Source organism: Pagrus major, chromosome 21 (assembly GCF_040436345.1).
Source record: "Pagrus major chromosome 21, Pma_NU_1.0".
Taxonomy (NCBI): Eukaryota; Metazoa; Chordata; class Actinopteri; order Spariformes; family Sparidae; genus Pagrus; species Pagrus major.
In genome coordinates, this window is record NC_133235.1 from 14,035,360 (window position 1) to 14,238,575 (window position 203,216).

General features: G+C 42.8%; 4 protein-coding genes and 1 non-coding gene across 5 annotated transcripts; all 5 read left to right on the forward strand.

Moving 5' to 3' along the window:
- The first annotated feature begins 16,537 nt into the window (after window positions 1-16,537).
- On the forward strand, window positions 16,538-29,990 carry mpz (myelin protein zero). Its single transcript, XM_073490678.1, has 6 exons — window positions 16,538-16,661; window positions 18,216-18,382; window positions 22,046-22,259; window positions 23,099-23,228; window positions 23,733-23,775; window positions 29,786-29,990. The coding sequence occupies exons 1-6, from the start codon at window positions 16,616-16,618 to the stop codon at window positions 29,870-29,872; spliced, it is 687 nt and encodes a 228-aa protein (XP_073346779.1). The 5' UTR covers window positions 16,538-16,615; the 3' UTR covers window positions 29,873-29,990.
- A 5,746-nt stretch (window positions 29,991-35,736) lies between these two features.
- On the forward strand, window positions 35,737-77,671 carry atp1a2a (ATPase Na+/K+ transporting subunit alpha 2a). The gene is made up of 24 exons (XM_073490679.1): window positions 35,737-35,785; window positions 36,689-36,760; window positions 38,217-38,276; window positions 39,070-39,273; window positions 42,893-43,006; window positions 43,455-43,589; window positions 46,090-46,207; window positions 48,679-48,947; window positions 51,308-51,506; window positions 52,561-52,670; window positions 56,793-56,927; window positions 59,686-59,765; window positions 61,139-61,248; window positions 62,487-62,662; window positions 64,878-65,014; window positions 66,517-66,667; window positions 67,415-67,583; window positions 68,517-68,671; window positions 70,826-70,949; window positions 73,896-74,041; window positions 74,131-74,261; window positions 74,413-74,514; window positions 74,758-74,849; window positions 77,278-77,671. Exons 1-24 carry the CDS (start codon window positions 35,774-35,776, stop codon window positions 77,304-77,306), a joined length of 3,030 nt encoding a protein of 1,009 aa, XP_073346780.1. The 5' UTR covers window positions 35,737-35,773; the 3' UTR covers window positions 77,307-77,671.
- A 3,242-nt stretch (window positions 77,672-80,913) lies between these two features.
- sdhc (succinate dehydrogenase complex, subunit C, integral membrane protein) lies at window positions 80,914-84,806 on the forward strand. The gene is made up of 6 exons (XM_073491984.1): window positions 80,914-80,958; window positions 81,907-81,966; window positions 82,137-82,238; window positions 82,993-83,054; window positions 84,079-84,242; window positions 84,541-84,806. The coding sequence occupies exons 1-6, from the start codon at window positions 80,942-80,944 to the stop codon at window positions 84,643-84,645; spliced, it is 510 nt and encodes a 169-aa protein (XP_073348085.1). The 5' UTR covers window positions 80,914-80,941; the 3' UTR covers window positions 84,646-84,806.
- Window positions 84,807-86,450: 1,644 nt separating this feature from the next.
- trnar-ucu (transfer RNA arginine (anticodon UCU)) lies at window positions 86,451-86,524 on the forward strand. The gene has a single exon. It is a non-coding gene; the product is annotated as a tRNA-Arg (tRNA).
- A 1,925-nt stretch (window positions 86,525-88,449) lies between these two features.
- cadm3 (cell adhesion molecule 3) lies at window positions 88,450-187,246 on the forward strand. The gene is made up of 11 exons (XM_073491799.1): window positions 88,450-88,682; window positions 90,326-90,483; window positions 129,617-129,766; window positions 148,035-148,187; window positions 155,519-155,656; window positions 170,752-170,922; window positions 171,589-171,679; window positions 179,364-179,533; window positions 180,846-180,857; window positions 184,321-184,446; window positions 187,100-187,246. Exons 2-11 carry the CDS (start codon window positions 90,393-90,395, stop codon window positions 187,216-187,218), a joined length of 1,221 nt encoding a protein of 406 aa, XP_073347900.1. The 5' UTR covers window positions 88,450-88,682; window positions 90,326-90,392; the 3' UTR covers window positions 187,219-187,246.
- The last annotated feature ends 15,970 nt before the right edge of the window (window positions 187,247-203,216 follow it).

The window sequence follows — 203,216 nt, forward strand, 5'->3', positions numbered from 1 at the left end:
TGTGCAGGAAATGTTTGGTTGACATTGACAAACAGAGGGAGTGACTGCTGGAGAATTTGAGGTTGACATTATTGCAAGGGCGACAGAGCTGCATTAAAACAACAAGGAAGCGTTGGACAGCAAACTGCTCATATCACTTTAAATAAACTCTTCTAGCTTTGAGCATCTTGGCAGTGGTTCTCTGATGTGAAGCTACACTGTCAGCTCTCAGGATGACAGTGTTTGTCGCTCAGTTTGACAGTTTAGTCCAGACTGATGATCTCGACAACTATTGGAAGGATTTGTGATGATGACAGTCATAACAATGTTCACAATAACTTCCGGGTAGAAAACCCCTGCATCACGCACTAGCTCACATACACTTTAATTGTAATTTTCATGATTTCATTTCAAAGCGTATACATCTCTTTCATCTAAAAAGCATGTTTGATGCCTTCATATCTCATTCATAACACTTTAATGAATGATAGTTTGGAGACCTAGTTTTTCTATTGGGCCACAGACTAAATAAAACGACAGCTTGAGTTTACCCAAAACTATCAGTCCGGGCTGTCGCTGTTGGATAGATATCAAAGACACTAGCAAAGCAACAAAGTACATAAGATAAGATAATCCTTTATTAGTCCCACAACTGGGAAAGTTGCATTGTTACAGCCGCAAAGGGGGTAGAAAAACAGAGATAATACTAAAATCAATACATAAATAAAAAAGCAAGATATGAACAAGAGGAAAATAAAACACTAAGAATACAAACAATATAAACACAAAACAAACTCAACAGTTGAATTTTTCCAATTGCACATTTTGGTGATATTACGCCGGATAAAAGATTGAAAAAACAAAATGATAAGGGAAAAAGCTCAACAGTGAGCAAGAGCTGCTTCAACAGGCTGTCACTCCTGCAGCGCTGTCTTGGGACGTGTCAGATAAAATATATATTGATAAAATAAGCGCAGCAGAAATGTCACATAGGTCCGACCACAGTTTAATTGTTTATCTTTAAATGTTACAGCTATTACTGAGAATGACAACAGAAATAAACAAGTTTGCTGACGTTGCAGTGATTTCGTCTGTTAACTTTTCTGATCCCCTGACTTCTCATCTAGTGCGACCATTGGATCAAAATTGACAAATATCCAGTACCTGCAAACCTAATGACGTTACCCGTTGACCTCAGTTGTACTCTAAATATGTCGGATGTCGGAAAAAAACCTGGATCTGTACTATATGAGAATCAAACTGACAACTTACTTCTAAGATTGAAAATGTGTTTTTTCCCTTTACGTTTGTATATATAATATTTATTTTGTAAATGTGAAAACGAATAAACAAAAAGCAGAAAAAAACCCTTTTTTTTAAACACATTTGAATTACAAGCGTTACAGGTCAGACACAGGGACTGTAAAAGTCTGGGCTTCCCCTGGTAACCCATGAGAACCCAGTGTTTGATGTTACACCGCTATTAACTGTGGATTAAGCCTGCAGAAATGTGAACTTATGTAAAGTGGCCATAAAGGGCTCAAAATGTCTGTGAGGGAGCCCTTATTCGCTTGATGATTTCACAGTGGGACAGCCCCAAACCCTCGCAGACATACCAGGAAAGCTCCTCAAATGCTGTAGAAGTAATCAAATGCACTTTATTATTGTTTTCATTGCGACTTTTACTAGCCATGCAGTCTCACACCCTCGCAGACTCGATGCGATGACACACCACAGTACATATGACTGAAGTCAGAGAGGAGTCTGCAAGCCCAGAGGGTGGACACTGGCATGTGGCCTTGTTCTGATCTATATGTGCACTAGGCGAGCAGTAATGCATCGCTCCAGTGCAGCATCAGGAAGTTGTTCTAAACACATTGAGATGCAGGAAATAAATTACGAGCGTCGGTAAGCCGGCATTCTTGTAGCTGCCAGGAGGCATCAAGTGTGCAATTTTACAGCGCTTGTTTGTGTGTAAAAATTTTGACAGGTCTGCGGCGACATACGCTGCATGTGGCATAGCTACTGCTGTCACCGTCTTCACATGCCGAGTGGTTTGTGTTTCGTATACTGGAGAGCTTTTGAGACGGCTATTTGTTATGCTGTCTCTATGCAAGTATGCATACTGCACGACTGGTGGTTTGCCTATTATTTGGGTGTGTGGGCTGTGTCCTGTGTCTGCTGAAGGGGAGTTTGAGAAGGACAGCATTGTGGTAGAATAATCATGGAAATTGCCCTGAAATTGCCCTTTTCGTCTGCCTCTGTTGTTCATCTGCACCATGCTTATTTTTTCATCAGTTTTCATTCAGTCCTATCCCACTCATGTGAAGATTTTAATGTGTTTTTTCCTCCTGTTTGCTCTTTAAATATGTTTTTCTCCTTACTACTTTGGGTACATCTGACACTCATCTTGAATATCATCATCGCATCGGGTCTGTTTTTTGAGTCGAACCAAGGGAATTGCTGGTGTTACTAAAATCTGAATTTCAAATAGCAGTTGTCAGCTGTACTGTTGCTTTAGAAGTGGGCTTGAAACAGCGAGTGTGAGGGATGGAGAAGGCCCTAATGGAAATCAAACAGGCTACAGAGCATGAAATATTGAAAATGCAAATACGTAATGAATTGAATTCCATATTGTGTGCGCTGTATGATCCCTGCCTTTGTTGTGAATTACTCTGAAGATTCACTGCGGCAAACATGCCTCTGCCTAATTTGTGTACGTGTGATTGTGTAAGTGGAGCGGGAGCTTGAAAGCCTCTGTGAATCTTTGTGCTGTCTGCACGCTGAAACATTTCTGTTTTCGTGTCCTCTTCTGTGCATGTGAGAATGTGCTTGTTTTTTTGTTTGTTTTTATCATCTCTGTATGGAAATATGTGTGTGTGCCTGCTTAACTGCCCGTGTTTGTGTGTGTATGTATGTACGTGTCACTGATGTCTACCGAGGGGGGCAGCTGGCGCGCATCACATGCCTGCAGGGCATTGCAGCACAGCGGCCTCCGTCTCCACCGAGGTCCTAGCCCATGTTCAAACAGCTGTGCTGTTAGTTCACATCAAGTCACCCGCTCACACCGGGTCCCGCAGGGGCAGTTGCAGTTGCCAACCTACCTGCTCAGCGACTCAGTTGAACCGTGCTTTGCTACATGTTAAGAAGTGGCCGGGGGCTTCGGGGTGTGGAGCATGATTTAAAAGGATTGCCCCAGAAATGATCTCTTGTTACAGATGAAAGGCAAGCTGATGATGCCTGCTTCATGTTGAACTGTCCCTGTTGTATTCCTCGTTGAAGTTTTAGGAAGTGTCCCCCAAAGCAGGGTTATGGATCACCTCCAACTGTGACCAAAAAGGAAAAAAATGCCAGGTTTCACCTTTCTCTGTCCTTTCGTGCCCCTCGCTCTTCCCCCACCCCATTCTCCCACATAAGCTATCTGTCTTGTTCACAATACCCCTTTCTCCACCCCGAGAACAATGCGTTTGTTCTCCTCCTCAACCTCCTCCTCCCCATCCCTTCATCCCTTTCTATCCCTCCATCCATTTGTTTGGTGCTCTCTGTGACATCTCTGCCATGCCAGGCTACGAGGGAGAGAGGGTGAGACAGGCCCTGCCATTGTCCCCTGCAGAACCCACGGAATATCAATAGTGTTTTTCTTGAGCAGGAGCGCCGAGCGTTGGCCAGTAACCTTTCGGATTTGATGATGTCAGGCCCCCCTCTTTTTTTGGGCCCTTTATATGAGTTTTTTCGCTCGTGCTCTGGTCTCCACTCTAACAAGGTCTTAGGTCCTCAACATAAGAGACAGTGCAGAATTGTATGCGCTGTGTGACTCATCGGGGCACTTCATCAGCTCAGCTGAACCAGTACAAGTTGTGTTACTGAGCCAAATAGACCTCGAAGTTAAATCAGAAAATACAGCGTTTTCAAATGCCCTTTCGAGCACATTCCTATTGGGAGGCCTTCACTTGTCTGTGCCTTAGAAAAAAAACTCAACTTTTTAAAAATGAAACCGCAAAGGAGTCTAAAGCTGTGCTGGCTGCTCTGTGAGGTTGAACTGGGACACAGCAGTGCTTTGAGGTACATGCAAATGTCTCGTGACCGCAGTATCCATTTCATAAAATCCATTCGTGCAAATCATTGTTAGGCTGACTGATACTGCTTGAGAGAAAGGGAATGATGAGATGCGAGTGTAACCGGATGGTTTTATGTTTATATACATTTCATTTCTCTTCTGTGTCCCTCAGTCTTTGCAGCAGGCAAGACGATCGCAGCAGGTGTGTGGCACGCCCCTTACCGGCACCTGTAGTGTAGCCGCGTCATTGGCCGCTAATGCGGACCTGTTTATATATCCCCGCTGTTTGTTTAGTCGCTCTCTCTCCTCTGCCGAAGCGAGTGCTGGCCGGTGTGTGGCTCTGGTGATTCGTGGTATGTGCCGTGTGTTCGTTCTCCAGGTATGTAGCACAGTCTCATCATGATGGGAAGATGTTATAAGGTGCCGTGTTGACAGTCCTCTGTTGTAGGTTGGCGTGTTGAGCTGAGATGCTGTGTGTGTGTGTGTGTGTCCCTTCCGGTTAGCCGCTGCTACCATCATAGCTGCTAGCGGCGAGAGCATCAATGTGAGCAGGCTACAGCTAACCACACAGGTAACCAGAGCCTCAAGCTTAGTGCTAGTTGTCTGCTAGTGTTTATGTGTTATTCCTAACAGCTGGCTCTGTTTCTTTTAAAGCTTGCCTGGCGTTAGGCTGCCATTTGCCCTGCCTTGCCTCTAGCCTCCTTTTCTTTCCTTTTTGTTCGCCTCGCTCATTCAGGCCTGTAGTAAATAGCCGCTCTGCGCTCTGCCTTCGTCGTGTAGACGCTCTTAACGTTATGTGTTGTAGTTCAAGGTGGTCAGCCCCAATCAGACTCTTGGTGGGGGGGTTAGTACAGCAGTTATAGTGGAGGACCTGCCAAATTTAAGCACGTTTTCTTGTTTTTCTTTTGCTTTGATTTGAGTTTGCATCCGATTTGTATATAGATATTGTTTGGTTTCGTTTTGATTATTTGAGTGTGCAGTGACCTCTGCTACAGCTAAGCTACTGAAATTGCCTCTCTTCCTAACTGAACCACTGTGGGTTACTGTGTTGGCTGAACATAATATTCTTTGGAAATAAAAAGAACTATATAAATGTTTTTTAGAGAAACAGAACTTAATAAAGAAGTTATTTTATTGTGAGTAATAAATAAAATCTGTTAAAGGACCTTACATCGTGCCTGTATTCATTTTGTGTACTTACCTGTGCATGGGTTGTGTTTTTGGGAAACCCTCTGAGAAGTTAAGGTTAAAGGAGTATACTCTTTAGGTGCAAGTCCTAAGGTGGCGTTGTTGGTGTTACATAGATTCTCTAGATCTGTCACTCGCAGTTCAACTGAGATTGCCACAATTTTCTTGGCGTTGTTGGCAGGATATTCACAATCAGGCATGTTTGTAGTTTTATTGTTGTAACTAGTTTAGTGAAGCAGAGCGGTGTGTTGCAGAGCAAGGCTTAGTGGTTTGTTTTAAGACTGGTTTGAGCTAATAGTAGGCAAAGCTTTTTCTCTTTTTATTTGGAGGCAAGGCAGTGGCTCAGGCTACGGACTGCTCTTTTCTGGCCGCCCTCTGAGACGACGGCTGAGGTTCTCTAAGATGACGCAGGAACTGCAGGACCTCCAGGGTCGGGTGGAGCAGCTCCAGGCCGAAAATGATCGCCTACGACGAGATCGGGATGCAGCCCAGGCGGGCCCAAGTTCAAGAGGACTCTCTGTGAACTCTGCCACACCTGAGCGTGTTGTGTATCTCCCACGTGAGAGACGATGTCCTGTTTTCAGGGGCAGTCACGGTATTGGTATTGATGAATGGATTGAAGAAGTTCAAGTCAGCATGAGGGCTAGACATTTGGGACCCAATGACCAAGCATGTTTCATATATGATCATTTAGAGGGTGAGGCTCGAGATGAGATAAAATACCGGCCCCGTGCCGAACGAGAAGATCCTGAACGTGTGTTTGTTATTTTGAAAGAGTTGTATGGGTGCCCTAAGTCTTATATCTCATTACAGCAAGACTTTTTCTCTAGGAAACAGCTGGGAGGTGAATCACTCCAAGAATTTTCTCATGCATTGAACTGTTTAATGGAAAAGGTTGTCGCAAGCTCTCCAACTAGAGTTCCTAATTCAGACCTTTTGTTACGTGACCACTTTGTAGAACATGTCAATAACTCTGACCTTCGTAGAGAGTTGAAGAGACTGGTCCGTAACGACCCTGACCTGACCTTGCTTGACGTTAGGGCAGAAGCTATTAGGTGGGAGCGGGAGGGAGGGCCAGTTAGTAAGGGTAATGGTCACACTATGTCTGCTTTTTGTGCTACCCAGACCACCAGCCTGCAGCCTCAATTTGACTGTTTGCCGGTTAGCTCCACTTCTTCCCAACTGGCAGCTTTAACAGCTTTAGTACACAAGCAGCAGGAACAGCTAAACCAGATCACCCAGACACTAGCAGCCATGCAGAAACCTCCAGCATCCCAGCTTAGCCGTCCAAACAGTGTTATTTGCAGACGATGTCAGCGTCCAGGCCATTATGCTAGGGACTGTGAGAACGAGCGTGTCCGCCCTCGCCCCGTTTCCACTGTCAGCGTCTCCCAGGTAGCAGCCACTAGCCCTCCACCGATGGAAAACTAGCTCCCCCTAATGTGCAGAGCCAGACATTAGGTGGGGACACGCAAGGCTCAGACAGTGGTATGATTGATGCTGCATTAAAGGAACGCCTGATTGCTCCCTCTCCCCAGGTAGTCATTAAGTTGGCAGGTGTGAATGTTAAATGTATTCTTGATACAGGGTCCATGGTTTCCACCATCTCAGAGAGTTTCTTCAGACAGAACTTCCGGAATAAGTTAAAGTCCTGTCACTGGTTAGAGCTGAGAGCCGCCAATGGGTTGGAAATCCCATATCTGGGTTATTTGGAACCAGATGTTGAGGTGCTGGGCTGTGTAATCCCCAGGCGTGGTGTGTTGGTGGTTAAAGACCCACCTGAGCAAGTAACACCTCCTGAAGTGCCAGGCATCTTAGGCATGAACATTATAAAGGCATGTTATCAGGGGCTCATCCGCCAGTGTGGCCCTGAGCTGTTTGACCTCTCTGCGGTGGTGGAGCCATCCGGGCCCTGGCTGCCAGCTTTTCAGTTCTGTCAGCAGGCAGAGGTCCAGTCCTCTCCTTCACGTTCCTGTTTGGCTAGGTTGAGGGGTAGAAAGCGGGTTTGTATACCTGGAGGCTCCACTAAGATTGTAGCTGCTACCTGTTCTGCTGTGTTTGGTGCCCCCAGGTCCATTTTGGTTGAGCCATTGAGCCCTGAGTATTGTTTGCCTGCTGGCCTGTTGGTGTCTTCTGCCCTAGTATGTGTTGTCCGAGGCACCGCCTACATACCAGTAGTTAATGTGGGAGTGGCTGCAGTTACCCTTAAGCCCCGCTGTCCCATAGGCCTGTTGTCGTCAGCAGAAGTGGTGAGTCTTCCTCCAGGGCTGAGTGAGGTACAGGGTGAGGTAGAGCGTGTTACTGCAACCATGATGTCTCAGACTGCAGGGGTGAGCTCAGTTCGGAAGGAGATCAGGGACCTTGACCTATCTGTACTCCCTGAGGCAGAGCAGCACAAGGTTAGAGCATTGTTATTAAAACATGAACCAGTGTTTTCTGCATTTGAAGGTGACCTCGGTTGTACCACGTTGATATCTCATGACATTCCCCTTTTAGACAGCACCCCTGTGCGGCAGCGGTACAGACGTATCCCCCCTTCTGAGTATGAGGCAGTAAAGGCACACATACATCAGCTGCTAGAAACCCAGGTAATTAGGGAGAGCAGTAGCCCCTATGCCTCACCCATCGTCTTGGTGAAGAAAAAAGATGGCAGCCTGCGGCTATGTGTTGATTATCGCCAGCTTAACAAGAAGACAAGAAAGGATGCCTTCCCCCTTCCCCGCATCGAGGAATCCTTGGATGCACTGTCTGGAGCCAGGTGGTTTTCCACAATGGATCTGGCAAGTGGATACAACCAGGTACCTGTGGCTGAAAAAGACAAGTTAAAGACTGCATTTTGCACACCATTTGGGTTGTTTGAGTTCAATCGTATGCCTTTTGGATTGTGTAATGCCCCTGGGACATTCCAACGCCTCATGGAGCGAATGTTTGGAGCGCAGCACTGCCAGACTCTTCTGTTGTATCTGGATGATATAATTGTCTTTTCTTCCACTGTAGAGGAGCACCTGAGCCGTATGGATGTTGTGATGAGCCGCCTGGACCAGGAAGGGCTCAAAGTGAAACTGGAGAAATGTTCGTTCTTCAAGAAGGAGGTGCAGTACCTGGGCCACCTCATCTCTCAAGAGGGTGTGTCCACAGATCCCAGTAAGGTCTCTGCTGTGGCTGACTGGCCACGTCCCACCACTGTCACTGAGCTGAGGTCGTTCATTGGGTTTGCAAGTTATTATCGACGATTTGTTGAAGGTTTTGCCAAGCTGGCTGCCCCACTGCACAGACTGGTTGCTGAGTTGGCTGGGAGTAAGCCACGAAGAGGACGGAGCCCGCTGTGTGGAGAAGCATGGTCGGCGGACTGTGAGAGGAGCTTCGCCGAATTAAAGGCTCGCCTAGTAAGTGCACCCACCTTGGCGTTTGCTAACTTCTCCCTGCCTTTCATTTTAGAAGTCGACGCCAGCCACAGTGGTTTGGGAGCTGTTCTGTCACAGGAGCAGGAGGGAAAAGTGAGGCCAGTTGCTTATGCCAGCCGCAGCCTGCACCCAGCTGAGAAGAACTATAGCTCTATGAAACTGGAGTTCCTCGCCATGAAGTGGGCAGTGGTGGAGAAGTTCAAGGAGTATCTGTGGGGTCACCAATGTGTTGTGTGGACTGACAATAACCCCCTGAGCCATCTGGAGACAGCGAAGCTGGGTGCTACGGAGCAGCGTTGGGTGGCTGAACTATCGGCATTTGATTACAGTGTCCGGTACCGACCAGGCCGCACCAACAACAATGCCGACGCCCTCTCCAGGCAGCCAGCCACTGTGGCCCAGATCCTGGAACAGATGCTGCCTGGCACCGCTGTACCACCAGATATCCAGGGGGCTGCTGGAGAGCATCAGCACACAGGTGTGCAGGCAGCTGTCATTGCCCTCCCATCACGGTCTCCAGCTGATCTCCAGGCACTCCAAGAGGGCGATGCAGCTATTGGGACCTTTCACCACTTCTGGCGTGACAAGCGGGTGCCGAGTCGGGCAGAAAAAGAACATCTAAGCCCTCAGGTGCGTGGTCTGATACGGCAGTGGGACCGTATTGTGCAGAGAGATAACTTGCTGTATCGCCGGCTCTTCCGCCCTGACGGTGGGGAAGAGATCCTCCAACTTCTCCTGCCTGAGTGTCTGAAAGAGGATATCCTTCAGCAGCTTCATCAAAATCATGGGCACCAGGGCATTGAGCGGACCGCAGAGCTGGTGAGGCAGCGGTGTTACTGGCCGAGGATGGTTCGAGACATCCGGGACTGGTGTCAACAGTGTGAGCGCTGTATCCTGGCGAAGTGTACACAGCCCAAGGCCCGGGCCCCCATGGGTCATCTATTAGCTGCAGAGCCCAACCAGGTCCTCGCCATTGACTTCACCCTGCTGGAACCGGCCCAGGATGGGCGGGAACTCGTCATGGTGATGACAGACGTGTTTTCAAAGTTCACTCAAGCTGTGCCAACCCGGGATCAGAAGGCTTCTACTGTGGCTGAGGTATTAGTGAGAGAGTGGTTCTATCGCTATGGTGTCCCAGCGCGCCTCCACTCTGACCAGGGGCGAAGCTTTGAAAGTGCCCTGGTTCAACAGCTGTGTGAACTGTATGGGGTGCAGAAGACCCGGACCACCCCTTACCATCCCCAGGGCAACGGGCAATGTGAGAGGTTCAATCGGACGCTGCATAACTTACTGCGCACCCTTCCATCTGACCAGAAACGCCACTGGCCCAGCCATCTTCCCCAGTTGGTGTTTCAGTACAACACCACCCCTCATCAGTCAACGGGTGAGTCCCCACATTTTCTGATGTTCGGTCAAGAACCTCACTTACCTGTTGATTTCCTGCTGGGTCATCTGCCCGAGCTGACGGCAGGGAAGGTGTGTGACTGGGTGGCAGAGCATCAACGTCGGCTTCACCTGGCCTTCGACTGTGCCAGGGGACGGATGGAGACTGCAGCAAGACGGAGGAAAGAGCGGCACGATCAAGGAGCACTGAGTGAGCCACTGGAGATTGGTCAAAGAGTCTACCTGCAGGACCATGGCGTTAGAGGGCGCCGTAAGATCCAGGATGTATGGAGCTCAACAATCTATCAAGTGGTGAGAGCGCCAGGTCCAGGTGAAGTGGTCTATTCCATTGCTCCAGTGCATGATTTGACCCGGGTGCGGAGTGTGCACCGGACGATGTTGAAACCAGCCTTGACCCTGCCTCCTGAATGTCCTGAGGAGGAGCCACAGGATTCCTCAGAAAGTGTGTCTGAGGTTAGTGAGGATGAAGAAGGACTTTGGGTGGTTCTGAGGGGACCAGTCCGGCATCCACCCACTTCAGTGCAGCCAAGCTCCCCACCCAGAGAGCATGTAGTTCTACCTCCGGTGGCAAGAGAGGCCTCTGTCCCTTCCCCTGTCCCAACGGGGGCATCCAGCAGCGGCTCAGCTGCTCCCAGGAAGTCTTCCCGGACCACTGCAGGCCAACACTCGAACCTTCACCGCCTTCCAGGGCCTGTAAGGGGTGAGGCAAACAGGGCTACTGCCTCTCAGGTATTGGGTGCTAGTAGTAGGGCTGCAGCCATTTTTAGACCTTGGTCTTAGTGTCAGTTGTGTCTGTGTAGTTAATCGGTGGGTCACCGATAAAACAAAGGGGGGGAGGAATGTAACCGGATGGTTTTATGTTTATATACATTTCATTTCTCTTCTGTGTCCCTCAGTCTTTGCAGCAGGCAAGACGATCGCAGCAGGTGTGTGGCACGCCCCTTACCGGCACCTGTAGTGTAGCCGCGTCATTGGCCGCTAATGCGGACCTGTTTATATATCCCCGCTGTTTGTTTAGTCGCTCTCTCTCCTCTGCCGAAGCGAGTGCTGGCCGGTGTGTGGCTCTGGTGATTCGTGGTATGTGCCGTGTGTTCGTTCTCCAGGTATGTAGCACAGTCTCATCATGATGGGAAGATGTTATAAGGTGCCGTGTTGACAGTCCTCTGTTGTAGGTTGGCGTGTTGAGCTGAGATGCTGTGTGTGTGTGTGTGTGTCCCTTCCGGTTAGCCGCTGCTACCATCATAGCTGCTAGCGGCGAGAGCATCAATGTGAGCAGGCTACAGCTAACCACACAGGTAACCAGAGCCTCAAGCTTAGTGCTAGTTGTCTGCTAGTGTTTATGTGTTATTCCTAACAGCTGGCTCTGTTTCTTTTAAAGCTTGCCTGGCGTTAGGCTGCCATTTGCCCTGCCTTGCCTCTAGCCTCCTTTTCTTTCCTTTTTGTTCGCCTCGCTCATTCAGGCCTGTAGTAAATAGCCGCTCTGCGCTCTGCCTTCGTCGTGTAGACGCTCTTAACGTTATGTGTTGTAGTTCAAGGTGGTCAGCCCCAATCAGACTCTTGGTGGGGGGGTTAGTACAGCAGTTATAGTGGAGGACCTGCCAAATTTAAGCACGTTTTCTTGTTTTTCTTTTGCTTTGATTTGAGTTTGCATCCGATTTGTATATAGATATTGTTTGGTTTCGTTTTGATTATTTGAGTGTGCAGTGACCTCTGCTACAGCTAAGCTACTGAAATTGCCTCTCTTCCTAACTGAACCACTGTGGGTTACTGTGTTGGCTGAACATAATATTCTTTGGAAATAAAAAGAACTATATAAATGTTTTTTAGAGAAACAGAACTTAATAAAGAAGTTATTTTATTGTGAGTAATAAATAAAATCTGTTAAAGGACCTTACATCGTGCCTGTATTCATTTTGTGTACTTACCTGTGCATGGGTTGTGTTTTTGGGAAACCCTCTGAGAAGTTAAGGTTAAAGGAGTATACTCTTTAGGTGCAAGTCCTAAGGTGGCGTTGTTGGTGTTACATAGATTCTCTAGATCTGTCACTCGCAGTTCAACTGAGATTGCCACACGAGGACAAGGAATTCTATTTGTTTATTTGTTCCTTGCTGTTGCGACGGTTGCATGAAAATATAAACTAACTGATATTACTACTAAACTCTTACTACTATACTAAAGAAAATAGCAAGCAAGGTTTAGGTCACGCAGGCTGTGAAAGGTCGAACAAAAATGCATTATATTCCAGTCAGCCTCTCTACTAGTCCTCTCCCTTAAGGACAGCCATTTCATGCTAATGGCTAATTAGCATGAAACAAAGTACAGCTAAGGCTGATGGGAATGTCATTAGTTTTGCAGGTAAACATCGGAAAAGCGCTGGATAAAAAAGTCAGCGGATCACCGAAGCATTGGGATTCATCCTCTTGGATCCATAAATGGGAGGCAGCACTTTGGTCCATTACAATGTCAAACTCCAATGTTTTGTTGACCTCTTCTTCTTCTGCTAAATTTCGTGCTCTATAACAGATGGACACCTTAAGGTCTTTGTTATATTCCTCGGGCGGTTTTTGGGCTGTGCAGGGTGCTGCTGGGGAGGCGGTTGCTATGTGGGGATTTACATCCACATTAGGTTGTTTCTCAAGTCAATGCACTTGACCAAGGTGCTGGCTAAGATCTGGAGTTAGTCCCTATGTTGCCCACTGCTCCCTCGGGATGGGTTAAATGCAGAGTAACAATTGTACAAATATCAAATAAAGATTCTTCTTCTTACTGGGTCTGCAACAGTGTTTGGGTATGTGATGAGTGTCAAATGGCATCCACATGAATGCTGCGACCCAAGGTTTCCCAGCAGAACATCCCATTGTAAATTAAAGTTGATTAACATAATTAACTTCACCTGCTTGTCCTGTTAATATCGGGGCTGATTGATGCATATTGTTTTTGAGCTTTTGCTGAAATGACTGATTGATTGTTGTAAGAGGTCTCGACTGAGCACGTGTGTGTGACAAAAAATGCACATAAGTTGAATGTTACCGTGTTCATAAACAGCTGCAATGAGCTGCTTAACCTTTGTAAGCTAGTGCAGATGATTGTTCTCTAAATTAGTGGTTCCAATCCTTTTAACTCCCACAGCCCTGTCAGGTGAACTCAAGTAAAGCTTCATTGACACTGACATTTATTCCAACCATTTATCCATCACCTTTGGGCAGCTCATTGAACTGTTAATCCCTTAGTTTTACCTGTTTCATCTCCTAGTTTTCACACCCTTTGCACGTGAGGTTCAGGTGGCATAGTTTACGATTTGAATTGTAATTTCTAATATTTTAATACTGAAGCTTCTCTACAAACTTCCCACAAACCCCCAGTAACTGCAGGGGTACCTCCTGGGATACAAGTACCCCTGGCTGAGAATCACTGCTCTAAATGCTTAAGATAGCAAATGTATACGGGCGCTTTCTAGTCATGTTTTTTGTGTGTTTCCGGCTCTTGATCTTTTTTTAGTCGGGGGGCTTTTAACCTGAGTCTTATTAGAAAACCTAGATGGCATAACACTGCTGTATTTATATTTAATCTTGCCTTCTAGCCTTAACTTTTGACAGTTTTCTGGCCAATTGCTCGCCATGGCTCATTTGCCTTATTTGGTTATGGAAATGTTTCGCTTGATTATCCAACCCCTGCAGCAAAACTCTGAGCCGATCTAGTCGTTTACGAGGCCACTTTATGATTGGTTTATGATGGTGCTGGCTGTTGTTGTTCCCCACTTGTCAGTGCTTCACTTTGGCCCACACTGAGAGGCTTGTGCTTAAGGGGGTAAGACTGCAGTGCACTCCATTGGTTCATTGTTGACAGTCATTAGTCTTATGACCTTGGTGTGAACCAGCCTCTGTAGTGTGTATCTCCTCTGTCTCTTCGTTTTTTCCCCGTCTTGACCGGCAAGAACCCCTCGAGCAGTGCCATTTCTCCATTCACAGAAGCCCCTCCACATTTTGAAAAAGACGTCCCCCCCCCCCTTCTGCACATCTGCCAGACAGCCTTGTGAACACGGCTGCACTCAGCGCTGTGACAAACATACTCAACACTGCAGAAAAATTAGACATGGATGGAGTTGACAAGAGCGCCTAACATCACCAGCACAGAATGCTTTCCCAGACTGTGATTATCCCTCGTCTTTTGAATGTGCGCTTGGTATGTTTTTTTCCGGTCCAATTGGAAATAATTCTGCGTCAAAGAAAATTACGATATCAGAAGAAAAATATGCTCTGTAAATTTCTACGGGTGTCTAATGACATGCCCTCAACAAATGCAACTGAGGCCACTGTCTCAACCCATGAAAACAAGCTTGATGAGTTATAAAGGCAGACAGCTGAGATGGTTTCATTCACACACCGGCTGAAGCCTGAGGTACTTTGCGTATTCAGTCCTCCCTAATAACACCAATTGATATGAAGCCTTGTCCACCTCAATATCACTGAAGTGCAGCGGAGGACTCATGTATAATTTAGCAAAAATGTCTAAATGGCTCTACAGATAGAGTTTTCTCTGTTTCTCACTGGTACCTCTCCCCTCTCTTCTACCTCTTCTCTCTGTATAATTTAGCTCCAGATAAGCTCTCCCTCTCCAGCATTAGCGTGCTATACCCCTGCCAGCTGAAGGAATGGGAGGCCTTCGCTCTATATGTGATACAGTTTCTCCTTGCCAAGCTCAGCCACCGCCGCCACTACCGTCACTCTGTGCTGACGAGTTTGGGTGCTTGCCACATTCTGCACCTGCCAGGCTCATAAAGAATCCCCCTGTTTCTCTGGGGCCTGAAGGCAGGATATGCCATAATTGTTAAGGATGTCGCGATTTAGACGTTCAAGCCAAAGCTTAGGCAGTTGATGGCGCCAACAAGTTGGCAGATGGTCCATTTTGTTGGGCTGATCCGTCAGCGGGGTATTTGAGGTGTTAAGAAGAATGAGTGGTTGCGATTTATCACAAGTGGCAAGAATTTATGCCTTGGTCTCAAATGTAAGCAAAAGTCGATCTGTCGCTAAATGCTTTACTGCTATCTCGGCCAAGAGCTCCTCGCACAGGAGATTTTAACACAGGAAAGCTGGTTAAGTAGTCTCAATGAAATAACTACGTGGAGAGGATGAAGTGGACGTCCCTGTCGAGTGCCTCCTCTTCTTACACTCTCATCGCATATACCTTCCCAAGGGGGGGAGGGTAGGACGAGTCAAACCATGACTGATATGGTTTACACTCCATGTTGAGAATAAGTGAATGCAGCTTGTGTGTTTGCTGAAGCTCGAGGAGTACCGCAGACCATTAATTTGTGCATGTATTCACTATTACTATGCCAGCGGCTAAATGAATGCATATTTATGACATGTGACAAAATGATGGAATGAGGCCTTCAGAATTGAGGCTTTTGCAGAAATCCCACTCCAGCGTGTCCGCACAGACACACCGCAGGCTCTTTTCTCATTTTCTCCCCATATCTGCTGCTGTCTTTCTCTCATGCTTTTGCATCTTGTCCTCATATCAACCCAACTATATATAGCAGGTCTGTCCCCACACTCTTGTCTGCGTGTTACTGGAAAAGCGAGGAGTGGGCGCTGCAACTTTGAATACACAGCTTTGTCTATGAAGGAGGAGAGAAAGAAAGAAAGGGAGAGGCCGGAGAGGAAGAAAGCACCATTGACAGACAGGCAAACACCAGTCAGCCCCTGTCCCCCCCTCTCTCCATTGTCTCCAAGTGCTAGACGTCAGCAAACGACAGGAATCTGGAGAGAGGGAGGACGGAGAGCAAAGAGTCGCGGCTTTGTTTGGGGCCGCTGGACCCGGTGAAAGTGCAGGGAGAGGAGAAGGACGGGTGAGGGATGGGGACGGAGGAGAGAGCACTGGAATGACCTCGCCGCAGGATCCCCTTCGTCCTTCACTGTAAACAGACAGAAATGGGCCGAGACAGCCTCCCACCATTCCCCATGTAGTATTTACATATGAGCAGTTACCACATACAGAGCGACTGCAGATGGTCATGATTCCCTGTCACACACACCCTCGCTTACGCCTTCATGCCAAGCGTTGATTAGCATTCCCTCTCAACTCAATCACATCACAGTGAGGGTGTAATGTAACACATTACATTCATCATGGTGTAATACTGCACAGAGTTTGCAAATCCTCCCCAAGTTGCCCATTTACTGAATTAATTCACCAGCTACAGGTGTCGCATTGGTGTGTCTTCCGCTTGAAACGATAATGTGTGTGATTTGTGTTGATGAGGGACGAAATGGAGAGAAATGACAGGAGGGGTGGGGAGATGTGGGGTGGACGGGATGGGGGTGTGTGGAGAGGAGGAATGGGCCGGGCCGGGCCTGGACAAGGGGTGTGGTTGGGTATAAACCAAGGGACAGTGGGTTTTCTGTTGTTGTCCTGTTTTGAAGCCCTCTGTCCTGGCATCCTGCACCCCTCCACTCTCCTTTATTTCTCTCTCCTCCTTCCACTCACACTCCCTTCCAGAGTGGGACTCTTCCTCGACTGACTCCTGTCAGGTCCTGTCGGCGGCATCAGTCTTTTGGGAGCTCCGTAGAAGCCAGAAACCATGCTGACGTTTTTGGCGCTGGCGTCGGTTGTCCTCCTGGGAATAGGTAAAAACTAAAGAAGGAATCTTCTTTGAACTTTTGCTCAGTTTTATTTTCTCAAAGAACCCCACAGTGAATTCCATCTATTGATAGTGAAGATGTAGAAATTATCTTTCCTCTGATGTGGGGTTAAAGGTTAAATGAGGATATGAAGAGGAGAGCTTTTCCTGTGTTTTCTTCTGCAGTGCTCAGCTGAAAACTGATTGACTTGATGATAATAAAAAGGGTCAATAGGCTGAGTGGAGAGTTAATTGATCTTTCACTGAAATGTAATGCCTCCCTCTTCACTGGCTTAACACTAAACTAAAGCATTTTAAATAATATCTAAATGTTGACGTATTGATTTGATTTAAAGCCTTGAGGAGACCTGTAGAGGATATTGTTCATTCGTAGGCGCATCTTGATAAATGGCCAAAGCTGTGCTCATCTTGTAAAGCAAGTGTCCCGACGCTTGCAAAGTTAAAGAGCACTAATGTTGCGACTTTTAAACTGAGGCTTGACAGGAGTTTTCTCACTCGAGCAGACTGCTTTCTCTGCTCCCCTCCTGTCAAGATATTTGCAGTTTTTGTCAGACTTTTAATTAAAAATGTCAGGCGTGATTTCATTGACAGGTTTTTGCGGAGGCTGGCTGCTCTAACAGCGTTCACTCAAGGACGCTCGCAGTGAAAACTGTGAACTTTACTCTCTGGGTGTTAAAAGAGGCACAAAACTCAAGATCACTTAGGGGCATTAGTGCGAACGAAGCTGTGAGAGTACCCTGACTCTTGGTGGCACATGCACACGTTGTAAGTGAAGGCGAACAATACAGAAACGATGTTGTTCAGGCTAATGTTAGAGTGGCAGGGGTGTGCAGCTCCCAGGCGCTCTGCTGGTTGTTTGAGATGCTGAGTGCATTTTCGAGGGAAGTAAAATATTGATTTTGCAGCCGAAACCAAATTAACATCGATCATTAAATATTATTCAAGCATAAACAGTGCACATGATTTAGCCGGCATAATCCATATTAATGGAGAAAATGATGTTCCCCTTTGACTTTTAGAGACAAGCACCAATATTCCAGTAATAATCCAAATATTTACTGAGTGCATGTTTGAGTCAATGGGGGCTCTGACAGCACTAAATGTGCAGTTTATTGGTGGGTCTGGGGTGCATACCAAAGTCTTTGGATGTATATTTTACTGATTTCAAAAAGGAAACTAAAAAAGGGTCATGTGAGTGATGCTTTGTGTTACTTGGGATTATAGTATAGGGGTTGAAAAATGTTAAGGAATGCGGAGACTTAAGAAAAATCCCATTCAGTAAAGTGTATTTACATCAAGTATAAGAAAACAAGGAGATATGATTATCAGTATTTTGCAGACAAGCATATTTTTCTGTCAAATCATGTTGCAAATTTTTTTTGGTTTTGCTTTTGGAGGTTGCAATTTTGACAACCTTCTGCACAGCTAGTTATCAGACTGTGTAGTAAATAGAGTATTTAAACCAGAAGCAGGCTGAACTCCTGTAATAGTTTAATGGTGGTGTTTCTAAATTAACCATCCCGTGCTTTGTGTCTCCCAGTGCCTGAGCAGTCCCAGGCCATAGTGATTTACACCGGCTGGGAACGCCACGCCCTAATTGGCTCCGACATCCGGCTGTCCTGTTCTTTCTTCTCCTGGCGCTGGACCTCTGAGGACGTCACCTTCTCCTGGACTTACAGGCCCGATGGCTCCCGGGACGCCATCTCTGTAATGCACACATTCACACACACACACACAGACGAGTGTACTAACATCTCATCGTGTCATCATCCTGTGAAGAAAATGTGCCTTTCTGTCAAATTTCCTGTCACAAAGTAATCAGTCAATCTCTATAAAACATTAACATTAGTCACACCCACATTAAAGCTGCACTCGATGAGATTGTCATGGTGCAAATTTAATGTCAGCTCTTAAAATAGTTAATCTTTAAGCTCATTGTTTTGGTTGTTTTCTAACCCAAAACTCTCATGCCCTCATCTGCATCATTTTCAGCTGCAGCAGGCTGTTTATGGTAAATAGGCTCTGATAAACTCACTGTACACGAGCTGTCCAGCACCATACCGTAAAGTTAGTGATTAGTTGGTGAAGATGGTGTTTTGATTTTAGCAGCTAAAGTGCCAAATAATTAGCATAAATCCCCTTTGTCTCTTTGGAGTTAAAGAGTCTCACAGCCTGAGGAAAGCAGCTGCTCTGTAGTCTGGTTGTACCGCGCTAAAACAAAATTGACTTTGTGTCTCCATCAAAAGTAATACAAATACCACTGCTCAAACCACTTATGTCCACGGCGGCCACAAGAATCAACACAAAATTAATGTTCCTTGTAGTGGCTTTAAGAAGGAAATACCAAAAATGTGTTTTGTAGCAACAGGAATGTACTCCCAGTTCCAAACTGGCCCCTACACACTCCCCATACCCACTTTCACTTTCCGTTTGTGAGTTTGTGTGGAGGGACCAAGGACCTAATCAGATGTCCAACAAAAAACGAAAAGTGACAAAAGAAGGGTGAGAGTGAGTATTCAATTAAATTATTAAATAACCATATATAGAGAGAATAAGAAATAGAAATGTGTAAAAATATATACATTAAATGTTAAAGTTCCATTTTTCATCAGAGAATGTGAGGCTGTCCCAGAGCTTGCCAGAGTATTTATACCCTCCACCCTTAAGACCCTCCACAGTGGCGAGTGTGACTCCACACAGAGTCAGACTCTGTCCGGAGTGGGAGTGTGTAGGGATCTGTTTGGAATTGGGCCGTACACTTGCCAACAATGGCTACCTCTTCTGCCAAAAGACTTTTTTGTTTTCGCCGTCTCCGCCCCTACCAGGCACGAGGAGGGACAAAAACTAACTCAGAGGAGGGGTGACGAACTGATGTCACATGGCATGATTTGTGGCAAGAGAGAGTCCTTGAAACAATTTTACAAAAAGTTATCTGATCAGTGTGACGACACTTGTGAATTTGGTTTGTGCAGCTGTAATATCAGGATCTTGGGATTTAAACATGGCTGATCTTTTTCGGACTGGATCGAGAAATTCATGAGTTTTATAATCAGTTTTTCTCTCGCTGAAGGGGATACTTCAAATCATCGAAAAAAGGAATCCTTGTTTAATCTGAGGAATACATGACTGTGAATATCTAAAATGTCATCACACACTTAAGTGCAGTATTCATGTATTAACTTTAAAAAAGGAAACAACAAGCGCACAGAAACTTTCTCTCCTAATCTCCCCACTCCTCTTGCTGCCTCACTGCCTGCTGCTCTTTAATTTCACTCTCCCTGCCCTTATCGTTCTGCCATCTCTCTAATCTCTCTATCTCCCCGTCCTGACTGCGCCTCCCTCTGTCCACCTCCCTTAATCTCCTCCTCCCTGGCCCTGCCTCCTTTGTCCCTCCCCTCCTCTCTCATTATCTCCTCCCCTCACCTCCTTCGCTCTCATCCGTCTCCTGTGGTGCCCTCACTTTGAAACTAGATTTCTCTTCTCTTTTTTTCTACTTATCTTCTGTCGCTCATTTCTTCACACGCCTGGACAGATTTACAGTTTCATATGTCTGTCTGTTTTCATGGTGCATTCGTCCTTTTAAGATGTTGTATTTGGTTCCTTGCATGATCATGTCATGTAGAGGGCTGTGTAGAAGTCATGGATGGCTTCATTTGAGTTCTGCAGGCCTCAAAACTTCAATTAGACGAGTGCTGAAAATGTAAATTAATTGTTTACCACGATTTCAACCAAATTTGACCTTGACCTTGTGAAAGCATTAGTGCTCACCCCTGCTTAGCCCAATTGTGCCCCTGTGCCCATTAAGGCTCCCCCAAAATCAATTAGCTTTTAGTTTGGCTGTCGTCTGCCGTTTTAGAGGACTTTTGTAGGGCTGGATATCGTTCAAAATTTCCCCTTTAATTCTGTCAAGCCTAATCCAATATCAAACTCGATAACCCTGTATCACTCTGAGTTTAAAACCACCCATAACTACCTAACCACCTCCGGGATCCGCATCAAATTCTACTCACTCATAGATACCAGCCACCTAAATGCGTCTGACTGTTTTCATGAAGATCCATGCATTATTCTCTGAGAAATTAACGAAAATGTCGAAAAATGCAATGTTAAATAATGCGACGAAAATTCCTGGATCTGTCCCTGTATCCTGATCCACACCAAAAGTTAATGAGGCCTATTCTGGGCTGAGACCAATCCTCCATCCAAGTTTTGTGGAAATCCATTCAGTATTTTTTATGTAATCCTGCTGACAAACCAACCAGCCAACAAAGGGACATAACCTCTGAAAGGGAAATTAATGGTGTCTTATAACACAAGCAGCCACACAGCATCTTTGAATAAAAAAAAAGTCTATGATTAGCAAAATTTTGATTTAAAAGTACTAAACAGTGTTATATATCAACACTGGATCAATGGAGTGTTATCACTGATCTATTTGAGGATGGACAACACGTCTTCACTTCCTCCCACTGTACAAAAATGAAGCCAAAATATCCCAGATGCAAGTGCTGCCATCTTGCTTGAGTACCAACAATACACCCACCACAGTATCAAATAACTAATTTAGACCTAACTTCTCAGGAAAATGAACTTATTTGACGTTCACTTTTTGATGTGAATTGTTAGTTTGGGCCATGTCCTACCTACTAACATAGAGGGGGCGGAGTTTATGACCTATACTGTAGCCAGCCTGTTGTTTCCCTCTGTAAGAAGCTGTGGGAAGTGCTTTAGGGCATTTCAGCTCATTGTTTTGGTTCACTTTTGGTGATCTAATAGCGTTGTTTCAGCATCAAAAGGCGTCTGTTTCAATGAGGAAAAACAAAATACTGTACGCCATATGCCCAAGATCAAAAGGCAGAAAGATAGTTAGCACCTACTATATCATGTGAACATGGTGGAGCATTGGAGTTTTCAGAGCACACCACAGATCTTAAAGAGCCAATTGTGGAGTTAGACAGATAAGACTCTAAATGAATGTCAAAATCGCCCTGAACCATGTCTAAATAAGCAAGTGTTTGCCCACAACTTTGCCATGTCAACTTTGTAAGGATGATCAAAAAACAAGTAGCAAGAGTACAAATAAAACCAGCTTTGACTTCAACCTTTTGTAATTGACAGGTTTTAATAATCAGTGCTACAGAGAGATCTCATTCAGTACTATAAAAGGAATTGTAGTTTGATACCCAGCCCTACTTTTTTGTGTAGACTAGACTTTTGTAATGATCCTGTACATGTCGATAAAATATAAATGCAACTTTAACCACCTCAGGGTGCAACAAGCAATAGGCTTTCACAAAAAAGCAATACAAATGCAAATACTGTAGAAGAACCATAAAACAAGCAGTACAATGTCCTCTGTCTTCCTTACAGATCTTCCACTACACTGGTGGTGCTGCCTATGTCGACAACAAGGGGCCATTCAGGGACCGGCTGGAGTTTGTGGGGAACCCTGGCCGCCGTGACGGCTCCATCTTGCTCAAGAACCTGGAGTTCACCGACAATGGCACCTTCACCTGCGACGCCAAGAACCCCCCTGACATAGTGGGCCGGCCCTCCAGCGTCCGCCTGCTGGTCTTTGAGAAGGGTGAGAACAGGGAGTCCTGTGGGGGTTTCTCAGCTAAATCAAATTCCCCAGCATGTAAAGTCTAATGCCTGCATTGTCTTACATCTGTGTCTGCTCATTAGATTTCCACTGAGCCCATATGGCATATTTTGGTGGGTTTTTTTCCGTCAGAAGCCAACTGTTCTCAATTGTTGTTATAATCATTCCAAACTCTGAAATTAATCTCAATTTGCGCTGTGCATCAGACTAAAGCGAGTTCTGTGTTCAGACCAGTCGTTGTGCTGCCTCGTTTAGAATTCCTCGCACCTCCCGTTAAATGAAATCAATTACAATTTTATCTCTCTCTCTATTTGAGATTGCTATCACTGCCTCCCTTTCGCTCCTTTTCTCTGCGCCTCCTCTACTTCTCCTCCCATCTCTCTGCTCTTTCCCCTTTTCCATCGTCTTCCTCCGTACTGTCCCTTCCCCCACCTCCCTCCATGACACTACCCTGCTCTCACCTTTATTCTACCTTATCTCTCCTCCTCTGCCTCTACTGCACTTGTATTCTTCATCTTTCATTCAACCTTTATTTTACCTTTTCTACTCTACTTTCATCTCTCATTCCCTTTCCTTCCAGCTTTGTTTCTTTGCTTTCTTCTCCCCTCAGTTTCCTCTCTGCTATGACAACATCTTTCCCTCTCACACTCAACGCTTTATTGGTTTCTCTTTCCTCATGCCTTTTTTTTTCTGAACACTCCAAACCTCTCTGTGTCACTTCCTTTCTATTCTTCCTTCCTTTTATCTTCAAATTCTCTGCACTGTTTTCCTCTTACTGTATTCAACACTCCTCTTTTCCTTTTCCTTCTCTTCACCAACAGTGCCCATCCAGGCTGGTGTGATCACAGGAGCCATCATCGGGGTGGTGCTAGGCCTGCTGGTGCTCATTGTGGTCATCTACTACCTGATGAGGTTCCTGGTGGCGCGCCGCGTCTTCAGCCTCAGTGTCAGGTCAGTGACCGGCCTGTGGCCGGCGGCGCTCTGCCAGTCAGGTCTGTGCCAGGGATTGGAGCAGAAGCCGGAGCCCATCCCTGGCATCGACACTTGCGTGGCCAAGCTGGCATAGCTGCCATGCCATGATCTGATTTGGTTAGGTGTTCAAGGTTTAGATTTTAAATTAGTCTTCTGGAAAGGGACCGATAATGATCTCTCATTTTGATTAAATCTAACAGTACTGCTCAGGTCCAAAGCAAGATGATTAAAAGTGGTGGAGTGAAAGTTCCTGAGTGGATAATCCACTAGATCATGAAGATGATGGATCTATCATCTTGCTTATACCTATCCAATCTTATGAGATCTTTACACATCTAGCACCTGGGGGCTGTGTTTGAGACAGGGCCAGTAGATTAAGTTGATGTTCTCTTTATGATGGCTGCCAGGCAATGCTGCCCTGTGACCACTGGAGGGAGAGATAGATTCGACATCCTGACATTGTCTTTCTTTTGTCCCCTCCAGCAAACATGGCAAGAAAAAGAAAGAGGGATCACAGCAGAGACAGGCAAGTTCTCTCCTCTCCTTCCTCCACATCCCCTCTTCTTCAACCTCATCCTCTTCTTCTTTTTCTCACACTTTGCATCACATGTACACATCCAGTTGACAACACCAAATGCAACAGCTCAATTTGCTGCCATAGTCAGGCGCTAAATAGTAAGATGACATCCTTTTGGAGAGATTATAATAGCATTCAGTGTTTGAGCGTTTGTTAGGCTCAAGCAACGTGTTGTCAGAAGGAATATTCATCTATTCTGTGGCAGTGCAGCAGCACAATAGCACACATCCAACATGACAGTGCATAACGGCACAGTTTCATAATCGCATTCCCCCAATGCCAGTCCAAACAGCTCCAATACGTCCGCACACTTAGCCGGCTCCTCCTCGCAGCAACATATCAACAACAAAATAACATGTCATTCAAACTGAGCCCGGCAAACACTAATAACAGTGTTCATGCTGTTGAAATTCTAGTGCCATCTCAGCGTTTGAGGTGCTTTAAAGCCCCTGCCGTTCCTCCTCTCTTTCTTCTGGTCCTCACCCCTCCTTCAGCAGCCACAGGGGGGCCAAACAGCACAGTGCAAGTAAACAGCCACAGGGCAAAAATCAAACCAGCGACTGTGAAATGACCATGGCCATGTCATGGCCCTAATGCTATTGCTGTATTGAATGGAGACTGTGATTTGCTCACGGTTGGAAAATGGACAGGAGCTGCTGATTTCGCTCACTGGGAGTCAAATGATAATCACTTGGGCTATTATGGTCTGGGCTGTTATCAGTGGTTTTACACTGCTGCACGCCAAGGATTTGGGGTATTTTTTCCCCCTCCTTCCCTCATGGGAGTGTGATAGCCTCAAGTGGTGGATTAATCAGACATTTTGGTGGCTTGTATTCTTTTGTGAATACAAGCCACCAGGGCAAGTTCTGTTTGATTACTCCATGGTAATGTGGGGGCTGGATGGTTGCGGGGGTGTATTGTAATTGACTGTACGCCTTGAATGCTGATAATGGAAAAAAGGGAAGTCAAGGGACTTGAGTTCAAGGCGTTTTACCGAATCAAACATCAGCGTTTGAATGAGAGACTTGCAGAGATATCAGAGGTGGAAGATCAAAGGTGCTATTGTGACAGCGAGTCATTTCGCCGCAGGTGTAAGCTAATGTAAAGATGAGGCAGAGGCGACGACTGCGGGCGTCCGCCTCTGGTTAGGAGTGCACCATCTTGCCCCCGTGGCTCAAACCCTACGGGGTGACGGCAGTGAGGGCCGACACTTCCTCCTACCTCAAACGAGTGCGCTCATTCTGATCTCCCCGGAGCCCCTCTTCCTCCTTCTGTCTTCTCCTTTCCTTTCTGCTGTCGTATGATTGTCAGGTTGCTCTTGAGCTGCAGTCAGTTGCTCTCAAGTGCCTGCGGCGGGTGACAGTGCATATATGAATAAATAACTCGCCGCCAAAAGGACACTGAAATATTTGACAATGTTGTCATTTACAGTTACTCCCCTGCAAGACTTGGCTTGGAAGAGAAATATACAGCAAAAAACAGCTCTTCCATCTGAGCTCACATTCCCCTCTTTTTTTTTTATTTGTATTTATTATTTTTCCTCAGAGCTGATTCATCTCTTGAAGCTACGCCACACACAGAGGACTCGTGGGATTTTATAGTGCGCTCATAAGTGGTTGTTTGATCAAATAGCCCTTATTAGGCGGCTCTGCTGACACAACACAATTTTGTATCAGCCTCACCATCTTCCTTACTTTCTGTTTGCTGGGCTTGCACTACAAATCTCCAAAAGGCTGCGGGTGAGGGAGCGAACGGGGGAGTGAGTGAGACAGAGAGACAAAGGAACCCTGTGGTGTGTGCTACTCCCCATTAGGTGGAGTTGTGGGAGCAGACACACACACACACACACACACACACACACACACACACACACACACACACACACACACACACACACACACACAAAAGCTCACAGGAACGAACACACATACTGTACTGGAATGATAATTGAGTGCACTCGGTATTGATCCATGCACACACACACACACACACACACATACACAACCCACCGATTCTTCTTCTTTCCATCCCCCAATTGCCTCCCGCCCCTCCCTCCCTCCCTCCCTCCCTCCCTCCCTCACTTCACTTTACTTCACTTCACTCCGTCCCTCTCTCTCTCTCATTCACATTCCTTTTATCCGGTCCCCTGTCTCCCTCTCCTCAGTTGCTCAACCTCCTCCTCCTCCTCCTCCTCTCCTTCCCCACCTCTCCACGCCTTTGACTTCCTCGCTGACCATGAGAAGCATCTATCTGTCTGTAATTCCCCTCTTTCCTCTACCCCTTTTTACTCCCTCTCTCGCTCTGTCGATCCTCCCTCATCTTCTTCACTCACTCCCACCCTCCCTTTCCAGTCTCTCTCCTCTTCCTCCTCAGGTCTTCTGGGTTCTGATCAGCTTCGGTTCTGGACAGGAAATCACTACCTCTCACTCCTCATCTACCTCTCAATCTCCCCTCCCCATCTGTCACCGTCTCTCTCTCTCTCTCTCTCTCTTTTTAGTATGCAGCAAGGGACGCAGCCACTTTACCCACCTATCTGCCTCCCCACCCGTCCCTCCTATTTTGCCACTGTACCCACATTTCCTTTGAAGTGTGTGCAGCCCCTGTAACAAGGGTGGTTCTGCATTCTGCCTAAGCAGGCTCGAGTGTGTTTATGAGGCAGCCCTGTCATTAGCGTGGGAGCTCTGCAATACAGTGCACCAAAAAACTGAGCCTACCGTGGGATGCATAATGGTAAACAATACAATGATGTATGAGACAATGTAAGTATGATCGAAGGTAATGACACCGGATGGGCTGCGCAGCTGCCCCGTTGAGCCGGATGGTAGTCGCAGTGTACGCCTCGATTGCTGTCTCATCAGAGTGCGTGCTGCTTTTGCACCGAGCATAATTAAAGATGATAAATTTTCTAATGCAATCAGTGGGGTATTATTAGTCGAAGCTTCAGTGGGTAGAAGCAGCCCCTAGTGTGCTTTCCGCTGTTGACTACCTTGATGTATTAGAGGAAGTATTCCAGTCTCCAAAACTCAGATCCAGCATGCTCAGTCATTCACTCTGTCTGTCCTCGGTAACACTTTACAACAGTGTGCTGGCCTGTGGTTCAACCTGTGGAAGAAAAGTACACAGTGTTGAGAAAACCATTACATAATGTATGGCTGAACTTTCATTAAGCTCCATCAGAGCATTATCGTGCACTTGTGATGCTTTTCAATAGGTTAACACACAGGTTAATGCACTGGAATACAGCAATTGTAAAGTTAAGTGTTACCTTGACCTTATCTCCACTCTGTCCAGTCCTTCCTGATGGATTTGTTATACTCAAGTGAAGCCTCACTTTACTTCCTTCTTCCTCCTCCCTCCTCTTCCTTTTATAGATTTTTCTCCTCGGAGATGTTTTTAGACACTGCACAGACAATATACAGAATGCGTGGGAGTGAATGGCTGAATTATATAAACTAGTTAGAAGAATATTTGCAGCTGATATTTGGCCTTTGCTTAAAAATATCGCATTGGCAGTCGAGCAGATCCCACCCTACCACACGACTACAGCAACATGCTCGAGAAGATCTACAGCTTGTTTCCTATTTCTCTGTAAAGTTTAATTATTCATTTAATTGCCCCGTTATATGATTTTAAAATAAATATCCTTCTCACTGCATGCCTTGAAGTGCAGCTAGCCCTTAAATAATTCAGTTTTATTCATTTTCATTTAGTTTTTAGTGTAACCCTCGACGTCTAAATGTGTTAGATACCCAGTATGCGTTCATGATTCGATTTGCAGGACAGTCAGCGCTTACAGTAGGTGTCTAACTAAATTTGGTTGAAAGGCAAAAGTTTGGAACAGATTTTTTTACTGTCAGCAGGAAAAGCCCCTTGAGACGCATCATCTTATTTTCAAGTCCTGACAAGACATTGCATTTAGAGTTTTATGCATTTAGGAAAGTTATCCACAAAAACAGAAGAAGAAAAGAAACAAAAGAAAAACTGAGCAGAATGTGAATAACAACAACATAACCATTAGTGTGACACTAGATCTGAGGGTTGAAAAGTAAACCTAAAAGCAAGAGAAGCTTTAAATAATTCAAATGAGGTTATGAATTTTTTGTGTGGTGTTAAATTATCTTGGTTACTTAGAACCCTTGTTTTAGCAGCCTTTTTAATGACTTTATTCCACTCTGAAGTACGTACTGAAGTATAGTCATTGAGATGATTTAGCTGCAGGAGACCTACATGTATTATGCTTTGCCGTTCTTTTCCTTGACTTCAGTGTGTAATATCAGTGTGTTATATAGGTTTTCATGCATGTAAAGGCTCATTTATTCTCTACGTTACATGCGCATATGAATACAGACAGAGCCTTCTTCTGTGCTTTACGCTGTTTCATCCGTATTTCTGCACATTTCCTGAAAGCTTACAAATACGGACCAACAGAGACATAACTCTGGTAGTTGTGGGGGGACAGTGTAGCAGTGTAGACAATTTTTCAAGTGAGACACGACCACAGGGCAAGAGCAAGAAGTTTAAAAAATGGCAGAGCTTTTTGAGGAGAGGTTAATAGTTGGTGAGATGTTTTAAACATCTGTATGATCTTACTTCGACAAACAGTTACTACAGAACAGGGAGGAGATTGGACCGTGGCGAAGAAAAAGTGGAGGCCTGAGTGACGGCGCGGCGGTGCCTTCTAATGGTTGTTTTATTTGACATCCATACCGACGTGAAGGACGCATGGAAAGGAAGGAGGGCAGTATGTGGGCAGTGACGGTTATATCGTTTGACACAGACGTATTTTCATTAAAAGGGTGCATAAATTAGCCTTTAGAGGTCTTGAAAGTTAAAAAGCCCAAAGTCCGCTCCAACAGAAACACCTCTCTCCCACAGAAAACATCTCAATAGTCCCACCTTTAATTCCATGATTTTGTGACATCACACCATGTCACCATGTCACATATTTGCATAATCTATGCCTATATTCACGGTAGAAGTGAAGCCAACTGGAAGCTGAAAACACGACAGAGGTGACCACAGACATGGTCACTCTTTGGTCAAATGTATCACCGGTTTTAATAGTTTTATCTACATGTAGCTAAATTAATACTTACTGGAGACCTATGATAGTGATGAGAATGACAGCACGAACTATTTTGTCTACAACATGATCAAATTTGAAAGTGCAACATGTAAGAATTTAGTTGAACAGAATGTGAAGACATAATCGCTTTGACGCTATAATTTCTATATATTATGTTAAAGAGATATCTACTGAAGTTAGTATGCTAACCAGCTTGCCCAGCCCATCCTGGTGCAAAGCTCCTGTGCTAGCAGTCTAACCACCAACACTGCTCTGGTGTTCCAAGCTCACAGTCTGGACCACTAGCTGCACGGCTAACTGAGCTAATTAGGCAACAGCTGCAACAGTTAGCAGCTTTGAGTAATTGCTTTGGTGATTTTCTCCCCCCCTTTTTTGTTTTGAGTATGGATTTGATAGGTGGTACTGTGTGTGTGTGTGTAAGTGTGTGTGTGTGTGTGTGTGTGTGTGTGTGTGTGTGCGTGTTGATCAATTGTCACTCAGTTGTCACAGGTGTATGGATCCTGCCTGCCACTGTGTCCCATCCTAACGCATGGTTACCTGTTTTGTCACCCCCTTACAGCTCTGGACACCGCCCCCTCTCACTTGCTACCCCCTCCCCTAAAAGGACTGTCTCTCTACCTCCTCACCCCTCTCTCTTTCTGAATGTCTGACTCTCACCTCCTCCTCCTCCTCCTAAATGTTGTTTTCTCTCCTCTTCACACAGCTCCAACCGTCCTGTTTAACCCCATCTCTCATCCTCTCATCTCTAACGCACCCATCTCATCTCATCTACCTTCCTCCTCCTCTCTCTCTATCTCCCTCACGCTCCTTTCCTCCTGAAGTGACTCTCCTCCCCTGTTCTCCCCCCGACCCCCTCTCCCTCCTCCGCCACAGGGCCCCGTGCCTCCCGCCGACCCCTCCAAGGTGAAGGCGGCCGCCTCGGAAAAGAAGAAGCAGGAGTCACGCAAGGATAAGAAATAGGATACGGGGAGGGGCTGGGGCGGGCTTGCCGGCCGGCTGCTCCAGCCCGTTCGCCAGGCGATGGCGAAGGCCCAGCCCAAGAAGCAGCAGCAGCGAACCGTAGTCAGAAAGACAGAGAAGGAGGGGGGAGGAGGGGAGGACGGCTCAGGGCGTGTGCTGATGACCATCGAGCTGGAGCTGACCCGCACGAATGGGGAGGAGAAGCCCGGCGGTGAGGGAGGGATAAGGAGGTCCAAACCGCTTGGCTTCCTCTCCCAGCTCGCCAACCGGCTCACCTTCAAATAACAGACCAGTAGGGAGGGGGGAGGGAGCCACCGAGGATAAAAGCGTGGGAAGTCCACAGAGGAGACAGCAGGAGAGTTAAACCACAAACCAACTTTACGCCCACCACAACGCCAACCTGAGTCCCTGAATAAATGAGTCAAATCATATCTGTTCTTGTCACAGGCTGAATACTGTAGACACAGCTATACGGGCCGAGATCTAAGATGTCGTGATAATCTCTTACACCAGCCGGCACCCTGAGCACTTTTGTCAGGTCATAAGATATGCCATTTGAAGCGAGACCCTAAGACGGCTGGGTTTGATAACAAAATCTAAAAAGCTGCTCCCCGGGTTTTGCCTTTCTGGTTCCTTTCATTGTGATCCTATCCACCCAAAAAAGCTTTCTCCAAGTGCGTCCGATACGCTCCACGAATCCCAAGCTACGGGGACAAGCCAATTTGCTTTTTTTCGGAGGCGCCATGTCAAACTCTAACTTTCTCCCTTCACACTGATCTTCATTCTTTTTCCTCTCCTGTCCCATTTCTTCCTCTTTCACTGTGAATTTCCTGACTTTCTTGTTAATTCAGATTACAGAAGTGATTTATATGCTAACTGCTCTATCCTCTTCTTCTCTCACTTCCCTTCCCTGTTCTCTTCCTTTTCTTTCTCCTATAGATAAAGGTCTGACTTCTCCATGACTGCCTCCACTCCTCTAGTCTGCTCCCTCCTTTACTGCCCAGCCTGATGCAACCCCCATTATTTCCCATTATCTCTACTCTTTCAAGACAGCACTGGCTGTAAGAATAGTCCTACTATATCAGTGGCAACAGCGTCGAATAATTTTTACAACGTCTCACCGGAGACCCCGTATGCACTCATTGGGCAAACTGTAAAACTGTTTAAGGCCTAACTACGCACATAACATCCTTAAGAGGAACCCGAAAGACATCCCTCTGTGTTTAGCCTCCCCTGAATCTTCCCCCTTAATGTTTACGACTCAATCACACACACTGAGCGGAGCTGCGAGTGCACTCTGGACTTCAGATGGAGAAAAAGAGAGACAGAGAAGGAGAGGAGAGTGATAGTGGGAGAGAAATATGATTCCTGCTCTCAGCCGGCATAGATAGAGGTTCAAGCCCTCGAGCTCGGGGTGATTCAATCCTCTCACATTTGAGCTAATGGAGGTTGTCGCCGTGTCCCTGCCCTGGCTAAAGGGGGCTATTTCTGGCCCTATAAGAGCGTACAGGCTTACTGTAACAGCTGCACATTTTTCAGCCTACAGGGGAGGGGAAGGGGAGGCGAGAAAGAGAAAGAGGCGGGTGTGGGGCGCCTGCTGTTCTGTTTGTGCCATGAGGCTGTCCGCTGTCGACTCGACGGCCGGCGACCGACAACCTGGAATGACGTCACGGCCCCCGAGGGCTGGCGGACGCTCTCAGGAGTCTGACAGAAGGGTTTACCAGGAAGAGGTGCAGCTTCTGTGCTCTCAGAGTTATTTTAGGTCCAGTTAATCCGCCCGCACGTTTCTCCTCACCAACCCAGGGCTAATTATTTTAGCACGTGCTGGCGACCAGATATCTCTCTCTACATCTCCCTCTGTCCCTCCTCTGCTGTCTTCTCTCCTCTGTTATTCACTCTTCATCTCTGCTCCCATCTTGGGATTCATCTTCTCTCTCCAAAGCTCTGTTTCGTTCTCTCTGTCCTTAAGTCTTTCCTTATCCTTTATCTCTTCCTCCTTCCTGTCGTCTGGTGACTCGGCACTGCATTATTCCCCCACAGAAAAGGCCTATACACAATCCACTCCCCTCTTTAAGCCTCTCCTTATCTGACTGCCAGGCCTACAGCGTAATGCTCTGCTCTTCTTTCCTCTCTCTTCTGTCCTCCCTCATTCTCCTCCTCGTCCTTCTTCTTCTCTTTTTCAAACTCGGTGACGGACATCACTCTCCCCTCCCTCGGTCTTGCCCAATGATCGACGAACGCCCTCTCGCTTGCCCTTCAAAACGCCACCTCCCCCAGAGGCATGTCCCCTGCCAGCCCTCCATCCTCCAACCCTTTACTGTCTTTTTTTCTGCTGGTTCGAATGCCAAAATGCTCTCCTCTGCCCCTCACTGGCAAAGGAAGCAAACACATGGGCAGAAATCCGCCTTTAGTTCTCACTGAAGACGCCAAAAACAGAAACTTATAATCCAGCTAGCTCTCTTCCGGTCGCAAATACGACGCGTGTTTTATGTATATGTGTGTCTTGTTAAAAATTAGATTTGATATAAAGGAAAAAAAAAACAACTGTATATCACCCTAAGTAAAGCAAATAATGTTTTTCTGAGACATTTTTGTACATGTGTACACATGTACAAAAATGTTTATTGAGGCAGGGAAGAAATGTAATTGCATCCAATGGAATATGTCATTATATTTCTGACCTTTTGTGTTATTGATGGTACTGTGTGGCTGTCCCTTCGGTGCACGTTTTTATTCCGAGACGAAGGGAAATTGAGGCGGTGTCAGAGAGGAGATGAGGGGTGGATAAGGGTTTGGTTAGCCTGAGATTCGGCGAGATGTGGCTGGGGAGAAAAAAGGGGGAGGAAGGTGCTTGCTGTGGGAGAAAGCTTTGGGACGAAGAGACTTATCTGGCGTGTTAAGCCAAGCCAAAAATCCATATGTATCACTACAGATAGAGCCTGCTCTTCCCCCAGAGCTTTCTTTTAAAGGTGCTCCTTCCCCAACCCTGAGCCAAAGATGGATTGTGATCTGCGTGCTTGATATGCAGGGTGGATAGTAGACTTGAATGTTCCTTTAAAATTCATAACGGGAATGGAGGTGCTAAAATCCACATCTTTATAACTGGAGATCTGTTTCACTAGTCGCTGTTTAACTATCCAGTCACATGGATTAGTTAGAATGTTTTCTTTTTGTTTCCGCAAAGCCACACAGACACCTGACATAAGACACAGCATTAAAATGCCTTTTAAAAAGTGTTTTGTATGTATTATGAACTGAATTAGTCATAGTTGCACAGTAACATTCCTTTATTTGATATGACTGGAGCTTCTTACATTTTTTTACATTTATTTTAATGCTTGATGATAATTCCATAGCACTAACAACTTTTGATGACTCTGTATAATATGTTGTAAAGAGAACGTAAATAAAATAAAAGCCCCAAGCGCAGCTGTCGTCAACAGAGGACAAAGTAAACCCAGCTGAAAATGTCTGCAGTCCTTTTTTTTTAGTTCCAATTCCCCATGCATTGTGTAAATCTGTCACGAATGTCTCTGCCAAGATATGCTTTCATGAACTTTTCAAAAGGAGGAAGTCCTTCCAAAAACGAATTATCCACCATTTGAAATATTTGAATACTCTGATGACTGGCTTGAAAGTATAACTCATGATGGAATAGCACCAGCCTTATTAGCTATCTAAAGACATTTGCATACACAATAAGATTATTGCAGACGATGTAATTTGGACCACCAGGTGTTTTTCTTTTAAACATAAAGGGAATGATTTTAGAATTAAACTTGTGCTTTGTGGCAGCAGGTGTGAGCTGAAATGGTTTCACCCCATGCTGCCCTTTGTTACCGGACTAGCTAAAAGTAATGACGATGAACTGAAAATAAAAGCTCAGTGACCATTCACAACCTTTTCACATTTTACAGGGTGACAAAGTGAGGTATAATTTACCGAGAGGCTTAATTTTTCCTGACTTAACATGCTGGCTGGGTTCAGTGAGCATATATGACCTTTTCAGAAATGCTCTGCTTCATATTCACACAGTTACACACACAGTACAACCACAGTGTTTAACTGATGCCCACTGACCTGATCAGCTACAGCACCTGAATGTCTGGCTGAGGCGGTGATGGCATGCTGTCTGCCACAGTGTCCGTTTTGATGCTACCGAGAAGAATCCTACACATAAAGTTACGAGAATGTATCTGATTAAACAACTTTCTTAAAGAAACACTTGCACATTTTAGGACATATACATATTTCCTTTCTTGCAAACAATCAGATGAGAAGATTGGCACCGCTCATGTTTATGTGCTAGGTACAGACAGTATTCACTCGGTGGCCATTTTCCTCTGACGTCAGGCTCAGGGTGGGAAGCTTGAATGCTGGAAAAATGTTATGCTGTTGTTTTCCAGGTTGCAAGTCGCAGAAATATGGGGAATCTGACGCTGTTATAATTTCACCACTTTCCCATTGATCAGTAACTGAAAAGATGATAGGAAATGGACACTATCACTGAATTTTCCAGAATACGTCTAGAGTAAGTTGTTTGTTTGACTTTCATAATAAAACCATTTAAATGTTTATCTGTGATATGTTAAAATACACGGAACAATAGCCAACATTAGCTAAATGAAGCTAACATTAGCGGCTGTGAGAGCAAAACCCCTGAATGTATTGAACTGAGATGAGCTGTGTTTTATCGATTGTGAAATTGACTTAAATTGTAAGTAAAGATTATGTTTTTCTCCTTCTTTCAAAAGTAACTAGTCTCCCTTAAGGTTAGAAAATAAAATACTAGCGAAACATGATGTTAGCTTTCTCATTTTCGGAGCGCTTGACCCATTCAGGTTCAATTCGGTCTGTTTGCTGACTTCTTAGACTTATCTTACAGCTAAAAATGTAATATTTTACTCTTTCTAATAAAATTAAATGAAAAAAAAAACTGGTTTATCTTTATCACCAAGTACAAATGCTGAACTCTAGTGAAAAGGACAAACAAGCAAGTAAACATACCGTTCAAAAACCCTTCAGCAGGAGAACATTTTGAAGCAGCACACTGCATGTGCTCGTACACACTTCAAAGTATACAGCTCATACATAACTGAAAGGATTGCAATACGGGAAGAGTCCAAACGTAAAATCAACTCAAAAAGCATCAACGACTAGGGAGAAGACATTTGGTGCTTATCTGACACAGGATCATCGGCTGCATCTGCTGAGTGGGCACCGGAGTGATAAACAACCGTATGTTGTACATATGTTGGACTTCCCTTTTTTTTTTTTTTAGCATTTTATTGGCTCAATTTGAATCCAAGCAAAAGAAAAGATTTCAGACAGTTCACCTGCGATTACAATTCACATGTGATTTAGTAGTTTATCACTTTTTTTTTGCAGAACAATCCTGAGGATACAATCTGTGCTGAGAATCCAAACCACTGATTACTCCTATGATACATCTCAAAGCGCTGATATCAGTCCCTTATTATCACATTTGTTATAAAAGCTGCCTGTTATGTACACAGCGAGATTTCATTTGTTGTGCTGACAGCAGTGATTGATGTGCTGTTGTTCTCTGCAGGACCATGTGACTGGTGTGTGTACGGGGGTGTTGGACATATTGAGCAGGTGCAGGTACACACACACAGAAACCCCCTTTGTGTGAGCAGAGAAGGACTGGGATAGGAATGGAGTAGTGGGGTGCAATGTGGTGGGGGGGTGTGTGTGTCTCAGGTTACCCTGACAGGAGGGAGCAAGAAGAAGAGGGAACGGGATGTTTGGTGTGGGGGGTGCCAGGCCCAAAAAAAGCCACCAGTGTGCTCCACGAGTGGGGGCGGGAGGTCTCAGCTGTGTCAGGGCCCCTGAGCAATGTCCTTCACATTATAACCTGCCGACGCCTGGACATCCACCATGGGGAAAGGGGTAAGTTCTCTACATTTTTTTAAAACTTACAACAACTGTTTATCTTATTTCTGTCTTTTTTATTTATTAAACTCAAGCCCGTCCTTACATTAATACATTTAATGAACATAACTGTGTAGCTCATGTACAGTAACAGCACATGGGGTGGACATGCATCATGGAAAAATACTGAGATCTCTAAACTCGTCTGTAGGGCTTGATATCTGTGTGTCAGAATGCTTCTTTTTGTAAAGAGGGGACATCTCAGGATGATTGCTTTTCTCCTCAATAAGTTTTGTTCCAGGCTTGCTGTTTACTTGGGTAATTACGTAATTTTGTTTTTATTCTCCATCAGGCCCATTCCATTTAGCTTTATGGGAGGACAGGCTGGTAATCTTCCTCACACACAGTGGGGGGAAATTGCTATGCCAGACACATTTCAGGCACTCCACCGGCTCTGTGCTCCCTCTTTGGCTCTTTCTGATTACTTTTTCACTGTGTCACTTGCTCACACTCTCCCCTCGCTCTCGTCGCGTTTCCCCTCCTTCACTGACATGCACACGTGCTGCTAAGAGGAGACTGACAGCAGCAGATGATTTCCATGATGCACCATTCTCCCAACTGTTCTTGACACACACACTCTGCCGCTCACACAAATGAGGAACTCGCTCTGAGAAAAAAAATAAAAAATTCTCCTCCATATTCAGTAAATGGTTTTGCCAATAGTACCGGGAGATTGAAATGAACCAGTGTACACAAAGTCCATTGTGCTCTCCCTGATGTTGTAATACGTGGCTGTGAATGTAAATGGCGAGGCACAATGTGTCTACAAGCATGTGACTTTTCCCACTTAGTTCCTGTGGAGGTTTGGGATGATAGCCTACGGGCCTGATGTGTGGTAATCTCTCTCTCTTTTTCCTCCAGTGTGGCGCTGAGAATGGAGGGAAGAGGAAGAAGGACAGGGACTTGGATGAGTTGAAGAAGGAGGTGGCCTTGGTAAGAAAAACAAGCTGTCACAGCTCCAACTCACGCTCACTCTGCCCGGTGATTGATTCCATCGCCGCTGCTCCCAAACGATCCCCAAACAACGTTACACCGAAGACACCAGGTTATTTAACAGGGCCATAAATGAAAACAGTGGCCCGTAAACAAAATGGCAATCCAACCTGCTTAGTGTAGTCAGCTGTAGATGACTTCTAAGGCAGCCTGTCCTCTTCTATCTGTTCTACCACCCTCTGGCTGCTCTTCTTTGTACTCGGAAAGATACTGAATAATTTGTGGGCCACCAACAGTGTAGTGCAGAGTTTTTGTCTTGTGCAGAGCTGTAGCTCTTTGAGGTGCTGTCAAAACGCAGCCAAGCGATGCCCATGAAAACTGGGCTAAGTTTTGCTGCACGCAGTATCTCTGATAAAGCTGCTCTTGTCAATTATCAAGCTGGCCTGTGGCTGATTAAAGAGAAGAATTTCTTGGATGCTGTCGACACTTAGGAGCAGTTTTGTTATTAAGTGTTGTATTTTACTTCTGCCTCATGTGCTTCTTCTGTTACCTTCCTACGTTTTGTCCCAGAAATCCTATAAACAACCACCAGACAACGGCTGATCAATAAAGAGTGTAGGGTTATATAAATAAAGCCTAACTGGCAAACTGTTTTCTGAACACTGGGGCATGTCGGTGATTGCGGCCGAATCACTTGCAGCTACATTTCATTGTGCCCCTCTGCTAAAGCTGAAGATATTGGAGAATTTCTCTCTGTCTTATCGTTGAGTGAGGCAAGGAGCCCTTCATTCTGTGGGGCTTGACACCATCCTGACAGCTGCGAGCTGAATTTTTCGTTGCTCCAGCACCAAGCTCCATTTAAGCTACAGTGGAAATATCTTGTGGTGGCATTTGGACAGTTGCAAAGGAATAACAATGCAAACATGCCTGAACCCAGTCACAGCATACCCAGACGCATTCTAACAGTGTTAAAAGTTTTTCAGGTTGGATTTTTTCAATTTCTCTCTTAATGGGTCACATTTTTCCTTCTGGAGAACCGACCGTTTGTTCAGCTCTGCTTGGAGATGCAGGAGGAGTGGACATCACTCTTTGACCTGTTTGATCTGTCATGAGGAATGAATCATATATATAAAGCCCCTGAATCCATGTCAGATAGAGAGAGTCAAGTATTTTTTTCAGTAAGATGGAGGTGTGCAATGCATCAGAGATTCACCCTCATGATCTATTTGAGTGTTACCCTGGTGAGTTATTAAACCTTCCCTTACAGTTGCAGCCACACTGCTTGGGAAGTAGGACGTTAAATGTATTCCTGTAAAATAATAGTTTCCCAGCCATGATACATCAGACAAAATTTCTTTAAAGTAATTTTACTGGCCAATTAAAATGACTTTAATTCAGTTCCCTGTTTCTGTTCCACTGAAGCACAAATAATAAAAGCATCATTTTATCCCTGCAGGACGACCACAAAATAGCTCTAGATGATCTGGGCAAACGCTACGGAGTGGACCTCACACAGGTAACGACACACAAACATGAGCGCTCTCATTTACACCCGCACACAGACACACAACAAAGAGTTGCTGTAATATCTCCCAGAGAGATGTAATCTCTGCTTGCCTGTTCGAGAAAGGAACATCCAAACTGAGACCAAGCGTAACTTTGGTCAGGTTGGATCCACCACAGCGTCCCTGGCTCACCTTTAGCCTCATTCATCTCTAATCCCTCACACAGACTCACACACTTTGATGCGACAACTCCTACAATCCCATAAACAGGCAGATACAAACACATTTTTAAAAAATAGTCTCCACACTGTAACCACATTTGCCGCTTACCTTAAGTTTGACACTGCAGGTGTAGTGAAACTGATTTTATCTTTTTAAGATTAGTGTTGTGAAAAAACAGAAGCTGGGGCGCTCCAAAAAAGATCACAAGCTATAAAAATGCCAAAACCTGTAAAGCTTGAAAGAGACACCGTTCGTGTGTCTCCCCCCCGCCAATTTAATTAAATAATAGTACCTCGTGGATTTTCTGTGAATTATACCTTGACACTTTATGGCATAAAATCAGTAAAAAATGTTCAATAAAGTTAAATCCAACAGTTCTACGGCATTAAACCTTAGAAGAGAAGAGTTGCCCGGTTTATTATACTCATGGTGTTAAATAGGCCAGGCAAGAATACTTGATGTTCTGCAACTGTAACAGTAAAATTGCTTTTTAAGCCGCGGTGAAAATGGGGCCATTGTGTTGTAATAAGATTCCCAGCGCATGCAAAAAGACATTCATTCCTAAAAATTGCTCTCCCTCAGGGCCTGACCAATGCCAGAGCTGTGGAGATTCTGGCCAGAGACGGTCCAAATGCCCTGACCCCTCCCCCCACCACCCCAGAGTGGGTCAAGTTCTGCCGTCAGCTCTTCGGTGGCTTCTCCATCCTGCTCTGGATCGGTGCCATCCTCTGCTTCCTGGCCTACAGCATCCAGGTGGCCACAGAGGACGAGGCACCCAATGACAATGTGAGAAACTGCTTGTACAACATGAATGCATATGTGCGAGCACAGACCATACATATTAATCACACACAGGGAGAGATGCAGGTATGCAAACACAGGCTACTGTTAGAACACAGGTACAAGATGTACACTGAGGCATATGCACACAAACACATCATTACACCTTTATGCACACATGAATTCAGCTGTATTTTCAGGATAGGGGTTTATATTTATAGATACATGCACAAGCAGATAAAATATACGCATTTTGCTAAACTTCTAACCTCACAGTCGGGTCCAATATCACAAAATAATAATGATATACTGTATTTATTATTATTTTCAATGTCAAAATACACATTATGATGGTTAAACAGGCCCTACCCACAGAAAAATGGCTGGGCCCCTGAAAAGCTCCAGCGAATGGGCCCTCCTTACATCTGCTTTACTCATATATCAACCAACACATCCTCATACCTAAACGACTGAGGAGGTCGAGTGTCAGCGTCTCCTAAAACAACATACTGTATATCACCGTTCCTGAAACAATGTGACCGTTGCAGCCTAACAGCGATGCATGTACCGGACTGGACAGGACAGTCGCAGCTGCTAGAAGTCACTGCCTAACAGGAACGCAGGCAGAACATCTTTGCAGTTATCAACATCATCCTCTTTTTCACAGAGGGTGTTGGCCAATAGTAACATTAGCTATAAAGTTAGGGTTCAGACTGGCTGGGAGCAGCTCTCTGAGCTGACTGAATAAAATTGGACATTACTTTATTACTTGGGTCTAAACCTCTTGCCAGCTCCTTCCAGCTCTTTCCTTTTCTTTTATTTTCTGGCATTCTGATTTATGTGCCGGTCCTGGCATAACAAGGGAATTCACTCCAATGTTAGCTGCTAATAAGTTTGGATCAGTAAATTTTTCAGGTCATGTGTCTGGCTGCCTGCCCGTTTTGATGTTGCGTACAAAAAAGTGATTCATACCATTTTCCAGAGAGGGGTTTTTCATGATTAAACAGGCTGCATTTCACTTAAGCAAAAATAAATAAAATAGTTATTTTTGTTGTTTTGAAAAGTAATGGTGAGTATTTGGCTCATAATAAAATGTGGTTGTCATTGCTTATATTTAGGATGAATATGATTGTCTCTGGTCGTCATGACCTCCACTAGCAGCTGGGCCCCAAAGGGTTTTCCCCTTTCCCCTCTTATGAGCGGCCCTGATGGTAAATATATTTAAAAAAAATCACATATAAAATGATCTTTGCTCAGCTGGTAGAGTGTGCGCCCAGTGTACAGAGGCTGTGTCCTTGCTGCAGCGGCCAAAGGCTCGAATCCAATCTGTGGCCCTTTGCTACATGTCATACCCTGTCTCTCACATCTCTGCTTCTTGTCACACTTCAAGCTGTCCTATCCAATAAAACTGAAATATATTTAAAAATTAAATAAATGAAAATTGTAAGCAGTAAGCAGCCTGTTTATTATGTGCTGGGCTGTGTCAGAATTTCTTCTAAGAAAGATAAATCTATGAAGTAAAACAAATCTTAAATGACTCATTTGTTATTAATTATAATTTATATGGAGTCATTAATTTGGACAACTGAATTTTGTTAAGTGATCATACCATCTGTCAGTGAGACAATATCATAATTCCACTGAACATCAAGAAGTGGAGATGATATCTAATTGTTTCAAAGCCCTACACATATACAGATACACACACAGCACATGCACTTGCTATATAAATGCATACTTTATTCTAATTAAAACTAAATCCTTAATCTGATTAAGCTTAACCTTACACCAGAGACCAGAATATGTCCCTATTTCATTTTAGTGGATTTCCCTAACCTTTGTTTTTTTTAATATGACCTTTACTGAACCACGGGGGCCTCTTGAGATCTAAATCTTCTGTCCGAGAGTCCTGGCCAAACTGGCAACACAATTAGGTCACATGAACAAACACTGAGCCAACGTCCACTAAACGAAACGGTGTAAAGGAAGACAAGGGAAAATGAGGAAAACTAAAATAGGCAGACAAGAAATAAAAAGCATTTAAAACCCATAAAAACACATCAGGCTTTTGTTCTCATTAGCGTAGAACTGCTAGCTCACACTGAGTCCCCCCCTCCCCCCATCAGAGAGTGTGACGTAAAAGCAACCGCTGACACTGGCATCATTCCTGGCACTACCACGGATAAATACCCGGACCAACCGCTGATCAGATGGAGCCAAGCAGCCATCCATACTGCACTTTATGGCTCTGAGTCATTATGCAATCATCGTTCAGCGCTTCCCAAACCCCAGACAGCATTAAGCCGTTGCATAACATACAGTAAAATACAGTAGATAGACGCACGCACATACACACACGTGATAACTTTAATCTCTCCCCTCGATTTAATCTCTATATTCAGTACCGAGTATGTACAGCTGGATGCTCTGGTGAGCTACTTCAAAGCCCCGACTGCCTGCGGCTTTGGCACTTTGAGCCTTTGCATAATGTACAAGCAGTCATTTAAGATGAAAATCCACCCTTTCTGAACTTTACACGTTGCTGTTGTCGGATTAGAAACTTCATTTTCATTATTTTTTATGTATTCGAGCTGAAAGATTGCATTGTCTTCTTTGTTTGAGCAACTTTTTTTTTGCATCCTGTAGCTTCTGAAAGTGCTGTCAACTTACACATTATTGCAGCAATATTTTAAAAATCATGTTTGCAATCCGGAAATTAAGCATTTGATCCTTGAAACTTTCTTGGAGCTTCTGTGTCAGCTTCTTGGACAGATGTTTCTCCTACAATTCTGTACAGTTGGTGAACAAGAGCAAATGTCTCCCGTAGAGGGAAGAGGAAAAAGAGCTGAGCTTTACATCTGCAAAAAAAAAACAAACAGTGTAGACAGAACCAGGAGCTGCACACTGAACACTGAATTGGAGGCAAATGTTGTAAACACTGACAAGTGATTTTCAGAGTATACAGATGTATTTCCTGGTTCAGAAGATTTTGCACTGCCACGGTAAAAAAGAGGCATCCAAGCATGAAAAAGCAAAACATTCTGTTGTTGCTGTCAAATGAAAGCAGAACCTACCGAAAGGGAAACTTTTCAGGGTTTAGGAATTTTGTTTTCCAAAAGTCCAAGACATACAGTACACCAGCTGGCAGATGCTTTCATCCAGAGTGCCTGGCTGTCTTGTTTGCATCAGTAAGAGCTAAACCCATGACAGTCTTACACTGAAAATAAAATAAAATACACCAGAGCAAATGGTCCTCGCTTTAACAGGCTTTAGGTCAGAAAGTGTCTCTTGGTGGCCTCTCAGATCAGACTGTCAGTTCTTGGTTTTCTGGGATTGGGAGACAGATTTTCACTGCATGAACCGTCCAAGATGACAGGGATAGTACAGGAGAATTCAGCTCCAGGATGACTTTTTTTCCTTTTAAATCTTCCGCTAAGGCTGAGAGCTTTTCCCAGGTTTTCTCCCTCTTAACTCTTCTCTTGCACTCTGCATTTAAGGGGTTTGCTGTGTTAAAACTGTTTTAAGGTTTGTAAATCCCCTTTTCCTACGCTTAAGTGTGCCTTTTAGATGAACCAAACTAAGTCGATAACGACACCAACCTCACTCGGGTTTGCCCTCTTTTCAGTTGTATCTGGGCGTGGTGCTTTCGGCTGTGGTCATCATCACCGGCTGTTTCTCCTACTTCCAAGAGGCCAAGAGCTCCAGAATCATGGACTCCTTCAAGAAAATGGTGCCACAGGTATGTTGATGGTGTTTGGTGTAGTCTCAGAGCTTTCTGAATCAATAAGCTGTCCCTCAAGTAGGGCTTACACACTCACTTGAGTGGAAACCTAATAGGCTTGCACAAAGGAAGAATAAATGTTTGAGTCAACTTCGGATTGTGAGTGTGTTTGCATAAAAACTCCCCTCGCGTTATCCACCTCTAGCACTTCGATTGCCTAATTCTTTAATCTATTTAGGCTGCTTTCACTCCCTCCTTGTCTCCTTTTCCTCTACCTGTCTTTTCTCTTTTTTCCTCCCTCTATCTCTCCCTTTCACATACCTCTACACCCTCTGGCATTTTTTCTTTTTATCGCTCTTCTCTCTCTCTTCCTCTGACTAAATCCTCCCTCTGTTCCCAAACTCTCTCTCTCTTCCCCATGCTCCCTCTCCCTTCTCGTCTCTCTCTTCCTTTTTGCCCATGCCAGCAAGCGTTGGTGATCCGGGAGGGGGAGAAGATGCATATCAATGCTGAGCTTGTGGTGCAGGGAGATCTGGTGGAGATCAAAGGGGGAGACCGCATCCCAGCTGACCTTCGAGTGATCTCCTCTAGCGGATGCAAGGTAGGGGAGGGGTGCCCTGCTCAGCCCTGGGGGAGCCTTGAGGTCTCTATGGGATTACTCTATCTCAACTGACTTGCTGTTTACTTTTTTATCTTTCACTTTCCTCCTTTCAATGCTTTCTTCTCATCAAAAATTTATCATTAGAGGTTAGTGTATTAGCATGCTCAGTACAGCTGATGCTGATGGGATTGTCCTTGGTTCTGCAGGTATTTGGTCATAAACAAAAGTATTGGTTGAAAATTTGGCTTGATGAAAAGTCAGACGATCACCATAGTTATTATTTTCACATCACATGAGTGTCTGTTGCAAATGTCCTGGTAATCCACCCAGTAGTTATTGAGACATTTCACTTGGAACAAGGCCTGTAGAGATATCAGATTTTCACTACACAATTATGACCAATAGAATTCATTATAATGATGTTATTGTGATATCTATAGAAAAAATACGGAATCAAAAAACCCCAAAAGTGGTGAGCTAACTTTTTGTTTTGTTTTTGGGCTCTCTGTCAGACTGTCCCATTCTTGTGAACGCGTTATCTCAGAAACTTCTCAAGGTAATTTCTTCAAATTTGGTGCAAACGTCCACTTGGACTCTGGCGCACTGGATGTGATGACATTTTATATCCAAAAGGTCAAAGGTCAACTTTTACTGTGACATCTGCATAAAGAATTTGCGCCATTATTCAATGGTTCAATCATAGCTCAGGAATAGCAACTTGACTGGTGTGTAGAGGCATACTGTGCATATCTGCAAGGCAGTAATTTTAGTTTAAGGTACAACCGGCATTACAGGAAAGGTCAGGGGGTCACCATGAAGTCATTAAAAAACACATCCTCTGGGAACCATGAATTTCTGTGCAAAATGTTGTGCCAATCCATCCTGTAGATTTGGAGATATTTCACTGAATTAGTTAAATCTTCACCTTTTTGACTGTGCTTGATGGAAATTCAGTGAATCAACACAGTTATTAAGGTTATTTCTCTGGAGACCTTGCATGCTTTTGCCAAATTTCATGAAAATCCATCCACCAGCTGTTGTCATATTTCTCGCCAACCCGAAAATGTCAACCTCAAGCTTTAGTCGGGGACTCACCAAATTCAGTAGTCTTCATCCCCTTGGGAACATAAAAGAGAAAATGTCAAAATTCCACAACAATCCATTAGTTGATCAGATATTTCAGTCTGGACCAAAGTGGTGGAGTAACCGACAGCCTTGCCACCATGGCTGAAGATTATTTTCACAATTACTGACTTGATTGTTTAAACCATAAAATTGCAACAATTGAGGAAAATGATCATCACATTTGCCCAGAGCCCAAAAAGATTTCTTCAAATTGCTCAAATGTGTTCTACTAACAGTTCAAAACCCATAAATGGTGAATAAATGCAATAAATGCTCACATTTAAGAAGCTGGAACCAGCACATTTTTTGACAAGAACATATTGTTGTTATGAGGACATTTATCTATTAGATATTTATCTTTACTTTTCCAGCATCTTGATTCATGTAAAGGGTTAAATTTCTGCGAGAAACATTTTCTTTGACTCTCCAAAGGTCAGTTCCCATTGAGTAAACTTCCTGCATAGTATCAAGCCATTGACCTGTTTTTGAAGGATCACTGTTATACTAGGAGAGGGTAATCTGGCCAAAAAATATCACAACGTATTTAATTACAATCTCCATCCACAATCTAAATTGCGATTTTCTTTCTCAATCTTTAATTGCCCTGTAGACTATTGCCAGACTTGAAATAGCCTATGAATTTTTTCCATTTGTGCTTTTAAAATTGCAGCACAGATAGTGTTATTTTTGACACAAGCTCTTCATCCTCCATGTCCCTAGCTATTACTAACTTGCATTATTTACAATATGTCACAGAAGAAAGAGCCACGTGAAGTAAATGTCCAATCAGCAGAGCCATCTAGTTATCTACATTAATCTTTTGGTTTGTTCTCGTAGCACAGATCTGCTGGTCTGTGAAGTTAAATACTACAATCTATATGGTTCGCCTGAAAAGTAGAGTGTGGACGCCCTCAGGATCGATCACAATCTAAAATTGTCAGATTGCCCATCCGTTTGTTATACCAAGTCCTTGATGCAGCTTTTTCAGATAACAGATGTACACAGTGTATCCATTGCAGTGGTATTATTTGCAGAGCATATCCTGGGATGTCGTAGTTAGTGACCAAACATTTTGTTACACACGGTTTTACTTGTTTTCCTCTGAGAATTCAATATTTAGCTCAGTCTGTCCTGTCTTTCTGTTTACATACCATTTCTCAAAATGTCACCCTTTCAGTTTGACCGCTGTGATAAAAATCAGACCGAAGCAGAAGATGGTTTTGACATGACAAGTGTTACATCACCGCACTTGTTGCTGATAAGTGCTGCTCCTTTCATGTCCACCCTGTCAGTCTCACCCCGTCACTCTCTCCTGTGTCTATCCCTCGGTCTCTCTGGGTAACACTGCTCTCTCTTCTCCCTTCTCCCTGTGCAGGTGGACAACTCCTCTCTGACGGGAGAATCTGAGCCTCAGACTCGGTCCCCAGAGTTCACACACGAGAATCCACTGGAGACCCGCAACATCTGTTTCTTTTCCACCAACTGTGTCGAGGGTCAGTAGGCCACATCTGGCCAAGATTGTCTCTTATCGCCTCTAAATGTCCTCTTTTTTAGCCATCTGGAGATCAACATGGTTTTGCACTGCCACCCAACCATGAGTATGTTACGAATTATCACAGCAGCCGTCCCTCAATCTTACAGTACAGTGTGCGATTATTGACTTTTGAATGCATGTACAGATTATTAATGATTGTCAAACCAATGGGGATTTTAGATGGTTGCAGTTGCTATCAATCATCTGAGGGTGATGCAGGAAGTATTTGAATGGGGATTTTCATATTAGAATCTGCCACTTCAATATCCACCTCTAAATTCAAATGTAGGTGTATACATACTTGCTTATCTGACCGACTTTCTCATGAATCTCTCGTTTTTCATTGCCCTCTCATGACATTCTCCCGGGGTCACAATTCTCCGGTATTCCTCCCGATTTCTGACAATTTTCCCACCTTTTCCTCCTGTTAGTTATCACAGCCTGTCTCTGGCAGTGTCCAGTACTGTATGTTGCGTCTCGTCTTTCTGAGTTAGTAAGTCGAACAGGAGAGAGTTGGAGAAAAGAAAGAAATACACAAGCAAATTTAAGATGTTTTGGAAAGAAGCATTGCTGTTTCATACGGACAGTTTTGAAGGAAAGGATTATGCTTTTGGTGGTATTTTTGTTATTGTCGTTTGTTAAATGTCTCTAAAACTCCTGTTGTTTTTGTTTGGGTGAGAACACGTTACATTCATTTTGAAATCCTCTGTCTTAAGGTTGGCAAGTATGAATGTACATATATAAAGTGAACAGTTGGTTTCTGAGGTACAATTCATTCACTTGGAAAAAAAAAGATTTGTTTTTTTAGTTTAATAAAATGTATCATTCGTGGAGGATCCAGCCTCTAAATGGCATCAGCTGAGGTTCAAAGTTTATTCCTGACCTTGGAAACAGTTGAGAAAACAATCTCACCACCAGATCTAATTAGTAGCTGTTCATGAGCTTTCAATCTCACCACATAATCTGCATCAATAGATGGAGTTTGCTAATTACAGTAGTTAAAATGTTCCCTTTTTGTTCACTTAGAAACTGAGAATCAGGATTTAATCGCATCCAACTCTGATATAATAACTTTCATGTACACGCCTGCTTTTTTCAGAAATTCAATTCAGTAATAAATGCTAACCTGACACGCCAGATGGTTTGATTCACAAAAGGGTTTGTTTGACAAATCCATCTGGGAAGGAGCGGCTAGAAACTGTTTGGAAAAGGGCAGGCGCTTTCAAAGAAACTTGGAAGGTGATTGGACGAACCATCTGTCTGTAATCCTCTATCACAGGCTAACTTAGCAGGAGAGCTCTGCCAGCTGTGCCATTAACTAAATCAAACTCTTAAGGAAGCCCGTCGAGAGTAGAGTGAAAACATTTTTCCATCATTGCCGTTCATTGCTCTTCTTTTAATGAACAAATGTCGTCCAGTTCTGATAAACCTGCTGCTATGGCAGCATCCATGCTAACCTCTCCAGGGGCCACCATTGTTTACAAGCTAGCAGTCGCTTCTTGCCTTCATCACATCTGAACCATGCCGGCCTCAACTTCCTCAAAGCAGGCTGATTGGTTAGATCATTTTTGGACCGACCACAAGCGTATAGCTTGAAGCCTGGCAAGATGTATCTGCAAGATTACACACATGATCTCGCAAATCCAGCTGCCTCAGAAGGTAAAATGAACACAACACGTCGAGCTTTGTCTGCCTTCTAGGCTGTTTGCTCCATCTGCGTTGGTCATGTTAAAAGTTACAAAAAATCATTTAAAACAATCATATTTTCTCACATAACTCTCTTTGTGATGTACAGTTACGCAGACTGTTTGTATTTTATGCGGCTAGCTTTTGTAAACATCTTGTCCCTCGGTTGCTTTCATCCTAATACGATTGAGGTAAATGGTATTTTGTTTGGGATGCTTGCAGAATCAAAAACGACACTTATTCAGTTTAGCAACATTTTCTTTCCGGAAACAATTTCCTCGAGTTATTATCCTGATAATCCACACCTCATATCTGAACAGTTTTACTTGACACTACTTTCTCCTGAGAAAATAGTCCCTGTAAAGACTGCTTCTATAACCAGCTTTGAGGATTAAGTGTCTTTTATTTTAAGTGATTCTGGGTCTTTTCTCACTCAGTCCAGCATCTGCTCAGTCCAACTAACAATCAATCGCTGGCCAACACCTGTAATTCACCTCCATCAATCAACACTCTAAATCCAGCCATCACCTCCCAATCAACCCTCCTTCCTGTTTACAAATTACAGCACTCAACTCCTACAGTGTCTCACACAGTGTTAACAGTCATCTGTCTCTTTTTTTTGCCCTGAGAAACACATACACATTTTACTAAGCAGTAAGAAAAAAGCTGGCATCTACTTGACTACTGGGTAAAATATGAAAAACACGGTGTACCTGGTTATCTGAATCACCTCCTCCCTCTCAGGTACGGCCCATGGCATCGTGATAGCCACCGGTGACCGAACAGTGATGGGTCGTATCGCCACGCTGGCGTCAGAGCTCCAAGTTCGCCGTACGCCCATCAACATCGAGATCGAACATTTCATCCACATCATCACGGGCGTGGCCGTCTTCCTGGGCGTGAGCTTCTTCATCCTGTCGCTCATCCTGGGCTACACCTGGCTGGAGGCCGTCATCTTCCTCATTGGCATCATTGTGGCGAATGTGCCTGAGGGACTGCTGGCTACTGTCACTGTGAGTAGTGTCTGGTGTGTGTGTTTGGGTGTGACTACTAATGCCTCTATATGACCATCAGCGAGAAAGAATTTTTCACTTTAGAGTTAGTCTTAACTGTTGTCACCAGGTAGGATTCGAATGTGTCCGGGTCAGACTGTCAGAAATATGAAAACAATATTTTATGGTGGAGTGCTGATGATAAATTAAAGACCCTGTAAGCTCGAGGAAAGAAGCTGCTCTGTAGTCTGGTGGTACGACACTAAAACAAAGTTAACTTTGTCATATTACAGTTACTTATCTTACATAGCCACGAATAGAAACATTACCTCTATCTGTGCATCCTGCAAACAGCTGTATGTTGCTGTATGTAAAATATGTCGCTTCATTCTTTCATTGCTTCAAAACCAAGCACATGCACAAGTCAGATCAGGCTCTTTAGACAACATGCGGTGGTGCTCATACTTATTTTGTCCACAGGGGGCGCCATAATCAACAAAACATGAGTTCCTTGCAGCTGCTTTAATTGCTTTTTAATTGTTGTACAGTATTTCATGTCCCTGCTTATGCTCATCTTGTTTTTGCTGCAAGAAGACAAAGTGCATTTCAGTTTACAATGAACAAGGTACCTTTGAAGCAAGGACAGGTCATAATATGCTTCTGGGAATAGTGAACAATAGTGAACAACCATGGGGATAAAAATTGCTGCACTGCAAACAACAAACAAAGGGGTTAAAGAGCGCTTGTGCTGCAAATGGTAATTTTAATACTTTTTTTAATTATTCATTTATTTATTTAATTTTTCTAAATAAACTTAACTGAGCCACAATAATGAGTAGAGTCAAGGCTGCACTGTTGGTCACATTATCGGTGCCGGTGCATTACCATGATGAAGTGGTGTAGTGCAGGGACCTGCAAGAACTATCGTGATGAAATAATGATGATGGGAGCTCGAGATATGCATGTTTTAAATTCCCAAGCCATGAAGAAGAGCCTGAGAGAAGAACACTTTGGCAACTTGCAACATAGCATTCTGTAGGGACAATACTTTGGTCCAGTTTCAACTTGTGCCTGGAGCACAGAGATGTGATCGGATGACATGTTGACATATGTACCGCAAAAAATACTCCAACAGTAAGGTGGATAACATTGTGTAGAATTGTGGGTAGATAATAACGTCACTGTAGGTAAGAAAACGTAGGCGCGCAGTTGCCTATTTACACATTCAACGGTGACGTAGCAGCAATAGTGTTCATTTGGAGTCCCGTTTGTGGCCACCCAACAAATATACTGTACATCTAATATTCACTCTTTATATCTCTGTTTCAGTCTCCAACAATCCTCTACATAAAATAACTTATTCTTCACCAGCTAGTCCCTATGTTGGTCTGCTGTTTGTTGGTTGTAAGTTGGGTTGATGAGACTGGAGTTTCTGGGCCTGAAAATCAAAATAATGAGCTCAGAGAGACTAAAGGGAAAATGCAGAGTTGGATATTAACTTCATAGCGTTGTTGTCTTGAGCATCTGTTTCTTCATTACATGCAGTCATTTGATCCATTGTTAACACAAAAATATTGATTAGTGCAGCTTTAAGCATGCCAGTTCTGGAGCCCTGATATTGTGCCTGCTGGCTCACTGTAATCGTTTACTGGCACACCTAAATGGAACGCAGCCATCATCAATGTTATTAGTTACACCTGTGCGTTTCCTCACTCTAATTTACCCTCTGTAAATGTTAGCTGTAGCTCTAACGATGCTACAGAATGCAACAAAGCAGGTGATTTATTACTGACTGTTGGCGTAGCTCGAATGCTGAAGTGCATCTAACTTTTTCTGCAACAATAAACAAAGTGTGAGCTGAGGTGGATGCCAGCTGGCATTTGAAATGCCATCAGTCGACATTTCACTGGTCCCAGAAAATAAATTAACTTCCAGTGACTGGTTTCTTTAGCTGCTTGTGCTTTAAACACACCACCAGTTGTGTGTGGAAACGTTTGTGTGTCTCCGTGCTGCATTTGTTGCTCTGTGATAAATGTGGTCAGCTTGAATAAATGTGGGTTGATATGCCGCTTACAACATATGGAATGTGTCTATTCATCGTATTTTTATGTTCCTGTGCACCTGCTGTTAACCAGCCAACCAAATAGGCATGTACACACACACATGCACGAACACACACACACTCATATGCTGCAAGGCACCTGGACCACGCATGGTTTCACATGCACAAACACTTGAACGCACCGGTGCGTACACATGCTCTCGCCCCTCGTCGACTAACAATCATCCATCCTCGTCTCGCCTTCCCTCCCTCATCTTCCTCTCTCCCTCCTTCACCCCCCCTCCTCCTTTTCCCCCCTCGCCTCCCACTGTCCTCCCAGGTGTGTCTGACTCTCACTGCCAAGCGAATGGCCAAGAAGAACTGTCTGGTGAAGAACCTGGAGGCCGTAGAGACTCTCGGCTCCACCTCCACCATCTGCTCTGACAAGACGGGCACGCTGACCCAGAACCGCATGACTGTGGCCCACATGTGGTTCGACAACCAGATCCATGAAGCTGACACCACCGAGGACCAGACTGGTAATACAAAGAGAGAGGGGAAAAAAGAAAGGGAGGAGGAGTAAAAGAAAAAGAGTGGAGGGAGAGAGCTTGGAGGAAAGAGGGGAGAGACTGAGAGATAGAAAGGGGAGATGGAGAGTGTGTGGGAATGCAGAGAGGGAGTGTGACCACCTGCCGAAATTCATCTGTCCAATGTTCCCGCTGCCAACCAACATTTCTGTTCGCGCTACCGCTTGGATTAATTGAGCAGCGGCATGCAGTGGGCGGCACAACCCTCAGCTACAAACACATCTTTTCCCAGAGTTCCACAGCAAGGCTGCTGCTGCGGAACCAATCGGATTCCTGTCTCCCACCAAACAGGGACAAATCGAGCCAAATTTCAAAGAAGCTTTTAGTAATAACCAAAAGGTTTGAAAGAGAAAAAAAACAGGTGTTCTTTGCATACCAATGAGTATTGAGTCAGATGATTGTGCAGTCATACAATGAATAGCCAGCAGTGCAGACAAAGGCTGTGCTGCTAAAGCAGAACAAGTGCTGAGGAAAAACACAGTGTATTCATTTTTCAGGAGTACAGACTATTTTTGCAGCTGTTGCAGGTTTCAGAGCCTTTTGCACCTCACTTTGTCAAGTTCAACAGCTCCAGCCACAGTTTGCCACCATGTACTGTCTGTTGCACGATGCTATCACAGTGTGTTTTCACAATAACCGTGACAGTGACCACTCTAGAGAGCCAAGGCTTAAATGAAAAATGGATGTAGGTGCCGGCGGCAGAGTGAGGGTCATTTACAGTTCGATTGGGTGGGAGGGATGAAATTTTGATACCAGAAATTTCCAAACAGCTTTTATATTTTGAGACATTCTTTTTAAAAATGAATGTCATTTTTCAGACTAGGGACTTTAAAAAAAATTGCTTTTGTCGATGAGAAAATATGAGCGCTCAACTTAAGTGACCTCTGTTATTTAGCAACAATATCCAGTGGTACTCTGTGAACCGAAAGTTAAGTCGGTAGCATAAATACTGCATGAGGTCTACTTTGAAATAAATCTAACACAGCTCCCTCTGCTATTCTCTCAGGTTTGGGTTTTGACAAGAGCTCTGCTACCTGGGCTTCTCTGTCTCGCGTGGCCGGCCTGTGCAACAGAGCTGATTTCAAAGCCGGACAGGAGCGCCTTCCCATCGTGATGGTAAAAAACTCCACCACACACAGACACTACAACAGCAGCTTTGCATTGATGCCTCCCTCTCATGAATTATCTCTACTTTATAAAGCAGTGGGGTATGACAGGTTTAGTTTAATCCAAGGACGTAATGAGCGAGCCTCTTTAGATTAGGATCAAAAAAATGAATGCACATTATTCATAAGACATGATTTTCCCTACATGGTTGGCTGGTAGGGTGAAGTTAACAACATCAGGACTGTGTCAGGTAAGCAGTCGCTCAAGAATAAGCAGTATTGGAAGAAGTATTTAGATCATTCACTTGAACTGGCAACAGACAACTTTTTCACATATAGTTTCCATATAAGCCTCACATTCACTATGCTCTCTGCTCTGCCACCGGGCTCAGTTCCCCCCCCCCCAAAAATGAAGGTTGAATTACCGCACAAAGGAAGCGTGTCTATCATTGCGCAACCAAAACAGGAAGAGGTATTCTGTGGAAACTCTGCACTGCAAAAGAAAAAGAACTCTGGTGGTGGAGGAGGCAGAGAAGGTGCAGTGGGAGGGAGGTAAAAGATGACTGAATGGCAGGCACTAGCTTGATGGAGAGCGCCGGTGTTGTGTCAAAGTCTGTTCCCCTGTTGTTGTGTGTTTCACCTTACCAGTGGGACTGAAGACAGTTCAAAACTGGCATTCTACTATCAGAATAAAGGCTAAAGGGTCAAAAAATAATCTTAAAAAAACAAAACAGCATTCTTTTGACTAGATCAGATAAGTAACAAAACCTGTCCGCTTATTAATACAACCTAGTGTTTTACTTTTCAAACCACTGAGATTGTGATTTCTAGGTCAAATTTGGATTCTTACAGTTGTTTTTAGCTCGTAGCCATGTTGCTAACGCTGTCTTTGCGGCAGTAATACCACAGGGGAAATGCTGAGAGAGAAGAACATTGGAAAGTTGTCTATTTGTGCTTTAGGTAACATTAAGTAGCTGCATTACAAAGAAAATTACTCCATGATAATTAAAAGTTCTAAGCAAAATGCACTTAAAAAGAGTGGCTCTCCCAATCCTGTCTGTCCCATGATGGGCTGAAAACAATTATTTACTCTACACATTCAACACATATTGTCTTTGTGGCAGCAGCCTGATTCAGTTTATTCCTCAATGGCACAGAACTACACGACTGTCGAAAACCAATTAAATACACAAAACAGCCATACTTCTACACTTGGGTGGCATATGCCTTTACTGCCTTTGAGCAGCATATCTTCTTGAAAGTTAAACCCATTGTTGGTTTTTGTCTCTTTATGGTTAAATGGATAAAATGACGTCATCCTAATCCCTCAGCGAAAACAAGTGATTTCAGCAGCATCAGTGGCAAAACTTAACAAAGCTTTGACAATGAACTACAATTAACTCTTCAAAGACTTCAAAGTACTGATCAGTGTTATATCATCATAACATATAATCTACATATCATTTTAATGTTGCAGCTGGTGGCGGTGGAGCTAATTCTAACACACAATAATCTGTAACCATGTAAAAAAGCATGATATAGGTTTGTATTCAACATCTTAATCTGAAAAGTTGATAGCAATAGTATTTGTCATATGAATGTAGAGAAGTTAAAAGATTGCAATATTTCCCTCTGAATTTAGTTGACTACAGGTATAAAATGGAAATAGAATAGAAAATGTATGAAAATACGGTACAGCACTAGAGTAAAGGAATTTTCCTGTTAAACAAAGTAGCTAGCAACTAAAGCAAAATGTCAAATGATTGTAGTGAAGCAAGAAGTACAACATATATTCTCATCTACAGTTCCAGTACTTCAAAATTGTACACAAGCACAGTACTTGAGTAAATGTACTTTGTATTCTCCTGTCTGGCCAGCTGCTCCTCACCCATGTGGCACCCACAGTGAAAAAAACAACCCAAGAAAATAATTTGTCAATACCACTTGACACAGGTGCACTACACGCACTGACTTACACGCTAACCTCCCTCTCGCACATAAACACACCCTCACAGAGGATAATCCGATGCACCCCTGGAAATAACTCCCCCACGCTGACACACAAACACACACTGCTGGGTTGGTGAGTGATAATATCCCTGTGTTCTCCCAACCGCTATCCTCCAACCTGTGCTACACTGACCTGAAGGAATTCTCTGTGTGGCTCTCAGCGACTGGGATTACAGCTTCTTGACTCCGGTGGGAGCAGAGCCTGCCGCTGCAGCCTCTCTGCTCCTCGAGGTGCCCTGGCTTCCTCCCTGCATTAACTAACAGCCATATCTCCTGACAGCACTCAAACACAGCAGTCAAGGCCCAGGCACTACTACCATTACGAGAACAAGTCCCCATCTGCACCCGGAAAAACAGAGAAATGGAATTTCCTTGGTCTATTTATTCATTCATGAAAAGGCACAAACAAGGACAAATCTTGCAGAGTGCGTGTCCTTGTTTTGTGGCTGTTCATGAATGAATAAACAGGAACAAAGAGAAATCTCTTGTATTGGCTCGGCCCCCGTTGGTATATTGGGCGTCGGGTCAATCAGTTCAGCATGGATTTTAATAAATTGGCTCCAAGAGCGGGATGAATTGCATTGCATGAATTTTTATCAAGGGGGATTTTACAGGTTATCAGAGGGGAATTTTCTCCTCAAGCACTGCACAAGCAACTCTGTCACACAAGCTGAAGCAGATAAACCTGCAAAATAACAAAAAAACAAAAACAAATAATAAACAATGTACACCCACACAGGGGCTAATTCAATTCTGAGCCTTGTAAAATGGGCCACCTTACCATCTGTATTAGTTTGTGTGAACACATCATAGTCGGTACAAAACATGGTTGTAGTCACCCATAGGTTACTGGAGGGCCCTTATGAAGCTCAGTGTGGTGGCTCCAGTCATTGCCTCTTGGCAGTGCCTGACTCTGCCTACCTCCCAGCTAATGCAAAAATGGGCAAAGAGGTGGAGTGTAAGGTAGAGCGGAGGCAGACCAAATGAGGCCTGGCTGCTGACAGTTAAACTGTTGGATTTTTTTTTTTTCTTAGGGTGTCGAAGTCATGACCCGCCCCTACTCTCTGTCACCTACGCCTCTGATTGGCTAGTGCTCGTTGCCTTCGTTGGTTGGGTTGGTTAGGTTTAGGCTTTAGGAGTGAGACTGGATAGGATTAGGGTAAGAATATAAGGGTGAGCCAATCAGACAAGGAGGAGAGCATGTCAGATCTATGCCAACACTTACAAATGATGAAACTCCACCACCACCCCCTCTAAATCCTGATATGAAAGTCAGCTTATAAACATGTAATGTGATATGACACATTTTGTATAATTATAAATATGGTATTATGACACGTACTGTTGTGAGCATATCAGTGGTTTGTAGAAAGCATAACTGCCAACATTTTATCTCATCGACTGGGCTGTTATTTCAGCTGTAACATTGGGCATTTTAATATGGTTGTCTATGGTGACTGACTTGCTTTTGCGGCCAGCCTCAAGTGGCCATCTAAGGAACTGCAGTTTTTTTTGTCACTTCTGCATTGGTTTGCCAGTTGGTGCACATGCTTAAATTCATGAACCATTCCTCAAATTTTAAGCATGCATTTATGAGCTGCATCCTCAGCAGCCATTTTGCTTTTAATTATTGCCATTAGACAATGTTCTGATGTGTTCCTCCAACAAAATATATTTCCAATATGATGTTAACTCTTCATCTTACATCCACATCTATGAAAACAAAATGCCCTTAAGAAACCGCAAAACCGCAAACTAATCAGCTGTTTTAATCAAATTATTTTTCTTCCCTTAAACAAAGGGACAAACAACTTAAGTGACCTCTGTTACAAAGAAAGCCAGATGTTGCACTTTCATTACTTTTACATTAAATTGTTACATAACTTCAAAAACATCACAGCCAGATTATTAGTGTTGGTGATGCAGATGATACTTGGTTACCTGCATGATCAATGAGAACCGTAATGGAAGCAAAGAAAGTCCTCTCAGGTACCGCTTTAATCAGTTTAAGCCCACTTCCACCACAGTGTGATAAACCCAGGCAGCGAGACAGACAACACTCATTTCTCAATATGCATATGTGAGTGACTGTGCTAATGTGCGGCTGTGTGTCTTTCCCCAGAGGGAGACAGCGGGAGACGCATCAGAGTCAGCTCTGTTGAAATGCATCGAGCTGTGCTGCGGGAATGTTCGTGACATGAGAGCCAGAAACCCCAAAGTGGCAGAGATCCCCTTCAACTCCACCAACAAGTACCAGGTACCGGATTAATGTTGCATCATGGCTTTCTCAGCTGGAAGCGCTGCTGATGCAAGTCTACAATGAAATCCTCAGACGCATTTACAGACTGTTCATAGCAAAGTTCATGGTGGCCGAGCATTTTATACTTTCTTTTACAATTACAAATACAGTTTTTACTATTTTTAAATACTTATCGTAATTAGTGTGTAGTTTTAAAGGGACAATTCCCCCAAGATTGTGTTGAACTGTCCCTTTAGACACCATTTGTAATCAATCCTAATTTACTTATTAACTTAAATTTGTAATAAATGTGGCCTCTTTTTTTTCAATTCTTAGTTAGTACTCCTTAAACTGACAATTTTGTGATGTTTTTAGATGCATTTGGAAGACCAAGACTTGGAAAACATTTTATTTACTTGCTTTGAGTGAATCATCTATATTCATTTTTAACCTTTTTTCCACCCGCGGAAGGTGGCCTGAACACGCCTGCTCTTTTACAACGACATCCTGCTTTACATTCACACTGTCACACATTTATACCTGGAAGCTGCCCAACAAACACGACACTGTTATCCACAGAGAAGCTGTTGCAGTGCTGCGATGTGTGTTATTTGTGATAGTGGGATAAATGTGGATTACAAACTGGTTGAACACAAGGTACTCTGTGTTGCTGCCTTTCAGTGCACAGAAAGAGCTTGCTCTGGTGAGGAGCTCAGCGAGGTTTGGGTGGGGTCAGGTGAGAGGACCTAGCGTTTGACGATCACTATATGAATACTTTGAAAGACCTTAAATGAAATTGGCAAAACATAAGAAGCTCTATGTGATTACTTACATCATAGTAAGTGCTAACAACAACAACAACAAAGCATCATTTTCTGGGTGTTGCTCCAATGTTGTGCTATTTTACTGTACGCGACAGATCACAGCAGGCTCTCTGTTGTCTGGCAGTGACACTGAGACGAGGCACTCGAGGAGAGCATAAAGTCACATCCTTTAGACTGTCGCGGAAAATCCAGCCCGAGTGCTTCACAAAGAAATCCACAGTCCAGCAGCATTTAACATCTTAAACAAATCATCCACAGGCTTGTATAGGCAACCAAGAGAGAGGAGGGGAAGGTCTCATTTTTCATGTCACAGTACAATCAGCTAACATATGGCCAATAAAGTTGTTTTATTAGGAAGATTAATAAATGTTAATTTTTACAAATTATTACACGGAGCCCCTTTAAACTTTGGAAATTATTCAAATACAAATTATACCAATCACAATGTTTGTTAACAATAAATTCCTGGTAGAAAACCCCTGCAATACACAGGATGTTATTTCAAAGTGTGCATCTAATGCATCTAAAATGCACGTTTGGAACAAAATGCATGTTGGGCCACAGACTAAAGAAAATTACCCTTATTAGTCTGAGATGTGGCTGTTGGGTTGATCTCAAAGACGCTGGCAAAGCAACTCGGTACATATATACAAGCAGAATTGTCAGATAGGTCGGTCGATCGTGTTTAATAAAACCTTACTTATCCTCATTACTTTTTTTGGCTCAAAAAATGACACAGTGACAATGACATAGAAATAAACAAGTCTGCTGATTTCACATATCTCCACAATGCAAATCCATTGCCAGTTTTCTACCTGGAAGTGACATTGTTGGCACGATGTCATAGTGATTAATATATTTATATATCTCCATATTTTGAAATCTCCTCAAAAGCACTTCATAAATGCTAGGCCTGGAACGGAAAAATCAAATATGACAATATTTTTGTCCAAATGCCTCAATATTGATATTGCCACAATAGCGTAGTTGTGACTATTGGTATGTTCACAAAATATTATTCTGAGATTTTTGAAAAATAATCATCAGTAATGTGGATATTAATGACTTATTGGGTAAAGACAGTATTAGAGCAAGTAGAACAGTCTGTAAAGCAGCCTTCAAAGCCAGGAAAAGACAACACTTATGACGATATAAAGATCCAAAATCTAAAAGGATATATAGTCTCATTACACATTAAAGATCTAATATTGATATATTGCCCAGCCCTAATTAAACTATAATCTATATCGTATCAAGCTTCAACACCTTGCTCAAGGGCGGGCAGCAATTAAGGCAGGGTCAGTGTTTCTGTTTTCCACACCCAGTGTTTCCCATCCTGCCTGGAGATTTGACCCAGCATATGAATAACACAACAGTGATGCTGAAGCAAACAAAGGACTCCCTGCATGTATTTTGTGCACCTGTTCCCTGACTTAAAATAGGAACGTCTGTGTTGAAGGAAAAAAAAAAAAGCAATTTTGCTCTGGTTTTCTGAGATTAGATATGCTGTGACTCAGATACAAATTACCTGGGGTAGTGTGTGCATGCTTATATGTGTGGGTGTGTGTGTGTGTGTTTGTGTGGGAGAATGGGTAATGCAAAGTGTAACACCACAGGAATGCATTTTGAGAGTGTGAATGAATGCTCCTTCAACATAGGGAATACATATGACTTACAATGTGCACTCAGTCAACTCAGCCTCGATAAGACTTTTATTTCAAACCACTTGGAAAAATGACACCATTGCCCAAAAAATGATTGCTGGCACAGACGTGACATTCATTGTTGAGCATGTCTGTCTCCAGCCTTTTTCTTACTAAAACAGACACGTTTTATGCCAGCGAGAAACAACTAGCAATAAACTACATGTTGCATCTTGTTTCAAAAATAAATCCTGTAATGTTATGTTCTCACCATCCTTCCTCTCCCCCTCTTCTTTCCCTTTCGTCAAGCTCTCTGTCCATGAAGTGGAGGACAATCCCTCCGGTCATATTCTGGTCATGAAGGGAGCGCCAGAAAGAATCTTGGACAGGTTGGTTAATCAATAATGGATCGATTATGTGTCTCACAGTTTTTTTTCCTTGTTTTTCATTTACCTATTCCTTCCTTCGGGATGTAGTGAAAATACACACACACTCTCCTTTAATGGTGGCTTTATTCTATATGTTTGATTTCTTTTTATTGTTAACGATAGAAAAAAACAACAACTTTGAATTGATTGTGTTTGTGTATCTGAAACCTGATAGCTTATTCATTTGTGCCAAGTACCTCCATTATTAAGCAAAACTATTACAAACCATCTACAATGCACGAAAAAAAACGATCAAAAACACATCAATGAGCTGCACTGCTGTACTGTTCCTTCATCATCATGAACACACAAACACTCATTTATTTTGAGTCAATAACACATACACCATCCTGCTGCCATAATTACTCACTCCAGCACCAGATGTGTGGTGTGCTGGTGTAAATGGTCTCCAGCAAATTCACAGTTACTCCTGTTGGAGTAATATTTGTCGAAACTGCAGTGCCCGGCTGTTTAAAAAATGACTTGCCCTTTTAAAAAACAATTAAACTATATATTCTTGACCCATCTCATTAGGAACTAATGTGCTGAGGGCTGTGAGCCACATAGAGGGTAGATAAAACAGAAAGTATTGGGAGACACATGAACATTTTGGGTTTGGTTCTTTCAAATTATTTGTTGAGAATGAGAGAAATCAACCTGACTGATGGAATAAATGTTACCAATGCAAACCACAGATAAAAATATACAGTATACAGTATATATGAGCATATATGTTGCAATTTTACATTTCTGTTCTGTCAGTTTTCTATTTTATGCTCTCACAGCACTGGGCTCATGGTCTAGGTAAGTTCAGGCACAAAAACCTGTTGGTTAGTGTTAGGAAATGATCACATTTTGGCTTGAAAATACCTGATTCTGTCCTGATTTATTGTTAAAAACACCTAGTTTTGCTGCCATGAATACAGCTGGAAAATGTCCTGAGGTCTAACTACAAATATCCGGTAGTTTCAAACTTACAAATGTTGAAACACAATCTCGAACAGTAGTCAATGGCTTAGCAGCCTTCTGGCACAGCTGTAATGCCACCACCATCCCCTCCACCTCCCGAAATGAAAGTCAATTCATATACAAATAATATGAACATGATATGTCACGTAAAGTAGAAATGTCAATATGATACATACGACACGTTCAAATTTGAACATATCCGTGGCTTTGTCATTGCATATTGATGCCCCCCCCCCTTTTTTTTTAACCAAGTTATTTGTGTTCAAATCTGGTGTTTTTCCTGTGTTTACCTCTACATCATTAATACAGAGATGATGTTACTGGCAGTGGTAGCTGTAAAAGTATTATTAATAAATGTTTTACAGGTGCAGTTCCATTATGATCCATGGCCAGGAGCATCCACTTGATGAAAACTGGAGAGAAGCTTTCCAGAGTGCCTACATGGAGCTGGGAGGACTGGGAGAGAGAGTGCTCGGTATGTTTCATGGCACCAGCTTACTGTCAGTCTGTGGGGGAATAGGTAGCAGGAAGAAGCAGTTGGAGACAGCACTCACCTTTTATAGTCTCCTTGGTAGACAGGGTAGTTCAGCCACATGTCCCCATTAAAGTGGAGAATCCTTTTATCGCCACACTATATACAAAAAAGAAGGTTTTAAATGTTATTGCGATAGACTGATGTGGTTTCAAAGATGAAATTACCATCGTTACACAAAATGTTAGTGATATGGGTTTTCTAGGTTATGAATTAGTATGTAATGTTGTATGGATTATGAGCTGGTAATGGGCCGGTAATTTAATTCAGGTCTTACTTGGAACTAAACTGTAAAATAATTTGTACATGAAATAACATGTTTCCTTGTAAAATGCCATGGACACATTTTGGTTTAAAGAAAAAATCATTACCCTGAGGTTCAACTTTGAATATCTCTGAAGTATTTAGCATCCAGACTCTGTAAATGTCATCATTTTGACAACCAAAGAAAAAAGTTACCTGGCATCTTTGAAAAAGTGCCATAGGTAATAATTATGTGCTATCATCATTTTGTAAGAGTGGGTGTCACTTTTTTTCAAACAGTGAAATGTGGAATAGGGCCATTTTTGGAGTGAAACTCCTGGAATCATGTAAATTATTAAATATCATTTATGCCTCGGGTGATGACGATGATGGGTCGGGTGTTTTCGTGACAAAGAGAGGTTTCTCCATTTTTACACTGAGCCTGGTTTTTCATCATTTCTGTTATGCTTTGCTCTGCAGGGATTCAGGAGATACATATTTCAAGGCCTGTGGATCATTAATTAATAAAAAGTGTCTCTTTCAATTTGAGTTTCAGTCCTACAAACTCCAAATCTACATCTAAAATTAAAAATGATTTGTATGCATACTGTAAGGTAAAGGATCATTGCAGCCAGAGGACCTTACAGTTTCTGTGGGGGTGTGTGTGAGAGCCTACAGACCTCTTTCATATTAACATTTCTTTGTAGTGTTTTACTGCAGGTGGCGACGGCAGAATGCACCAGGACATGCTTATTGTTTATGAGATGTTTTGGACTCAAAACATCCTTAGGGTCGTGAAAAATTGTCTGCTTTTTAAAGTGCCAGTTGATGTCAAAGCAACAAAACAACAAGTTATTTTTCAGTAGCTGCAGTATACTTTTAGATGCCATTTCAGTCAGTTATGAACGATCACCCTTCTGATCCCTCTTCTCTTGCAGGCTTCTGCCACTTGAATATGTCTTCATCCCAGTTCCCTCGGGGATTCACCTTCGACTGCGACGAAACCAACTTCCCCACCGAGAAGCTCTGCTTCCTGGGTCTCATCTCCATGATTGATCCGCCGCGTGCCGCTGTGCCTGACGCAGTGGGTAAATGCCGCTCTGCCGGTATCAAGGTAATTGGTTCTACAGATTCAACCTTTGTTGTAGTTCCTGGAAAGCTGTTTCTGGGGCTTCATTTATCGGGGATTTGCAAGTCAAATCGCTTATTCAAATCACAAAATGGAGTCCAAACGATTACCTGATCACTCCAAGGAGCTCTAATAGACGATAATCGATAGATAAATGAAGGTCTGCTACTGATAAGATATTTTGGCAACACTCTGAAAAGGCCAGCTAAAGTAACAAAAGTACAGTGAACAAGTTTGGTCAAAGGTGATATATTCATCTCTCCTAGGTTTGACTGTTTTCAAAAATAACTTCAAAATAAAAAGATTAAAATTTTTCATGTGAAAATGAAAAAGCTTCGACAGGCAATAAAGGCTGAAACTAAGTTCATTCCCAATTTAGAAAATGTTCTTTTTTTTATAAAATGCAGATTTGGTACATTTATTACAAATTTTCATTAAACATTAATCAACTGCAAATACACACACACTGAGCAGATGTTTGCCAGGAAAGTAATAAGCTGGGCCACAGGAAGGTTAAACAACTTCCACCAGTGATTAAATGGATAATGAGCAGCTCTCATTTGGGGGGAAATATTACAAATATGGGAAAAGGATTTTGCACATTTAATTCCAGGTACAGTAGTTATCAAGCTTCCATTAGTAATGAATTTTTGAAAGACATTCGAACGAACTGGAGGCAGAATGGAGTGAAGATGTTAATTTTTGAGGAGTTTATGCTTAAAAAAGGCTACTAAGTGATAAAATCTTAAAATCACAATTTTTCATTAGAGTGAGCATTAGTTGTCAATATATTAGCTTTGTTTTGACTGAGGCATTATTGTATTATCTCTAAATCATGCCATGTTTTTCTGACCTGAAGATATGACTGTTATTGAGACATTTGAATGAATTTGCAGTTATAAATTTGGGCAGGCGATACTGTTTTCATTGGGAACTTTGCACTTACATGTGATGTTTTTTTTTATAATTACACTCCTTCTGTAAGTCTAAGTCATCTACTACTTGGTTTAGAAAGCTTTTGAGTGGGTAAAAAGACGTATCTCTTCCATCATTATTTAAAAAAATAATGAAACACCTAAACTCAAAACTATACTAGGATTTAAAGTGGTTGATGATCACTTATGGCGTAATTTTACTACCTATGACGAGCTATGTAACGTGCTTCATGTAATGACTTAATAATGTCAGACATACAGTCAGGAGCTGTAGGTATATTGTCCGATTGAGCTGGAAGCACAATTTTCAACATACACTCATCCACACCCGTTCAAATCTGGTGTTTTTCCTCGTACTTGATCCCAGGAGGAAACTGGAGCACATTGCTCTGTTGCTTTAATTACTTTTTAACGGATGTAGTACTAACGTTTCAGTGCAATGATCATCCACGGTCCACGGCATCAGACCAAAGGCTTTAGTGCAATATATTGAGCTCAATTGTTATCGCTCCTTCCCTCAGCCTGCGTTGCACTGTAGACTATGATGGTGTCTGGAATTTCAAGAATGCACTCCTTATGACTTCTCACTGAACTTCTCACATGAGGTTCAGATGTGATATACCAGTTATTGAAAGGATACAGCTATGGTAGGACCCTAAACTATCTGCACATTTTCCTCATATGGCTGAGAAATATGTTTAGACAGAAAAATAATCTTATTTGAGATTCTGGAGAGTTCAGTTGCATGATAAAATAAGACGAGAGCTTTTCAGTCAAATCTTTTCTTTTCACCTTTATCACTCTTTTATTCGGATGATTACAAAAAAGTAGGCAATATGTGTCAGAAAAGCTCCTTCGAGACAAGAAGCAGCTCGTAAATTACACTATAACTAAGCATGAAACAGTGAAACTAGTAGCTATTACTGTGGAAAGGAAATGAAAATATATAATTTTACAAGCCAGCTTATACAGAGTACAGCGACCAAAGACAACTGCCACCTCCTCATTTTGATGGATTTTGTCACAGTCCCACACTCCAAACAAAATGTTTGCCGGGGTATCCTACCAGATTTGAACCCTTAACCCCTAATAGCGCCATCCGTTCCCTGTGTAACTACACAACACATTTCAATGACTTATAGACCCTAAAGACCCATACTGCACTGTAGCCCAAGCATGCTGTGACACATGACATACAGATGAGATACAGTGCAGCTGGATGTGATAATGCCCTGCGATTTATGGGACCCTCTCTCTTCGGTCAGGTGATCATGGTAACAGGGGACCACCCAATCACAGCCAAGGCCATTGCGAAAGGTGTGGGCATCATCTCAGAGGGCAATGAGACGGTTGAGGACATCGCTGAGAGACTGAACATCCCTCTGAGCCAAGTTAACCCCAGGTGTGTAAGAGTGTGTGTGTGTGTGGAGGTTTAGGCTGTGTGCTCAAGCGTCTAAGAGTAACTTTTTCTGTGAGTGTGTCTGTGTTTGAGTATGTGGGCAGTGATGTGTCCTCAGGATGTGTGTGCACGGAAGGTCGTGTGTGTTTAAAAAAATAAAAGTCGACATTTTGGGAAATGTGTTTATTGGAGAGTAAGATGAGAAGATCAAAACCGCACACAAATCTGTCATTGAATATGAAGCTGGAGCCAGTAACAGCTAGCCTTGCTCTATCTGAAGGGAACACAATCTGCCTACTAAATCCTCTAAAGCTCAGAAATGAACACATTACATTACATCTCATTTGTTTAAAGGTGCAATATGTAAATATTGGCCACCTGTTTAATTAATACTCAAAGCAACAGGGAGCATGTATCCAGAGTAACTACTAACTGCTGCTAACTGTATTCTGTTGCATCCATGTTTGTAGCTACTGTTACCCTGTTATCTCAGTTAGCCGTGCAGCTAGCCAGACAACTGGGAATGTGTTTACACCGCTAGCACAGGAGCTTTGGACTGCTGGGAGAAAGAGGTTTTTAGGCCCAGGGCTAGCTGGTTAGCATGCTAACTTCAGTAGATCTCTACAGCAGAATACATCATTGACATAACGTTAACCTTCACCTTGACAGAAAAACTTGATAAAAAACAGTTAATTCATAATATTTCCCTCTGCCTGTATTATATTATTTTCTTAGTAATTTGCTGGTGTGTAGCCCCCAGCTAGTAAAAGCACAAAGTCAGGACTCTATTAAAAACGTAGCAACCAGGTTACGTCACTGTTTCCATCTCACTCTTCTGCTCTACCTGTGTCATGAGCGGCAGGTCTGAGAGTCTGTTTGACTGAGGCCGAGGCAGAGATACAGGCTCACACACAGAGTACAGAGGCAAACTGCTCTGGCAGAATTTGTATGAAATCTTTAGGGTTGTGTGGAGGTGTGGCCGTGTTTATTTGTGCTTTCACTGCTTGGTTCTCGCTCACACTGCTCCCTCTGCTCCCTCTGTTCCCTATGCTCCAAATTTGAATGGTATGTTTACAAACAGCAACTGACAAATCCTGCATATTATGCCTTTAATTAAAGCTTTAGAGGGTCTGAGAGGTGAATTTTGTTACCTTTGGTGTGCCAGACGAGCTGTTTAACTCATTTTTATGCTAAGCTAAGCAGGCTCCAGTTTTATTTTGAACAGAGAGATACGCGAATGGTATTGATCTTCTCTTCCAACTCTGCAAACAAGCATTTTTCCCCAAATGTCAAACTGCTCCTTTAAGACAGAAAGCATAAAAAAGTGTATGTTTTCTGCCTGTGGAGTGTGCTTGTTTTTGTCTGAGAAAGAGACAGAAAGACAAACTTGAGGAGAAAGCAAGAAAATGTCAATGCTCCCCTTTGCATAATTGCCTCCAGTATCCCCGACTCCTCACTGTGTTTGTGTATATACATGTGTGTGTGTTTATGTATGTGTTTCCCAGGGATGCCAAGGCATGTGTGGTGCACGGCTCGGACCTGAAGGACATGAGTGCCGAGTACCTGGACGACCTGCTGAGGAACCACACTGAGATAGTGTTCGCTCGCACCTCTCCACAGCAGAAGCTCATCATAGTGGAAGGCTGCCAGAGACAGGTCAATGGATGGGAGTGTGTGTGTGAGAGTGTGTGAATGTCTGTTTTGTGGCATTTTTGAGAGTGCACACTTGAATAACGATGTGTGTATAAGGTTAAATGTAGGCATGAGTGTGTTTGTGATAAAGTGTGGATGAATGCTTGAACGTGTCTGTTTATGTCTAAGTGTAGAGGTACGGTTGAATACAGGTGTGTGTGTGTGTGCGTGTGTGTGCGTCCTTGCCATTTGAGGCTGAATACAGTTTACTGTGTGTGTGTAACTGTTTGTGTGACTGTGTTTGAGCCATTTGTAAGTGCAGGTGGTTGAATGGATGAATGCAGGCTTTTGTGCGTATGCGTTCGTGTGTATGTGTGCATGCGTCGGTGGTCCATTTGTTTCCGTCTGTAAAGTATGGGATCAACTGTCTATTAAACGCATATATTAGTCCTTACGTATATGCCTATATGTATGTGCTCAGCTATTATATGTGAAATTTCAAATATAGGTGTGTGTATTCACTTGCACACATCCCCATATATTGAGGTCATGCTACAATTCACCCTGACTCACTCGCTTTCACTCCGTGTGACTGAATGATTGCAACTCAATTCCATTTTTCATTTAATCTCCCCAGAGCTGCTTTGAAAAGACATTATTAAGACAGAAGGGGAGGGGGAAAGCGAGGGAAGTGGAGAGAGAAAAGCTTAAATCATGGTACTTATCTTTCTCTTCTTGACACTTTTTGTTCTCTGGTCCTTGCGGGTGCAGGGGGCGATCGTGGCGGTGACGGGCGACGGTGTGAACGATTCTCCAGCCCTGAAGAAAGCTGACATCGGCGTTGCCATGGGGATCGCTGGCTCTGATGTGTCCAAGCAGGCAGCTGACATGATCCTTCTGGACGACAACTTCGCCTCCATCGTCACCGGAGTAGAAGAGGGTGAGTGTGAGGGAATGACAGAAGGAGAGACAGGGTGACAGAATGAAAGAATAAAAGGAGGAAGTGACGGAGAGAGAAAGACAGAGAAAGGACATAAAGTGAGTCAGAGAAACAGGAGATTTAAAAACTTTAAACATTCTGCCAGCAAGCTCCTTTGTAATGTGGCAAAAGAGACTGAATATTTTTAAATAAATACCTGAACATTGAAATGTGTCTGAAATGTGATATGTGTATTATTGAGTCTGATTTCACACAGCTTTCAAAAGAGCTGTAGAGTTGGGACCAGTGACTTGGACTGGAGTCGGACTTCAGTCACAAACATCAGGTCGTCAAATCCGGGACAATAAAGACCAAGTTTAAAGACGGCACACAGCAGGGCTTACTTTTTTATTTTTTTGACATATTTTACACATGTCAAAAAACCCTATTAACATCTTCAAAAGGAAAATGTTCAAGGGTTGTTTTACTTTAAAGGTTAGCACAAAAATGAAAATTCAGTCATCCAAGTTCCATAGTCCAGTGTTTCTTCTTTATTGATGTCCTCTTTGATGATCGCCAGGTTAGTTGATGTTATCTCATAAGAAAGTATGAATAAAATGTGTCTTAAAAATACGACATCTCTTGTAACAGAGTGTTGGATTCTCCTAACTCCTCTTATCTTTGAAGAATTTAGTGAACCCATATCTTTCTGGTTTTTCTGTTTGTTTCTCTGCACCACATACAGCAGTACTGGGTCGATATCCATTTTCCTAAGCAGCCAACAAAGCTAGAGTACAGACGCATGCTTGACGGCAGTGTTTACAGAACGTTATCTTTGACCAGTATGGATGCTCACGTTGTTACTGTTATAGTATAGGAATAATATGTCTATACACACAAATCTTGTACGTCTACAAAGAACCGTTTTCTCTCATGTGTTTCTGATCGCTGCAGGTCGTCTCATCTTTGACAACTTGAAGAAGTCCATTGCGTACACGCTGACCAGTAACATCCCAGAGATCTCACCCTTCCTCCTCTTCATCATCGCCAGTGTTCCTCTTCCGCTGGGAACTGTCACCATCCTCTGCATCGACCTGGGCACTGACATGGTGAGCAGTTGGGAAAGTGAGCTCTCTTTGTTCAGTCCATCAAGCCCTTTGTAGATATGCCAACATAGTCTCTTTCATTATCTCATTGTCTGAGTCAATAGTTTTGACTAAGCTTCTGAGAAATGAGCACTTAATAGATGTATAGACTCCTGCCGAGGCTGCGTTGTGTTTTAGGTGGGTGATGTACTAACTGTTGAACACATCGGATGCTGGTTTTCCAGTGTTTGTAGTTTAAAAATGACAGTTTGTTCTGCAACTTTCATCCTCACTGATTCATTTTACAGTTTCACAGGGGGGTTGGCAGCAAAGCACAAGTTTAACAGATTCTCCCTAACGAAGGGATTCTAATTTTTACCATGTTGCATAGCTACAGGCAAGCTAAAGGTGACATGAAGGAAACCAGCGTTATTACTGGTGTCAAATATGAGTGCCTGGAGGTAAAAGAGAACAAAACGTCTGGTTTAATTTGTTCTTTCCGTCGGTGGGAGAATTTCGCTTTTGGCTCACTGCCGACGTCCATTTGTTCAAGCAGAACAAAGACCGGGTGACGCTCACATACAGATTTACATTTCACAGCTCTGCCATTTCCAGATGCCAGTCTCTCCATTGTGTTTCCAGCAGCAACAAAAAGAGTTGCTGGCACGCTGCTTGCCTGAGGGGCGTAATCCATCATTGCGAAAGAAAAGAAGCACAGGATGAATATATTCAAAAGGACGTGTTCACTTGTGTTCATTACTTTAACTTTAATTTTTCCTGCTCTCAGCCACCAGACAGTAGCATGCAGCTGAAACCGGTTCTTATACATCCCAGTGAGACAAAAGCAAACATGTTACAAGAAATGAGGTGTGCGCTCTATGTTCGACTGCCAAGACGCATTTTAAGTCTCCGCAGGTTAAAGATAAAGAGGAGCAGCTTGCTAACACTGATAATAAAGCAGTTCCACTTATTATACTGACATCAAAGATGAACTTCTTTGGTTTTCTAGCAGCAGGACAGATTTGTTCATGTTGACAAATATTTATTTAACTGTCTAGATCACAGCGATGGTGCATTCTTTATTGGCTGGATTTTTCTTTAAAGATGTGATGATTGAAGTTTAAAAGCATCTAATTTGTGCACCTGCTTTGCATATAAAAACCCTTCTCTTCAAAGTAACATGTCTGTGTGTGTTTAATAACCGCTGGTGGAGTGAGCAGCTGGATGTCTGCTTTGAAGAGTAGGACACCAAAATGAAAATATTAACTGTTCAGTAAAGTACCTGAAAATTGTTTATAGTACAGTGCAAGTGTAGAACTACAAATTTCCCATGTCTGCTGGTGAGGTTGTTAGCAGCTTGTTAACAGCTTAGTTCAACTCCAGGCAACAGGCTTGAGGGCTCTGCTGAGATTTAGCAGTGACAAGCAGCACTTGGAGTCTGCTATGATTATTTTTAGCCAGCACTGCCATGTGGAAAAGGATGGCTGCAGAAGATGTTTATCAAAGCGAGATGTGGCACACTTAAGGATGCTTCAAGACTGAAATTTGGAAGTTGCACACAATCACACACACACACACACACACACAAAAGAGACTTTGAGAGATGTAAAAAAAATAATAAAAAAATCAATGGCAGACATAGTCACATCCTTCTTCCCTCTCCTTGTCTATCAGCCGCGGTGGGTCAGGGGAGTGTAACACCAAAACAAACTGGATTTGTCGACCGCAGAGCTCGTGTTCGGTTTCACACAGTGCTAAGTCCCCACTTCAAATCCCACCTAAGTCGCAGAGATATCCTGCCCTAAGTCACACATATTGCTCTGTTGCTTACCTGGTAAAAACCAGCCAATATAAGATCTTTATTACAGGGACCTCTCCACCTTCCTATTTTATGAGACTCTTGAAAATCAGTCTCTCTCCTCATGTCTGCTCTCCCCGCCTCTCTCTCTATCACTGTCACTGCCTCTTTTTTCCCTCTCCTTGCCCCTTTTCTGTCTTTTCTCCTTCCACGCCTTGATTGAATGCTGAATCACATGAATAGTGATATGTCTAGGGTACCCCGTGTCTGACACTTTCATCATGTCTTTGTACTGTTGTCACAAAGACGAATTCCTGCACATTTGTTTTACAGAGTGAATAAAGTGAGCTAATTCTGTGCTATCCTCCCATTCCCTCCAGGTTCCAGCCATCTCATTGGCTTACGAGGCCGCTGAGAGTGACATCATGAAACGCCAACCAAGGAACCCCAAAACAGACAAGCTGGTCAATGAACGCCTCATCAGCATGGCCTATGGACAGATAGGTTTGTGGTCTCTTGGCTCATAACCTCTTTGGAGCACGGCTCTTAAACCTGAATCACTGTGACAGGCCTCCTGTAGAGAAGTTATGGTTCTAATAAACATCCAGGCATAAAAAACATTAAATATTGACATTTATCAGAAATTCTGGCATTTCTTACTGCCTTTGTAAATGTTTAGGTACGCACAGTCGAGGAAAATAGGTCCAGAGGTGAGGAGATAGTCAGGAAGGAGTCCCCTAATTTTCTTCTAATTGTCGTGACATTTACAGCAAATTGCGAGTGCAGAGTGCAACTATTTTCTACTTAATCTTGGTCATGTTTCACTGGTTGGAACCTAACTTGAATGCATGCTTTTTATCTCTGGTGTTATGGTTTGGGAATAGTGAAAATCAAAGGCTGGCCCAATTTCATAGACTGCTAAATAGGTCAAAATATGACAGGGCTTCATTGGATGACAATTTAAAGCTGAACAAGCTCAAAACAGCCGGCGACTCACATCGACTCCCACAATTCTTCCAAGATGAGCACCAGTGGACCAAAAGTTTTGCAGGTCACGTCAAATCAGATTATCAACCACTGTTCTGGCATTACAGCTTGAAGTCCCGAAACATGCACACTGAACATTTCACTGATGATCTGATCAAGAGTGACAAACAATGACTGCAACAATAGAGTAAAAATGTCAACATCATAAATAAAACCCCAGTGAGAAGTAACAACAACGGCATTCAGAAAACAGATGAAACCAATTTTCTTACCACCGAGAAAATGATGTTGACAGCAATCAACAGACACACTGACCTGGTGCAAGGTTTTAATTTATCAACACAGTACTCAGATGATTGATAAGCATAAGCCAGTTTGGTATATGTGAAGATTTAAGCTCTAAAGTAAGATGTCCATCATGATGAACAGCGTTACGCCCACTCTGACAAAACAAATTTTCCAACGTGGAATTAAAACTCACCATCGGCTATTAGAAGAGTCCTCAGCTGTCTGGAGCCATTTACTTACAAAATTGCTTTGTTATTGTAGTGGACAGAGGGGGGGAGATATAATTACCAGTCCTATTTTTGAGTCAATATTAAGAGAAAAACACGAGGTGTACTGAGGCTGAATGCAACTCAATTTATTTGTCATATTTTGGTATAATTCTTGTAAGTAAGTGAATACTGGGCCATTGGTATTACAAGTGCTGTTGTTTGTCAAAATAGATTTAACCTAAAGACACCCATTATCTATATAATTCCTGCTATTTTCCTACTTATTCTATAAAAACATTGCACCTATTGCTACACTGCGCTGTAATACAACAGATAAGTTTAAATTTAATCCAACTGCACACAATTTACACCCTGCTCGGTAACACTTTATATTTAAGTTCTTGTAATAGTCGTTAGTAAACAGGTTATAAGGCTCTTCTAAGTCCTTATAAGACGCTTATTAACATTAACAAGACAAAAACGGTTAAGTGCATGATAAAGACTTTATTAATCTTAATAAGTCTGTGTTCTCGCTTTGGTGCATAACAAAGTATCCCTTGACCCTAACAAAGCATTGTTCTCTCTTTAGATCTGGTAGCTGCAAAAAGCATAACTAGCTGTTATTTAGTAGATAGTTAACGTCAAATACATTTATAATAAAGTCTTTATTTATCTCAATAAAGCAACAAAAGCTTAATTAAAGGTGCTGTTGTTTCTGGGCTGTCTCCATCGAAGGTGTCGGCGTGTGGTTTGATGATAAAAGAATCTGCAGAGGCGAGGCTGGGTGAGATGGATAGAGCAATCTTTATTGAAACAGATTTCAAGCCTGTGTCCGAACCAGTGTGGCCACACCAGGTGTTCCCAATATCTGACAAAGTTCTGCCTAAAGCTTTGCCCTCTGCTCTACCAGAAATCCTTTCCAACATAGGAAATCTACAAGTACCCACCTAACTTTCTCTGTACGCGCGGGCCTTTTTAGATCCCTTTCACCTGCACGTACCTACTTCTTCTAATTGGTCACTTTGATGGATTAAGGGTCCATCTATCCAATAGGCGAAAGAGGAGTTGATCTGCCTCCGGCCCCTTTGGACTGTCTCATCTTCTATAAGTTACCTAACTCTGCTGATGTCCCTTCTTGACCTTACAACCTAAAGCTGACCTGACTGTGTCTCTCTGTCCCTATATGGACATCTGGAATAAGAATTAACTCTGGTTTAGTACCTTACCCTTCAGCTAACCCTTTGCGCACAAACAGAGCTGATGAACGACTCTGTGTCTTCTCACAGATCTTCTCAACATCAGCCGCCTTCCTTAAGCCCCCAAAAACAGGAGCAACATGTCACTGTTAAATCATCGCTCAGAATATGTTGTTGTACAGATACCTCAGTGCAATATGTAAGAATTGACCATCTGTCGAAATCAAAACAAGAAGGCAGCATATCGCTCAGTTAGCCGTGCAGCTAGCAGTACTGACTGGGAGCTTGGAGAACCCGGGGAGTGTTGGCATTCTTTGGGCCAGAAAATGCCCAAAGAAATCATTCCTGCAGGGCTAAAAGCAACAGAACGAATGTTATATTCTAGTCAGATGTAACTCCTTTATAGTCACCAACATTTTAATTAGAGACTTACATTAATTACCTCCACCAATGACGTTATATTTACACCCGTGGTTGGTTGGTTTGTCAGCAGGATTGCACAAAAACGACAGAGCAGATTTCCACCAAACTTGGATGGAGGATGGGTCTTGGCCCAGAATAAACCCCATCCATTAACTTGTGGTGTGGATCTGGATAAAGGGGCGGATCCATGACTTTTTTTCTCACTTTCTTTAACATTGCGAGACATTTTTCAGCATTTTCCTTAGTTTCTCAGGGAATAATCCATGGATCTTAACGAAAAAAAATCAGGCATATTTAGATGGCTGGTATCTGTGAGTGAGTACAATTTGTTTTTTTTTTGTCTCCAGGGATGATTCAGGCTCTTGGTGGTTTCTTCACCTACTTTGTGATTTTGGCTGAGAACGGCTTCCCCCCATGGTTCCTGGTGGGCATCCGCATCAACTGGGACGACCGAGAACTCAACGACCTGGAAGACAGCTATGGGCAGCAGTGGGTAAGGAGCGCGGGACAAAGACAAACTAGCACACCCTTTAAATACTCCCATACGCTCTAATAAATGTAATGTGTGTTTCAACCTGGCAGACCTACGAGCAGAGGAAGATCGTTGAATTCACCTGCCACACCAGCTTCTTTGCCAGCATTGTGGTCGTCCAGTGGGCCGATCTTATCATCTGCAAGACCAGGAGGAACTCCCTCTTTCAGCAGGGCATGAGGTAAGTGAGGGAGAGAAGAAAGAGAGTAGGCAGCTTCACCTTAAAGACTGTAACATTTTTAAAGATGCCTTTCTTGTCATCTGAGTGTTTCTGATTAAGCTAAACCTTAATTGTCTAAACTTTTTCCTTTCTCTTATTCTCTGTTCAACAGGAACCGAATCCTGATCTTCGGTCTGTTTGTTGAGACCGCTCTGGCTGCCTTCCTCTCCTACTGCCCTGGAATGGACGTTGCCTTGCGCATGTACCCCCTGAAGTACGCTCTGCATATGCATATCTCCACCGAACCGAAAAATAACCTCTTAAAGACCTAATAGGCTGCCATTAGCCTGTCACTCTCGACTTTAAATGAAGTCTGTGATCTTCTTAAACACCACGTTGTTATCCTTAATATTCAAAAATGGCTGCAATGAATTTAACAATTTGCACTTTGCCTGTGACTCACAGCTACGCTCTCCATCCCCCCTGCCCTGTTCTACTCCTTTTCTCTTCCTCTTAGGACCCTGTGGTGGTTCTGTGCCTTCCCATACAGTCTTCTCATCTTCATTTATGATGAGGTCCGTAAATTCATTCTGAGGAGGAGCCCTGGAGGTAAGCAGTTATTAAGAGAAACCAAGATTAAAAGGTTTCAACCTTCTTTGTCTTGTTAATAAGCTGAAAGTAAAAAAAGTTGGCAAGTGATGGTATAGTGATTGACACCCCTATCTCAGGAGCCACATGTGCCGTTCTCCATCAAGACTTTTTTCCTCCCCTGTCCTCTGTACCTCCCTCAGCCTTCCTGCTGTCCTTGTAAAAAAAAATATATACATCCTAGAAGAGTAGACTGTCTACTCCTGTAAGGACACGCTGATTGACAAAGTCACCACAGCTCTGCTCTGCTGATGTGACCTGAAAGTTCCCAGCAAGCATTTGACAGATGGTGACAAGCAGGAGAAGATCGAGTTATATGTAATTCTAAACAAGCACCAAAAAAAAACCCGATTACATAAAAACAACTTTGAACTGTTTTGAACTGAGATCAGAAAGGAAACTACAGGTAGCAATTTTACAAAACAATGTTGCGAGCAATTATAGATGATTACTGATGACGAACGATGTAAGGTTGAGTTTGTATAATTTTTGAAAATGTGGCTTTAAAAACAGAGGTTTTCAACACAGGTGTCAGCTGTCATGTTGCAAATTCTATTTTAGTTTTTGGGATAAAGAACATGATGCGTCATTGTCATTTTTACATGTGTTATAAAGCCAAAACTGTAATCATTTTCATTTAAAGGTTATTATTAACCCTAGCTTTAACCACAAAGGAGACTTCAGGCCTAACCCTAAACAATGCAGCTGAAGACAATCAGGCATCCAGCAAGCCACTTAATGCAGAACCATTCTCCAGCTTTCAACGCTGCAGCCTCCGTAACACTTGACTGATTACTGTTTGTCTTCCAGGTTTGAGTTCTGACAAAATAGCATGTAAATGCACTGCTGTCTGGCAGTTTGCACAGGTTTCCATTTGATAAATGGAGCATAAAATAGTGACAATTTGACATCCACATCACCACTGAAGTCTAATCTGATCTGATTCTGGAGCCAAGGGCTGCATCTGCAATAGATTTCAATCAACGTTATTGAAGGTGCAATATGTAAGAAATGGCCCTGTCTTTGTCAGGTTTGAGGAAAGTGTGTTTTACGATGACTTAAAAAGGCAACTGAGCTCGTCTTCATTCTGTCAAAGAGAGAAACTTGTATTTTTCTGTTTAATAAGACAAACAAATATGAGTTTATTTTCTGGACATTTTTTTAGTTGAATTTGTTTATTGATTAGACTAAAAACGCTAAGAGAGCTTGTGGAGCGTAGCACCACTTGCACACATCACTCATCTGGAACTGTACAAGGCCTGAGATACTATAAACCGTATTCACACGGTGGCCATTTCCTTCTGATGTCACACTCTGGGTGGGAAGGTAGAATGAGATAATGTAATGCTGCTGTGCTATAAACGTAGAGAGTTTAACAATTCGTCACCATTTCACAGCTTCCAGATTGATCAGCAAATAAAAAGATGATGAAAGTGAAAATCTGGAGGGACTTTGGGCCATATTTCGGGATAAAACCCCTTAGTTGATAACCCATTAGCTAACCTTAGCGCTTAACCACTTCCGAGCTAATGTTAGAATTGGATTAGATCCAGTGTGTTTCACTTACAAGCTTAAATAAATGTGTCCAAGATGTGTGTTGTTATTTAAGAATGAATTCGTCCCTTTCCTGCTATACTGTGTAACACTATCGCGGAAATGCTAACTAGGAAGTACTTAAACTCTTATTTATTTACATTCTTTTGATAAGTTTTGTGAATTTCTGAATGTTTCAAACTAAAATTCTTACATATTGCACCTTTAGATATGTTCTTGTTACCAAACAGACAGGGGTGGAAACTTGAGCCACTTTGTTTATGGAAGCAGTGAAAAAATATGATCATATATTACTGCAAAAATATTTAGTGAGTCATCTTCGGCCTGAATCAAAAAATGTTTATTGGCGTGCAGCAAAAGAAATGTCCAACATGAAGGCAGCAGTCTATACAGACTCTGTGAACATATGTAAAACATGTACCAGGAAGGGTTATACCTGTCCAACACCAAGTGCAAAGGTAGCGAATGATGAGAAAGGAAATTAAAACAGGCTGATGAAGACTCTTGAGATATGCCCCAAAGATCACACACATGATACAGACGCACTACAATAGCTCAAAATCTCTTCACAGCTACAGCGTTTCAGCTGAGAGGGGCAAGACACGGGGAGACAAATACAATTTATCGTGACAGTTAATCATTTCTGTTAATCTGTGTGTCACGGGCTGCTGATCAGAGTCTTAGAGTTATAAGGGGATTCATTTGGAAATGTACAGAGACAAAGGCGACGAGATGAATACAAATAGAGTGATACAAAAGGGATATTATGAAAAGTGCTCGCCTGTCATTTCGGTCTCTGACACTCTCCCCCTTTCTCATTCTGTCTCTCTTCCAGGTTGGGTGGAGCTGGAGACATATTATTAACATTCAGAAAATGTCAGTTTTGAATTGTGCGTCTCTGAGTGTGTGTGGGTGCGGATGTGTGTGTTTGTGTGCGCCTGCGAGGGTGGAACTGAGGGTGTGTGTTTGTCTGTCAGCTGTAATATTGCATGGATCAGTTCACAAATCTGATTATCATAAAAATACTGCTGAAAATAGGCTTTTGATTGTGTTTTGAGCTTTTTCCTCTTTGTTTTCTCAGAAAGCATTTCCAGAAGAACAGTGGTAATGCATACCTATGTGCCTTACATAAACTGTTACAAAAGTGATGTAGCTTGGCCTGTGTGGCTGTAGAGGAATACCAAATGTCATTCATCATATGAAATGTGCCAAATAAAATATATTCCAACATATTCCCAGCCATGTTTGAATTGTTTTTTTATTGTTCTTGTGGTCCATATTCCTTATCGGTATTACTGCACAATAATCCTTTTGAGTGAATTGATGATTAGACCTTAACCTGTCAAATTTAGTATGTAGGGCACCACATACACCAATGATTGTAATGCCACATGGAGGCAACATTAATAGGGGCCAAATCTCCTGCCATTCTAAGATATTTAAAAATTCATTAGCACATATGCCAGTTAGCTAACATTCTGGGAGGAAATTTGTTTTAACTCAACCCAATGACTTTTAGCAGGTCTTAAACTGGTTCTGAATGCCAGTGAGACAAAGTAAATGATATTGTCAAGAACGTACATTGACTACAGTGATGCACAGCTTTCTATAATTGAATGTGTCCAAATCAACCCAATTGCCAGAATAAATGTTAGCAGAAAAAAATGTTTCTGCAAAACCACAGATGAGTTAAAGCAGAACATTTCTTTGTGTTGCAAGATTACGTCTGTTTAGATTGGATTTTCTATTTCTCTCTTGTTACAATGCTGTGCTTATGCTCCGCTGAGGTTAACGCACAGAAACCACTTGGTTAGGGTTAGGAAAACATCATGGTTTGGCTGAAAATACCTGTTTTTGGTCACTTGGATCACAGATGGAGATGGTCTGACTTCCCATGAGAAATAGTATGTTTTGGTCACCATAAAAAAACAGCTGGAAATGTCTGCAGGTCTCCTTAAAAATAACACTTGCATTTGACGCACAAAAAACAGATGTAAATATACCCAGGTGTCCATAAAAATAACCACTGGAGTGACTCAAACTGCAGTTGGCCATTTGGCAGCCTTGTTGGCTGTAATGACACCACCACCATCCCCTCCATCTCCTGGTGTGAGAGTCAGCTAAGAAGCATGTAATTGTGAACATGAGGACTGGGCTGAAAAATGTGAATGTACATATGTATAAATCAGTATATATCAGTAGCAGCATATATACCAACTGATGAGTACAATATAAAGTAATTGCAGTGAAAAATTGCAAAACATATGATGAGGTGATTTCAAAACCATGTTGCCAGTTTCTTCACTGAAGATCACTGACCGTTTTTCATTAAATATTAAATGTCTTGTGCAATACATACGTTGGCCACAATTCTTCATGTGAATTTATGTTGAATTAAATATAATTCCATATATTATGAGATTTAAACTCTAAAATATCAATATTGGTCTCTTCCTCAAAAAATCCAGTGTCAGTCAGGCTCTGCCTACACTCGTATTTTCCTGAACTCATCATCCATTATGTATGTCCTCATGTCCACTATTCACTGGACACTCGTTACCTCACTGTCAAAATAGTCAAGAAATACTCGACAGGCGGCAAAGTGTGTCCTCCAAAGTTTCTCAGCTTTGGAACCAGCTCTTTGTGGAAGCTATTTGTCCAGAAATCGTTAAATATTAAGTCAAAGACGATGTAAAAACTAAAAATTAGTTAGAACAGGTTTGAATTCTGATATAACCAACCTAAACCTTGTCTACTTTCAGTCCGACATGGTCTCTTCTCATACTTTATGCAACATTTATACAGGAACAGGCCATTGGGAACCAGTCCAGGGCTGCTTCTGGGCATCATTAACCTTACCACATGGTTGCTGCCTGTATGTGTGTGTATGTACTATAGATGTTAAATTGTGCGCATGGCTCTTTTCAATACTTTTACATAAATGTTATTTGGATTTATTTTTCCAGCAGTTAATTTGAGAACTGCTACATGTTTTCCCATCTCAATGTCAACATTGATCATTTTACTGGGTGCACTGGATTATAAAAATCGTGGCTCCATCTTTGAGTTGGGTTGAGTTTTATTTCCTCATCTGGATTTTCTTGTGATTTTTCTCTTATCTTCTCTGCTTCTCATCCTCTACTGCATCATTTGGTGTTGCATCCTTTTATGGGGTTGTTCTTCAAATATTTGCAGCTGAAAAGCTACACATACACCTACAGCTACATCCAAATCCTCTGGAAGGAAGTTATAAAATGTTTGTCAAAGATGTTTAATACCAATGTCCCTTAACAGACTACACTTCTTGACTTTGGACTTTGTCAAACCAGGAGATTTATTGCACTGTGTTGGACGAGTCTGGATGCTAGAGGATGTGGATGAAGGAGCTTTCTGACTGTATCGGTTTGGAAAGAGTATTTTACAGAGCAAGCAGAAAGACTTTGTTCAGCTCTGGGAAACATACATGAATATCATGAATGATGGAAATGAAGGTTTTACTTGAAAAGAGTTGTGGGTGTCGATGTGTATACTATTGTCTTGTTACTGTATGTTTCTTTGAGGGGATGTTGTAACATAAGAAAAGGACAAAAAACATTGTGGAAAAATATTATAAGGTTGTTTTGGGTCAACAGTTTTAATCAAACTTCACTAAGACTTCAGCTACCAATTGTTTTCATTATTAACAAATGTTAATATATAGAATTACCTAAATTAATAAGTATTGAAATAGTTATGTTTACTGATCAACTAATTGTTTCAGCTTTTGTAGTTGTACTTTTTATTTAAGCAGACAAGTATTCCATTGAAACATTGCCAATCTGCATTTTTTTGTAAGATACTTATTTATTTAGCCTATTTAATGACATCTATTGGAGCTGGAAAGGGGAGAGGCAAAAGACACATTTCTTATTTGGCTCACCGGTGTGAGAATATTTGGTGATGTGTAATATGATGTGAGAGCTCAATAATTTTTTCCCAACTTTATCTAACTTCTCTCAGAAAGTAGAATAATGATAAAAATAGAAGCAGAAAATTACAGTTAAAGAGAAATATAACCAAGTGTACAAGCAAACAATTAAATAGTGAAATAAATAAATAAATTAAAAAAGTAATATATTAACAATAATAATGAGAAAATAAAGAAGAAAATAAAAGAGATAAATAATACAGTGGAACATGCCAGGGGTCAGTGTAAACATATAAAATGAACTTTAAAAACAATAAAATGATGAGGTTACTGCCTTTTTATATTGCTCAGTTTCCTTCTTGAATGCCTGGGGGTGAGGTTTTACCAAACAAATTTTGATTTATGATTATAAAAATTATAATAAAATGTATTAGAAAATATTCTTCTTATATTGTGAGCTCACAGCCTTCACAGACGTCTTCACCTCAGTTCAACCGAGCCTGACCTTCTCCAAACAAGCCCTCAAGGTTTTAAATAACAAGGCAGAACAACAACATCCGGTTACGTCACTTCCGCTCAGTGCTCGTCAAACATGGCGCTGCTTCTAAGGTCAGTACATATGTGCTACATACTATTCGGAGCTCGGAGAACGCTTTATGTGTCTTTTCTCGGGGTTATCATGTCACATAGACGGATTTACATCATAATAGCGTTACAGCTGAGGACAATCCGCCCGAGTGTAACCTTTCATCATCGTTTATTATCCTTATTTATCCTACATATGGTGCGACACCGGGCTAGCTGACGTTAGCTAGCTGGCTAACGCTAGTATTTTTCCCGGTGTGTTAAGGCTAGCAAAGAGGGAACTTTGGCTCTGAGTATTATTAATAACGGACTCAAGAGCTTTAATTTGCTGCCTTCATCGTTCATATTATAAGAGCTGGTGATATAATTTACCGGAGTTAAGCAAGGCTTCCTTGTCTCTCTGGTTTAGCTTGAAGCTAACTGGCAGTTCACATAGCGTATCAGCCATGCCTCTAACAAGATAAAGTCAAGTATTTGTCGAACTTTGTTCACTTCTTTGACCTGAGATGACCCTTGAAGGTCAGCTCAGCGCCACTCAGGCTAATCAAGCTAATGTTAATCACTGCCCCTAGAAGTTAGGTGCTGGCGGTGCTACCTTCCTGATCTGTTTATTTTATTATTAATCAGTTTGAATCAGAACAGCTCGATGTTTTTAACCTACGGAAGACTTTCCTTGAATAAGTGAAAAATACCTGTGTAGGGCAGCACAAGAACAATAAGTTGAATGGCTGTTTTAGAAATCATGCTGACAGAAATATTACGTAGCAGTTGCTTTGCTGTGTTGGTGTAAACAGCATCATTTGCCATTACTTACAGTATATAACATGACTCATTGGTAGATGTGAGTACTTAAAGATATTGGAACAATCCTATTGTTAAAAATGATCCACAACAAAACTTGTATGTTTGTTGTCCTCCTTTATTTGTCCACACACCAAAAAAGTAATTCTAACTCTTAATTTTTGTCTTCAGGACGTTGGCCCGCCAGGGTGGCTGTGTCTCCCGACCACACTACAATGTCCTCTACAGACAGTGAGTTGTGTGTGTGTGTGTGTGTGTGTGTGTGTGTGTGTGTGTGTGTGAGAGAGAGAGAGAGAGAGAGAGAGAGAGAGAGAGAGAGAGAGAGAGAGAAAGAAAATGAGAATGAAAGAGCACTTTGGTTCACATACACATACTAAGTAATGTTTCTCTCTCCACTACAGTGCCGCTCCAATGGGAACCACAGCTAAGGACGAGATGAACAAGTTTTGGTCCAAAAATGCCAAACTAAACAGACCCATGTCTCCCCATCTCACCATTTACAAGTATGTACTGTATCACACATGCTGTGTTTTGTTCACATGATAATTTCACGCAAGAGATGAGTCTGTTGTCTTAAATGTACATTCCATTTATGTTTTATAATTTCAGCACAACATTTTCAAAGATGCTGAAACTCCACCTCCACCGCAGAACAATATTAATGTTGAGGCAATGTTTAGATCATTCTTTATTTTTTATGCTTGTTCTGCAGCAGAACAAGTCACCATTTCCAGAGATTCGCTTGTCTTTGGATGCATTTAGTGCAGTGAGCGCCTCGATGGCGTGTCAAGTAGAATTCTAACACCTGCAGTAGAGAAAACATTTTTATTCAGTATGCCTTTTAAATCCACACTTGGTGTCCTCCTAGCTTGTTTTTCTTCTCCTGGATCACATCATACTGTTGCTGTGATTTCAGAACATATATCTTATCAGACTGTTCTACATCTTCTAATACATGCCTCTACCCACTTAGACGTTACATCCACATTACTGATAATTTATTTATCTAAAATCTCATTGCGTTAAATTATAAATACCTCCCATGACCGGCAGTTTTGCCTTTTGAGCCTAAACTAGTTTAAGTTAGCATTGCTGCCTGCAGGGGAAAAATAGAACAGAGTATTTTTTTTTTTTTCTTTTCTCGTTACACTGATGCAATTTGCCTATGACACCCTGAGCCTAACATGAAACAAAACATTTTTAATAAAAAAAGAAAGAAGGAAAAATTCAGTGACGACTCAATGCTTCATGTTTCAGATGGTCCGTACCCATGATGATGTCAGTCACACACAGAGGAACTGGAGTGGGGCTCAGTGGAGGTAACGCATCCATTTTGTTCTTGTGCTTATTTATTATTGTAAAGAACGCTTATTCTGCTGCCACTGTCAGTGTTTGATTGACCCTGAACATCTCTACAGGGCATTTTAGTCCAGCGCTATTGATTTCCACTAAGAGCATTTACTGGCATTACGAAACCAATGTTGTTCAATACAATTGAAGCCTTTGCATGTGAAAATCAAGTCTAACACTGGACTGCTAACAGCTTTTAGTCATTTGTTGACCTCGATGTAGCATGTTGTTGTGAAAGCTGGGTCCATTTCTGTTTGCATGTTAATGGGTTCAATCGAGGTCAGCACCCTCAACTGCTAGTTTAGAAAACAGTCACTCACTTTGTCCCAAAACATCGTCTGTGTTTAATCACAGTATCTAAAATCAGCTTTCTGCAAAGGGCTGGTAAACAAAAAATATCACCTGCCGAGAGTAATATGACGAACCTTATTGAGTTATATACAGTTTTTATTGTTGTGTTTAGGCATCTTGCTTCTACTTTCAATACAATTTTCATATGGAATTAAAACTCAGAATAAACTTAATGTTTGATTTGAAAGGTATTGTCACATTTGAAATGGATGTTTGCTTTGATTCACACCTGCTATGTGTTTTCAAATGGAAATAACATCAAGTTTCTCTTCCATTTGGCCTCTTAATGGTCCAGATAGCACAGAAAGGGAAGCTCAGACATAACCATTGAGTGAAGTGCATTGTTACAGGCAGCCTTTTCTTTTTTTTATATAAAGAGGCCATTGTTTGGCCTTCATTTTATGCAATCAGCAGGGGAAAAAGCCTTTACATAACTTAGATATTCAGGAAAATGACTGGCCAATGAAGGCCTGGAGGTTTGTTGAGTCATGGAAACCTATCCAGCAAAGATAAATGGTTGTAGCATGTTGGTCTTTGACATATGCTAATTTCTCGCTTATTGTCTTATCTCTAAAATGCACAACATTTTTGCGACACACACCTCATCCAGTCTCTGGTCTCATTACTTCTGTCTGTGTCTAGCTATCTCCGCCTTTGCCCTGGCAGCGCTGGTATTACCAGGACATTACCCGTACTACTTGGACTTGATCCACTCGCTGTCCATCGGGCCCTTTCTCATTGGGCTGGCCAAGTTCGGAATCACCTTTCCCGTATCGTACCACACCTATAATGGCATTCGCCACTTGGTAAGACTTTTATAATTGCATTCATACACCTAGCAAATGTTTTTTCTCCAAGCAAAAGTATATTTGAGATGATTCAGCCATCACTATGTGTGGTGTAGTGTCTGGACTCATCAGCTTAAGCTTTTTAAAGGAGATGCAATCTGTTAATGTTTTCTATTTTTGTCATGTTTCCTCCTATTACTGATTTCCTAGGACATGTATTTCATTTGCCAGCCCAGTATTTATAAGCTGATGGCATTATGCTGTTCTTATGCTAAATGTTCTTCTCTCTCTTTTCTCTTATTATTATTTAAATCAGTGGTGGGACATTGGCAAAGGCTTCAAAATCCCAGAGGTCTACCGCACCGGCTACACAGTTATTGGTCTGTCCATCATCACCTCCATAGCTTTGGCTGCTCTCTGAGCGCAGAGACGAGAAGAGATGAGCAGAAATGACAGCAGAGGAGCGAGTTGAAGGGATTGTGGACTTGATTCACTGTGGGAGTTTTGTGTATATGTTCTGTTCAGGCCTACTGCAGGCCCCGTGTCATCAAAGTATTAAATAAAAGATTATATTATGCTGTATGCAGAAAGGTGTTGTGATGTTTTGTCCCTTGGAATTAATTATACTCTTGAAAGCTTTGGGGGTCATCAAATGCAGCAAGAGTGCAAAGTGCATGCAAATGTGACCCAGTTTGTTTCACACTTGTTCTCAGTGTGAACAACAACCGGCAGCCAAAATTAGACGTGTCCTACATGTTCTATCCTTATGTAATTTGTCTTCTTGTGCCGTGACGTCAAATTTATTAATCACTTTGCTGTGCCCAAAATGCTCTGTCCCTGCCAGCCAAACAAACACGTTGCCGGTGGTCATCTCTGCGCACAGGAATGTGTGTTTGTGTCTGTAGCTCGGGCTGTTTACTGGAGGCTGTCATTCATGTTTTACCTTCTCCAGGCCGCAGCTGTTCAGATGCGTTTTTCACATCAGGAAAGAGAAGGGCTGAAATGCAGCGAGGCAGCCCAGTGGTGGAAGCTGTGTATGTGAACAGACTCCTCACCAGCAGCCTGCCTCAGGCCTTACCTCCCACTGAGCCGCACAGGAGCCACACGCTGCACCTGAACAGCTTTTGTCCTGCAGTGTGAATAAAAGCAAGCTGCGATGTAATGTCAGATCCAACTCCATTTATGTAGGGTACAGTAACAAGCGCACAAGGGGAAAAGAAACTAAACGATGCGGGGAGGGTGCTGCACCCACACTGTTTTCTGAATGAGCTGGTTTGAAAATGTCTGTTTGGATCAGTTGACATTGCACTGAGGAACAACGTGGCCACTTAGTTTAGTTATCTCCAACAAAATTGGTTTATCAATTTGTTACCGGTGGCTCGAAGGGGAAATGCTTGTCTACTCGCGTTTCTTTTCGTAGCTGTTGATGGAGTTTATTTGTGCGCCGCACGTGATCAAACATATTGCTTATAAAGGACACAGCAAACAGCCTGTACAATAACTGTCAGTGTTTATAACGCTCAAGAGTTAATGCTTTTGATAGCGTAGTATTCTTCTCAGAGCCACATCAGCCACATTACAAGACAAACATCTATATTTAACAGTCGCCTAAAAACAACACTTGCAAAATGGCTCTCTGTATGTGACTTTTTGGCTGATTGCAGTGATTTTGACATGTAGATGATTCTCTACATCGATTCTAAATCCATGAAGACAGAGAGCCATGGCACTGCAATTTTCTGTTGTGATTGACAGGAAAATTGCTCCAACTCTGCAGGATTTAACACTGGATTTGCTTATTGTCAGCTCACACCAAACCCTGTGGAAATATTTCCCATTTCTAGAGAGGAAAAACAAACTGAGGTAATAAAAACATGGGCTGTTCACTGGAGCTTTTCCCTGCAAGGAGGAAGCACACCGCCTCATAGTTACTGATGCATTTACAATGCAAGATGTTCCATCTTATGGTTTTGCGCTGATAATATCACCATTATGATGTGTTGACGAGATAACCTGCGTGAAAGCAATGGGGGATGGCGAACAGGGGGCTCTCCCCGTCTCTATGAGGCATATAGAGACTAATGATTACGCGGCGGCAGCACCCCCTACCGGGCGGAAAATTACTATCCACATGGCTGCGGTCCTGATGCTGAGGGATGGTGAGGATGCTGCACAGGGCTGGGAGGGGGAGCATAAACCCGCTTTTGATCGAAAATTTGTGTCACAGTCTCTGTGGCGCAATGGAATAGCGCGCTGGACTTCTAATCCAGAGGCTCCGGGTTCGAGTCCCGGCAGAGATGTGAACCAATGGGTTGTGGCTTTTTGGATGAGAGGATCTGGAAGACAGAGATGCAGGTTATGTGATTTTGCAGCTGAGATGCGTCTCACAAGGCTGCTCTGTCTACAGATGGATAGAAAGATGGCTGGATGGATAGATGGATGGATCACCAGAGATGTGTGTATTTTGCAAAGGCCCAGTATAAAAATGCATCTGGACCGAATTGTTGTAGAAAATTCACATTCAGCGCGCAAAGGTCATCGCTTTAATATGCAGATTTTAAACGGGCAAAAAGCCTGAAAGCAGCGCTCCGCTGTAGCAGCACAGCACAGACCGGGCTTTCAGCATCCAAGCTGCATGCTCAGGCTCCGCTCTTATACAGCCACCACCACCAGCACCGCAGGACAACAGAGCACCGTGCAGCCTCCGTCGTGTGAAAGTCAGTGGACACGCACGCTCTCTCCCTCTCGTGCACGCTCTTCAGCACCTGGGGCTGTCCACTCATTTAAAGCCCGACCAAAAGCTTTTCTAAAGCAGCGCCAACAACAAAACATTTAAAGCCTTCTCAGTCCTCATAACAAGTGTTTAATGATGCCAGATGCTGCGTTTCCAGACTCCCGTTAGGTTTAGACACAGGCAGAGATAAAGACTCACAAATGACTCACAGCCAGAAAAATGGTGTCGTCTCCAATTTATTATTATTTTTTTTAGTATGCAGGTTTTGTTTTGAACTATGGAGCCTTAACTTGTTTACAATGTTGTGGTGCAAGTGGAGTCATTATGTGTGTGTTTTTTTATTTATTTATTTATTTAATTTAGGGGACCTTTCAAGGAAAAAAAAAATCATTGGAGCCCAGAGCAGCTGCTTTCTTGCTTGGAGATCTCCCTCTCTCACCCCCTCCCCTGCTCCCCCCACGGCTTTTTATTATTTTGTATTTCCCTCAACAACAAAAAATAAACCCAACCACCTCCCCGGTGTCACTTGGTCGCCACCGCCGCTGATTGGGCTGTCGTGCGTCTGCCGCCATCCGTGTTTAACCCCATCATGCCACCCCACACGCAGACCTAATCCGCCAGTAAAACTAATCCTTAATCCTCTCTGGCAAGTTGAACAACCCCTCCACCACCACCGCTCCCTGCCCCTCCCTACCTCCTCCTCCCTCCTGCGTCCCGTGGATGGATGGTGGTTCCCAAACGCGCCTGACGCATGAACCGTCAGACTTGAAGTTCACAAGCACAGTAAATGCAGAATTGATGGTTTGAGGTTATGGGAGCATTTAGAGGCGATAAGGCTATCAGCACTATTGTAGGAATCTGTGACAGACACAGCAAAAAGTCCCACAACTCAACGAGACTCATCACATCTTTACAATAATGCAAATTACCAGGCCTACGGGAACTAGCAGTGGGCCTATCTGCTAGATAGGGGTAATGGCTGGGTAATATCGATGATAAGACTCATCGCAGGCTATGAGGCGTGACAATCAACTCCAGATGACCTCCGCTGCCTCATCCCAGGAGATGTAGGCCTGATAGAATTCAAGAAGGATACCTGCTCGATATCAAACCTTTAGATAAAGCAGAGGCACCACGGGAGATGATAAAACAGGCTACCGTGCAGCCCCGATAAGGTCAGTGTGGACCGTCAGAGGAACATTACGGCGATTTTTCGGTATGGTGAGATCACACTTCTCTATCTGCTCCATCTCCTTCATGTTGCTCTCAGCCAGTAGGCCCCTGCTCCGGCCCTGTTATCCCGATGGTACGGGCCAAATCGTATTAAAATCCCCTCCCTCCCTCCCTCCCTCCCTGCTCCCTCCCTGCCTTGTCCCCTCCCCTCTCTCTCGTCTTTCATACAGACTGTTTTTGCTGCAGTGAACGGCAGCCGTGGAGAGAGAGAGCGAGCGAGGTAGAGACACAAACACAGAGAGTGAGTAAGAGAGAGAGAGAGAGAGAGGAAAGAGAGAGAGAGAAAGAGAGAGAGAGAGCGGAGGGAAAAGGCAAGAAAAACAAAGAGTCAGGAGAAGAAGGAAGAAGGAGATACAAAAAAAAAGTCGACAAAAGCAGATTGAGAGGAGGCTCCGGACAAGCGGCTGCTGCGCATCAAAGGAGGGACCTTACTGAGGACCTTACTGGAGACCAGCGGCAACAAAACCCGACTCCGGAGGCGGAATATAACGGTGTGTGTGTGTGTGTGTGTGTGTGTGTGTGTGTGTGTGTGTGTGTGTGTCTGGTTGTTACTGTGCATTGCTTCGCAGTTTGTTATGTTGTCCAGCGCTCGGATGTAGCCCGCAGGGCGGACAGGAGACACCTGTCAGTGCTGACGCTTTTTCGGTCTCCAGGAATGTGTCTGTGTGCGCACTCTGGGTAGGTGGCTGTGCGTGCGTGTGTGTCTGTGTGTGTGTGTCTGTGCGTGTGTGTAATCCGTCATGCCAGCACAGGGAGAGAGCTCTTTAATCCCTTACTCTGAATATGCGTCTTGTTGTCTCATCTCCATCTCGGTCTACACACACACACAAAACAGCATCACAACTCGCCGCTGTGTGTGTGTGTGTGTGTGTGTGTGTGAGATAGAGTCGAAAGCTCATCCCGGCAGATATTCCTGCAAGTGCGGGGAGAAGGTGTGAGAAAACAGGCTCCGACCTGAGACACACTGGTGCTGCTCCCGCGGTCCGTCGCAGCGATGCAGGCCACCACAAGCTGTTATTATTACTGTTATTGTTATTGTTATTATTGTCATCATTAGTGTTGTTGTTGTTCGTGCTCTCATCACCTCTGTTATCATCGCTGCACGTTGAGAGCAGAGCGCGAGAACTTGTGTCAAATCACGCCCAGAGTGTGCGGGATTATAATTATTACATTATTTTTTTCCTTCCTCTTCCCACGGATGCTACTTGTTCTAGTTTTGTTTTCATTTCTCGCCATCACTCAACAGGAAAGGGCTGGAGCAACAATAAACACAGCCCTCCCAATCCCTCCACCACCCCCACCCCCACAAACAACCCCACCCCACTCCTCAATCCCCGCCCCAACCGCCCGCCCGTCCCGCAGGCAGCATCCAGCCGCGGCGCTTCCCCCCCTCTCTCCTCAGCGCTGACAATGAAGGGAGCGTTTCGCAGATGGACCGAGGGCTCACCTCGGTGCTATTTTAAGGGATGTGAGCGAAATTGAGGGAGAGAAGTGTGTGTGTGTGTGTGTGTGACAAAGAGAGAGAGAGAGAGAGAGAGAGAGAGGGGGGGGGGGGGGGGGGGGGGGAACGAGTGCCTGAGCGCCTGTTATGCACGTCTGTTCGTCTCCAGTCTTGTGCAAAGCGCACCGAGTGCTCTCAGCGGGCGACAGGTGCATGCATCTCTCCACCGATGTTGTGTCGCCCCCCCCCCCCCCCTTTTTTTTTCCACGACCAACTGCGGGAATGTTCCTTTGCGTTATTTCTAATTAGCGTGAGTTAGTTGGAGCTGTCCAAAAACACTCTCTCACCCCACATGCGCGCAGCTCCTCGTTAAAGTGGATGAATATATTCACCCTCCTCCTCCTCCCTCCTCTCCTCTCATTACCACACATTCACCACCATCACCCCTCTTCTCTGCTGTTTGGCTCGATCACCAAACCACCACCCCCCCTCCTCTCCCACCCCGCCTGTCTCAATCGCCTCCCAGTATGGTGTGACACAAGCAGATCGATGAATACCCATGGAGCAACGCGTGAGTAGCGGGTGGGCCAAGCGTTTATTCAGCAACGGCCGGACCAATGGCAGGGGACGCAATTAGTGGCCAGGCGGCCTGCCCTGCTTGTTTTCCTCATCTCTCCACTGCTCTCCCTGCAGGTGACACTCCAGAGCTCCTCTGCCCTCCTGAGGATTCAGTGAGACAGGCGGATCTGCGCGCCCGACCATGGCCTTCCCATCAGCCCCCTCTGCATTATGGAGTGTCAGCTTATTGACAGTACTGTTCGCTGCTGTGGTTCACAGCAACATTGTCTATGGTAAGCACCTCTCTCCTTCTTTATCTCCCCGCTTCCTATTCTCTCTATCTGGCTGTCTCTCCCTGGGGCCCCTGACCTCCCTGACCCTCTCTTTCTGTCTCTGGTGGTGCCCCTTATCTGTTGACTTGAGGCTTTTTTGTCGTTTCCTGTATTATGACAAGGGAATCAGAGAGCCGTTAATAAGCACATGGGACACTCCCACCTCCCAGGACCCCAGTGGAATTTGTGCCGTTGTTTTTGAGGAATGTGTGTGACTTGCACGTGGGTGCCGGCCTCCACACACACACACTTACACAGGTCCTTGATGGAGTTGCTCACTTGCCCCGTAGCTTCCTCTTCTTTTTCCCTCCTCTCTCTCTCCGTGACATCTCCAGTCACTTGCATACACTCACATGAAAGCAGACACACACTCACACAACATCCCTCCTTTCATGTTCACCTACATGCTCAGCATCTCTCCGGCTGTCTCGCATCTAAGCAGACTATATCTGTGTCAGGGGTTCATGCAGCCTGGAGATAACCAGTGATCATCTTGTACATTCACAAATGGCGACACAGGGGCGTGCACGCTCGTCACACACGTTCAGTGCAGACACGTGGCGCTCGTCATGGCTGGAGCTCAACCTGTGATGAGCTGGGCGCGGCTGAACGCGGATGGTAAGAGAGGATTTGATGAGAGAAGCACTTTGTAATGATATCATCCCTGCTGTGAGCACAGAGTGAACAGGAATACACTGTCCAGTGTGCTTTTCCAATTACGTAACACTCAAGTGACTGGCTGCCGGTAATACAACCTTTGGAGGGCAAACTGTGCCGATGGCGAAATGGTGCATCATGATTGTCCCTCAATCCATAGAAAATTGATTGACACAGGTAGAATCCAGTTGGCATTTTCTCATTACAGTGTGGATTTAATTGCACCGAGTGTTTGGCAAAGACGTGTAAGACGATACCGCAGCAAGAAGACTTCTAATAGATCTTCACTGATTTGCATTTGCAATATATTTTCTCCGAGGCCCCTTGCATTTACCGTGCACACCCACGCATATTTACAAATATGAATACATCCGTGAGTGCATGCTGCATGCACAGTCTCCATGTGTATGTGCACAGATATGCTGCTGCACGCACCACATTTACTGTACTTCCACTTCGGTTATCCACATCAGCTGTTTTTCGCTTTCTCCTGAATTATGCATGCTTGTGTTTCCGCAAGTTTGTGTGTGAAATGTGGTTAAGTGGAGGATTGTCGGCATGAGCTCACAGTGGTCAGTGGAGTTAAAAGTGAGAAACACGCCGGCTGTGCCAAGAAGCCATGAGGAGGTCACTGCTGAACAAATGCAAATGAAGGTCTGTCAAGGCCCCCGAACGCTGCCGAAGATGAGAAATGCACAAACAACCTCCAGATTGAGGCGCTGATGATGAAATATCAATCTCTCGTCAGAGGGCTGACCCCGACCGTGTAGTTCGTCATTGAAAGCCAGGCAGCGGTTCGTTATTTGGGTCCGAAAACGATTTTGGCTCGAATTCAGACGCACGTCACATTTGATTAAGGTGTGCCTAGCGGGAGGGCTGACCATGCATGACCAATTCCTGCTTTGGTTTCACCTAAGCGCTGTTTTACATTATCATGTCAGTCAAGGAGAGTAATTAAGCCTGGGACGTGTTTAGGAGATGAGAAAACACGTCAAGGAGTGCAATTGAGAGGAGAAGGGAAGCAGGGATGGAGTTTCAGTGTGCATCTTGTAAACCATCAAGTTGTGCTCATGGACTTTTTTCTCATTCCTTCTTGTATTCAAAGCATAATCAAATACTAATATTAACTACACTGAAACAAAGCAGGTAACACCTCTCCAGTGAAATCAATTTGAATCAACTTTGTCAGGTATTTATCTGAACAAGAATGGATTTTTTTTCATCAACGGAGAACAGGAATTTGTCTTTGTGGCATTGGTGTAAGAATATACTGACAATATAGTTTCATCCTTGGCAAACAAGAAGATCAGCTTCTATAGGACTCAGAGGAACAGTGCCAAAAATTCAGGAAACTATATCTAAGCATATGAGTCTTGTGTCCACTCCTCTGTAGTTTCCAGGCATTTGAGCAATGTGGCAAACAATGGTGTTTTAGCTTCAGAGGGAAATGTGTGTAAACTGCAGAGCACTGGTCCATCGCTCACATCTGCTCCCAGCGATCTGTCTGATTGTTGTTGTTGTGACACAGCAGCAGAGCTGTTAAGCAGAAGATGGAGTAGGGCGGGGCAGGCAGTCAGATAATGCCGTCATAATGGAGATTTCCATGCTAAGAGGCCCTGGAACAGAAGGGTCTACTTAGCATAAATTATTCAATGTTATGTATCAGAGAGGAAACGATCAGCTCAGCAAATCAATGCAAGAGCAGATGAGCCATCAGAGAGCAGGACTGCCCATCACGGCTACACTCAGAGTAAGAGGTAATTTAAAAACATGCAGACTGTCCCTATTCATCATTAAATCAAGGAAAGGCAGAATAAAAGCTTCCCTCGTGAGTTACGGGGTTGACTATTACACAGCAACCAACAGGCTACATATTACAACCCACGACTCCCAATTCTTCCACTGCCCCATCTTCATCTGATGTATGTCAAAGTCAGGGAGAGGACACCACTTATTGTGTTTCCTCTGGATTTATCTCTGACCAGGCTTCCTTAGAGCAAGTGAACAAATCGGGGAGACACTAATTGCGTGCCGTTTGACATATCCATTTCCACAGCTGGATGTGCAGCCATGCGCTGTGGATGGAAAGTGCCTCTCAGAAGGGCACAGATTAGGCATGCAATTGGCCGACTGTGCCCTGGTTCTGTACTGCTGACCCAGTTACCTCGCGGCTGCTGTGGAGTATGGAGGGTCCATTCTCTTGAACGCTCAGCAGACAGCGTGTAGAGCCGAACGCCGCAGCCTCCCATCAGCCACCTGGCCCTCCGCGGCGGTCTGATCCCAGACCCTAGGAGAATGTTTGCATTCGTGACAAGAAACATGCCTAATAGTTTATTTACCTTGATGAGTCCTGTTGGTTGGAACAAGTGAATGAAGCCCTGGTGCTTCCAGCTGAGGCCAATAATGAATAAGGATTAAAGGACGGGAACAGTGTGGACCAATCGTTAGTGTGGTAAGATTTACAGGCGGGAGGGCTCCGCATGTGTGTGCCTCTGCCAGCGGTTCACTTTATCCTGCCACAAAATGGGCTCCTTCCCCCCTGGACCAGCTCTTTCTCGTTGGCCCGGTGCCTACTTCCTGTGTGTGCTGCTGTTGTTTACTGTTGACTTCCTGTGTGCCAAGATGGGGAACATTTGGCTAATACACAGTACGGCTAGCACACAATAGCAGTAGGCGGTTTGGATGCGAGGCCTCTGCCTGTTAACAAGGCTGACTGATAAGCAGTGACTCATTAACAAGCCGAGGTACACAGAGCCCGGGGGAATTACCGCCTAGCCACTGTGACATTAATAAGAGGCCTAAGCTATTTTTCCATTTGGCTCCGCTGGCAACGGGCTAAACCAGTGGTTTCCAATCTGGACCCTGGCTATTTACTGGCTCCAGTGCTTTTCCATTTGTTTCAGCCACTGGTTACCTGGTCTGATTGGATTGGGGCAGATCAGTATTGTCAATGTGGGCTGCAGTTAATGACATCTGCTGCTTGAATGGAAAACCAGGCACCCCTCATTAGTTTTCTGCAGATTCATTCAGAAACATCTGGGGAGGAGCCCAATTAATTCTCTTCTTGCTGATCATGCCAATTAATTAGCAATATGTGTGTGTTTCCGGGAAAAAGAACCAAATTCATATCCTATATGTCAATCACTGGGAGAGATGATGACTCTGTCACTGTATATATCTAATTACAGTCAGTACATTATGCAGGAGAGCGCCAAGCAAATACCTACTATCAGAATTTTAAATCCAAAGCCATATTATTCCCATTGTGTTGTGTGTTTAATTTTCTCTGATCCTTTAAGTGTTTTGTCGTCCAGATCAGTTTTGTGATTAGAAATTTGATCCTGATTGGCTGGCATTAGTTTGCAACAGATTCACATCTGGCAGAAAACCAATTATTTCTCCTGTTCATCATGCCGATTAATTAAGGCGCTGTGGCTGATTGATTAAACTCCCAACAAAGCTCAAACCATGAGCACGAGAGCCCTGGGGATGATTTGCATCACACATTATGCACATTCGGGTGTCTTCATGTTATCTTCATAAAGCTCCTCAGACATGCTGAAACACTACACGTGCATCAGCGACAGGAAGACACACTCACAGTTCAACAAGGCACAAGTGTTGATAAGTAATTTGTGTCTAAATTGAGCAGAATTAGAACGCGGTGGCGCGCCAGTATCATCGGATCTTAAAGGTATCAGGAGCACCCAAACAAGAGTCCATTAGACCTCATCAATCTAAGGCAGATCTCATCCACCCTGGTCCACTCAGGCAATGTGAGATTACATCAGAACGAATCAATCTCACCTGCTAGCATCATAACAGAAAATGGCATGTAGATATTGAAAGGGAGAAGTGCTCTTGAGATTCTGCAGAGCAGTAGCGCACTCGGTTTCCTCTCAGGTGCTCTTAAAAGACACATCACTCTGCAGCAACTCAGGGTCGAGAAAATTAGGGGTCCAGCATTTGTGGAGCTGTCAGCTTTAAAGCATCCCTTCACAAAGACACCGCAGATTAAACAAACCGAACAACAAGAACAACGTCAGCCTTGGAATAAATTAATTCACCTCGTTTCCTACAACAAGAGCCCTTATTATTGTGCTCCGCACTCAACTGGCTTTTCCTTTGATCAGGTCCCTCACTCTCGCCACCCCCAGCCCCTACCCCACTGTTTCCTCTGTTACCTGCCGGAGTTCTCTGATTGAGGTTTTAATTGATTGCTGCGGGGGTGGAAATCACCCATCCTGTCATTGACGCATGATTGGTCAGACCAAAGGCTTCCAGGAAAGGTAGTATCTGTTTGTTGAAGCCCATCACTGCACTGTGTGAAACTTCCAGCTATGACGGGGTGCCGGGAGATGCGGGTGCACGGCTGTAAAGCGCAGCATTCGTATTGATTGAGTCTGAGTGCTGAGGGTTCCCCCTGAGCGCAGGAGCTCCTCCAATGAAAGAGCAGAGGTTGCTCTCGTTTATTGCCTCATTTTGATGATGCCATCACTTCAGCTGCTGGAAGGGAGTGTGTCTTGGGGGGGGATCTTATCGCTGATACCACAACCATAAAGCCATTTTAATTCACCTCTGTGATGTCTTGGGAATTCTCTCTAGTCTGGTTGCTGCTGAGGATTCACTGAGTCTTATCGAGCCTCTAACATACTATCACATATAGAACCAGTGTTGGCTTTTGTAAAATGTATTTACTCAGATATTATTGCAATCTTACTCGGAATGCTTGTGAACATGCTGTTTGGCTGCATTTATTCTAGGTCATTTCACGTTTCCTCTTGATAACAGAACTATAAATGGCGGTTTGATGGAAATAATTTGTGATAAACACACCAGTTTAGCGCTGAATTGACTACAATCTGAAGCAGAGTCTGGCGCTTGTAGTTTACCAGCTGATCCAATGTCAAAGTGAATCAGCAGCCAGACTGACAGAGTCCTCCAGGCTGCAACCTGTCTTGGCACATCGCAGCAAAGTTTTTGTTTTGACTGACTGAGAGATTAAACTGGGTCTATCTGAAAGGAAGTACATTGTTTTGCATCGTGTTTCCTATACATTTTTATTGATATAGTTGTGTGCTCATTGTGTACTGAGATATGGTTTTGGATTTGAAACTGTCGGCTGGCATCATTAGTAAAATTTCTGCATTGTAACACAGCTACTGCTCACTGGAGTTCATTTATGGTGCCACTGCACTGCTGGCACTCCTTCTGCCTCACAATCACATCGTACCAAACTGCCTGAATGCTCATAGCTCCCATAAAGAGTACATCTGCTATTAAAATGCAGTTTGCATCATTTGAATGTCCTTTGCATTAATACAGTACCTGGCATTTAGTGCATGTGTTTCATCATCATTTACAGCTGCATTGTAATTGGATCAAATTTGTCAGGCGCCCTATGCAAAGCACGCGGGGAAGCAGTTTGGGAGCTTGCATTGACGGGTGTAGGATCATTAGACTTGATACTATAGAGGCTGGATTTACTTTTCGTTGAAGTGGAAAAGGTCGTCTTTTATGAGTTGTTCCTGGAAGGCAACAGAAATGATGACGTGTGTGGTTTTTTCGCTGCAGTTTTCAACTACTGATAATGCTATTGAAGGGAAAGGTAGTGAGAGCTCGTGGGAATTGAGTGTGATGCCGTAGGTGTCTTTGGATGAGCTGAGTGGATGTTAAACTTTCGGAGTGAGTTAAAATTTCTCTGCACTGCGTGGACTGTATTTACTCCTGGCTGAGGGTTGGATCACCTCTGTAGGTGGTCTGAAGCACCTGATAATTTTCAGGTCGTAATGTGCATTTACTCACCGTATTATTGAGTTTTTTCTGAACCGAGATATCCTCACAGACATCGCATTTTAATACAAGGTCTAAATAAGGTCAGACAGCCAAACGTTTAAAACAGAGTGTGGAGTAAATAGTGCGTTATCTTTCCTCCACTCTACCCTTAAATAAGTTTTCTTCCAGCGCTCTTGTGTGTTAGGTTTCTCCATCAAAGCCACAGCCTAAATAGCTGCTCACCTAACACAATGAGTGTGTTCATTGATTGAAAGCTTTCATTGTACCAGGTGAATACAGTGCTTGTGACCTACAGTGGGTATCATTTCCCTTTCGTGAGATCCGTTGCAGCCACCTGCGCTTTCCTTCAGAGGCTGAAAAGAAGTCAGCAGTGTTTGAAGATGTAAAAACAGCAGCCTATAGATGAACACGAAAATGAGCTTGTTGGCTTTATTCTGGTATCCTTGAGGTTTGAAAGATGCATCCATGTTTTGATGATTGGTGCAGGGAATATATTACTTTCCTTTAAGCATTCAGTAAGGTCAGCCGATCAATCCGACAGTCAATCACAGGGATGCAAGTGGAAGCTTTAGACTCACACATCGCCCAGTGGACAGGTGCTGCCTTGGCTTTTAGTCTGCATCTGGCCCTTGACACTGATCAGGGTATGATGAGCGCATGATGAGTGGATGTGGCTTTTTACGACGAGGCCATCGCCGAGCAGTGTAACTCAGCGCTGCCGCGGCTGGTTGAAAACAAAGGCACCAAATAGGCATCTCTAATCTCCCTGCTGAATGAATCCGAAACAAAGAGAGGAGGAACGCAGACATAGAGGCTTGGACACACATAGGATAAGCTGATTACCCAGGAAAGGAGGGAGGGCGAGGGAGACAGAGGGAGAAAGACAGAGGCATGCACGTGAACAAGAGAAATCCATACAGTAAGGGAGCATCAGGGGCAGGGAAATGGAGGAGGAGGGGTTGAGAGAATTTTTTAAGAAAAAAGGCGAGCGCACTAATGATGGGGTGCACAGAGCGGAGAGAAAATGAAAAGAAACAGCTCAGGGAGCGAGGGAGGAAGAAAAAACACACGAGAAAAAAAGGTGAACGTTTAAAAGGACGAGCCATGGCGCGCTACATAGAGCATGCAATAGGAAAATGAAGGGAATGCATATTTGCCTGTGATATCCTCCTTAGGCGCGCGACACAATCAAAAACAGGACATTATGCAAATGTGAGGGCGCTACGGCAATAATCGCTACCTGAGTCATTTCACCTGCTCTGCTCGCTAGTCGCTATATATACAAACGGAATTACACCCAATCCAGGTGTATGGGCTAAATATACAGCTAATTAAAATTAATGAGATTTACTTAGAAAAGAATATGCTCCTTCCCTAAGCTGCTTATCCCCGCATGAGAATCTACTACACACACTGACACACACACACACACACACACCTTTGTCAGAGTGCACAAAAATGCACACATACACACACGCACCTTGTTGTGATTCACTCTCCTTCACTTCGCTTTCTCACAGCCTGCTAGGCAGACTATTAAGAATCCAAGGTACGCTTACAAACACACACACACACACACACACACCCACACGCACACACACGCACACAGTCTATCTTCCTGTCTTTCAGCCGGCTTCCTTCTCACGCAGACTTAAACATGCTCCTTGTTCAGTGAACACGCAAGTCCTTGACTGTATGTTGGCACACACAGACAAACGCAGACACAGTTGACACACATGAACAAAGATTCTTGGAGATGCTCGCACAGGCAAACAGATGCTGACACACTCGCAGAGGCAATTCCAGAGAAAAGCTTATGTACATATTTATGCGTGAAGATGCACACACATTCACACATGTGTATTCAAATAAAGCTTTGAAGGCCTTCAAGCTTTTACTTAAACAAAAATACCCCTGTGAGCCAAGCTGTTGACTGTCAGGCAAAAGACTGCGTGTGTTCCTGCCGAGCTATCTGGGTGTATGCATAAGTGTGTGTGTTTAGCGGGCCAGTCAATGAATGCATATATATTCCCCACACAGCCCACCGGTTCTGTATATATAGTGTAGGTATTTGATATGCAGTACTTTCCAAACTGCTTACAGATATTTTTTTTTCCATAAGGTAGCGTCCAACCGGGGATGCTCCGTTTCATAGCGAGCAAAGTGCTGAGTAATTAAACGGCTCTTCAAGCCCTCTCTGTTGAAGGAGATGGGGGCGGGGGGTGCTGGGAAAATGACACAGCGCGAATTAATCACACACTTTATTAACAGACTTAGGTTTCGGTGGAACACTGCTGTCTCCACCGCAGCTAGCTGCACCACTTGGCACCAAACCAACTTATGTCTCATCCGACCCGGCGCACATTTGTACTAGCGTGTACAGTCGCTTACACATGCACTCACACACTCACATGCACACTCTGCTCTCGTTTTTTTTTTCTTTCTGTCTCTATCTCCATTTCTCTCCTTCTGTCGCTGCTTCATTTCTCAGCTTGGTGAGTACTTGAATGTCATTATGACTTTTGCTATCAAAAGCAAACAGCGGGGCTGGATTGAGGAGTGCATGCCAGACCTCCCGTTTTCCACGCTGAGAGTGCCGCAGCATGTCGAGTGCTATTTTGATCGTTCGGGCTTTTTTTTTTCCTGCTCCTTTTCAACAAATGGACCGGCGTTTTACAGGACAGGTTTATTGACAGAGCTCCTGCTGCGTGGCTCAACTGGCCCACGTGGTCTACTTACTGAATGGAAAACCCTCTCTCTGTATGTGTACAATAGAGACTTTCTCCCTTGGCCCATGTGTCAATGAGGATGACTTCATATCTACTGGCAAATTCGATCCCATTTGTGAAATGCATAGGCAGACGGCACAAGTGAACGATATAATTGAGTTAATGAGCTACACGCCCTTATCTGCTGTTCATTCATATGGGCAGCCCGAGGCGTGACGACTATCAGCCTCTTACACAGGCTACTGTATGTTTGATGAGTCCCTTGAAGGGAGTATTTGATAATGCAGTCAAACTTCCTCAAGGCAAGCTGTTTTGATTTGTGAAGCAAAGAAGGAGTTTATCCATCGCGTTTCTGTTTTTTTTTTCTTCTTGTTCTCTTATTCTAAAATGAATATTTAAATATTATTGTGATTTATTTATCGCGGCTCAGTGTTCAGCGCCACGGAGCTATTTTCAGGTTGATATCTTCACAGGCAAGAGGGAGGGGAGGCAGACAGACTTGTACATAGGAGGTGTCGTGCTTGACTTTGTGACAGCGCGTGACGGCGTGCCTGGGAGAGTATCTTTTTGTTGTTGTTTGAAGGGTTCGGTGACATTTTCTGGTTCTCCCCCTCAGGGGCAGAGGCAGTCAGAGCTGGCCTGGTTTCATCAACATCCCGGCACAGTTTACAGGGGTTCTGTTTGAAAGGACAAAGAGGAAAGGAAGGGTCATTTACGTCATAGGGTCAGTTGCCGGTGGCGAGATTGCTACATGCTGACATTTCTTCATGTCGTTTTGTGTTACACCTTGATGGACCAAACATGGAAACCAATGTAACCTGGTGTGATCTACCATCCTAATGTACAAAGGGGTTAAAGGATATCATATTTTAAAAATCCATGAATAAGTTGTGAAATCAAGATATATCCGTAGTAGAATCTAAGCATGTAGCTGCCACTTTCTGAGTGGAATTCACCGTTACGTTTCATATAAACTTTGTTGTTTTTGGAATATTTATTGAGTAATGCAGTAAACTTTGCAATCAAGGACATTTGGCAAAGAATTTTATTGAATTTGCATCCGGCAGGCAAGTACTGGGGTCAAAGATTGTCAGACTAAGTCTCAAGTCGAGGTTCAAGTACTTGAGAATGTTTCAAAGTCAAGTGGTCCAACAGCGAATTAGAAATGAGGACAGTCTTAGGTCTGAAGGCTGACGAAAAACACTTCAAAGTTTTTCATTTATAGAGTTGTGTAATAGTATTCAGTGCATGGCCTTAATAAGTAGATATTCAAACTGTGTTACTATGCTCAGCCTACTTGACACTGGCTTACTAATTCCAGAGCTGAAACAATCAGTTTATCGATAGATTGAACAACAGAAAATTAATTGGCTTGATAATTGAGTAATCATTGAAGCAACATTCCCTTCGGTTTCAGCCTCTCACTTGTGCTTTTCTTTGTTACGCATGATAGTACACTGAATAGTTTTGGACTGTTGGTTGATAAAAAGAAGTAATTTTAGAACATCACCTCGGCCTCTTGGATGGGCCAGTTAATCAAGAAAATGAGCGTTTATAATTGTTAGCTGCAGACCTCATTAATTCTTTATTGTTGTGGCATTTCACAAAGTCAACACTCTGGATTTGAGAATGTTTTTAGCAAGTTCATAAGTTCAAACATGCTCAAGTCAAATTAAGTATTTAGGGAGTCAAGTCGTATTTAGATCATACTGAAGTCCCAGTCAAGTCAAGACACAGCGACTGAAATGTCTCCTGCAAATGTGTCCTTGACAGAGACGCCGGACACTCAGTATCTGCTCAGTCATTGTGCGTGGCTCCGACTAAGAGCATCAGCTAAATGGCAAACGTGTTAAGACGTGCAGTAATTCCATCTTCAAAAATCCAATCATTTTTACTGGCATTTGTCGACAAGCTCCAGCCAGCATGTCATAAATTGACTGGCACATATTCCAGAAACAATAGACGTCTGTCACAGCATATGTAGATAAAACTACCGATGGTTACAGGGGACATGCTCCCATAGTGAGGGAGTGACAGCAGGAGGCAGGAGGAGGCGATGTTGCTCTCTTGCTTAATTGTCAGTTTTCAGTTTGGTTCATCCTCAACAAACTACAGCGATCAAATTTCCTGTCAGAGTTGAATCTTAACCCCCTTCAATCAGCTGATGTTGCACAATTTGGAATCAAAACTGAAAGCCTCACTAGAATCGAGCTTGACATCTTTCAATTTCGGACAAGAAATACCTGATAATGGAGGCACCGTCAAACATTTATATGAGCAATTTATTGTATGAACGGTCATGTAGGAAGATACAGATACTCCAACTAAAACAATTAACTGCTCATAAATACTGCATTCAAAATTCATAGCTTCTATCTGTACATAGAAACACACTCTGAGACATGCAGACACTCAAACAACAGCACAACAAATGTTACAGGCTAACATATTAATGCTTCGAGTTCGGCATCATTCAGCATCATTTTTGCCTAAGTGACCACGTGGACGAAAAGTTGGTTGGATGTGGGGAGGATATCCTGATAGAATCTGACTGAGAACGCAAAAACATGCCATATTAGCGACTTGTCAATCACAAAGGAGCCACGCCCTAAAACATACCCTGCTTTATGGCCTATTTTACTCTAAATGGGGCCATAATTTACAAAATGAACATCATGCTGTTCTGAAGAAGACTTGTAACTAGCAATTGAGGCCATAAACTCATTTGGGAACTGTTTACTGAGGCCATAAATCTCACCCCCTGCTGTTCATTAGAAAGACTGCAGATTCAGGGAACTTCCACATTGGCTTCACTTTTCAGACCAGGAAGCTCTGTCCATATTGTATACGGTCATATACCGGCAAAAATATAGTCTTGTGATAGCAAAGCAATTTCTTTTTAGAGCAATGTGACAGCAAATTGAACTAACATTGCTGAACATCTGGAGAGACTCGTTATCTGTCCTCGCCCCACACCAAATCCCACCCTGCTGCCACCGTGACCAAAGCCAGTGTCGAGCCCAGACTACTTACCATTCCACTTATGGCCAAAATCTTCTATCACGGTATACAGTATGTCATTTTACATCAGAGTAACAGAATATATCATGATACAGTAATTGTCCTATAAATTCAATTAAGAAATGAACCGTTCAGAGCCAGTCACTGGTCAAGGATCGTGGATTCCTTGAAAAGTTGTTTTATGGTTAGCCGTCCAATGTATCACTTCACAGCAATTTTTGCATACCTTATTTGTTTCCATTATATGACATGTCAACAGTTGACATACAATGCTTTCCTTAAAAGCAATATTGTAAGAATAATTACATTTGTGTCAGTTTTTTGACACTTAATGTGATTTTACGATATCTCAGTCTCAAGACACAGCTGACTTGACTGTCATCACACAAACTTCATCCATCCGAGCATAAGAGACACATTATCATATTGTTTATATACTGTGCATGGCATATGCAATATTTTAGGAATAATCCAATCATAACTCAAAACAATATCAGAACAATACAATGAGATCATACAGTATATTATCAGTATGAACTGGTAAAGGACTGTGAAACAGAACAGCTCAGAGCTCAATCTGCCTGGCTGTAAATGTCCTTCACAACAACACATACCCAGTCTTTTAGATTGTGTGTCCGTGTGTGTGGGTGGAGGGCATCACAGTGTTCCTATTCCAATAAACTAGACTACACAACTGGACTCATGTTCTATTTTGTATTGTAGTGGATGAAAAACATGCATTTATTCATCAAACATCATCATGCATATTCTTTCACACTGAAATGGGGCCTTTAAAGCTCCACTTGGATAGCACTAAGATAAATATTAATGATTCAGAGTGTCAGACGTGATAGACAGTATGATAAAATACCTATTTATAAAGCAGTTTCAAAATAAAGTGACAAACATGTTCACTGTCAGTGAAGTAAATCCATTAAAAAACAAGAAATAGAACAGTGATGCAACACCTGCCGTTTGTCGGATGAGTTCTCCCAAAGCGCAGCCATGACTGCATACACTTTTAAGCGCTGGCCCGAGGGGGAATCCCAGACCATGACAGCGTTAGCGCAGAGATCTATCCACAGAGAAATATAGCGATGCAGCAGATTTTATGCAACATTTGAGTTGGAAAGGCCAGTAGGGGATGTCAGTCTTTTGGGAAGCAGTCTTCTTGCTTATTAGCAGGAACCACTGGACAGATATGTTTGAACAGCAGACATGTGCTCACAAGAATGACAGTAAGTAGTATAACCAAGGTAACTGGACTTTGAAATGTCTCACCTGCCTTCAGCTGCCTTCAGCTCGGTTTCAAACATCTTTATGGTAAAACAGCAAGTTTAGCTGCCTTTGGTTTGCTTTACTTTACTTTAATCTATATGGTTCAGGTTTGTCATAGGCACTCAGTGATTGCCCATAACCGCTGTCAGTAATATTTATATGATCTTAAACTTACTACACGTAGCACTGGATGCAATGGAGAACATCCGCAACAATTTCTCAAGTTATGAAACCTTTTTCTTTTCTAAAAGTGGCATGTCCAAGGTAACCGTCATTTTCAAAAGCCTTCAGTTCAAGGATGGAGTTTGAAACTTCCATCAAGCATAAAAGGAGCTTTTGTCGAGTTGCCTTTCATTTACAGTACCTTAGACAAACAGTGGTATCTCAAAATTGATGCTTGCAGCTATTTTTCTGGCCTAAAAATCCTACACTATACACGTCGTGTGGTGGAGAACTTTATTTGAAAGCAGTTTGCCTATGTCTTGAGCTTTTGTGTTACGTCTGGACTCGCTGGTAACTGGCTGTACTTGGGCACAGCAGTGCTTTGAATGCTAACAATACCGATGTTTAATGGATAAAATGTTTACCATGTTCACCATCAAATACGGCAGCCTGGTCTGTGGCCTTAAGCTTCAAACTATGATGCTTAATCTGCCCGTCCAGCATCAGTTTTGCATGTGAATGGCTCTGTGCTTAAGTTAGAAAGAATATTTAATATGCAACGTCCAGGTAGACTTTCAAAAATAAACCTAGCTGACAAACAGTGCTATTTCGGATGACTTTTGGACTGTTGTTAACTTTGTGAAAACGTTACAGTTTGGTAAGGTTTAGGCACCAAAACCACTTGGTTGGGTTTTGGAAAAGATCCAACTTTGGGTTAAAATAACTATGTTCAGTGTCGTAACTTAACTTACATAAGCAACGTATTGATGTAAGTGACATAACTCTTGGTCAAACTTGGGACACGACCCCAAATTTGACCAAAAGGAGGGGAAGAGTCAAGGGCTGACCAAAGTCATTCCATGAATGTCTGTCTGAAAACAGTTTCTTCTGGACCAGTGTGGTAGACCAACAGTGCCACTAGAGAGCCGCGTTACCATGACTAAAATGCATGACTAAAAAAGCATAAAAGTGAAAAAAATGCCAGTGAATGTGGAGGATCAGCTATAACTGGAAAAACACGATCATAAAACAATGAAAAATAATTGCAGAAAGTGAAATAATCACAGCAACACGATGTCAACATCTCCTCCTCCTCCACTTCTTCCCTCAGCTGTGTTGTAGTCGTAGTGTCAATCACAGGAGCCCCAGCACCCAAGCCAATAGACAGTCTACAAATTACCATTTGGAGCGGAACCCGGCTATAAATGCGATTGGGTTGGATTTGAGTCTGCTCGCTCGGCTTTGGATTTGAATAGAATAGAGTCTGTCCTCTTCTTTTTTTCTGGCCTCCGTGGCTTCAGAAAACAAGATTAGATAGAGGTAGGGAGAGAAAGAGACACAAAAAGCGAGAGAGTGAAAGCAGAGTCAGAGGAGACAGAGGGAAAATAAGAAATACGGAGCAAGAGAGCATCCCTGGGTCTTTAAAATTGCAAAAGCCTTAAAATAAATCTAAATTCAAGGCCTTGATAAGTGTGAAATGCATGAAATGTCTGTATTAAAGGTCTTATTTTTCCAGCACTATATGATATGTCTCTTTGTCCTGCTTGTCTCCTCTTAGATTATTTCAGAGGAGGCCAGGGTTAGCAGTACAATAGACTGTGTAATGTTTTATTCATTATTTCTGCTTTAGTAAACAAAATTGGACTTCATGTTCCTTAACAAATAATTTCATGTTGTCCTTTTTATTACACTGGCCATTCATAATTTCCGAATTTTTATTAGCTGTACTGAATCACAAATAAGTTGCTTTTGGCAGTTGTATAGTCCTCTATTTGTAGCTTTCCAAGATCTGTAAACCCTCGCCACATTCTGACAATAAAGTAATTACCATAAACAAATGACACTATTACCAAGAAGATTGTCAGCCTCTAAGGGGCTCTGTTCTGCATTTACACAGTTTCCTATCAAGTCAGATTTTGCAGGAGATCTTCTAGATTGCTAACAACACACAGTGTGCACTAGGGTATAAAAACAGGTGTCCTATTTTCTTTGGAAGCGATACATAGTTGATTCGTTTAGACTTGATGAACTGATTTAATTGAAATATTGTTTTTTTCATACATCACATTCAGGAGGTACAGGTGAATAGGATAAGTATATATACTGTATATATCAACATGGAACTTATTGTTTTAGCACAAGTATTACAAGTTTTTCAATAATTAATGCTTTAATATGCAAACAAGCCTATCCAATTCAGGGCTCTAGACTAACTTTTTACCCTGGTTGCACGGGTACACCCATTTCAATTGAATTTCGGAACAAATTATGGGATAAAGGTACAAATAAATGCTGTTCTTCATTTAAATCACGGCACACGCAACAAGAAATTTCAGGAACAAAAATGTCTTCAATACATTTTTTTAGTCTGACCTGCTGAGGTGCATCGGTGTGAACAATGAAAATATATAGCTGCACTTGATAGATTTTCGTATGCATGTGCGAACAAAATAATCGCACCCTGGAACCCTGTAATTAAATATGTGCTAATGTGCATAAATGTTCAGGACATGAATCTGAGCTAAAACACATACTTGTTAAGGAAGCAAAATGGGACTATCTATCTATCTATCTATCTATCTATCTATCTATCTATCTATCTATCTATCTATCTATCTATCTATCTATCTATCTATCTATCCCATATGTTCTCTGTGTTTCCTCTTCTTTTTAATAACAGCATTCCCATCTCCCTGTCTTGCAACCCCCTTTGCTCTCCTTTTAGCTCTGTTTTTGGTCTCCACCAACTCCTGAGGGAAATATAGCTGCCGTCTTTTGCTGCTGAACGCTTGACTCTGTTTATCAACTAGATGCTAACTGTGTCTGTCTGCTGTTTGGTGCTGAGCAGGTAGCGTACAGCAGGTTTTTAGAACTTTTTTGCCTCCTGCTGCAACGCTGTGGGAGCAGTGACAGTGAACCAAGAAGTAAAGTTGGGGCCCAGACAGCTGAACAATGAGCTGAAACTCACTCTGAAGCTCCGTAAATCTGAGGGAAGCTACAGAGTCAGCTGATAATCACTACGATCGACCCCTCTTAAATTATACAGCGTTATCACATTGCCGCTTTAATTAATCTGTGACAAAATTGAGCAATAAATTGACATTTTTGTGGCTCTTCTAGTGAAATCAACCTAACCCTTGCCGGCCCCAGCTGTTGCTTTTTTATGCTTCGAATCTGCAAATTTACATTTATTCATTTGGCAGGTGCCAACATTTAAATGAGGTACAATCCAAGCTGCATTAGATCAAGGAGAAGCCTTTGAGAATAAGTGCCACAACGCTCAGTTCCACCTGACACATGAGCCACAAGGTTGAGTGAACATAAGGCGAGAAATAAGTGCGTGGCAAATGAGAGAGAAATGGATAGTCAAGGAGATAGAGTGAGAGGATATTTAAGTTTTTTGACGTTTTTTCAGACCAAGTAAGCAATTTCAAGGCCCCATCGTGTTGTTTGCGATGATCATTTGTCTTCATTTTATTTCCTACATGAGCGATCGACTAATCAACAAGTAATTGACGGATTAAAATAATGAAAACAAAGGTTAGTTGCAGCCCTACATGTGTCACATTTAGACTCCACAAGGCTACATTTCATTTCAGCAACCCGGAGCTGCCGCAGGAGATTCATTAGCTCATTAGTGAGAGTCTCATTAGGCAGAAGTCATGTGATGTCATAATCTTGGGTAATGTAAGTACTGTAATGTCAGTAATCTTTGCACTCTTTCAACCCCTGTTGCCTCCAAATGAGTGGACGGTGGGCAAGCAGGTGTTGGCTCAGCCCACTTTCTCTGGAGAGGGCACTCACCGGCATCTTGCTGGTGTTTGTTTCATGCTCTCAAGTTTTGATTAATGTGCAGTATGCCAGGAACATTTCCTGCTACTGACATCGTGTTGGTTAATTAGGACAAATAGAAGGTCTCGATGGTGGGGGATTCTTCTTTGCTGAATATACCGTGAAGAATTTGTGATTCAAGCTGATAAGACGTGCACTTTTACAGTAAAATATTGGCTATAACTTCAAAAAAAAGAAAATCCTAATTTATTCCCTCTGAAACCTGCAGAGAGCCTGTGGAGGCAGAGACAGAGAGAGTGCTGCTGCGACTGAGGTCTGGGTTATTTCAGGATGGTTGTCTTGCAGTCTAATGTGGTTTGGCACTTGTGTGTCTAGTCAGGAGGAGATATATGGCTGAATTTGCCTTGAGTGGCTGGCTGGTTTCTGAATGGATGCGCTCTGGTTTCCCTGGTTGCTGATTGCTATGGTCAAGACTTTTCTCTTCTATTTTTCTTCTTCATTTTCTTCTCTGTGGCTGTCTTTGTCTCATCTTCATTGCAGCTGCTTGTGGTTGTGTCCTCTTTTCTCCTCGTGTCTCTTAACTTCCCCTTCCTTTTCTTTTTCTTTGTCTTTTTGTTTTTGTTTCTCCGAGCCATTCCAATTTCTTTTATTTTAGGCCTCTTTGTTTCTTCTTTTTACAGCTTATTTGTCTTTTTGAAGCGCTCATCCCTGCTTCCCTTCCACGCTTTATTTCTCCTCTTTTCTTCACCATCCCTCATTCTTTCTTCCCCTCCTTCCATTCCCACATCTTCCTCATTTCCCTCTTTCCTTTCAACTCTCCCTTTCTTCCTTATTTTGCTCAGTCACCTTTTTTCACCATTTTCTGTCTCTCTGCCCTCCTCTCTTTTTATGCATCCTTCTTCCCTCTATTTTCTATATTTATATCTCCTCCCCTCTCATCACTTTTAAGTCCGTTTCTCTGTTCGCCTCTCATCCTCTTCTTCCCTCTTCCAAGCTCTCTGCTTTCCTGTCCTCCCCTCTCGCTTTTCTCTTCGTCTTTCAGCCTTCATCCACATCTCTCTCTCCCTTCCTGCCTCCTTCTCCTCTCTCCCTCTGTTTTTGTGCTTGCTGTTTTAGCATACTCTGCAGGGAGCTCTCCTGCGATGCCAATTATATTGACTGAAGAAAAGGAGAAGGAGAAAGAGAAAGGGAAGGCGGGAGGAGGGGGAGGAGGGGGGAGGGTTGGAAGACCTGTGCATGCGTGCACAAAAACGCACAAACACACACATTCACGGACGGTGGAGGTAATGAATAAGAGGGGGGATAGGCCTGAGAGCACAGGAGGAGGAGGAGAAGGAGTGGAAGAGGGGGATGATGAAAGAGGGGGAGAGCTGGGAGGAAGAGGACAGAGAGAAATTGGAGGAGAGCGAATCCGTCTGTGAGTGTAATAGTCTCCCGCTGTCGAACCCGAGGGAATTCACTGACTGCAGAGGGGAAGAGAGAGAGGCTGAGAGGCATAGATAGAGAAAGACAGTGTGAGGAAGAGGGAGAAAGGGGAAGGGGGGGTGGGCTCCATCGCAGCAGAGAAGCAGATAGAGAGATACAGAGGGAGAAGAGAGCAGAAACAGAGGGAGACAGCAGGGAAAGAAAGATGACTTCAGTGCTTTCCTCTCGGAGCTCAGCTTGTAGGGCTCCACTCCAGGCAAATGTGGCTCGTGACATTAAATAAGATTCAGCGTCATGACTGAGTGTATGAATGGAGAGCATAAGTATATCATAGTAATGCGCTGCTTTACTGTAGCTCAGCCCAGAGAACTACTTACAGTGTGTCTGTGCACTGGATGCCTACACTGTATGCGCTTGTGGTATATTGTCACGAGAGTGTGAAGAGGGCCAGTTCACAGAAAATTACCAAACAATACTGACTCACCTCTGTGGTATCTAACCATGCAGATAATTTGAGTTTTACTGGCTTTGGTTCAGTCTGAGATGTCTGCCGTAACTTAGTAGAATGGAGGTGAATGAAATTTAAAATTTGGTGCTAACAGTATTAAAAAATTATATTCAGAAAATATCTGCAGGAGTGTGCCTCCATTATAATCCACAGACCTCACTTTGAACAGTTTTCAATTGAACTGTGGTGGTAGCAGAAATCTAAACGATGGATATCTCAAAAACTGCACAAATAACCCCTACATTTTTTGAGATCTCACATTTCGATCACTGTTGAAGGTTTTTTAGCTCCTTTTGAAATTTTAACAAAATGAAAAGTAATCTTCGCAAGCCTGGCTTGGAGCCGGACAATAAGGAAATATCGGATATAAGCTCCTGCACACCATCAACTCTTCAAGCCTATATATTGGGTAGCTACATATGAAATTGTCCTCTCAAGAGAAAAAAAAAGCCACAGTCATTTGTTTAAGCAGGTGCCCTAAAACTGACCTGAACGCAAGATATGTTGAAACTTCTTTAGGTCAAATTGTCAATTTTATCTCATGACAACACTTTGCTTTTACTCTTGTTAGGTTTAGGCACAAAATCCACGTTGTTAGGGTTAGGAAAAGATCATGTTTTTTGGCTTAAAATACCTGTTTTGGGAAATTGTCCTCTTATAAGTTCTCCTTAAAAATATCCACTGTTTTCACACTTCCAAATGTTGAAACGCAGTCTTGAACTTCAGTTGTCACTGGCACTGGCTAACTCGATATGTCAGGTCATAAGCATGTCGTATGAATGACAAGTCACATTTTATGCAAATATCAAAATGGTTCTTCATCCTATGACACGTACAAATGTGAATGTATCAGTGATTTGCAGTGACAACATTTTATCCTGTCAACTGGGGTGCCCAAAACTACATACTGTATATTTTTATGTTCATTTCACAAAGCCTTCCAGTTGCCACAGTATGTCAGGTGATGTTATTATGCCTTATTTGTTTCCCAAGATAGTTTTGCTTAGTCCCTCCCCACTGTGCTATGATTGGCAAGTACTTATTCTGCCAGAAGGCTTTTGTTCTTGACTTCACACCTTTTATTGGCCACACAAGAAAATTCAATTTTCAACACTTTTATTTTAGATGGATAGTCATTACAGCTTTTATGTACTGAAGTTTGATGTACCTTTTTTTATTGAAAGCTTTCTTACAGAAAGCCTTCAGGGAGTCGGGTGATGAAAGAGCAAGAAACATCCATGTAGGGGAGCAGGTTAAGGTGGATGAATGGGTGAAACACGAGAAATTAAATGCTGACTTATTAATTTTAGATTTACTGGTTGTTGACTTATTATTAGCATTTTTAAAAATATGTATTTTCAATCTTCAGTCATAGTGTGGTTAGAATTAAGGCAACAAAAAAACTACTTGGTTAAGTTTAGAAAAAGATCTTGGTTTGGGTTTAACAGAGCTGTGGAGTAGAGCTCTGGGTTAAAATGGACCCTTTCAAGCTTGGTAGAGGCAACAAGTACTAGCCAATCACAGCAAAGTAAGGCGGGACCAGGTAAAAATGAGAGAAAATATAACACCATGATCAAAACCACAAGTCTGTGGAGGAAAGATGTCAGGGTGGTCGGACTGGGTCCAGAAACAGACTTTAACTGCTGTTTGTTTCTTGGTTCTACCCACAATCAGCGTTGGGGCCTATTAATCATTCCCTCACCTTAACCAAGTGTTTATTACTGTAACCATGATGACAAAGGTCCCACAACATTATCAACGTAGTCATTTCAACACAAACCACAATGTTTCCCTGACCCAAACCATGATCTTTCTCTAAACCTCACCAAGCCTTAACCAGAGCATGTTCCCAGTACAGTAATTTGTAACTGCTTTGGAAATGCTTCTATGAGTTGTTTCAATTTAGAGAACTTGTTGCTACATTTCGGTGCAGTAACCTCTGTCAGTCATTTGAAAACTAAAGTAAAAACCCAAATAAATGAGAGCAGGAACATAATGAATGCAGCTGCCTCCATACCAGGGCTCACAGGCTGATTTGATGAGTATGGAAATGATGTGAATCATATGCTCTGGCCTCTGCAGCAGATCTCACCCAAATTAAAGACAGCGCTCTCCACCACCATCATTAAAACACCAAATGAAGGATTAACCGTGAGAAGAATGGCGTTCGGAAAATCTATCACATGGAGCGCTGAAACTGCTTTGAAGGTGCTTTTGAGGAACAAAAATCCATAGATACAACCCATCTAAATGAGCTGATAATTAATTTAAAGAGGGAAACTGGTGAAACAGACACCTGGTAAGGGTCAAAGAAGGTAAAACAATTCAAGAGAACTTTTCAGAAACCCATCAGATATACAGTACTTGAACTCAATGGTGGTAAATCTAAAAAATTAGGCTGTTTTTCATAGTTCCTGACAGTTTCAGATCGGGTGACATGGGTTTGTCAAATGACATTGACGCTACAGTGCACACACATCTGCACAGTCTACTGTACATCCGTCATGCATCTGTGCTGAGATATAGTGAAGGGTGTATGGTGTTTACCCGGCTTTTTAGCTTGACATATACGTTTATGATGTGAATTTATAGCACACATTAAGGACTGGATGATATATCTGGCTGGTATTTGCCTTTTTATACCGCATATCAGATAGTTATGCTGCTGCCTAACTGATGGGCCCTCCCTGCCCACAGCTGCGGAAAAACAGACTGGAATACCTGCATCAAAATTTAATTTCTTGAGTATTGATTCCTTTAATGATTCAGTTTTGTGTTTTCAGAAATAAAGAGCCTCATATATCCCAGACCGCAGTGGAATCAGAGTGATGTGTCAGCTGATCTGAGGGATCTGCTGTTTTACGATTAGGAAATGACTTTGAGTATTCTGTAACGCTCTAAGTGGTGTTTCAGCGGCTTTGACAAGAATAAAATGAACATATGAAAACCGAGCAGCCGCGATGAATTAAGTTTGAATACATTGTATGAATAAATTACAGTGAGTAGCATCACATGGATGTCAGTCACATTAAGCCCTTTAATGAATTAAGCGGGCCTCTCTCTGAAAGCACAATAGATGAAATGTTACATAAGTGGTGCCTCGTCTCACGATTGACACTGACCTGAGTTCATTCTTGACTCACTTATGTACTATATTTTACTGTAACATCACTACCATGCATTACCCTGTGCTTGATATGTATTTATAGTGTGTGTAGGTGTGTGTATGAGTGCACTGTGCTCTCATTTTTAAAATCATTAGGGACCAAGGGTTGTTGATGGAGCTTCACGCAGATCTCCTGCAAAATGATAAATGGTTCCATTTCACTGTAATTTAATTTGATAGAAATTAATTTATCAGAATGAATCAGCCTGGATATTCTGATTTTAATTTGCATGTTGTGCAAACGCTGCTGCAATCTCCACATTTCAGCCACTTGTGCATCTGTCTGATGCCCTGCCCTTATATATTTCCTCTCTAATGTCAAGTGGGTCACCAGATGGTCACAGGGCCGCTCCAGTTCTCCCATGTTGGCGGCCATGACAGTTAAGACCACGTGGAGTGACCCTAATTAGTCAATTAGCCCACGAGGGGCGCCCTAACGATGTCTGGAGCCGCCACGCCACTCAGCATGCACGCACATAAGAACGCCGCGGCCCAGCCTCTATTGTCTTACTGTCTGTTGTCTGCGGTGCCATTGTTGGGAAGCAGGGAGGCCCCCCTCCCCCTCCCCCTCTTCCTCATCTTCATCCTCCTTTCCCTCGCGTTGCTCCTCCATTGATCTCCATTGTCTTGATTGGGAGTGACAAACTGCGGGGCCATCTGAAAGGTTTCCATCGTTAGTGGGCATTCGTCGTTACAAGACACACAAACATTCCTACAGACATGATGGGGGGAAAGAGAAGGGGTGGGGAGGGGGGTTTTACATGGCCACACACACACACACACACACACACACACACACACACACACACACACTCACTGTACACACACACTCACTGTACACACACACACACACACACACACACACACACACACACACGTTCTCAAAGTGGTCCTTGGAGAAAAGAGACATGCCTGTATACACGAAGACAGCATTCCAGTACACTGACACACACTTCCAGTGAAAGGAAAGAGAGAAACCCTGCACACATGCACACGCACGCACGCGCGCACGCACGCACGCACGCACGCACGCACACACACACACACACACACACACACTGATGACGCACACACACTATACTCCAAACTTTGGTCCACATTACCATTTCTGCTGCTCTCAACCCTGCTCTCGCTTTCTGTGCTATTTCCAGGGAGACACACAAACACACACTTCCATACACACTCCCTGCCATCACACACACACACACACACACACACACACACACACACACACACACACACACACACACACACACACACTTCCAAGAACACTCTTCGTCCTTTCATGTCATGTTGCTGAGCAGTCAGAGACACAGAGATGAGAAGAAAGGAACGAGGTCTGCCTGAAACAAAACAAAACAAAAAACATCCAGTAGAACATCCAGTCTCATGTAACTCGGCAACAATTACACGATGAGAAGAGAGGACGCGTTTATTTGTGATTTTCAAGTGGAGGCATTCAGACAGGAGAGTTGACATGATACCAAAGGAACTGACTTCAGTAGCACCTGCAAGTATCACAGTTAGCAGTGCGACTTCCACGGCAGGTCTCTGATAATGTTCTAATCGTGCAGGGCAACAAAAACAGTGCATGCCAGACTGGTCGCTAAAATAACTTAAATGGATTTGTGATCAAATCTGCAATGACAGCAGTCTTGAAGATGGGTGATGGAAACTCTAAAAGCTGCTTGTTAACTGAGTGTATTCAAAAGCTTTCAGTCGAAAATAATTAAACTGTCTGACCATTTCTAAAGGTAGCACAGAGGTGAGGCAAAAAGCCTGTTTTTAAAACCTCTTCTGGTTGCGTCATACTGACTACTTGATCTTTCTTCGAGAGCTCTGAGTCTTTATGCTTGTCTTTGTAGTCGTGAGGTGATGAATCACACAATTCGGGAAAGCGTTGCACACTTTTTGTACAGTGACTCTTCAAAGGCATTAATGGTGTTGCACAGGAAAAGTGACGCAAGTGTGTAGAGTGAAAGGAAGAGAGCGTTAGAGGAGAGTTCAGATCCTGCATACTTTCTCACCTCAGCACACCTGGCCTATATCTGCATGAAGTGGACTGTGGTTGGCAGATTGTCAGTTTTGGAAAGATACCAAGGTTGTTGAATGCAGCCCCTCTCAGCTCCAACTTCGGAAAGATGTGGGGCTGAATCAATTTGCTGATTTGAAACACTTTTTTTTTCTTCTGAAAAAGGAAAGAGGCAAAAGACTGAACAGATTGTGGATGCCTTTGAGGGAATGTGATGGTGATTTTGAGCTATATAAATAAAACTGACTTAAATTGACTTGACTTAAAGGTCCAAAAGATAGTTGACTGTTGAGTCTCGTATGCAACTTGTCAAATACTGATGTCTTTGGTTGGTAGCCGACCCGACCTATCAGCCCAACATCCCAATCGCCAGAATAAATGTTAGCTGAGTATGTTTTGCCCATACCTCCAAAAAGTTACTGGACGTATCATTATGTTGCAACTTTACGTTTTCTTAAGTTGAATTTTCTTGAATCATCTGTATTTCTGTTTTTTCTGTTTCTCTCTTATGCTCTGCCTGGGTTCAGGCACAGAAAACACTTGGTTGGGATTAGGAAAACATCATGAGTTTGCTTAAAATACCAGTTTTTTTTGCCATGATTTCGGACAGAGATGGTCCAATGTCCTGTGATAAATAGCCAGTTTTAGTCACTAGAAAAACGTCTGGAAATGTCTGCAGGTCTCCAAAGAAAACACCAGTTTTGTTGCCAGCTAGAAATGTCACACAGTTTGCTAATCAGCATATAATATGAATGTAATGTGCCAAAATTGCTACAATCTTACTGAAACGCCAAAGTTCCAAAAATTAGATTTGGGGCAGCCTTAATTTTCTGTAGTTCCATTCAAAGTTAATTTGTCTTACATGTAGTTTTTTCACTTTATTCCTTAGCTAAGTGGTTCACCATTTGAATGCACTTTAGTAAGTGAATAGAACAGGAAGTGAACACACCCCAGCTGGACAATCAGCACTGATTCAGGCTGTTAAGTGGTAAGTAGCACATTATCAGCACTTCTACGGTTTCCACAGTCTTTTAAAATGCTTTCTAAGGGGGAAACAACATACTCTGACTCACCGCTAAGCTAACAGCGGCGCACTGAGTCACCAGTGAGGAGCTCCACTGCTAAAAGCGACTGGTTTGGTCAGTGACAATGATGGTGGCAGTCAGTTCACTTTGATGTTTTGAAAAATAAAATGAAGTCAGAGGTTCTTCAATAATAAATAAATGTGTGTCACATTATGCACTGGTGAAAGAACAGCCATAAAAAAACATGGGGTCTTGGGTTTTAATATTTCACATGTTACAGCTTCAGTGAAGAGCTGGATCAACATGATACAGAATGTACAGTTTATGATAGTGGCAGGCTGAGAGGAACAGGATTATTTCAAAACAAAAGGCTGACAACTGTATAGAAACAATAGATCATATTTTGTCTCTTTAGGTCTCGTGCTCTTGGTAAAGACAGGTCTAACGTAGCATTTCAAGTTTCTAAAATGAGGATTGTGCATCCTTTGCCTTACTAAAGAAGAATCTGGGATCCATCCATCATTTCATAACAGTGTTTGTGTACAGACAGTGCTGCCAAAAAAAATACAGCTCTGTTTATTTATTCTGCGAGCTCATCTTGGACAGTTTATGTGTTGTGCTTCACTAGCTGTTGATTTTGGCTAACTTCACCCATTAGCTGCCTAACCCCATACCCTCTCAATTTGAAAAACCCCTTTTGATTGAAAGCCCTGTGTTTTGTTTGTGCCACGGGGTGACATTTCCGTTGTGTTCTGCATTTTCCAGAAGAAACCTGCTGTCTGTTTGTGTTTGTCGGATGGACCTTGAAAGAGAAGAGAGAGAGAGAGAGAGAGGTGGAGATGCTTGTTCGTGTGTTCACGTGTGTGCGTGTGCCGATGGACGACAAGGGCGACTCCATTTCTTGGGTCAAGCTTCGGGTCACCTCGGTTGCCCTGGTAACCCCGTTCTGGCTGGGTTGCTTGGCAACAATCCTCTTTTGTTCCAAATGATTTAATTTGAAGCATATCTTCCCTCGTCACCCCTTGGCTCGCTTGCTCACCCCTCTTTCTCTCCCTCCCTTACTCCCCCCCTCTCTTCCTTCATCCTCCTCAGCCTCTCTCTTCGGCTGAAGCTTTAGCGCTATTCCCCTTTTTCTAATCTTGGCCCTTCCCCAGGCATTGAGAGCCCTATCCTTCTTTTGCCTGGTATATAAGTCCCCGCTGTTATCGGAAGGTTTTACGAGTGGATAGGTGTGTGTGTGAGTGGCTATGTGTGTTTGTGCAGCTTGGAAGTGGTGACTTTGCTTGCCTCTGTGTGTCAGTGTATGTTTATGTGGCTGTCCAGTCTCATGCCAAAGAGTGTAATAGACCTGCTGATCCACTGGAGGATTGGTGTCATGTTTGGCATCGCCTGGGCATGAAAATAACATGTGTGTATGAGAGTACAGTATTAAACATATGATAAAGAGTGAGAAAGTCCATGTAAGGAGAAGGTCAGGTCAAACACAGGACCTTCACCCAGGATACACATACCATGATCTTTTACTAAACCTCACCAAGTAGTTCTGGTGCCTAAACCTAACCAAACTGTGACTGTCTATTTTGAAAGTCTAACTTGATGTTGCGTATTTATTCTTGCTAAATTGAGCGTGGGATGAAAATGTTTACATTTTTAACGCCTTGGTGAAGTAAAACACGAAACTGATTCAACTTTAACACTTAAATTGCCGAGTTTGCCTTTCTGTTTTTTTTTTTCTTTGTGTGTCACGTCCATGATCATGAACAGAACAATAGAAAGCAGCAGATCATATACCTCATCACACTGCATCCAGAAGACTTATTTTACAAAGTCTTAATGGATAACATTCTGAATAAGACCCAGCGTTCTTTCTGGAGCTTATAACTGAAGTTGCTCAGGAGTGAGACATCTCGCTTCTTTCTCACCTCTGACAAGGCTTTATTACAATATCACTTGCTTTGCTGTGGTACCAGGTTGGCTTTTGGGCATGCCATAGAGCTGCAGAGGTGCAGAGTGTCTTTTTATGTACATCGTAGTTTGCATCACTTTGCAGATGTCTTTTATGGTTGAATGACAGTATTCATTTGAGTATTTTACAATAAATATATAGACTCTTGGCCAAAAGTACAAAAAACATGACTCTATTATGTAATTGCTGAACATGCCACTCTAAAACCATTGGCATTAATCCACTGCTATTAACATCCTCCAGGCTTCTGGGAAAGCTTTATAACCTGGCTGCAGGGATTTGCTCCCATTCAGCCGCAAGAGCATTAGTGAGATCGAGCGCTGATGTTGGGCACAAAGTGAAGTGAAGAACTTTTGCACAGGGGCATCGTCGTGTTCAAACAAGAAAAGGCTTTCCCTAAACTGTTGTCACAACTTTGAACCACACTGCATTGAGATAAAATACACATATCACATATCTGTGGCATATCGTATATGTTTGACGTGGAAAATTATGCAAACTGACATGCGAAATGATCTGATGTTCAGTGCTGTTGAGCTTTACATCCGATGTAAGTCTTTGTAAAAAAACATATTTTTATGTAAGAGTTTGTGTGTGTGTAATTGTGACACATTTTCCCAGAGCCACCAAGTACCAGCCTTCTTGGTATTGGTGTTGTGAAAGATGGGTGTACAGAGAGCGAGAGAGAAGGGACAGGGTAAGATAAAGAGAGAGATAAAGAGCGAGAGAGAGAGAGTGAGAGAGAGAGAGAGAGAGAGAGAGAGAGAGTGTAGGTTCTGGCGCTTCCCAAAGCGGGTCCAGTGATCTTAGTAAAAAGGGCAGACTTCTGGTAATTGACTACTCATTTCTTTAAGTGGCCTATTGGCAGGGGCAGTCAGTGCATTTGCCAAGGCATTAAAGATTTCAGTCTCTTTATCTTCCTGTGCTTTTGTGTGTGTGTGTGTGTGTGTGTGTATTCGTGTTCTTGGTTTTCTTTTTTCTTATCAAATGATGATTTCCTCTCTTCCTTGAAACTGTGTGCACACTGTTGCAGTAAAGGGCTCTTCTCGCAAAAACCCCTCTGTCTGTCTGTGTCCAATCAGTTCATTTTAACGGAGCTCAGCTGGCACAGCTGTCAAATTATGAGCCACTGCCAAAGTGGTTTACAGTGCATTACAATACAAGGAAGGTATCAAAACACTACAGAGAGATCATTATAGAGGTAATTATGATATAACAGCAGCTGACTAATAGGTTTCTGTGTGATGAGTGGCTAAATAGGGCATATCCGACAAAGTATAGGTTCAGATTTTCAGATGAAAGAGTTTCTGGTTACTGTAATCATCCCTCCTTTTCCATACTAGCTGTGAAGCAATACCTTCTGAATGGGGCCAATTGGACTAATCAAGTGGGGGGGGTCTTCATTCTGACAGCTCCGTGGATGTTTACTTGTGGTGTTTTGTCCACATGCACACCCATTTGAAAGGCAGAGCCACGGATTCAGATGATAATGCAGAATAACCCTATCGCCAGACAAAAATGCTGATGGACGATGATTATATTCACTGCAAAAGCACGTTCTGATATCGCTGCGTTGGTATTCTTCCTGGAACATCATGATTGATGTTGCTTCAGGACCATCAGTGAAGCTGACCAGTCATGCTTTATAATGTCATAGCTTAGCAACTAAAAAAGGCGTTAAAAAAAAGGAGTTATCCTTTCAAATGTGCGTTTAAAGTTGTGAAAGTTTATATTTTAACACAAGGCATTTTCCCTAAACCTAACCCACTATTTTTGTTGCCTTAACCTAACCAAGTTTATTTGATGTCTAAACCTAACCAAGTATTTTTGCTGCCTTTACCTCACCAAACAGTGACAAGTAAAATTAGTGTAAAAATAACAAGTGAACAGTAAAATAATATGTTCCAAGCGGTATTCAAACCCCAGTCTCCTGAATGAGAGTCCTGTACTTGACCCACTTGCACCAAATGTGGTTTTCGTCGCTGTTTCGCAAGAAATGATTGTGGAGCATCATTAACTATGATGTTCAAGATGTACAATGCCAACACAAGTCATGAAGCAACTCTGTGATTAGTCAGTTGCAATAATGGTCCTGGAACAACATAAATTATGATGTTCTAGCCACAACACCAACATGGCGATATCAGGTTAACCCAAAGCAGACCTTTTAAAAATACAGCCTGACCCCTGTGATGGTGAAGGTACAGTGAGGGCAAGGCAGCCAAAAAACTTGGTTAAGGGAAAATAAAAAGGGGAAGGCTATCTGCAGGCCTGTGGCATCACATCAGTCTCCTGAAAGAAAGTTAGATGTATGACATGCCCATCCATTCCCTCTGACCTCCACACCCACACTGTCTGCCTCACTTCAAATAGGGAACACTACTTTCTTCCATTGGCACTGAATGTTGGCATTGGACATAATGGCTAGGTGCTGAATCATCCAATATGGATGTAATTCCTAGGACACTGGGTTGTGCAGAACCTGCCTTCATATTATACCTCGAATTTGTGAAATTGGTGACAAATGTGCTCTTCCAAAAACCAATTGATATGAATTGGAGGCTTTTAGGGATCTGGAGCCCTCGAGCAGTTGCCCATTTTGCCTGGTTAGTATTCCAGGCTTGTAGGTGCAACTAGCAGGTAGTTTCCCTCCCACCTCAGGAAACACGAGGAAGGGATTTCATCCCAAAAAGACTCTAACTCCGGAAGATACCCACTTGAACTTGAGACTGCTGACGGATGGAGGGGGGCAAATTTCACCCCCCATCAGTTACAGTGAAGTTGCCTTAGAGAGAGATCACTTCAGACCTGTATGGAGAGGAGGAATGAATGATTACAGGGACAGAAAACTCTTTTGCCGTGCTTACTGTATTAAGATAGACTTAAGAAAAAACCTGTCCTTTAACTTTTAGCTGCTCACTGTCACTCTTTCTCTCCGCCCCGACACTGCTGTCAGCATCCCTTCACTTGTTTTTTCTCTCTCCATCCCTCTGTCTCCTTTTCTTGACTTTCTGTCTTTTCACTCTGCTCTACTTCCCTTCATCTTACTCTCATTGTGTTTTTATGCTCTTTCAGTCTTTTTTGCCCCCTTTCTAAGTCACCCTGTCATCTCTCCTCATTGGTCTCATCTATCTATATATGCTTATTTCTGCCACGTCCTTCGCTCACCTCTCACTCTCTTTCTCTCCTTCAGTCTCTTTGCTCTGTTTTTCCCCCTGTGCTTTTCTCTTTCTCTCTCTTTTGCTCTCTTTCGCCACCCCGACTCTCTCTGTCTCTCTCTTCCTGGCAAATCATTATTCTTTTTCTTTTGTCAGCAGTGATGCTGCTGCCCTTTTCTGCAAGCCCTCTCCCGCCTCTCCCTCCTCTCTCAACCCGCACTCTCTTTTCTTTCTCATAGCGCTGTTCCAGTGGCAGGGTGGGGCGGCCGGCTTGGCGCCTCACTGCTGCTGCAGACACACTGCTGGGCTGTGATGGGAGTGATGTGTGCGTGGGGGGGTATAGCTGGTGGAGGATGAGGACCAAAAAGTGGAGGGAGGGATCGTCTGAGCTCTGAGCTAACTACGTTTGACAGGCAGCAGAGGAAGGGTGGGGAGCAGGGCTACTGGAGGTGGTTGGAGGGGGTACTTGATTGGGTGGGGGCTGTTTTGGTCCCCCAGAATCCCCCGCAAACCATCAGCCCTGATAAAAAAGGCGGGCTTGAGGACAAACTAAGGACTAAGGAGTTTGTTTGTGCTAAGACGGCAGAGGGGGGTGCTTAAATCCCAAATACACAACCAAATCCCAGCCACCCCTCTTTACTTCCCCACCCACCCACACCCCTCAAAGATTATAAGTAATTTGTTGGGCGCCCCCAGATGACAGCGACAGGACAACAGAATGAGAATCGCGACAACCGTTCCCTATTAAAGGCTCTGCAGCCGCGAAAATCAGGCGGAAAACAAAGCCTTTCGCCACACCCGCCCGGCTCTGCACTTCACAGGCCTGAGAAGTGTTTGTCTCATAGTGAGGAGGAGGAGGAGGGGAGGGGGTGGGGGCTGTACTGGTTTCACATTGCAGATGTTTTTCTTTTTTTTTGTTTTCATTCAGTGGGCAAATTTTCAAATATCTGGTTTGAATTTTAATCTTGATTGACTCACAGCAGCCGTGCGAGGGGGATCAGGGATGGAGGGAGGGAGGGATAAAGAAAGAGGAAGAGGTTAGAGGTGGGCAGAAGGGCACACACACATACACACACTCACACACACTCACAAATACTCAAAGATATACACACACACATACCCAGGGGGATGGGTAGTGGTCGGGGACAGCTGGGCATAGATGGATGGTGTGGGGGAGGTTGTGCTATGTGTGTGTGTGTGTCTTTCCGAATGTGTCCTCTGTTTGCTTTATGTGCATAAGTTTGCATGTGTGCATTATGTGTCCAACTGTATCTAATGTTTTTTTAAGCACTTTTTTTACATCTTTCTGTCAGTGTGGGTGTTGTTTGTGCTTGACAAACATATACGTCTTCATGTCTGTATGCTTAACGAGAGTGTGTGTGTGGTGTGGACACTCCTGTGTACGACTTGGGGGGTGTGGCATGCTCTCAGTGTGTGTGAGTGGATGCCTCTGTGTGTGTGTAATGGCCTGTATCATACCATGCCATATCAAACTGCACACTGTTGGCTGAATTTCCCATCAAATGTGTACAGCATCAGCAGCACCAAGACACATGGCTCTGTCTGTCACACACCATAGCACAGTATACTCTCTGTGCAGCTGCAGTAGAATGTGGATTCACACATGCGCACACGCCAACACGCACGTGGACGCAGCCTCAACCACATGCAGATAAAAAAACCATCTCATAAATCACAGAGATACTCCATCCCACACACTTGTGCACAAACAGATAAATTCCTCCCTGCAAAACAAATACAACTGCACTTGCGCAACTGCACACACTTGCATGCAAACACATTCACACACATAGATAGTAAACTTCTTGAGACTCTCACTCGCACACATATGAAGAGACGTGCACGTGGTCACACACACATTCAGATAATTACTTAATTGCAAAGCGACTACACCTACACCCTGACGTGCAAATGCCTACAAACACACACACCCCACATATGCACAGACATGCGGATTATAACCCAATCACTCACACACACACACACACACGCACACACACACGCACACACACACTTGTACTGCAGTAAATAAAGTTCATTAACCCGCACTAATTAGCAGCAACACAGTAAAGCTTCCCTGGGAGAACAAAAAAAAAGGAGGGAAAGAAGGAATTAAGGATGGGGCGAAGCAAACGAGTTGATCGGGAATAGGGGAGGAGGGGGAGGAGGCTTGACAGAAGGGCGAAGAGGTGAGGGAGGACGAGAGGAAACCGAGGAGGACATTGGGGCAGATGGAGAGGAGGAGGGGGGAGAAGATGGAGGGAGACAGATGGAGGAGGAAGGAAAGAGGGGGTGAACATGGAGATGGCCAAGGTGGTTTGAATTTTTCGCTGTTTGTTCTTTTTAGGGAGTGAAACATGGGGAAGCTGAAGGAATGCTTACAAGTTTTTTTGGAAATACGCCTATTTATTTCTTCCTTAAAGCTCATTTATAAATGTACATAGACACTGTGCAGAGCCGATGCCGTAACCTACGCAAGTGGCCTACGCAGTTATACATGTGTGCTTGTATGTCTGCGTTACTGGTGGTAATGATGCAGCTGTACTTTCCCTGGTGAACATGCCAAGCTCTTTGGCTCACAGCTGTGTCTCTGGACTAGACAGAGTGGACAGACCGAGTGTCCACAGGGAGGGCTGCCCCTCGATACATACCAAGCTTGAATGCAGGACTTGGGCTCGGCAAGGCAGTGTTTGCAACCGGGCTGCTTGTGTAGGGGCAGCTTGCCCTTTAAACATTCATCCTGTCTGCTCTCTCTAGCCCAGAAACACTCCAGTAATGAATAGCGGTTCCAGAGGTGGAGTATTACCCAAGGAGAGCAGAAACTGGTTGGTAAGGAAGGACTGCACCAGCCAAAGAGGTTGGTGTGTTTACTGGGAAAACTATAGGTCACAGTCCCGTGTTCTAGCACTGCTGTGAAGCTCCTGCTGGAATTGCAATTGCCAGGTATGGTTAGTGAGCATCCGATTTTGGCCTCTGTACATGCACAATGGTACAATTCTGGCAACCTCACTGTAATGACAAAATTCTGGGTTGTTCGATGGGTGTATTGGGAGAGAGTGGCACAGCGAGTCTGCCCACAGCTATACTGCCAATTTTCCCCGGTGGGAATCCACAATACTGTCAGAAAAAAATCCCTGAAGCCTGAAAAGGACTTTCCCCACAGATGACCATTATACAGGAGATGTCTGTAAAGCAGAGACGAAACCTCATTAAGGTTTCATATTTGCCAAACCTTCCCAAAGCTTAGAACAGCTATTTTTATGTGCCTGACGTCATCCCATTGTTTAGTCCTCATTAGTCTGAAAAGCACTAATGAGGAGGCAAACCAAGTTGCAGGCTGCGACTAATTACTTTAGTGATCAATTAACCTGCTGTTAATTTTCTAGATTGGTTGAGTAATTGTTTCCTCTATTTAACTTTACAAAACAGTGAAAAAGCTCTTTACAATATCCCTAAACTGTACAATCGTCCAAGACACAAATTAATATAACATAAAAAGCAACAAAATCTCAGATTTGGAGATCATAAAAACAAAGATTTTGGCAGTTTTTGCTTGAAAAATGGCTTTAAAGATCAATTGATTTTCACAATACTGTTGCCAATTAATTTCCTGTTAATCAGGGCTAGGGTTATCGACTAATTGGTGCAGCCCTTCCAGGAAGTTTTGGCTCATACACTGGGTGAGCAATTTTTTATTCGTATTAATGGCCGCCATCTTGGAATCCAGTATCTGGCTCTTATAGGGTTGTTTGCCAAGAAAAAGCTCCAACTAGACAATTTCACGGGTCCAGAGCTTTGGACTTGATCCTAAACACATGGTGGACAAACTAACCAAAACCCAATATGCATACATTAATTTTCAAAATAAAAGAAAGAAGATCTGATCTTAAAGAAAACTGAAGATAATTAATCATGGTGAAAAAAAACGGTGCTGACTCGAACAGTCGCAATAAGATGCTAAAAAGCAGCTGTGGTCCACATATTAACATGCACACAGATCTGAAACAATAAACATGTCCTCTGTGACCCAATTTAAATGAATAAAATTGGGAGCCTCAGGTATTAGAAACGTAATGTCCCTGGGAGGACCTCTAGTTTATTCCGCCTAAAACCACAATAATCAGTTTTATATTTCTGGTCATGAACGGAATAAACAAAGAGAACACAATCTGTTGTTGCTTCTTGATAGTGGAGGATAATGAATACTTGGTTGACGGTCTTTGGGGGGGCTAGTTCTTTCACACCTGCATTCAATCTTTATGTGAGGTTAAGCACACCCTGACTGCAGCTCTTTATGTAACGGGTAGACATACGATGGATATTGATCTTCTCATCCGAGTCTCAGAAAGAAAGAAAATAAGTCTATTTAAAAAAAAATAAATGTTGAGACTACTCCCTAAAGTCTTTCTCCTTTCTTTTTTTGTCATTAACAGAGGGCCCTCAAGCTCCTCACACCTCCTCTCTCGTTTCTTCTCTCCCCACCTTCCCGCTTTTTCACACACAGACACAGTTTCCCGCCTCATTTTATCACCCACCCTCCTCTACATACCCTTATCCATCCATCTTTCTCCCTCTCCTCCTCCTCTCTCCCTCCCTCGACTTGATATCCCAGTCAGCCTTCTACCTCTGCGTTCTCTCACCTTGTTGCCAGCAACGGAAAGTGTAAATTGTGTTGCTTTAAATACCCGTGTCTTCCTCGGGCTTACAGCTCGAGGCGGGGGGAAGTGGAGGAGTAGATGTGAGGAGAGAAGAAAGAAGAGCAAGCTGCAGTGTTTAACTTAGCGTCTGCTAAGGATAGATAGGTCTCTCCTTTCATTTTTGCAGCCCGGGTGTTTAGCCTGACTTAACCATTTAAACTCTGGCTGAACTTAATTTCCCTCCTTTAACTTTGCTCTTAAGTAGCTTCAAAGCTAAGAAGAGCTGTATCTGTATCTGCGGCTTACAGGGGTCATATGCTACTGGCAAATGACTCTGTTGCATTTGTTTAAACCAGTTCGGACCGGCAGATGAGTTGGGTGCGCCATCAGGGCAGTTAGGATGTGTCATTAAATCTGTTGACCTCAGAAACTTTCCTCTTAATTCAAATAGTCTAATCTCTCTGGCACCCATGTTAATGCCCAGCTAACCTCACCCATCGCACCATCTAATGACCCACTGCGTCGATCTGAATTATTGCTAAAAGATTGAAACATTATCCCAATGCAGTTAAATTCTACACACAAAGTGCTCCAACTAAATTAGACCAATATTCATGAACAAGGTTGCTGCCATGCTCACATACTGTACAACATCGAGTGATTTGTATGCATTGGTGGAGCTTTAGATTTAAGATGCAGAGTGCAGTTTAATTACCATTAAAACATTTATACTCAATAAGAGCGAGATTAACCTTTATTTATTAGCTTGCATTAATTGATATAAAAGTGTTTTTAAACCACAACAGGCACAGTTTTGTGATCTGTTGGGCCAGTGAGCTCCACTGGGTTAGTGCCCTGCTTGAAGGCACTCCAGCAGTGGTAATAAACAAGCTGCGAGTGCTGCTTTTTACCTACAGATTGGTCCTGTCAGTCCACGGATCGAAACTGTGACCTTCCAGGCAACTTCTCATTTAGCTAATCTTTAGGCCACAAGTGCTGAAGATCAATAATTTGAAATGAAAATAAAAGACGTTGAAATGACTAAATAATAAAATGACAAACAGTTGTTTAGAAATGTCACATTTGTCGCCGCTACATTTATGGAATTGATCCTCTTCAGCTCCTCTCCATCGATGGGTCATTATTTGTGACAAGAGCAATCTCAGTTCGAGAACACAAGATTTTATTTAATTTGATTGCAATTTTTGATCCATGGTTTCCATGGTTTTTCTAATAGTTTAGGTTGCATTTAGAAGAAATGTGTTTCAGATGATGTCTAAGTTACCAAGATTACATTCTATAAACCAGTGACTTTACACTTGAATACTTAAAAATAAACACTTAAAAACACATCATGTTCATGCAGAGGTTCCTCTTATCGTCATATGTAATGAACTGAATTGAATGTACAAGTCTGCAGTGATTTACAAAGAATAAGTTGTTTAATTTATTCACATTAACTCAACATGATAGAGAAGTGTGTGATTAAATCATTGTTTTACATAGTTACATTACATATTGTTCTACATTTGATATAATGCTGAAGCTGTAAGAAATATGACATTGTGGGTTTGAATACTTACTCAGTTTTGTTATTACATTCTTTATTAAAGATATTTTAAAAATTACAGTTCAACAGGTTAAACGAGTGGAGTAAGGCATGGCCATGAGGAAGGCTAAATATTATATTATGTGCACCGCTCTGTATAAATTTACCCAGATTCTATTCATTGCTAAAGAGCCACGCATCGACTGCTGAAAGTGTTTTACCAGAACAAATGTCACTGTGAGCCTCGGACACAGGTTGTCCTTGGTCAGAAATGCCAGATCTCTGCTGCAGCCAAAGATAAGACACAAGTTTGGCTAACTTGTCGGAGCTCATTGTGGTTGGCTTGATGACTGATGCACTGGGACAGCCAATTTACCCAAAGTGTTCGTGCCAAGTAGAGGAGCTCTTGCGATCAGCTGCAAGTATTAGCCCAAGACGCTATTAAAGGAGACACTAATCCGTGGTGCACTTGACCACACATCTAGCCCTCAGCCATCATGGTGCTTAGATAAACTAACCACAAGGTCATGGCTGCAGTAAAACACCGCAGAGAGCAAAGGAGCGACTTACTTTGACACAAAGGGCTCTGGAAGTCTCTGAGTGCCGTTTGAATCCTGGCAGTACCTTTAAGACCAGTGACGGCTCTGGATTCTCTCAGCCCAGAGGCAAACAGAAGACTTTTTCTCTCTTTTCTGATAACTTCTAATTTCCAAGATGCTGAACTGGCCATCCAACTTCAAAATTGCAAAAAGAGATTCTCATAGCTGCTGCCTGCTGCTCTCAGCTCATGTACTGCAAATGTGTGTTTTTGATGCTAAGTGCAGTTAGTTTGCTCCCCTCGTCTTCTGCATCCTCTCTTCGCGTGTCCCCCCCCCTTCATTTCTTGATGGGAGTTCCGCGGAAGCACACTTAAGCAGATGTTCTTCCTGTTGAAAAAAAATAAAAATCAATTCCACCGCCGGTGCAAGGATGCGATAACGCTTCGCACTGAATATAAACCTGTCTCCTGCTTGACAATTTGGTTCCAATTAAACTATTTATACATGCCATATTTTCAGGGTTGAGGAGACCGCTTTGAGGCATGTCTTCTTAAGAGATGTTCTCACCGTTCGCTTGGTCTTGTCGTCAATTATGCCACATTTTTGTTTTGCTCGAGATTAGGTTGAATGAGTGCTGGCATGTTCGGAAGCGAGCGCGAAGGGAGGGGAGCACGAGGCATGGCTGGGCACTCAAAGCCGCGATAACTTAACACATCAGAAAGTGGCGTGGTGGCCATGTTCGGAGTAACTTACCGTAACGAGCGGCTGCGTGTTTTAGCATACATCTCGTGTTCTGATTCGCATAACCGTCAGCCACCCTCACTGAATGCAGAGAGCAGAATTAGCCTGCACCACCACCCGTTATCAAGGGGCTTCTGTTAAATACCATAATTTAGGCCAATTTGAATACTGTTAAACACCCAGACAGTTCACTGTTCAGTGGTTTTTGTGGTGTTCCAGCTCCGGCTCCAGCTCGAGCCTTTAGAATCCCTTCATTATACTGGGTCATTTGTATTCTCTTTCTCTTTCCCTCTGACCTGCTCATTTCCATAATGCCTGTCCCGTTTGAGCTTGTTCTGTACCAGCCGATACATATGCATGGTGTTTAAAAACTGACACAGATATTGACAAAAGAGGGTTACAGAGCCATTAGAGGTATAAGACAGTGCTCTTGTTGTTGCTTTGACCTGTCGGGAGCCGCTGCCTGCCGTGGTCTCTTCATCTTGGCTGGTCCCTCAGGTCGTGCAGTCTCTGGATGCCAGGCCTGCTACTGACTCATCGCTCTTACATTGGCCTCACAGACATACAAGCAGATAGCCATTTGTCTGCTTTTTTTGTCCCACTGACAGCATGTCCGTGTGTGTGCGTGCATTGTGTCTTTGCTTTCAGAAAGACAGATAGAGATATATAGATAATCTGACAAGCAGAGAAAGAGATGGGCGGGGGGAGATAGAGAGAAAGAGAGAGAGCGAGGCAAGTAATGCATTTTGTGGGTTTATCTGATTTGTGTGTTGGTGTGTGCGACTATTTTTGCTTGTATTTTCATATGAGTGCAGTGTCTGTCTGACTACTCCCTGTTGCCTCTCTATCGCTCTGTCTTATGAGTTTTCTCCCCCTCTCTTCTGCTACCTAGACGAAGACCCCTTGCAACCAGTGACCTCAGATGAGATGGTGTCCGTCGGGGGCACAGTGACACTGACCTGCCGGGTGGCCGAGAGCGACAACTCTTCACTGCAGTGGTCCAACACTGCACAGCAGACCCTGTACTTTGGAGAGAAGAGAGGTGAGAGGGAGGGACGGGTGCAGAGAGACATGGGGAGCGGGAAGAAAAACTACGAAAGTGTCAATGATGCAACCTTATCTCCTACAAAATACATTCAAATACACGTTGCTTGGAGGCGTGTGACTGAATCCATTTGGTCCAAGTCTCAAGCCAAGTCATTTTTCTTTGGCAAATGAAGTCAAGTCACAGGTTGTGTCAAGTTGAGTGCTTAGTCAAAGGAGCAGTTTTTAAGATATGGCCAGAATTTAATTTAAAACATTAAGCATTACTTTGTCCCTGAAGTAAAACTCTTTGCCAGAAATGCCGTAAATCACCTCCTTACTGTATCCCCTGCCACAGCCAAGGATACTTACCAAAGAGCAGCAGCTGTCCATTACTCTGGTGATATGCTGCCCCCTGTGTTTTGGAGTTACCTTCGAATAATGGCCATATTCTACAAATTATACCTTTAAGGCAAGCTAAGTCCTAAATCAATCTCCAGTCTTACCTGCAGTATCCAGTCTTTAGAAAGAGAAAAGACAAGGAGGTAGTGCCTGTCATATAATGATATTATTGCCTGATTTATCCAATCTGTTCAACAATTTTGTACTGTAATTATTGATATTCAGTGGGTCATATGTAATCAAACAAAAAACAAGTAACTTTATGAATGCTATTCCTTAATTTTCCCTGGATCAGAAAAATATTCCCTCCCCGTCACTTTTAAACAGTGTAAACCGAAAGAGAGACTAAAAAAGAAACTGAAAGCATAAAATGAACACAGACAAGTAATTCGAGTCACCATGTCTCAAGTAAAGTCAAGTCATTAGTCTTTGACTTCTAAGTCCAAGTGGAGTCTTTAAGTTGTTTTCTGTCAAGTCAGTTTGCAAGAGTGGGCTGAAGTCCACGTCTCTGCAAATATGTTTTGGAGGGAATATAAATGATGTCTAGGTTGTGTTCACTTGTAACGTAAAGTCGGACATTGCTCTACCATAGAGATGTTGTATGGTTGGGTATCTGTGTTTTCTGGCTCAACTGCAGCAAAGCAGGGGCCTGCCCTAAAAACAGCCAAGTCTGCCCCTCGCTTACTGATTGATGAAGTTACACCATCAGTTAGTTAAGTGTAGAAGTTTATCTACAGCCAGTTTGGCTGTTGCGCTTTCCAAACTAATGGGTACATCCTCAGGAGCACATTAACCATACACCATCCAGCCATTTACAGGTTTCAACCTTGTCATTGTTAGGTTTACGGGAGGAAAACTATTTGTTATGGTTTGAAAACAGATTGTAGTTGTGATTAAATATTTAAAAAGTCAGCACTTCGTAAGCTCTAATCAGCTTTGACTTTTACAATAGTTAACCAAGACCAGGAAGCTGCTTTAAAATATATTAAGTGAATGTCATCAGAGAGGATTTTTATTTCAAAATAATAGTCTTTTGTTACACTGTGACACGACTTCAGGAGACCACTGCTTTCATTATATATATTATTATGTTGATTTGCCTTTTTAAAATGCCATTTACATGATATATTTGATAAAGAGTACATAACTGTGGGTACTTGTACTTCTGGGGTGAGTGGAATCCTCTATAATTCAAATTTCAAAAACAAATATTATGAAATTGATTGCTCCAGAAGGAATAATTGCTCAATTAACACATTGTTTTATTTTAAAATATAAATAAATCGTAACCCTAAAGTTTTTTATTAAATGTTATATTTCTGTAAAGGCTAGGAACAGAACAATGTACATTTCCTTTTGACTGAGACATTCATTATGAACATTTTACCTTGGCACTCAACAGTTTGCAGATACTTTCAAAATCTGGTCATTATGAGCCCATTTATGTATCATTTCAAATGTAACATATCTGTATAAAACTAGATGCACTTTAAACATATGTGGGAGCTGTCTACATTGTACTGTCTCGTCAGATAGGTATTGTTCTAAGTTGATTGTTGCTGTATGCAGCACTAATTGCCCAAGCCAAAATTCCCCCTCGAGGACAATAGAGTAAATCTTATCTTAATGGACTTACATGTGCATCCCTGTTGGCCAGATCACAACTCTGATTGCAATCCATTTTGGTTTCCCAGGCTACATGCAAATCAACGTATAGGCTAAGATTACCCGCAAACATGTGAATGAATCACATTAATTTACAACAAGAAAGTCGAAAATGATATGTCTTTCAAGGGCTTTCATTCACACCCCTCCCACATGTTTGTATATATCAATGCTTTCTCACCTACACAGTTCATTAAGTCATAGAACCAATCAAAGATCAGATTAATGCTGCAACAGCTTGGTGGGCCGTCCGTATCATCATATGTGTTGAAATTACTGAAACAGTGTTCTCTCTCTGTCGTCGTCAGACACGACGGCTTATTTCGGTGTCGCTTCAGGGGCAGTTATCACAAGGGATAGACTGTGTAGAGTCTACATCCACACACTGCTGACAGAATGAAGATTATTGATGCATCGTGAAGAGACAGATTTACACCTTTTTAACATGAATGTGTCTGTAGGAAGTGGAATTCAGTCTGTCTTGAATGCTTCTTGGATGCATTTACTCTTTTGAGATCAGAAAACCATCCAATCTGCTCAAGTATAAGATAAATAGATGTAAATAGGGTCTTAATTTGATACAGGAGATAGAGATGTTTGCTACTGCATCTTTGGGCACTATTACTTTGTACATGCTGGGTCAAAAGCTTTGTTCAAGAGAAGAACCCCCAAATAAAGACATTAGGGAACTGAGATAGCAAACAGCACGTTATTGTAGTATTGTATGGCGCTGAAAGTGCTCTGTAAGTGCAACAAATGAAAACAAAGGAATAAGAGAGTAAACCTCCCACTCTGATGGGTGAAAAGCATCAATGTGTCCAATTCATGCATTGACTTTTTAGAGAAAAACTGTCAGCTCTTTAATAATCCATTTGGTTCAACTCGATGGCCTCACTGGCTGGTAAGCCGGGATGGCGTTTGATAATATTTTGAAAAGCGAGACTTCATACACCTTGGTGCACTGGTCCAGCATCACACAACAGACCCTGCATTTTGAAATGAAAAAAGAAAGTATCTGAGAGGGACGGCCAGTGGTAGAAATAAAATGACACTGTAAATAAGGACTGACACTATAAATATGGAGTTTTGGTACTAATGATTACTTTTGACTGCGTTGGCACAGACCCATAGTTCAAAACATTGTCAAGAGTGAAAAGGAGCATGCACAGCCGCCGGTTTGAGTATAAAGCCGGGGACATTACCAGGCTGTGATTGCAATAAAAGAAAGTCGTACGCTTTTTATTTGACATGATGAAATAAATGCCCCAAAATGGTTGTTAAAGTCAAATGATTTCAAGAAAACTTTAGAGCCTGACAAGCTTCAATGCTGGCTCCAACTTTTTGTAGCCTGCCTCTTTTCATTGGTCCAACATCACACAACAGACTTGGTACTTGGGAGTGAAAAGAAGAGAGTCTGGTACAGATGGAAGGAGGACTGGGACAGTTGGAGAATTAGAGAGAAAGAAAGAGAGAGAGGGAGAACACTTAACAGCAGAAGTGAAGTGACAGAGAGATGGAGTTATGAATGGCGAGAGGATGGACGGATACAGGCCGAGAAGTTTTCATTGCAGAGGGCCAAATTTTTGCAACTGACAATTTGGAAAAACAGAGCGGTGAGAGAGAATGACAGAGTGAGGTGGGGAAGGACAAATGGAGAGATCAGCAAGTCTTTACTCCAGATGGAGCTTCAACCACAGTGGAGAGGAGAGAGGTAGAAAGTGAGGCTCTTCTCTGCAGTGATAGAACACTTAAAGGCTGACCTCTACTTTGGTGGAAATTGAGAAGAGTATTGGAGGAGCAGGAGGAGGAAAAGGAGAAAATAGGAGGAGGATGAGGGGGAAGTGAGATGAAGCAGAAAACCACCCCACTGCAGTGGACCAACATGCACAGCAGATGCTGTACTCTGGGAGGCAGAGAGTCTAGAGACAGGGAGGGGAGAGGAAGACGAGGAGAGCTCAGAATGTATCCCCTCAACTATGTATTATCTTTAAAGCCCTGCAGATGGAAAGAGAAAGAAGAGGGGAGAGAAGAGATAGAAAGATAGAGGAGGGATGGAGGTATGCACTGATGACACAAGACTGAGAGGGAGAAAGGAGTGTAGAAGAGTATAGCAGAGAATGAAGAAAGGAGACGTAAAAGACAACGTTTTGGACTCAAACGAGACATCAATATACGATACAGTGTCAAGAGTCCAGCAACATTATGCAACATTTTACCTTAAAATAACAGCTTCAAAGTCATGTTGATGCCACGGTGTCTTGTAATAGGGTGAATGGTGTCTCTGTCTCAGCCTCTCCGCCCCCCATCACTTGTTTCTGCACTATGTAACTTCAGTTAGAGGGTAGGATCACAGCGTTACATACATGTTTACTTCAACATACAAGTTTTCAACAGATAACATTGTTATGATGTAATGAGTTTTGTTTGTAGTTAGCACCTACATTACATCTGACAGACTGTTACAGACCTGGGATTTGTATTTACAATAGTGTTGTTGCACTCAAAATCTGTGGGGGGCACCAAATCGCACAACATGCCAATTTCTGCATAATGTTGCTTTAACTGTGGTTACCTATAGGCACGGAAATGACTTAAAGGTGCAGGAGGCGAGTCTTCTGAAGCTGATTGTTGAGTCTCATTACCAGGTCGTCAAATACCAAAGTACAGTGTCTGTATTTTCTCTTCTCTTTCTGTTCTCTATTCTATTTTCAATTTATACCTGCCCAGCACCAAACCAAAGACAGAGTTAAAGCTAGCTAGCATTTAGCTAAAGCTTAATAGAGCTAAAGAAGAGTGAATTTTGGAAGTGTTGTCAGTTGGACAGAAACCCGACTCCAGATGATTGCTGATGTTTTTCCTGGTTGAGCAAATAGGAAATTGTTTGTTAACACATTCACCAAAACAATTTTCTAATGTGAGCAAATCTCTGTGGATTCAAATCCTTTTACATCACAAACCATTTGATCTATTGGCAAAACAAGAATATTAATTAGTGAAGCTTTGATTTGAGGCACAGATCATGGTTATGATTCAAACAAACATGTGTCAGAGTCACACAAATTTCATGGTAATTTCAATGGAACAGTTTCCAAAGCTTTTTTTAATATGATTTGTTGTTTTTGAAGTTGCTCTGCTCCTTTAAACGGAGCTTCGCTATCACCCACATGTGACTGAAATTTGACAAAAAACACACTTATTTGATAGTTTACTGTAATTTTCCAGCCAAGAAGTGAAAGATGAAGGGATGGCAGGCAGATTGAGAAAAAATAAAAATAAAAGACAGGTGGGATCTAAAAAATGAAGCAGGAAGGAGGAAAAATAGTGACTAGAAATTCCTCAACGCTCCACTTTGGAAATGATAGATCGAGGCGGAGCAGCGAGTTGTCTATGCAGTTGGCCCGAACTCCAAAGCCCCGACAGAGTGCTTCAGAGCTGATACAGCAAGATGCTGGGGGGGGGTGAGAATAAGGATAAAAAGCAGGATATACTAGAACAGGAACAGAAAAGGGAAAAGAAATAAGAGAGTTGATTGAAGAGAGAAAATCAGGACTCCTCACCATCACAGTCCAACACTGCACAGCATGCACCAGGCTGTAGAGAGTTGAGGCTCGACAAAAACGGATGGGTGGGAGGGAGAGGGATGGACGAACAGTGTGATGAGAGATAGAAGAAGAAGAAGAAAATCATGAGTGACAACTCCTCACAGTGATGGTCGCTGTACTGCAGAGTGGAAGATCAGAGAATGGGGGAGACAGGGAGGGACGCAATGATGAAAATTGACGGAGAGTATAAAGACAGAGTGGTAGACATCACATTATGAAGACTAGAGAAGTGAGAATGTAAAAATGATGCAGTGGATACAAGGAAAGAGACCTTGGGTTTAATTTTGAAGAAGTTCTGACTCTCAAATAATGTGAAAAATGAAGAGAAATCAAAGCTGTGATATACGAAGTGTTGTTGCTGCATAATCAGGGTCACATCAGTTTAACTCTATGGTAGACTGAAAGCTCAAACTGACTTAAATCATTAGTCAGGCACCGAAAGCCATTGATACCAGTTTAAATGGACCCTGCTTTGTATAGAGAGACAGACACACAGAGGGGCGAGCATGGTGTGGGCACATTTAACAGACCTTTTTAAAGCTACAAAGAAGTGAATAGAAAGACTAAAAAAAATAAAAAAATAAAAAGTAACCAGCCTGGTTCCAGTGGAGCAGAGCTAATGAGAGTTCTGCAACTACAACTGCCCAGATAAAGATAAAGCAAAACAGGAAATTAATTGTTAAGGGACACAAAGCCCAGTTGTGTTTATTAAAGCAGATACAATGACAAAATACATGTACAGCTAATCCTGTCCTGTATTAATCTGAGCGTGAACATTTAGAGCAAAGGAACCTGTCATTCCATGGTGAAAAACAAATGATCTGATAGCTGAAGCCAATACAGGATATTTTAATACATTTTAAGGCCTTAATTCTAGATAATTTATTTTAAGACCCTTTTAAGGAACCGAATATACCCTGGAGGGGACGTGTGGGAGTGGATGGGTGGATGGATGAGAAGAGAGGAGAAAAAAGCTGCTAATAGAAGAGATTAGACGGCGAGGAAAGCATGAAAACAGATGGGTTCCTACATAAATGTGAGACTACCAGGAGACAGCGACAAAGACAGGGAGACATCTAGACAAAGAGATGGACATGAGGGAGATAAAGACACGCGGAGAAACCCAAACACCGAAATCAAGACAAAGAAATGGGAACAAATAAGGACATCACATTTACATATCTGGCTTTTAGCCGGTGCTCTCATCCAAAACAACTTGCCTAAAGCTGGTATTAATGCAGAACATCTATGCGGACTGTCTGAGTTTCTTCTTAGGAGACACAACAGTGTCAGAGTGAGCCAGTAAGTCTTGAAATGAGTTTACAAAACTCTGTTTGAGCTCATGAGCTCGCTAGAATAGTTTGCACGGACAGGAAAATAATGAGGAAACCACAGACGAGGCTGAGTAAGTGTCAGCAAAAGAGATGAAGCCTGACAGACAATTCTCATGCTTTGTTCTTCATTTTGAGACTCTGACCTCTGGGGGACGCTCTGATGTTCATTTGGCGACCTGATTATTTTCTTGATTAGTCGTTTTGTCCCTGAGATATCAGAAAATAGTTAAAAATGTCCATCACGACACAATGTCTTCTTAGTCCGAAGATGGAAAATAATCACATTTAGCTTGAACGAGACCGAAACAATTATTAAAACAGTTGCTGATTCATCTTCTGTTGATCTAATGAAGTAATCTGCTCATTTACCCGCTCTCCATCTGGGTATATGTTTTGCTGAGTTAAAGACAATTTTCCAGACGATAAAGTTGTAATTTATTCTATTCTATGCAATTGAGAAATGTTGCTAATTAATTTACGAGCCCATTAGCAAACAACTAATGGTCCAGCTATATTAAACCAAAACTTTAAATGTGAGCCAACATCATTCTATGTGCTTTAGATCTATTTGTTTATTTGTAGTGAAAAATGGCCTGATGTCACATAATTGACTTACATCCTGGTAATCTACACAACAGCAGGACAGAGGTGGGGTGTGCACTGCAAGTGAGGTCAAATTCTCACACCAAAGTCATCCCAAAACAATTTCATAAAGTGAGCCCAAACTCTGAAATGCATATTACATGATGTAGATGCAATAATATAAAAATTACTTTCCTCCAGTGTGACAGATTATGAGACAGTAGCACAAATTGGATGCTTTATATTCTCTTGTAAGCTAACGATTAACTTTCAGCCGGAGAAATAAGGATGAATGAAGATATTTGTTTTGGTTGGTCGGCTCTTGATTAAAAAATAAAATCTTTTGGGAAAACACACTCACAAACCTGTTTGTATGATTCATGATGGGTTAGAGCCAAGGTTATCATGGCAGTCCAATGTGAAACTATATTTCCAGCTGTGTCCCTGCCACATAACACATCCATTATTTCTCTTCCTTCAAGGACCATGTTGTATATATATTTTTTGTTCTGTTCAATCAATAAAAATGCATGAGATCAGCCACCCATGGCTCCCACAGAGAAATGTGCGCTTCATATGCTTATTCTACATAGTATGCAGACAATGAAAGTAGACATGCAGTGCAAATACTCACAACTGGAGGTTTGCAAACACATTTCCTCACCAGGGGGAAAAAAATCTGTATATTTACTTTCATCCTGCCTATAATTTTATTTATTTGTCATGTGCGGCTTCTTTCCTTTCCATAAAAGCACATCAGCAGACATCAGATGGGCTATCTGCCTCTGTACAATTTAACAAGGTGATGGATCTCCGGTGATTTACAAACCACGGTGGACGGGGAAACGCTTGTCTGGTGGGAGGATATTGAGTAGGCAGACTTTAAATGTGGTGAAAATGACTGTATCTTGTAAATCATTTCATGAGCACATAAGTGTTAAGCAGACTTAAGTGAAACGAGCACAGAAAATATTGAAATTGATGGTGAGATCCACACTCAGCCTCTCAGAGAGCGACACAAACTGACAATGACGGCTCCAAACACAGTGCGAGACTGTACTCCAAATGCAGGGCGTGAAATGTTTTTTGACATTTTCTGAAAAACTATTGATCCACATCGCATCAGTCAAAGTTTTCTTGGTGTCTGGGAAGGCTCTCTGGAGAATGTATTAACAACAGCCATCACAAGACTGAGAGACTGCGGGAGAGACTTTTGAAATCTAGCACATGAAAGAAAGCTTTTTCTACTTTTTCTCTTTGTATCATCTGAACTCTATATTTTTTTTCCATGTGTCCTTAAAATAATCACATGTAATAGAAGACAAGTGCGGGGAGATGAAAGGGACAGGGAAACAAAGAATTCAAAGTTAAAAAATCCAATTTATTTTCGAGGTTAATGAAGTAAATATAAGAAAAACATTCCCTGTGTGATTCAGAAATTGGCCTTTTGCTTCTCACCCGCAGAAAGATAAATCAATAAACCAGACATAAAACAGTACAGACGCGCATATGGTTATACTATATTAGTCTAATTGTTATCGCTCCACACTCTCATTTTCTTCCTCAGACGAAGGAGGAGACAACCATACCTGATGCAATCTTTTATTTTTATTTCAATGAATCAACATTTCAGGAATTATTGCATTCTTCATGCTGAAATGTTGATTTGTAGCAGACTGCAAAACATTTGTGACTGTGTCTGTCTCTTCTCTTTCATCTGATGTTTACCTGCCAGCCAGCACATCACTAGAACAGGTGTGAATTTTTCTGTCTCTTCTTCTAATTGTGTTTCGTTCTTGAGTCCATAGTCCCATCCTTAAAAGAGTATAGTTTGGCACTAGGAAATACACTTATGTGCTTTCTCATTGAGAATTAGATGAGAAAATCGCACTTAGCAACTAGCAGTTGGTTAGCTTAGCTTAGCATAAAGACAGGAAAGAGCTAAACTGCAGTGTTTTAGACTTCATTCTCCAACAGTAGTAACCCCAGCTTGGTGCAATATGTAAGAATTTAAGTTTAAAGCATTCAAAAATGTGCTAAAATTATCAACAGAATATGTAGAAATAACAGTTTTGACGTTATGTCAAAGAGAAAATTGCACTGTGTTGCTGAGATATCTACTTAAGTTAGCATGCTAACCGGCAAGCCCAGGCCTGTCCTGTCGCATTTAACCGCTCTGAGAGCCAAGTCAGGACCGTTAGCTGCACTGCTAACTGACCTAACTGTCTAACAGCAGCTGGGGTTAGCTGGAGTTAGCTGGAGTTAGCAGTTTCTCTGGTTCTATGCTGCCCCCTTACAGTATGTGTGGATTCGACAATTCCCACATATTACACCTCAAAAGTCACTGCTCTCTCACTTACTGTATAGACTGAAGCATGGTAGCTGTGTCCTCTTGTCTCCAGTCTTTATTCTAAGCTAAGCTAACCCTCTCCTGGCTCCAGCCTCAGATCTAATGGACAGATGCGAGAGTGTTATCGATCTTCTTATCTAACTCCCGACAACAAAGCACAGAAGGGCATTTTCCCAAAATGTCAAACTTTTCCTTTATACTAGCCATTTGTACAAGCGAGGATGAACCTGACATACCACACCGGCAAACAAAGGCAATCAAAATCAAAGCACTACAGGACATCAAGAGACATCAGAGAGAAGGGTGAATATATTCCCCACTTTACTTTGCATTAGTCTGATCCTTTGACTTAAAAAAATGAGCAGCAAAGTTAATGTGGTGGCACGCAGACACCCAGAAGCAGCTGAAAGCAGCGGGCTGATAGTGACAGCCATTATGATAATTGCTTCCTTGACTTCTTTTCACTATAAAGGTGAGGAAAAGATGAGAAAATAAGCTATGCTTCAGCATTATACATTTTACTCTGTTGTGCTTCCTTTCTAATCCCTTTGCAGCAAACTGAGCAGCCAGCACGAGCTGTGTCTTCTCTAGGTAATCTAGCTCTTAGGATGTGTCATCGGTCAGTGTTATTTGCCAGAAATCCCCAATGGACATTTTTCACTGCTGTAAATACTACATGGCAGGATTTCATTGGCATGTTGCTTGAAGCTGATACACCGTTGGGAACATTTCTCTCTCAAGTTTCAACTGGAACTAATGCCTCCTTGCTTCAATTTGCACCACCGTGGGCAAAGTTTGGTTCATCATCACTCTGTTTGCCTTCTTCCGTTGATTTTGCATAAATTTGGGCTACCGCCTCTAAATGATTCTTTTTTAATTCTGTCTGAAGGTTGGGAAAGAGAGACGAGTGGATTGAGAGGGAGAAAGAGGCGGAGGGGAAGGTGGATAAAACCGACAGAGGTGTGTGTTTATCAAGCGTTTCATAGTTGGCGCACTGATCCAGGATCAATTGACACTCTCAGATCAGTGGGAACGGTATGATCAAGGGAAGCCAGCGGTCACTGAACCCAGATCAGCTGTCGGAAAGGACGGATAATTAGGGAGCTGGAGAGAATATTCAGAAAACAGATGGGAGGATGGAGGCGACATGTGTGGGAGAGAGAGAGGGAGAGAAGGAAGAAGAGAGGCAGTCGCTTTGGATGTGAGTGTCAGCTAAATGCCTAAAATGTAAAACAAAATGAGAGAGAGAGAGAGAAAGCTGAGTGATGAGAGGAGGAAAGGTGGGGGAGACAGAAGAAGAAAGAGAGAAGAACAAGGCAGGAAAGGAGAAAGACAGTTGGATCGGAAGGAAAATGGACTGAGAGGGAGGAAGGAGGGAGGTGAATGCAGATTCAAGCTGAGGCGAAGAGGGAGATGAAGAGATACAGAAGCTGGGAGGTGGATAGAGACAGAAATGTGAAAATATTGGTCTGTAACTGATTTACTTTGCTTCGGCAACACAGGTTTCTCCCCCTATCGTTCCAATAAAGCGAATTTGAATTTGAGAGTTTTCGTCAGAGTGGAAACTTGGCTGGAAAGGCATGAGGAGGCAGGAGGCAGATGAAAAAGGAATATATGTATGTGCACTCGGTATGTGTTGTGAGAGAAATTCCCCTCAACCTGAATGTTTGAAGTTGAAAGAGCATGAGAAAGATTGAGGGAGGGGTAGGGGGAAGGAGGTGGAGGATGGAGACGAGTAGGCGAAAATAGCTGCTGTGACCAGATCAACAGTTGGACCTTTGGGGAGTATCGGGTCTCGAGTTTGAGCTGCAGACAAAAACCGCTGTCTGACCGAACACGCACACACACAAGCAAAGGAGACGTGCAAACACACTTTCAAACACTGATGTACAAAAAGCTTTGTACAACGATAAGCAGACCCTGTACTTGCTATGTAATCAACAAGCACAAATGCTCCATCTTCTCAGCTCAAAGCCCTCCTGACACCACTTAGAAACCCCTCACACTCGCACATATGCTCACACATTGAGCTGCAAAGAGGAAGAAGAGGCTGTTTGCAGACGTCTTTATTCTCACTGAAAATTCACATTTTATTCTCTGTGACAACAACATGGAAACACAACAGAGTCCTTGATAATGTAACGACACCATAGTGCTGCTGGGAATGAACCACTGCCATTCCAGCCAGTGCACCTTTGTCTGCAAGTGGAGCATGTAGGTCGATTGCCAGTGTGTCCCAAAACAACATTTACAGTATCACTGTTCTCAAAACAACACTGCACCAGCAATGGACGAACTCGACCTTCGTTGTGAGCTCACAGTTTGGTTTGGTTTAGGCAACAAAAGTACTTGGTTAGGTTTGGGAAAATATTGTGTATTGTCTTAAAATAACTTTGTTAGTTAGGGTTAGGGTTTTGTAACGCAGTTGGTGTCACTCTAAACACACAGCGGTCTCCTGAATGAAAGTCCTGTGCTTGTTAAACTCCACCGTCCGTCCCCGACCTCCTCCCTATACAGACTTTTTTGCTCTTTAAACTACTTCTCCTCACTTCCTCCTTTGCAGATGTAATAATTACTTCAGTCACTAGAGGTCGCAGTCAAACAGGGAACGTAAACATGTGTCGTCATAAGCTGCTTTCAAAGCCAACCTACAGTATATTGTCTTTTTTCTGATGGGGATGGGTGGCTTACTTGAGCCTCAAGTGTTGCTGTGTTCTTCACTCTGCTATCTTTATGCAGTGTTATTGAAAGTATTGAAAAGTCATACGAATAGATCTGGAGTTTCTGATATTAACTCATCGAATACCAACGGTGGCCGACCGGACTAACCGACCCAAGACAGTGGAGTGTTGAGGATGAGTTCAGCAAGGTGAACAGACTACTAAATAAAGAAGAACTACTAAGTAGTAAAGTAGTGGACACAAAGAACAAAATTTGCCTCAAAAATGTAGTGGAGGGGAAGTAAAACGTAGCAGAAAATGCAAGCACTTAAGTGCAAGTACCTCAAAAGTACAGAACCTGAGTAAATGAACGTAGTTACATTCCACCACTGTCTTTATGCACCAGTTCTACCTTTTTCCACAGCAGCATGCCTCTCTGAAGCATGAACATTTACTTGTAAAAGTAAAAAAATTTACATTTAATTATACATCTAGTTTGTTATTGACTTTCCTGAGTTCATAATTGTATGTCTCACCAAAAGTTTGGGAAGCAGAAGAATGATTTTGAACATTTTTCCCCAGATACCATTTGGGGATTCAGCAACAAAATTAAGATAAGACAGCATGTTGCATTAAAACAGCTCCAAAGTTATGTGTTACCATTAATCAGTCATAAATAACTCACACCTGTGCTTTTAAAAAGACACAGTTCTCTGCTAAACAACTCTGAATGACATTGGAAATTTGGCTGCTGAACAAGAGACAGCTACTATTTCTGAAAGCACTTAAATAATTGCAACTTTTTTCTGTCTGATTAGCAGATGGCTCCAAACACTGCGACACCCTCAGCTGATGTTGCCATGGAGAAGCACACCACAGTCAGAGGCACAAAACAGCAACTTCAGCAAACTTTAGCAAATTTAAAAAGCCCCGTTATTACAAGTAGAAACAAAAAACACCATTATATCATACCGAATTAATCCAAAATCGACCCAGAATCTGAAAGCGAACTGATGAAAACAGCTGTATGTTTAATCAAGCTTCTACCGACTGCTATACTGGTGCATATAGCTGAATTTTCAGCTTGATGACTGGTTGTTTTTCGCCAAATTGCTTCTTGGGAGATAGCTTATCTTCTTTAAGTTTGTATGTACACTGGCTTGTGATTTTGACTTTTTATTGAAGAACCAGAGATTTCCTTTTTTATTACCGTCAGTATTTTTATGCCTTTACAGGAAAAGGGAGAGAGCGATTCAATAATGGTCTATTGTTATGGTTGATGGCCAGAATTTAATCTAAAATCCACATATTTTCTTGTGCAGTTGCTCATCTTTTGTACCAATAATTCAACCATGAGAGTTTCATTTTAAGCAGCCTGTTTGCCTGCTCAAAAAGGGCAGGCTGGTGTTGTTTTTTCTACTTTTAAAAAGTAGGAAATGTGAACTCCAATACGAACTTCAATTGGTTTAGAAACTTCTAAAAATGTCCGAAGTTGTGAACTCTAATGCTTCGATGTTTCGAGTTTCATTTCTATCCAAGCCTTGGACATGCTCCAAATGTCAGTCACCTAACATGTTCTATGAGAAAATAACAAGCACTAACCCTACCCTACCCTACCACACACACACACACACACACACACACACACACACACACACACAGAGCCTTCATCCATTAATCCAATTTATCTCCATACTAAGACATTCATTACATCCCTTCGCCAAAGAAACGTAGGGCCAAACGGCAGAGTGTGACCTATTGGCAGACTATTTATGTTGCCCACGTCGCAGGCTAAACAGCGCACATGTACAATTTTCAGGGGCCTCCTGGATCGATATGCCCCCATAACTAGATATCATAGCGTTTTCGGAAAATCCATCACACCTGTACTCGCAAACAATATACATTGTTTATAATGAAAAAAAGAAATAACAAAAAAAAGAGAGGGAGGCCTGGAGTCAGAAAAGATTAGAAATGGGTGAGATGAAAGAGAGAAAGACGAAGAGGAACAAGAGTGAGGGAAAGCGGGGAGATTGAGGAGAGATGAGGGGAAGGGAATTAGGGAGACTGATAGTTGAGCGCGGGGTCCAGAGGGCATGGATAAGTGTGTGTGTGTGTCTGTGTTTGTGTGAGTGACCGCATGCCACACACACCCACACACACACCCACACAGGGAGGGTAGCTCATGAAGACAAATGCAGTGACCTTGCTTAGTGATAAGGCATGAAGATAAAGTAGTGTTGGATGAAATAACTGAAAAATATCAAGAGAAACAGAAGTGTGTGTGTGTGTGAACGCACAAGTTTGTGCGTGTGTGTGTGTGTGATCTCATGGGGGTGCGATAGAGATAGACAGGGGAGCAGACAGATGGGGAAATGGAGAGACAGGGAGATGATAGTGAGACTGAAAGAAAGACAAAGAGATGAGTAGACAAACAGACTCAGATGTGGCTCAGTACTGACAAATGCAAATAAACAATAAGATATGAAAGAAAGACATAACACACATACTGTTCACACTCACATAATTGGACTCGCCCACGCAATAGTCTTTTCTTAAGATTCTCAGGGAAAAATTACACTAAACACCAAAGGACGCAGTGAAGCAGTCGAGTACATGGGGTGTGGTCAGTGCACTGGTGTGTGTGGTTACAGGTGCAACAGAGCACACTTCAACATCGACCAGGAGCTGTTAGCTTCTTTTCCCAGTTGGTACATTTAAGGCAGCCCTACCTGAGATACTTGGCTGTAGACAGTCAGCTTCATTTCTGAACAACAACTGTTTCTTCCTTCAAATTAAACTACTGTGTTCATATTTTGCAAAATGCACTCTTTGCTTTCAAGTGGTTTGGCCTACGTCATGATGAAAGTGTTGCTTTGGCAACCTCGAAAAATCAATGTCAACTTGTTCCCTGTTTGGAAAACGAGGAATGAATCTCTGTTTTCTACATTTCAGAGTCATAATAAGAAATGAGAAAATAATTGACAAAACAAAACTACAAACTTCCAAATGCTCAAGACCTTTTATTTTGAAAATGTCAGTGAATGTTGGAAATTAAAACTTGAATTTAAAAGAAACTGATGAAATAATCATGTAAGTAAGCTTGCCTCTTAGCAGGATGGTCTTTTTTCTGATTGTCTCTGTTATTTCATGAGGGAAACAGGTGCTGACGAAGGTTATATTGTTGGAAACAAAACCATATACACCAAAACTACAACTTAAACTTAACTTTGACCACAACCATTGCCACTAAGTAAGAATCTTTGACTGTATAAGATATGGGTCTGAAAAGTGAAGCCAATGCAGAAGTGCCTTAAACCTGCTTTCTTTCTAATGGCCAGCAGGGGGGCGACTCCACTGGTTGAATTGTTCATGCTCAAGCTCATGAGAAAATGACCCTACTTCTCACTTGATTTATTGCTTCAGTAAACAGTTTCCTAATGAGTTTATGGTTTCAATCACTAGTGTCAAGTCTTCTTCAATACAGAGTGATGTTTATTTCGAAATTATGGTTCCATTTAGGGTAAAATAGACAATAAAGCGGGGTGTGCTTTAGGGCGTGGCTACACTGTGATTGACAAGCAACCACCAATCAGATCCGATCAGGATATCTACCCCAGCTCCACCCTCTCGTCCAAAGCGTGGTCACTTCTGGCTCCAAAAAAAACAACACACCAATGGGTGACATCGGAGCCGGTTTGTGCTTTGAACATCTTCAAAATTGCTGTGAAACATCAAAGGGACGTGTCCCTGTGGGAGTTTTAAAGGGCCGCTTTGTCTGTTTCACAGCTGCTGACCTGCACCGATTCCTTATACATTTGTGCCATGTCAGACCTTTCAGAAACCTTCTCCGTGCCTACGTCACCTTCTAGCACAACTGACATAGTTTAACTGAGTTTTCTCAAACTTCACCTTGTATTTCACAGTTGAGACTAGGAATGAGACAAAAATTGTGCTACAGCAACTTAAAACAACTTCCATCGGACTTTTCACTTTACTCAACCCACGGTTGTTTTTGCAGGTATCAGCTTTCTGTTGCTGTTCTGTCTGCTTGTTATATATTAAGTCATTATTTGTGGGGGAGTCAACTCTGCGTGATGGCGCCAGAGAACAAAGCTGAAAACCCTTTATTGAGACAGAGAGATAGACGGATAGGCATCTAGATAGACAGGCAGATAGAAAGGCGGGGAGACAGACAGCAATCACACAGCACAAACACCGTAGAGGTCAATGCTATCACAGAAACGAGCGGTTATTTCGTAGCATTTCATCATCATCATCTATCTTGGTCGCTTGTGCTCTCTCTCACTCTTTCATGGCTGGATTTCTCATTGATGACAAAGCCATTTATGTCTCTCTTATGTTCCCTCCTGCCTCCCTCGTCTTCCTCTTCCTCCTCCTCCTCGTCCTCCTCCTTCCTCCCCCACCCATCCCTCACTGCCTCTCCCTTCTTCTTCTTCTTGCTATTTATGCTTCCTCTGTTTTATTTTCTGTTTTTTTTCTCTCGCTCTTGCACTTTCTTTCGTCTCTCGTGCTCATTTTGCATCTCTTTTACTCCCCTCTTTGTCTTTCTTTGCCTTGTTCGCACTCACATCTCTGCTATTTTTTGCTCCTCTCTCACCTCATCTTCCTCACTCCGCTTTCTCCTCCTCCTCCTCTTCCTCCTCACGCTGCCTCTTACATCATTTTCTCTCTAAACACCTCTCCCCCTCCCTCTCTCCTCCTCCTTTCCATTTTACCTTTCTCTTTCCCATGATTTAAATTCTGCTCATCATCTTTCTTACTTTGCCTCTTACTCTGCTCTCCCATCCTTTCTCGCCCTCCTTTACATGCTTTCTTCCTCTCTTCCTGCCTCTCTTATTCTTCTCACTAACTCTACTTCTCCTTTTCTTTTCATTGTTTATGTCCCTACTTTCAAATTCACCCCTTTCACTCTCTCACCCATCTACTTCTTTTCTTTCCATCCTTATGCTCACATTTTTACTTTACTTAACTCTCACCCTTTCCCTCTTTAACTCCGTTTCTCCCTCTTCCAATCCTTCCTTCTTGCCATCCTTTCTACATCTTCCTCCTTCACCTCTGCCACATTGACTCTCCCCATCCTCCCTACTGTCCTGCCTCTTTTGACCTTCCTGTCTCTCATCTTCCTCCCATCTTCACCCCACTTTTTTCACCACCCTCCTCGGCATTCTCACTTCCCATGTCTCTGTCACCTCACTTCCCTTTTCTTCACCCTTACATCCTCTTGTTTTCCCTCTTCACTTCCTTTTTTCAGTCTGCCCCAATCTGCCACATTTCTTCTCCTACTGTACCTCCTCAGACTCCTCTACTTTTCTCCCATTTTTTACTCTTTCTTCCCCCTATCAGTACATTATTTCTGTCGCTTCTACCTCATTCTCTTCTCCTCTTCTCTGCCTCCTCTACCTCCTCCTTCCTTTCGCTTCTTCTTTAGTAGAACAAGAAACATGTGAGAACTATTACACAGCCCTTGCAGTGAGAGAAAACACAATTAATTGCTGTGTTAAAGTTATATAAGTTTACAAGCCAAAAAATAACATAATACTTAGAATCAGCTATTAATAATTTAAAAGGCAGACCTTGTACAGCTTTTTCTCCTTAATATTTCATAAAGCAGAATAATTACAAATGCACATTTCTGATTATTGATATCCTGTTCCTCTTTCACCTTCAGCACTGAGAGATACCCGCATCCAGCTGCACCGCTCGACATCCACCGAGCTTTCCATCACCATCGCCGAAGTGCAGCTGTCCGACGAGGGCGAGTACACCTGCTCCATCTTCACCATGCCAGTCCGCACCGCCCGAGCCACAGTCACTGTGCTAGGTGGGTCACACACACACACACACACACACACAGCACACATTCGCACCATGTGCATATCGGGGGGGAAAATCTGTTGTCTCGATGTTGCCAAAAACGGAGGTTGCAACTTTTTCCAGACCTTAAAATAAACCCTGGAAATAAAAGTGAGTCATGTGCATGTCTAACAGCTGTGTTAAATAGGGTTTCTCGATTTCTGAGAGAAGGAGAACATATTTTTTTAATACCTTTCTATTTCCTCTCTGTCCTTCAAGATGGATCCCTCTCTTTGAGGCCAATCCTAAGGTTTCTTCTGATATCAATTTCCTATTTAGGCTTTTCTCAAAATGTCGTCTTTGTTCTTGCTGAGGCCAAATGGTGCGGAGTGGCATTCTTACCCTCCTTGTGTTCGTACTCCGGCATGTCTTCTTTGAGACTGATTGACGGCTGTACAAATCAGTTCCACTGCAGTCTATCTTCATTTCTCTCCCGAAACCTGTAGGATTATGACAAATTTGAATGGATGATTCGAAGCTTTTGGCATCTTTTCTTATTTTCTCCTCGGCTGTCACGCTGTTAATAACAATTTTACAACAAATGCCTGCTCGCCAGTTTCAGAGGACACCAAGAAAGTGTTGGAAAAAGTGTCTCGAATTCACCTTGATGCACTGCTGTGGCATTGTGTTAGTCTGACCTACCCTGCAGAGTTTACCCTCTCTCAGAGCACAATGAAGTATGACCCTGTGGATGTCTCTTGTAAGTGTGACATGCTAAAAGAGTCTGCCTGTTGGCATGAGGCAAAGTACTGGTCATATAGCAGTTCCATGAAGTTAGAGGACATATGAAAGACAGATTAGAAGAGAATGTCGATCAGCACAGCACCTGTCGATCAATGTGTCAAAGCGGAGATATTCCCACATTTAGTCTGTAGTGTGGGTAAAGCTGCCACAACAATCACTTGTGGAAATGTCATGATTCCATAGTGTTCCTTGTGACGCCCTTATCCAGTTTGATCCAGATCCTTCCTCAGAGCGCTAACCTTTTACGAGGTTATGACCTCATATAACTCTTGTGTGGAGATAAACCAGCTCCACTCATCATCCTTGTGATCGATGTTATATGTGTGATGCTTCCTCGCAGCCGGCAATAAATTGCGGCCATCCTGTCAGCAGTGGTTGGACCTGTTTATTGATTAGATATTGGCCTAATCGGCTTTGGACCCCCACAAACAGTCTTTCAAGTATTGATTTTTATGAGTCGAGTTGTTATTGTTCTTCGGTGTCAGCTAATTCTGGACATATTTCATGGTTTCACTTGAAGACAAGAACAAAGCAGAGTGCTTGGCAAAACTGTAATGCACTAACTAATGGCGATGCAACCGCAATGGAGACTTACTGTATACATGGGAGAGACAGCTGGTTGGATATTCCTGGGAGGGTTGTGGCAGGCAGATTTACGGCCAATATTTCAGGGCATCCAAGTCCACTTTTATTATTTTCTTTGCAATTGCTGTGTAATGAAAGTTATTCTTCAAGTTGATAATGAAAAACCTGCATCTACATTTACTCAACAAATGAGCTTCTATCCCTTAATTTGGCACACCTTCTGATGTGGACGAATAATACGTTTTCACTGGAATTGAGGATTTGAGTATTTGCCGTTTTCTCTCAGCTTTTCTAATTTAATACCAATAAAAAAAATTGCTGGTGGAAAACCAAGCACAGAAAATGTCTGCCTTATTCCCTCGGAGAATGAACTTAATGGAAACAAGATAAGATGAAGTTGTGAAATTTAAGGCGGGGCAGGAGTGGCTTATGTTTCGACGGCTGTCCTGTGTGACTGGAAGGCCACGGGGTTGTCCCTCAAATTCGGGGATAGTCAATCAACATCTGTGGGAGCATCTGATAATAAAACATTTTGATGATATTTATCCAAATGCTTTGGCAGAGCTGCAAAGAAAAGAATTCAATATAGCTGCTCTGGACAGCAGAATGAGCAGAGCGCCTGAAATGTTAATGTGATGTTTGTGTATGTGTGTAAGTGGGGGAGGGGACTGTGTGTGTCAGAGCAAGGGTGAAGGCGGGTCTAGTTTGGCTCTTTAAATTCAAATTAACATGAGAACCACTCCTCCATATTTCTTCCAAATTTGCAGTAATTGTGATTCAAGCATTCTTTTTTTCGCTGTAATTGACAGCTGTGACACTGTATTCTGCGTTCAATAAATATTTCATGACCCCTGAGAGGGAGCCAAACCATTAAAAATGTATGGTAAAATGTTTAAAACGCACAGACCCCTCTGGGAACATCGGCCAAAGATATCCAGTTTTGGCACCGCAGCGCTTGTGTGTGTGTATGTGTGTGATTCATTCTTGTTTAGACATGTGCAGCCATTTGACAGATGCACACACAAACACACATCAGCGCATTACTGCTGAGTGTGGTCAGTTCTAAATGCTTGTGTGCCTCTTGGTGTAAAATGTGTGGCACGCTGGCTCTGCTCTCCCCTGAGCTAAGCAGAGAATAATTTATAATGGCTTTATTCTCTTTTCTTCTCCTTGTAGAGGGAAGGGTCTCGACAGGGCTTCTCTAACCAATTCTATATGTGCAGTATTATACCCTCATTAATATTCAATGCTACTTTACTGGCAGAGAGCTTCCGCACACAGTGCACTACATCAAATACTGCTACATTAAAAATTGACCACATTTTTATTTTTTTGATCTATACCTTGGATAGTTCAGAGCACTTCATAATGGTACCTCCGTGTCCACTGTTTGCCTATTAGCAGGTGGTGGACAAATCTATCTATCTATCTATCTGTCTATCTATCTATCTATCTATCTATCTATCTATCTATCTATCTATCTATCTATCCATCCATCCATCCATCCATCCATCCATCCATCCATCCATCCATCCATCCATCCATCCATCTATCTATCTATCTATCTATCTATCTATCTATCTATCTATCTAATCTATCTTGTCTATCTTGTCTATCTAGTATCTATCCTGCCTACTTGTTATATTTCACAAACTTTCTGGCTGGAGAAATGTCAACAGTTTCAATAACTGGTACAAAAACTTTCCTGACGTCTCCTCCCGTCACCATCTCTGCCATTCGCACTGACTCCCGCTCAGCTTCTACTCTTTCAGCTCTACCTCTCCATTTCACTTCGGCCCCTTATACACAACCAGTTCAAGGTCAGGATGTTATTCCACCTTGCAGTTTCAGTTTAAATTGTACAAACCTTTAGACTGGTGGCAGAGGTAGTTACACAGCTGAATCAACATCTGTGCGCAAAGGTGAGACGGCAAGATGGGACACGCGCTGTTAGATGTGCTGTTGTGTTACATGTCACGCCTCATTTTGCTATCTGAAAATTGCACATTATGCCAGTGTGTCACCGTATTCTGTGCCCCATCACAGTCTGTGACCTGATTAGGGTTTTTGGTTAAGGTTAGGGTTAGGGTTATATTTAAGCAATCCTTCCCCTTCCAGTGGACCACCATGAGACCTTAATTCAGAAAAACATGCACTGTAGTTAATGACAAGAGACAAATAACTTTTTGGTCAGGTTTGAATTGTGCCATTAATTACATATCAAATGTTTGTCAATTAAAAAGACAATTTTTCAACTTGACAAAGTCACAGTTTGTCATAAAACTAATCAAGTATAAAACTGTGAAAGTACTTCATTACAAAGACTACGGTCATGTTAGTAATGCTGTCTTGTTTAATGCTCACCAAAACCCTCAACAGAAACTTTATAATGGTGGTCACACACTCAGAACTCACTTACTCTCCTTTGCAACTTTTCAGGTTCATGATTTTATTTCTGGTTACTGTTGGATAGGTTTACATGCTTTACTGTTCAAAAAAATGAGTTTTCTCACACTGTCCAGTGCCCTCCTCCTGAATACCCAGTCCTCTCTGATTGGTCAGCTCACACACGCCTGACCCAGCACTGCAAACAACAACAGAGCAGCTGTGCTAAATCAATTGTTACGTGCCAAACTAGCCGCTGAGCATTACTTAAGCAAATGTTTGACAAGTGATGTCACAAAGTCGCAGAATTATAGCCGAGACTGCTGATGATGCATTTCAGGAGCAGTGTTTTCTGTAGGAACTACTGGACTTTGACCTTTTTAACTTTTACAATCTTGTACATGCACAAGAATCTATACAACACTGAAGGAAAGTAAGAAAATGAAAAAGCATAATAGGTCTCCTTCAATACTTATTCTGTTTTGAGGCGATGGCTATGTGGGCATTGGTGACGTATGTTGAACGAGAAGATGTCACTGAGTTCACTGAGTGGCTTCAAACAAAACTAACCCCATCTTTACAACAAACTGCAACTTTCTCAAAATGATCTTTTGAATTGAGAAACATCATACTTGAGCTTGATGGCACGATTCAAACCATCGCCATTAACCACCATACATACGTTTTCCAAAATAAGGTCCCATTAGGGACACTGGAGGGAGAGAGACTGTGCCTATCTATCTTACCATAGACATCAAATGTTCAGTCACAAAATCTGATGGGTCACAGAATTTAGTGTAACACCGGCAATGTTTGGTTCAGTATAAAAAAATCAAAGCCAGCGTAATGAGGGATCTTCTTTACAGCAGTTTGTGGGCTCTCTTTGTAGAAGGGGCTTTTCTGTCCATCACTTTCTCTCTCCTCCCTTGGTATGTGGCGGAGGGATGCGGTAGACGGCAAACAGAACATTCATTACTTTCAAAAGCGGAATGACAGTAATCTCCACCAAGACTTGGAGAAAAGTGCCGCCCACAATGGTTCCAGATGGAGGACGAAGAGGAAAGTTTCATTCTCTCCACTCTTGCCTTTTGACGGTGATGGTGGAGTTGAATCTAAAATATTTGGCAGAGTGGGTGTGTACATTCCTTCTCCTGCTTGTGTTGTTTTCACTTCACAGTTAGAATAGTAATTAAGCAAAAATGTTTTCTTATTTTGACCGAAATCTGGAAGAACACACGTGGGAAAGGAAGATGTATCATGAAATTTTGGTTTGGCCAGGGTGAATCCTGGTGGCTCACATCCAGTCTGACCATTGGGTCATTTCTTCCCTCTGTCTCCCTCAGTTTGTCTTGCAGACGATCACACAAGGCACCAGTGTCCCCTCAAAAAGCCATTTAGTCTGAGGGAGTCATTCTAACTCCCATCTTGGCTTTTGACTAATGAATTCTGGGAGTCGTGTTTAATAATCCCTGTAAAATTTAATTTTCTTGACATTTTGAACTGACCTGAAGTACTGATAATGAACAGTTACACAATATTATTTACCAGACTGATTTGAATTGTGGAAATGCCACAGCCGTCAGACTTAATGCCGACCTCATGCTGCTGATTTTGAAGTGATAACGCATTAATTTCTCCACATTGAATTAATTGCATTTCCATGTTCATCATTACCTTTCCTTCTTGGCCTTTACTGCATATGTTGGAATACTTTATATGTGGCATAAGTACAGATGGAATGATACGTTAATGTGTAACATTTCCATATTAAAAGCAACTAGACCCTTGTTATATATTTTGTTGAGTTCTGTACTCATATCCCAAATGTTTCCAACAATTTCCAAACCCAGAGAAATCCATAATTTTACTTTCTTTCATTTAGTCACCTGTCACTATGACTTCCAGGTACACATCAGATGATATGTCAGAGAAGGAAGAAGCAAGTCAACAATCTGACTAAATGTCACCTGGATGAAACTTTAATACCTTACCTCATCTGGGAACATTTCTGCCAGAGTCATGTCAGATAGATTTTCATCACTAATGGTGGTTGTTTTACAGCGAAGAGAACATCTCCCATCATCCAACACTACTTCACAACGTCCTCAAACTATGACCTTTGTCTTCATTGTCTAAATTGAGGGACTCCAAGCGGAAGAAATTACATAATGTGCCTTTAATGAAGGATTTTATCAATTTATTTCGGGAGTAATTTTGTTGCTATATTCAGCTTCTGAACACTTCTGTCATGTTTTCAAGTCTTACTAAAAATGTGGTCAGCATTTTCAGTTATCCTACTCATCATGATACTGATATGCACTCAGAATTAAAGACGCAGTAAGAGTCTATTATGGAATTTCCCCATGAAATAGTATGTATTACGATGAGCACCTCATACATTGATAGATTTATAAAACACTTGATATTGCATCTGATACTGACCTTATTACAATAAGCAGATCTGGTATCTGCAAGAAATAACCGAGCCACAATAGTTCATCAGTGTTGTTGTAAAATGTAGTGTTTCTGCATCAAGAAACAGTCGCGGAGTCGTCATTGTTACCGTACATGAAAATAATTACAATTGCTGGATGGAGATTTCCTAATTTTTACAAGGAATAAGGCACAGTGCACTCAACTCATGTTTTGGCCTAAATACTTGCTGCTGAATCTTTAATGTAGTGAATAATCAAAAAGAACGACAAGCACAGCACTTCCATTTGACTATTCTGTATTTAATATGCATTATTCTTTTTTTCCTACTTTTATATGAACATCACAGGCAACCTGTTGTTCTTTATACCTCACAGTCTAACAAGTCCTTTTCCCTTAATGACAAAATAAGAGTTTTTATACAGTTATCTTGTCGTCAGGATGTTTTGAAGACACTGTTTTCAAAATCCAATACAAATTGTTCAGATGACTGTTTTCTGATCTGCCACCACAATGCATGAGATGTGGTTTAAGCACACCAGCTCCTTGGTTAGAGTTAGAAAAAGGTGGTGTCATAATCACAATAGATTGTGGCTGATTTTTGGTGAGAAAAAACGGATTCTGTAGTGTTAAACTCACAACCAAACCTCCTCCCTAAGAGTTGTTCTGGAGCTGTAACACCATTAAGCTACATCCATCTTTGCCTCTGAGACGCAGTAGTCATTATTTGCACAGCTTTAAGCGATCAGTTTTCAGCAAAACATAAAAATGTTCTTGTGCCTCTTCCCTAATGGACGTTGATGGAGAGACAGTAGCTCTGATGCTTCTGGAAGGTCAGGGTATACAGAAGCTTCACAGATATTTGAGCTGCTGTGCAATGACTCTGAACCACTTCTGGGGCGAATCGTTGCTAGCCTGCATCATTATTTTTCTCCGAGCTGGTTTTCACCAGAGCTTTCAGAATTGACCAAATTAATACCCCAATTCGATACCCAACAACTTTGCAGAAGGGCTGCAGTACTTGTTAGAAGCTCAGCCATCAGCCCTGAACTTTTGCTTTTTTCTGGCTGCAAGGTGAGCCCCCCGCAGCATGAAAGTTTTCTTCCTCTCTTGCCAACTCTGTGACTCTCTCCGTCTCTCCTCCCCCCCCAGGTGTGCCCGGTAAACCTCAGATCTCAGGCTTTGAGAATCCAGTGACGGAGGGGGGCGAGGTCACCCTGACCTGCACCAGTACTGGCAGCAAACCCCCCGCCAAGCTGCACTGGTACCGAGGAGACCAGGAGTTGGAAGGTGAGATACTCAGCCAGTGTGTGTTGACGCTTTGAGGGTGTGTTTGTGACTGTGTTTGTGTGTTGTGGGGTCAGAAAAAGTGCGATGGACGTGTCTGTTGTTGTACTCTGGCTTGTAGTCACGCTGGACGCTGTGTGTGTGGTAAGGAAGCGCAAGGGTGTGGTTATGTGTTATGTGTGTAGGGCAGTGTGTGTGTGTGTGTGTGTGGCTGCAAAGATACTCCATAGGAATGCGAGGATGTGGTTTGTGCTTGTGTACATGTGTTTTTCTGCGGGTTAACAATATGTGTTTGTGTGATCCTGCAGTAATCAGTGTGTGTGTGTGTCTGTGTGTGGATTTCCAAGTGTGCATCTTTGTACTCCCACTTGTGGGAATTTGTGTGCCTATCCCACATGTATGCGCATTTGTGTGTGAGAAGGTAGCTTGTGTGTGTGTGTGTGTGTGTGTGTGTGTGTGTGTGATCATGCTGTGTGCGTATTGTGTCCTTGCCACGTTGCCTGCTGTCTCTCTGTGTGTCCTAAACCTGTGCCTGCATATGTGTGTGTGTGCAAGCGCAAGAGCATATGTGCGTGTGCGTGTGCGAGCGCAGGAGCATACTGCCTGCGTGTGTGAGTGCGGAAACATGCTGCGAGTGCGTTTGTGCCCTTTTTTCCCATCATTCCTTCATGTCCTGATCCTGCACATTGGTGCCTTTGCATGTATCCAGGAACTGTGTACGTGTTTGCTTTTGTTGTATTCTGCGTGATGCCGAGTTTATTTGTGCAAGTGTGTGTGTATCATCCGTTGAGCTGCAACACATCTGCAACTGGGAGTGACACAACAGAAAGCGAGAGATAGCGTGGGTCGGATCTAACCGGGGATAACGACAGAATCCAGCAATAAAAGGCAGGGTGGAGGAGAGGATGAAGGGATGAGGTCGAACAGAGAAACAGAGATAGAGGAGGCTTTGCATGAGGTCAGACCGGCTGGTCTTTTGTTACAGATAAACGGGAGAAATGAGAGCGGAAGATAAAGAAAGAGGCAGAGAGCGAGAGCGCGGCGACGATGCTACAAGCGGACAAATTAACCGGCTTTCCCCTTACAGACAAACTGAGAATCAAGGAGACGATTGGCAGCCCGTGACTCACATCACTGGTATTGGCAGTGGTTGCGTTTCTCCAAATTACTACCATGTTTCCCGTAAAGCCCCCTGCTTCTTGTTGCTTCATCAGTCAAAGGTTTTCTGTTTAGCTTTACCGAGCAGAACAAACATGTTGGAAGCGTTGTTTCTGTCGCCCTGTCGTTCCTTCCACCATCTGCCATTACCAGAAACTCTATAAGCTTTAGGCTCTGTTTGTACTAGAAGAACAGCGCCCTCTGTCTGTTTGTAGAGCTGTCCAGCAGATGTCCCGCCAAATCTACAGTGTGTACACTGCAGTGCTCAGACTGGTAGATCTTCTATGCAACGGCCTTTTCTACAGTAATTATACTAATATAATATGATGATATAATATGATAATGATTTATTGATGTGAAAATGCTACTCTCAGGCTTTGTAATGCAAAAATGCCCGGCTTGTATCCTGGTGCCTTGGCAGTGTTCGTGTTTGCTATAATTATGGATTGAAATGAATCGAAAGAATGGACTGCAGCTACAAAGAGAAGGAGGAATGGGAGAGCAGCCTGCCTGAGGACAGATTATCTGGTCTTTTTGTTACAGCTGAACTAAAAACAGGAGACAGAGGGAGAGAGGAGTCTGGAGATTGTTGCTTTTTAAAGAGATTGGATTTCTGTTTAAAGGGTCAGCTCAGCCAAAACACAAAAAGATGTTTTTTCCCACTTACCTGTAATAGTATCCAGCCATGCGGAAAGTTTTGTTTTTATTTGTCTTGGTTTTGAGATATTCGCGAAAGATCCAATATAATGGAGATGAATACAATTTTGTTCGCGGTGCTCAACACATTAAAAAAATTTGCCAAAATGTCTCTGCAGGAACAGTGTTTTGATAGCTCTGAATAATCCACACTTTGTGAACAGTTTTCATGGGAACTACCTCTACTAAAGAAATAGTCCTATCCTCAGGGGTTGTGTTTATATTGGACAGAGATGCACTTACATTATTTACATCCAGTGCGAGTACAGAGGGTAGTGTGCCCTTTTATATGGCATGTTGGAAAGTAAAGCTGTGGATGTATAGAAGCTGGAGCACATCTGATTGTAATGTAGGAGACCAGAGTTTATATCCTGTTCACAGTTTTTCCGCTTTATGTTTTCATCTTTCTCTCATCGTAACCAAGTGATTTAGTTATAATAATAATATAGAATTAAAAAATACACATCGAAGTGTGTTTTCAGGTGATGTGAAAAAAAGTAGTATAAAGCCGTTTTTTGGCTCCAGAGGAAGCTTAATGTAATCTGATAAATTGCCTCCTGTGATGTCACTCAAGTTGCATTGTGGGTGATGTAGGCACCAGATTTTGAAAAACAGTCCACTGGTTTATCATTGCACAACTATAAGACTGTTGGATTCATTATGGACAATTACAAACAAGTTGTTTGCTTGTCTGGTAAAGTTCATCGTCTCTGAAACGCAGTCTTCCTCTTAAAAAGTCCAAGCTCAGATAATGTGACGACATCATTACAGTTATTTTTTTTAGACAAGTGCCCTCCAGAGCAGTACTCTTCATAAGTAAACTAGTATAAATACTAGGATAAATTCACCCAAATATGAAAATTCACTCATAATCTACTCACTCTCATGCCGATGGGAAATCGGGTTAAGATTCATAGTCCACAAAATATTTTTGGAGCTTTACAGCAAAACAGCATTTCAGCATTCTATTAAAAAAACGGAAGTAGCTGGGGATTAAGGTAAAAAAAAAAAAAAAAACTGATAAAAATGTTAAATGGCTCCAAACAGCTTGTGCAGCGTAATCCAATTCTGTAGAAGCCCCAAGATCCCAAATTGATTTGAAAAGACATTATTTACACCCTCGACGTGCAGTCGAGCTCGAGCACCTTCAACTTCAGACGGGATGCTCGCTAACGCTCTTAGCTTAGCAGCAACCGTGAAGATTTTTGGCTTTAAAAAATGTTGTAAATAACAATTCTTCTAATCAATTTGGGATCTCTGGACTTCTGGAGACTTGGATTATGGCAATGGAGCCATTGTATGTATTTTTTTTTTTGTTGGGTTGTTTAATTATATTTTAAAACAAGTCCCCAGCTACTGTTTAGGAGAATGCTGCTACACCGTTTTGCTGTGAAGCTCAAGACATGTTTAATGGACTACGAAACAGTAGATAATGACTGAATTTTAATTTTTGGGTGTACTTATCCCTTAGAACCATGTGTAAAATTAGTAGAGTGCCCTTTAACCATAGTTTATATGCCATTATCTTCCCCATGGCCATGCAAATATATTGCATAAATAAATAATTTTAAAAACGTTGGCATTGAATAGTAAAAAAAACCCTGTCGTTGAATGTTATCCAGAGTTTTGCTGAATAAACAGTCTTGTCTGCCAACATTTGGGTTGCATCCACAGTAACAGGGACATTGGAGCTGTGTAGTAATTTGGGTGAACTGACCCTTTAAAAAAAAACGGGAGAACAGAGACAAATAGAGCCAGACAGAGAGACATTTTAAGGAGATCAACTGGATGTGAATGATGGAGTGTTCGAGGCCTCGCCCAGCCGCTCTGACACCACACAACACCAATCAGTCATTGCTGGAAAACCACACTCACACACACACACACACACACACACACACACACACACTCACACCATTTTCGGTTTAATACACAAAGATTGGGAATGGACTGATGATAATCACACACACACTGTCACACAGTGCTCATCTCTGGCTAGATATCAGCAGAGCACAACGGGTCAGCGTTCTGTTATTACAGCTTCTCATTCATACAGTAGTAGTCTGCGTACGTGTGTGAGTGCGTGTGTGTGTGTGTGTGTGTTGAAAAGATGATCCCGTAGACTGCTGCTTGCCACCGCTTCCCTGACAGCCTCACTGACAGTAAAAGCAAGTAGAGAGAGAGAGAGGGAGAGAGAGGAGGGAATGAGGGTGACACAGATACAGAAAGTGTGTGAGAGAAAAAGAGGGAGAGAGAAAGACGGCAAGAAAGTGACAGCGAGGGGCTGCCGAGAAAACAGAGAACAGAGAGGGAGTGTGTGCGAAAGAGTGATGGAAGTTGGAAAGAGGCGATGGAGGAGAGAGACTGAAGGAAAAAGAGATAGAGCAGGAGGGGAATTAAGAGAACCACAGAAGAAGAAGCGAGGCGGCTTTGCGGCTGAGTGGGAGCGCAGACTGGGGGCAGAGGATGAAGCGAAGGGGGACCGGTTTTAAAGAAGAGGGGACTGGAGAGCGCAACAGGAGAGAGGGGAGAAAAAGGAGGGAAGGCTGATGAAATGTAGAGAGAAATCCGGAAAGAGGATTTAGATAGAGAGAGAGGGGGGAGGAGGGGAGATGGAGAGCAAGAGAGTGCGGGAAAGGGAGTGGTAATTGAGAAGAATGAAAGGCTAAGAGCTTTGAAGACTGTATTAGTTGTACTGTGTGAAAGGGCTATGGATCATTTAGTGACATCGATGTATTGGATTGGGGATAATGGGGATTTATGGTGGCACTTAAGGCCATACCGGCTGAATACCAGCCCAAATTGTCATAATGCAGGACGTGGGGCGGATGGCGAAGCGTACATGGGCGTGTGTCCGTATGGAGCAACGTAATGTAAGAGACGAGACAGCAGAGAGAGAGAAGGTGGTGGAAGACGTATTCAGATCCCTAAAATAGCAGCAACGTAATGTCAAAATTCATCTTTACAAGTTAAAGTCCCGCATTAAAACTTGTATTTAAGTAAAAGTACAGAATCTGCAAATTCTGCTCAAAGTAAGAAAGTAAAAGTCGGACTCATTTTGGCACAATGACACCTTTGAGATTGCTTTATAATTATATATATTATATAACACCTGCCTTTTGCAGCTTCGAAGATGAAATAGCTTTGAGGTTTAAAACGGGGCAGAATGTGAGATAAAGGAGATTTGAAAATGGAGTGTTAACAGAAGAAGTGGCTCTCACAGTCTGGATTTGGCATTTATAACCTTTTATAAAGAAATAAATTCAAGTCAAACACAATCACAGAACTTTGGGAAATGGAACAACTCCAAGACTGAAACCTGCTGCGTAACATAACTTTGACTGGCCACTGGAGATTGAGTCAGAGTCTCTGAATGCTAAGCCAACATAACTTAAGTCAGCCATTTAAAATATTTGCTTACGTACGAATGAGAAGCGCTGATGTACTTCTTGATTAAATGAGCCTGACTCATGTACTCTGTGTGCCATTTCATATAAAAGTCGTTGCTTGATATCCATACCTTTGAATCTGGTGTTGACACATTCAAAGGTATGGACCGAGGCAAAAAAGGGGGCAAACAGTGTCACCAAAATTCCCCATGTGGCCAAAAATATATATCATCTTCAGTAATGAGGCCTACCACAATGAATGAATGAAAAAAGACAACAGAGTTAAAGCCAAGCCCCCAGGAAGAGCGCCAGACTTTTTCCCATAAGCTGACATTGTGAAAGAACGGTGGATACATTTTTTGAGCATCACAGCCCCAGTGAAATGACTCATTTCACTATCAGAATTTGATCCATTCGGTCCAATAAAATTTTAAATAATTTCACCCCTATTCAAGTTAGCTGGGCTCTAAATGGATGTTAGCCGGCTCAGTCAGCAGAAGTCACTAGTGTCACTGAGCAGCTTTCATAGGAATGAACGGAGCGCCATCTCCAACACTGTATCCAGGTTTCTTGATACGTTCATGGTTAAAGCTGCTGTCGTTGTTTTAGCTAACATCCTGTCCGTTAGCAGTCCCCTCCTTCCTCTCTACGTCACCACACTTGCACGACTTTATTTCAAGGCAGCTCTCTGCTCTCTGTTCCTCCATTGCCCTTGACAGTACCAGAACAGGAGGATCCTGCTCTCTGTGTGTTCCCTGAGCAGACAGGACCGCCTAGTCCTGATTGGATAAAGTGGGCAGGGATACCAGAAAATGTATCTTGTTTTTTACTGAATGAGCAGTGGGAGGAGAGACATTAATTACTGACCAAACACTCTGTAACAGTGATTACTGTTGGGATGTAGAGCTGTTTTACACTCATTATGATAAGAAAATAATGCTTACAGCAGCTTTAAGCTTTACTATTTATCTTTGGTCCTGGCCCGGTGTGACACTCTGGTTGCTTCGTCGATATTTATGCCAGTGGCTGCAATAAAATGTCTGGAAATAGTGAAAAATTACCACCTCAATTTCCCACAGCTCAAAATTGTGCCTTGAAATTGGTTGTTTTGTTGTAACAACCATCCAGAGCCCAAAAATATAAAATTTTTCAGGTGATATAAAATAAAGACAAACAATAATACATCACATTTGAGGAGCTTGTTGAGATTGAATGATTGATGTTTTTGCTTGCTAATTGCCTTAAACGTTTAATCAGTTGTTGTCAATTACGTTGCTAATTATGCTTTTGTAGGTAGAGTAATTGACTAATAATTTAAACACTAATTATGATTGCAGATGCATTAACACGTCAGCAGAATTTTCTGTCGCAGGTCGAAGTGAAAAAGTTTGAACAGCTTTATATAATGTTGGGAGGATTTTCATAACCAAAACAACAAGACAATTATAAATGTAAAATATTATATTATATATGCAGGGAATGCAGCAGTATACCTCAAAATTTGCCTTGAGCTCATCCCTTAAGTATGTTGTATGTATTCAGTCACCTGTTCTGTAAACAGATAGATCAAGACAGACATAGGAAGACAGAACTAAACTGTATCCCAGCACGTTCACCTGCTAATCCAGTAACAGGACTAATAAATAAACCTCTTTCCAAATTAGATGACCTCATATGAGCGCTCAAATCAGACTCGAGTGCTTTCACTGGCTGTAATCCGATTGAAGCTTAAAAGTGATGACTGTTTTGATAATTTTAAAACCCCCCCTTTATCCAGTGAAGCCGGGCTTTTGCTGAGCATGCACGGCGGTGTTAAGCCTTGCGCTGCTGTCTATTCACAGTTACACATTTTCACACCTCAGAGATGCCAAGTAGAACCAGAGTCTTCTACTCCTGGCGACAGAGCAAGCAGATTCACTGGAGTAGCTGGGGGTTAAGCGCCATGTTAAGTTGGCAAAGTTGTTGAATATTAAGTATGTTTTACTCATTCATTCATTTTACCTTCGCACAGCGGTCCAGCTGGTCTTTTTTTAATGTTATTTTTGATTCAGTGTAGCGCTGCAGCTGATGACTTCTTCATCAGAATTTACCTGAGCCCAGAATGACGACTTTGAATAACATGTTTTATTCGACCAACTTTGTCTGACAACCCGTCGGCTCAAGGTCCATGTAGAGAAAAGGTCCAGAACATCATAATCTCTATGATTTAGTGCTGTGTAAAATATTTTATTTCCTGTGCCCTCACTTTGGATTTGAGTGGGTATGTTTGTTCAGAACATGCTCTGTGGTGTCTAGTAGTGGTGCTTCACATTGCTGTTTTTAATAACTGCCACGGCCTCAGATAAAAGTCCTACTGATTCTGAACTGCCCGTGGAACGAGTCCATTCTTGATTAAAAGCCCTCATTTCACTGTCTATTTTCTCTGACCGTTGTTTCGTCTCTCGCCTGTGTATGTGACTCAAATTACAATGCTTAACACAATACACAGAAGTGATTGTCTGAGTAGCATCACATGAGTGATTAACAATGTATGCAAGTGGTCTGTGAGCTTCCTGGGCCACTACACTGTAGTGCTCTTTTCTAAAATAATCAAGCAAACTGATTACCTCAAAACTACAGAGTGGAATAATAATTCTAAGTCTCCTTTACTTGGTGATTCTGAGGCAGTCGATTTCCTGACTTTTTTACAGTAAAGTCAACTTTTAAATTTTACAGTTTAGTGACGTAAAGGTTAGAAAAACTGCGCCAATTGAAATAGAAAAGCTCTGTCAAAATGTAATAATTCCCAATCATTTTTCAATCATACCAATCCAGGTCCTGTTTAAGACGCCGTCTGGGTCTGAACCCAGACAGCGCTGCACCTTTAAGTGATCTTGGCGGGGATGGAGAGGAATGGCAGGTTAATCGCCTACTGCTGATAAGAATAATATGAATCAGAGAAGAGCTACTTATACTAACTAGTGAGGAGCAGAACACAGTTAATGACTTCTACTTTATTAATGTCTTAAAATAACTTGTATTACACCGGATCAAATGGTGTTGGCGCAGCAAAGACTGCAAAAAGTTTTACTGTAATCAATCTTTGGTTTGTTTTTGCTACATCAGAATATTTATTAAATTTAGCAAATGAGAGTTTGGATGGATTTCAAACGCTGCTCAAAAAGTTTAAGAAGTCCCACAATATGCTTCATTATTGTATTAGTTATTATTACTAGGTTCATAGTTTTATTATGGGTGGCCACTAGAATATTTTTACATGCTTTCCTGTTCACAAAACACATTATTACTGTCCGTTTCTGCAGCACTTCTATGTACTCTGTCTTAGTGCCTGTCTCTTTAAGCCCCTCCTCATCCTAGTCTGCTGTGACTGGCCAGTTCTCACAGGCCTGAGCAGGTACCGCCCATCGTGTTTTTGCATCAGCTCTCCCAGTTTTTTTTGCAACCGCAGCCGTGTTGGGTGTGCGGCTGAGGGTGGTTACTGTATAGTTGTGACATGACAACCTGACAGTCCTGACGGCTTGTTTGAAGGCACAGTAACTGAATACAGGCTGTGTGCATTTCTCTGTGGATTGAGTGTTTTGATACTTTGACAGTATTTATACAGCACCTAGACCTGCTTTATATTTTAAAAAAGTCTATACTCTCTCTCAAATGGGTTAAGATAGTCTAAACAGCCTTTTTTTTCTGTCATGTCTCACAAGATATCACACAGTTGAATCTGCATCAAAAACCATTTCCTCCTCCTGTTAGCAGATTCATTTCCTTGATTATAAAAACAACATTTTACATCTTATTATCAGAATAAATGATTTTGGTTCCATCTACTAATCGATTAATTACTAATTGTTTCAGCTCTAATCCAGGACCTTCGGTCACAAGCACACTTCTCCAGCCTTCGAGGCCCAAAACAAGCTGGCCGCAGTAATTGCTGCATCCAGTTGTTTGATTCTCTTAATATGATTATTTTATGGCGGATTGTACGCTTGAGGGTTGAAGCATCAGCAGCAACCGGCACCTCATCTGCATCGCATCACCACCTTGGGGGAAGTTAATCTCAAGGATGTGCCAATTGCCCACCTTTTTATTCGAGGAATAGGAGTTTTAATAAAAACGTACGGGCGTCCCATTAAATTTTTAGCAGGTGCTGGAGTATACGCAAGCTTAAATATTAAAGAGGGAGAATGCCTCAGATTCTTCCACTAATTTAATATTGATATTTATTTTTAATGATTTATGGGTCATTAAAACATAACTTTGATTATACGGTAAGTTTTTATAATGATTTGGTGTTTTGTGAATTATTGTAAACTTTTGAACTGTTACTGAATCATGTGATAATGCACTGATATCATCAGTTGATGCGCTAAATTGACCACGCAGGATGACTTAAGGACGTAGAAATATGAGAAGCAATGTCTTGCTGTCTCTTGTTAAATACTACAGTTTCTGAAGCAGGTTGACATACTAAATACTAACATCAAAACCCAACAGTATATTAAATAAATGGCAGTTTTCTAAAAGAGTCAAGCGTCTATCTATGCTTTTCTGCAAATATGTCTGGATATTCATTTAAGCTGCATTTCCCTTACATTTACACCTACTTAAATATCATTTTTCACACCTTATTTTTACCTTTACATCAGTTCTACATCATTTTTTCTGTTGCATGCTCTGTTCTACAGTCTAATTTTATATGTCGAGACTCAGCTTCTTGGGTGAACAACTTTCAACATTATGCACATAAATTAAAGCTCCACTTATTGATTTTGTTGGCCATGTGGGAGCAGCTGGAACAAACTGCAACCAGCGCTGACACATTATGAAGTTGATATTGAATGCGGTACAGTTTCAACCATTTGCTTATTTCCATATCCAGCAGATACGGAGCGGCATCATCGTTATCATTCATTTGTTGTCGTGCTTGTGAAATATCAAATTAAGTTGTCAGCATTTGCAGATAAGTATGTAACACTTTTAATAATGCACAGCAGCAGAAGGAAACAGACGTGTTTCAGCCTGAGGCTTTCCTCAGCGTTACTGAGACATTTGTGGTTGTGACCCCTAATAAACAGCTGCCAGGAACCTGCTGGTGATAAACCACCTGGTGATACAGATCAGCAAAACCACATCAACCAAAAACAAATACAAGTAAAGAAAATGGTACTATGAAAGTTTACGAAATAAGAAGAAATGATATATGTGAGTTATTCTTCTGGTGAATTTATGTCCACTATCTACTCTCTTTATGCTCTGTTTTAGTCTTTATTAACTCCTGAGGTAAATATCTGGCTCTTGAGCTGCTAAATGCTTCATTATGATCACCAGCTTTTCAGTGTGCCTGATGTTTGGTGTTGGAGAGTGGACAGTGGCTTTCTCAGAGCTGAAAACAGTGCCAGAGTGGTGAGAGTGAAACCAAAAACAATGAGCTTAAAGACACTAAAAACCTCCATAGAGCTACAGGGCACTGTGGAGTCAGGTCTCTGTTGCTTCATCGCTACAAACAGTCCTTTTTTACAAATTCCTGTAAGACCGTGTTAATGTAAATATGATTGTAATTGCTTTAACTACTGTTAATGGGTTGGTTACTCCAAATCACATCCCACTTACATTTAGTGGTACCTACTGTAGCCATGAGTGAGTACAAAAGGGGACTGTTAGGCCTTGGCGGAAGTATGGGCTCTACTGAGGGCCATTCTAGTTAAAAAAATCACTTTTTCAGTGCTGCAGGACCAAAAAAAACTAGACTATATTCACCACAGTTGTATTGGATAGAGGTAGAAATTTAGAGACAACTCAAAGCTTTCACAAAGAAAATGAAAACTACATACAAGCCTGATTTTTGTCATTAAGATCCCTGCATTATTCTCTGAATGAAAATGTTGAAAGTCTCTCAATGTTAAAGAAAGTCAGAAAAAAGTCTTTGATCTGTCCCTTTATCCAGATCAGGGGTCTATTCTGGCCGAGACCCATCCTCCATCCAAGTTCCCCGGAAATCCATTTAGTACTTTTTGTGTAATCCTGCTGGCAAACCAACCAACCAACAAGCAAACAAAGGGTGAAAACATAACCTCCTTGGCAAAGATAAAAAATTCAACTGCAACCACTGTTTCCAGAGACAACAACCTGGTTACTCTGGATAATCAACAAAACACACAGGCCATGTTGCCAGTTTTGGGTTGCATTGTGTGGGGTAAAATAGGCTTGTGCAGGAGGACAGGATCTAGTTTACAATAAGTACGCCTGGTTAAATACATTAAAATGACAGCGTATCAAAATATATTCATAAATTGTAGCTGAACGCATCCAGTCCCACAGCACATCTTTGATATGACATCATTTTATTCATTGTGCTGAGTGGAGATATGAGTTTCCATCATTACCACCCGCCGACACTTACCTTATAAACACACACGAGCTGTAGTGTTTTTACAAGTCTGTATTTTCATTGTAACAGAAACCTCATCATGTTTTTGTTCGTCCGTTTGGTTTTTTGATAGCATGGAATTGTGTGTCTCATTCTTCTTCTTCTTCTCTCTCTCTCCTCATCTTTCCGTGTGTGTGTGTGTGTGTGTGTGTGTGGGGAGGCACTTGAAGTTGCCACACTTTCAAGGCTTGTTGCAGTTAGAAAAAACCTATTATTCTGTAATTTGAGCTATCCCTTTATTTTCAAGGCAGTGGGCAGAATTGGAAAATAGTTGTGTAGTTGCATTGTATGATGTATCCTCCTCTCTGCGTTCTAGTGCACTGGGGAACACTTTAATTCAGATTTTATAGAACCAATCACATTTTAATTTCCAAGTAGCTTCCGGTTACAATTTAACTGCTGATATTATTCCAACGTGTATCCATCTCATTCATCTAAAATGCATGTGTGATGCTTTCACAACGCTTTCACAAACATTGGTGAAACAGTTGGAGACCTAACCTGTTGGGCCACAGACAAAAGTCAATAAAACAGCTTGAGTTTACCCAAAGTTAGTCTGAGATGTTGTTGGGTAGATATTAAAGATCCTAGCAAAGCAACTCAGTAGCACAGCAGAAACGTCAGATAGTTCGGACTGTTGTGTTTTGCCATATATCATTATAGGTTACAGTTATGGATAAAAATGACAACAGAAATGGTCAAGCTGGCAGATTTCTTGTGTCTTTGTAAAGCAAACCATCCGTCAGTTATCTACCCAGAAGAAAACATGATGAACCACAATACTATTGCCATTTTGTTAACATTAATTTTGGTTATTTATTATAGATAATATTTGGGGTTGAGGTTTGCACACAGGAAGCAGTTTTTATTAGAACTACTTTCTAACAGAGAAAAATGTCCAAAAATCACATATATACAGTAGGTTTAGACAGGATTGATAAAAAGAAAAAGAAAAGAGAAAATATATCACAATCTGGACAAAAAAACAAAAATTTGAAGAAGTTTGTAATCCAGTGCAACACAACCTGTTTCTGGTCTTCAGACTGATTCACTTGTTGCTCCGCTTGCAGCAGCTGACACGCAAATCTACCCTGATTACCCAATAATGAACTGAGGCAACGTGAATCATGAGTAAATGTGCATCACTGCTGTCTTGGGGAAAAAAACACTTAAACTGAATGCATCTTATCTTTTCCTTAATGAATGTGTTGAGTGGCTTCCGTGACCCCTTGGGCCTGAAGAACTTATTAAAACTCAACTGTATGATTTCAAAAATACTGTACACCGGAGTCAGTGAGTAAACAAAAAGGATTTCTTCACTCCCAGGTCTGGTTTTGGAGATCCATGGTCTTTAATAAAGGCGATATACTGTCTATATTTGTGTGTGCCTAGAGAGTGAGAGGATAGTGATGAGAAAGACTCCTCTGAGTGGCGGCGGCGGATTATTGAAATGCACCTGGAAAGTAAACTAATTTTCTCAGAGGGTCAGAGGACTGGTTATGGTAATAAAAAGAGAGATGTCATTAGATTCTGTGGTATTTGAAGAGTTCTCTGGAGGAGGAGGAGGAGGAGGTGGCGGAGGAGGAGGAGGAGGAGGAGAGGTCTGTAATATCTGTATGTTTGAGAGGGAGAAAGAGTGAGACGGTGTGTCTGCGAGTGTGTTTTCCAATCTGCTCCCCTGCCACTATCTCTGTCTCCTCTGTGTATATGTTATTCATGAGCTTGACCTACATGTGCCCATGCTTGTGTGTGCATGTGCGTCCATGTGTGTGTGTGTGTGTGTGTGTGTGTGTGTGTGTGTGATTCAGTTCATGCCAGAGAAAGTGATAAGGTTCCGGTCCACTTTCCAAGATTCACCAACCACTTTCACGGTCTGACCACCCAGTTTGATATTTTCTCTTACAATAGAGAGCGATCTCCGGATGACAGTCTCCACTGTGTTTATGCTTTTCGTACTTTGTCCTTCTCTAGTGGCTGCAGCTGCTGCTCAGACTCCCTCACACCTGCCCAGGTCTTCTTCATCTTCCTCAATTTATTCGGCACTGACTGCTGTGGATATTGGCCAAAATAAAAATAAAGGAAATAAAGCGAAAACAGCAGCAAAGGGAAAACTGTCTATATGAAAATCTGTGCATAATATTACTCAAAACGTAAACCATAAAAACAGACGTGTTTTATCACTCTAAACAACAGAATATGGCTGCAACAGCTTGACGTTAAGATGCTGTAGATTCTCTTTATTTGCAAAATAAAGCTCTGTTCTTGGGTGTAGCTGCCTCTCCGTCCTCAGTGATGGATTACATCATGTAAAATGCAAGCTGTCTCCTAAGCAACAGCGAGCAAGGGAGTCCAAAGAAAGCTGGACTTAGCACCATTAGATCTTTAGCCTCTCTCGTCCCTTTGGTGTCCTCCAGCATGAAACATCACAGAAAAGACCTGGTTAGTAAACATGAGCATGCTGCATTCAGCTGACTGATGATACATTACAGGGGCTGTAGGGAAGCGAAATGTGCACTTCCATCACATGTTTTCTCATGAACAAGGATGTTGTGGCAGCTGTGAGACTGTCTGGAGTTTTTAATTAGACCTTTTTCATGTGAATTCGGCCGCAGTCCCAGCATTTTGGAATATGGAACAAATTTAGTGCTGCAGCTCATGTTTTTTTTTTTTTCCCATCATTGATTCATCTGAAGATTAGCTTTTTGATTAATAGTTTAAAATGTCAGGAAATAGAGATGAATGCCCATCATAATTTCCAGCGCCAGAGATGATGTCTCCAAATTACATCACTTTTCCCCCCAGAAGATATTCAATGTACGATATAAAACCGAGAAATGCAGCAAATCGGCCAATTTCAAAAGCTGGAGCTGGCAAATGTTTGGCAGTTCAGCTTGATTAATGACTTAAAACAATCAATTATAAGAAATGTTGTTGATTAATACGCTAATTTGTTCATCATTTCAACAATTGTTTGGCAAAGTTAGAGAAACACACATCTCAGAGACTCATGTTTCTGTTGTCGCCCTGCAGGTTTTCATATTTGATTTGATAAAACATTTGTGAACATCACCCAATGAGTCAGCAGAAAAAAATGATCCTTTTAGTGAGAAAATGTGTGATATTGCTTTAGAAATTTGTGGAAAGGCATGGTTAGAGCAACAGTATATGTGGCATATAGTGATAGATAGCAGAACAAAACACCCAGGGGCACAAGGTAACTGCAGTGAAAAGTCATTTTTCATTTAATGGGAACAAATGGGGGTCATTGCAGTTGTGTACAGTTCTGCAACATGAAACCAACACATCCTAATTACAGTAAAGAACCTTTTTCTGTGCCTCCGCTTATGTTTGATTGTTATTTTTGTATCGGTACGCTACTAGACACCTTCCTCTTAACCGTCCCCTCCCCTTCTCGTCCCTCTCCACCTCAGGACGCGTAAACTCGGTCCAGCCGAATCCAGACGATCCCACATACAACGTGAGCAGCGAGCTCACCCTGGAGGTGAGCCGCGACGACGACAACGCCCTCATCACCTGCGCCGTCGACCATCGCTCTCTCGAGCCGGGGGACAAGAGGAGCGAGCAGTCTCTGCGGGTGTTGTGTGAGTCAACTGGGAAATGGGGGAGGAGGAGGAGACACAGAGGATGCTGGGGGGAAGAGAGGGAAGGGAGAGTAGAGGACGGACGGATGTGAGAGGGAAATGCAAAGTGAAAACTGCTTTGTCTTTTATTTCTGCCCTGCTCTTCTCCTTTATTAGGCAGTATAGGCACATTTTCCCCCCTTTGCAGTCTGGTCTCGGCTCCAATGATTCCACATTAGCTACCCTTAATAATGACCACACAGGAATTTAACCTTCCTCTGCCGGTGCACTTGCCCAGAGTCGAGTCACAGTGAATAAGAAGAGCAGGTTATCATCTAAAATGAAACTATAAATGGAGCCACGTCGGAGTCTGTGCCGGTGCTGCCACCCTGTGGGCGAGACGACGGTACTGCATCGCCGAGGGAAAGTGATGTCGTTGTGTAAGGAGGTTATGTCATTGTGGGAGGCAGAGAGATGGTGACGCCTACAGGATGCAGATGGGAGTAGATGGAGACAGGGATGAATGAGACTATCGGTGCTGTGTCCATGTCTGTATAGATATGAGTCCGGTGTTATGTAACTATACTCTTCTGTCTTTGTGTGTCTGTCTGTCTGTCTGTCTGTCTGTGTGTGTGTGTGTGTGTGTGTGTGTGTGTGTGTGTGTGTGTGTTTGTCTTCCACTCACAGACTCCCCGAAGGTGAGCATCCGGCCCGAGAGTGATCTGCCTAGAGAGGGGGAGAAGTTCCATCTTCAGTGTTTGGGCAACAGCAACCCCGAGTAAGACACACACGCACACACATCTCGCCATTACAGCATATCTGCCAGTGTGCATGCACGAACACACACACACACACACACACACGCACACACAGATTTTAGCATGCACATAATCACCTAGCGACTGATTTTTTTCCACATGAGCAATGTTTGTTTGTGTATTGACTTCAATGTCACAATACTAAGAGTGTTAAATACAACTTCAGGTCATTAAACAAACAGAACTCCTTTATGCAATATCATTTTGTGAGCACATAAGTAAACTAGAATGGCACTCAGTAGAGTGCATACCCCTGCCAAGGCCCAACAGTCCCCTTTTGTACTCACTCATAGATACCAGCCACCTTAATAGGACTGATTTCTTTCCCAAAGATCCATGCATTATTACCTGAGAAATTAATGAAAATATCAAAATATGCCCTATCTCACAATGTTAAAGGGCAACTCCACCAATTGTATACAATAAAGTATATTTACAGGTCTTGGAGTACTACTGCATAGGTGAAAACAAGTAGTATAAAGCCTTTTGTGGCTCCAGAGGAAGCTGCATGTAATCTGATAAATTGCCTCCAGTGATGCCACTCTGTCTAGTTGCATTGTGGGTAATGTACGTGAGAGATAGAGCAGTCCACTGGTCTGCGTTGCACTCCTATAACACTGTTGAAGTCATTATGGACTATTATCAAATACAGTAATAGTCCATAATTCCTTAAAAATCGATATAGTAGAACCAGAGATATTACCACACATTCTTCTTCCTTTTCAAAAGGATTTTTTGGAACATTACCCACAATGCAATGCAACATAGCCACTTACATGCAGCTTCTTCTGGAGCAGCAAAAGGCTGTAGATTTTCCATCATTTCCAGGCTGTCTAAAGCTTTCTTGTCCGTCCCAACAACTACTGAATTAAGAGGAGTCTTGTAAGCTGGAGGTCATGTGGCACAATCTGTATGCCAGAGCCACACCAGCAACCAGAGTTGGTCATGTGGCAAATGCAATTCTCAAATGAGCTTCCATAAAGGGTTTACTGTATTTTTACTGCAGATGGAGATGGAGCAACAAATCCTTATAGCTTAACTACACAACGTGTCTGTCAGTGCTAGGGCTTTGTATCAAACTTCAATACTTTTATAGCAACAAACAATCAGTCAAGTATCGAAAAATGCCTTGTCATTCGATACCCAATTTCAATACCTAAGGAGTTGATCTCATCAGTGTCAGTGAGCCAATAAGCATGCAGCATGCTTGTTGTGCCAAGATCTAATAGTGCTGGTGACTGGCTATCTTAAGGCATGCAGAAAAAAGACGAAGTTACACCTAAAGATGGGTTTCACCACGTGTATGTGTAATGTAATCTTTTGTTAAAATGGATTTCATATAATTGGTACAAAGTCGACATTTCAGTACAGGTATCAATATTCTTCAACTATACCCAGGCCTCGTCAGTGCCCTCTAAAACCATGTATATTTCCGACATGGTCTGGTTAAGTTTAGGCAACTAACTACATAACTGCTTGGTTGATGTTAGAGGAAGAAGGGTGACGGTTATCAGGAAAACAAGAAACAAGTATTTGAACATGTGACTGATGCTGCCATTTCTCTGGTGAAGACAGTTTCAGGTGAACACTTCAGGTTTTATGTGCTGTCTTTCTTACAGCGCTCGTAGCCTTTTTATCATCTCTTCTCGGCCAGGAGTGCAATAAAATCTTTGACCTTGAACTTGAACCAAACGCCAGTTATCCTCATGTGTAGTAAATCTGAGTACGAAACACATTAGAGTAGATTATCATTTATATCAAGCCGATGCTTCCTCTAACATGAGAACTTTGCTTGTTTTTCTCTCCTAATGGAAGCCCTGACTCTGATAAACAGAGCATGTCGGGGGCTGCCGTCCTTGCTCCAATCAAAGCTTTCACCACAGTCATGTAAAGGGTCTCAATCGACTTCAGAGGCACTTCAGATCAGCACATAAACAAGCACACACACATTAAAGCACACCCACATTTAGATGCTGAAAAGGTGTCACATTGCATGGCAGGTACACTATCACAAAACACAAGAGAATCAAAAAATGCACATGCCCACACACACCTACAGGCTACGAGCAGCGTCGCTGCCAATCTTCACACACAGTAACACACTTGTAAGCAATCACACATTAACATGTTTGAATTTGTGACACCTTCACGTGCAAGTGGTTAAACATGACACGTACATAAACACACTCAGGAGTGCAGTTAGCGAAAAACACCTGCTCGTACAAGCTTTCGCGTGTTCACTGATACAGTGTGTACACAATTATTCTGATACTCACACACAGAGAGAAACAAACTGCATCCCTCGTCTTAAATCCTGCCCACACAAATACACTCTTTCCCCGGCCTTACTGCATTATAGATGAACCTCCAGCCAACCAGCCCTATCGATCCACTCCCCTCCCCTCTTCCTCCCATCCCTGCCTCCCCTCCATCATCGGGTATCTCTCCGCCGCCGTGTCACTCATGGCTCGTTCGCTCCTCTCCGTCTTGTCACGACGCCTCGCTGCCCTCCTCCTCCTCTACCTTTCTCTGTCCTTTCCTATAACTCTCCTCTATCTCCTCTCACACCTTTTCCCCCTAAACTCCCCATCTCTCCTCCTCCTCCTCCTCCTCCTCCTCCTCCTCCTCCTCCTCCTCCTCCTCCTCCCTCCTCTCTCCTATCACCGCCCCCTCCCCCCGCTGTCAGCTCTTCTCAGGAGTGGCCAGGAATAGGACGAGCTGTTTAGTTTGATTGGCAGGTAGAACAGATAGTGGGCGGGGAAGGAGGAGGTGACTGTCATCGCCTGTACGTGCTTTTACAGGCAGCATGGGAGTCGATAAATTATAGACAGGAGAACAGCAAGGCGTGAACAGTGTGCTGCGGTCAGGGGTTCAATTCCCATGGGGACCACCTATGCTGGAGGTGTATTTATTTGTGACACAATTAGACTCCACGGATGAAAGCATTCGTTAAATGATGCATGTCCTATGTAAGAAATACAACATGTTCTATTCTACTAAATGGTTTTGTGTAGTGCACCCTGACAGTGCAAGGGTTCAAGGTCCAGCTCCCACTGGGATCACCCATTCTAAAAATGTACTTAACTCACAAAGACACGGAGAGCATTTAGATGAAAGTGTCCGCTGATTGGCAGAGACTGTATGTAAAAAAGCAACGAGGCGATGGGAAAAGAGAAAAGAGAAATTGTTAGATAGAGGGAAGAAAAAATTGACAAGGTAAGGAGAGTCTGAGAGGGAAGGAAAACAAACCGACAGGAGAGGGAGAGGTAGAGGGAAGCGGAGAAAAGCGTGGGCGGAGAGGAGACAGAAAGATTTGGTGACAAGCAACGAATGACTAAGACAGAGAGAGGGAGAGCAAACAAGAGAAAGCCTCTGTCTGTGTGTGTGTGTGTGTGTGTGTGTGTGTGTGTGTGTGTGTGTGTGTGTGTGTGCGCGAGAGATGGCCGTCGTGCTCAGTTGTGTGCACCGCTGCTTGTGGATGAGCTAGTGTCCAATCAAATCAGATACAGGTTGCCCCCGCAGCTGTCAGTCAAAACCCAATCACCACGACGACACCTTTCCTCCGACACACCCAGCCACTCAGCTCCCTCTCCTCCCCCCCGAGCTGCCCTCCCCAATCAAACTCACCGAACGTCACACTCAATTCCATGATACGCACTTTTCTCTCCGTGGTCACATCCTGTCAGGTTCAAAAGAATAACTTACCATATCAAATTCTATACTGTGTTTCCTTGACGCCCGGCGGCAAGAGCTTTCTAATAGAAGAGAAAGGAATTTGTGCTCTACATTCTATTATATTTGCCGTCTATTCGATCAGAGCTTCCCGGTAGTGCTTGCAATTGCATCACGTTTCTGTGTTTGAAGTCATTTAACCAAGTTAAACTGCCTTAGACTGTTCTCTTAACACATTTACAGATGAAAAGCCTTGCATAACTTTGACCTATTAAGTGCAAGCTTCCTTCTGTGTTCAAGGTTAAGACCATGGTTAGAAAACAGCAGGTGACGTGTAACAGGATTACAGTAATCTGTAACCTTAAGAAGGTCAAGGAAGGCCATATTCCACACTGTAGAATCCACAGTACATTCCTCTTATTGTTAAAGGTGCAATATGTGAGAATTTTAGTTGAACACTTTGAAGCTGCTTTAAATGATATACTTTTATTGAATTAGGAAGTAAATAGCTCTATATTCTAAATGTAATCACTGTAATAGAGTGTTTGTTCAGCAAACCGTGTCTCTTCTCCCCCTGCTCATGCAGTGAAAGAGAAAAGACATTTTCTGATATCCCTGCCCACTTTATCCTCGAGCTCGTTCATGCTTGTGAACGTGCAGAGAGACAGATCCTCCCGTTTGCTGCATCTGGTGGAGCGAGGGGATTTCTAACTGCAAAATGGACAGGAAGTTAGCTAAAATGACGATAACGCTAACCACCAAAGCTCCTGTGTTAGCAGTGTAAACTCCAACCCTCCGAGCCCTAAATCTGGACTGCTAGATGCACACCATCTTGAGCTAACTAGCTAATAACAGCTACAGTTAGCAGCAGTTAGCGGTTGTTCTGGTTATATGCTTCCCACAATTTGTGTCCAAAGCCAACTACAAAAACTTATCAGTCAGCCACATTATTGCACTCAGTGACCTCCTCCTTGTTATGATGGTCGTTCTGGTTTATTTTAAGTCCAGTCTACAGAGGCTGTCCTGCTGTCTTAAATACTCACAAGTGCATCAAATGTGCATGAATCCACAGCTCAAAATAGTCCCCAACAAATGCACTATTTACTCCTGTCTGAGTTCCTTTTGATAGTGTCCAGAGTTTTTAGGGGATTATTTAGCCTTTTTGTAACTTAAACTTTATATTTGTGACCCATTTCTTTTACACCTATAATGATTTGTCAACCTCTTAGGGGCAGTGCAATATGTTGTAAATAAAACATTTTATAACCTCGTAAAGTTCTTATGGCAAACAAGTTAGCAACCATGGCTCGCAGACACAGAGCAACATTAGCATTCATTTTGAGTCGTAACTGTGCTGTCTCTCCTTTTAGTGTTGTTCTGGTACCCACTAACTCCAGTGAAATATCCGACCCAATCGCCTGAATAAATGTTAGCTAAGTACGTTACTGCAAAACCACTGTCCGTGTCTTTATGCTCCAACTTCACGTTTGTTTAGGTTGAGTTTTCTGTATCTCTCTTGTCACAACGCTGTGCTTATGATCTGCTTAGGTTTACACACAAAAACAACTTGGTTAGGGTTAGGAAAGCATCATGGTTTGGCTTGACAAACCTGTTTTGGTCTCCACGATCACTGATGGAGATGCTCCGACTTCCTGTGAAAAAATAGCCGGTTTTGGTTGCGACTAAAACTAGGTGTCCTTGAATCCAATATTGGGACTTGAACTGCGGTTGGCCGTTTGGCAGCCTTGCTGGCTTGTAATAATAACACCTCCATCACCTCCACCTCCACCTCCTGATGTGAAAGGTGGCTAATAAGCATATAATGTGAACATGATACAGTGTGCCTAGTTTGTCAACATGTCAACCTTGGACGTATCTGTGGTTTGCAGAAACGTTAAGTGCTAATATTATATCCTTGTGACTGGGCTGGTAATATACCTGGCTGTTTAGCAGCTAAATGCTCCACTTTCTTCAGCAGTGAGCAGCCAGCTTTGTGTGTTTGCTGTTTGGTCCTGGGCAGAAGTGACAGTGGGTTCATCAGAGTTTTTAGCTGAAATCAGCTGCTTCTCATGTTTTGAAACTAGACTGAAGAGAGCTGACTGAATCAAAACAGTTAAGAGAGAACTGCAGAGTCAGGTGATTAGTCATTTCATCCATTATATAATAATATTGATTTTAACAACTTCAGATATGTCTATCTTGTGCAGGAACCAGTGGTGAGAAAAGTAGTGTACTGAAGTCAGAAAGTAATGAGAGTTAGCCGAATGTATCATTTGTCTTCTGGGGGATTTGTTAAAATGAAGAAAGTACATAAAATAACATCAGACTTATCCTTTAATAAGCTCCAACTGTAAAGATACAGATCAGACGACAGAGACATTTTGTAGAAATAAGTGTTGGATTACAAAGATTTTAGACATTAACATAATTTAGCAAATCTTATATTAATAATTTAACAAAAACACCCAAAGGCTAATTCTTTACCATGATAATGATTATAGATGTGAGAGGAAAACGCAGCACAAAAGTTCCCATAATTGCACTGAAGAATGTCTCGAAGCGTATCATGACTTTTGTGCAGTGTTTACTACTGCATGCATGCAAAGTGAAAAAGTCTCCTCTTAAGCAGAGCTCACAGCCCAGAACACAACACAGATTTTAGACATGCATGTTGAAAATCATTGGTGCGGTTCCGACCAATCAGCTCGCTGCACTTAAACTACCTGCTGTATAACAGAGATTGACTTTTGAGCGTCATGTTTAATAACACTACGCGAGTTACAGCCTGTAAATGTGAAGTTAATTGTTCAGTTAATTGCTTATTATCCTGCATTTGGAGGGGGTGTAGTACAACAGCTGATTACATTTTATTGCAGGTAACCAGACGATGTAGCCAAACATGGTCGGGGAAATGTTTTTTTAAAATGCTTTATGGTTGAATATTCATTTTTATTTGCCTCGGGGAAGCTGACAGAACAATGGAGCTCTTTTTTCTCTTGTTAGCTTCTATATTCCTAAAATGACACATATTCAAAACTGGTAAGTCTCCCATGTGTTTGCTCAGCAGCAGGTGTCAAGGGAGCAGCCGACGATGTTTCTCATTAGCTTTAACTCAGTTGGAGAATTTTGCCCTGCAGCAACAACAGATAGAGTTGGTTTAGGTTTTGCCTCTCAGAAGCATCCAGTTAGATTTAAAAAATATTGGTCTGAAGGAGCTCGGTCTAAGAGATGTATTGCTCCTGTCTTTAACTGTTACTGTACAGCCACAAATAGCCTCCCGGCCTTCATCATGAATTTACAGATTGCACCTTTAGGTGTCGCTGAGGCTTTTTTCACATTTCGACGAGCGATTAATCAGTCCAGCCCATTCAGGTCTGTCCCCGATTCAGACTCCCCGTCATTGTAATTACTGTACAGCGCTTAAGGACTTGCACATTTACATAATTGATTCTTTTATCAAGGCACGTCTTGCTATCTCTCTCATACACAATCTGTTATGCAGAATGGATTTTTTAACGCAGGCTGATTTGAAATGCTGATCTTTGTTCTGTTGTCTTCCTTCTCCCTCCATCTCTTTTAATCTCCTTTCTTCTTCAAGCTGCGACACTTTTCTTCTCTCCATCCTTTTACTTCATCACTCCCTTTTTTCCCCCACTTTAACTGTCTGCTACGACGACTCTCTCCTCAGTCCCTGCTCCACTTTGTTCTCACTTGCTCTCCTGCCCTGCTTTTACCTTTTCTTTTTCCATCCCCTTTCCTCTAACCTCTCTTCCAACCATTTCTCCTTCTTCCATCCCTTCCTCGCCCTTGATCATTTCATCGTTTCGCATTCTCCTGCATCTCTTGTGTCTCCTCCAACTCCTCTCATCACTTCGCCACTCTTTTGATTTTTAACTTTTAGTTACTCTGCTAATTATGTGCAGTTCAACTCAGGACTCTCATTTCTGTGTATCTGTCTCTCTCTTGTCTCAGGCCCACCTCTTACACATGGGAGAAGGAAGGAGGGCTCCCCCCGCTGGCCAAGGTCGACGGTGCTTTCTTGCGCTTCGAGAGGCTCAACAAGTCAGATAATGGCGTCTACCTCTGCCGGGCTGAGAACGACATCGGACAGGACCAGGGGGAGTACCCACTCCAGGTGCAAGGTAACGAGAAAAAGTGAAAAGAGGGAAGGTGACAGTCAGAAAGAGGGATGTTTGGTGGGGAAGATATAGAGAAAGAGTTGTCTTCTTCTTTTACGTTTCTTCATCACGTTTTTTTTTTATTTCTGTCGTTTGTTGTGGCTTTTGCTTGTACTTCCATCTTTTTTCTCTTCTGATTTTCTTTCGTTTCTTTCCTCCTGTTTTTGTTTGTTGTTTTTTTTTTCTCATCCAACCGCGCCACCATAACCGCCACCGCTTGCCATCCAACCGCTTTTGCTCGTTGTGGCGCTTCTCTCCCTTCAAATTTTTTGTGTCCCGTTCGTTGAATCCATGGCCATTTTTGCGCTTTGCTTGCTCATTCCCACTCCTCCTCCTCCGCCTCATCTTCTTCCTCCTCCACCGCCTCATCTTCCTCCTCCTCCTCCCAAGATGCCATGGACCCAGACTCCCTGGACACCACCACCCCCTCTCTTGACTCTTCAACCAATCCATCTTTCCCTTCCTCCTCCTTCTCCTCCTCCTCCTCCACCCTCCCATCCTCCTCTCCTCCTGACGGCTTCTCTGGCTCCGGCTCTGATGCCACTGACCTCATCTCCACCTCCGCCTCCTCCTCCTCCTCCGAATCTGAATCTTCCCCTCCTCCCGCCTCCTCCACGACTGGCGTTGCAACCACCATCCCCGAATTCTCCACCACCACCCTCTCCAACGCCCTATTCCCCGACCTGCCACTCCCTACTGATTCCTCAAGCATTGCTCCTTCCACCGCCATCCCTTCCTCCTCCCCCTCCTCCTCCTCCTCCACCTTCTCCCCTGCCCCCACCCTTACTCCCTCAGTTTCCGTCCGGCTGAACGGAGTGTACACTTTCACAGGTAAAACCATCTGAGTTACACACTTGCACTCACACTTGCAAACAAACGAGATGCGAGAAGCTTAGTAATGGAGTGGAAAAACAAACACCATTCAAGTTACGACTTTGCTGTTTCTTTTCCTTCAACACACAAACTGTGCTTGCACTGGGGAGTCAGTCATAGACACTGGGAGTTTGTTCTGCATGCAAACACATGCAATCACAAACACATACTCTGAAGCTGACAGGAAGAGCAGACTTAAAGAAACACAGAAATGAAGGAAAAAGTGGCATTCGTGTGGCCTTGTCACAGCTGTTTGATGTTTTTTCTTTTCTTGTTTGTCCCCTGAATCCCCCCCAATGCACACTCCCACAATCATCCATCCATCCATCCATCCACTCATCCGTCCATCCATCCATCTAAACATCCAACAATCCATCTACTCATCCACTTGATGATGCTGCAGACAACATCGCAGGTATAACTTTTCCACCAGTCACCTGTCGTTCTGACTTTCTGTCGTTCTAACTTTTCGTCTGTCTGTCAGTCTGTAGGTCCGTCTGACTGTCTGTAGGTGTGTCTGTGTCGGTCTGTCTGTCACAAAGAAAAAAAACCAGTGCGGGGACGCTTCAAAGTACATTTTAAAGCAGAGGGATGAATATTTCATACTCCAGCCCACGTAGTACTTTGTTGTTGCCCATACAGGCACAGACAGGTTCAAAACAAAGGCTCACGCACACGCACACACGCATTCTTGAACACACATTCACCTCAGCAGCATTCACACCATCTATCTCACAAAGACACACACACACAAGCGTGACCTCTTAAGTGGTACAAGTCATTTACACAGTGTTCCACTTCCTCTTTGTGTGCCTTCTCTGTGTCTATATGTGTGTATGTGTGTGTTTTTCTGCGTGTGTGTGTGAGAGAGAGAGGGTGCTGGGAGGGAGTGGGGGGTGGGGGGGTCAGGCTTCGAGGTGTTCTTGGGTCTTGTCTGCTTTCCTTTGATGCTGACAGCAGGATTTATGGGCTCATTCTCAGTCTCGCCTCGTCAGCATGCCCCTCTCACCTCCACGCCGGCCAGCCGGGGTGTGTGTTCAACTTTCCGTGTGTGCGTGTGTGTGTGTCATTCTGACTGGTGCTCAGAGTCTCCACCACCACCACCACCCGTCTCCCCCTCTTCTCCTTGTTCTCTGTCTATGCCTGGCCTCTGGTTGGCTGTTGTCATGCCCTTTCACTTCTCTAACTGGCTGAAATGTGACTTTTTCCTCTAAAATTGCCCGTTCCACCCATCATTTGATGCCCTAGCTGGTTGTTACGTGTTCCTCTCTTCCTTCTTCAGTTTAAGTTTTGTCTACGTTTCTTGTCGATGGCTGTGCTGTGCCTTTACCTCTCACCCCTGTTCTCTGATTGGGTGTGTACGCTAGCTCTTTCTCCCTCTGACCGGTTCAATCCTTGCCCTTCATTTTGGTTTTTACCCTTCAAACACTCACCAAGTGCAACACCCTTTTCCTTTTTATCCCTCCATTATCTGTTTTTTAGTCTTAATACGCTTTTCAGTATGAGAAGTGCTGCTTTTGACCTGTGCCTATCTGAGTGACTTTCAAACTGACACCCAGCGTTTGATCTGGTCTGAAAAAGTCAGGCGAAATAAATGATGTAGCAAATTATTTCAGCGTAGATTGCTTTCTTCTCTGTGGGGCAAGTAGCTAAAAGTGCCTGAAGCGAAGCGAACTGACGGGGGGGGGGGAGATATCTAATATCTGCTGTTGGGTGAAAAACTTCAATCTCCCATCTTTTCAGAGATGAGGAAAAGAAGTCTTATTTCCAGATTGAAAAACACGTGTATTTTTCCACAATGAAAGCACACTTGTCATATACTAACTATAAAAATGATACAAGTATATTTCTACCAGTATAAAAACATGTTGACATTACATTTGCAGATGCTTCTTCAAAGTAAAAAGTTAGTTTTTTAAAAGTGAATTTGTAACTAGTATAAAGACGATCACAGCTATCAAGAGAAAGAGAGAAACCCCCTCTTATTTTCTTATTATTGATTGTATTTTATTCTACTTCTTTAAAATGTACTATATACTCAATCTGCATTTTAATCATATGTATACTTTTGAAAGCGTATCGGCATCTGCATGAGTTTAAAGTTAAGCTAAAGTGCTATTTCTAAAAGCACATTTTTTATTTGTGTATTTTATGTGCTTTTACAGTATATTCGTATCAACTCATTCCTCATTTAAAACTGTGTTTTAATACCTGTATTGCCTTAAAATTTTACTTAACATAAAACTTTTTGAAAGTAAGTCAACAATATGTCTGCATCAAGCTGACAGGCTAACCTCAAGTTGCCACATGTGAACTGTGTCAGGTTATATATTTTGTGTTTGTGTGCATGTTCCTTGAAATATTTTATATCAGGTCGTATATTGTTATTAAGTATTAAGTAAGTATTCCTTTGTAATCTTCCTACAGTTAGTTCATCAAGTATACATTAGTGGATAATATGATATTTTGCAAGCAAAGACTAGCTAACGTATACAATTGAAATATTTTAGTACTTACAATCTATGAACAGCCTTTACTGTAATATACTTAGTACAACTTAAGACTCAATACACCACAAACTAAATATTCTTATCTTCAGTACAGAAAAGTAAACTAAAATGCTGTCAGGGAATGTACTCTGTACTTTGAGCGTAATAAATTAAATATATTTTTAACTCCCCAAATTAATGCCTAAAATATGGTACAATAAATGTTAAATATGTTTAAATATATCTTACTGTACATGCTTTTTATATTCTTAATTAAACAACAAAAGTATATTGATTTTTAAATAAATAATAATTGTATTAAAGTAAATATATGTATATGAATTATTCTTTCAGAAAATTGACTTGATTACTTGGCTGGATTACACTTGCAGGTGCATTTAAATTTGTACTTAAGCAACATTATGTAGAAATTGGCATTTTGTGCGATTTGGCGCCCCCCACAGTTTCTGAGTGTAACACCACTCATAAATCTGTAACAATCAGTCAGACGTAATGTAGGTGCTAACTACAAACAAAACTCATTACATCATAACAATGTTACGTGATGAAAACTTGTATGCTGAAGTAAACATGTGAGATGGGGGGCAGATTGGCTGAGACAGAGACACCATTCACCCTGTTACAAGACTGTTCCATCAAAATGATTCTGAAACTATAAGGCAAAAAAGTTACATAATGTTGCTTAAATCAAAGTATGAAATTGAATTCAACAAGATTGCGAGTTTTCAAATTTTTCTCACAGAAAAGAATAAAATCCTTCAGTTTAAGTGACAATATGGAAATAAGCAGTGCTGAAGGGGCAAGGTTTTCACCTGACATCAGCTCCCACAAGGTTCTTACAAGTGATCGGGACTTGGTTGATAAACTGCACAAAACCCTGTTGCATGTTAGTCACGAACAATTTTTAATGGAGGGGTGACGCGGTGGCCCCATTTCTTTCGCCTGGCTTTTTTCATATCCTTGTCTTTGTCTTCTGAAGGTTTGCTGCTGTGCCTGGGTATTATATATTGACAAGTCCTCTCCGCTCCTCTGTTCTTTTCTTTTCATTCTGCCTTCTCTCTGTCACTCTCCTCATTATTCTCTCTCTCTCTCTCCCTCTTTCTTTCTCTATTTCTGCTGCCTTTCATCATCCGTCTCCCGTTTCCACCAATATTCATCCACCACCTCCTCCTCCCCCCTCTCTGCTCTCAATCTCTGTCTGTCTTTCCCTCTCTCCTCTTTTCTCTCACTCTGTCATTTTCTGTCGCTTGTTCTTCTTTCTTTCTTTCTCATCCATTCTCTCTTTCCCTCTCTCTTATTATGACTCCTACTTCCTTATCTCCTCTGCTCTCTCCTCTCCTCTCCCCCTCCCCCAACCCTCTTCTCAAGACCCCACAGCCATGTCGACCTCCTCGGGGGTGGACCACGCTGTGATCGGAGGGGTGGTGGCTGTTATCGTCTTCATCCTGCTCTGTCTCCTTATCGTCCTCGGCAGATACCTCATCAGACACAAAGGTCAACCGCTCACACGCTCACCCACGCGAACACACACGGACACGCTCATGCATGCATGATGAGCGTACAGCGAGATAGGCTTGCATAAATATGGATACATGCGTACCAGGACAGGATCTCACACGTACAGCACAAACATGCATATGCTTACAAATGCATAGAAACACAGAAATGCACTTGTATACCTAAATATGGATTCTAAGCATAAGCCTCAGCTATATGACTGTCAAAGCAGAATCAGAAAATTAATGAATGACAAGAAGCGAATGTTTATTCATTGCTTTTTAATACATTTTGGCTCGCACAACTTCCTGTGAGATTAGATTTCCTGACGTCAGCGATGTTTCAGCAGCATATTTTCAATTATATGGTCAAATATGGGATTTAAAGTGAGCGTGGTAGAAGTGTATTAGCTTCCAGGCCTGATGTTAGTTATTTACTCTGTTGCTCATGTGCTCTGCGAGTGGGAGACAACAAAACAGTGTCACTTTTTCTTTCTTTACACTCTTATTCAGGTGTCAAAACAACTTTTTGGCACATAGAACAAAGCAAATCCAGGTGACACTGAAAGGGTACTAAAGACGTTTCAGCACCCAGGTGGTGCAGTTGATAAACACTTGCCCACCACCACAGCACGCCAGATTCAATCTCCAGCTCCGGTGCCTCCAGCTGGTTTCAGGATATTGAACACAGTTGCCTGGTAGCCAGTGTTCACAGATGCCAGGTCTGTGAGGGATCATGTCCGTGTGGCTGCGTTAGTGACTCCCTCTGCTTGGTTAAAGCACCTGTGCAGAGTGGAGAGCGATCTGGGGGTGTTAGTGTGTGAAGCTCCTCGCTGTCTGGGGACTGCATGTGTACGAGTCAACGGGCCAAAGAGTGTAGTACATGAGAACTCGCTGCCATCATGTGAGAGTAAATGCAGAAATTCTCACTACTGAAGCACAAGAGCAACAGATGAAACAACTTACAAGATGTGCACCTGAAATTTAATGACAAGAAAGCTGCACTTTGGAAGGTTTTACCAAAGTTTGAATCGCTGGTAATTTCCTGAGCTTTTCAACGTCTGACCAAGTATGGAAAATCAATCAGGTCCTAAGAGGTGGTTTGTTCAAAGATGTTCTCTGGCATCAGGTTCCCTCCTTAATCTTTTTCTGGCTGATCACAAGCATTTGGTCAATGACTTCGACCCCCTCCAAGTCGACTGTGTCGCCATTTTTTTCCGTTGCTCTTTCAGCCTCTTGTCCCGAGGCCTTGCTGTTAAACGATGTAGTGTCGCTCACAGCTGTGGCATAATCCCGTGCTGTACACAACCACCTGTTATCACATGACTGAAGCTCCATACCTGCATCTTGTAATAACAACTGGGTCAGGTCCGTGACAACTAATTTGAAGGATAGGCTCACCCGAAAATAAAATGTCAGTCATTATCTTCTCACCCTCGAAGTTTTGAAGAAAACAAAACATTTCCGGAGCTTTGCAGCAAAACAGCGTTGCAGCATTCTCGTAAACAACTGCAGTAGATGGGGCTTAAATGTAAAAACACAACATAAAACCAACATGATATGGCTCTATACAGCTCATCCGGTGTAATCCAAGTCCCAGTAAACCCCAGGATCACAAAATGATTTGAAAATACGTTATTTACACCCTGATGTGCGGTCGAGCTCATACACCCACTTCAGACATGGTGTGGGCTTAAACATTTTGCTAATTTTTGTTTGAACTAATCCTTTAACTATCTTCAGTGATAAAGACCGTCACACGCAGCTGTAAACTCCAGAAAAAAAGACTGTAAATTTTGTAAACAGAGATTATTGAGATTATTTTGTATTTCAGAGGTCAAGATCGCACTTTCACGCTCACTTTAAACGTAAGATTTCAAAGTACGACCAGGATGAGTCGAACTGTCAAAATAAAGTTGAGTTTCAGGGTTGCTTTTTGATCATAGCAAGAGAATTAACTGTGGAATAAAATCTTACAAGACACAAGGTTTTAACTTCAGTGACTAAGGATGGAGCCTTGTAGTTATTGATTTGATTTGGAGGTGAAAACATGTCGAGACACCTCGGTAAACAGATACATTTGGTTTTAAAAGAAAAAGCTTTCTAGATGTCTAGGTTGCATATTGAGCAGTTTTTTAAATCATATTATACTTTATTTTTCACCGGGCGGCAGGTCCTAACTATACATTGAAACAAAGTCATTGAAATAAAGTATGAGAACTTTCTCTTTGCAATGAAAATTTAGCCCAGTTTTTCCTCAGTGTCTTTGGAACCGCAGAGCAAATAATGTTCACGCAGAGAAGTCAAGTGCAAAGTGACTTAAAGAAACATCATAAAACCTCTACAAAGAAAATCCCGTATGGTGCCAATAAAAACCTCTTTTATCATCTCTTCTCAGAACTTTGTGTCTCCTTGCGTCCCCACAACCTTAAGAAAACTTTACTGCACTGTAAAAAAAAAAAAAAAAAAAGAAAAAAAGCAGCAAAAGCACCTGAAGTGATAATCTAGACATCATATTGGAACATCTTGCCACTCTGTTCTTCTGGCCTTTAGCCATTTTACAGTTCCAGTGTTTGGCTTTTACTGCCTCAGCAATCTTATTTCTCCTCTCCCTCTCTCCCTCTCTTTCTATTCTCTCTCTCCGTCCACAGGAACGTATCTGACCCACGAGGCCAAGGGCTCGGACGACGCCCCCGATGCCGACACGGCCATCATCAACGCAGAGGGAGGCCACTCCGGAGCAGAGGACAAGAAGGAGTACTTCATCTAGACAGAGGACGGAGCGGTGGAGGAAAGGAGCCGGATGAAGAGGAGGAGGAGGAGGAGGAGGAAGAGTAGAGGAGAGGGGAGGAGCGAAGGGGAAAAAAACCTCCATTTGTTTTCACGACGCTTCAGTTCTTCACTCAGTTGGAGGGATGATGGGAGGGGAAGGGAGGGAAAGAACTGTGGGCAGGATAAAGCGATGAGTTGCAACTGGTACTACCCTCTTTGCATTGATACAGGGAAGTGAGATTTTGCACTGACATACGGACGAACTGAAGTCACACACTCAGACACACACACACATAAACACACACACACACACAGGAGTCAGTTTTGGGGGAAAACTCTTCTCACACGGACTCGAACGCTCGTAGACGCTCAGATTAACAAACACGAGCCTCCTACTAACCAATATGACACATTAACACATTTTATACACATGAAGCATCATGTTTCTAACTGTCAGCCTGCCTCGAAAAAGCTAAATTGTAAGTCACATTCCGGCATCCCGAGCTGATACTTCACCTCTCACACCACGCCGACCCGTCCCCTCAACATTTAAACCCAACCAGCTCTGTCTCTTCACGTTCCGTGTCATCATTCTCTCCATCTAACAAGGCAGTATCCCTCTGTAAACGTCCTAGTGGCGGAGAAATCCATCCAAAGCAAATTATGACTGACAAACATAATCTCCCTCTCTCACTGTTTAATCTTTTTATGCCATCAAACCTCTTTCCCGCGTCCACGCAAAGCCCCTGGTACGAGCCGTCGACTTTCCCACAGCGCAGCACCACACAACATGCAACACTCATGCAAAAATAGCATTCCCGCCTTGCGCTACCAAGCCGAGGGGCTCCAGTATACATATATAAATATATATATATATAGAATTATATAGCATTCTTTTTACTTGACAGAAAATGTTTGGTGTGCTGTAAATACACACTCTCTCTCTCTCTCTCTCTCTCTCTGTCCTCTCTCTACCTTCTCTCTCTCCTTCCTCTCTCTCCTGTATCTCATACAGTCTGTTACTGCATTACAGTAACTTATATACTCTAAAAAAAATTTAAAAAAATACGCCTGCCTGTTTTTATTACATGCGTGGAAATGCAGAGTCAAAACTATCAATACCTGGGGAAAAAAATATAAAAACAACGACGATGACGTTGCGACGATAACTAACCTTAACTGCAAATATTTGTATGAGGAACGTTTTCCTTCTCTTTTTTTTCTTTTACTTGTTTTCTTTTTTGTTTTTTCGGGACTTATGAGAGATTTTCTCTCCTCAGTGTCTCAGTGTGTTACCGTCAGTGTTAACAGTTTACAGTGTCTGTCGGTTCCTTAGTCCAGGAGTCCATAAATCCAATTTCCGACTTGTATTCTGATTTTGACGCCATTCGTATATTTGCTTTTTCTCTGCCGCCATTTCCCCCCGCTTTGTCTCCCGAACACTAAACTGTAGCAAAACCTCGGTCGAACGCAGCTTCGAAAGGTATCAAAGTGTTTGTTGGAGTTTTTCCTAGAGTGTCACTGCCCGGCGCATGTGGGACACTTTGGTCCTCCTTCCGCTCGGCCCCCGCTGATCTCAGCGCTCGCCACGGCCATTTTCCCGTCTTGGCGAGGCCGCCTGGCGCCAAATTCATTGAGCGGTGATATCATGACTTCCTCTAAGAAGCTGGCACGGTCGCTGCTTCAGGGAGGTGAAAATGCTTGCTTGTTTTTCACTACGGGGCCAAACAGGACTGCCTACATGCATTATGACAAACTTCCCGGCAAAAAAAAAAAAGAAAACCTTTTATGTTATTGTTTCTTTTTCTGTGTGTGTGTTGTTGCGAGCAGGAACCATTCGTCAGCTTTGCAAAAGGTTCCCATAAATGAACGGTGTTTTATTAAGGTTCGGAGTTCGCCTTGGCACTGGCAAGCTTCACTTGGCCCGGTCGTGGAAATTGATTGCAATCTAACTAAGAGGCTCTGCGCTCCAGACTGCACACGTGCCAAGGTTTGGCTTGGCGGGCAGGGAGCCGAGCCGGAGTCTGGGCCGCGCTAACACTGAAGAAAGTCATTTAGGAACTTAAATGTCCTCTTTTTTTTTCTCCCCCTCAGCTCCGCTCGTCCATTTCTTTTCATTCTTTAATCAATCATCCAGTCTGCGTCCTGATCCACCTTCACCCAGTCTCTCCTCTCCTCATCACTCGTCTCCCCCCTCCATCTCTGATCGATGTCCGATGTCTCCTTGCTGGTCTCTCTTTCATTCCGGAGTCCATGTAAACGTACAGTAGAAGTAGCGCCTCTAGGTTTGCTGGCGTGCGCTGATGGCTCTCTGCAGCACTTTTATTTTCGAGAGTGTTTTTGGAGAAGAATCCATTTGCTGTTGTCAGTCTACCCGTAGACAGTTATGTCTGTGATAGTTTTTGTACACCCCTTTTTTGGGAACGTTCAGGGATTGTGCTTTTCGTACCTTTCCCCGCATTGTCGTTAACTGCTACCTAGCTAGCTGCTTCGAACGCAAGTGGCCCGGCTAGTGTTTCTATAAGCTAGCTATACCACAAAGGGTAACGTGACCTGAAGCAGGGTCAGCTGTTTTATTTTATTTTTTCCTTCCTAGAGAGCTCTGTTGGAATTTGGGGGGGCTGAGTTATAACACTGTAGTAAACTTGGCTTAAACAGTGATTTTTGAAATCTGTCGGACTAGACAACTTTAAACACACCCGAGATGAACATTTTGAAGAACTCAGAACGCTGTTTATCCCACGTTTGCTCCTCAACACTCTCCAGCTTCAGTATTCATGTCTGCAGACCAGAGGATACGCTGTCTCACAGAGTTTATTGTCCACTTTGAAGAGTAACCTTTGATTTGTATTTAACCCCTGTGGAGTTCTGCTCTGTGGAATGGAGAAATGAATACCTGCCTCATACTCAACAAAGTGTAGTGTCTTTTAAAAACTAATGGACCTGTATTTGCCTGTAATTTATCGTCCTGTCCTTCGTCTTAGTTAATGTGCTAGCATGTAGCTTGCATGTGAAACGGTTGGAAATGTAGATAGTGCTGGAGATGACGAGTGCCGACAAGCTTCTCTCCTGAGACAAGATTGGCGGTCTGTCCGACTGACCTCCCTGCTGTTCTCTGATCTGCAAACATAGGCCGTGTCCCACTTTAAAGCCGCCTGTGCCTCCTCGACACCGCAGCCCTCGGAATAACACCGAGAGCTGCTGAAGTACGACTCATTCTGCTTCTTCCAGCCACCGCTTCATTAAAACGATGTCGGGGTACGATGGCGTTAAATTGGGACATGCAGTCAGTCTAATTCATATTTCATTGCATCAGTGCAGTAATGACTAGCTGTCACCAGATGCCAGCAAACAGCAGCTTTTCTTTACCCCCCCTTCAGTCAGACCGAGCTGTCCTGCCCAACCACTCGACTCTCACCAACTCCTCTCCAGGCAGTCGCACACTAGCTGCCAGTCATCTATTTTCATTTTTGTAGTATAAACAAATTGATTTTTAAATTATGTTTTGTAAAAGGTGTGCATAATCTTAAATGTTTTACTTTCAGTTCAATCGATAATCATTTCCTTTTTTTTTTTTTTTGATTAGATTTTCCAAAACTTGAAGGTTAGAAATTTTTGTTTTCTTGCATATTTTATTGTTTCAACAACCATTTTTATATAAGTTCATGTATATAGTGTTGCCTTTACTGGATACTCTTACAAGCGCACCCATACACACTTTGCACACACACCTTGGGTACATACACATCTGCACACATATCTGGATATGCACGGCAGGCATGACGTCTGTGACTATGGTATATTTGTACATATGTGTGTGTATGTGTGTTTGTGTATGAGTGTGAGGTGTGTATTAATTGACCCAAACAGACTCCGGAGACACTCTTACATGTGTTGCATTCACACAAATTTGTTATTATTTCGATGACTAAAAACGACGTCTTTGTTTTTTAGGATTATTATTTCGGATGACAAGTCTTCCTTTTGAATAAATATCCATATCACATGAGAATAGTGCTGTCATGTATGTTAATTTGTACTATGGCTGATGATGTCATCAAGGCGAGACCCAGCCGCATGCCGTGGTGGGTTGGCGTCCGTTGGCTGTTATGTTCATACAGTATTTGTTTAATTTGTTTTTCTGTTAAGATACCAGTTCAGTTGTTGACTTCAATAAACATGCATTTGGGTTAATTTCACCTGTCTTGTCGTTGATTCTTCCTGTTTAGAAACTTCCAAATTAAGGGTTGATCCATAATCTAATCTGTTTTCTGTCTGGGTTTGTCATATCCTTGTTTACTACACAGCTTCAGGAAACTGTGACATAAACATAAACATCTGAAAAAGGAAGAGAAACAAAGAGAAGCTCACATGAAATATGCACATAACATCTCCCAAATTTTAGAAGTTTAGAGTTCCAAATTTGTATTAATAATTTAGCATCATACAAACAATGACTTGGGTGGGTTTATTTTCAAATGGATCTTTAATTTATTAACTTTCTTTTTTTATGTAATATTTATGACAGATTCTGATTTCTCAGAGGGTAAATACCTTCCTTTTCATCAAGCATTGCTTCCATGGTACAAAAGTTGTCAGTAAATAATGAATATGACAAAATAACTGCTGTTATCAACAGGTTCTGAAAAGCCAACTGCCATCACTATCTGTATTCCCTTAAATGACCAGCAGAGGGCAGTACAATGCAATAATTCAGAGCCCGTGTTTGAAACAGAAACGGTTGGTTGCTTGTTAATGAAATTAAGAAAACCACCGACTGACTTTCTCTCTAAATTCAATTTGAATCACAGTTCATACTGGCAGAAGACTTTATCTCTATCTCGTGTCTTTATTTCTAAAAACAAGATGATGAAATATGTATCTGCTTTCTTTCTTTCTTTCTTTCTTTCTTTCTTTCTTTCTTTCTTTCTTTCTTTCTTTCTTTCTTTCTCGCTTTCTTTCTCGCTTTCTTTCTTTATCTTCTCCCTGCCTCCACTCCTTCAGTATGGCCTGTGGTTTCGGGGATATTGTTCCCACATGTTGATACTGTACAGCCACAGAGGTTAACAAACAGTCTCACATTGTGCACATGCTACTAGTTAATTATCACAATCCTCACACAGATGCACGTTCAGATGTCTGTCCAGCTGTTTGAGGATGAAGGACTTGTTTTAGATGAACTCTGCTGTTGTTAAGACTGGAACAAAGTGCTTTCACGTGGGTGCAACACGTGTGCCGTGCCAAAGCTGACCTCATTCGATTGAAATACTGATTTCACCAAATGTATGTGCTGCAACGTGTTGCTATGTTTTCATTCTGAGGACAGCTTGTTTATTCAGTTATGGAAATACTGTATATCAAATAATAATTTCCAAGTTTGTATTAGTACATTATTGATATTGCAAACGTTATACCTTTCTGAGTTTGGATTTCCTTTCCAAAACTACATAGTGTGCCTTTAAATGTTTGGTAATGTTTGTTCATCTGACCCCAAGCTACCCTAAAGAGTAGTCATACCCACAGAAAATGACAGAAAATGAAAGAGAAAATTGCCTAAAAGAACCAAGTCTGAAATGCTAAATGTATTAAGTGTGATGAGAGATTTCTGACTAAGAATCAGACGGAATGTTAGACGAGTTGACACTCTGCATATTCCAACTGAAGAAATAACAATGTTCGAGCAATGTAATTAAAAATCATATAATGTGATGAGGTTGCCATAGTTATTTATTTTAGTTCACACAGTATGACAAATCTCCAAGAGTACAGGAACGGACTGTAATGGACTATCACAGTGATAATGTAAGGTCACTGTGGATACTCTAGTAACTGAGTTCTGTGGTAAGTGGTAACATACAGATATGTGACATCACATCTTTATCCAATGAAAAATTCCTACATGTGTTGTCGATTGTTCTTTAGTCTTAGTTTATAGTGCACTGTAGGCTACATATTAGCTCCTCGGTTCATAATTTGCCATAATTTCGCGCCAGAATCTGCAGCGGTCAGATTTGACTACAGGTGCTGCTGGAGAGCAAAGCGTTGTCGTTTAACATTTCGTAGTGCAAGCTATTTTTTAGAACATTTTTTAAAAACATTTTTAATAAGTTATGTGTTTCTAAAAAGTGATGGGAACAAAACCGGCCCTTTCAAAGAGTGGTGGGCCATGTCCCCAGTGCCCCCAGTGTAAAAGACACCTATGGACAAAACAAAACAAAAGATTTATGACCCATTGTCACTTTCATGTCGACTTCATACTGGTGTTCTCAGGGAGTGATGGGAGGACAAAATCCAAGTTTATCACGTTTTAAGCTCAGTACTACTAGTTAAACTTCAGTATTTCCTCATAATACTAATATTAATAATATTAAACAGTTGCCAAAAAAATACATTTGGCAAAAAATAGTCTCAGTTATTTTGTGTTAAAGGTTCACTATGTAGTTTTTGGGAAGAAATTGTAATCAGAAGCTAAAGATATCCATTGATTGACTTTTGTACGCTTAAACAAACTAAATAAACAAACTCTCTTTGTTTGCATGACTGAATAAACTGAATAAACAAACTGACCTTAGAGGACAACACAATTTCATACTGTATTACTTTGTTTATATGTGGCGGACCCTGCCACCTTTCCAGCTTCAAACTGTGTTCTGGGGATCTTATCTTCCTCTGAGGACAGCTTGTTTATTCAGTTATGGAAAATATAAATATTCCTGAGTTTGTATTATGACCTCAGTAAAGCTATAAAAATTCTGACTTTGGATTTCTTTCACAAAACTACATAGTGCACCTTTAACAGTTTAACATTCAAAAGCTAACACGCTTTATCCAGAGGGTTTAGGTTTGGTTTTATTACACTGCTTGACAGTACTGACCGAGCAAACAGCCCTCACAACTGTTGATCCAAATGATTCAAAACTGTGACCAGGACATGGGAATACATGACATCTTCTGTGCCCAGATTTGCTTTGCCCACTTAAAACCAGTGAGAAAGGCAAGGACAAAGACAGATATTCGGAAAACTGTTGTTTAAAACAACATGTCAGATTCTAACTTTGGCATAAATTTATATTTTCATTACTTACAGCGACAAGCTGATTGAGAAAGTAGGTTTTACCGGTGGCCTTCCAGTGGTAAGAAAGGCCTTTCTATCACCACTTTCTGTGTGCTGGTCACTTAATGGTTGAATGACCAGAATTACAAATCTGTGTGATCAATACTGACGAGTTAGAATTTCTTATTTCAAGCATCTTATTCTTTTGATCTGTTTGTAAACATAAAACAAGTAAAACTGATCTATAAACGGTTATTAGAAATTGTTTGTATTTTCTCAAAATCTGTTTAGATATAATAAAAGATTTAAATGCCTAACCTGCTCCAGAATATTCTGTTTAAAGTGCACAGTTGGGAGTCTAAAGCACTTAAAGCGCAGTTCACGTGTCGGCCGCTGGAGCGCCCTTCACCTCCTCACTGTGGAGTCCAAAGCGGAGATTTGGAGCGGGGAGGCGTGGAGGAGGAGGAGGAGGAGGAGGGAGGGAGGGAGGGAGGGAGTGTGTGCTACTGATTGTATGAGAGAGGAGAGGGGGGCAGAGAGAGAGAGAGAGAAAAGAGGGAGAGAGGAATTCAGTCCTGTTTTAAATGGGAATGTAGAGCGCAGAGAGGAAAAGAGACGCAGAGAGAGAAAAAGTGGAGAGAGATTTATTTTACGCACGGGAGAAAGAAGGAAACGAGCAGAAGAAAAGGAAAGAAGGAGAGAGGAAGACAGGCATCGGGATTGTTTGGGCTTCTTTCACTCTCATGACTCAAAGAGGATTCCAGTTAAATTCACCCGGTCGGGAGGAATTGATGGTATCTTTTCGGGGGAGCAGAGCCGAGGGGAGGAATCTGAATGCGCTCGGCTGAACCATGCCAGCCCTGTGGATCATAACTTTGGCGATCACTTTGAACCAAGGTGAGAGATGTTTGAACACACTCAATGTGAGCTGGCTGAGAGGCTCGAGTAACAGCGGAAAGTTTCTTCATCATTTTCCTCCTGTTTTTACCCTTCCTCTCTGCCCTGTTGTGTGCGGGCGTCTGTGCGCTTTGTGGGTGTCTCTCCGTCTGCGCTGGCAGCAGCGTGTGTGTGTGTGTGTGTGTGTGATGTGTCTGGCTGGGCGCGTGCGTGTGTGTAAATGTGTTATGTTGTTATAGATTTGTGCACGCCTGGACATCATCATCATCATCATCATCATCACAGCCCCGCAGGCGCTGAGGGGAAAAGTGTCGTGGGGTGTTCAGGGTCTGCGCTCTGCTGGGGGAAAAATGAGATTTGGAGTGCAGACACAAACGGTCCACACGCGCGCGCGCGCTTGCGTTCATTTCTCTTCAATGACATGTTTATGTGAGAGAGATGTGCAGCATCTGCACACGACATTGCTTTGACGTGACCTTTGAAACGCATGGATAGAGAGATTTGGGTGACACAAACAAACGCAGTGGGGGTCAGCGGGAGATGTGTTCCGAGGACGCGCACATACACATTTGCACACACACACACACACACACACACACACAATTACACGCACACACAATCACACACACACACACACACACACACACACACACACACACACACACACACACAATTACACGCACACACAATCACACACACACATTGCGCATAGCCTGCCAGCCGGGGATGATTGATGAGGCGAGGATCCAATGCACAGTCTGGTCACCGGGCTTTAACATGAGTCACACTGGATCAATTTCCAACGCGCGCACACGCACGCGCAGGGCACGTGCATTCCTTCATTCTCAGTGTGTGTGAGAAAGAGTGGGGAGTGAAGCGCAAGTGACCCTCGAGACAGAATGAGTGCGCGCGCGCGTGTGTGTTAGAGAAAGAGAGAAAAAGAGAGAGAGACAGTGAGAGAGAGATAATAGAGACCAGCGCGTGCTCCTCTTAGCATGCAGGTAGAGTCTGGCGTGCTCGTGCCCGTGCGCGCGCGCGGCCCCCGCTGTAAATGTGCCAGGTGCCAAGAAAAATTCATATTTTACCGTAAAGACGGAGACATATTCACTGGACTGGAGGAGAGCCCCATTACTAATATTAATGTCCCTATTTATCGATCACCTTGATAGATTGCCCTCTCTTTCATCCTCTCTCTCTCTTCACACACACACACACACACACACACACACACACACACACACACACACACACACACACACACACACTTCAGGGGGAGAGAGAGGATGAGTGTGCGTTTGTGTTTGAGGGCAGCCACAGCTCCAAAGGCAGAGGTGATTAATTGATGTGGCCTGATGTGAACAGTTCAACTGTGTGTGTATATGTGTGTGTGCGTGTGTCTTCGTGTGTGTGTACCTGCCTTAGCACCTGGGTCCCCGGTGCCGCAGGCTGCCGGTGTGATGAACCTCAGATAGTGATCTGCCGAGACAGACAGTCAGAAGACTCCCAGGCTGGAGCAGAGCTGACCACCTCCGATAGAAATAGAATAGAACAGAATGTATCAGATCTGATCGGCTGACATCATGATAAACGTCAATCAATCAAATATTCCCACGGAGCTCAGATTCATTAGAGCCAAAGATAAAGTTCGGCTTGTGATGAAAGAGACGAGAAGAAAGAGGAAAGTTTGATTACTCTGGCTATGAAGAATCAAACGGAACAAAACAAAGTGGAGCATGAGAGGAAAGAACAAGGCGGTTAAGAGCAGGACAGGACAGAACAAAAGAGAACAGAACAGAGCAAGGCGAAAACAGAGCGGGCCTGACCATGACAGAACAAAAGACAGAACAGAGGAGGACCAGAACAGGGACAGAAGACAAGCAGAACAGAGAAGACAGGAATATGAAAGTACAGAGCAAAGCAGAACAGAAGAGAGAGGAGAGGAATGAAACACGACAGAACAAAAGAGAACAACAAAACAGCAGAACCAACAGAGAAGATCAGAAACAGAACAGTTGAGAACAGAACAAAACAGAACCAAAGAGTGACAGAACATGGCAGACAGCACAGGACGGACACAGAACAGAATAAAACAACAGAACCAACAGACAAGATCAGAAACCACAGGAACAGAATGAAGCGGAACAGAAACAGAACATCAGAACAACAGGCCATAACAGAACCAGAGATATAACTAAACAGAACAGTAGAGAACAGAGACTAAATAGAAACAGCACATCAACAAACAGGGTCGAACGGAACAACAGAGAAAATGGAAAAGCAGAACCTTTAAAGTGGAGAACAGAGACAGAACAGAGCAGAACAGTGAAGAGCAGCAGAGAACAGTGAAGAACAGCAGAGAACAGAAGCAGAACAGTGAAGAGCAGCAGAGAACAGAAACAGAACAGTGAAGAGCAGCAGAGAACAGAAGCAGAACAGTGAAGAGCAGCAGAGAACAGAAACAGAACAGTGAAGAACAGCAGAGAACAGAAGCAGAACAGTGAAGAGCAGCAGAGAACAGAAACAGAACAGTGAAGAGCAGCAGAGAACAGTGAAGAACAGCAGAGAACAGAAGCAGAACAGTGAAGTGCAGCAGAGAACAGTGAAGAACAGCAGAGAACAGAAGCAGAACAGTGAAGACCAGCAGAGAACAGTGAAGACCAGCAGAGAACAGAAGCAGAACAGTGAAGAGCAGCAGAGAACAGAGCAGAACAGTGAAGAGCAGCAGAGAACAGAAACAGAACAGTGAAGAGCAGCAGAGAACAGTGAAGAACAGCAGAGAACAGAAACAGAAGGGAGCAGATAAGTGAACAACAGCAGAGAACAGAGTAGAGATAAGTGAAGAACAGCAGAGAACAGAATCAGAGCAGTGAAGAACAGCAGAGAACAGAAGCAGAACAGTGAAGAGCAGCAGAGAACAGAATCAGAACAGTGAAGAACAGCAGAGAAGAGAAGCAGAACAGTGAAGAACAGCAGAGAAGAGAAGCAGAACAGTGAAGACCAGCAGAGAACAGTGAAGACCAGCAGAGAACAGAAGCAGAACAGTGAAGACCAGCAGAGAAGAGAAGCAGAACAGTGAAGAGCAGCAGAGAACAGAAGCAGAACAGTGAAGAACAGCAGAGAACAGAATCAGAACAGTGAAGAACAGCAGAGAACAGAATCAGAACAGTGAAGAACAGCAGAGAACAGAATCAGCACAGTGAAGAACAGCAGAGAACAGAATCAGAACAGTGAAGAACAGCAGAGAAGAGAGTAGAAGAGAGCAGAAACAGAGGCGAGCAGCAGCCCATGTCTCCAGCTGAGCCGATGTAAGCCTGTAAATGTGATCAGAGTGAATCCGTCCCCTACATGCAGCAGCTGCAGCCTAATGTGTGTTTAGCCTGTTTGGAGTCTTCCAGGTGTCTCTGCCTGCTCTCCTCTGCTGACAGCTCTGACTGTCTCTCTCTGAGCAGCCTGATTTACCGCTCGGTCCAGTGGTGTGCCAGCCTTCCTAACACAGGCCAAATACATCTCTGTGTGGTTGACCGCGCGTCTGCGGGCCTCTGTAATTACCGTTCGGCCCTGTATGTGTATATGTGCGTGTGGGTCTGTTGCAGCGTGTTGCCGCTGTGATCCGACACCGCTGCCAGCGCCGGTCTGGCCACAGGCGAGGAAGCCTGTTTCTCAGAGTCGATTCTTGAACAGCACTTTTGCTCGAGCTGAACATTTTTGCAGCCTGATCATGCAAGCAAAGCAAGCAAAGCAATTCTTGCACTGCAAGCACCTGTCCCATCTCTCCTCCCTCTCTTTCACACACACACACACACACACACACACACACACACACACACACACACACACACACACACACACATACACACACACACACACAGACTTTCTTTTTCTCCCTTTTCTCCCCCTTCCTCCTCCTCCTCCCACTCTTTTCTCCCGTCACAAGAATAGAGCAGAAGCGCAGATGTAAAGAGACAGGCCAAAAGACAGAGAGATGGAGGCAGAGAGAGAGACGAAGAAAGGAAGAGACAGCGGGGTTCAGTCCTAATCTGTTGACAAGAGGGGGATGTTTGAGGATAAACAGAGGCAGAGCAGGAGCGCTCAGGAAGCACACACAGAGAGAAAGAGGAGGCCCGGTTGGCCTGAGACTCTTCTTCAGCAGCAACCCAGCTGGACCATCAATGTTTGATGGTTTACATCAGCACAGGTTTACACCAAAGTGGGCTCCAGGGGCACCCAAGAATCATTAGTAAGGTCTCTGAAGATGTATCTAGAAATGCAAAGTCAAAGGCGACTGGACCTGCTATAGATTCCTGAAGGCTCCCATGAAAAACATCTTTAAGAATCCAAAGCTGCCTTCGACCTCGCTCTTTTAGGCGCCACAGACCCCAAAATGGCACCGAAATGGTTTATTCTACTCGCTGTAACTTAGCACAGTGACAATCTGTATGAGATTGTCTTTGATCATTAGTTTCAACTCTCCACTGTTCCGCCCTCAGACAGTTGTGTAATTCCTTTCTGAATCATCCAACAACAAAAATACTCTCAGATGGGGGTTTGTGGGTTAACTCTGAGCTGTTTTGACATTTACAGCATGTAAAGAATCGGAGGAAACTCATGAGCATGTTTTTACTTCCTTCTATGTAATAAGCCTCTACTTTATTAGATTTCACGAGCATGACCTCATACAGAAAGGCTTTTTTGAGTATCGGACACATCAGAGTCTACAGTGCATAGTGGAGGATATGAACTGCTGTATAATTTCCAACTAATTCAGTTGTTCTATTCAGTTATTCTGCAGGGGACCCACTGTTGCAGGAGTGGATTAACCTTGTAAATTTGGCCCCCAGTTGGCGCCTATTGACACCTCCCTCCACCACCAACACCACCTCCCTGTGCAAATGCACCCTGGGGCTTTTTAGTAGACAAATTACTTTAAAGTACTATGAGCCATAGGAGTGTAATGTACATTTGGACATTAGAGTTTTAAATGGAGCCCTTCTGGACTATTCATAAAGGGGCACTATGTAGCTTTTGGAAAAGAAATTCAAACAATATTCAAACAATTTAATATTGATTATTTACAATATAAATGAATAACTACATACCTATAGGGATTTCCACAAAACGTGTCATATCACGCTCACATTACATGTTTATTACCTGACTTTCACCGAGGGAGGTGGAGGGGGATGGTGGTGGAGTTGCAAGCAACAAAGCTGCCAAGCCAGTGATTGCAGTTTGACAAAAATTTTTGCAGCCTGTTTGTGGTGACAAAACCTGGTGCTTTTAACGAGGCCTCGGGACCTCGGGACATCCAAAACATGATGTTTTCCTAAACGTAACCACACAGTAAAATCTGACAAAATGACTTTACTTACCTCAAAATTACTATTAACTCAAAAGTAAAGTTGACTAATAATTTGAAGTTGTGAAAACGTTTTTGCTCGTACCATGTTTAACAGTCTACTTGGTAATTCTGAGGTCATCAGTTTCCTGACTTTTTTAAATTAAACTCAGCTTTTAGGATTTAAAGTGGCTTTTGTGCCTGAACCTAACCAGAGCATAAGCACAGCGTTGTGCCAAGATCATAATGTAAAAAATTGAACCTTAACACAACGTAAAAATGCAATATAGAGAAACGCAAAGTTCAACTTTAATCATAGTTTTGCAGAAACTTACTTTCCCATCATTTTCTCTGGTGATTGGGTTGCTTGTCATGTTCAGACCAACAACAGCCCTGCATGAAAAAATGTCTCCCCCTCATTTATTTGAATGAGGGCTGCCAACACAGAGAACTTCAGGGAAACATTGTGTTCGCTAATCAAGCGCACATTCCAGATGGAAGATTTTGTAACACGAATACCGTATTTCTGCTGCTTTCCTTACAAAAGACAGAATGCCTGACACCATACGAACTTTCCAGAGCAGTGTAATCATTCCTTCCAGATCATTCACAGCCTCACCAGTGCCTTAAACAACATGTCCCTCCTGATGCAGCCCCTGCATGTTCTGAACACTGAGCTGTTTTTGGGTTTGAACACCCGCTGAGAATACAAGAAAAACTAAAAATTCAGGATCAACACCAATGTTATTTCAAAAACAGATTGCAGTTAATCAAGTCAGAACAAACAAAAGCTTCCAGGGGCCCCGAAGGTCTGCGGCTGCAGGGAAGTGGCCTGTTTTAGAATTACTTTTAAAAAGAAAAAACAGGTTTCATCAACCTTGTGTTCTCAATTTACACTTTAAAATCTAACAAATTGAGGCCAGAAGAAGAAAATATTAATCAGGACCCCACAGTTTGTTGATCACTTTTGTTCAGTTTACAACAGAACTAAATGTTCTTCTGCTTGTTGGATTTTTTCATGTGAAGCATCACTGATGAGCATCGCCTGCATGAGTGGCCTCAGGATGAATCAAACCTCCAACCTTTAGCCATTAGTGCCATACTGCAGTGATCAGGAACATAAAGTATAAAAGGTTGACTGACTCTGTTGCTCTAATTGGGTGTTAAAAAAAAATCCACTTCAATAAAAAAAAAAAGAAACTGCTGTACTCTCAAATGAAGATAATTAAAAATGGCATGACGAGCCTTGTTTAAGAGCAGAGCGGAGGTTCAAACAACATAGCGGCGGCTGAGTTAAGTGTGTGTGTGTGTGTGCGTGTGTGTGTGGGCCTCATCCCAAAGCCCTCCAGTACCTGACAGATCCGATATCCTTATGGAGCGGGAAGCGTAATCTGAGGTGACAAGGAACAGCAATTAAAATAAATAAATAAAATAACCGCCACAATTAGCCGCCGCTTAATTCACCGCGATGCCCCGATAATCTAGTAATCTGCTAAAACGACGTTCCCCCATCCCTCCTCTTCAAGGGCCGATGTGTGTGTGTGTGTGTGAGAGAGAAAGTGTGTGTGTGGGAGTGAAAGAGTACGCAGATCCTAACAGAGAGCGTCGACTGGTATTAGGACTGACACCCGTCAATCTGGCTGATATGTCAGCCTGAATGAGGGAAGAGTAGTGAACTAGGAAGGAATGGAGGAGGAGGAGGAGGAGGAGGAGGAGGAGACATGCAGAGAACTAGAATAGAAAGAAAGATGAGGGGAGAGAAGAAGAAGAAGAAGAAGAAGAGGAAGAATTCAGGTGAGAGGAGGAGGGGGGCGGAGGAGAGAGGGGAAGGAAGCATTCATGAAAAGAGAGAAGAAGAAGAAAGTGGGGATGAAGCCAGAGGAGAACTGAAAAGGCAGAAAGAGATGGGGACTGAGGGAGGATGAAGGCAAGAGGAAAATAAAAAAGGAGTGCAGAGGAGTGGGAACTAACAGGATCAAAGGAGGACAGGGCTGGGGAGTGAAGGAGGGCAGCAGAGGAGGAGGAGGGAAGCATTGATAGAAGAAGAGCAGAAGAAACAGGAAGAAGGGGGAATCAGAGGCCAGAGGGAGGAGTGGATGGAAAGAGAGGGGAAGAATAGACGGTAATGTGGGAAGAGGGCAAAGGAGTGGAGATGGGAAGGGAGGAGACATTGATGGAGGGAGGACAGAAGGAGCAGTAAGAGAAAATAGAAGGGAGAGGAAAGGAGGAGGAGCGCTGAGATTTGGAGGAAGAGAGATGAGAGGGAAATAGAGGAGGAATAAATGAGAGGGGAAAAAAGAAGGATGGTCAGAGGAGGTGTGGAGATGGATGGAGTGAAGGAAAAGGAAGGAGCAGCGAATGGAGGAGAGAGGAGATAGGAAGACAAAGGCATGAAATGAGGAGGGAAACAGCATTTTGAGAGGAGGAGTGAAAATTGGTTATGAAGAGGCAGAGGAGTGAAAGAGGAGGACGGAGGATGTGCTGAGAGGAGGGCTGAAAGAGACAAAAGAAGGGAGGGTGAAGGAGGAGGAAAACAGAGAGAGGGAGCATGGGAGAGAGGAGGGAAAGAGAGTTGAGGACCAGTTGAAATGGAGGAAGAAAGAAACAGAAAGGAGAAGGGAGATGATGCAGTTGTGGAGGAGGGCACAGGAGTGAAATGCAGAGGAGGAGCGAGAGCAAACAGCAGGAGAGCAGGGCCAGGGAGCAGAGA

What these genes read in the sequence shown, in the direction of transcription:
- mpz (XM_073490678.1), top strand. Translation starts at nt 16,616, where the DNA reads ATGCTGACGTTTTTGGCGCTGGCGTCGGTTGTCCTCCTGGGAATAG. An exon ending in GGTTGTCCTCCTGGGAATAG is followed by an intron (nt 16,662 to 18,215) that starts GTAAAAACTAAA and finishes TGTGTCTCCCAG; the next exon opens with TGCCTGAGCAGTCCCAGGCC. An exon ending in CCTGCTGGTCTTTGAGAAGG is followed by an intron (nt 22,260 to 23,098) that starts GTGAGAACAGGG and finishes CTTCACCAACAG; the next exon opens with TGCCCATCCAGGCTGGTGTG.
- atp1a2a (XM_073490679.1), top strand. An exon ending in ACGAGGCACCCAATGACAAT is followed by an intron (nt 39,274 to 42,892) that starts GTGAGAAACTGC and finishes CCCTCTTTTCAG; the next exon opens with TTGTATCTGGGCGTGGTGCT. An exon ending in GCCGCTCTGCCGGTATCAAG is followed by an intron (nt 62,663 to 64,877) that starts GTAATTGGTTCT and finishes CTCTTCGGTCAG; the next exon opens with GTGATCATGGTAACAGGGGA.
- sdhc (XM_073491984.1), top strand. An exon ending in CCCCATCTCACCATTTACAA is followed by an intron (nt 82,239 to 82,992) that starts GTATGTACTGTA and finishes TTCATGTTTCAG; the next exon opens with ATGGTCCGTACCCATGATGA. An exon ending in ATAATGGCATTCGCCACTTG is followed by an intron (nt 84,243 to 84,540) that starts GTAAGACTTTTA and finishes TATTTAAATCAG; the next exon opens with TGGTGGGACATTGGCAAAGG.
- cadm3 (XM_073491799.1), top strand. Translation starts at nt 90,393, where the DNA reads ATGGCCTTCCCATCAGCCCCCTCTGCATTATGGAGTGTCAGCTTATTG. An exon ending in AGCCACAGTCACTGTGCTAG is followed by an intron (nt 148,188 to 155,518) that starts GTGGGTCACACA and finishes CTCCCCCCCCAG; the next exon opens with GTGTGCCCGGTAAACCTCAG. An exon ending in GCAGTCTCTGCGGGTGTTGT is followed by an intron (nt 170,923 to 171,588) that starts GTGAGTCAACTG and finishes TTCCACTCACAG; the next exon opens with ACTCCCCGAAGGTGAGCATC.